Raw genomic sequence first — 281005 nt, 5'->3', positions numbered from 1 at the left:
TGAACTGATGGCTGCAAAGGAGGGTGGAATAGAGAACAAGATCCCCATGTCACCCAGCACCTACCCCCTCTGCACACCCTGCTGCCCCAGGCAGGGTTATTGGGCAGCATCCACAAGTTTCTTTGGCTGAATGAAATGGAAAATGGAGAAACCCTGCAGTGAGTGTGAACCCACCCGAGGAACCAGGAATTGGTCCGTTCCCACACTGGTGGTGCTTTTGGAGAAGTGATGCTACTGCTCCACCATGTCACACACACACAGCTATGCTCTGCAGGGGATGCAAGAGAGACCATCTCCAATACCTGGAAGCCCAAATCCCCAGGGGAACCCTCATGGGACCAATCCCCAAGGACGGAGCAGGTACATGGAGCCGCACACCACGACTCACCACCATGCGAGGCTGAGCAGCTCAACCATGCATGAACTAAACCATCCCACAACATCCACCCTGCACCCAGCAGCAGCCTTCCCGAGCATGGGCAGAAGCACCCTCCTGCCTGCAGCTCTAATTCACCTCCATTCTAATTCACCACATCTCTCCAGAATCAACATGGACCTTCCTGCTCTGTCCGGCCTCCTCCTCCCCAAAGCACTGTTGGTTTGGCAGGGCTTTGGCGAGTGAGGAGCTCAGACACAGGAGATGCAGCAGCAGAAGTAGCTCCTGCCATCCAAGCACATCCCTGCGAGCCACAGCCAAGGGAAAAGCAGGAAACAGAGAAAGCAACTCATAAAGATGAGTCGGGGCCATCTCCTGAGAGGCTGGAGCTGCTCCAGCTATGGAAGAGTCGGTGCAGGAGCACTGCCTTCACTTTCACAGTGATAATCCCTCTGGGTGACTGAAAAATGAAACCCAAATGCCCTCTAACGGCCTCGCACAAGCACGTGGAGGGAATGTTTGTCCCCCTGGCAGGGCAAGAAGGACAACTGGAAAGGACCCACGGTTTAGGTGATGTGTCCAGGTGAGATACGGACAGTTCATACGTGTGGAACTGAAAATAAAGATGTGCTCATCCAGATGTGGAGCTTGTTTGGGGCTTTCCATGGGGGTGAGACCAGCTCCAGTGAGCCCTCAGGAGCACCACTGCTCATGGCCAGCTCAGCTGCTGCAGGACAGGTCTGAGACAGGATGGGGCACAGCTCGGAGGCACCTCAATTCAGGCTGCTTAAAATAAGAAAACACACACAAAAAAATGTGAATCAAAACACTGAAAACATTATTGTAGGCTATTATAACTTGGAGTAAATTCTGCCCCTTTGCTTTTACCCAGCTCTACCAACAGGACCAACCCATAGCACATCGGTGCTGGGATGCACAGGAGAGCATGGCATGGTGCTGGTTGCATTACACACAGACCAGGCCATGCGTCTTCTCAGCCTCCCTAAACCCAAAGCCCAAATTCCCTATGACTCATCCCTCCTCCCACCAGCCCCACACCTCCTGCACTCACCTTGGACCAGGATTTCCCTGGGATCATGCCGCCACCATCACCATCCCAACCCAAGCCAACACCATCCCAGGGCAGGTTTGGGGGTGCAGGGGCAAAAGGCTGAATGGCAGTGGGAGCTCCCCTCTTCTGCCAGGGGAAAGCTTCCCCATAAGCAGCAGGAAAGGCATCAAGGCCAAGGCAGCCACTCTCGTGCTCCCCCAGCCCCTGCAAGTGCTGAAAATGAAATGAAAGTCAAGGATGCTTTTCAGTCACCTCTTGGGAATGGGGTGGGGGAAGAAAAAATACCCCACTGCTCATGCAGTAAAACACACGAGCTTGCTTACAAAGAGAATTATTTACTGTGATATCTGGTGCTCTGCCCGAACACAGATGATTAACTCAGTTTAATACAGGAGATATGTATTTGGCAGGCAACAAATCACAGGATGAAAGTGGCCTGGTCTGCAGCTTCTGTTAACTTCTCACCTCTGCAATGGCTGTGCCAAAAGAGCAGTGACACAGGGGGCAGGTAGACTTTAACACCACAGTGTTCCTGGGCTGACACGAATAAGATGCATTCTGTGCACTGAAGAACATGGGTTTAAGCCAGCTCCTGTTTAAACATGGGACAGGCTGCTGGCAGGGAATGCTGCCAGGGCTCACACCCCCTCCCAAACCCTGCCCAGCCACCTCTGGGTGATGGTAAAAACCAAAAGGTTGTTTTTGAAGCAGCAACCTGTAATTCTCATCTCAAACTGAAATGACTCAACACACCTCTGCTATAATTTCCTTTTTTCTTTTATCCAAAACGTCATTTCTCCCTGATTCACTAAGCAGAAAACATCTAAATAATGAATTAATGAATCCAAATAAATCAGAGTTCTTTTTTTCCCTAAGAATGCAGGAAAATCAGCTCTTGCAATTTGATTGCCAGTCTCACAATATTTGCTGTTCTCTCTAAAGCTCTGCTACCCTGGAAACATGTAGTTATTGCAGCCTCTGACGCAGCGGAACCTGGGCTTTGCCTGCTCTTGTGGGGCAGCAGATAAATACTCTGCCATCCCCAGGTGATCATGGTCACCTTAAAGAGAAAAAAAAACCCAAACCAGAAGAGAACTCACCCGTGTCCTCGAGGCAAGCTGCCAAATCTGCACACACAAACAGCATGTAATTTGACAACCATATTCCTGAACCACCAGTGAGCAACACATCACAGCTCATTTCAGTGCAAGAAGGCACAGCAGCTGAAGGAGAAACTGTGCAGTGCTGCATGAGTAAACAATGGGCATCAGTATGGGTTTTTCCAAGCCATTCTCCTGACTGATGATTTTTAAATGCCTGGAGTTGGCTGAGAAGGGCTGGATGAGCCCCTGGATAAAGCTAAACATTTGCAGATACCTCCCTGAGCACAGTGCAGTGCTCACAAAAAAAAAGGTAGATTAAGGCCCTTTGTTCTGCTGTTGGTGAAGAGTCGTGAATTGGTTGCCTATTGCTCAGGTTACCTGCAGGAGCCATCCCAGCCCTGTGCTCTCTTTCACACTGCAGCATGCAAGGAGCTGGCACCCGAGAGGAGCATCCTGATACAGATAAGGGTGATAGCACCTCTACTGTGAGTGAAATCATGGGGCAAGCAAACAGCTTAAACGCATAAGGCAGGCAGGAGAGGGGAACCATGCTGTTGCATGCGTGCCTCCAACAGCTCCAGCGAGAAACTGACATGTGGAGAAAGGGCTTTACAACCATCAGCCAATAAAGGCTGTAAAGCAGGTATGTTTAATCAGCGCTGGGCAGCACTGGGGTATCCCACCAAGGTAGTGCGTGCCATAGCCTCCCATCCTCCAAACGTATATAGCATTGTGGTTACATATTCATGAGATCACCTATACATATTAATGACCGGTCCCCACTTCGTATGATAATTAACGTTTCCATAAACTCCTCCCACTGTGCTTGCGCAGTGCTTTTTGGTGGTGGTCGTAGAGGGTCGTCGGGATGAAGGCCAAGGGCTCCTCTTTGTCACCGCAAGTAACCTTCTGGCCTCAGGCAGGCTCAGCTGCTCTTGGATGGTGCCCAGACCACAAAGCTGGTTTCCAGCTGTTCTCTTGCTCTGCTCTGCTCAGTCTCCCCTCGGATTGGCTGATCTTATCTCAAGAGTTACAGATGTACCTAACTCTTCATGAGCATTAGGTCCCGTGCTTTGTTAACCCTTAGGTTGCACTAACAATGCGATTAAGGTATATTATCGCTAATTACATTAACTATGCAAACTAATCGCCCAACCAGCAACAAGGTTTAAATCTTGAGATTCCCCTATCTCAAAATGAGGGGTGGCTCATGGGGTGCAGGCTTCCAGCCCTGGTCTGGCGGAATGGGGGGTGGGTTCTGCTCACGCTGAGCGGGACAGATCAGAAGCAGGCTGAAAGCTCTGCTGCCCGCAGCACACAGCTCCCACCCGCTGCGAGGCAAAGCCGCTCTGCCCCTTCCCTGCTCCCTTCCTCCCGCTGCCTCCGGGCGCTGCAGCCCGAGCAGCCGCAGCCCTGCGGTCCCTGGCTCTCAACACCTCCCGTGGAGCTGCGGCCGGGGCCGAGGGCGCTGCAGGAGCTCTGGGCTGGGGCGGCTCTCACCACATCGGCCCCGTGCGCCACGGAGCGGGGCCGGAAGGAGCGGGGCAGCCCCAGCCCGCACCCGGGCACGCCGGGGCCGCTCCGCTCAGGGCGACGGGCTCCGCTTGGCCCCGGCACCTCGACCCGGCAGCGGCCACCCCGCCGCAGCGCCCGACGGCCATGGAGGCTCCCCCCCGGTGGCCCGGCAATGGCACCCTGTGCTCCGTGGACACCGGCTTCGCCCAGCGCTTCCTGCCCACCGCCTACCTGGTGGTGATTGCCCTGGGGCTGGTGGGGAACGGGCTGGGGCTGGGGCACCTCTGCACCAGGGCCCGGCGCGGCGCCCGACAGCCCCTCGACTTGTTGGTTGGCAACCTGGGCTTGGCTGACCTGCTGTACGTGAGCACGCTGCCCTTCCTCGTCAGCTACTACCTGCGGGGCAGAGTGTGGCTCTTTGGGCAGGGCTGGTGCCGGATCACCCGCAGCCTTTTCCACCTCAACCTCTACGCCAGCATCGGCTTCCTCACCTGCATCAGCATCCACCGCTACCTGGGCATCGTGCATCCGCTGAAGGCGCGGGGCTGGTGCTATGGGACAACCCTTTCAGCGTGGCTCAGCGCGATGGTCTGGGTGTGGGTCATCGCACAGGTAGCTCCAGATTTTGCCTTCAGCAAGATGGATGACACGGGGACACGGTGCCACGACACAACGGAACACGAGCACCTGGGTGTTTATTTGCCGTACACCGTGACCATCACCGTGACTGGGTTCGTCATGCCGTTCCTTATCATCATCGGATGCTACTGCCACGTGGTGGTGGTGCTCTGCAGGAATGACACTGTGGACCTCAGCCTCAGGAGAAGAAGCATCAGTCTGGCGATTCTTGTGATGATCCTCTTCTCCATCTGCTTCCTCCCCTACCACATCTTCAGAAACCTCAACTTGTTGTCTCGAGGCTGGCAGCTGCAAGGGTCCTGCACACAGGCTGTAAAGAATATCTACCTTTCTTACCAGGTGACACGGGGCCTGGCCAGCTTCAACAGTGCCCTCAACCCCCTGCTCTACGTGATGACCAGTGAAGCCTGCATGTCACGTATGAGGACCCTCTGCCAAACAAGGAAAACCTCTAGCCAGGAAGATGAGAAGAATATGAGCATCATTCTTTGTAAGGAGGAGGCTGCTGCTGAGCTCTGAGGTACCCAACACCCCTTCCATAGGATGCACCACTTCTGTTTGCACTTGGGCCCTTCTTGGGAGTCACCTCCTCACCCTGATCCCTGCTTTGCAGAGAGTTGGTAACTGTGTGTGACTCCAGTTTCACACAAGGGGTAGACAGGGATGCTGGCATCAGAGAGGAAACTGAGGCCAGGTTTTAGAGCAAAGCTACTCAACCCAACCATTTAGCCTAACAGTGTGCTCAGAGATGGCAAGAAATGAATATTGTGTTTGCTCCAGACTTGAAACATTTCTCAGCGCAGCCTCTAATGCAGTGGTCCGAGCTGGTCAACATCTCCCTGGTTGTGCAGCCACCCGCTGAGCTCTCAGTGAGTGAGATGGGGGTGAATGTGCCTTGTCCCCAAACTGCATCCCCTTTCCCCACTGGACATGGGTTTGAGACAGGATTCCCTCCTTCACCTAAGGAGAAGGCACCAGTAATTAATAACCTGGGTTGGACAACAGCCGAGAGATGATGGGGGGGGGGGGGGGGGGAATATGCTTTGGAGGTGGAAATAGTCATTACAATATCAAGTTTTAAATAGATGACTAAGCTCTGCCAGTTTCTGAGTTAGCTGTTCCTGGGTGACTGAGCTGCTTCTGTATCTGTGTGATCCTCTACTGCCCACCTCCTTTGCAGGAGAAAAAAAAAAGAGCTTTAGCATTACTCACTCTCTTTTGGAAGAGCACCCAGCAGACAACAGCAAATTGGCATTTTGAAGCTTCTGGAGGCTGTTGGTTGGGTTGGGGTTTATTTTTTGCAAGGCAAATGACTGCAGTAGCCTGAACCGCTGCTTTCAATGGGCAAAATCCCAGGAGAGTTTGGAATCTTCAGGCGGGTGCTTGCATCTGACTCCTGCATCCAGCCTTGCAACGGGGTTAGACATGTCTGTTAAAAGTTAGACATGCAAAGGAAAGAGAAGCAACACAGGTTTGAAGACTTGTGAAGGGAGGATTCAATGGTGAGAGCAATCCATCTATTGCCATGGGATCTCTGCTTCAGGAGGAGCCGAGGCTGCTGAGCAGCAGTTTAATTTTTGCTGTTGATGTTGATGAACACCTTGGATGCTTTGGTCCTTGTGAAGGGAGCAGTGCAATTTGCAGCAGCAGACCTTGCAGCTTGGCTGAAGGAAGTAGATTGAGAGTCTAAATCATCCTCTTCTGGGAAAGGGCCAACCCACAGACACTGTGCTCTTTGAACCCAAACCCGATATTTATCACAGTCAGCTGCTCTTCGCACGCACCCACCCTCGCTGCTGCACAGAGGGAGCCGCAGCTCACTTTCAGATGCAGTTAATATGTCTAAAGTGCAAATAAACACCTAAAGCTTCCGGTCGTGAGTTGTCTGCCTTCTTGCAAAGCTTTACAGGAGCACAGAGAGCAGCCAGCCCACTGCTGGGAGCAGGCAGGGTTCCCAGGGCTCTGCAGATGGGGAGCAATGCTGGGCCAGGCGTGCATGCAGGTAGGTCCTCAGAGTCTGCTCAGGGTCACTGCAAAACCTGGAAAATTTCAGCTCCCATCTCCTCCAGAGGGAACCCAAGGACAAAGCTGCAATTCCCAAATGAGATGTTGTTCTGTCTCTGCAGTAGGGAAGATCTCTGGGACATGAGGTTCAGATCTGCTCCTTGCACACACTCTGCGGATCTGGGCTTCTCCAGAGCTCTGAGCTCTTTTCTTCCTTTCCTGAAGAAATACCCATGTCTCTGAAAGCTGTCCAGCTTTTCCACCTTCACACATGGAGCCCATCCAAGATGGGACAGTTCCCCACGGAGCTGGCTTCGGCTCCCCACATCCCATAGGAGCTGCAGCACCCTGTCACTGCACCCAACCTTGTGCATGATTGATTGAAGTAAAGCATCACTGCACCCCAGGGAGGAAGCACCATGTAGGAAGCACCAGCAGACTTTTGCTCTCACCCCTGCATTGCTGTGCCCAACAGTGTCTTCTCCACTGCCCCCTCCTGTCACTGTTAATGATGATTTAAAGATCCGTATCCTTAAGAAGCATCTCTGAGCCTCAGAGACAGTTGTAGTCATAAATCTGCTCTGTTTTCTGTGTCCTGCATCTGTCAAATCAGCAAAAGCCATTAAGGAGCTGCACGTTCTGCTGATGCCCCTGAGATATTTGAGGGGTTTTGTATATCTTGCTTTGCAGCCCCCTCGATTCTCAAACAGTGCTGTTTCTCCCCATGAACTGAAGGGCTGAGCTCTTTCCCTTTATTATCTGTATGTGTAATTAAGGGCCAATCGCTGGCACATGAGCCTGCATGGCCAGCTGTGCAGCAGGTGATGGAGCAGCAAAGCAGCCCTCCTTCCTCCAGCCCTTGTGACAAAGGAGGCTCCTTCCCTTGCAAAGAGCAACCACTGCTCTCTGCGGACACTGCAGGTGCATGGTCAGCACCGGGGACCTGCCCCAAACATGTGGGCACCTCAAAACCTCCCTGGTGCTCTATATCCCCTGGCACCAGAGGGGAGGGATTGTCCCTGGAGCAACCAGCACGGGCAGCTCTTGCTCTGTGCCAGTCAGAACTTGGGCATCGGGAGGAGAGGACATAACACATGTTTGGGAGGGGTAAGGGGACAAGGAAGGTGCGGAGATGCCATATTCCCCTTCTCCCAGCAGCTCTGCCAGCCGTTGGCAGGGCCATGCACACACACGTGCTGCTGGCAGGAGGGGGTCAGCATCCGGCGCTGCTGTGCCACGGTTGCATCCTGATGCAGGCATTATCCTTGGTTCCTGGGTGGCACAAGCACAGGGAGAAGACCTGAGTGGGCAGCAGCAGCACCTGGGTCAACACTCGCTCACAGGTGACTTTGAACGAGGCCCTTTCCCGTTTGCTGCAGAGACCTTCCAGCGCTGTCACATTCCTTTACATGAGCTGCACATCCTCATGGGGTGAAATGGTTCTGCAGGAAGAAATAAAGGGGGTTTATCTCTTTCAAGCTCCTGGCTTATGATGAGCTGAGTGTTCTGCTTTCCCTCCCTTGTCTCTCTGTTCCTGGACCTGAAGATGCCTAAAATCAAGTGAAAGGAATCCCACCTGTACCATCATCTGCTTTTCCCATAGCCTCTCTGGCACAGAGAAGCAAAGCAATGATCTTATCTGCAAAATCAGCCTGAAAGCAGATTTTTAACTCCTCTACCCAGATTGGACCCAACCAGCAAACCAAACATGATGGGAATTCTGCTGAAATTAATGGGGTTGGGATCAGGCCTGGAAATTTGGCAGCGTTTTTTGCTTCATTAAATCAACCCCTTTTGGTTACGGATTTGTTGCACAGTCAAGATTTGTTATGTTAAAGAGAACTTCAGAGCTGACAGCCCAGGGAAGCCATTCAGGCAGAATTAACAGGCACATGTACAGATGCAGATGTACAAGCACTTTCCTTCTCTAAACCTGTTTTTCTTGGCATGCAAAATGCTTTACAAGAGGAATGTATTGCTATCCACAGCATCTAAATGTGATTGATTCTTTATTTCATTTTGCACACATTTCTAAAAGGAGACTAAACACGTCGTGTTTCCAGGGTCTCTGTTTCCAGAGGCACCCAGCGAAGCGAGGGACCGAAATGCTCCTGTGTGCAAGTGGTGGGGAGCAGGAGTGAGCAGTGAGTGCCGCAGGAAGCATAGGGATGCCATGAGTTCAGCTGCTGGCTGCAGAGGTACGAGTGGAGTGAGAGGACTTGCCTCCGCAGTGAATGCAGAGTGTGACACATGGCCTCTGGCTGAAATCTGGCTCTGGGTGAGCTGCCCACCTCACTTCAGGTGGGGTGGGGTGGCCAGTAAAGCCCTGTTTGCTAAACAAGCCTGGGTGTGCTGAAAACATGGGCTTCTGCATTTGTGTCAGAGATTTCCATGGAAAATGGGACAGAGGTGGTGCACAGGGACCCCACTGTGCGAGCAGGGCATCTCCATAGCGTGAGAGCCCACAGGCCCAGCAGAGGCATGAAGACCACGTGTGAACCCTGAGGAGAAGCAGCCTGAGCAGAGGCTCCTGCAGGTCCCAGCTCCGTGTTGCACCAGGCAGCAGGACTTTGTGGTGCATCTTTTACAATGTGGTGGGAGGCTGCAGTGAGCACACACAAAGGGATGAGTCACTCGGGTCGCTAATGAGAGGTCACAACATCCTCAGATTCAGTGAGAGCCATGTATTTCTTCCGCAAAACAATTTCATTGCTAAAGTACCTTTGGCTAGAGGGACAGCAGACCTGACACGTTATCTTATTGACCGAGGATATCGATCAGACTGGGGCAGGAATCGTAGATGCAATTACTCCAGGTGACCTGGGAAACACTGGTAAATACACTTGGGACTGTGTGAAGTTGGTAAAGGTTTTAATCAAAGAGAAAAATCCGAGTCTTTGTCTATGCTATGCAGTGTGTTTTGGCATCTGGGAGCCCAACAGCTTGTGAAGAAGAGCAGATCACATAAATAGAATAACATTTAGCGTGACTGTGTGAGGCCATCAGTCTAATATTACTCCTGCAGTGCATGCAGTTATAAATAGGTGATGCTGTGTAGCGTGGGACCCGGGGAGGGCAAGAGCTGAGGAATGCACTTGCAGCCCGGTGGCAGTGGCACTGCGCAGCTTGCAGCCGAAACACACATTTGTATGTGTGCTACAGAGCGACTGCGGCTGCACCCTGCAGACAGGGCTGTCCTGAGGGCCTGCTGAGCCCGGGCTTCACGGAGAGGTGCCACTTTTCAGACCATCCCTCTAAATATCCCCCATCAGCAAAGCCCTCCGTGCCCCTTGCTCATTGCTCAAAGGCAGGGGTCAGCAGGGCAGCAAGAAACCCCCAGGAGATGCTCTGTGCACCTTGACCCGCGCTGCCTTCTTAGCACTGGGGAGGAGAGTCCAGTTTGAATTTCACCCAACACCTCTCTCTGCCCCAAGCAGGAGATGCTCAGGTCAGATCTGGCTCCCTGAAGAGCCCTTCGTGCCAGGGCACAGCCCAGCCAGCGTGAAATTCTTCTGCTTGTTTGGGTTCATGGGCAAGAAGTTTACCCTAAGGAGGATCAGAAAGCTCCCAGGCTTCTCAGTGGCAGCACAGCTCCTCCTTGGGGAGGCTGCTTCCATGCAGAGGATATCCAAGGACAGGAGACAGATTAACTCCATCCTGGCTGCCTTTGCTCTGATGTAGAGGTGCTGCTCAGCAGAGATGGGGAGAACTGCAACCCACAGCTCCCAGTCAGCTCTTACCATCCCAGACCAGCCTGCAGCACCTCCATGCTCTGGTCCAGGCTTTTGAGGGTGAGAAGGTCCCGTGGCAATGGGAAACTGCTGGCATGAAGGAGAGCTCAGGGGTAGGTTTGGTGGTGGTGATTATGCAGAGAGCCAAACACTCTCACGGAATGAAGCTTTATGTGGTTGTGGAGGCCTCCTCCATACTCCTGCATAAAGGGGACCACTCACATGCATTTCCCAAGCCAGAAACCCAAAACAGCCTGAGTCTGTCACCTGGCCCTGTGTGGACATGCCCTGGGGGGATACCCAAATGAGCATCATCTTGTGCCACTGCTCAGTGTGGGGAGTGAAGGTGATAAGATTTGCAAGATAAAGAGTTTGGGAATGAGCTCTGAGGCCTTGGTGGTGGGCCTGAAACAGAATGGTTTACTGGCCTTTCACTTCTGCACTAAGTTTCATTGTCTTTTCAATTATTCTGATATCAGATGGTTTATTCCACTTAGGTACAAATTCCCTTCTTGTATTTGAAGTAGCATTAGAATTCTGATTAGCAGCTGCATTATTATTCTGTCTCGAGTTGTCCTGCTCTGCTGGCTGAGGCTGGACCACCAATTCCCCTTAATGAGGCATGAGTGTCCATTAAAGGCCAATGATCAGGCCATTGTGATGCAGAGATGACTGTAACATCTGCTCCACTATCAACAATTCCCTGCAAAGCAACGTTTGTCTCCCGTGATTTTAAAGTACAGGACAACTGGGGTCTGTCCAAAGTTAATTGTTGAGTCCAATAAATTTCAGGTATCCCTGTAGAGTTAAAACATTCTGAGCCCTGCACAGTGCGGACAGCATCTGGTAACTGGGGTGAAAAGCATATTAATTGTGTGATTCGGCTTCCTGCTGGTGTAGTACATGGTGGCAATGGAGTCCACGCCATTAGTTTAATTTCTCCTTCAAAGTCAGCATCTATGACCCCTTATCGCTGTAGAGGATCGTCCAATTAACAATGCTGCCTTTCCACGCCCCAGTGGGCCGTACGTGCCTGTTGGAATAAACACAACTGATGTGTCTTGAGTTATTGTCTCTCCCGAGGTGGCCAGCTCCACTCCAGCACCACTGCTTGTGCTGGCATGCAAACTGCGGCAGCTCCCCGAGGGGCCCCTGGGAGGGGTGATTTGTTGGACGTTTCCCGATACAGTTAAAGGCTGGCCGTCCCGGTCACGTTTCGCCCGGCAATGACTTACATAATGATGCCCTTTACGACAGCATGAGCGAATTCCAGGTGCTCCCCTTTTATTATTTGCTTTCGTTTTTGGACAGTCTTTTTTCCAATGGCTGTACTGACCGCACGAAAAGCACTGCTGTGACTTAGCCGACACCGCCGTGAATGCTTCCACAACCAGAGACAGGTCGTGTTGTCTAGACCCGACATTCATACAGGCAGTTAACATATCATCTATGCTGGGATCTCGTAATGGCCGCAATACTTTCTGACCGCCAGGGGTAGCGTTCTCAATAGCAAGTTGTTTGAAAATACATCCACGTGGTTTCTCATTATCGATCTGTTTCTCCAGAGCCTCATCAAGTGGGTCTAAAATCCTCATAAACGGCTCATTTGCCTCTTGTTTGATTCGGACAAAGGCTGTCTCTGTTTACCAGCATCAGGGGCAGTCTTCAAAGCTCACAGTGCCAGTTGTTTAACTTGCCGCAAGCCCGCCTGACAAATCCCAGCTTGTGCAGCATTGGTGCCAAAATCAGCTTGACCCAGTAATACATCGGCAGTAACCGCTTGCAGTGGTTCATGCACCCTCTATGCTTTCAGCAGCCTGGGTGCCTGCGAGCTGCCTCATTTTTGATTCCCACATAGTGTATTGCATGTCCGTCATCAAATGAAATGTTTTGAAATCATTTGGGATAAATACATGAGTACCACAGACAGACTGTATCAAATGAATTGTATATGGGGCCCTGAGTCCATGGTCCATCACTGCTTGCCTGATATCTTTGATAAGAGCATATGAGAGACCTTCCCACTGTGGGTCCTGATCCGGTGCATACACCACTGGGAAAGCACTCAATACATCTGCATCCCCCGCTCATCTCGCTTCTCCCTTTCCAGCTGCCCATTTGTCATGAGGATCTGGGGAATATAAATCAGGCTCCTTTTCCTGCTCCATAGGCCCCAGGTCAAAAGGACCATCCAGGCCAGCATCGGAACTATCAGGCGGCAGAGCCACAGGACCAACGACAGCTGACTGATTTTGTGATGCCAGCAGTGAGGGCAGTGGTAAGGGAGCCGAAGGTGCCGCTTCTGCCTCCTGTGCTTATGAGCCGGCAGGAAGTTTCAGAGTTTCAGAAATAACTCGCCATGGGCTCAGTAAATTGGCGTCAACTTCATCATTGTTTGTAGCACAGTCCCTCAAATCAACGCCAAATCTCCGGGGTATGAATATTAGATGGATTCACTTTTGATGCCCAGAGAAGGATGTGCTTCAGCTCTTCCTTGTCAGCTTTATTCCCATACTGCTTAAGAATCATAGCAAAACCTTCTAGAGCGTTTCCCTGCTCCTTTGTTAAAGCAGACCCCATCACTCTCAGCCGCTTCCCCCCCCCAAGGGAGGCAATCCGCTCTGTTTGAATTCGCTTCCTTTCAGCGTACACCTTGGCTTACGTTCATCAAGAAGTTCGGCTGAGCCACGCCACCGGCTCGACAGGTCATCGCTTTTCATGCCCCATGTGGTGGGCCCCATTTGTGGCTTTCATGACACGGACTCGAGTTGATGGAGAGACTCAAATCCTCGTTTATTACCACCAAGCCCTTTCTATCCCCTTGTTTGCACTTTCCCAACCTGCACATCCATACGACGTTCAATCTCATTGGCCCCTGTAACACTCTCCAGGTAAATAGTCCCATCACAATGCTGCTGGCCTCCGAGGACACAACTCCATCCTGGCCCATCCTCCCAAGGCTTGCTTGTTTACCTTCTCTGTCCTTCAGTGTTCCAACTCATCGCCCCAGGGCTTGTCAAGGCCTCAGAGCTCACTCCCAAACTCTTTTTCCTGCAGACCTTATCACCTTCACTCCCCACAGCTCAGCACCTCGGCTCCCACCCCAAAGACACTCAGGCAAGGAGACCTCAGCCTTAGGTAAATATTCCAGAACCTAGAGGAGCCTCCGGTCCATTTTCCCATTTAGCTCAGGTGCTTCGCCTGCTGCCAGAGCAGCCCCGTGTTAATTCGATTCCCTGTACCCGATTCATGGCGGATCTGGCATCCTGATGCCCAGAACAGCTGTGATTCCTGTGCTGCCATTTGCTCTGCCCCAGGGACACCGCACAGCCCCTGAGCGTGGCTGGAAAGAAAGGGCCAGGACTGGAATAAAGGACAGCAGCCGGTGCCAGGAACATCTTTGTATTTGCAGTTCAGAGAGGATGCGTCTCATCTCCCCAGTTAATCCTTCCAGAGAAAAGCCTGGAGGGAAGCAGCTGGAAAGTCTCTGCATATAAGACTTAGTAAAATCTGCCAGTTCGAGGTGGAGGAAGGAATACATCCCCAGCACTGCGCTTTCCCTGCAAGAGAAAACAAGTGTTTTCATTTTGCTCTATTCATTGCCCACCCAGAACCTGCTGTGCTCTCAGGCATGATGTGGTTGGGAGCATTTACACAGGGCAATCCACAGCTCCATCAGCTGGGAAATCGCTCATGGCCCCAAAGCCAGAACCACTTCTGGCCAGTGGGATCTGGCGGCCGGGAGCAGCCTGTGGAGCATCAGTAGCAGGGAAAGAAAAATGTGTCTTGGTGGAATCAAACACCGCACTGAAATAAGCTGGTGCCTGGCTGGGAAGCTCAGTCAACAGCTCAGCACCGGTTCCCTGGGCTTCAGAGGCAGAACAGGAAAGGACGTCTTGAGTTTTACCAATAAATGCACTTTTCCCCAGATGAAAGTGCTGGGGCCAGTTTGTTTCCTACCGGGTTATTTTTAGCATTGAAATGGGCCATTTGCTGTAAACTGCCTGGGAAGCAGCAGAGCCCTGGGGTGCAGACAGCACTGCCGCAGCTCCCGCACCACCCGCTCACCGCCCTGGCTGCTGCACAGCCAGGTCTCACCCGGTGGGATGGGAGCCACCCCTGCTCCCGCAGCACATCCAACAGGCAGCAGCTCCCTCCTGCCCCGGGCAGCCTGTGGTGCCCTGCAGCGGGACCCACTGCCCGATGGGAAGGAGGGTGCCACGGGGACCCGATCATGCAGGCAGACCCTTTGGTTCTGAAGCCACCTGCAGGGTTCCTGGCAGGGGCCATGCTGCTCACCGGGTGCCACATGGGATATGATGTCTCACACAGCATGACGGAGCCCGTCACCCACCCAGGGTGTCCCACAGGAGCCCTACAGGGGTTCAGGACCTTTCCTGTCCCTGCAGGGCAGTGCTGCCTTGATGGACAGGGGTGAAGATGTCACTGGGGCACCCTCCAAAAGAGCCTCACATATTTGTGATTCATTCCCAGAGCCTTTGTCCCCCCACCCCTGACCTTCCTGGCAACCCCGCGGGCTCTGATGCAGGAAAGTCATTTATAGCATCATGACGGTGCTGCGGTGGGAGCCGGATCAGGTCCTGCTCTGTGCTTGGCCAAGGGTTTGGTGTGGGCATGTGGCCATGGGAGTCTGCATTCACGGCCGAGGCAGCTCATCTCCAGATTAACCTTATCAGGAAGTGAGATCCTTCTCCAGACACATTCCCAAAGCCTCCTTTGCCACTGGGGTCCAGGGACTCCTTGCAGGGACCAGCACCAGCAGCAGCACCACAGAGCCTCCCGACCCCAAGCCCCAATCCAAACAGGCTGCCAGCTCTGCTTTAACAGTTTCTCAGTGAATATTTCCACGGATTATTAAGCAGGGGCACTATTATTTTATATTATTATTTTATGAGTAAAGCCAGGATGCTCAAACCAAGGAGATGAACCAGATAAAGCAGCCGAGATCAAGATCTTGCTAAAGTAGAGCAGCACCTTTCCCGTTTGGTTGCGGTCCAGGCACTTTATGGCAGGTACTTTGTGCCTGGCTGATGTTCAACTGACAACTTTCCAAGCATATAAAAAACTTATTAGGCTGAAAATAGAGTTTGTGACTATAAACTGTCAAGAGCACTGTCAGCATTTCCAGCCCAGGTCTGCTTCGTGTACAGCCGCTGTCAGAGCAGGCTGCTTGGGGAAAGCTGGGAGGGGGGGAAGGATGGGGCTGTGCAGCCCCTTGCAAGGACCCACTTGGGGTAGGAAGGGTAATTAGGGAAGGATCACTAATGGGCTATGGGGTATCAGGAGGTATGGCCAAGGTTTAGCTTGGTTGGCACTAGGTAAGGTGGTTGAAGTCAGTCATACGTGGAGCTGTGTCCACCTGCCCTGGGGTTTGAAACCTGCAGGCCACAACCATGGTGACCAGGTGGAGACAATCTGCATTTGCAACCAGTTTATATCCAATGCTTCATTCATTCCTTTGCTAAGCTTCCAGATTACAACACAGAGCAAAGCACCTGCAGCCATCTGAGCAATAGAGAGGCAGGGATGGAGGAGCAGGGAGATCCCAGAGCCAAGAGAAAGCCTTGAGGTTCCTGAGCCTCCAGTAATGCCGAGCATGCCTGCAGGACAAGGACAAGTTAGCTCTGGCTAGCAGGAGGGTGTTTTACAGAAAGGTTTATGGAGTGATGGGGCAGAAGCAAATACTATGTTCAGGTCAGGGACCCTGTCCATAGAAGAGCACATCGCTGTGGCCCCTTACATGGAAAGGAGGGATTGTTCTGAGCAGTGCTGAGAGTCCTGCTCTCCTCTGGGTGGCTGCAGCTGGTTGTTATTCATATCTCAGTATCTAAACCTCTCCAGAAATTAACTAATCCATTGCTTTAAAAATATCCTGTGGAATCGCGAGGCTGTTATCTCAGTATTAAATGGCATTAAAGCCAGAATAGCTGATGCTTTTACTAAGGCAAAAGAAAACATCTATTTGGCCTTTAAAAATAACCAAAAGAAGGCGAGCAGCCGGTACTGCACATCCCACCAATGTCATCCCCTTTGCTGTGGGACCAGGAGCTGTCTGTGCAGACACAGACACTGGTGGGATGCTCCCACCTCTCCCCACATACACTGGGCTGTGGGACTGACTCAGACCCACGCTGCAGGTCCCCATTTAGCATCTTTCACTCCAGCCTCCTGAGCAGCTTTGCTTATTTCAAGCCATTAAAACTAGAAAAGCTTTTCAATAAATTCCCAGCCAGCCTGGAATTAGTGGATGTGGGGCAATTAGACACGTTCATTAGGCACTGGTTTAAACACAGATGAGGTCTGACTTTGTTTACCAGCCTCTGAAGGAAGCAGCTTCTCAAAGTTCACCTCCAAAGGACTGAACAAACAAGGTACATTTGTTCCCAGTCACAAGCACCTTACAACAGAAACACATCACTTCGGCTTGTGTTTTATTTTCAGAGCCTATGCTTTCTCTCTGCCTCCCCATGCAATAAAAATGAGACATTTAATCTCATAATGCAATTTCTCACTGGAAATCAATGATAAAGTACATTATCTTCCCTGGCCTGATCCTGCGGCTCCAGCCTGACCTTTCTCAAGCACAGTGAAGTTGGGGGGGAAGACAAAGGTTGAGCTGAGGGACCTTAACTGTGGGAAAGCATGAAACCTCCCTGTGCCTCAGGAAGGCCTGTCCCACACAACAGGACAGAGTCTGGTCGCGTTCATGCCCCAGTGCTTGCTGCAAGCAGGAAAACCACTGTAAGATCTCCTTCCTCTGTAATGGAACCAGCAGGAGCTCAATCAGCAGCACTGTGTCCGCTCTTCAAGGTGGGATGTCATTGCTGAAAACACTACCAGCAGCAGGTGAAGCACATCTCCCCTAGCAGGCAGCCCCACATTGCTGTGGGTCCGGAGGTTTGACAGCATCCCTGTTAGCAGGGCTGCGAACGACACCACAGAGAACACGAACCAGACACATTCCTTCAGCACAGGCTTTGTTGAGTGATTTAGGAGGCTGGAAGCGCTACGATGTTGAACAGCAAAGCACCGACAGCTTGTGCTGCTGGTGATGGATGCTGGAGCCTGCGCTTTTAATTCGTCAACAACTTTCACTAATGGTGCTGGCACAGAGGCTCGGCAAGGAGGTGGGAAGTGGCAAGTGTTCAGGGTGACAAAAGGTTCACAATTACAGTGGGACGTGCTGGCCATGGAAATGCTGAGGGTAGGGCTGGAAGGGGCTCCAGGAGAGCATCAGCTGTGCCCAGAGCGCTATCACAGACGTGCAGACATCTGCTTATCTTATTGTTAACCTCCTCCAGTGATGGGGCTGCCACAATCTCCCCAAGCAATCTGTTCTGGTGTTTGACTGTCTTCATGGTTAAAAAGTTTTTGTTCCATCCAATTCAATCCTCTGCTGCAATTAAAGCCTTAAACATCCTGTCCTCTCCAGAGAGAGGCGGGATGGATGAAGAGGGATGTAAGCCTGCTCGTTGATTTGTTTTCCTGGTTTAGTTTATTCCCAGTCAAAAGAAAGAGCTTATTTCTTGACGGAGATGCTATCTCCTGCAACATACAGCTCGATGAAGTGTCTATTTTTGAAAGCGAAACATAAGAGTTACATAAAAGCTCAGGAGACCAGGAATGAGAAGCAGGGGCTGCATGCTATGGGCTCTGCTTCCTACCCCTGCTGATTTCCCCACACCCCAGAGCTGTCCATGGGGCAATAGTGCAGGGAGGCTCCACTTACTGCCCTCGCCCAAGCGTGGGCTGGTGGGACCCATGTCCCTGCATCCCTGCATAGAATTACAGAATGGAAGAGACCTTAAAGCTTATCCAGCTCCAACCCCTGCCACGGGCAGGGACACCTTCCACTAGAGCAGCTTGCTCCAAGCCCCTGTGTGCAACCTGGCCTTGAACACTGCCAGGGATGGGGCAGCCACAGCTTCTCTGGGCACCCTGTGCCAGCGCCTCAGCACCCTCACAGGGAAGAACTGCCTGATTTCTAACCTGAATCTCCCCTGTTTAAGTTTTAACCCATTACCCCTTGTCCTGCTGTTATAGTCCCTAGGGACTACATGCATCGTATGGACATGCCAAAGAACTCAGCAGGAACACCAGACCTGGTCACACTGTTCTGTCCTGCTCTCCTAAAACAGCACCAGGCCAGAAATCCTATCTGGTGATGGCTGGCAAGAGCAGAGATACCGCTGGTAGCACAGACTGCAAAGTTCCACTGCCCTGGGTGTGAAGTGGGGACAGGGCCAGCTCAGGCTGCCCTGCAGCCAATAATCAGTTTTTTCTGCCTAAAAATTAGCTGCATCTTACTGGTCTGGTGTAATTAGGCTGGGGAGTAAGGGCAGGAGGTCCTGCAGGACATCCCTGCTTGCAGGCATGGGGGCAATCCCAGCAGATGGTGTTGGAGCATCCACTTCATGAGCATAGTGTGCAGTGGCTGCAGTTGTGTATTTCCCTGTTTGTAAGTGCTCTTCCAAACATTCTAACACAGTTTCAGTGACCATTAACAGACTCCGTCACTTACAGATGTTAGCAAGAATTCCAAAGGCTGTGTTGGAGCAAAGGTAGGTTTATTTTCCAGGTTTGGGGATAGCAAAGTTACCTGTCTGTTTAATGATGCTTTGTATTTCCATTCTCCTGAAACGTTACCGTGTGGGGTTTAGAAGCTGAACTATCAAAGAATAAACCTGGTTCCTACCAGCCTGTACTCCGATGTTTGCAGGTGGGGACAGCAGTGGGATAAGGCTGCCCCAGCGGGGGACACGGCCCGTTACCGGGGTCCAGGGCCGGCTCGGGGTCTGGGACGGGGCGGTCCCGGTGCCGGTCCCCATCGCGGTGCCGTCGGGCGCTGCGCGGCCCCGATGAGGGCGGTCCCGGTGCCGGTCCCGCTGCCGGTGCGGGCGGTCCCGGTGCCGGTGCGCGGGGTCTGGGGGGCGGCGCGCAGGCGGGGCGCGGCGGGGGCCATGCGGAGCCCGGGCTGAGGCGCCGCGGCCGCCCCTCGCCATGAAGCGGCAGAACCTGCGCACGGCCGCGCTCATCCTCTGCATCTTCTCCTACCTGCTGGTGGGCGCCGCCGTCTTCGATGCGCTGGAGTCGGAAGCGGAGAGCGGCCGCAAGCGGCTGCTGGAGCAGAAGCGCGGGGAGCTGCGGAGGAAGTACCGCTTCTCCGCCGATGACTACCGGGAGCTGGAGCGGCTGGTGCTGCAGGCCGAGCCGCACCGCGCCGGGCGGCAGTGGAAGTTCGCCGGCTCCTTCTACTTCGCCATCACGGTCATCACCACCATAGGTGAGCGCTGGCACCCGGCTTGTGTCCTGCACCCCTGCACACCGCTGTCCCGGCACCCCATCGTCCCCACATCCCACACCCCCTCATCCCAGCTATCCCGGCACCCCAGCATTCCCACATCCCCACGCCCACATATCTGCCTGTCCCGCCACCTTTCCATCCCCACTTCCCTACACCCCATCATCCCCACATCCCAGCACCCCCCTATTCTAGCATCTCTCCATCACGCTATGCTGGTACCCCATCACCTACACATCCCTGCACTCCTCTATCCTCCTGTCCCGGCACCTCTTCATCCCCACATCCCAGCACCCCCATTTCCTGCTATCCCAGCACCCAATCATCTCCACATCCCCCTATACCAGCACCTCTCCATCCCTCCACCCCTGCCCCTCCACAGCCTCCCACACCTCCACGGTCTCTGGGGTGTTGCCTGCCCAGGAGAAGCTGGTCTCACCCTTGCAGGGCTGGGACATCTCTGGGGGACCCCCCACGCCCAGTGTTGGGAGAGGTAATCCACGGGTAGGCTGGAGGCCACCCGGTCCTAGGGGACACCGGGGGGTGCTGCTATGGCTGGGGCCACACAACGGGACATGCACGATGTCCCAGGGAGGCAGCAGCACATGGAGCTCCTGCAGCAACTTCATGGCAGGCAGCTGAAGAAGCTGGCAGGGGGGCAGAGGTGGGAGTCGGGCAGTTGTAGCCAGCAAGCCAGGCTGAAGAGCTGGCCGAGAACTCTTGGCTTCTTTGCCAGCTCGAAACTCTTGGTGTTTGGCTGTGTGAGACCCGGTTCAGGTTGCCAGGACAGCCACCAGACACCGAGTGTGCTCTGCCTGCGCGGGAGCCTGCACGGAGATCCGTGTCAGCTTGGAGGGGAGCAATGAATCTTACGACCCCCCCCCGCAGAGCCCAGTGCCTTGGTTTGCAAGAGAATTAAACTACATTGAATAAAGCTGCCTCAGTTCTGGCTGAGGTGACCACATGGGAGTTGAGCATAGCTTAATTAATCCACCTTCATTAACCCACACACCCCAAGCAGCCCGTGGATGCAGAGTCATGGGATCTTGTGCTTGTGTCAGCGCTCATGCTGGGATTTCAGTGAGCAGATGTGCTTTGGAGGCAGGACCCTGAGGCCAGACCCTGCCCTTCCACCTCCTCTCTGTAGGACGGGGCTCAGGATGGGTAACATGTCTGGTAGCTGAAAGTACCATCCCTCAGGACAAGGGCTGATGGGATCAACTGCACTGTGTCACCAGGGGACAAGAGGTGCCAAGGGGCAGGTGACCTGCAGGCCCTGCCCTGGGGGGTTCTATGTGCCCCCCAGGATGTGCTCCGGGGCTTGTGCAGCAGCCATGCACTTGGCCAGCAAACAGCGATGAGCTCAGGACATGGTTGGAGTCAGGCCCCAGGTCCTGGGGTGGGATGAATGGCTCCATCGAACATCTCCATCACCGTGGGACAGGTTATAGCTCCATTTACGTTGTTTCTCTGTTGACTGTGACAAACAATTGCTGCGCTTATCACACACCCCATGTGGTAAATCATCCCAAGTGCCATATTTCTAAAACACTGGCAGGGCAGATCTCTGTGTTGGGCTGTGCTCCAAAGCTCAGGTTTAATGTTAATGTCGCTCTGTTTACTCTTTCTAATTCTCTTTGTCATTTCCAAAGCATCAGTCAAATGCTCTTTCAGCAGTCTCTCAGGGTACCACAATTGTTTCTACACTCCCTGCTCCTCTGGATCATTATATTTACCTCCTCATTGCTGCCCCTGTATTATCTTGTAGCCTAGGACCTGATAATTACACTAAGTTATTAAGCCTGGATCTGAGTGGGTTTTTTCTTGCTGCTGCAGTCTCATGTCTGCTCTGTATTCTGTGAAATGTGGCATGCAGGCATTAAGTTTATCAGTTTTGATTGCATGGGTTTATGAACAGAGCAACCAGAAACTAGTCCCTTCCTGCCAGCTTGTAGTTTGGAGCACTGCATGGTTGAGGGTAACACTGTCCTCAGCCTCCCAGCCCCATCCCAGGTGTTTCCTGGAGCAGGGGCCTGGGACAACATGGTTTTATCATCCTCTGGTCTTCCCATCACTGCTAGCATCTTCCCTAAGAGTCCTGGGAGCAGAGCAGAGATGAAGCCAAGTCACAGCTTTGAGCAAGGCTGAGAAATGAGGATGGTACCCCCCCCCCCCCCGTTCTTCTCACAAAAATCACATGAATACCTATGAATACCTACCGAAAAAGTGAAAATAGAAATGGGTGTTTGCAAAAGGCCACGCAGCAGCACGGGAAGGAGCCGGCACCGTTCTGCAGGCGCCTTCAGAAAGGAAGTTTCCAGCCCTGGTAGTTTCTCACAGAAACCCAAAAGAGAGGCTTGGATGCCTTTGGATGCCTCCCTACGCTGCGTGACTCCCTTGCACTGAGTTCGTTACTCATCCGCGGAGGTCAGAGGCCAGCGATTCCTGCACAGCTTCTTTAATTAAGTGAGGTGGTGCAGAATCACTGAGTCCGGAAGCTTGCGGTGGATGCCTCATTACGACTCCCAGGATAATTGTGTGTGTCCTTGAGTCACAGCTCGGAAACTTGGAGCAAGGTGGGGAAATTAAATCTCAGAAGGTGTTCAAGGACAACCTTGTCCTCCTCGAGCTCCTCGTCCCCGGGACAAGGGCTGACAGGGCTGTGGTAACACAAATACTTCCCTGCATCTAAAACAGCCACAGCCCTTGCTTTTAGGCAGTGCTTTAGGTCTGAATCTTAATGGCACTGGAGTAAATCCCAAGTTGCTCTGCAGAAGTCCTCCTAGACTTAGCTGCTCTTGTGGGGATGGAGTCCATAGCACAGGAGCCCTATAGCTCCTATACCTTCTCTCTTTGGAGGCAAAATAAGGTTCTCTACAAGATGCTGTAATGTGCCATCATCCCAAAGGCTGTGGCATCCCATGGCCCTGTTAGCATTGCCTGCAGATCTGTTACTGGTTCATTTTCCATTTCCCCCATTATGCTGCTTCTCCTCTTAGTCCCAGGGCAGCCACACTGGAAACCCCAGTGAGGGCTTGATGCCTGCCTCTCCTGTTTCCTCCGCAGGCTATGGGCACGCTGCCCCGGGCACGGACGCTGGCAAAGTGTTCTGCATGTTCTATGCCATCCTGGGCATCCCCCTGACACTGGTCATGTTCCAGAGCCTGGGAGAGCGCATGAACACCGTTGTGCGGCTGCTGCTCAAGAAGATCAAGAAGTGTCTGGGCATGAGGACAACCAATGTCTCCATGGAGAACATGGTCCTCGTCGGCTTTCTGTCCTGCATGGGCACCCTGTGCATCGGCGCAGCAGCCTTCTCTTATTTCGAGGGCTGGACTTTCTTTCATGCCTATTACTACTGCTTCATAACCTTGACCACTATTGGCTTTGGAGACTTTGTGGCTCTGCAGAAGAACGAGGCTTTGCAAAAGAAGCCCCCCTACGTGGCTTTCAGCTTCATGTACATCCTGGTGGGCCTGACCGTCATCGGCGCCTTCCTCAACCTGGTGGTGCTGCGGTTCCTGACGATGAACTCTGAGGACGAGCGGCGCGATGCCGAGGAGCGAGCATCGCTGAGGAGAGCCCGGAACAACATCCACCTCAAGCCCAAAGAGGAGAGCCGCAGCAGCAACGCCATATTTCTGCCCGTGGAGGACAGGACGAGCCAGATGAACCTCATCCCGCTGATCCAGGAGGATGCGGAGAGGCAGCGGTGCCAATTGGCCAACTCGGCGGCCGCGGTCCCCTCCTTCTGCACGTGCCTGTGCTACAGACCTCAGCTGTGTGGCAGCCCGGCACCCTCGCACCCCGAGACGCTGAGCTGCCACACCAACCCCGTGTATTACAACTCCATCTCCTACAAGATCGACGAGGTGTCCCTGAGCACGCGGGGGCAGACCGGCTCCTCCCCAGGGAGCACTTTGTCATCCAACAGCCCTCACTGCCGGCAGCACCCCCGGCTGCGGAGGAAATCCATCTAGGAGCGTGTGCCGAGCCGCACTCAGTGCTCGAGTCTTATTAGGATGATAAATTAAGAACAGAGATGTCAGGTTCTTCTTACTGCGCTCATTTCTTCTGTTCCTTTCCCCTTTCAGCTGGCAGCCAGCCCCACGCAGGGTCCAGCAGGAGCTTTTAAACCCTGTTAAGAAATAATCATTCCTTTTTTGCAGGCACTGAATGGCATTGTTTGTCTTTGCTTTTTCCTCCAAAGCAGGTTCAAGCATTTGGGTCTAAGAGCCCCCCCCCCATTGTGAGGTCCAGCAGGCTGTAGGTTTGCTTTCAGACTTCCCTGCTCCCCAAACCAAGGTCTTGCTGCTCTCCCACCCTGCCTAACCTTGGCTGTGGCTGCTGCCAGCACTTGCCTCTTGCTGCACGGGCTGGATTGCACTTGATGGGAGTGTATCAAAAGCCAAGCCTGTGTTAGTGAGCCCTGCAGCACTGGTGATCTTTAAGCCATCCTCTGACACCAGGAGCAGGTAAGTAGGTGCCATGCAGCGGGTTTGCAGGGAGAGGCAGGCAGGGAGCAGGATGCAGCCCTGCTGCTCAGCACATGGGGACAGCTTCATGGCATCTCCCACAACCAACCCTCCAGTCTAAGCTCAGGCTTGTGCCTGGCTAAGCGCTGCTGGAAGCTGGAGCTCCATCCACTCACCCACATAGCCACCAGCTCACCTTGCCTCGCTACAGGGAGGTCCTGCAGGCCGAGCTGGCTGGTGGGATGCCATGTCCCAGTCATGGGGAAGCTGAACTACAGCCCAGCCACAGTCCTCCTCTGGGATGAGCCCAGACTGTGCAAAGGGCACAGCCCCAGGGATAGCCTCCCTGAACCAGAGCCACGTGCAACGGTTCTGCTTCTGATGGGGTCATTAGCTAAGATCACCCTTTCCTCCACCTCCTTTCCTCCAGCTGCCAGCCCAATGAGCACACTGCTTCTCACCTCCTCCAGTCCCCATGAGCCCATGGGTTTGTGCTCACTGCTCTGGGGTTGTCAGAGTTGGGGGAATCCCATCCTGGTGTGTGTCCATCCCCAGGCAAGATGTGGTACCTGCACAGCCCCACCTGGGAGCTTGTTTCCAGCTGGTACCCCCAATGTGGCCTATGTCCATCCCGGCTTGTATGCAAGGAGCAGCAGAGGTAGGAGCCTCATTTCACTTTTCTTTCCCCAAAAAGGCACATTTTCACTCTTAGTTCTATTTCAAATACCCTCTGAGGAGGTTTTCCCAGAGGAAAATCCCATTTTCCTGGTAGGGAAGGCATACAAAGTGCCAGTGTTGGGAAGGCCTCAGGGCAGGCTTTGCTCTCTCCTTTTGTTCTGGGCAGTTTAATAAAAGGTGAATCCAGGTGGTGGTGGTTGGTTATTTGTCACAAGGGGAAGCAGAGGGATGTGCCTGAGCCCCAAACCCCAGCCCTGCCTGGCTGCAGGGGTCCACCAGGGCTGGCTCCCCTGCCACAAGGGATGTAGGCAGTGTCTATATCCAGGGATGTTATCCCTGTGGATGTTTGCTGCGATGTCTGTGCATTAGGTGGAGGTGGAGTGGTTGTCCTGGAGCTGGGAAGCAGCTGGCTCTCACCCATCATGGGATGGTGTCTGCCCCCTGAACAGGGATGCTCTGGGCTTCTCCACCCACCCTGACCAGTGACCACGTTTCCAACCTTTCCTGGTCCTTGAGCTTCCCTGGAGGCAGCTGTGGGCTTTGATATCACCCCAAATCTGTGCAGGCTTGTGATGACTGGGAATAGCTTGTTCCAGTCTCTCAAGTGGCAGGATTTGGGCTTTGAGATGGGTGATGCCCTGGCTGCAGTCTTCCCCCCCAACGGTGCTCAGCACCTGCATTGCTTTGCACCATCCAGTGGCCCCAAAGCTGGACCAGCTAAGCCTTGGTTTAAATAGAAAGGAAGAGAATGGGGGGAGAAAACAAGCTGTGAGCAGATAAAACAGGCTTAAAAATGGGGCCTCCATTGGCTTCTCAGCTCCTCAGTGGTGAAATTCCATGCTGATCCCTTTTGTTGCTGTATCCCATGACCTGCCATCCTCACCAAGGCTTGGGGTGGGATGCTGTGGTGCTCTTGCCATCAGAGCTGTGCAGTGGATGGAGATCTCCAAATGTTGAACGTGAGATACGTTCCAAGGGACATTCACACCGTGGAGCTCATCTCGGGTGGAGGGCAGAGCTGGTAATGAGCTGATGGTGCAGGAAGCAGGGAACCCGTGTGGGTTTATTGTGCTGAGCAGCCTGAGCTGTTGCTTAGTGACTGCCTGAGCCCCATCCTGCTTTTGGAAGCTGGTGATGGTGTGAGGGTGGGAGATGTTCATCATCCCTGGGTACCACACTGGGCTTATGCTGGCTCCCAAGGGAATGCTGCCTCCCCCAGACACCCACAGCAAGAGGCACATCAGAGCCCCCACATGCTCCCCACCCAAGAGCTTGCAGCCAGAGGCAATCCAGGACCAACAGCACCTCTGGGTGTCCTTCCCCAAGGGTCCCCAGGCTTTCCCTGCACCCACACTGACCAAGGGTATTCCCAACAGGCTGGGCCAGTGACAGTGTTTTCACCTCCAGGGTTTCAAAATCAACCTTGATTCAGTGTTGACCATGAAGGGTCTTGGGAAGACAACAGGAGGAGCAGAAGGCTCCTGCTAGGGGTAGTGAGGAGAGTACAAGCTGGGAGGAAGCTTAGCTCCATGCCTGGAGATGCTCACAGCCAAATTACATCTGGAAATGGCCCAGGGAAATGCAGGCTTGAAGTTGGGGTTGATTCAGAGAGGGCCCTTCCATGGAGGGCACTTGGAAGGAGCCAGGACAGCGCTGGGACACGCCAGGCTGAGCTGCTCTCATTCCCTACAGGCACACGGAGAAGGGATGGACCAGCTGAACTCTTAGGTTGAAGATAACGGTTGGGGGCAACAGAGAAAAACACAAAACCCCTCCAACACACTGTAGGAAAAGAAAGGTTTTATTATCACCATTATCAACGTTTTCATTAGCTTAACACTGAATTGTAAATCACTCAATCATTACATAGTGTCTGAATAAAACCTACAGACAGGAAAAAAGTCTATCAGAATCCTCTCCTGACTACAGATGAGCGCCAGCGTCCCACCGGCACTGCCGGGACCGTGTCCCACCTTCCACCCAAGGCAGCCCATGCACCTCGCAAGCCACGGTGGCAGGAAAGCTGCCCGGCCCCATTGCCTGTGTTCCCTCTGGCCCCCACGGAGATTACATCTCACCAGATGATGTTAAAAACCTCCAAAAGGTTTTGGAGAGGGTTACAGAGGCCAAAAAAGAGCAGATCAGCTGCCCCCACTCCTATGGAAAGGCAAGAGGAGCAGCGGCAGCCCTGCAGTGCCCCTGCCAAGCTATGAGGGTTTTGTGGAGCAGTCAATGAAGTAAAAAGGTTTAACCCCACGAAAACATCTTTCCCCCCAAGGCCAGGCCCTTGGGCAGCAGGGGGACAAGGCAGAGAGCTGGGGAGGTGACAGTGGGGATGTGCTGGGGTGGTGGCTCCATGTCCAAGCAGAGGCCAGCTCTGCAGCACCACCCAGGCATTGTGTGATGGATGCTTCATTGCAGAGATGCAGCAGCAGCCTCAGACCCCTCGGGTTGGAATAAGGCCTCGTACTGAGTGGGAAAGGGAGAACCCATGTAGGGAGAAGCAAAGGAGGAAAGCAAAGGGAACCTGGAGGAAAGCTTGCTGGGAGCTCCCATTCTCCCTGGCCAGTGCAGAGGCAGCTCCATCCCCATCCCTGCCTTCTGGTGTGGGCTGCAGAAGACCCCCAGCTCCTCCCAAGGAGGGGAAGGAAGGCTCCCCCATGGTTTGAATTGAGAACTGCCACAAAATGTGGGCAGGACACTGGCACCCCGGGAGGATGTCAGGCCATGGCAGTGCTGCAGGAGGGGGGCCTGGGGAGGCACTGCAGCCCCAGCATGGTGAGGCTGGGGGAATGGGCCCTGGATTCACTCTCCAAACCCTCACTCTTCCTCACTCCAAACAAAGCCAAAACCAGCTCCAGGTTGAAGAGATGGAATCACCAGAGCAGACACCAGTGAGCAGCACTGGGTAAGGAACGACAGCCCCAAAGAAAAAAGCTGCTGCAGGATTTAAAGTTCCAGCCTGGTGTTCAGTGGGATCTGGATCCCCAGCAGGCAGCTATCCAGATCTGTGGCACCAAGACAGCTACAAAACCTAGCTCCTGGAAAGCTTGTGGGCATGGCTTTGGCAAAAGATGTGCCTCCATTCTTCCCTTGGGCTGCTTCTGCTCCATCACAGCCCAGTGAGCAGAGCTGGATGTGGCCTTGCTGCAAGCCAGAGCCCATCCTCCCTATGCACAGGGGGCTCAAGCTCACACAAGGTGCCCAATGTGCAGTATAAAGGCAAAGGCTGTCTACTGACCCGGCAGAGGGGTTTAACAATACAGCTTTGGCTGCCCTTTTAGCCATTGGAGAGTCACCAAGAGAAAATCACTAGGTTGCAGCCTCTGTTTGCTGGTGCTCTGTAAAGGGCTGGTGTTGGCTCCTTCTCAGTTTCAGCTGCTAAAGAGCAAAGAATCAAATACTACAAGAAACTCTCCCCAGTTCTTCTCCTCCACGAGGATGAGAGCAGCTCCCCCAGGGAAGGGCGGGCAGAAGGGTGTCTACACTATGAGGAGAGGTTGAGGGTCCTCAGGAATGAGTCTGATGCTGCTGTGATGGGTGAGAGGTTGGGGCTGGACACTGAGCAGAGAGGAGGAGTCTGGCAGTGTGGGTTTAAGCCTCTTTAGCCATGTTTTGAGAATACCTGATCACCTGCAAACCCCCTGGGGAACTGCCCATTCACAGAGGCACGCTGGAAAGCCAGGCAAGACCATTGGATACACGGAGGGCTCTGGGGTTTTACCAGTGTCCCCAGACTTGGCTGCTGGGTCCTGCATAGGCAAAGGGGTCAGACAGAGAAATGAGATACTGACTGCACAACCTGACAGCCCCTTCTGAGGGGTTTCACCTCCCTAAGGCTCAAATTTGATAGCTGCAGTGTCATTTTAGATGCTCGCCCCAGGTCTCAATATGCCCTGGACTTCTCTGCTGACAGTGCTTTGCATTTACACATCTCTTACTTCTCAAAGCATTTCACAAATTGCTTTGTGAATTATTTCACTATTCATAGTGGCTCCCAGCATCACTGGGCCAGTGACCTGCTGCCTGCATGGTCCACCTTGAGAACAACACAGAACAAAATGGAGCTGTTGGAGCAAGTCCAGAGGAGGCCACGAGGATGATCAGGGGGCTGGAGCACCTCCCATATGAGGACAGGCTGAGAGAGCTGGGGCTGCTCAGCCTGGAGAAGAGAAGCTGTGAGGAGATCTCATAGCAGCCTTCCAGTATCTGAAGGGGCCTACAAACAATGCCAGAGAGGGACTCTTCATCAGGGACTGTAGTGACAGGACAAGGGGTGATGGCTTAAAACTGAACAAGGGAAGTTCAAGTTAGATTTAAGGAAGAAGTTCTTTACTGTGAGGGTGGTGAGGCGCTGGCACAGACTGCCCAAAGAAGTGGTAAATGCTCCATCCCTGGCAGAGTTCAAGGCCAGGCTGGACAGAATCTTGTGCAACACGGTCTAGTGTAAGATGTCCCTGCCCATGGCAGGGGGTTGGAACTGGATGATCTTAAGGTCCTTTCCAACCCAAACCATTCCATAACATTAAGACTTTTCCTACAGAAAATGCTGCGAGAAATCCACAGGCAATGAATTGGGATGCTGCTCTGAAGCTGGTTTATTTTCTGCACCACATCAACGACAGAGCTGACTTAAAATCCAATATCCTGATCCTGCCACTTTGGAAAAATCTTTAGATGAGCCCAGCATTAGCTGACTCCTGAAGAATGGCAGAGACCAGCCTCTTCCTGTTCTACATGCTGGGCCCCATGATGCTCTGCGAAGGTGCGATCCCTCTGCCTTGGGTGGAATTTCCTAACAAAATGGTCAAATACCACCTATGAAATGGACAACATAACCCACAAAGCCTTTAAAGAAGAGCAGCTCAATCTGCTGCTTTGAGAAAAAACCCTCCCTTTAGCTTACCCCTGGTACCTCGAGGAAAATAGGCAGCTGTCAGGCAGAACTCATGTGGCCCCAGAGGCTTTTTTGCTTTATCAGGGCTACAGTGGCAGTGGGAACCATTCTCATTTTGTTACAAATACTAGATAGCCTAAGAAAAACAGGGAGATCAAAACAGTCATGAAGTTTATATTGAAACTATATCTTAGCTCTGTAGTATGGAGTCACCTACAGCTGTTTCATTCTTCACCTAAGAGAGATTTCATGTCGATGGGCACATATACTCACAGAGAAGTCTATAGGATGAATATACCTCACAAGGCATCAGCCCAGTCTTTGTTGGTTTGTTTGTTTTTTTTTTTTACAATCAAAGTTAATATGGATCTTTTTCAAAAGTGATGTCACTGAGATTGAAGACAATTATAAACTGTATCAACAATATGTACTACAGCCTGCAAGTCACAATCTGTGCACACCAAATGGAATATATTATTGCTTGTTAGCCTATTAGACTTTCTTTATAAAAAGATTTTTATACAGAGTACAGGATTATGACAAAACTAGCTAAGTAGTTCTCATCTTGAAAATACAACACCGATTCTTTCAACAAAGGCTTGAATAGTAGCTGAGAGTTAATGAACAATAACAAATCTTTACTAATAATTCTATGGCCAGTTTGAACAGAATTTCCTATAGGACTCTTTTCTGGTGTTTATTTACATATGCCTCTTTTCTTGTGGAAAAAAGTTGATAAAATAGAACAAGGAACATAGAAGTCAAAAGAATGAGTAAACATCATACCCAGAACATTAAACAGTTTTGAAAACACTAAATTATCTGTTAAAAAACATACATCATTTTGTCTTTAAAGAAAAATATTTTCCCTGTTTTAAATCAGCATGTAATAAACTAACTTAAAATGAGTCTCATAAAAAAGTTGTCTTGCTGTCTAAACATTACTAAACATGCTTAGGTTGAGATTCTGTTAACTGCCTCAACATCTTAAAAACAGCTCCTTTACAGGAACTTGTGATATTCATACTCCAGAAGACCTGCAAATTTAGAACAGTACATTGATAAAGGATCTGGTAGCTAGAAACAATAAATAGATATTTTCATTCAAAGCAAATAATTCTGCAATGTCCTTTGGAACAATCCATGGCCAAGAAGTGGGGATGTACTTGGCTAAACAATAAAGTCACCTGGCCCTTACCCTGCCCATGGACACAAGCACCCATGGACAGTGCCAAAGGGATGCTCCAGCCTGCCCACGCAGCTTCGACTGTGGGATGAGGACCCACGGACTGACTCACAGAGTGAGGACCTTGTGTTGGCTCTGTGACATCCCAGCTGTGCTGGGGCAAAGGGAAAGCAACACCAGGAGACTGGGAAAGTATCCCAACTTTTTCCTGGACAATCCAGGTCTATATCCGCGGTCACAGCTGCGTTTTGCTCAGACCACAAAGAGAACAAAGCCACGTGCGAGGCTGCGCTCTCTGTGTGCAGGGGATTCCCGCTGCGGAGAGATCATTCTGCTCCCAGCACCAGCATTCCCTTGTTTTTCATGGTAATAGTAATGCAGGTAACATTTAGGAACCAGTTCTCCATTTTCTCTTTTGACAAGCAGTCCTCCCATTACTATTAGAACACAGTATTCCATGCACAAGGAACGGGGAATCAACCCTGAGCTGGGCAGGTGTTTATTATCTATCCCTCCTCAATCTCACCCCTCATCATCGCTCACAGAAGTACTACAATACCTCTTCTTCCTTTTTACAGTCTGTTTTTCTCTCTCCCCCTCCTTGACTATAACAGCTTCCCTCAGACACAGGAAAAAACTCTTTCAGGACTTGCAAAGGGGACCAAAACTCAGTTTTCAGCTGCTCATCATTCTAGCAAACTGCTACTTTTTACACAACCACACTGGCAATCCCGACTGTCATATCACATCACCTTACATAAACCGGCAAGTCAATTTTTTGGGGGAAAAAAAAGCTTAGGCTTTATAAAAAACAGCTATTCCAAGCCTAAGACTTGCCTTGGATGTGATACTGAGTGTCTTAAATTGATGGATAACTAGACTTTTGTTTTAACTGTAATACACCATGGTCAATGAAGGAATCATGCGTGTGAGTGAAGCAAGGATCTAGGCTGCAGGGTACCGTGCAACCCTCCTGGCCTCACTCTGTGCCCATGGGTGCTCTCAGAAGGGCTCCTGTAAGTCTGCTGCACGAAGGAAGATCAACTGCACTTGCCAGTTCATGTGACTGTGCTGTGTGTGGCAGCCAGGGGTTGCAACGTTCTCTTACTGGGGAGAAACAGGACTTGGAAGTGAGTAGAAACAAAAGCGAGAACCACTGGACTACAATCAACCATGTAAAAAATGCAGAAGAAAACAGGACGGAGCAGACTCTTAAAACTGCCTCCAAATATCAGAATCTGAAACGCTGACAAAAATAACACAAGTAGAACTGTAACTTGGTTTTGTTTTTTTCCTACCCTGACAGTGACATTTTAGCATGATTAAAACCATTCGGAAGATAGTCCTCAGTGTTAAGTAGTCCTATTGTAACTAAACTGATCATCACTGAGCTTGCAGAGCTTTTGGAGGGGTAGGATACAGAGACATGTCACATTTGCCAGGCATACAGCAATTGAGCTTTTCAACAGACAGTCATTAAACAAAGTTTTCTGGGGGAATGTTTTTGGCATATATAGTCTCCTACTCCATATTAAAGACTGCAAAAACGTTGCATTCATCTTACTGGACACAGGAAAACCATGATTAACTAGCTATTATTGGTAGATAATGTCCAAACTAAGTACCAATATAAAGGTTTCAGCATAACTTAAGACAAAAGCCCTGTTACTCAGCTGCCAGGTCTGGCATGTACCTGGAGCTCCCCAAAGTCCTTTTAAAGACATAGTTATTAAAAGATCCAGTGCTACAAACCACTAAATCTACCTAATCTATTCTAGTTCATACACATATTGTACAATATTGCCTAGTACTCACTACATACCAAGAGGAAAAGATGCTGACTTGAATTACAGTAAATGTGCTTTTTTCTCAAAAAGAAAACTAAAAGAGCCACAACATAGTTTGACCAGCATGCAACAAACTTTCTTCAGCTAATATATAGAAATTGTCTAATACGATTAGAAAAAATAATTAGTGAGAGGCCAGAGACATATTTGATCAAGGAAATAAGGAGATTTATCTGAAATGTTGAGGCTTTTACCACCGAAGACTAAAAAAACTATTCATTCTATGTCCCTCATTCTGCTTCCCTCTCCTTTATTTTATGTAGGTTTTTTTACAGAGGTTACTGTAAGGCCTATTATTTTTGCATCTATCCTATAATTTATCTCAAAATAATTTAAAATGCCATAGACAAGCTAGGACCAAAGCAACTGCTTTTACCATCCACTCAACACTCATGCTTTTATTCTAACGAAGCTGAGGTCCACATGCAGAAATAAATGTTCAGTGTGCCCCTGCAACAGGTCGAGAATCTGCTCCTCCCTAAACGTGACATGGGACCTTCACTTTTAAATCACAAAGTAACACATCTCCAAAAGCTGATTCTGAGACAGCAGTCCTCAAATCCTCATCAGGAACTAAGACAAAACCTAGCCAAAACAGGTCATTCAACAGAAAATCTCTGGAGATTCTCTGTGGTTTGTGGATAAGATGATTTTAATTGTCTGAAGGATCCAGCGTGCTTACTCCAGCACGTGATTGCTGACCACAGCTCAGCAGCTCAGAGAACGTGTGTTGCTGGCTTAACCTACATGACTTGTTTACAGCTAGTGTTGCACTTCAATGAAAAAAATATACATGCTGTGACCACTGCATCTTCAGATTCCTCACCTACCACCTCTCCATACTTTGGGGATTGCATCTCCTCTTGCAGAACACTTGACAATGCTTGCATACTACCAAGGCTGCCTAAAGCACCTCTCTCCTCAAGGAAGGTTATGTGCTCTCCAGCACCTTTTTGTCAGATGAGAAACTGAGGTTTCTTTCTTCTGCACCCATAGAAACCTCAAACTCCTCTCCCATGGCAAAATAAAACAGTCCTGTTTCAGGTCAGTCCACAGCACAACAGGAAGGGTAGCATCTCCAGCAGATATGTACCAGCACAAAGGAGATGGAAGAAAAGCAGGAGATAGAAGACACTGTGACTGAAGGATGCACAGCAACAAGTAAGGGAGTCAGTAAATTGCAGAACATTGTATCTGACAACACAAAACATATCTCAAGCTGCAAGTCTGATGTTCAGCTCCCACTTCTGGGGGCTTTTTTTCTGAGCAAAATTGCAGTTAATTAGCCTGCTCAACTCAAACTCTGTTCAGACTGTCTGGTCTAAGTAGGCGCTACTTATTCTCCCACCAAGTATGCTTCATCAGCAGTGTTAGACAAGTAATGCAGTAAAGACACTTGCTGGTAATTTGGCACAGTTTGGAAACACAGCAATGACAGTGTTACAGTTAACATGACTCAGTGATAGGGAACTGATTCTAAAGAAAGAGTTGCAGGTTTCTTTCTTTTCTTCCTTTCAAGAAGAAAGACCTTATAAAAACCCTAATGCTTCCTCTTAAACTTTCTGCTCCTGCTCTTTCAGGTCAGATACTGGCCTCTGAATCTTTCAGGTACCTTCTCATGAAAGAATCTGTATTAGAAATTTCTAAGATGCACAGTTAAGAAAAATCCCTTACTCCCCCAGATTCTTCCAAATGCTGCAACTTTCCAGGGTTAATACTGATCTGAAACAAGGGTCCAAGAATGACAGCGAGAGAAGTGAAACAAGAGGTGTATGTCTAATTTGACAACTAGGACTCATGCCCCACGGCACCTCCTCCTCGGATGGAGAGGGCACAGCGCCCTCCCCCTTGTCTTCTGTCTAAGGTCACTGGTTTATCCTCCTCTTCCAGCTCCACAAGAACTGATTGAACATGCATTGCGCTTGAGGTCAGAGTTCCAGCAAACAAAACCTTGACAGCATGTTTAAAAAACAAAAGCAGTTCCCCCTTCCTTACTCACTAAGACCTGTCACAGCAGGGTCCCACTGTGCTCTCCAGGGAAAGCTGTGAGGACTGACGCAGGAGCGGGCCTGTAGTGGGATCTACCATCGAGGAGGTTGGGAAAAGCTTGTACCAGCCAATTGCTAAAGTTGACAAATCCAGTTCTTCCAGGAGGACCCTGGCGACTCCCATGAAGTGCTTGCGCTCCATCCTTCCATAGTTTCCCCAGACTATCACCTTAGGAACAAAAGGAGGGAACACAGTTAGTCCTCCAACTTGCACACTTGCTTGGGAAGCACAAGTCTGATCAATCCTTCCTTCTACTCACCCAGCCTCCCAGGGTTTTACTACAGTCTGAGAAGAGCAGAAAGGTTTAAGCTACCAACAGATGATGTGCAGCTCTGGCTGATGATCTTATCTTTTTAAGCATGGTTTTACAAACCCTAATGTTAGCAGACTTCTCCCCCCACTCCCAGGGAAAAGAGGTGACTGTGCTTGTGGATGAGACACTGTTCTGCTGTTTTACCTGCTGGACAGGGACAGCACATGCATGAAGTATCCCCAGAGCTGCATCTCCAACACTTGCAGGTAAAACCTGGCCCTGGCACAGTAACAGACCTTCGACACAACAAAAGGTGGCCCAGGGGAAAAGGGCAGGAAGAGCTCCTGATCTGGGAAAATTATACAACAAAAAAAGGTGGGCAATAGCTTGGGTCAAAAGCCAAGAGCTCGAGGAAAACAGCTCGTCTTAACTTCTGCACTCGGAGCTCGTGAAACAGGGCAGATGGAGACAGGTCCGCAACTCACCTGGAGAAAGAGCAGGAGCTGAGTGCTGGCAAGCGGGAGCGGTGATGCAAGGGGCACACATGGGGTGGCATGCAGGGGAGCAGAGCGCACTGCTGAGACAGGCTTGCACACACAGAGGAAGGTCTAATGAAAGAGCTGGCAGACCAGCAGGGAAAGCTGAATCACACTTACGACACGATGGAGACCAGCGAGTGGAACAACAGATGTAGTGAGGGTCATGGGCTTAGGCATGCTGGAGGCCTGCACGTGGCCAAGTGGCCCTATGTGGCTCAAGACAAAGGTGACGACTGACTCCAGAGTGAGTCCCTGTTCTGGAGAGGAGAGGATGAGTACGATGGGTTATGACAGTGACTAGTGATTTCTGGCTAATCCTGACAGCTTCTTTCCCCAGGCTCCAAATAACCACAAAATTACAGTTTTCTGTAAAATGAGGTAGGAGAGACAACCAATGTCAATTAAAAGATGAAAATTAACACTCTAGGGCAGTGCGAGATGGAGCAAGCCACTGCAGAAAGCTGGTTTGGTGGCACTGCCACTGGCAGAGAGCCAAGCTCCTCATTTTATTCTCTTGGAGTGTCTTTCCTGGCAATAAGGCAGTGGGTAAGGAAACCCATGCAAGGCAAGAGCAGACCAAGCTAGGTCCTACCTCATTCCAGCCAAAATGTGCAGAGGAAAATGCTTCTAACCACCAAAAATGAGGAAGAGTTCGCTAAGAGAAGGATCCAGCAAGGTAGCTGGCAATTCATATGCCAGCAAAGGTAAGCAACAGAAACTCATGGATTAATTACATCAGTATGAGCAGTGGATTTTAGCCAGGCTTTATTGGGTGGAAATGATTTAGGTACGAATTAACAACACAAATCACTCTTTGCTCTAGGTGCAGAACTGAAAATCTGAGTAGGAAGAGTATGTATGGTAGTAAACAAAAAGAAGTAGAAAAAAATAGGATATGTGATGGGGTGATGGACAAAGCAGAGTGCTCTAAATATGTATAAAAGACAACAGAAGACAACCTATACTGCAAGACTGTTTAGCACCTGTAGGTACTACCTAGCTCTTAACTGGGTGGGAAAAAAAGAATTAAGAAAATAAAAATCAATCTTTTCCTGGCAGGTTCTCATGTTAAGTGCCAGGGTGTCAAACAATGATCAGTTTGAACATGAAAAAAAGGTCTTCCTTTCCATTTGTTTTGTTCAGATTGAGTGCATTTGGTTCAGTGAAAACATTGGCTTTTTCTCATCTATATTAATTATCCAGACCCCTTGCCAGACTTAGTATCTTCCAAAAGAGGTGGAAGAGAAAGATGGGCAGACCTGAGACTTGCTCATCTTACCTGTAATACTTTGCCCTGGGGGCTCTCAGCAAACAGTAACACCTGATTGTACAAAGGATCTAATGATTTGCGAGCCACTTTTGTCTTCTTTTTCGCAATGCACACGCCATTCTCTAGCAGGTAAGCTTTGATGTAAGCAGCTGGAAAAAATAAAGATGGTCAAATATGGAAAATACCTTCATGCTCACTTTAGAAAAGACAGTGCCATGTCTCAGGTATTTCTAAAGACGGCATTTACAGCAGTGAAAAGATTTACTCAACTAGCCTTATTTTCGGTACTGCATACAGACTGCTTAGTCCTGCAGAAGCCAAGCAGAATTACACTTTTTCCTATTCACAGGCATTGCAGGAGGCTGGAGCTCAGCAAATCACTTGAGGAGGTCAAAGCATACTACCTGGCAGTGTTTTGGAGCCGGGTTTTGGTGTCAGTCCTCGAGCCTGAATGATATCCACTTCTAGCTGCCCGTTTCGCTCTTGCAAGCCAATTTCCACATCCCCTAAACCAAAATGTCAAAACAGACAGAAGACTTTCAAAACAATACATCTGTGTGTTATTAAAATGTTATAAAAACCAATTTTCATGTCATGCCTCCTATGAGCTGTAACAAACTGTAGGCCCTGAGTGCCTGATCTGCTCCTGCATTGCACTCAAGCAGCTCTACAGTGATTCAAGCCCACATTTTCAAAAGCAATCTCTACTGCCAGCCCTCTACATGGCTTTGGTGACTCAGTCTCACACTCCTCAGTGGCTGCTAGCCTCTCATCTCTCCCACAGGGAAGCACCTAGAACTGTAGGCTGCTTTGGTAAATGCAATTGTGGTGGACTGTAAGAAAATCTTTACAGGGCCTGGTAGGTCCTAGAGAGCAAAAAACCCCATGAAGATGCACAGGATGCACTTTTAGGATTGTAACTGGTTTTACCTAGTCTATGCCTTTCAGAGCTGATGGAAGAAAGCACAAAGCTGGTGCTCTCCTACTAACACTGCATTTGCAGCAATCAGCAAAACCTTCCAGCCAAGCTTATTTGATTTAACAGAGAAGCAGAGAGGGAGAGTGGCAGATCAGCAGATGCTGGACGTGTTATTACGTGGCTCGTAGGAGCAATCTGTTCAAGATTACATTAAAGCCACCTATATCTTTTTGTTCCTTACCCATTGAGGTGGTGGCCAAGGTCTGACGCCCAACAAACTGTGCAGGGCCCATGCTGCCCAGGAAGTCACTAAACTGCCCAGCAGATGCCAGATGGACGCCACTGAAATTCAAGCTGCAAAAGAAATCGATTTTGGCAAGGGGTTAATTTGCATTTTTAAGCAATCCAGTAACTAAAGAACCAGATTTAATGTATCTTTGAAATGAGTTGCATCTACAGAAGCCTTTCTCCCTTGCAAAATTCACTGATTTCCAGGCAGTTTAGCTTCATGGAATGCATTTAAAATCCCTTTCCTTGTACAAAAAAAAAGCCAACCCAGTAATGGTTGCAGTCACCAGCCAGTTAATACTTGTTTAACTATAACCGATTGTCTATAAGGAAAATCTCTCCCATGTCAGGCTCATATGAAGCATGTAACCTCTATTAGGTAGCACTATAATCCAAGCAGCTTCCTAGCGTAGCTTATTGGATCTCTTCTTGGCAGCTGTCCCTTCCTAGTCCTCATTTCTGGGGAGGAAATAATGCATCTAGAACAGTAGTTAGAAGTGAGACGAGGGGATGGTAGCATCCATATTTCTGAGACTCAATTCCCTATTTATTTAAAGAAACACAAAGAACAACGTGTCTTCTTGACCAGAGGACTCTATTTCCTGCTGCTCAACACCAGAAGCTTTATCACATCCCCTACATGGTTTTCATACCTGCTTCCATGACCGGGCCTGAAGCAATCATGATGAGGTGCAAGGCTAAAGGGACAACACCCTCAGACACCAGCAATGCCTCTGCTGCACTCACTGCAGCAAAGCAAAAGCTGCTGGGGAGACAGAGCCTCCAAATCTAGTCACCGGGCACTTGAGGCTGCTCTATGGCACAGGTACAGTTGCTGATCACTGCACTTGGACATGAGTGAAGCAACACAAAAGGGTCAAACCCTGTGCCACATTGACACAAGCCAAGATTTATCCATTGTGCCCTAATTTACGCAGCTGTTTCAGAGGTTGTGGGGAAACTTGCTGTGAATAGTAAGGAAGAGGCTTGAGGTCACCACTGGACACCTATATTTGTCCTGCAGGCATTTACAAAACCACAACAGTGCTCCTGAAACATACGTCCAGACCTTTGTGCTAGGGTATCCATGCTACTACATTGGTGTTCACTCTGTCCGTGGGAAGCTGCACACTAAAGTCAAACACAATTACAAACCTCCTGCACTTCTCCAAATGTCCTTGGAGGGAGACAATTACTCACTTAATCATACACCTCCCTGCTCCCCCAAACCCGTTTCTTAGAAAGGATGGTATGAGAGGTTTAATACAAGTGAAGCCAGAGGAACCCTGCCTGTGGGGTGGGCTCTTACGCAGCCTGAGTCAGTCATAACATTTCGTTGATCCCCCCCCCCGGCCTGAGCCAATTACATTTAAAGACATTAAAAAAAAGACATACTTTTAAAGCCTATTCAGCCTGAAAAGTGTTAATTTCAGGCCGGGATTTCAGCTTTCATTAGTTATTTGCAAACCTGGTCTCAGCCCCATGGCAATATTTATTCAGAGGAGGAATTAGGAAGCCAGCACACACCACAGCACCTATGGGACTGAAGAGGACACATGTCCTAGTGACAGGTTCAGCTTGCTGTGACAGGGGCACTGAATAAAAAGGCCCGAGTTTTCCATGGAGCACTGCACCTCCCCTGTGTGCTGACCTGGTGCCTTGAGAAACCTGGTTATTGCTGCTACACAGAGAGCTGCTGAGCCATCAGCACGGAAAAACCTGCCCTTGAGCTCTTTATAAATGTCACCTTTGTGATAAAGGGAGGAGGGTGTCTTGCCATCCTGGCAGCCAGGCTCTGCACTGGGTGGATTTTTCCCAGTTTAGTGTTTTTTCACCCTGCATCCAGTGTTTGCACAAACACTCCAGGTGATATTCTGAGATACAACAAAAACAATGGGATTTGTAATTGGCATTAATTATGCAAAAGGCTTAAGATTGTTCTCAGTTTTCCATGCCACCAACTCCTCAGAGGCACAAGGCACATCCCCAGTGCCACTGTCCATCCTGGGGGCAGAGAGAGTGTAGGGCCATGCTCTGCTCCCTGCCCCTGTCAGCCCAATGGATACCCTTGCCAGGGAGCAGCGTCCTGAGCACAGGACCAGGACAGAGATGCTGGATTTGTAGTCAGGCTCCCAAGGACAGACTGTGCACACAGAGAGACATCCCCAGGGCTCATAAATCTGCAGGGACAGGGACATGTGATGGGGAAAGCAGGGAAGGGGAGCCCAGAGCCAGACGGCCTTTATCAGGCTCATGATTTGCCCATACAAGGAAGGAAGAAGTGCGTCCCGGTGCACACAAGGACCAGCAAGATTCCTTGAGCCTGCTGGCTCAGGCGCATTGAGCTGCCCAAAGAGAGTCAAAAAAGGATGAAAACTGGTGCTTAGAGAACCCAAAATAATTCAAGAAAAAGGAGACCTGACAGAAAGACAGAAGCTTCAGCAGGAGATGAATGGACCATCAGCCAGAAGGTAAATGTTCTCCTTATTCTCCTCAACTCATGGAAGATAAATGGGCTGAGCTCAGGTCTCGCTCCTACCCTGGGGAGCATGTGACCTGAAGGAGCACGTAAATAACAGGCTGGTAAGATAACTCACAACTGTTCAGGGAATGTTCACTGCTGTGCTCAAAACAGATGCTTCGCCTCATTAACAAGATGCTCAGGACCAGGACAATGAAGGGGGGGCCCAGGACTGAGAGACGATGAGTGCTGTGGGAGCCCACAGCACAGACCCAGGTCTCAGAGCAATCCCCCTCCAGGGTGAAGTCCACCCATGTTACTGCAGTGGGACACAAAGCTGTGAGAAAATCACCCACAGAAACTCCATATGCTGTAGGACAGAAAAGAGACACCCTCCCGGCCCCTGAATACTCACAATAATTAATGAAACCTGTGACAGGAACCCATTTCCCAAACCTGCTGGGGAGAGAATCTTGTCAAGGCTGATGCCAACTATTTGTCTGCGTTTGATAGGTGCATGGAGAGAAACCACCCAGCTTCCACACACCAGCTCACCCCCGCTTTGGGAACACCACTAGCAAAGGCTTTGCAACAGCTGGGACAGCTCAGGAGAAAATTGGCTGCTAATGGAGCAGCCCATGGTGCAGCCTACATGAATGATACCGAGCAGAACAAAATAGCACGAGAGCATGAAAAACAGCATTTGAAAAGCACAAGAATAAGAGCTGTTGGGCCAAAGGTAAACCAACAGCAACTGGAGGTGTTAACAGCAAAGCAAATGCTGCTGTTATCTTCACACAAGTTTCAGAAGTCAGAGAGCTTGGGATGACCTTGAAATGATGAATGCTCCTCAGTGCAAACTGCAGTGAGAGGGCAGGACACTAATGCAAGGGCACCAGGCTGTGCCATGAGCATGGACCAAGGACAGCAGTTGAGCTGCTGCTGCTACTGCTGGCTTGTAGCACGGAGGCTGATCTCCAGAGGAATGGCAAAATCCCACTTAGAAACAAAGGCCGAGGTCAGGACTCCAGCAGTTTTGGTAGCAGCCTCAGTTAACAGGTTTACTGGTACTATATGAGACTTAGGTTAGACAGTTAGTGTTCCCTATTGTTGTTATATTTGACTGGAAAGGGAATTAATTCTTCAACAGGTTATGCCATTAGTTGTTGGGACTGGCTGCAACCTTGCTGACCTTTTGCAGTACTGCTTTATTAGACATTAAAAGCAGCAGCTCTAAATCAGGCTCCTTGGCTTTGACCAATTCCTGGACATATACTTGGGTATTGCCAATAACCCTGAAATGGAAACAATTTCTGTCTGGAAAAATCATAAGCTACCTCCAAGAAAGCCATTGCTTCTCCCTTGAGAGGAGAGGGGAGGGGAAAATAAAACTGCAGAAATTTAGCATGAATGTAAATTAAAACCAGCAGGCACCATTTAGCTGCATCAACTAAATTTAGGATGCTCATATCCAGCTCAGCAAGCTCTGTCTGTCAAGTGCTCAGTGAGAAGCCAGGATGCTGAGGTGAGGGGGCTGCTTTGGGTGCGATTATGAGATTGGTGGGATAGACCTTCCCATTCACTCACTTGCTTCTCTTGCAGCTGAAGCAGGCAGGAAGAGAACTCCAGGGACCACTGTGTATTCTTTTCAGCTCTTTAAGCACAGCCCTGGTGCTCCCTCCACTGCCACCCTGCTGCATGCTCAGCACTTTTCCTGCCTGACCTCTGAAGAAACTGAGCTGCTTCTCACCTGCTTCCAGCTATCCTGCTGAACCACCACATGCTGGATGTGCTGGCAGGGAGATGTGCTCCCAAAGGGATCTGCTGCAGGTGACAGAGGTGGCTCTGCTATGGGTGACAGCCAGCAGACAGGTTTCACATGCAGTGGAAAGCCCTTCTCCTCCCATCACCAAACATGCCTCTCCCTTAAGGGCAGAAATCACTACAACCTGGTTACCACCAATATGAGATGTCTTTTGTTTTACTGCAATCTAAAAAGCAGTGCTAAAAATAGCTGGAGGAATAAAGAGGGAGCATTTTGCAGCTGACTTGCAAATAGCAACTGTCATAACCAGCAGTGCTCTGGGGACCGGGGCTGCAGCAGGACCATCTCGTCCTGACAAACAGCCACACACAGAGAAGATTAAGAAGTGACACTTGTCAGCCTTTTGTCTAAAGGGCACAAATCCTGCACTGAGTGAGAGCAGTGCAGCCTTCTGAATAGGAAAGAGAAATTAATAATCTCTTGCTTGGCCTTCTGCTTTCACTAATCATGATTCACAGGCTCTGCTTTGCCACAGCAAAATGAGAACAATTTTAATGAAGTTAAAGATTACAGGTTTTGCTGTGAAAGTATCTGCAAGTCAAATATTAGTCTGTTATTGACCTGAAAGCACAAGGAGGTCGCTGATGCCTCCAGGGTGTCAAGGACAAATGAAGGACATTTTGCTGGAGGACCTGCAAACCACAGCCCTAGGCTATGCAAAAGGAGGCAGAGCAGGGACAGCAGCGGGACAACACTCTGGATATGACTGATCCAGGGGTCTCCGAGACCTCACCAGTGTGGTGCAGCATCAGCAGAAATCCACAGGAACATCGATTTTGTCTGCACAGGTACCAGCTCCACTCCAAGGCCTCAAACCCCATTCGGCACACGTGGTTAAAGCTGTCATTTCTAAGCTCAAGCTGTCCCCGCCGCAGCAGCACAGACACCTCCAGGGCATGCCGAAGCATTGCCGGCTGGACACAGCTCCTGCTGCAGTCGTGTGGACACCCGCGAGAGGGAGACAAGGTCCTGCAGACATCGGCCGGAGGCTGAGCCCAGCCCCGGGCCCTGCAGGCGATGCCCGGGAGCAATCCCGATGCAGAGCGTGTTCCCCATCACCATTCCCGGCTTTACGGAAAAGGTGGCTGCATAAACAACCTATTTCTTTTTGGCACGTTTATATGCAGAATAAAATCTGTGTTCAATGTCAGGAACTGTGCGCTCAAACTGGGGCTGAGATTGCCTAGATGTTCTTGTTTTAAACACAACATTCATAATCCTGATTACTTAGGAAATCAGTGCAGCAGTCTCTGAAGACTGCTCCTGCTTTGCACGCTGTAGGTCAGGGCAGATGAAATCTGTCCTCTGTAGTGTAATTTAAGAGTGGCTTAAAGGCTCTTTGCCAGCTGATTGCTTCTCTGCTCTTTCCAGGTAGCAGCGTTTTCTGATGTACCCGCTGCAAAGATCTGTGCCCTCCCTCTTCACATAAAAAGAAGCATCATGCAGTTGCTTCCTTCACAGCACGACTGCTGCTGCTCTTCATAGATATTCAGATGGAGAACTAGCTTTTCAAAGTTTGCCTGTAAACTGATGAGGGTTTGAATGCCTAAATGGACAATGCTGGTTTCAATACAAAATGGTATAAAGAACAGTCAGAGCTCCTATGCTGATCCCTCTCAACCGCATACGTGGCTCTGCTTACCCACCATTCACTGCACATTAGCATGCAGAGCATGTAACAGCACAGACACATTTAGGGAAAATGTATCATTAATTTCTTTTCCTGTCCATGCAGAGTTTGTCTGACCTCTTTTCTAAATCTATTTTTACATTGCTTCTGGGATCTGTATGTCAAGTATATACCATTATGCTGCTGCAAGTGTTGGCTTGTCAAAACCTTGCAAAACTCACAGGAAATACGGGAAGGCAACATCTCCAGTCACCCAGTCCACACCCTGGTCCCAAGGCCAGAGCAGCCTTATTTACATCATTTATGACAGCTGCTTGTCTAACCTGTTCTTATAATCCCTCCCTGGAGAATTTATTCCTCTGCTTTGCTTTACTCTTTCCTTCTAAATCTTATAGTCCCTCCACTTTGCACATCAGTCCTCAACACCACTTGTGAGTTATCAGTTTGAAGCACAGAGCAGCCTATTTCCTTTCTTTTGCCCTTGATACAGTGATTTTTACTTCTATCTTACAAGACTTCGGGACTGGTCTTGACTGTACCAACTTGTAACAGCCATACAATGGCTGCTAGGTCTGTGCAGAAAAAACGTAGAGTGAGGTATTAATCTGCTCCATTCACAGGCTGGGTTTAACACCTTTCTGTTGAGGAGCTCAGTCAAGAGAAGGGTTATTATGAGAAGCCTTTGTGTCCTCCCCCTTGGACCAAACCGGCATCACTGCCTCTACTACACTTGCACATCCTGACCTCTGCAGAGCAGCAGTGCTCTGCTGCAGTGCGTTCAGCCAGGTGGGATAGCGGTGAAGACAGACAGCTTCAACACAGCCACCCCCTGGCACCCCCAGAGAACAGCTATTTTCAGAAGGTAACATTTTGCCTTGTGCTTTTCATGGATTTATTCACACTATCCACACAGCCGCCCATTCACCATCAATTCAAAGGTCCTTAGAGGTATTCCACTGTGTCTAGTATATACATGGGATGTGTCTGAGCCCAGGGATCAGAAATTATTGTTCTGTTGTCATAAATATTTCCTAAAAGACTTCTTTTCTTTTATCTTAGGGCAAAATGTTGCAATTAATAAGCAAGTTGCCTAAACACAGCCATGCAACTGAACCTCATTGACTTGCACAGTTCAACTAATAAATTTGCTATATACCTACATCTAATGCATAGCTAAGATCTCCAGCTCTGTCTTTAAAAGCCAGGGGCAGCAACACAAACTTCCTTCATCCAGAAGAAAAGGGGAGGGAGAAAAATCTCCTCTGAGACTGATAACGTATTTGACAGTTTTTTTATCTGAGGATAAAAACCCCCATCAGAACTCCAATTTCAGGGAGCAGTAATGTACTGTGTAACAATCACACTCATCCATATTGCATGTTAAGGTCTTTTAAATTGCATCTTACAGGCAGAAACCAAGTAGATATCTATTAGCTAAGGAGGAAGGCAGAACTGGTTAATTTAACGTCAACTGCTCCTATCTAAAATATTTATGGTGCACATGAGGTATGATTAATGCAGTACGCATCTACCTGCACTGTCAGGCACACACAGCCCCTCACCCTGTCAAAGATGATGTGAATGCTGCAAGAGCCTTCGCTTTGGCTGGAAAGGTTTTCTATGAACATCTATCCCTGCAGGACCCAAACTCAGCCTATCCCCCTCCCCCTGCCCAATAGGCAATACCTCACCTCTGCTGCTCAGCCAGCTGCTTCTCTCCTGACCACTCCGCTTTCCATAACATTTTTAGCACTGTGATGTGCTGTCTTATGTGCTGTAACACACTGTACTCCACTCCAGTATCCCATTCCGTCTGCTGTATGAATTCTGCCACCTAAACAGTGCTATAAAAACTAACGCAGTCAATTATGTACAAAGACCTCCCCCACTCCCTTCCCCACCTTATCAGGCTGGCTCCATATTTAGCAATCACTACTCATCTCAGACATACTGAATAAAAAATAGCTACCTGCCTTCAGGGAGCTATTCTGCCTCTTCCCAAGAGGCTGCTGAAGGTGGGATTCACTCTATTTACTGCTGTAACTACAGCTCCCAAGGTTGCATCCTTTCTGAGCGGTGCTGGTCAAGCTTAAGAGCACAGAGGATGTGCTGTTGCTGAACAGGTTGACTAATTTCTTGGTGTATTACAGAAGCAATCCCCATGTCCTTTCCAGCTTCCATCACAAAAGGCTCCTTATAGCCTGAACTGTATTAACAACACATTTCATTACATTTTTTAAAAGGACTATGATTCTAAAAGGAGAGCCCTAAAGACAATTTGCTATAAAAGAGTCTAGAAGTCCTTTGGCTTTGGATACCAAAAAAGAGATGTTCAGTGAGTAGCCACAACACAGATCTCTTGAATGGTGTGTTTAAGAATCAGTTCTTTTGGTAATTCTCCATTGTTGATGGATAATTTTTGGTGAAGGAAAGTGAATTTTCACATGGCCACAAGCCAAACCAATATTTTCTCCAGCATTCTTTTAGTTATTGCTCCATAGTGAAGAAGAGAAAGGCTGGGAGAACTACCTGCCCAAGTCCCAGCACTGGTTCACATCAGCCCTGTGTGCGTACATGGGAGAACTGGTACATGCTGTAGCTTGCAGGAACAGCACGAGGCAGAACAAAGCCAAGAGGTGCGAGGTGCTCGTGACAGCAGTACACATGCCACGCTGAGTTCTGCTCCTGCCCTCCTCACAGCAGTGGGTTCAGGCGGATCCTGCCTTCACAATGGGAGAAATGATATGGCTAACAAGAAGATGCTTCCTGGTGGACAGGCACAGACTCAGATAATATAAGAACAATCCTTTAAGTCTGCTAGTCATCACCTGCTGTGCTCTTCTAAGGTAAAAATCACCTTAGCTCTCCATAACTTAATTATCTCTTCAGTAGCCAGGGAGAACAAAGAAACCGACGAGTACCACTTACTAAGGCCTATGGCAGCTAGCAGTCTTTTGTTCCAAGTCCATTTTTGTCTTCTGCTCCATTTTCACCAAGAAAAGAGGTTGGCAAGAGTAAGTTATACACAAATCCAGAATCTATTGCTCTCTGAATGCGCTACAGCCTCATGCAGCTGTAGCAAAACCCAGCCAAAACAAGACACAGGTCGTGCAATAGCCAGGATGGAGCTGGAGATCTCTGCTGAATCTCAGGGGTTTGTTGGCAAGTTATGCCTATATTCAGAATTTTATCCTTGCAGTATTCTTGGTGTCCTGAGACTGGCAGGCACTTGGGTAATGTCCTCCCATGCAGATTTTTTTAGTACATACATTGAAGAAAACCCTCACTGCTGTAGATATTTGTAACCGGTGCTAAGATTGGTCTGGATATATTATGAATGGAAACATCCATGCATGTGAAACAACCAACCTATCAGCAGCAGACTTGTCCTCCAACAACAGGGGGAGAATAAGCTTAGAGAGCGTCTCACTTCCATAGCCTATCTGAAGGCAGGCTGTAGCCATAAAGATCCCCCAAAACAAGGAAACAAAGATAATGGTACTGCTCAAGATCTATGGAGATCAAAAAGAGCAAGACCCCCAGGCGAGTGACACCTAGAAGCGTGAATGACTGGGAACAGTTGTGTTTAGCATAAATACAGCCTCTCCCTTCTATAAATTCTCACATTGAGTTTTATTGTATTCATTCTGGGAGATGCATCTTTTAGACCAGCTAATCTTCAGGGCACTTCATCTTCAGGTGAAAACCTAAAGGCTGCATTTTGTTGAAGGAGGGCCTAGCATATCTGAGGAGAAGTATATCTCTACATAATAAGCTTCCCCATAAAAAGAAGAAAAAACAACTGCAGTTCATGCACTCTGGTGGTATTCTCATGAAAAGCAGCATTCCTCAAAATCACATACTACAAAACATTCTCTGAGTGCGGTACTTTGCACCGGCACAGAGCAGCTGTAGCAACAAACATGAAAGCATCACTTTTTAAAAGCATGTTTGTATTACTGAGAGCAGGTACTCAGGCATTAAAGTTTCACCAAATCTTTGATCATGTCAGTGTGCCACCTTTGGAAGTTGTCCTTTTAGTCCTTAAATTGAAAAGGATTATGAAAACATACGGATGTGGAGACGTTGAGAAACAAGTCCTCTTGGAAGATGAGGTTTTGAATCCATTTTCTTCCCTGTGTGAGTACACTGAAGAGATGCACGGGCAGGAAGAACTAGGGCTTTTGTCTTGCTGAAAACTGGGTTTCTGACAGTCACTGGTGAAAACTGTCTCTGACCTAAGGGGTATCTGCAGCAGTCAGAAACCCAGCATTACAAAGAAAATAAACTTGCCACAGCTAACACAGTCATATGAATCTTCGTTTTGCTCCCTGGGAACAGCACTACAATAAATGAGAGAGGTCAAGAGGAATGTGATTTAGAAGAATACATTTCTATCCTCTATCCCTCAAAGCTATTCCCCAAACAATTCCTTTCTTTGATGCAGGAAAAGAAAGCAAAGAAACTCTCCTCCCACCACGTTTCAAGAGAAAAGAGCCTTCCCAGCTCTTTGTACTCTCGGCCCTCTTTGCTTATCACTTATGGCTCAAGACAGACAACTGCGATTCCCATTGGTTTTCCAGAAGAGATCAATTCTCCTACCCAGGAATAAAGTGTCCAGGAACCACTTAATCACACTTTTCAGAGAAGTAAGATCAGAAACCATCCCATCCCTGGCAGAGGGGCTGGCAAAGATGTTCCGGCAGCGTTCGAGGTTGGAATACCAAATGTTAGACTTGTTCTAATACAGACATTTGGATTGCAAGACAGGATTTTCCTTTCTTCATTGAGCTGATAGCTACACGCCGCCTGCCTTCAGGGTAAAACAACAACTTGTATTTTGTTGGCAGAAATACTCTCTTTCTAGGAAAGCCCAATGAAAGCAGCCAGTGTATGCAATGATAAGACAATGATAGACCTTTCAGAGAATTATATCCCTTCCCATGATGGTAAGCTATGTAAACTCAAAAAGGAAGGAATTCTACCGTGCATGAAAGCAGATTCTTGCCCTGTATTGCCAAGGGACTGAACTTAATCGCTAATCCTCTCCATCTCGTAGCGGATGCAGAACTCCAAGCCACAGGACTGTGCTGGTGTAGCAGGAATATTTCCCTGGAGACAGCAGCTCACGGAAAAGATAAGGTACATCACAGCTTTGGAGTGACAAGACTGCTATCACAGCCTGTGCCTCATTACTATTTCCAACCTTCAGCACAGATCTATGATGCCTTTTCAGGATTAGCCTACTTCCAAAGCTAAAGAAAGTCTCTCTTAATTTACAGCCTGTTACTTATTTAACACCAGAATCACATTAATTGAGAGCATCTTTGAACTATCTCAGCATTTTAGCAGTACAGTGTACTTGGAATATCACAAAAGACTAGAGAGAGTGTACAGAACAATGCCAAGTGTGGTGTTTGGCTTAAACAGAGCACATTTTAAGTACAAACATTCTGGCCTATACCTAGAAGCACGGAATCTGGTAGGATATATTACCTCCTTTCTTAAATACTTGAAGGGGTTTTGCCTCCAAAGAGTCCCATGAATGGTCATCTTAATAAAATTATTATAATCTCCAGAAATGGTTGCAAGTAATGGACATATAAAAACCAGAACTGGTGACAAGTCAGACCCCAAGATTCTGGCCTAAGGATCCCCTTCTTTGCATAAAACCTCAATGCAACAAAATGAGTTAGAACTTTTCACAGGATCAAAAGCCTTTTCCAAACACATTATTTTACGACACTGAGATGAAACAAAAGGTTTATTACCAAAAGTATACATAGGCTTATATATATATATATATATTTTGATATCAAAATGGTAATTTTGCTACTTGCATCCTTCTCATCACCTTGGCACTCGTTCCCCCCCAGACCAAAAGGCTATGTTGATACAGGTGAGATGGACAACTATTGTGCAATATTAAAAACTACTGGCTTATAATTTATTACCAGTAATGAGTCTCAGCTATTCATCCTGAGTTATTCTTCTAAAGGCAAAGCAGTTAAAAGTAATGGGTATCTCCTTCAGCTCAGAATAATGAGGACACTAAAAAAAAGTATATAAACAGCTAAAGCATATGCCAGCTATGCAGGCAGAAAGACCTGCTCTAATTGAATGGGCAGTACACCTGCAGCATAGGCAAGTCAGAAAACCACATCATCTATCATGCTGGAGGAAAATTAATAGGTATAAGAGGCACAGTGCATCCCACAAGTGATTACTCAGCTCCCTTTCCATGACTTACTTTCCCTCCGATCCATAGCTGTTCATGCTGTCCTCAATGGACTCATGGCTGGCTTGACGGACGGTCCGGCTCGGCATTTCAACAGCCAGCCCAGTTTCTGTGCTCCTCTGGATGGCTCCTTTGAGTCTTCGACCATCCCCATCTAGGAACAAAAGGGGAGAAAAGGCAGTTAGCTATTGCTCCCAGAGCCTTTTGCAGTGGCAAACAGATACTCAAAACATACACACTACTCTACCTACTCAAACCATTTGTACCAATGAATTATGCACGGAGTGCTGGTGCATGAAGGCAGAAAGGCTGTATGTGGAGCTACCCAGCCTGGGAACAGCAGTAACCATGGGCATAGCCAAGGCATGCAGCCTGACCATACCTCAAAACGTTTCCTAAATCCCATGTTGCTGCTTAGACTGTGCAGAGCAGCAAAGAGCCACAAGTCCTCATGAGCATCAAGAGAGCAGAGGAAAGAAAAAGGCGAGGCAGCACCAGAGGCGGTGGGAAGGCAGAACCCCTCCAAGATGGGCTATAGGGGAATGGTTGAGTATTGTCAAAATGTTCCACGACGGCACCTGGAAAGGCACCAGCAGTGGAAGACCCTGGAGAGGACTATTCCCCTCTGCTTGCCCTCAGCCACAGTGCAAAGGGAATTCAGGAGGTTCTGGTTCCTCCTGGGTGCAGTCTTCAGAGGCTCAGCCCTCTGAAATTAACAGCTGCTATTTTCATCCTCCACCTCAAGCAGTCTGTTTCTTAGAACAAACCATGTTATGTAATGAATATGTAATGAATACCATTACTATTAATTGCTTTAGCTGGTGTTCGGAAGCTCCAGATTCCATCCCACATACAGCATTCATCCTGAAACACATCTGCTACAAGCTTTCTGAACAAAGCAGAATTATCTACATCCTTTAAAGATGTCTCCCCATTAACTTGGATTCAGGCAACCAAACTTCAGACCCATAGTGCTCTCAGAAACCACCAGCTTTTTGACTACCACCCCTGAGAAGAAATGACCCAGCTGCAGAGTCTAGAGAACTTGGGATCCCCAAATGTTAAAGAAACTATTCTTTCCCATCTGCTTTGGAAGTATGAGGATATCTGTAAGAGCTTGTCTAATCCACACAGTATGTTCTTATTTGTGTAGCAAGCTGCTTGACTTAAAATACTTTTCTTTAGATGTTCGACCATCCCCATCTAGGAACAAAAGGGGAGAAAAGGCAGCCAACTATTGCTCCCAGAGCATTTCACTTTAGATCTTGATGTGAACAAGTAAGATATCAAATGTTTTCTATTCTATTTCTCAAATTATACCTACTCTGAAATGCAAGACAAAAATTCTGTTATAAATACAGCTATAAAGTCCCTTTTCCTTTGGTATTATGAGGTTTCCAACTGGGTGAAAGTGTTGGCTCCAGGGCTCTGTACCAGCTGCTGTCCCCACATATGGTGCAGCATGTGTACGCACGTCCCCATGGGCTGAAAGGATAGAATACGCATGTTCTGGGTTAACATTAACTACAGTTTGTATTGTTTGTGTGCCTAGAGCAATGTATGAAGCACACTGTACAAATCAGGAAGTCACACAAACATAAAACATATTTTTAATGTGCTTCCAAAATCCAAACCTTCAGGCAAGAGTAACAATACAGGCATCAACAAAAGCAAAGCTCGTGAAATGGCCCCAATCACTGCAGAACAGTTGCCTTTGGTGCACCATCTACATGCCTCGTTGCTGTATGGGGTTTCCCTTCCAGGAGCATCCCACAGACTTGTGAGAAGCTTTTATGGTCCATTTAATCTGCCTCACATTTGGCTCCACAAACAATACTTTAGTCATCTACATCCATCAATGTCCATCCCTCCTTCAAGCCTGCACTCTTAGAACGCTCATCCTTCTGCACCTTTTAGGTTAGTCCTTAAAAGAGCCTTGGTATGCAAACAAGAGTCAAAGCAGCACATGACATAAATGTAGGAAACAAAAATGCCCAGTTGCCCAACGATGCAATATCTGTTTAGAAAAATCTCTTATTTCCCCAATCTAATAAGACATTCATACTTAGAAGACTCTCTATCCACATCTGGCAACAAATGAGAGTATTGGGGCAGAGCAAGGCTTAAGAGCAACCCAAGGTACTTGATGACTTCTATTGGCCATCTCCTGAGACAAAGGTAAGGACATAAAGCAGAAGGCCCCAAAGACAAGGAAAGGCAGCACCACAGACAAGGGGCAGCACCAGAGTCCTGCATTGGAGATGATTCAGCTGGCACAGGGCAAGATCAGCTGTAATATCCCATGAACAGCCTTGCACTGCTGGCTTTCTATGAGTGGGTGCTTTTCTAGTATTTCTCATTGCTTTTACAGCTATGACATGGATATTCTCATTAAAAAGCAATGGAGAAACTCTGAAAAAGATGACGACAGGAAAGATGACAGGAATCCTTTGTTCCTCCCTCGCCTTCCAGACAGAGATGCACAGCAATTCTTGCATCTCGGAAACCATCTCCCATTATTCTGGAGAAAGGTTTCGCCAGCCTTTTTCCCCTCCAGTCTCTTTTTGCCATAAGTTTCCCCTGAATAGGAGGGAAGTAGCATGTTTTGCCAAAAAGACAAGCTCCCAAACCACTGCGGCCAGAGTGGAGACTAAAAGAGGGTAAGAGATCAGCACAAGCACCACTGACACCATTAGAAATGTGACACAGGTTCTTAAACTATTCATATAACCCCTTTGGTTAAATTTTACCTGTAATGAGCATGTAATAAAAACACAGTGTTTTAACCCCTTCAGTGGGAAGGATAGATCAGTAGCAGTACCCCTGGAAAGGATCATCACACAAAGGAACTAAACGTGGACAAAGCTGCACTGCTCATCTGCAGAGTGAAAACACTTCACAGTCGCCCACTAGCAACCTTTTCTGGTCAGTGTTGAGCATGGCATAGGGGTTGTGCCTTCTCCCTTACCTGAAATATTGTGCTTCAACACCTTTGCATATGAAGAAGGTAAATGATATGCACCTATGTGGGTGTTGTGGTAAAAACATTTGTCTTAATTCTAGCAGTATCTGGAATAAGTAAGAGTTGATCGACATTTTCTGCATGCCTCCAGATTTATTCCCTGCACCTTTTCCAATTAAGCAGTAAATGGCAAAGGTTAAGCAGCGGGTCAGGCCTGCAGTGCAGCATGCAGCTGAAGAGCAGGTTCTGCTTCAGGATGACATTGGGAAGACGACATTTTTTGCTCAAATATTCAGGATGAAGATACACATCACCTCAAAGATGCCAAGAACCAGAAGGAACCAGCAGACACTTTGCCAAGTTCTCTGCTGACAGGCGCTTAGATTTTGCTCTGTTCAGCCAAACAATTTACACTTGGCCTAAGAATATCTTCTAAAAGCCATCTACTGTGGATTTGAAGATACCAAGAGATGAAGTATCTGCCATTTGCCCATGCCCTTTATTTTACTACCTGACATTTAGAGATGTGACTTAACTTTGCCTGGTTTCAGCTTTCACCCATCAGGTTTTTAATGCCCTTCTCTACTGCAAGGACTATTTTGTGTTCTCGCTATAAAAAGTCTGCTGCAGTGTAGAATCAAGTCACCTCTCAATCTTTTCTGACAAGTTAAAGAGACTGAGCTCTTTATGGTCCTCATGCTCTGGCATTTTTTAATCCTGCCCTTGAATCTTTCTAATGACCTTCCCAGGTTTTAAATGCCCTTTTGAGAATGCACATGGGAGAACTGGAGACTCCGTTTTAGTGCAAAAACACATGCAGAGGTAAAAATCAGCTTGTACTCTCATCTTCACAGCTTCTGGTTGCATCTCCCAAGACTACAGTAAGCTCTTAGCGCAGCACTGCACCCCACCTGGTCGCTGTGCAGTCCCTATCTGTCCTGCTGCTACAACCTTGTAGAAGTTTATATTGAGAAATATGCAAGAAAACACATTATATTTGGAGAGAGAGAAAAAAGTCCCAACAGTTCTATGCAACTTTTGCACCCTCAATACTATTTACTGCTTTTCTAATGTGCCTATCACCTGTGAATTTAGTGAGGCTTAAACTCATACTTGTTCCAAATCAAATGAAAATGCTGAATAGCATTAGGCCTTCAAAAGATCCTCCTCCCTTTGAGGCTTTTCCTTACCAATGGCTCTATGAAACGTGAAGCAAGTTTTTAATCTATTTGTCACTATCATATTTTTTAGGGTCATGTTGTTCTAGGACAAAACCCTGACAATACTTACTACATTTACCCAGATACCTGCTTCTACTAAAACTCAATGAAAAAAAAAAGTCTGACAAGACCCATTTTCCTTAAATCCTTCCTGACTAATATTAATTATATCTAATTATTTTGTTCGCTATTAATTGGACCTCATTATGTTTCCCCTAATTCTGTCTGAGACCAACTGACAAAAAGTTCCCTCCAGACAGCCCAGTAATTGGCAAATAGGAATAAGGTGACTGTGTGAGTGCCCTGCAGAACAGGGCATCCTTTGGAGAGTTCCACTCCTTAAATACGTTTTCAGCTGCCAAGGCAGCTCTTCTCAAGGATGATGTCACTCCTGTGGCAGAACTGACTACCACCAAGAACTGTATTTGCCTTAATCTCAGGGGTATGAAGTAAATAAGAATGGCTGCATCCCCTTCTCTGCCCCAAGGAAAGAGTCACCATTTCTCACATCCTATTCTGTTGTCAGTCTAACACACAACTCTTCAAAGCCCTTTCAGCTGCTGACAGGTTTTTCTGTGCTCAGAGGCCATCAAGTCTTGAAAAATCCACGCGAGTTCTGCACTAGCTCATCACAAGGTCGCCATTATGTTATTATTACTCTTATACAGAATTACTCTGAGATAGATGCTTATTGAGTTGACATTTCTAAGGGACAGTGTGCATCTTTCACTGTTGTCCTTACACTACCTCCTCTCTTCTCACTTCCTTTTCCCCCATCAAGGTATTTGGTACTTTCCTTCTCTGTTCTTTTTTGTTCTCAATTTTCTCCCCATGTTTGCTCAGTTTCCTGGATACTACCAAGACAAAAAGAAATCAGCATGATGCATATGCTAGGGACCCTCCCATACTTTAATTGATATTGATTTAACCCTGAGATTAGGAATTGACTGAATTTCAACTCAATCAGCTTTGCTCTTAAATTAACCAACTGCTTCCAAACATAGAATATGGTACCCAAAGCACATGGCCACACAGCACTGATGCAGGCTACCCCATACACACGAAGGGGTTAGCAAAGCAGCCTGGTTAGCTTATTTCCTTCCTAAACTTTATGTTGGGGTGCAAAGGGAATATCAGTTGGATGCTTACTTTCATTTGTTCCTGTTGCAAAGATCTAGAAAAGGGAACATTTTGAGTTTTCCAGAAAAGACCAGTCCAAGCTTGAGCAAAGAGGCTGCATATCTATTGTTTTTCTTCCCCAAACCAAGCAGTGCGCATCGACTTGCATCCATACATGCTGCAGGGTATCGACCTGGGCAGGCTCTGCTCTTCGGCTTCGCACCTGGGGTCCTCAGCAAGTGAGTTATCGGCTTTGCTCCAAAATGAGGTAGAAACCAGCACTTAGGAAGCACAGAAAATTGACAATACCAGAAAGGAAACAGAGAGAAGCCCATGTGGCATTGTCAATGTACCCTTCAGAGCAAGTTGTAGCTCATATAGAGATGAGAGGGATGAATACCGGCAATCCTGAGTGCATCTGCATACAGCATCCAGGGGTACCAGGGGTATCTGTTTGAGCAGGACAGGACCTGCCTGGCTGCAAAAGAGATATACCCTGAGCTATGCAGTGATTTACACTGGATCTGCCTGCTCTATCCTTCCCTCAAACATGGACTCAACCAGCCCTTTCATTTTCCACAGCCACTAACTTCACTCTTCAGATCAAAACCAGAGATGACTCTTCCTTTCTTCTCCATGAAGATCTGCCCCAGAGAAAAGATGATGCATGTCAGTTTGGGGCTGAAAATGAAAAAGGGAAAACACCAAACCCACACATATTATCATTCCTAATTGTACATATTATCACCTGTTGAGATTCAGAAGGTGGCCCCAAGTCCAACTGCTGGTCTTTGGCACATCTGTGGTCAAAAAGCAGCAGTGGGAGCCTCAGCTCAGCACCCTGTGAGACTGCTGAAGTGCTGATTATTTTAGCTACTACTTAAATACTCTGAGCAAAGAGCCAGCACATTAACTTCTCCGCTTCAAACTCTGCCACTGCATTGTTGTTCCTAATGGGTTTTAAAATAGAAGATTTATTTCTGTTTAGTCAGATGCTGAATCCCTACAGACGTGTGCTAAGATGCATGTGCCATGAATCAATTCCAAGATGAATAAAAGAATTCTATTGTTCAGCTCCAAAAAGGGGGAAAAGTCTTCCCGCAGCCTTGCATGAACATCCAACACCTGCAGCAGCCTGGCACATGCTGAGCAGAGCGGCTGTTGGGGTGGGCACCACAACCCTTTTACATCAGTATCTCTGTTCAGAACAAGCCATGCTGCTCTCCTGAGAGGATGCTACTGCTGAGGAAAAAAAGCCCATATAAATACTGGATTGTCACTTCAGAATGCAGTTTAACGAGATGAACTCAATCTCCTCATGCCCAGCAAGCTCTGACATCCTGCCAAGTATTCCCTACATCGACATCCTAATGGAGTGTGAATTATGAGCACCTAAAGAGAGGCAGTTTGTACTGTGTGCTCCAGAACATGCCAGGCTATCATCACAGCCTGAATAATACACCAGAAATGACAGAAAATGGCTGGGGATAAGCAGGGGCACTAATCAGGCTGTTTGCTTCGTTCCCCTTGTCCTACTTTCAGACACTAATAAAATTACACCCTTTCTTTCCATATTAAGCAGAAAGTCTTCCATGGGATGGAAGAAGAAAATATTTCAATGTGTTAATTCTTATGTGTACGGACTAAGTACACCCAAAGGGTTGGGAAAGATCAGTCAACTCTTCTTGGGAGAGCCAGAAAATAGTAAAATTAGCAACTATTTGTATTGTTGTGAGAGCTACAGAGACCCATTGATTGCAGAGCGGGGCCACGACACGCTACCTGTGCGGGCAGCCAAGGAGATGTCAGTGAAACACCTCTAAACTCCTGCTACAGTCACCAACACATCCCACTGCTCTGGGCCACTATGGTGTTTTAGCACTAAAATGCTTTCTCTCATTCTGATGTTCAACCCTGTCCTTCCTCATTCACACCAAAAGGCAGGGGTTGCACCCATGCCCAGATGTATGACCATCAAACCAACTCCCCCCTGAACCCATCATTTTCTCTTCTTCCTCCCCACCATTAAAAGAGGACCAAAAATCATCCCCAAGGTTATTTTTACTAAACAGGCACCTGGCAGCAGTCTCAGAGGCTGCCTCCCTTCTTTACCGAGTTCAAGATGCACAGCAGAAAACTTCCTCTGGCCTGCAGAAGGGCAGCTCATGATACGTCTGTGCCTGGCACAGGAGCTCTGTGAGCCTCCATGAAGCAACAGCCCTATTTCAAGCCTAACTGCAGCTTAATTTAGGCACTACAAAGCTAACCTTCTTCCTCTTCCTTCCTTATAAATGCCAAAACCAGAATACAGATCTGACACTCCCCTGCAAAGCCTGTCCTTCCCTCCCACCACCCCAAGGAGACAACCCTCTATTTCTCTCCCACCCCATCAGTGTGGGCAGGGGAAGCACCAAACCCCACACTTTAGTTTTTAGGCTTGCCTGTAGTTCCTACACCACACAACCCAGCCCAGATCCCAAACTCCTCAACTCCTTTAAAGCAGTAAGTGTTTTCTCCTCCAGGCTCGTCTGAAACCCAGCTATGTTTGTATTTAAGTAGGTCTCCACCCCCAGTAAGATGTTACCACTTCTTGTAGGTTGGGTGGAATGCTGGTAAAGCACTGATTTTGCTTCCTATCTTCATGAGCTCCATCTTCATATTTTAAACTCAGAAAGTGTGAAATATTATTCTGTGCCATTTGAGGTTAAATAGTTCCCGTGAGACTATTTTTAATTTTGACCTTTTGGATAATTTATCTGTATTAAAAACCAGCCAAAATTTTCATTTTTAAATGTCTAAAGCAAAGGTTCTGCACCTAAAATGTAGCCAGGAAAATTACGTTGAGATTTGTTCCTTCACAGACACAAGAGAGAAAGTGAGCAAACCAAATGGTAAACATACATATTCCACTGACAGTGATTTTTTAAACAGATTTTTTGACTACCATAAAAAATTGTTTAGCTTTCACCCATAAAAAAAGTTACAGTGCCATAAAACTAATAAAAATATCTGTTTCTTTCAGAGCATTTCATGGGAACTTCTTAGCAGCTAGATCCAACTCTTCAGAATTCTTTCCATGTCTCTGTTTTGTTTGCAGCAGCAGGATCCAAATAGCTTCATCTGATGGCTGCTTCTGCATTTTTCTTTTATATAAGAAAATGGAACATGCTGCCCTCTTCTCTTCCCCAATCTGCCATGCTTTGCAGGAGAGCCTCATTAAATGAAATGTCCATATGCATACAGAAAGTCACTGCTGCACTGTTCCTCCAGCAGCCTGGCAATGAAATCCCAGCACAGAGCCCCTCTGCAGGCCCAGGTCCCCAGGGATGGGCAGGCATGGGACTGCTGATGCTGCACCTTTGTCCCAGGAGCTGTGCATGTCTGGGACAGGCACATCAAAGACCTTTCTCCATCCTCTCATTCTTTTATGCTGAGGCAAGGAGTGAAGGCTTAAAAACCCCATAGAATCACAGCATCAAAGAACGGTTTGCGTTGGAAAGGACCTTAAGATCATCTAGTTCCAGCCCCTCTGCCACAGGTAGGGATGCCTCACACTAGACCATGTTGGGCCCGAGCCCTGTCCAACCTGGCCTTGAACACTGCCAGGGATAGAGCATTCACCACTTCTTTGGGCAACCTCTTTTGATGCCTCATCACCCTCACAGTAAAGAACATCTTCCTCATATCCATATACATACGCACACATATTCCAATTGCACAATAAGAAGGAGACCCAGCCTTCCCGCTTACTGGACTTTGTGGTTTAAACCCCACTAGGAGTTTGACTCCCCCTCCGACATTTGCTCCCCCAGGAGACCCTGGGAGTCTTATATCTGAGTATATGCCAAGGAAAGGAAGGTCTAGCTTATGGGCTCAGCAAACGGATAATTTGGCACAGCCACAGGCAATTGATATCAATAAATAACAGGTTTTAAGCTACTATTGTAATATTTATTCCTAAAAAGCTGGGAGAAATGTCAGACCTAGTACCAATGAGCAGCAGTGTTTTAATTGTTCTTAGTTCAAAACTCTCAAAGCTATGATGATCTGGGCATCAGGAAAACATGAAAAGCCAAAAGTTGGGTGGCTGGTTTGGCTGCCAAGGCCATCCCAGGGCTTTCTTCTTGCTCTTCCACAAAAGGAGGACCAGAGGAGGAGCCAACTTGTGTTCTAGTGGCTAGAAATCCTCCAGCTGACCAACCTAGAGTTATTAAGGCCAGGTGAGGATCTCTACTTAATTAAAAGTGCGTTGAACCAGAGCACTTTGTCCTAATTCTGTCGTCCATCTCACACTGTTAATAACTCTGAGGATGCTGCTTAAGTCCAGGATCTGAAATATAAATGAGTTTGAGCTGCAGAACACCTCTCAGTTTAGAAGATTACAAAAATGAGGTGACTTCCCAAAAATAAAGCAGCCAGAAAGCGTCATTGTAAAAAAGGCTGGCATGAGATGAAAGAGCTGCCCTGCCTACGCTTCACTAAGCCAGAAAGCTTTGCCAGAGGCTGTGCTGCCCTTTCTGAGCCCACTGACCCTGCCTGGCCCAGCGTCCTACTCTTCACCCAGTAGCTCTTGGGAAGAGAGCAGTGGACAAAATCACTTTAGCAGCCTGCTGGCAAGCTGTGTTTTCCCACTGCAGAAAAGAACTCGGGTCCTGAGCCTCCAGAAGCCATGAAAACTTGTCAGAGGAGTGACATTCCTTTCCATCAAGGGGATTTACACCACTTGGCTCCAGTGCTTTGCTTTCACTCAGAATGTCTGTTTTAAGCTGAGATTATACAGCAGACCTTTTCTTCTGGGGCACTAGTCTGGGTCTTTCTACTCAGAGCCATCTTTTAACAGCATTTGTAGGGTCCCCTCACCTTTCACTTCTCTACCAAGTTTGATTGAAACTCTGAAGTATGTGCTATGACATTCCCACCATAGGAATGATGGAGAGAGGAGTACCGACAGGTTTCTGGCTTAAGTTCTGAACAACAATTGCCTCCCTCATATTCACAGCTAAGGCAGGTAAAGTTTAGTTTTTGTACAGACAAAATTCAGGGGGTAAGAAGTGACAAGGCCAGATTTATTAACAAGATTTTTCTCCTTTTCTTCTGTTCCAGTGACGCTCTTTTAGGAGCGAGTGACTCTGCCAAGACCACGTGTGTGTGAGCACAAAGAGTGAGCAGCAGTCTTGGCACAGCGAGTGAGTCATGGAACCTTTTGTTCATTTGTTATAAACACCATTAAAAACACAGCCACATTTCTGTAACAGGCATAAAGCCCAAAGAACCCTGGAGTCATTCATAAACTAGAATCATGGTGCAGAATCACACTTAGAATAGTGTTTGATTTGTGTTTAGCTTGGGTTGTAATTACTTCATCATATTTTCCTTAAGGAAATGAATGATTGAATTCACAAGGAGCTGACTTTAATTATACACACTGCTTAATAACTTGCGTCCATTTGGAAGCAATTATTTGATCCACTGTGGAAGCAGAGAGGGGGAGAGGATGGTCTGGTTTCCAGAGAAGTCAAACAATTTCAGGCATTCAGCTTCTAATTCCAGGCAATTTCACCAGATGATATCTGTGTCAGGCTTCACCAAAGGTACTTTCATGTAAAGCTGTAGCAAATGCTAAAGGAAGCAAGCAAGGCAGTACATTTTCCCCCTTTAGTTCTATCCATTTGGCTCATGCAGATTCATCCTTTGACAGGTCCATGGCTGTGCAGTTGCTGCATCCCACCACAGGTACACTAAACAGAACAACTTCCTTCCCTAACCTAGTACAAAGGATCATCTTAATACAGCCCAAGTGCCTGGTTCTGCTTGGGTGCTGTGAAAAGAGAGCACCCTGTCTGTCAGTAACAATGCAGAGATGCTGCAGGCATCTCTGGACAGATGCTAGAGAGTGGTCAGGCTTTGGTGCCCAAAAACAGGACAGGACTGACCTTATCATGTAAAGAGATTCATAGTGACTAAGAAACCAAAGTGGTCAAAACTCTGGGTTTCATCTTATAGCAGACAGTCCTGCCAATCACACATCATAAATATCTTCAACTGGTGACAACCAGAACTGTTAGGACATGGAAAACACCATCCAATACCAAAAACAGAGACACTGAGATTTAAGTAGCAGCCTCCTAAGGACCTAAGGAAAAAAAAAAAACACAAGCAAATTTTCACAGCCCAACCCTAGAGCTGCATGCAGACTCTCATCTGAGTGATAAACTCTCCCACAGACAAACATGGCAGACACATAACTGCCTCCTACATCTGTTTTCTGCATGCACAAAAGCAGCACTCAGCTATAAAAACACCTCAAATTATGTGAAGTCCATTCAGGAAATTCAGTTCACCATTTGTCTAAGGAGAATATTGAGCTTCCAATAGAGGAAAAAAAAAGCCTTTTGGCCAGAGCTGCAAAATAGACATAATTGTCTTCACCTCCATTGAAAGATACTGGAGAACATGGGAAACTAACCAAAATATCATGCCTGTCTGAAGATTACTGAGGATTAGAGGAAAAAGCCATCAATGCAGCAGATTAATACACTTTAGGAACAGTACAAGGATCTACTTTGCTCAATTACCAACCATTAGATGCAGAAAGAATCAGTCTTTTGTCACGAACAGACCCAATGTGGTGTTCAATATTGTATTGAATGGAGTTTGTATTAATCACTTACAGTGTAAAACAGCCGTGGACCAGCACGGCCTCGGGAGAAGCGGACGGCTGTTTGGTGCAAGCTACCCCATAGCAAGTACATTGCAGCAAGTTCACCAAAATCCCATCATTTCTGCCAAGTATTTCTAAATACATTTTGTAGAAGGAGCAAGGATGAACAAAAAGCATCAGAGCACCTTGCTGATTTCTCTCTCTCCACTGTGAGAGCAGAAAAGTGAACAGACGAAGAAGAATAAAAGTGAAGTACAGCCTTGTGATACAGCCAGCACCAGACAATGCCAGTTGAGGAAGATCAAACATGCACCACAGAGCAGTATGTATCTTTATTTAGGAGAGAAAAAAATAGTTTTAACATAAGTAACAAAAAAAGAAATGTTTGACGGGAACCTCTTTTATAGGATGACAGACCAATAGTAATGAAGCAAGGTCAGGAGAGGACACTGTGCATTAACCTTGCTACGAAGAACCTGCGTCTGCATAACTTGCTTCCTTCTCGCACCTGCAGTTAACTTCTACATTGCTGATCTCATACTCAGAGACTGGGCTGACACAAGGAGGCCCTGGGATTTGTCAGGGTGGTGCTGGCAGGGTCAGAGAAGGACAATCCCATTCCACCACAGCCTGCACACCACAGGCTCCATTTCACCCTGCTCTGTGAATGCCCAGTGTGCGTGCAGCCGCCCACCCCATGTTACCAGTACAAGAATGGAGCTGTGCCATTGGACTCCAGCCTTCAGATTTACTTCAAAATAGAGACAAACATAAGGAGGCAGGACACACAATTCTGGAGGTGAACTTCAGAGAGAGACCCTCGGCCCTGACACATTCACAGTCCTGATAATGAGTCCAAATTTCATAGCAAGCTCGGGAGGGAAACAGCAAAGTCCTTTCCTCCTCGTCCTCCTCCTCCTTCCTGTGGAGCCAGGAGTTCAAGGCTCCGTTACCTTGGCAACAAGAGAGCATCACAACAGCCTCCTCTCTAGCAAATGGCATAGGAAAATGTGTCATTTTTTTTTTTCTCTCCAGTGTCTTTTATCACTAGGGAATAAGCCTGAACTCAGAACTCACCACTCAGCAAAGACAGAAATAGATATCCACTATTGCTACTTACATTTAAGTATCTTTGGTGCCTTTAAGCTTGTCCAGAGATAAGGAACGAGTAAGGGATTTCAATTTATTAAGTTACACAAAAGGAAAAATCCACCTTTGCTGAAGTTCACCTTTAAAGACAAATTACAGAACTTGAGGAGTTTGGTGAAAAAAACGCAGCTCATAAATTTAAGATCCGTATTTTAGATTCTGTTAATATTCACTTTTGAAAGCATTAGAAATGAAGATTACAAATTTAATAATGTAACACATGGGAGGAATTATCCTCCTCCCCATATAAAAAGGCAATTTGCTCTTGCCTATAAATTAACTTTCTATTACTGCCATTAAGCCAGCATAGTGTGCTAAAATGAGTCTCCCGCACCACAGCTCTGTGGTGACCCACAGCCAAGAATTCATTACGCCAACAACTAAGAAGGCTTTCTAATGATGTAAGAGGGGCAGCAGACACTGGTCCTTGCCAATGAGTGGGTATCTCCTCGCTGCAGGACTCTGTGGTGCTGCTGGACATTAACAAGGTTCAAAAAGCAACTGAACAAAATTAACGAGTAAAAGAAGTCAGGAGCAGAAGAAGCCCCTGGGACAGTGGAGGCTGATGTCCAGCATTCATCTCCCTCACAGGTTTCCTCCATCATGTTGGACTCTCTTGCCATCTCCCTGACTTTCTTCAGGCACCTTTGAAGACACAAAGCCCTCTTACTCCTTTTGTTTTACCACAGCAGAGAAGTGAGATCATAATCTTCAAACTGCAGTAGTTTCCTACTTCCTTCCTAAACTGCTTCCAAGTTTCCCTCCTCCAAAGCTTGTGCAATAGGTTTACTGGATGTCCTACCTGGTCTCCCTATGTGTCCAGGCCACCAGGGCAGACCCTGCCCCTCCATACAGCATCTGTTGCTCCTCTCTCCCTCACCATGCTCATGTGTAATTCCACACATGCCTGGACCACCACTGATGATGCTGCAATGCTCATGAGAACCTGCCTATAGCTGTATCAGCATTAAAACCTGTACTCTGTGGTCTCCTTGAATGGGCAACTACATAGAAACAACTCCACTGAAAGAACATTAAAACTGAACTGTCAGGTGTTTACTGACCCATGTCCCAAAGCTCTTCCTCTGCCTCTAAGTTACTGATGGGTTATGACACATTTCAGTAATAGAAACCTCTTCACCACTTCTCAGCCCCTGGCACCACTCCTCCCTTTCATCAGTAACACACCTCTACAGCTACACATTAATTCTGCCATTTGCCTTTCTTTTTTTACCTGCTTCACAATTTATGTAGCAAGCAACAAGAAGACTTGCACATATCTTAGTTACATCTAGTAGAAATCTGAACAACAAGCACTAGGAGAGCGAGCATACAGTATCTGCTGATGTTTCTTGCCCTTTCTTTGCTTATGAATTGTCCTGAGTTTTAAAAGTAGCTGGTACTTGTTCAGGATTACCAAAAGTTAACATTGGTCAGTGCAGCCAGAAGGTGCTCTGTTCCTGAGCAAGCAGGTTGGCAGGCCAGGCCAGCACAGGACCTTCAAGCACTAACGGGTGGCTCTGACCCATGACAGGTCAGTTCTTAGGTTGCTGGATGACTCAAGCAAGTGCAGTCATCGGTGTTTGCTTCAAAGCTGCCCATTTACCTAGATATTCATTTGAAGAAGTTTAACGGTTGGAAATGAACATGAAAGGATAACCAAAGTGAATCCATTTGCGAGTCTGACACTTGCACAGAAAGCACTTTGCAGTCTCTACTCAAGGCTTTAGTCTCCCACCTGAAGCAGTTTCTAGGTCATGACGTGCAGATGTTTGGAGGTCTGTCCTTTGTCCTTGGCCTCATTTGGTGAAAGATGTTTCACTTCTGCTCCTAGTGAACTTTTCAATCTGAGAAACCTTAAGGCCACACCTGATTCTGAAGTCACTACTAAATTTTAGTCCTCTGGATCCATGAATGATTTGTACATTCTTCCAATGTCCTATAAACCATATACCTGGCTTGTCTTTAGAAACATGCATGACTTGGGCTTCCTGAATGTTACACAATATTTGTCTTGTTCATGTATTTTCTGCTACAGACAAGTGACTTTTACCCCTGTATTTTACTGTTGTGTAAAACAGCTTTCCCTTTCAATAGTTCCTCTCCTTTGCAGAGCTGGTTAATGAATTCAAAGTGTGACATTTTGTCTTCCACAGTGAGGTATAAGAGAAGCCGTAAACCATCACTGTGAGGTAAACCAGAAAACAGAGGCAGCAAGCTCTTCTCACCAGTCAGCCACAGTTCTCTCAACAGCATCCACTCTACCCTGCAAGGCTCAGCTTGTACCCAACTAAACAGCAAACTTTACAAAAAAAAAAAAAAAATCAAAAAGGTCAACTTCAGGAAGCATATACAAGCTTCTGTACATGATACAGTTTCACAAGCCCCCCAGAGAGATTCTTTCATGTGCCCAGAGAAGCTGTGGCTGCCCCATCCCTGGCAGTGCTCCAGGACAGGTTGGACACAGGGGCTTGGAGCAACCTGCTCTAGTGGAAGGTGTCCCTGTCCATGGCAGGGGGTTGGAGCTTTAAGGTCCCTTCCAACCCAAACCATTCTATGGGTTTTGATACTTGGTGTGCTATCCCTACCTGGCCACTTGGATGCTCTGGTTCCAGGATCCAGGTGGATTTCAAGCCTGGAAAGGCTGCACTGCACGAACTCCTCTGATGTCACCCACACAGGAGGCTACAGATTGGTACCAGGAACTGTCACCATTTTGTTTTGCTCTTTTAGCAAACAAACCCAACCTCTGAAACCCATGCAAGATGCAGAGATAAAAACCAGTCATGAATAAAGACCAAAGAAGTTTGAAGGGTTTGCTTTTACCAAGTAATCAATACCTTCTGGCAGTTTTCCTCCAGCTCAAATACCACCAGCAAGCACAGTAACCCCTGGCAGGTTTTGTACACTGCTCTACAAGCATCTCATTAAATATCACAATCGACTTCTAAAAAAAGAAAGCATGAACTGAAGTTGTTCTATGGCAAAAGAGAGACAGAGAATGAGTGCTGGGAAAGGATACTGATGGACAAAACAAGGTTAGAGTTTAGGAGGTCCAGTTCTCACACACTTTATCTGCTACTACACTGTCTCTCTGGGGCCAGCTGCTGGGAAATGGTGTATTGCTCACACAACATGTGCAATCTGTGCTTAGTGCAAGCCTTGGTTTCACTTTGCTCTGCTAAAGCATTAGGTGAGCAATCCAAGCCGACTTATTAATACATCAAATGACAATAAATCAGTTAGAGGGAGATGAATTACTGAACTCACAATAATTTAGTGCTCAGAGACTAAACTCTGTAAGCTGGGAACTACTGAACACAGAGCTTGATCTCCCTCAGAACAGTCTTATTGACATGCTGTAGAGTGCCAGTCCAGTGGAAAACTCAAAGAAGAGACACCATCCTTTATCTTCATTAAACATGGCAAGCAATGGCAACAATCTTCTCAATGAAGTAGCTCCCAACCCTCTGGGAAGCACACATACAACAAATCAAATGTTACAGAATAATTTCACTGGGGTCCATAGTGCAGTAGTAACAGCAAATGTTCTTCCTGGTAGCCAAAACTATGCACTGAGCTGCATTCAAAATTTCCCTACCCTACAGCTCTGCTTCAATGCTCCAAATGGAAAAATTATGTCAACCACAAATCTTTGGTCAAAGCATCTCAACATTAGGATGGCACTTAATTTCTATTGGCTTTTACTGGTTTGAGGCAAATCTTGAGCTACAAAACACATTAATGTACAACTCTGCTTCCTCTAAGACACGACAGAGTACATCTAAGAATGGATGGAGGTCTAGACTGAAAGCAAAGAATGGTAGGAACAATGCAAATACTGATCCTAAAACAGCAGACACAGATACTACAGGAAAGAGAAAACTTAGTTTGCTCAAAATCCTCAACAGTGTCTTTACTACATGAATGGAAAGTACCTCCTTGAAAATGAGAATTTAAGATGCAGTGCAAGAAACCAGAGGTGAAATCCAGCCCCATATCAGGCATTATATGAAAGGCACAATAAAGTTAGTATTAAGACAAAGAGTAACATCCAGCAACTCCATGTGACTGAGAGCAACTCTTATTTACTTCTCCATGCACCTTCTTCAGATTCTTTTTGCATACACAAACCAGTTCTGTAGCACTAAGAAAAACAGCTCCAGTATATTACAATGTCCTTTAATAACAAAAAGCCACCAATTGCCTGTGTGACTCAACAGTTTTGACACTCCCACCTGTACTGAGGTTCAGAAGAGGAATAAACTCGCAGCATTTCACTGGGGTACCTGATATTTTCACGCTGATTGCTAATATTAAAGACTGAAGATGAACCACAGGTTCACCTTCAACGTCACTCAGGATGCCCACCTTGACCTAAGCCAAGTCTAAGAAACAGGTCTAAGCCCAGAGTCAGCATATATGTTGATATAAACCCACCTCTAGAATCTTCTGAACAAACCATTTTCTATTACTTTGGGGCAGTCATTACAGAGTCACAATATTTTGTCAACCTTTTACTTGTACAGTCATTAATCATGCACCATTTAACCACTGGTTTGTCATTTAGTCTCCTAATCCTTTTCAAATCCTTCTGCTTATTTTCACATCTTTTTTCTATCCCATTCTATGTGTCTTGCTAATTACACTCCTTCACTGTCATACGCTGTTTCAACACAGACATGCTGAGCCAGAGGTGGTTTGATCACTTGCTGTTATATGCCCAATGAATCATTTGCTATTGTGACATTTAAGAGATAAACAGTGTTAGTGGAAGATGCTCAAATGCACTTCATTATCTGGACAGCTGCTGATAACGCGAGGGGAGGAAGGGTGAATGACCATTAGGTGGTGCACTTGAAAACAAGGTTTCTAACCTTGTAAACAAGAACAATGAGAAAGGATAATGCCTCGGATTTCCATCTTCTCAAAATAAGGAATTCTGCTCCCTTGCCAGACAGTATCATTTCCAAACGACTGTTATTTACAATTTTGCTGTATCCTGAGCCAACCAACCATTCCTGCCAGTCTCTGGAGACCTTCCGTCTCCAGAAGTGAGCCTATGAGGCCAGCAAAAGCGGACACATCCAAATGACAGGCACCAGAAACGGGTGACACATGAATGAAACAGCAGACATCACCTGAAAACTTAAGCACAACTGAATCACTCATGGCAAAAGTAACTGAAGAGGCACTGTGATGTACATAAGAGAAAGAAGGGAAAGAAGGAAACATTTCCTGTCAAAGCCAAAATGTTCAACTAAAACAAGTGAAGGACCAAGTACCTCCCAAAACAACCTTGGCACTATGCAAGAATTGGTTGGGCAGTTTCCACTTGCCAAAAACAATGCCGCGGACACAGCAATTCCCAAATACACTCAGGTCACGTAACCCCATTAGATCAACAGCTCCTAATTAATTTAGGGTATGGATCAGTCCTCAAACACCTTTTGCTATAAAAAAGACCTACTGAAAGTGATGAAGAGGAATCATTATGCCTAACACCCGCAACAGCTTGCTGTAAACACATTTGGCAGCACAGGGAGGTTCCTTTATGGCATAATCCATTTTTATATACACCTAATATTTTCAGGTTTTCAACTGATTGTCAGTGTGTTTGTAGAGGCTGTTAATGAACCTCATTGCTAAAAGCAGTTACAATTCCGTAGCTATTAATACACCGTGACATCAGTTATGTCAGCTTCCGAGTGAATCACAGTTGCAAACTTGTAGGTGTTCGATAGCTGGTTGTCATGTCGAAATAGAACATTGTTAAATATAATCCAAGTCTGTCCTAGTTTTGCAACTCTTTTCCCCTTTCTGCACTGCAGCCTTAGTGGACTGAACACCTGCAGGTCTGAAGAGATAAGCACAGGGCTATCAAGGGAAAAACAGATCAACTATTAGACCATTTAGATCAGCAAGATTTAAAGTATTCACTTTTGACTGCAATTTCCTCTCAAGTCTGATGCCTCTAAAAGCTTAATAGAGGAGGTCACTGAGTCTTTCACAATGTCTAAACCATGTAAGATGCACCCATATCAAGATGTTAAGCTTCCCTCCTCGTCCCGTCGTGCCGTTCCCCCCCCCATTGAAATAAAAGGCTGAGACTCTTTCCTGACATAGTAGTTTGGTATTAGAGGCAAAATACAGTTTCCAAACCATTTACTGAGTGTCAGACACCAAATGCTGCTTTAATCTGCTTTACTGACACTCGCAGAACACTTCTGTACTGGTCAAACCGTACATAAAAGCACATTCTTACCAAAACTGACAGAAGCTGGGAAATTATTAATGAACATTTTGATCAGTGAAACATTTTCAGGTCATCATGTTGTCACCACTTCAGATTCACCTCCCCCTCCAAACGCTTTCATGCACCCTGTACAGGTGATCTTTGGAAACCCAGTCTTAGGGCTTTAGGTAAAAGGTGTCTGAGGAAATAAACCAGTTTTTTGTATTTCAGGAAATTAAAAAAATTATGGTCTGAAATACGACTTCCTGATTTTCACAGGCAATGTGTCCTGCAAACTTGCTGTCTCTCTGCAGCAGATGGCTGCAGTGAACAGACTGTGAAAACAGAGTCAAATTCACCAACTAAAATGGACTGGGGCTAATTTGTCTGGTATTATTCCTAGAGCAGCAGTCAACTTTGCCTCAACCAACCAAGCAATATTTCATATTGCTCTCTAGTAGGTAAGCTAGGCAGCACTGAGACAGAAATAGAAAAATACTGAAATAGGGCCGACACGATGCCAGGTTTAGAGACACTTGGCTTGGGTTGGGTCTTGGGAAAAACTGAGTTTGGGCCATAGCAGCCACCTCCTGTCCAGGAGCTCTAAGAGTGTTTCTGCAGAGACAAGAGGAGACAGGTCACAGAACAGACCTATTCCTGTTACTAGGCAGAAGCTGGGAGTTCAGTAGAAACTGATGAAAAACAAGTTTATAGAAAGATAACTTGGGACTGTGGCATGACTCAAACGGGAGAGCTGAGAATTACTGTTGTGAAACAGTCCAGAAGTGGGTCCTGAGGAACAGATACAATTGTCAGTCAAGTTCTGCTCCTTCCCCTAGCCTCAACCTGCACTTTCTCAAGCCACACATTTATGTTTTCAGTCCCTTCAAGTGAAATACTTTAGACCAGACGTTAAAATCACAAGCCCTTTGTTTTATCATAAGTGATCCCCTTACACTGCAGCACTGTTGCGTGAGAAAGAGACTTGCTGTGCACCCACAGACTTAGACTGCACAACCAGAGCTTATGCATATTGGGGAGGCAAATCATTAAACGACTGTCTCCTTACTCATGCAATTTTCAGAACCTACACATGCACAATAACTAAACCAAGATCTCTCAACTGTTCTTACAAAGCACCAAGTGGAAAAGGTGGAAGGTCCTTGGGCTGCCATAGAGAAAACATCATTACCTTTATTATTGCTTGCCAAAGCTTCAGCTTGTCAATTAGATATTGAGAACAGCTTTCTCTATGACAAAGGAAAATATCCAATAAACATATGCTGCTGGCACAGTGAAAAAAAACACCATGATGCTAATTTTGGAATACATGACCTGTGGAAATACAGACAAACAGGAAGAAAAGGGAAGAAAAACATAAGGGGAATACTGAAAATCTTAGTGGGACATTGTTACTGCAGAGGTTGCTGCAGGAACTGAAATATTTATAGGCAGGCGAAAACTATTGATCGAGACATGATAAAATCAGGAGGCAGCCACAGAGATGAAACTCCACCCAAAGACCTCAGGCTGCTGTCCAAAACCAGTCCCATGGGCAGCAGTGCCTGGAGCAGCAGTCACCTCCTGCAAAGGAAGGGGAGGAGGGAGCAGAGAACTATCGGGCTGCAGACAGACATCAGCAATGAGCTTTCTCCAGGCTGAAAGGATCAGACCTGAAACAAGACTGGAGCATCCTCATGAACTGAGTGATCTCAAAGCACTCTGACAAAGACCTGTGTGATAGCAGCACACATGCCTCAATGCCAGATACAGAGCAGTTATTGCAGTGAGCTGTCTGATCACAGAGGGAAAGCTGCTGCTTAGTGCAGCAGAAAGCAAAACCAGGTGCTTTTAAGCTGAATTATGCGAGTTGCTATCTACAAGAAGAAATACTTGCCTTTTTTAACACACACACACACACACACACACACACACACACAAGCCCAGAGACAGCACCTCTTCCACCCTCAGCCCCGTATCTAAGAGCAGTCACTCAAGAAACCCATATGATCAGTACCACAGCATTCCTAAAGGCCCCAGATGGAGGAAGAAAGTACAACGTTGACAGCATGCAGTGACACCACTGTGCAAGAACGAGTGCCATGGGACGCTAACGTTACCATGGAAATGTCCTCATACCACGTAACATTTTGACACTGTCTGTTTTCCGAGAAGCAGCAATGATGTGGCAGCCTGCAAAGCCTGTTAGAGTTTCACCACGGTTATTACTGCAGCCAGAAGTCAATTCCAACTGCCTGGGTATTGGATCTTGACCAATCTGGCATCTCCTCTTTCTAAAGTGCACGAGGAAGCTTTTAACAGAAACAGTTCCATAAATCACCCGGGTTTAATGTGCACTGTCTGCCAGGCTGAGCATTGGCCCACATGCCTGCTTTCGGCACTGCTTGCCCTGCTTTCTAGACCAGCTTTTTCAGAGTTCCTCATCAACTTACTTGAATTGCAGAATCCAAGGGAGAGTCTTCTCCTCTGCTCAAGCTGCTTTGCATGACCAGAGCAGCAAAGTCTCAGCCCCACGCCTGCAGTGCTGTGGGGTGATTTTCTGAACAGCTGAAGTCAGGAATAACCCTAAATCCCATTCACTTTAAACAAATACTACAGAATCAAAGGACTGTCTGGGGTAGAAGGCACCTTAAGTCTCATCCAGTCCCAGTACCTGCCACGGGCAGGTACATCTTCCACTAGAGCAGCTTGCTCCAAGCCCCATCCAACCTGGCCTTGAACACTGCCATGGATGGGGCAGCCACAGCTTCTCTGGGCACCCTGTGCCAGCGCCTCAGCACCCTCACAGGGAAGAGCTTCTTCCTTAGATCTAATCTAAATTTACCCTTTTTCAGCTTAAAGCCATTCTCCCTTGTCCTACTAGATACCAAACCTCAGACATTTTTGAAAATGCTCAACTTCACTATTTAATATTTAAAACATGCACAGACTCTTGACAAAACTATGCTGCTCATTCCAGAAAGCTTGTTTTTATCTCAAGTATATCAGGTAATACTAGCTAACCCTTTCCTGAACAAAAATCCCAAATCTGGAGGGAATGCAACTGTGGACTACGTGAGTCACAAGAGCAGATACAGAGGAATCAACCAGAACAAAAATGTGCAGGTCTGTGCCAAATGAACCAAAATCACAATTGAAACATAACACTGGGTTGTGACAGCAATTCCTTCTGGTTTGGGGGGAACTGGGGCTGATTTATGCCACTGCCATCCAGAAATCAATCCACTACAACAGCTGGAAGTCTAATAGGCACTAGAAAGAGGAAAAGCTCTCGTTTATTCTCCTGACAATCTCATTAAAACCCAAATATGGATATATAAAGCAGCAGTCTTAAAATCTTTAAACAGATTTTCCTAACTTTTCACTAGTGCTGGGATGTCATGAACCAAGTACAAGAAGGAAAAAAGGTGAATAGTAAAAATAGAAGAAAAAGAAAACCACCCACCCAATCCTTCCAGGATGCTGCGAAGTGCTAAACTGCCCATGGAGTCAAGTGAGGGGCATGTTGGGTCCATGCACTGTCAGCGTATCCCTGCCAAGGTGGGTCATTCTGCAAATCCAACTCCACCAACAGCAGAGTTGTTTCAGATAAGAGGATGGTCAGCTCCAGGACACAAACGCACATCCCTTGTGGAGGGAGAACATAACCTCTTAAACCAGATCTGCCACCAGCGTGAAGTACCATTAACCACAATTACCTTTATTCTAGGTACTAACTGTGAATGATACCTCAACAGTCCCTTGAGCTGAGCACTGCAAAATGAAGCAATGTGAAGGTGCTTGAAAAAAAACAGGCCACTCCAGCTGCACTGAAAGCAAAGGTTTTTAAGGGTGCTGTACTTCACCCATGGATCCTCAGTTACAAAAGATCTCCAGCTGCCAAAATCACCCACAAAATGGTGCAGTATTCCTGGATCCTGGAAGACAAAGGACCTTATTACATTCACCCCATCTCCCAATCCCAGAAACATCCCAGCAGCATGGGTCTTGCTAAACAACAATACAGAATTCAGACTGATCTGACTGCCAAAGCAACACAAGGAAATTCAATAAAAGCGCATGTGGAGACCAGTGATGAGTGGTGTTCCTCAGGGATCAGTACTGGGACCAGTGCTGTTCAGTATCTTTGTTGGCAGCACGGACGGTGGGATTAAGCGCACCCTCAGCAAGTCTGCCAACATCAGCAAGCTGTGTGTTGGTGGACACTCTGGAGGGAGCTGTCAACCATGGACTTGATAACCAGAAGGACCTTGACAGGCTCGAGCGGCGGGCCTGGGTGATCTTCATGAAGATCCACAAGGCCAAGTACGAGGTCCTGCACCTGGGTGGGGGCAACCCCAAGCATAAATACAGGCTGAGCATAGACTGAGTTGAGAGCAGCCATGAGGAGAAGGACTTGGGTCTGTTGCTCGATGAGAAGCTCCCCATGACCTGGCCATGTGCACTTGCAGCCAACCGTGTCCTGGGCTGCATCAAAAGGAACGTGAGCAGCAGGTTGAGGGATAGGATTATCACCCTCTACTGCGCTCTCGGGAGACCTCTCCCTGCAGTCCTGCATCTGCCTCTGGGGCAACAGCACAAGAGGGACATGGAGCCATTGGAGCGAGTCCAGAGGAGGGCACAGAGATGCTGCAACGGCTGGAGCAGCTTTGCTCTGGAGCCAGACTGAGAGAGCTGGGCTGCTTCAGTCTGAAGAAGAAAAGGCTCCTTAAGGGGAGACCTTAGAGCAGCTCCCAGTGCCTAAAGGGGATACAAGAAAGCTGGAGAGGGGCTTTGCACAAGGGCCTGTAGGACAAGAGGGAATGGCTTTAACCTGCCAGAGGGGAGACTGAGATTAGATACGAGGGAGAAGTTATTCCCTGCAAGAGTGGTGAGGCCCTGGCACACGCTGCCCAGAGAAGCTGTGGCTGCCCCATCCCTAGAAGTGTTCAAGACAAAGGTAGATGGGGCTAAGTGCAACGACTGGAACTAGATGATCTTTATGGTGCCTTCCAACCCAAACCATTCTATGATTCCCTAAAATAGCAGTAACTTCATAATGCTGAAAAACATTAATGCACAAATTCCAGGAAGAGAATAAGTAGCCAGGCAGCAGTCCTGCAGGAAATGATCTGGATTATACCTGAATGCGAGTCAGGAGTGGGGACACTCTTGCAAAGCACTGTGTGTATTTATAGGAATATTACACACAAAGTGTGGGAGAGAAGTTGCTTCTCCCTGCTAGGAGCCAGACAGCAGCCACTTCTCCTCCTGCAAGATCCTGAGTGCAGCAACAAGGCCAATATGATACTTGAAAACTGACCTATAAAATTCAATCAGGCTTCTTTGGTCCAAAAAGCAAGAGGAGGAAGAGGGATGCCAAGCAGCAATGGTTGTGATTATGGTAATTTCCTGGTTTGGGATTATCAGCACAGGGAAGAACAGTTTGTGATGTGAGGAGCTTCTCAGAAGACAGCAGCAATCAATTGCTTCCCATGTGGCTGGGAGCATGACAACAGAAAGCAGCTTAAGTTCCATTGAGATTTAAGCTAAATTTTAGGTTAAAATGTCCTTCTCATTAGGAATAGGTTGTTATTTGGGAAGCAGCCACACGGCTCCTCAGGACCCCCTTCTGCCTCTACATTTGTAAGAATAACAACATACAAATATTAGCACAAGTTCCTCTTAATTATAAAACAGTTTTGAGAAGAATGTGACATTTACCTCTGTATACTCTGTACTCTGCAAATCAAGCACTCAGACGTTTAAACTGGCTCCTGCAAGGCTGTACGAGTTCTTTGTGTATTGGACAAAGGTGATATAACACTCTAATGGCACAAAGCTGAAACACTATCTGCCACAGTGATTTAACTGTGGCTGGATTTGGTTAAAAGATAGGGCTGCTGAGCTTTGCTGTATTCCCACATGAAGCTTGGCTGTACCAGGGCTTCCCAGTCTGTACATGTGTGCTGTTTGCAAAAGCAATGCCAAAAATATAAGTTAAATGCAGATCCCAAGGCAAGCACAGTTTGACAGCAAAAGCAGAGCGTGCCTAATTTGTGTATGTCATCAGCAAATGATTTAAGCAATGGCATCTACTGAGGCATCATTTGTGCTGCAGGATCCCTATCGTGACACATGTTCCCATTCAGCATGGCATGGTTTTCACACCCTTTCCCAAAAATAAAACCAAATCTCAAAGGAACATCATTTGGATAGACAAATATTCAAACTGCATTGAGCAGCTCTGTAGGACACCAGAAATCCTTATTCAAATATGCTAACGGTGCTGCACACCAGATGTCTGTGGGGAAGAGGAAAAGATGGGAGGGCTGAGAGGCCTGTGTGAGCCAGGTCCCACTGCCCCACTAAAGTGCATCAGCAACTTGCAGGCCCTTTCCTAACTTAAAATGTTCACATTTCTAATGTAACCAAAGGCACTCAAATATGCGCAGATAGTGCTTCAGAAAATAACTGCACAGATAAATTATTCCTCAAAACAACTACTCCAATCAAACTTAATTCTTTCCTACATAAAGCAGATACATACATTCTGTCAAACAGAAATGTTGGAAGCAAAGTAGTTACAGCATTTCACAACTTGCCCTGATGTAAGAATCTGACAGAGTAAAGATAATTTTTTTTTTTAGCCTGGAGAACAGAGTGCTTTTGAATTAATAAATGTTGCATTAGAATTAAATGCACATGAAATAGAAGCAGTAAAGGAAACAGCTTCTCCTAGACAGAAAGCTTTCCAGGGACAGACTCTTCTATTTGGAAGTCAATTGACAGCAAAATAAGAGAAAAGAGATATCCTTCCCCTGTGGCTGGCAGGGGTCACGTACAACCAGCCCTCTACAACCCCTGCACACACGGTTTGAATATAACATCTTCCTCCAAGCATCTGTAACGCACCTCAGGCCAGGCACAGCCACCTTCGAGGGAAGGAGACAGCACTGAGCTTTCCAGTATCTGCACGTGTGTGCTGCAATAAGCAGTGCTAAGGGGACAGTGAAGTGAAGCCCATGACCTCATCAATGTTCCCTCTCCCCTGTCAATCCACACCCAGATGACCACCAAGGAAATGCCTACAATGTTTGAGATTCCAGGATGAGCTGCTACCTCTCTTCTCCCACATCATCATTTAGAACAATTCCTAAATCTCATCCGGCACCAGTGCAAGGCACAGGTGGATGCTCCAGGTTGGAACGTGCTGGATGAGTCTGCCAGGGTGCCCCATGGGAGACAGGAGCAAGCAGCAGCTTGTGCCCTAGGACAACTGCCTGCCACGCTGTGCACTGACCACTACCACGTCACCCTCCCCTATGCTCTCCCATCTGTCTCACTGTACCCATCTGCTGGGTTGTGCCACAGACTGGAAGCTCTCTGGGACAGAGACTGACATTTTGCTTTGCATTTCACAGACACAGCATGATCTTGGCCAAGGACTACGGCTCTCACGTGCGGCCACAACACCAAGAGCAACACAAATGAGGATGAGGCTTCAAATCACTCATTCCTAGTGCTGACTCATTCACAGGGCTCCTGCTCTGCTCCAGTCTCACACAGCCACAGGAGAAGACAAAACCCATCCTCCGTAATTGCATCTACTAATCACATATGCAGGCAACAGATCCAAAAAGCAGAAAGCTGCCTTTGGTGCACAGGGGATGCAAGGAGCAGCACAGCTTGTTCAGCTCTCACCCAACTAGGTGTATCTGCTGAGTAAAAGTCAGTTGTTGCATTTATGGTCTGGATTAACTCATGAGCAGGTGTGAGATCACCAACCTCTGCAGGTATTATCTGTAGCATCTTCTTCTAGGGTGCTGATCCATTTCATACACTTCCCTCTGATGAGAGACTGATTTGACAGCAGCCCTTCTAAAACTGTTCTCATTTTTTATTTAATTTTAATCCATTTGTGAAAGAAGCATCTGCTCACCTAGAGCCAGAAGATGCCCAGCAGGGAGAGATGCATTGCCTGCAATCACTAGGATAACCTACAAAGATACACTGCTAACTGTGCAAGAAGAGGGAAAAGCCATGGCTTCTGCTGCCTCCTGCCCAGCCAAGAGAGCTGGTGAGGTATGCAGCAGGGATCAGGCCACAGAAAAACTCTCTACATACTTGTTTATCCCAAAACTGATTCAGATTTGTCCTGCAGCATTCCTGGGGTAACACCTTGCCAGATGAGCCTCAGAGTCTGTGTCTTTGCAGGGCTTCAGGGATGAGCTATCATTTAATTTGTAAAAGATTAATGAAAAGAAGCCAACAATCCAGATGTGCAAATACTTTCCCCTGTCCCCTGTATGTCTGCCATGTGAACATGGTTACCGACCTAACAAAAAACTAACAAAACTGGTTAGAGGCATACAAAACTTAAGGTAACTTTGGATGAAGCAAAACCAGACTAGACACCAAAGGACTTAACATGTTTCATACATATACATTAAAAAAATACACAAATTGACTAGTTAAAACACTTGAATCATGATTTTCTTTAAAATCATATGTACCCCAATCCAGTACAGCGCTGCAGCTGAAAAACATCGCTGGCAACATGAAACACACGCAGGGGCTCTCTCTATTTAACAACTTTGTGATGCTCTAATACTTAAAATTACAGAAAAGTTCAATGCTTACAATTATAGATAAATTCAATAGATAAAATCTAGACAAAAGAGTATTCTAAACTAAACAACATGTCCACAGCACATTCTTCCACCCCGATGTTATACATGGTTTTTTCAACCCATTAAATTAGTATTTCACAGAGCTTCTCTTCAAAGCAACTGCCTGTAGCACAGTGAATCTGCCAGTACTTTATAGTGTGTGAAAGTAGCAGCTTAGGCTGAATTTTATCTCAGACTCAACTCTCTTCTGAAGGAGCAGCTGACACGAGGAAGGCTTACCATCAGTATCTAGGAGACATTTTGACTTTGGAAACCATTTTCTCTCTGCCAGACACTTGGTTCCAGCTGGCTGAGACACAATTTGATTCAACTGTCTTGCAGCCAGGGCAGAGGTGAGCCAAGCTCACCAAGCCAAGGTCCCTGTGCTGGGGTCCTGACCCACAGAACTCATGCACGTACCTCACAGCTATTCTGTACCTTCTCCCGCTTCCTGATCAAAGTATCCCTGCTATCCCCACTTCCATGGGTATAAGATACCCGTAAGAAATATGTGTTTCCTCTTGTGCAGATGCTCAAGTTGTATTTGGACTGTATCTGCTTTTGCAACATGACCAATGGCTATAGTCTCCCAATCACCCAAACCTGTACCCCTGCCCGGGCATACCTCAGGTGCCTTCTGCCATTGCAATTGGGTGTCCTTCCTTAGAAAACCAGGGTGTAGGGTGAAACAGAAAGGAATTGGTGTCTTACTGCATCTCACCCACTTAAGCCAAAGTACAGCTGGAGCACACACCCAGGCCTGAGAAGTACCCCTGGATCCTGCAGCTTAGACACAGGAGCTTAAGGAAATCCCATCCTCTCAGCAATATTTCACATTTCCCTGCCTGTGTTTCTTTAGGTACAGTCTCTGTGCTCTGAAGTACACAGGGTCCTCATCTGGAAGTTCTGAGCTCTTCTGGCTTCCTGACTCCTAGCAGGTCCACCACCATTACACCTACTGTCCTTGTGACTAAAACCACCTTCCCTCTCCTGCCCAAAGCTTGCTGGGTTTTGCATGTGCAGCTCCAAGTCAGTTGCTGTTGCTCTCTACCAAAACCTCACTTTCTGTCCTGCTTTAGCCAGCTTTCCAAACCTCATGCTCTTCCCACTGAACAAGCTGGTTTTCCTCCATGACAGCAAACACATCCCCATTTAAACTTACGGATGCCTCTCATCCTGGAGTGGGCAGGTCTGCTCTATGGCTGCTGTCAGAGGTGGATTTGATACACCCCATTCCACAACCCCACAGCTGCAAACTGCACCCAGGACTCCAGCGTCACCTACAAGGCAGGTCCCCACAGCCATCACGGATCCTCAACACCCTATTATTAACCCATACAAATTTGCCACTTGGCAACTTGGTCCTTGGCAGTTTGGCCCTTTGCAGCATTGCCAGATGAATACCAGCGTACTGAACAGCTGATTCCAGCCAAGACTAAGTGTATGGCAGATCCTCATGACAGCTAAGATTTGTGTTCACACTGTTAGAAATGGGCACTGATTTAAGGCTCACATTTCTACATGCCCACAAAGAGTGCCTGATGGACTTTTACCTCTTTGCAGTCTACTACTCCATAACTGAAAAATTATCAGAGCTCAGGACAGATAATTTGCGTAAGTTAAACCAACAATTATGATGATGATGATAGCCACAGTTTAAAACTCCTTAACTTCACTGACATTACTGGGGACCTCAATGGAGCGAAGATAGTAGCACTCAGCCAGCAGGAAGGAGAGCAATATTACCACACAGAGATCAAAAGAGTTATTAACCCAGAGTCCTTACACTATTGACTGCAGACAGTAATTTCTGTTATTTTAAAGCCCCGCTGCACCTTACTGGTGAACAGAGCTCAGTGTTTGCTCAGAGTATCCTCTCTGTACACGCAGCAGAGGAATGAAAACGGTATTACAATGTAGGAGTCCACATCCACCTCTTTGGAGAGGCTTGCACGTGGCCTTATCTGCCATAGGACACACCTGAAACTCAATCAACCTCACACTCTGGAAGCATTCAGAAGCAACCCCATTTCTTGCTCCAGGTTCTATTGCTCTCCTGCCTACACTGGCTGCCTGCTCTGCACACCAAAATACAACCAGGATATCATCTGCATCCACTTCATTATCTAGAACTCAGCCCAGACACACTGGTGGGGCAGCAGGCAGAAGAGCTGTGGAAGATGAGAAGTCCTCTCACCTAATGTCCAGAAGGCAGACAGCAAAGAAGAACAAAAGGAACATGGCAGAAAAGGAAATATTCTATAAGTAAACGCATTTTTCTCAAAAGCAGAGCTATTTTCCAAGACCAAACATGGGAAATGTTGGAACCCAGACGTACCCTTACCATTGGCCAGATATGGCTAGCTGTTTCCACATCACCGTGGCTTTCAGCATAAGCACTCCTTCAAAATTCCTTTTATGCTCCTTTAATATGACCCTAACGTAGTAACTTAAATGTACACCTCAAGAATTTCTTCTGTTTGTAGATCTGAGCTCTCATTAGGCTCGTTTCCCTTTTCAGAGGAAAATGTCAAGTTTCTTTTAAGCTTGGCCATTTATCAACTACTCTCCTTTTCTGTAGGATGACTATCCTCTTAAAGATGTGGTTCTCAGCTTCAGACAAAATGGATGATGTGTCTGTTGGAAATAAGATTGTTTACTTTGTCAGTGCTCATGGGATCAATTTTTTTCTTTTTTCTTGCCATCTCCTATAGAGAACATCTTGCCAAGTGCAGTATTCATCTCCCTGAATGAGCTATCAAAATCTATTTTTTGACAGAAATCACACTGCAACCCAAACTGGTCAGAATCTCTCAATTTCAGGAGCATGCATGAGAATGAATAATACAAAATCTTGTCTGGCACAACTTCAGCATTTCTTCTACCATTTCTCTTTCATGGCATTTATTTTCTTGAGAAAATTATACGGTTGTAGTTTTAATGCACAAACATTCAAAGCAGCACACGTTCTTCCTTGCTGATTGCTCATACGTGTCTGAATACACACTCATAGGCACAGAATGCAGGAGCAGTGCTGCAATGTCCCCGCTGCACTGAACATTACCCCAAGCAGCTTTACTAACGAGACTAACTCAAGCAGGCAAAATCCATTAATAAGCTGCTGGAGAATGAGGTCTTAATTGTAGATTTATTTAATTCAGAAACAAGTACTCCTATTGTATGAAGAACAGCCTATTAACATTCATGCGTGAGCATTCAATAAGCATGAATAAATAGAAAAATGAATTTGCACTGTAAGGGCTGAAGCAGAAGCATTCACTTAAGCCATCATCCTGCTCAGAGCAAGAAGGGCCAGACACTGGGGAATGAAACGCTGTTGTGCAGGGTCCTCATACTCCAGCATGTCTCGCTATCAATCATTGCTGAAGCAACAGCGCCGAGACTTCCCAAAGCTCCCATTATTGTCTTATCACTCCCCAGCAATGGAACCAAAGATGAAGCAAATAAATCATCAGCAAAATTTCAAGAACAAGATTTAAATAAATACATCTGTTGGAGGAGACAATTTTCTGCTTGACACCCCTGCATGATGCTGATGACAATCCTAGGTTAATCACACAGATGATGAATTTATTCTTACGTCAATTCCTCTGGAAACAATAATGTTACAGGTGTAGCAATTAGCGGGCTGATTTGCCCATCTATCCCTCCTGGCATCTGCACATCTTGGGATGAGCCCCTTAGACAAAGAAGCATGCCGGCATTTTGAGGGATGCAACCATGACAGTCAGTGTTAAAATACGCCTTAGTTACCAACTTTCATTATATGCTGCTCAGAAGATTCGCTTACAGGTTCAGTCTCTGGTACTGTGTGTACTGTAAAAAACATCCCTCGTTTATAAGTGAGACAGAATGGACAGCGTTTCTCTGCCACTCTCCATCCACTCTCTCGGATGTCCTCCCTACTCTCACAGCTGCTGCACTGCCCTCCACTCCCAGCACCTTCTCCAGCACCAGTGCCCTTCCTTTCCTGTTCAACCCTCTTTCTTACCTACTTTTCCTCACCAATGTCCCTCTTTTTAAAGCTTAATCTCGTTTTATGACCACTGCCAACACTCTGAGACCAGAAATGTCTTTGTGAAGAGGGTAGAAATCGCTGCATCCATTCCGACAGGCTTCTGTACGTGTTTTGTGAGCTACTTCACCCTCATTTAAACAGAATCCCGTTTACAGCATGGCACATGGTGCCAACGACCCCTCAAAACAATTAGCTCACTGTGTATAAATCAGCACAGATTAGACACACTGTCCAGCAGAAGGGATGCCTTCCCCCAAGCATTGCCCTTCACCGCTCAACACAGCCTGGCACAAGAGGCAGACCAGGAGCGTAAGCCACTCAACTGCAAACGCCCCGGCTTCCCTATTGACGAGAAGAGGGAGTACATTTCATCATCATGAATAAATTCCCCCTTCTCATCACCACAAGCTCACGCTTCCCATGGACTGGAAAGCTGGTACCCTTCGGCAGGGTCAGGGCAGTACCGACACACGGCACAAACCCCCCCGCTCCTGCCCACCCCATGGCCGCACCGCTCCCACAGCGTCCGTGTGCTGGAGACCGGCCCCACCGGCACCCCTGTCCCACAGCTGCCATGGGCGCCCTCCCCGCCCCACACACCCCTCCCACCGCCACTCGCCCCCCAGCCCCACTCGCGAACAAGGCCCGCTTCAACCCCCGTACCCGCGTCCTCCTCGTCGAAGCTGTTCATGCAGGGGAAGTAGATGGCCAGGGCCTCGAAGGAGGCGGACAGGCTGAGGCGGCTCTGCGACCGCTCCATGAAGAGCCCGGGTCCGGGGGCGCCGCCGGGGGTCTCGCCGGCCGCCGGCGGCGGCTTGGCCAGCTTCGCCGCCCCATTCTTCACTCGGAGCACGGCCCGCGGCGTCTTGGCTGCGGCGGTGGCCGCGGTGAGGCGGCAGGGCGAGACGAGGCGAGGCGAGGCGAGAGCGCGGAGCGGCGCGGCGGGGAAAGGAGAGGAGCCACCTGCTGCCGCCCGGCGCTCTGGGCGCCGCCCCGCCCCGCCGCCCCGCCCCGCCCCGCGCCCGCCGGCGCCGCCGGCGCCGCCAATCACCGCCCGCAAGGGAGAGACGGGCAGGGGCTCCTCAGCCCCGCGGCCATCTTCCTCGAGGCTATTGGGGTCGGTCCGAGCTTCCCGCCGGGCTATACGGGCCCGGCGGTGCCTCACACAAACCCCCTTGGTCGTGTGTGCCCCCAGCAATACTCTTGAGACTTTTAGGAGGTTTCTCCCAAAAGAGGGGAGATAAACGATGCATTTCAGGAGCGCCCCAGCCCGCAGACAGCCGCCTGAGGGGCAGCTGCTCCACTGAGGTGGATGCAGGGTAAAGGGTTTTTAGGTGCCTGCAGGATGACACAGATGGAGGGAGCATAGAGTGGTTTGGGTCGGAAAGGACCTTAAAATAGTCCAGTCCCACAGGCAGGGACACCTTCCACTAGAGCAGCTTGCTCCAAGCCCGTGTCCAACCTGGCCTTGAACACTGCCAAGGATGGGCCAGCCACAGCTTCTCTGGGCACCCTGTGCCAGCACCTCAGCACCCTCACAGGGAGATCCTTCCCTCACCTCTGAAGGGGCGTTTCAGTCATCGCCCGTATCCAAAGGCCCTCTGTGTCCCCAGAAGAGGCTATGCCCACCCAGGCCACAATAGCATTTAATTCTGTGCATTGAACTTTTTCCCCTTCCCTCCATCCACATCCCAAGGGCTGTTGTCGTCACTGCCCACCAGCAGAGGAGTCTTCTTTCTCCAGGACCTCTCTTCAGGCACCAAAAAACCTGCCAAAACCGACCAACCCCTCAGAACACTACAGACCCTGGAAGCATACAGGATCCCAGGCAAAAGCACGTAAACCAAGTGGTCTTCTTCAGTGCTTGACAGGAAGGCTGCTGCCGGCTTGGCTGAGCATTTAAACCGGTTCTGCAGCACACCGTTAGGTAGGTGCTGGTGGGAAGTTGTTCTGTGAAGGAAGAGAGCAAATTTTAGATCCTTCCCAAAAGCCAGCTCCATGTATGTCTTCTCTGACAAGCCTTATGGAGAACTACTGGCTCAAAAGCACCAGCTGTCTGCAGGTGCTGAGTATAGACATCACAGTATCACCCGTTTCCACTTTGGGAAAGGAAACCAGCATATCCTCGTTTATTCAGTGCAACAAATCCTGGGATGGGATCAGACAGAACATGTTTTCTGACAGCAACCTGATCTCCCCAGCATGCCTACTGTCCTCTCAGAGCACAAAGGAACATGTTTGTCATGCACTTGGTCTGTCGACCCATCACGATTCCCAAATGCCATCCCATTGAACGCATGAAGTGACAGGTCTGTTCGTGCTATTCCAAGAATGCAGATTAGAGCCCAACATCTCTCTAAGGAGAATTATGGCTAAAACTACTGTACACCGAGTGCTGTAGTGCAACAGCCTGAAGTGAAAAAGTGTTTTCCTCCTGCAGCAGTGGAGCCCAGCTGGAGACACCTGGGAGATGACTGGACTGGGCATCCCAGAGTCAGTCAATCCCAGCACTCGGCTCATCCCCACTAGAGGCCTAATAGAGCTCGAGACCTCATACTTACAAATACTGCTTTTGGGTTTATTTCACAGCAAGCAGCATAAGAATTAGAGCCCATAAGATTATCTGTACTCATCTCTCAAACACTTAATGAAACAATCCAGTAAGAGTTTTCTGTCTACTGAAAACCCTACCAGAGCTGTAGTGTGTTTGTGACTGCCAGTGTGAGGAAGCAGTGAGAGCAGGGCTGCTCTCACAGAAGGGGAGCCAGGAGCAGCCCTACAGCACAGAACATGACCAGGGTGGTGGTGGCAACAGGTCCTGTCAACACACCACCTCCAAGGTCAACCAGGAAAAGCCCAATGCCAGTTCAGGAACAGGGCTGAGACAGGCTCACTTACAACATGACCCAGGCAAGAACTCAAGGTCCCTGGGGTTGGAGGTTAAATAGAGCTCCTGGCAGAGGGAGTGAATGTGAGTCCCACATGAGGCTTGTCAGGGCAATTAAAGCTGATTAGTGTACTCCCAGCCTTGACATCTAGAGTCTTCATTATTGGTGATGCATCCAGAGGTCATTTGAATATCAGATGCCAGGCTGAGCTTGCAAGGCTTCCTAATAGAAAATATATTTTTTAATTCAAAAACTAATCAAAATTTGCTCTGAAGTTAGTGAGTTACATGAATTCCTCATCAGAGCCAGACTGGGGAGGCAGTAAAGCAGAAGGAACAGAATGAAATTACGACAGACAATGATGGCTCCAGGTCTGAGTTTTGAAAGGCAGGGATATCAGTGAGGAATGTATTACCATATGTTTAAAAAGAGATTTCAATAGCACCAATCAGAGCATTAGCAGCAACAGGGACAAATCCAAGTGCACTAAAGCTGTTAAGACAGCTCCTGTCTAGCAGTCCTGGCAGCACATTTGATCCAAGGAGCAAGAGGCATCTGTGAATCAAAATCTGCTTCCAGGTTCCTAGGCAGAGGAGGTACCTAGAAGTGCTGAGAGCTGCTTTCCATTCATTTAAAGCATGCAAGGAAAAATTTAAATAGGGGATAGAAATTTAATCTCAATTTTATGCTGTGGTCATCTAAACATAGAATCAGAGACATCTCTTGTTTCACTACATCTTGAAAGCATAGTGATGGCAGAGGTACCAGTGCCTAATGGACAACACAGGCCTGTGGTTTGGATATCTGATCTCTACCCTATCTTTTCTGTACTTCACTTTCTTCGCTAGTGCGCTGGGACCCTTCTGCTCTGAGCGCTTCGAGATCTGCCTATGAGGTGCTGAGGGGGACCATCACCATGACCCACTGTGCACCTTTATCTGCCAGCTTCCTCTCCCTCTGCAGGCACACCTTCTCAGCACCACTTGGCCACATCTTCTCAATCCTCCTGTTGTGCATTTTTAACCAGGCTGTCTCACACCTCCCTCTTTACCATACCTGTGGGACTGCCCATGCTTAGGTCCTTTCCTGCACCTTTCTGTTTCAGGGGGCCTTGGGCTGAGTGCTCTCAGCCTCATCCCTTAGCTTTGGTGTCATCTGCCTCTCATTTGCCTGCTACATTTTGCTCCTTGGGACAGGGACCTGCCTAACTCGTGTACTGCAGGGCTCTTTGACTACTGGTTGGGCCAAAACATCCTAAACCAAAACCGTCTGCCTTGAAGTGAGACAAAATGCATTGACAGCTGGAAATCAGATGGACAGTTAAAGGCGTAATGCCCTCCAGATGCCTGGAGGAAACAATTTGTTTTGGCTGCCTCTTTAAGGGAAATAAGGATTTGCAGTGAAGCTGGAAACTGTTAGTCCACAAGCGTTCCTCTTCACTGATCATCATGGATAGAAAGATCCTTGGGAGAGACCTAGAGAAGTGAGGATAAACAAGGCGGAAGATTCCTGTGATGTTGTAAATAAGCTGAGAGTGCAACTGAGAACAAATAAACTCAAAGATTTACTGCCTCCAGAATAGCATGTTTGTGGCTGCTCTAGTGGAAGTGGTTAATTGATTGTTTCCCCAGTGAAGCAGGCTCTGACTGATTGAACCATGGAAAGCTCTGATAGATTTTTCCTGCTGGCTCTTTCTCTTCCCGCTAGTCATGTAGCTTATAGTTTTGCCTTCAGTCTTAGGTGCCTGGGTCAGCCTAGGAAGTTAGGTTTTATAGAGTGGAGTGAGAGGATATACTGCCCTCTCCCTCTTGTACTCCCCTACAGTTCTGTGTGTGCCTGTTTGGAAATAAACCCAAACTCCCTGGTTTGTGTGTGTTGCTCTCTCAGTCCCGCCTGCCCACTGCTTGCTCAAAAAAAGAGTCCATGTGCTAGGAGCAAAAATGCAGCAGAGAAACAAACTCTGCTAGTGAAAACACATCTCATGCATAAATCTACTCAGAGTAAATACAGCATCCCTAAGGGTAAGGAGAGTTGAGCTCCTCCCGTCTCACACCACCTCTCCTTTCCCAGGGCAAAGCTGATGCCAGAGCCAGGCAGTTCATAGCTGGTAGTACATGATGTTCTCCACCTTAAATGCAAACCTCATCATCCCTGCTCTCCAGGGCTGTAATTGATTCCCTTACCTAACTCAAGTTCTTCTTGGTCTTTCTGGGCAGACTGGAGGGCAGGAGGTGAGATGTGCTGACCATGGATACAGATAACCACTGAATAAACACCACAGAATGGCCTGGCACTGCCACCTCCAGTCTTGCAGCATTGCAGCAATGTAAGATGATCCTGAGAGATAATGACCCAATGTGCCCAACTACACCGAGTACCAGTTTCACTGGGATTCGTTGTATAACTTGTATAACAATATGTATTTTAATTTATTATTTCTTGTTATTTATGTTGAGGGAATATTGCAAACTGATGCTAAACACAGAGTGAAAGCCTCTCTCTTCCCTAAGTGCTCACTAAGTAGTCAAGACAAAGAGCAGAAAGCAATTTAATTCTTCTCATACAAGTTCAGGCTACAAAGCATGGGAGTTTTGCTTGGCTTGCCCAAGACCACATAAGGAAAGTCTTTGTTGGAGCTAAGAATTGAATGCAGATTTCCTGCCTTAATCTCAAGACTACTGTCTGGTTTTCACTAATGCAAGCAATGTTCTAACCTTAGCAAAATTGCATTGTAAGCCAGACAGGCTTTTATAGCATCCTTTGCTGGCTGGGATCCAGGCAAGCCAGGAGTGCTCTGGTTTGTTCATAGCCCAACCACATACATGTCCTGCTGCAGCATAGCAAGTGCTGTCCTAAAGAGCCAGACCACTACGCTGTGCACATGGTGGCATTCAAAATACATTGCACTTATTTAAACCTAAATCCCATCTAGAAGCAGATTTGTGTTCAGTCTTGCAGTTCTTCCACTCTTTTTCTCCTAATATCCTGTTGACTTAAAGTCACATCTCTCTTGCTATCAAAACCAAGCCCACAAAGGTGCTAAACCACTAGTGAGACAGAGCCAAGAGGATGAGTAATGTGATGCCGTCATTGTTAGGTCCCTTGCTAGCCTTGCTTCTCACATTTGTCTAGCCTGCCTTTTCCCAAGGGTTAAGAAAACTTGAGGCTACGCAGTACATGCTGTACGCTGTTTTTATTGCTGGTACCTACTAAATCTGGACAGGTTCAGCCCATCCAGTGGCTTCCAACCCCTGGGAGCAGGAGTGTGGGAATGGGTTGGGCACTGCCATGAGGTATAACTCAGCAGACTATCCTCTTCTTCACTGTGCCTTCCCAAATGTTGGGGCTTTGTGTTGCTTGGTGGGTTTTTTTCCAGTTCAGTCAGACAAGATGGTAAATGGATGTTAAATCAGGCTGATTCTTTTCCAGTGACTAAAACGTGGACCCAGACTGATGAAGTGCAGGGTAGTGGTAATTTGCAGACACATGTCCCAGTATTCAGCTACAAGCAAGAAAGAAGAGGAGACACCTGCATGTAGAAAATGCTGTTAAGAGCAGGTTCTTGCTTATCCACTTCCCTGATTTATCATAAACACATCACCTCCCTAGGGGCCGTGATATTCTCCAGACTTTGAAATGTTAGACACACTGAGGAAGAGTTTGAAACAGCTGGGAAAAAGAGGATAGAAGAGCAACAGCAAGAAAAGCCAAAACTGCTGAACTTTGGAAGGCACAAGAGAAGGAAAGGACTGGAGACTTCAACCAGTCCAAAGAAGTTTTGCAGCCACAGGGAAGTTCAAGACAGCCAGAGAAGTGGACTTAGGGCAGGAACAAAAGTGAGACACTAAGGAGGAGCTCATCTAGCTCCTCTATAAAGCTTAATGAGAGAAAAGCCCACCTGGAAACTCAATCAATAAGCATCTGGATATTAAAGCAGCAGGTTGATTGGCCACAAGTGGTACAGTGCTGCAGCTCAGGTGGTTGTCTGTCCTGCCTGGGTGTGAAAACAAAGAGGCTGCTTTTGAAAACCTGGACCACAGTGTCTTCATTCTACACAGCATTCTGTGGAGTGGAGATTTTGTGGAAAATATCCTGAAGGTTTGAGTGAAAAGCGTTAGCAGATTGTGGCAGAATGAAAGCATGGAATTGTGCAGACAACCCACTTCCTTCAGTCCTTTCATTCATACCCACTTATGGTGTTGGCATTGTCACAAGTGGAGGCGATGCTGGGAATGACAGGTAGAATTTAGTGCATTTGAATTTAATCAGCAATTATTGTAAAACACAATAATGCTTCAACTAGTGAGTAATTTAACTCCAATTCCAAAAATATAGACGCATCCACTCTAGCTGTAAATTTCCAGCCTCTCCTCCAAGCAAACTAGCATATAGAAATGTATGAATGATAACCAAGCAAAGTAATGATGGCTGGAGAATTAAGATGTCTTAGAACTATCCAGCCAAATTACATAGCAATAGTATGGCACCTGTCCCAAGCCATACTTAGAAAGATTCAGGCTTACTTCTCTCATTGACATTAAAGGGACTATGTGTCCACCTGATTCCCCCTGCATACACACAGTGTGTGTGAAATGAGAGTAAATGTTTAAATACTGTTGTAACGTTAACATTCAGTGCCAGGACTGGCATGTTCTGCTTACCTGTGCGACTAGATCGTTTCCTGGAAGGAATACAGAAAATAGACATCTCATCTTTCTGATACTAACTTCTGAGTTTAAAAATACGAATCTAGCTTTTTAAGTAAGGATGTGTTTGTGAGCTGCCTCAACGTGCTGTAGTTCAGCGGCCCTCAGTGCAGAACACCTCCAGCCATCCCTGGGAAGCATCCCATAGCAGGGATCACCCCATGCCCTGGGCATCCCCAATGCCCCAGGCCAGCTTTGTGGGGCTTCAGTAGCTCAGCTCCTTATCAGGAGGTCAAGAAACCCAGAAAATCATAGAATCCCAGACTGGTTTGGGTTGAAGGGACCTTAAAGCTCATCCAGTTCCAACCCCTGCCACAGGTATGGACACCTTCCACTAGAGAAGGTTGCTCCAAGCCCCTGTGTCCAACCTGGCCTTGAACACTGCCAGGGATGGGGCAGCCACAGCTTCTCTGGGCACCCTGTGCCAGCATCTCACCAGCCTCATAGTAAAGAATTTCTTCCTAATACCTAATCTCAATCTTCTCTCTGTCAGGTTAAAGCCATTCCCCCTTGTCCTGTCCCTACAGGCCCTTGTCCAAAGCTCCTCTCCAGCTTTCTCCTAGCCCCTTTAGGCACTGGGAGCTGCTCTAAGGTTTCCCAGAGCCTTGTCTTCTCCAGGCAGAACAAGGGCATGTAAAATCTGTGCTGCAGCAACTAGCGTGCTGCTGGTGCTGGAGCTAACTGTGAGCTGATTTCGTTCAGGTTTTGCTGCAGTCTGTGGCATAAACCCTCCCTTAGAGCAGATATTCTCAGCACCTCAGTGAATGGTAATTTAATTTAGATTTAAAGTTAGGATTTAGGTCTTTTAGTTGCCAGAATAAATACTCATGTAGATGAAATGTTCCTCACGGTAGCTTGCCTCATCTCGACATTTCTGCTCCCTCCACAGGAGTAGCACATTGGGATCATCCATGCTGCTGAAGTCCGTGGTTTTGGGACTGCCGTCCCCTTTGCACACATGCTCTCAGCCTGGGAGGCAACAGGTTTGTGAAATATCTTTTTTAAATGAGTCTGCTGAGTCTGTAATAAGAACAGGACAGAAATAATCCTGTGCACAGCTTCCTGCAGATGGGCTTTAGTACTTGTAAAAGTTGTAACAAATGGATTTGCTCTGGGCTTGGATAGACATTGACAGATTTGTAGACTGAGATGCAACATAGTGGCTGCAGCAAAATTGCTTCTTGGAGGGAGAAGTCACTGCAAGCACTTGAGGATACTCCAGATGTGTTGCCATCTTGGACCTGTGCTGAGGCTGGTCTCAGCCAAAAGAGCTTTTGCGTCCTATAGTGTGGGGCAAGACCCTGGGAACCAGTGGAGAAAGGGGAAAACGTTTTTTTTTTCATCTCAAAAGCCAGCAACAGTTTGGTAAAACACATTTGTATTTTTACAGTTCTGTCCCAAAGGCTGCGTTTACCCTTTTCCTTGTTTTTTTTTGCTCTGCCTTTTCTCTCCGTCTTTCCTCCAGGCTGCAATAACCACGTTCCAAAATGAGAGGAAGATTCACTTGCCTGCAGTTACCAGGGGGGCTAAATTTGTTATACATTATGCACATTTTTCACGATGCAGCATTTTTTGCTGAACTTGAGAGGAATAATGTTACATAAGGAGCCCCAACAGATTGTTTATAGAAGACTATACAAGACAAATAATTTGAAGCTGTGACTCAAACTGTGTAACTACAAACTGAAGGCAAGACCAGTTATGATCAACCAAGTGATAGCGCAAGTTTTACCATAATACCCTAAAACACTGCATCAACTTGAAAATAAACAGACATCTCAATAACCTGCTGTGTTCTTCACAGCAAGCTCACATTTAGCTTTCCAACTCTCGTCTGTCTGCTGACGTAACCTATCTTAAAGCCAAAAATAATGCTCATTACCTTTCAAAATGCCTTTATCTATATATGCCATCAACGGACTGCCCTTTCAAGTGTTGTAACTCCTCTCTTAATTCTATAAATATAGAAAACTCTAGGAGGAAATGTAAGGGATTTTGTACTGGGAAGAATATATATCTTCTGAAACTTTAAATTAAAGGAGAACATGATAAAATTCACTACATGCATATCTTGGAAATATATTTTTACATGGATTGCTTTAGTAGTCTCAGAGCCATTATATTTCTTATCATCTGTCTATAAAGATAGATTGGCTCTGGTACTACCAGTAAAAACACAGATAATGTTTTCATGTTTTTACAGACACTATATTTAACACTAAATGCCTGGATATATCACTGCATTTCTTATCTCACCAGTCTTATTTTTATTCCCCTCTTCACATTTAATTTCAGCATTTTTTTTACATTTGCAAACTCATCAAATCCTTCATCTTTGTCAGTCTTTTTGAGGGCATCGTTGTCAACATTCCCAATGCAATTCAGGCTGGATTCCACACTTTTTGCCACAGAGAACTATTCAGATTGCTTCCAATCTTCAAAATTTAGTCCCACTCATTCAAATACCCAGTGAAAGTGCTGTAAAAACAGTTTATCATATTTTTTCTTGCTGCCAAAAAGACTCACTCACTTTCAAGTTCAACTACTAAAGTGTTTGTTATTATTGCCTGAAAACGTGCCCTTTTTGTACTTCAGTTTTTACCGTTAAAGGCTTGGTGTTCCCTGTTTCACAAAGGTTCAGTGTTCAGTTTCCTTGACTCAGTAGAAAACAACCCATCTTCAGTTGGCTTTTGACAAAATGGAGTTGCAGCAGTGATTCAGGACTGCTGAAAAACTGCTTTAATAAAACAGGACACTTGTCATATGAAAAAAAATACGGTTTGAATGCGTCTTAGAGGTCAATAAATCTGTTGCTGGCTGGCTCTAGAGATAACTACCTTGTCTTACAAGGTCCAGGACTTGCTTGTAGTTTATTTCAATAAAATTGTGAAGGATGTAGAAATATGGGAAGGAGGTGTTCACCACTGACTATGCACCAGCACATGTTGTACCAGCTTTTCTCTGGATCCCTTTGGGGGGGGGGGGGGGGTTGCAGATAATCCCCATCCTGGAGGCTGAGGTTTAGGGTTTTTTTAGTTTTGTAAACACCATGTTTGCTTTTCTCCCTCCTGCCTGTCTAAAATTGATGTCAATAAAGGAGGCAGGAATTTTATTTCTCCAGAAGTGCCTGCCCAAGGTCCTAGTAGACTCCTCAGCATCAGTACTGTGGGGATCCAGTGGCTCCAGTCCATTTTCAGTTTTTTCTTGTTTTTGCTCTTCAGGACAAAATATACTCAATGCTGGAGCCCCGGATGGACACTGGAGGAGATGCTGCCCCTTGACACACTTCCCTCAGTTCCTAGCTTATTGTTCTGCAGGCATCAGCCCAGCTTCCCTGTGCCAGGAGCTCTACTCCCTATCAAGGCCAAGAGTTACAGTGGCCATACACATCCAAGTATTTGAAGGAAATGTGAAATACTGAGATATGAATAGATTAGATGTCTGGGCAGCTGAAGGCCTGGCTTAAGCTCAGAGCCCTGAATTCCCTGAAAATTCTCCTATAATGAACTTTGCCACAGAAACCAGTGCACCCAGGTTTGGGGTGTGAAGTGTGAAGTGTGAGGTGTACCCCAGCCCCATGGGGTTTGCTCCCACTGCCTGGCTGTTGGGGGAGCTGCAGGATGCTCAGTTGCAGCACTCAGCTCTGTGGTCCCCACCTTGCTGGGATGGGGCCTTGGCACGGGCAGTGCAGGAGCAGTCCTGTCCCAGGTACATGCTGTGGGTGTTACATGTACTGATGGAAGAGCCCGCCTGGTTCTTCCTCACACAGGAGACAGAGGCAGGGAACACCTCTTAAGACATCTGCTCTCATCATACCACGAGTCCCCTTTGTCCCTCTTCAGTGCACAACTTTATTGTGGGGGGTTAGTCCTTGAGGAGAGGAAGAGCATCTCCTTATGGATAGCAGGGTTTCTCTGGTACTGGTTGGTTTTCCCAGCTTTTAGCTAGACCTGCACCACCTCCCTACTCTTCTGTGGCCCCCCAGGCATGCACAGGGAGCCAGAGGCAAGCAGTGCTGTATCAGCACTGTACTGGGTGGGATGCCTGGCATGGCACTGTCCCTCCTTAGCTGCCCATCAGAGAAAAATACGGAAACTGCATCTGTCTCCTAAAGACTTTGATATTTAGTTTTCTTTCCACTTGATTTAGCTATTTTCTGAAACAATCTCAGCAGTGAAAAGCCTTTTCAGAGTAAAACAGGAGGTTTTCTTTCTCCTGAAAACGCTGAAACAAGATGTTTTGATGCTGCCAGATCTTTTTGTTTGTTTGTTTCATTTCAAAACAACATTCCAGTGAAATGCAGTCAATTTTGTGAAGTCCTTTGATGGGCTTGTGTATGATGGCTTAAATATTTTCCTGGCTACCTCCACTTAGGAGAAGTGGGAAGGAAGGCAGACCAGATGTCACACAGTGCATTGCAAAACTGGCACTAATCTCACAAACAGCCTGAGGAAGTGAGGGAACATGGTGTGGGTGCATGTGGGGCTCGGGAAAGGACATGCTAAAGGAAGAGGGAGTCATGGAAACCTGTCTGATGGTGGGTCCATGGAACCACTGGTGGCCTGGTTCTGATACCAGCCTCTGTTGCTGACTTTCCAAGTGACCTCAAGCAAAGTGACGTGTAAGAAGGAAATAATAGAGTGCCCCCTCAGATCACTGCATCTGCTGAGAATTTAGGCTTTTTAGGGTTGTGATACCCTTTTGCATTGTCATTTTGACCAGCAGCTTGAACAATACAGCCCTCGTCTAGGTTTTGGGCTCTTTGCTTTGTGCAAAGCAAGCAAGAGGATTAATTGCCTGGACCTGTGAGTTTTTGTTAAGACAGGCTGTGGCAGAAGTATTTAAATGCATCCTGCAGACACAAAAAGAAATCCAGGCTTTGCAAAGTCAAAGAGAAGCAGTTTTGCCCTCCTGGGAACTACAAAATAGGTTGGGATGCCAAAAATAACCTGCTACTAGTTATAGATGCTCCAGCTCTTTTACCGAGACATGAAAACCTGAGCTCAGTTTAATACAAGACACTTCTTTAGTGTCACTGTGACCTTCTGCAGATTTCCCACCCCAGCTCTAACTAAATTACAGCTGAATCCATTCTGTCACTTCATTGCTTTATTCTGGCTCTTGCGCTGAGCTGGGCTCATGAATCTCAGTGAGATTCAACAGCTCCGTTTCATTTACATGAAAACCTGGTTCCCAAGTGGCTGGTCCATGTTGTCAGGGAAGAGAGTGGAATTTGGGTTCCTATTCTCAGAAACACCCAGATGAAATGGGAGCCTCTCAGTGGTGGTTTTGGGACTGTGGTTGCTGCTTCTATTGGTTTAGAGGTTAAACCAGCTGGCTTAGGAGGTTTACCACTTTCACACTTGCATCGACAGAGCAGCAACCAACACCAAATTTCAGAGGGAAAGTATTTGGCCCTTTTAAGAGAGTTACAACCCAAGGATTTTCCTGAGGGAGATTGTCTAAACCACAAATCAAGCTGGTGAATTCCTCCTCTAGAGACCACTGGACACAAGGAAAACAGAGGAGATCATCTGAATAGGGCCATAGAAGAGGGGGATGAGCACACACTAACTTTCCTGGAGATCATCTGAATAGGGCCATAGAAGAGAGGGATGAGCACACACAGACCTTCCTGTTCAAGCACAGAGAGCAGCCTCATGTGCACTCCATGGAAGTGGAGGAAATTAGAGGCAGAAGGTGATAGCAGGGAGGGGTTGAGATGTGGAGGTTGGTCCTTCTCCTCACCACCTTTCTTATTACAGCTATTATATATTTCTTATGCTCTTTTCTAGTCTCAGGAGAGCCAGACCCTGCTCTGTGTTTTGGAGAAGCCATGAGCTGGACAGGGACAGGATTTCAACTGGGGACAGGTGTCTTGGAGGAAAGATCAACAGTCAGATATTAAGGGCTGGGATGCTCATGCCTCCTGCTCCCTCTGGCCTTTCTGCTGCAGTGCCTGAGCAGAGGTGTGAAGAAGGGCAGCCAAGGGGGTCACTGGAACAAAGAGAGATAAACAAAGGATAATCTTTCAGGCAATAATTCATCATTTAAAGCCAAAGCAGAGAAACAATTTCCCAGCTAGCACAGCATTAAACAGATGGACTAAACCACTTTGGCAGCAAGCAGGTGTATTGGGTCTCAGAAAACCCATCCAGCCACAGCCACAAGGCAGTTGTCCCACTACTCAGGTGTTTCCAAGCCTGGATGACTAAATCCCTCACTGTAGCCATTGCTTTTATTGATTTATTTATTTGCAGGAAGGGCCAGTGATGTCTCTGGAGGATGCCTGCAGTGGTACAGCCCATGCCTGAGGAACAGATGCTCTTCTGACAAATCATTTCCATTTGCAAGACTTCACATCAAGAGAGCAAACATGATCCATTTGCGTTGCCCTCACCCCAGCCTCCTCCTCTATCCTCAGTTCTGCCCTGGCCTTACCACTGACAGAGGTATGATATTGTTTCAGTGTCAAAGCATGAAATAACAGGTTTAGTCTCCTGCTGATTTGCCTGGTTTGCTTCTGGCAGAGCCCTTAGTTCATCCAGGTCATGTCAGAGGTGGCACAGAAGCCAGCAAGAAAAGGGGGAAGTCCCAGGAGGAGGTTGGTTAATGCTGGATTCTGGCACTTAACACATTCATGAATTTTCTGAAGGCAGAGAAGGGGCTGTGGCTCCATTACTGGGGTAGAGCAACTCCGTAGCCATGTGGCATGAATGCTTCTTTCCTTTCCTCCTCCATCACCCAGGAGTGACCCAGGCAGAGGGCAGGTCAGTGCTGGGGCAGCCACTCATCTGCTCTGAAACCTGGCGAGGAGGAGGAGGAGAAGAGCTCGGAGCTACCCAGAGGCGGCTGATGCTGCTGTTGCTGTTGGCAAGCTGTCACTCTGACACCTCGCTGCTCAGAGCTCTGACGTCAGATGCCTCTGACAAACTTTGCTGTCAGTCAAAAGCCTTTTCACAAACAGAGGCAGTGACAGTTTGCAATGCAAACACCAGTCCTCGCCCGGCTTCTTTCTCTTCTTTGCTGTTTTTAAGCACACAGATTTAAATTTTAAATCTCTGGTCCATTAACGGCCTCCTGAGCAAATGAACCTTCCCATGGTCTCTAGTGTTGTGTCCTCTCCTCTGCCTGGCTCCTGCCTATTGCCAGAGCCCTCAAGCTAGCCCTGGCCCTAGGGAGCCTCCCTGCAGCAAACCAAGAGCCCAAAGCCTTGGCTCCACCAAAACCACATCCCTCAGGAGCCAGGAGTATGGGAAATGGTGATCAGAACAAACGCCTCATCTCCTGGGGCTGACCATGCTTAGCAGGTGGCTGAGATCCTGCAAAGGCTCAGTCATTCCACCTTCCCCTCCCATTCATTTTTTCTTTTTCTCCCTTTCCTCCTTGCTGGAGGAAGCAATGCTGGCCCTTCTTTGGAGATCCTTGATCCTGTGCTCTGAGGCTCTGGGGAAAGGCAGAGATGATGCAGTGAGGCAGCGCAGATGGGCGAGGCAGCCAGGCTGGTTCCCTTTTCTCCTCCATCCTGAGTTGTATTGGATCCCAGGAAGTGTAATATTTGCTTGAATATGTCAGTAAATCCTCCCTGCACTACAGGAGGTCACCTTCCCTAATCTACGATGTCCAATTGCATAACTGAGATACTGAACAAATAGCTTAAATTTAATCTTTGTTTGCTTCCATCTCAAGCATGGCAAATCAATTCCTGGGCAAGCAGAGCTTCAGTGCAGGGCTGGGAACACACACCGGTCATGTCAACCTCCAAAAGAGCAGAAAATATAAGATAAATAAACTCAGTGAGGTTTTACTGCCTGTTAAAGCACCTCTCCTTGTCAAACATCACGTCAGACCTGGGATTTCAGTGCCTGCAGCAGCAGATTTGCAAGGCAAGGTCTGGGGCCAAGGCAGGAGACGTTACTCTGGATGTCAGATGGGTGTCAGTGTCATGTGGCACCAGCTCTCTGAAACTCTCCCACTCCATCCACTGCCAGCAGGAGTGTGGCTCCCCCAGTAGACTAAAGACAGCAGGGAAAGGGACAAGACACAAGGGCAGCAGGACTGCAGCAGGGTTTGGAAGGTGTCCTGATGGCAGTGCAAGTGATGGGAAGCAGAAAGTGATTCGATCCTCTTGTTTCCCTCCCTGCTCATTTTTCTTTGGTTCATTAATGACCTTTCATACAACAGCAGGGATATTAATAGGATGCTTCAGTTCCAAATGTCCCCATCTCCCCTCCCTGCTCTGCCTCTCTCACCACTTTCTGGCACTCTGACTTCTTTCACATTAATTAAAACAAATAACAAGCTTATACATCTCATCAGGGGAATTAACCTGAACACACCAGCCATCTATTGCCCCAGTCACTGCAGATGGAGCAGAGTAAAAACAGCTCTTTTCTCCCTGTCATAGTTTCTCCCTTTTCCTGTTAGAATAGGGGTGTGTTTTAAATATCCATCCCCAGCCATTTCCACGGTGGGTAGGAAATGCTGTACTTCCAAGGAGTCCTGCCTGCTCTGCTTCCCTGTCCTGAGCTGCTCTGGCTGGTGTCAAGCACATGTCATGAGCTGTCACTCTCCTCTGCATGGCGCGGATGTCCCAGGCCCTTTGAAGCCTAGTTCACTCTGCCCCACTCCCTTCAGTGCAGCTCAAGGCTGCATCTACCCCAACTCTGCAGCAGGATCTCATTTACTGCCTCTTGTATCCATTGCCCAGGGCGCGGGAGGGATAAATAGTACCCGGCATGCTGCAGTTTGCAGATTGCCCTTTAAATGCAGACTTCTGCAAAGACCCTCTGCATCTGGGGCTGCAGTTCAGCCCTTTGGAAGGCAAACACAGTGCAAGTCTTATTGCTGCTTCTGGCTTATTTCAGAGACCAAAAGTTAGGAGTAAATTTATGTTGCCTGATCCCTTAGTAAAGTCTTAGTGTGGGCACCCATCAGACAGTGGGGGCAGGGCCAGGTTGGAGTTATCTGAGGGCTCAGACCACTTTCAGAGATGGAAAATAATTCTGCAAATGCATCCCAAGCAGCTGGGGTTTGCCTGGGAAGGTGTGTGGCAGCAAAGTACCTCCATGGCTCCAAAACTGGCGCTGCCAGGAGGCAACAAGAGCAGCAGCATGGGTTTCTGAGGGAAAAACAGCAGAAATTGGATGAGGAGGAGCACAAACTCCTCTCTCTGGAGCTGCAAGGAAGCCCTAAATCTGCCCCTGGAGGCAGCCAGAGAGCAGGAGACTGCTCCCCACCCCGCAGAGCATCTTCTGCTCAGGAATTGAAAGTGGCAGCCTCAAATCTCCTAATTTACCCTGAGTTTTTCTCTTTAATAGTATTCATAGTAGGAGCCATCTGGACCAGGTACTTTATTAGCTTAGAATAATTCAGCTGCTTGGTTAATCTCATCCCATTTCATAGGGTTTGCTCCAGTTTCCTCCCGGTGCAGCCCGGGACAGGGCAGTGCTGCTGCCCTCACTCTCCTGACTGACATCTGTCCATCAGCCCTGACTCTAGTGGGTCCCTAGAGTCCCTCATAAAGCCTCCCTAACCCCTGGCAGAGGCAGAGCTTGGCAGTCCCCAGTGGCCCAGCCATCCAGTGCCACGTTCCACAGCAGGGGCCTTCCCCACCCTCCTGGGAGCCCAGCAAGCGAGGCTGCTCCTTGGTCACGGCTGCTGCTTGCTGTCGCAAACATTGGCCTTATTACAAAGCCATAATTGAGCCCTTATCAGCCTAAATGATTAAATTTCCCTCTATTGAGAGAAACCAATTTGCCAGCAAGTTTCCTTCTGCTCTGCCTGTAGCAATAAGTGGTCTGCAGCTGGTGCCAGTCTTTCTGAGCATGCATGGAGGGGATGTCTGTAATGGACATCATGTTCCTGTCCACTCCTCTCTTTTCCCCCTTCCCTCTGCTCTGCCGGAGAAATAGCAGGAACCACGTGAATGAGATCATCTGCTCCAAAATTACTCACACTGAATTAATCACCCAGAATGGCAGCAACCGCAGTGGGAGTGAGCCAGGGTCACTGGGGAAGGTGCTGGTGCCTTGGGGATGGGAAGCAGCCCTGTGCAGGGACAGTGTTTCCTGGGCAAAGGTGCTGGAGGCAGAGGCCCTTGCTATTCCCTGTCTGCTGCTGACCCAGGGCTTGTGCAAGGCACGTAGCAGGACTTGTGTGCAAAGCCCAGAGGGCACAGTACTGTGCACAGCTCTTTTATCCCCCCAGGAGGACATGGGGAGCAGGGGGTGTCAGCAAGGTGTGTGATGTGGTCCAGTCCTGCATCCCTGCAGAGGCTGTATTGTAGTGCCAGGGAAATAGCACCTGAGGACATGGGAGAGAGCACCAAGTCTCCGTCCTGATGGCCCCGGCGTGGCAATTCCCCAAGAGTGTGCCACCTCCCAGCGCTCTGCACAACAGGGACTAAGTTATAGAAGACTGATAGAAAACCATGGCTGCCAGGAAACATCAAATTCCTTCCCTCTGTCACCATAAATCAGAAGTGTTTGTAATGATGAGAGAATCAGCCTTCTCTCTAATAAGAAGCCAGCCTTGAGCTAGGTGAATATTTATCTCTTGTTGCCTTCCTGCTGCCCGGAGCAGTGGGCAGGGAGGATGGTACTGGACCTAGAAGGATGCTGCACCCGAGCATGGCTGGCCCAGGAGTAGCAGCCAGCTTTTGTGAAGCTGTGTGACAGGAAGGGGATTTGGCCTGGGTCAGCCTGTAGTGGCAGGTGACCACAGCCATGGTGACAAGGAGAGCATTTTCATGGCAGTAGATTACCACTCTGCTCCTTGAATGTTTAATACATCCCGGTGCCCGTGATGCTCTCAACGGGTGCAGCACCAGGTACCCACACCAGCGTGCTGCTCCAGCTTTCCCTTGTCCTCTCCCTGTGGAAAATGCAAAGGGGAGAATGTCTTTGGGACATGTCACAAGCTGGTATTGCCCAGACTGACCCAATCTGGGAAACAGTGTGAGTCTTAGCAGGAATAAAGCAATTGCACTGGGATGGAAAGGGCAAAGCAGCAAACGGAGCCAAGGAGAGTGACCCAATGTAGAGCAGCTGGTGAGCCAGCAGCACAAGTGAGAAGTGACAGGGAACAGACCATTTATCCTGCTGCTGTGTCAGCTGTGACAGTTCCCCAGTGGGGTCTCTGCAGCCTGCATGGAAGCTGTGCCCACAGAGACATGTCATGGCTCGGCAGAGGGACACAGCCTCCTGCTGCCACACCAAGCACCAGACGCCACCAGAGCTCTGGAGCAGCTTTGATCCTCAGTGAGCAACTGATGAAGCAGGGAGCCTGAACAGCAGCAAATGCATTTCTTCACAGCTGAGGCTGAAGTGATCCTGGTGCCATGGATCTGACCCACAAACATCTCAGTGTGTACTTAGTATTTTACTCCCTGTCCCAGACTGCTCCTTCCTGCACCCAGCTCCTGGCCTCTGTGGTTCATTTAATCACTTGTGATTATATCCTTGTTCATCTGGCAAAGACCTGCACTCCTGCCAGATAAAATGATGGTCAATGCTCAGGTCTGGCAACAGGAGTGAGTTATTTCCCACAGAGGATCTCAAAGCATTTTGCATTTGTCACCTCACTTGCAGAGGTGAAGGGACGTCAACAGGTTTGTTAAACATTATCTAGCAAGATGAGCACTCGTGCCCAAGTGACTGGCACTAAGGATGAGCTGCAGGGAGCTGCGACATGGGGACACAGGGGCCAGCACTGCCTGCATCAAGCCACAGACACTCAGTTTTACTTCCCCACGTATTTTTGCAGGCAGTGTTGTTCTAATAACATGACAATATCCGTCACACAGCAGGAGAGGGATGCTGCACTGTTGCTGGGGCAGCCACCTCCATTCAGCTCCAAGCTTGGCTCCCAGTCCCAGAGTCAGTTATGGAATCAGCTGCATAAAGCCACCTAAATCTGAGACATCAAGAGGGAAAAGCATTTGTCCAAGCTCCTGCTCACTTCCCTATGGCAATGATGCTAACTCTAAATCAGATGTTTGCCTTGCACACCTATGGCCTTGCACACCAAGACATGCTGTTGGTGTGTTTGGATTAATTTATCAGATGGAAGATACTCACCTGCGGACCCAGCCCCAGGCGTGAGCCCCTGGCAGCCCCCAGTCCCTGCTCCCCACCTCCCCTGGCTGCTGCAAAACCACTGCATGTATCTAGCCGGGGCTGTGGAGCCCAGCAAAGCCCATTAACACCCACCCAGCATCTCACAGGAGGAGCTGGGCTTCAGTCCCTTGAGCTCTAACGTGACACGGAGGTTGTGTCCCTGTAGTGTGTTAATACTGAGATCAGTTCAAAATAGGGATGCTCAGACACGCGCTTCCCAGTGTGAGTGCAGGCAGGAAGGGAGGGCTGTGTGTACGTGCTCAGGGCTTCTTTGGGGTTTTAGGAATGCCAGGGAAATTAAGTGGTTTTTGCCTCCTTTTGGTGCTTTCTGGAAGATCACATGCAGTAATGAAATGCTGGTGTGTGAACTCTAAGCAGTCAGGAGCCTAGATAATGTCCAAATGCACTTTGTGTTTTGCCTGCTTCAAAGAATCCAAACTATTTTTTGGATTTATGCCCGTCATAAACCCAAGCTCCTGTCCCACAACAGATATAATAAGGTATGGCTGAAAACATAAAGATTTAATAAAAACTTGGCAGCAATTTGGCTGTTAATCCCAAACACAATCTCTCCCCTCAAATAACTGCAGTCCCTGCAAGATTAAATTCTTCCTACGTATTGTTTGTAAGTCTGATACCTTCTATCAAGCTCAGCTGGGTTTTAAGTTCTTAAATCATGGCTCTGTAATTGCACATCTTATTCAGTCTGTGATGCAAAGAGCTCCCAGGGAAGCTTCTATAAAGACTACTTCATATTTGACAGTAGTGTGACACTTGCATGTATTCTGGAGGCTACACAGGGTGGGGAATGCAAGGGGCCAATGCCTTCTAAAAGCAAGGGGAGGCTGAGGCTCATGTGGTCTTTTACCACTGAGCAGCAGGTCCCAGAAAAATCAGGACATCTGCAAACTGTTCTTGAACTGGCTGCTTCCTAAGTGATGGGGAATCTGTTCCTCAGGCAGAAAGGGCTTGGGTAAAGGTGGCAATAGTCATCCCCCCTTGTCCTGGCCCTCATTTTCTTCCAGTAATTAGCAAAATCCCAATTCACAGTGGATAACTGAATAGATGTTTTAAGTGTGGGCTATGAGGGGAAACAGGCAGTGATGAAGAGGTCTGAAACTCAGGAGACCTGGTACAGCACCAGACTCTTCCAGATGACCTCGGGCAAGTCCTTTGATCCTTATATCCCCCTGGAAATACCAACAAGGAGCCTTCCCTCTCCCCTTCTCTCGTCAGCTTGGACTGCAGCCCTGCAGGGTAATGCAGGGCTGAGCTCCTGGCTGGCAGGACAATGGTCCACATCCACCTGGAGCTGTGGTGTGAAGGGGACAGGGCTTGGGGGGGTGTATTCTCACACTCTTGTTTTTAACAGCCTTCCTCAGGCCAGGAATGTGCAGTGCTCCCTTCTCAGTGTTTGGATTACCTTGTGCAGTGAGGGCAACTGGCAGGAGAGGCCAGCTGCAGTCAGGGGTCAGCCTCCCTCATCTCCTGCTACTTTATCCCAGTCCTCCCACTCCCAGGGTCTCAAACAGGAGCCTTTTTCTTCCTCTGAGGAATGTTTCAGGATCTAGAAGCACATTGCTGAGGCTACAGGCAGAGGCACAGGGAGGGGAGATTACTGGAGGAGAAGACTTATGCATGAAGGTCAATCCTGATTCCCTGTTTGGAGCAGGAGGTCTTGTCCACATCAGCAAGAAGGCCCCTGTGATGTGGGTTCTTCTCAAAGCAGCTGCTGGGGAACAGTGGAAAACACAGCTTCAGCACAGTGAAAATGTCCCTCAGCTTTACCGCACTTTGCCTGGGCAAAAGCAGGATCCCGCAGAGGAACAGTCACTGTGAAGGACCCACTATGTTGGTTTTGTCTATGCAAAGCCCTCCAAAACCCCTGTTTTCCTGGAGTTTGATGAAGAAACGCCCTGCAAACTGCGCTGCTGCAATAGGCAGGTCCTTTCTGCATCTTGCTCACTCAGCAAAACGTCACAGCCTGGTTATATTTAAGTTTTCAGCCTGAATTTCACTGTAACCTCCCATGCGATCTGCCTGGGCAGTGCCATAATTAATAGTGCCCTTGCTCAGAGTACAAGTGGAACATGTGATGGCTCAGCTAGCTATAAATCACGACAGAGTTTCCATCTGGTCCAGCATCTATTTATACCTCACCAGCCCCAATTAACTTTGAAACTTGGGACTTGTGGTTAAGGAGAAAAATTGTTCTTGAAAAGTGTGATGGGAAATGCAGTGATATGGATGGAAGGAGGAGATGGTGGCAGCTGCTCATTTCTCCGCAATGGGAACTGTATAGCCCAGTGCTCCAGAGGACACCAAAACATAGCTCCAGAGACTTGAGATGGCTTTGAATCAATTCAACACCAGCTGTAAAATCCCGTGGGAGACAGAGAAGTTCAGGGTTCATAAGTCCTGGATCCTAACACACATTCCCTAAAGCCAGCCAGTTGCCCACCTGCCCTGGGCACTGCCAGCCATGGCTCTGGTCCCATGTCTCAGCCAAAGCCAGCAGCTCCACGAGGTCAAAAGAATTGTAAATAGGTCTGGCAGCACCAAGCAGAATGAGCTCTTTGGAAAACCATCTATGGGTGGTGGGACCAGGGTGAAGGTCTCCTCCATGAAGAGGCCTGGTCTGCAAGGCTGCTCTCAGTAGAGATTTGGGGCACTGAAGCCTGGCATGAGCCAGCCGAAGGAACACAGCAAAGTCCTGAGAAGATGGCACATCGTAATCCTGTGTTCATCCAGACTCCTTCAATACAGGCACAAAACTGAGCCAGGATGGTTTGGCCCAATTCGAGAAAGCTCCTCAGCAGAGACTCCAGTACTGCCTCCCTTAGAAAGCATGAAGGTTTTCATCCTGGTTTAGAGACCTGCAGGGCCACTTTCCTGATGCACACATGAGCACTGTTAAAGAGCACAGCTTTACCTGCAGCTAGACAGCTCTGAAGTACCTGGAGAAGTCTGAATTCAGCAGGTTTCATCCAGCTCTGAGGCAGGTCACAGATGTAAGGCTAAAACCACTTTGGGTCTGTCTCTGCAAGCACAGCTCCTGCCACTGTTTTCCCAATGCTCCTCCTGTGACAGCAGGTTCTTGTCACCAGCTGAAGGCTACAGCTCCCTACTCTGCCCTCGAAGTATATTGTGGTGCATTGATGCAATCCAGCTACATCTTCCTTACCAGGTTCTGGGGCTGGTTTGTGTGCCTTTCCAGCAGTGTTCAGGTGTGGCTGCAAAAACTTACCTCAGGACCAGAATGGGTATAGAATGACGCAGTGCAGAGGCCAGCAGAGCTCCTGTGGACTCCAGTGTGAGAGGCTATGGTTGGGTCATACTTGTGAGGGATGGTACAAGGAGTACCTGGGCCATAGCATCCCTGCACAGATCCCAGCTCCACAGGGCAGTGGAGTGGCTGGGGAAGACAGGATATGGAAGGCATTCCGGGGACCACATCTCTCTCTCCATCCATGCTGGATCAAAACCTTAGTGAGGGGCACAGTGCAGTGATGTTGTGCTATTGCTTTCCTAAAAAGAGTCAAATTCTGCATCTGGTCCTTTGGTACCAACCTCCTCCATGCTTCTCCCTCCTTTCTTCCCTCCCACTTTTCAGCTCTTTTGCTCTTGCAGTAGTGTTACTCCTGGAGCTGTGGCTGGCTCCCAGCTCAGGTAATTGAACGCTGTCCTCTAGTATTTGAACAGGATATTTGTTCCCCTTGATTTCCTGTCCTACATGCCTGTGCAGTGCTACAGGCAGCCTGCCACCCTGCGTGAGTGTATTTCCCTGGCAAAGGCAGTCATCCCAGTGTGTCCTGCTCCAGCACTAAGTGGGCATTTTGTATACATGGGATTATGGAGCTGCCTTCCTCAGGGAGCACAATGGGCTGTAGGACTGGACAAAGTGCCCTGTGCCAGTGTGGGGCTGCAGTGCTACCTCCATCCCCAGCAGGACGCCACTGAGCCTGGATTATTAGCTGAGAAAGCTCCCATGTCCCTGTTTAAAAGTCTGTGGCTCACACCATGTCATCTCTTCTTTCCTTTCTGTTTACAGGATCAATCTCCAGCACTTACAGCACATACCTGGTAGGAAAGTAAGAGAAACGGAGTTAAGATATCTGCCCTGCTTTAAAACTCCCCAGAAGATCATGAACAGAGCAGCCATCAAGCCCTTTGCCTGCAGTCCAGGAACTCTGTCACCACTGAGTGAGAGCTGAGGATCTTTCACTTGCCTCTGGGCTTGTTTCCACCATGCTCCTGGGCGCGGGTGGATCACCATGCTGCAGCTTGCTCTACGGCAATAAGAACAAGCTCTAGAGATGAAGAAGTCCTACTTTCTAGCAAATCAGCTCTATTCTTGTGCTTTATTGGACTCCCTGGAAAGGAACCTTGCAGAAAATTGGCAGCAGTTTGCTTTTTGCCTCCAAGTTTCTAGAGCGGAGCTGTCTCATTAGCTGAAGGCTCACAGCACTGCAGGGAGAAAGATGTAGTTCTTAGAGAAAAGTGGAGCATGGTCCTGTTTCCTGAGCGTGGAGGAGAAACGCCCTGGGTGGTGGAACTCAATGCTATGCTGCAAGAAGCCACCTTTGCCTGTGCTACCTGATTGTCAAGCTCCCTCTGCACTCTGGCAGGAAGGCCAGACTGGACTTGACACAGGAATCATTTTGGAGCTTGATGCCTTCTGCTTTGTGGTGTGCACACAAAGCAATGCAATGTTATCAGCCTCATGCAGCTGCATGTGAGTCGCAGTTTAGAGGGTCAGGCAGAGGGCAATGCTACACTTACAGCTCCTTCTGCCCTGCTCCTGCTGGCTGCAGCACGGCTCTGGGCTTTGCTGAAGTTGGCACCATGCTGCTGGGCTGCAGCTGATTAGTGTGAAACACTAGAGAGGAAGAACTGAATTATAAAGCCACGTTTTCCTCCCTGTAAGTATTCCAGAAGATTGGCATCCATCCTTTGCAAAGTCTCTGGATTTTAGCTGGGTGGTAGAGAGATGCCAAGCAGCCTGGGAATCAAGCAAGCTGCCTGGTGCAGGTTTGCTCCATGTGCAATAGTGATAACCCAGAGCAGCCTCTTTCTGCCACTGGTCTCAGCTTCCCAAGTGATGGGAACACTCCAAGAGGATGATTAGGCTGGGCCTGCTATTTTCTCACTCAGTTCCCATGAGGCTTCCTCATCCTGGTGCTTGCAGACTGCTGGCTCACAGCTTCCTTGTGCTTGGGACAGCTTGGAGATACTATTATTGCAAGGGCTGAGCCCTGGGGCAGGCAGAGCAGATGGCTGTCTCCAACAGCAAGAAAACTGGGAGAGGAAAGGGAGAGGGTGGGGGAGAGTAAAATCTGTGACACCCTTAGTGCTCATCAGTAATTGTTTCTTCTTAAAACAGCAAATTCCTCTAGCTCCAGGGGAGTTGTTCTGGGCAGTAAAGAAGGCAATAGAACATATGTGTGAGACTGGCCCTGTAGAAAACAAAACACTAATTCCAAGTTTTCTTGTGCACCCGTGGGAGGGACCAGTGTTGTGACTGGAAGGCAGACTCAGACCTGTGGCATCTCGTGCAGCAGCCAAGGGTGTCTGGGCTGCAGAAGATGAGCAAGGCCCGCAGAGGAGTCAGCAGTTTGATGGACCCCTTGCTGGCAGTGAGAAAGCCACAGAAGATGGAACCGTTTTGCCCCAGGGAGATGGTGGTGTGTGAGTGCTGGGTGCTGGGTGCTCAGCAGCCCTTGGCTTTGACTGTGGGAGCCACTCGTGGCCCAGTGCTCGCAGGATGCTGTGCAGCTCACCTGCCACATCTCCCAGAGCACGCTCGCTCCCCCTGCGTGGGGTTAGATTCATTACCGGCCTCCTTCTCATCGAGCTAATTTGCAGCCTTGCTTTGCAGAGCAGCTCTGCGTTCAGGCTGCGCTTGGGGACGGCTGGCGGCAGATGGTGGCGAGGCAGTGCCACGTCACCAGCTCGCTGAGACATTTGGCCAGGCTTCCTGACAGCCGCGTCCCACCACGCAGGAGCTCAGCTTTCTGGCAAAGCCAGCTCTCCCCTTCCGAGCACTCTGCTCCCCGTCACCACACAGAGCCAGCATCAAACACTTTATCTCTGCTTCCTTGCAGGCGAGAGGCTCGTTGGTCGATGGGGTTTCTGCCCAGGACCAGAGGAGCCTGCCACCACGCAACCAAACAGAGAGCGATAGGTCCCTACCAGTCTGGGGGACTGCTGCATCACTGTGTGTTCCCTCTGGTGAGGAGTATCTTATTTCCATGTTTTGGGGTAAAACCCAGAGCAAGCAGGCCATAACTGATGGTAGATATGACAGCTAATGATGGTTATGGGAATGGTAGTCATTAAATTAAGATTTCATGAGACCCCACACTGTTATAAATGTTGCTGAGCTCATTTCCCTCACTGGGCCGTGATTTATCTCACAGGCTTGATGAAATGACTAAGCTAAAAATGTTGCTGAGTTGTAAGTAAAGTAGAAGGAATAGAAGGACATGATGGATTTTTCTACCAAGGCAAGAGCATTAATAGATGTTTTTTTCCTGACATTCTCATTAGTCCTTTCTCATTCATCCTCAGGACCTGCTGAGCACAAATGACACCACCCAATCTGCACCAGAATGGACAGCAGATGCCCCCATACAACCTTCCTGCCTCTAAACTCCCTTTAGAGACCCATTTCTATCTCACTCTGTTTAGTAGCTGATGTATTCAAGGGGAAGGAAATGAGATCAAAGTACTTCAAGAACCTTGTATTCTCACATCCAACCTTGTCTCCTGACATTTTTAATGTCTTCCAGCAGGAATGGTTTGGAGGAGGCAAGTAGCAGTACCAGTTTGCAGGACATGATCCTTTCTCCCTCTCCATCCGTCAGTGCAGTGGGTTACATACACAAATGGTGTCCTGGATTAATGTGCCTTCCTTTCTGTCTGTGAGTAGGTTGCAGACTCTTCTACTTCCTTCAAATCTAATCAAGAATATGTTGTTTTTTTTACCTTGAGTCCTTACTCGAGGAATGGATGCCAAAAAATTAGCTCTGTTGCTTAGTTGTGACTGATCATGAATGACATTAAAGTGCTTCTGTTCCCTTATTGGACATGCTGGCTGGTTCCTGGTACGTGTTACTGAATTACTGCTCTGACAGAGAATAGCAACTGAACAGCAAGCGAGCCTGGAAGATCCAGGGAAGAGGCAGATTTGGGTACGTCACAGGACCACAGATCTCCTGGTTTTTGGAACACAAAACTCCCTTAATAAAGTGTGGCAAAGAAATGATGAATAGAAACCAGCAGAAGATGGCTCTCAAAGCTGGGGGAGTCTGAGCTGCAAAGGGATAACAAACATCTTTGTAATAATAATCTATTTTTAGCCTTTTAATTTTTTAATCTTTTTTATTTTTTAATCTTTTTAATCTTTTAAATAACCTATTATAGGTGTAGGAGTGCACTTAGACTAGGGAGGGGAGCAGGGGGTTCTTGAGGCTTTTCTCTGAGCCTCCCAAAATCCCAACCATGTGTTAGGGGTACATCCAGAGCAGTCCCTGGGTCCAGCAGACCCCAGAAAGGAAGGACCTGCTGTGCCCACTCAGTACTGACTCACGCTGCGTGTCCAGCAAAGCTGTTTTGCTTGGGTTGTACCAGATGTATCACGCAAGAGTACAGCCCATGTGCATGAAAAAAACAGAGAAAAGAAATTATGGGAGCCCTAACACAATAGTCAAACAGCATAGCAGAAGGCTTCATATAAGCCAAGATATTGTTGATCATCATAAAAGTTGTTCAGAGAAGAGCTAGCCAAGAATGGGAGATGCGAGGAGGTTAAACGTGGGCTGCGGGAGGCCCTGTGAGTATCAGAATGCTAGAAAGGTGTTTGTTTCTAAAACACTTCCTGGTGGAAGGATCACAAACTGCACTTGAGCCATTTCCTGTTTCTTTCCTCTTAGTGAGCTAGTCACATCCTTCTCCTGGCTTGCATGCAGAATCGCAAAACCCTGCTGAATATTATGGCAAAGCAATCAAATGAAGGGAGAAACACTGTGTGTGTATGGGAACTTGCATCACTGCAGCTTGCTAAGCAACGCCACTACACCACAAATGAGGCACAGGAAAAGAAAAGCAATGTGACATTGCACCTTTCTGTGCCACACCACCACACAGATCACATGACTACACCAGCTTGACAAGCGCAGAAATACTTGTCTTTATTCTGCTTTTCCATATTGTTATTCTGAGGAGCTTATTAATACTGAAATGTTGGCTTACCCATCTCACTTTGCTTTCCTGTTGGGGTAGCAGTGTTCCCGAATAAAGCAAGAGCAACTTTGGGATGCAGAAGTTCTTCAGATCCATCTGTCCAGATTCCTTATTTCCTTGCACCATCACAGCTACAAGGCCTAGAGAAGCTCCTCTCTGTTTTCCAGCCAGACCAGTTAGTTTGATAACAGATACTCTGTCTCTTGCACCACCGGTGCTCTGCCTTTCCTCTGTCTGCAGCTGGTGGGTTGCAGGTTTGAGTGCAGCTCTGGGACATCTAGTGGCTGGTAGCACTCGTAGTTCCAAGGCTCATGCAGATTTGCAAAGCTTCCTACAAGAAATCTGGCAGAGAACGGATTTGAAACAGTAAGACACACTCTGTCTCAGCTCCCAGGACCACAACTGCAGATGACTTCATTCTCTGATACATTTATGTTTGCAAAATATTTAGGTATGAATTTATGATGCATTTGTTGTCCCTTTGCAGCTCAGAATCCCCCAGCTTGGGGAGCCATCTTCTGCTGGTTTCAGTTCATCATTTCTTTACCACACTTTATTAAGGGGTTTTTGTGTTCCAAAGCAGCTGGCATTAACATGGATAATTAGATGATGTTTTGGCAATCTGAGGGTAAATGCATTAACACGTTCCGATGTCCTGGCCTTTGGCTGAACTCTGGATATTTGATAAATGAATCAGGCCTGAAATAAAGATGTTTTGCAGAAGCAGCCAGATCTTTAATATGAATAGGGAAGTATCAGTTGGGATTTTCAAGAAAGCCTCAGGCTGTTATGGACCCCAATCCTTATTCCTGTAGGATTCACCTTAGACAAGAACCTGAAGGAGTCAAAAAAGCAACACGCCTGGTATATTCTGAATGTGGATAGTCTCAGATGACCTGTAGCATCCTGGCCAGAGAGCTGGTGACAATTAGTGACTTCCTGGGAATTTGAGCAAAAATCCAGCTGTATCTTCTCTTCAGCCTTCAATTCAGCCTGTGCCTTCTCATCCCGATGACACCTATTAACCGTGGGCAGAGGGAAGAGTATATCTCAGGTGAAGGGAATGCCAGGCTGCCAGGAGAAGTGCTAAAAGGTGGGTGTCAGAGATAGCTGATCTGGGGAGCTTTGCCTGGAGTCAAAGGGCAGTTTAAATCGTTTCTTAAAAAGCACAAGTGAATCTGCAAAAAGCCGGCTTGCACAGAGGACAAACCTCAGGCCATCATGAAGAAACTTCTTGGGCACAGTGTTCTTCACTTGTGCCTGGGATAAAAACATGGTCTGTGCCTGGAAATCATAGCCTGGTTTCCAAGTCCTAGTCACTAAATAAGCATCAAAGCTAAAGTGAATCTTGCTTTTGGATTCTCTTTTTGTTTTGCCAGATCAGACTCCCCTTACAGTTCGGCAGGGAGATGGCATTTTGTTTTGTAAATACCCACAGACAGAACTTGAGATTTTCCTGAGGGGCTTTACAGCTTTGTGGAAAAGTAGATCATATCTAGTAACAGATTGAATTTGGTTACTGAGATTTCAGGAAGATCAGTGTGATGAAATGTCCTTAGTTTGCCCTTGGGAGAAATGGTACTTTCATTGTAACAAAACAGCTCTTTCATATGGAAATAGCAGGTGGCAGGAGTAAAAACAGACTTTCATTTTCAGGAAACAGACGGAAGGATTCCAAGAAAAGTGGAATAGCAGGGCTAGGTTGGAATTGTTCACAGCTTTATTCTGCAAAAATATTCCACTTTTGCCATGATAGAAGTGAGAGCAGGTGTCACCCCATACCCCCTGTGTGCATGAGTTCAATCAGGTAATCTGGTTGACTCAGTATACAAGAGCCTGCTGTAAAGACCTGCATTGAAATGTAAATCAAGAAGAAATCTAGTTCAGTTTGTGCCTATCCCAGAGCTGCACAAGGGGGAGAAAAAGCAATTAAGAGCACTAAATATACAAAACAATCCTTAGTGACAGTGTCAGGCTGACTTCCCAGCTCCCAGTGTGGTGATTTATTAATCCTTCCATCAAGCATGTGCCATCCTCTGAATTCTTTTCCAGCTCTGAATGCTGGTAAGCATTTCCTTGGAAGCTGTGGATTGTTAAACCGTTAATGGTTTAGTGGTAGGTGCTTATTAAGCAAAAGACACGTTGAGCCACAAACAGGACTAAGGAAGAGATATCCAGTGATATCTACAGTGATATCCAGTGATATCTACAGTGATATCCAGTAGATATCCAGAGATATCTACTTAAGAGTTCTCACCATGACTTCTTGGAGAAAAATAAGGGTTTTGAGAGTCGTTTGCATGTGGAGGCAGAGGAATGGTCATCTCTTCCACACTGATTTGTCATACACTGGAGCCATAAAGAAACTCTTCAGAGCTCTAGGCAGCTTGTACAGTTCTTTAAGCTTCAGAGTTTTAGGCTTTCAGATAGCTCCTATTTAAAAGGAACAAAGCAAACACCAAAAACCCAGGCTGGACTTTGAAGTATGGCCTGAAACTGATACATATTGCTGTGAGAGAAGCTGCCTTTCCCCAGAGACATTCAGAGAAAACATCATGCCAGGCTCCCCTATGCTTTATACCAAAGAAAGAGCTTCACCACTCTGGGTATTTCAGAGAGAGGTTTCTCCCACGTTTGCCATAATGGGCCTAGACTTGTCTGAGTTGATCTCACCAAACCCCAAAGGGATCCATCCTCCTGCCTAATGGAGGTTTCTCCTTTGGCTGCATCTCCCCACAAAGAAGCCCAACTGACCTGCCACTGCTGAGGAGTGAAACATTATCCAAACATTACCAGACCTAACTCAGATTAGAACATGAAGGTATATTTCTTCTGTAGCTAGTCTTTTAGCAGAAATCATCCTTAAAGGCACCTAGAAGATAGCTGGTAGTGAGAAAGCTGGAGCTCTGTGAGCCCCAGGCAGCCAAGACTTGGAACTGACGCTGGCTTGGAAGAGCTTTGCAGCAGACTGGTATGAAATACCAAGAGAGAAAAAGAATGAGAAATCAGGAAATGGAACAGTATTGGTATTTCCTAAAGATCAGAGTTTCCTATAAAATGAACACTTGCCATGCAATTTCAAAATATCAAGAAGTTTGCCTTTCTTTCAGGCTTGTAAGAAACAGCTAATAAATAAAGATCAGAGTCTGAGAAGTTACCTTGTCAAACCTCTCTTAACATGCTGTTTGAAACTGGATTTCCTTAAGGTCTTTGAGTTGGCAGCTTTGAAGGGCTTGCTATGTGTTCCTTGGCTCGAATTTGTTTTAGGCATTACCTGGCATCAGATGCACAGAACAACTCCACAAGTCTGAATAGCTACAGAATTTACAGCAATATATTCTGTTCCATTTCTGCTTGGATTTTGTACTGCCACTGTTTATGAGCCAAACATAAATTACCTGAGTTTAATTCACGACCCAGAGTTCAGAGCATTTCACCAGAAATAGCATACTCTGTTTGTGACACTACTGCCAAAATTGCATTCCTGGAGCTGAATTCCTATCCCATCCAAGACATTCGCTCTACCCATATTTCCCATCATACTATTTTATACTATTTAGGTCATTTAGAATTTCATGCTCCCACACTTACTTCTTATATGCTTCTTTGGAATTTTGCTCTTAATTGTGTTCTCTAAAGTCACCTTCAGACCTTTAAATACCTTCAAATTAAAATAGCCATTTGACTTCAGTCCAAATTGCGTTTACTAGGAAAGCTGTACTAAACCACTTGCATTCCTTGGACAGAAGGAAGAACTGAAAGATGCCCAAACAAAGTCTTATTTAGTCTAGCATTTAACTGACCGGGCCCATGAGGAAAACCTGCTGCTCTTTGTTTTAAATGTTGCTTTAATTAGAGCTAATAATAATGCTAATATTAATTCTATCCTATGCAAGATGCTTAGCCCTGATCCCAGTTTGGTTGTAAATTTAATTCTAACTAATGCAATTCTAGTTTTAATTTCATTACAGCTGTCTGCCTCGTCACAAGCACATTATGTACAGAGAAAACACAGACATGAAATGTAGAAATTTTTCCCTTGGGGATTTTTTATTTCCTATTAAAGAAATATTCAAGAAACCATGAGCTGTTGTAAACCACTATGCTAATTCCATTTAGGATCCATCACTTAATGTGTTATCACAGAATCAAGGAATGGTTTGGACTGGAAGGGACCTTAAAGCTCACCCAGTTCCAACCCCTGCCACAGACAGGGACACCTTCCACTAGAGCAGGATGCTTCAAGCCCCTGTGTGCAACCTGGCCTTGAGCACTGCCAGGGATGGGGCAGCCACAGCTTCTCTGGGCACCCTGTGCCAGCGCCTCACCACCAATCTACCCTGTCAGGTTAAAGCCATTCCCCATTGTCCTGTCATTACATGCCCTTGTCAAAAGCCCCTCTCCAGCTTTCTTGTCAGCCTCTTTAGCTGCTTTAAGGTCTCCCTGGAGCCTTCTCCAGGCTGAACAACCCCAACTCTCTGTGATACTGTTATTTAGTGACCTGTGAGATCCAGCTCTACAAGAACTTTCATACATAGAGCAGAAGACAGAGAAAATGAGTAACAGAGGAGTCAAGAAATGAAATATACTTAATCAGTAATGATTACACTTTTTGAGTGTTTATCCTACATCATGAAAGTGTAACACCTTCCCTTTTCATTCAGAGGAAGACTGCTGGAAATCCAGGAAGACATCAGTTGCAGGGACAGCAATCACGCAGTGCCATCAACTGTTTGCTTCTGGTATGCACATCATCTGAGACCTACTGATTTCAACAGAAATGACCGAAAAAAATACCAGAATTGAGCAACTCATCAAGATTTTATTTCTGAAACAAATTTTATCCATTTAAATACAATATTTTGCTACAAATCTCATGATCACTTCTCTTGCACAAGAAGGCAGACACCTGAGGGCTGCTACCTTGCTGCTGAAATCAAGTAGTTTAAGCTGCTCAACCACTTGTGCCATCTGCTGGAAGCAACGTATTTTAGCTGCTTGCACAGGGAGGACAGAGCCAGCAGCCCTCTTTGCTTGCCACAGACCTTTGACAATGAGGTTGTTCCACTTCTTTTGACTATTTTCGATGCTAAGTATATTTAATGCTAGAGAAGCATTTCTGAAGATTGAAATTCTCTCTCTGGTGTGAAAACAGTTGCAAAAGACAGGAACAAACTGTCCCTGCATGCCTCACCTGCAGGCTAAGAGGCTTCTTTTAAAGGTGAAGTCTATTATATAGCCAGGGAAGAGCACAGTTCGCAAAGTTCTGGCAATGAACTGCTCCTTTAACAAGGGGTCTCCATCTCAGCCATGGGCCACTTCCTTTGTCAGAGCAGAATCCTGTGATTTCCCTCCTTGTGGTTTTACGCCTCAGGTGCCTGCAGCTCACCATGAGCACACCAGTAAGCTTGCTGCAAGCACAGCCACTCTGCCCTCCGTAGAGCAAGGACAGGGTTAAACACTGACTAGTACAAATACCATTTGTACTTCTTCAGCCTTCCTCACCTGAAATGTGCTTCTGGGAACACACAGAGCATGATTTCTACTGGAGAAACTGTGTTGGACTTGGCTTTATTCATGGATTGAGCCTGTTCCTGAGATAAAGGTTGTGCTTTCACCAGGTTTTGGATCTCCTGTATCAGATGCTTTGAGCTGCACTTCCTCCTCTGGAAGGTGACACTGTGAAAGATTTGCTGCTGTTGCAATGTGTTTCAGAGCTGAGTTTGGTGTCAGTTCCAGCCTTTACCTTTCTGTGCCTGGAGAAACTGCAGGTCCATTTCTTATCGCTTCCCCCAGACCTGACACACAGGGCTAGGAGGACCCCAGGGTAAGAAGAGCTCATGGAGGAAAGAACTGCTGAGTGGCAGCATGCTCTGCGAAAGCAGAGGATGGTATTTTCCCCTCTGTCACTACACAGTGCTGAATTGCTCTACCTGAATATTGAGATGGAGGATACACGGTCCAAAACTACCAGCTAAGAAGGATTGCAAGCATTTCAGAGGTGATGATTAGAATCTGATCTGGACAGATTGGAGGAGCAGTATGAAGGGAGCTGGGTGCACCTTGCTAGAAGCAAGAGGAGTGAGCTGTGACAGCACAGGCAGGGCAGGGACGAGCTGGAGTAGGCAGCAAAGTGGGAAGGTTGAGGGAGGTACAGCAGGTGACTGACCGAATGGGTGTTGACAGTACACTTATACAAACCACGTGTTGTACGCAGATATGAAAGGGGTGCTGAATGCGAGTAATTCTGCCACAAACCAGCACTTCCAATGCCTCAGCAAGAACAGTGGGAACGGCCCAGACAGAAACCAGGAAAATGAGGGCTATGGAGAAGAGACAAGAAAACAAGAGAGAGATGACAATAACTGATCTCCCTGAATCAGTGTCTGCAGCTTAAGATAACTCACAAGTGCCAAGTCATTTTCTTCCTGACTTTCCAAAGTGATTAACCTTTGAACCGAGACAAAGCAGGAAACGAATGAAATCCTTCCATCATCGAAAAGGAATCTGACAGCGACTCTGGTGGGACCATGATTGTATCTGAAAGTGTAAGAGAAAATTGGGCTCCAGGATACTGTAATTGAACAGAGCACCTCTCAGCCCCAATAATAACGCTTAGGCAAGTGGTGCTGCTGGAAACTTGAGACTTGGGAGCGGGGAAGGTTGTGCATTCAGTCCCTTCTTATCCAAAAGGATTACATGCATTATAAAATTGAACTCTTTTCCTTGGATTCCTTCTTGAAGACCAAACTAGACTTTTCCTCATCCCCCAAAAATGCTCTCTGTTGCCATTTCTCTGGTAAATTCTCTCTCATTTTATTACAGACGCATAAAACTTACCTAGCTGATAAGGATCTTGGTGTTTTTTTTTACAGTGAAATCATGCAATATGGATTGTGGGGAGGATACACTACTAGAAGTGCGTAAAGGTGACCTTGCAATTCAAAGTATTCATGAACTTGCATGACCACATGTCACGCATTGCCTGTGCTCTGCGGAGATGTCCCTTACTGCAGGGTTCAGCCAGAGAACAGTACTGAGAAATGGCAGTAACACCAAACCCTCTGCCTTCTTGTGGCTCGGGAAGCCGCTGCGCTTCCCAGCCGGGTCAGCTCTCCTTTGCCCTGGATTGAGCTGGCCTCGCCCAGGGGCGCACCAGGGATGGCCCCACGCGTGTGACTCGAGTTGGAGCAGCACAGAGCGCTCGCAGCCTGCAGGGCGCCGAGGCGTGACCGCACGAGCACGGCTCCACCCGGCAGCTCCGCGGCCTCCCCGCGCTGAGGAGCGGAGCCCGCCCCGCTGCCTGCCAGGGGCCTCTCCCCCGGTGGGCGACGGTGGGGCCGGGCCGGCGGCAGCCGAGGGGCCGCAGGGGGCCTGAGGCCCTCCTGTCGCTATGGCAACCGAGCACCGACTGGCGCCCGCCGCCCGCCGGGCCAATGGGGAGGCGGGAGGGGCGGCGGTGCCCCTGGCGGCGGAAGGGGCGTGGCGGCGGCGCCGGAAGCGGGCCCGCTCGCCGCAGGGTGTGTGTGCGTGCGCCGAGCGGCCGCCGCGCTCCAGTCGCCTCGCCCGCCGGGATCCAGGCCGCGGTGCCGCCGCCCCCCGCCAGGTGAGGGTCCCGGGTCCGCCGCTGCCTGGGCTCCATTCCCTTCGCCCTCCCCCGCCGCCGGGGTTGGGCCGCGCCGCTGCGGCTCCGCGGGAGCGTGCGGGGGAGGCCTCCGCGGCCTGCCCCCACCTCCGTCTCCCCGCAGGCCGGACCCGTTTTCTCCCCGCTGGCCGGCCCGGCCAGGGGCTCCCGAGGCCGCAGCGGGCCGCGGGGTCTGCCCCTGGCGCGCCGCGGGAGCGTCCCCCGTGAGGGGCGTGGGGGGGCGGTGGCGGGTCCTGCCTCCCCCTTCGAGTAACGGAGCGACCCTCCCTCGGCTGCCGCTGCGGGGCCCGGGCGGGCGGTGCCGCCTCCTCCTCCTCCTCCCCCCCCCCCCCTCCCCAGCTCCGGGCCCTGCCCCGCCCTGGGTGAGTCACTCGCTCCCCGAGGGCGAGGCCGGCCGCGCACACCTGTACCGAGCGCCCTGGGCAGTGCCGCTCATAGCCCTGCCCTTTCCGAAGTCTCCCGTTTGCACCGCCCCAAGCCCAGGAGAAGGGATTGGGGCAGCCTCGCGGGGTCCCCAGACCGGGAGCTCCGGCCCTGCCGGAATGCTGGGCTCGGGGAGGTGCCATTTCTGTGCCGGTTGCTGTGAGCCTGCTCACGTAAGACCCAAGGCGATCACGGAAATGGCCTGAACGCTTTAGAAGAAAAAGAAATGATTTTATTATTATTTTCGAATTTGGGTCGTTTGTGTCTATTTGCGAATAGAGGTGTGCTTAGGGAGGGTGCCAGAGGGAAAGCAGGTTGCTTCAAGCCAGTCCCAGCCTACAGAAGGGCTGGGCAGTAACTCGGAACTGCCAACTGTAGGTTTTATTTGAGGTATGTACAACCAGGTATTAATTGGGATGATCACGTATCAGTGGTGTGCATTCACTGTGTTAGCATACAGGAGCAAAAATGCATCTGATGCAGAGATCACAATATTGATTTGTTGCTTTCAGCCAAATTCGTTATTAATAGTTAAAATACCTTTTCTAGTGGTAGGAAAGCAAAAAGCACATCATGTAGCACTGGCAAAAGTGAATTCCTAGGTAAAAATAGCAGAGATTTTGAGAAGGTGTGGAAGGTTTTGTAAGTTCAGCTGCTGTGGGAGTAGTCGTCTTCACCCATTCACTGCTGTGGGACACCTCAGTCAGAGATTTCTAATATTTTGTGGAAAGAAAAGCCCTTGTTTTATAGTAATAATGAGATATCATCTGGTTTAGAAAAGAAAATAAGAATGCAGTGCCTTTTTCACTCGTCATATTAAAGGACTTCAGAAATATACTGTGTATAATTTGTTTATTAACTTGGTGCCAATAAAGTGATAGACTCGTTGCACAGATGGGCCTGGTGCAGTTTTCTCCACCTCATTATGTCAGTACCGCATGTTCTGATCTCTGCTATTTTGATGTTGTCTCTTTTTTTCCCTCTAAGCAAGGCCTTTGCCAGTCTGCAGCTTTTTGCACTGCATCTGAATAAACTCTGATGAGGAGGAGTTGAGTAAATAATGATTTGAATAATGAGGTAAAAAGCTAGTACTGTAATGCGTCTGGTATTCTGATACCTCTAGGATCAGATATAAGACCAGGCGTTATCATAGCATGTCTCTTCTATGGCCATGCTTCTTGCCCCACCCTGTAATAGAAATGTTCTCAGTTTAGTATTAACAAATGTGATTTACCGGTGATATGAACACATTAGTTTGGCATGAACTTTATGCCTGGGGGAAGATTTTTGAGGATAGCTCACTATTTCCACCTGGACTCTAGCCAAAACCAGTTCTGCTAGTTGGAACAAAAAGGTATTACCCTGTGAGTATGTTGTGCTTTGGAACCACGTGCTTGTCTCCACCTGCAGCTGTCTGATGTGAAGTGCCATGGGTATGAGGAGCCTGGTCCCTCATTTAAATGACATGAAGAAGAACAAGACACTGTGTTTAAGTTGTCTGTACAATATCCTACATGCTATTGGTACTTGTCATTGAAATTTCTTAATTGTCTGTGGAGCTTGGAAATGGTTGAAGGTCACTTTATTCAAAATTTAGATTGGCCTTTAGGAAGCAACAAGTAGCAATGGCAGGGGATGGCCAGAGCAGGTTTAGGCTTGGCTTTAGAGAGTGTTCATTTTATCTGAACATGTGCAGAAAGGTTTGAGCTGAAGGCCAGGGCAAACGGTTAATCAGGAGATGCAGAGGAGGCTGAAGTTATGTGCTGTACAAGGTCAGCAAGAATATCACAACTATGAAGTCATTTTCCTTTTTCCCTCATTATGAATGCGGTATATTTTACTGAACTTGTTGTTTAAGCTCTTGTCAGGAAGATTTTACTGTTCAGCTCTTACCAGGCACATTAATTTTATCAGTTATTTAGCAATAGGCTTTGAGGGAACTAAAATAGAAAAAACACAACTAATAAAATCAAATGCCTGATAGTGCAGTCAAGCAAGAGACGTTTCTTGCGCTCTATTTAAAGAGTTGATTCCTTTCCTATAAAGACTATCTCCTGGGAGTGACAGTCAGGTGACAGTGAATGCCATCAACATCATCCAGATCCTTGGGCCAGCGTGTGTGTACCTGAATGATGGAGAAGGATTTTCCATTTGGTTTAGAAATAGTAACTCCAGAGCTCTTCCTCTCTGTAATTCTAGAGCTTTAATTCAAAATACCACATACCTCATGTGAATGTTCAATTTCGGAGTGAATTGCCCATCCAGGAATCAAATAAGGTATGTTCGCGGACTATTGGAAGATTGAACGACAAACTCTGGACCAGTCTGCTGCTTTTCCTGTTATAATTTGAATGGACTTGCAGAGTTGGTGACTGAGAAGTGTGGTCACATCCTATCTCACCAAATGGGGTTTTACGTTCCTTTTGCAGTGTAATGTGCAGGTCTGTTAACCCACATCTCTACTTGACTCATTAGGGACCAACATGTCAAACCAGTAACCACTCTGCATTCTCACCAGTGTTTATTTACAGAGTGAAAGTGTTTGTCTGATAGATTCTCATGCTTGCTATAAAGAGAAAACCAGTACACAAAATCAATGACTTAATTATCAGAAGAAAAGGTCATCAGGCGCAGCAGACTTCAGGCCAATGTAGGCTTATTGGTGTTGTCTTGTCAGTTCAATATGTTACATAAGGCAGATTTTTTTTTCAGTCTCAGTTTTCACTTGATTTCTGCAGACTTTAAACACAGTTGCTTCTGGTCTGTTCTGGATTTGTCCTAAACAGCTCATAGAGATTGGAAACAATATGAAGCAGATGGGGTAACTGCTGAGTAGTAAGATGTACTTCTCGAGCTCCTGCAGTCTTCTGAAGAACAGTATCTGCATGTCTTACTCCTCAGCTGTTACTGATACATAAACCTCCAGTTCTATGTGTCCATCCACTCCTGAAGGATCCGTGTTCTGAATTCAGGTGCTGTTCCCAGGATGGTCACACCATCCCCTTCATACTGTGTCTTCCACTGCAAGTAACAAGGCAGTTACAAACGAATGTGTTTTACAGGTTCCTAATACAATTCAGCCTTTTGTCTACACAGGCATGAAGCTTTTCTGGGGGTGGGAAGTAAGCACTTGTAACGTTTAGTAACTGCATACATGCTCTTCAGCATTTGTAAGAGAGATTGAAAGAACTCTAGGCTGTATGGGAGGTAGAGGTAAAAAAAAGTAATAAATCACATTTTAAGTGTGGGATTTAGGATGATACAAATTTCTGGCAGCTGCTACTTTCAGCTGTGACTGCTGGTGATTGGTGCCCCTTATTGTAACTAGGGTCCAGCCACTTCCTTTTTGGAGGGCTACTCGCTCGTAGTTTGACAGATTCTTAAGACAGTGTCTTAAGAATTTGATATGTATTAATGCATCTAATATGAGAATCTTCTGCTTAGAATGGGCAACTTCCAGGACTCCTCCGTGGCTGAGATCTGCACGTCTGCTCCTTTTTCCATCTTCCCTCTTTTCCCCTTGCCAACATGGCATGGCTTCCTTAGTGCTAGAATAGATCATTCCTGTCGGCCTTCTGTTCATCACCTCTGTGTGTATTGCTCCTAGCTGCAGGTAACCTTTGTTAGATGGCTTCTGTTTGTGGCCTAGGAGTATTTTTAGCTCTGGGCTTTGCTTGTTTCAGACTGTGGCACACTGATCCATTGTTGGTGTGGCTTTCATCTCCTCTGTGGGAGGGACCAGTTATAACTGATAGTTGCTTCTTTGCCTTTTCAAACATCACTCCTTTCCTTATATCTTTTTTCCTTCTGGCAAACACTTCCCTCTTTTGGAGCTCAAGCCAGCATAGCTCTGCAAAGCTCTCTCCAAGCTTCTAACAAGGTAAGCAATGGAGAATCAAATTAGGATTTTAAGTGTTCCTTTATGCAGCACCCTGTGAACGAAATCATGGCAGGCTTATCGTCAGTTGCAGGTATTTTGGTGTGGACCATTATTTTCTTACTGCATGTAACTCCTGTTAAATCCATATTGTTGAATAATGTTTTGTGTTTCATAGCGAACTTCCTAGCAGTGCGGGTATTAACTAAACAGCTCAAGCCCCTGCATACTGAATTTTTATGTCCAAACGAAGCCAGTAAAGTTCTGAGGACCTCCATCTTCATTAATTGGCTTGAGTTACATCTAAGATGTGCGTAAATTAGATTACTGAAGAAAGTTGTTTGATGAGAAACAACATTCTAATGCTTTGTGCTGGTATTTTGCCTGTATAATTGATACGTTGAACTGGTTTCTGGATCTCTTTATCCACTAGGTCTTTATGCCCTTGAAGTTCCCTTTGTGATTTCATTCATGTGTCCTTATATGAACCCATTGACTGTCCTGAACTGACTTGCATCTAAAGATAAATATGTCAGTGAGCCTGATAAAACAAACTACACCATTTCTAAACTAAACTGTAATGTTTGTAAATGGAATTCTGCATGAATGACTTGTCTGGGAATCAGACCACTATTGGCAAAGTGCAGATCAAAGATAAAACTGACCTTTCAATGGCAAAATGTAAACTTTGTTGGAGTTGCTTGCCTCTGGACTTCCACAAGCAGGCTTTTCCTACATAATAATCACATTCCATAAGAAGAAGAGAAGATAAGACAGCCGCAATAGAAATGCTTCTAGAAGCTGTGCAGACTGTGAGGAAACTAGAACTGCTCTGAAATGGTTTTGTTTAAATGCCCTGTTATTTAAAGTTGGCCCTTGTAATGTAAAAAGCATTCTTCAGGTGTACTTTGTTCATGCTCAGATTTTAGTGAGAGGGTAAAGAAATGCCACTCACAAATTGCTGCCTGCATTAAGCGCATAGTCTCGGTTTAGTGCTGAGATAAGGGAATGTTTATGAGGTTCAGCAGACTCCACAGTGAAAAGTGGAGTGGTTCTCTCAATGGTAAATGGTCTGATGATATCCTGAGGCTTGTTATATGTTGGTACTATGAAATCCTTCGGAGCAGGGGAAAAGATGCACATCACAAGTTCCACTTACTCCTTCATCAGAGTAAGTGGATAGCTCTTTTGATAGCTCTGCAGAAAACAATGATAATACAACATGCCCCATGGTAAAAGCCTCTTGGGGAAGAAACAGCCAAATTAATCATGCCTTACAAGACCATGTCACACTGGTACCTACAGTCAGTCTGTCTTGTCAGGGGTTTTGATAGGAAGTCTGTGTGTCACCTTTAAGTAGGTGCCAGAACCCACTAGTTTAAAGGTAGTATTTGAAATTGAACTAAACTACAGCCCAGCTTTACTTAGGAGTCTAAAGAGGTCTCTTTCTAGGAGGCTGGTTTTAGTATTGCATATCGTTACTTGAGTGCCTTACGTGGATGGATGCATTAGGCCAGATCTGCAGAGGATCAGATGCAAGCAGGAGTGAGTGTGACTTGCAAACGTACAGCAGGTAGGACATTTGATTGCTGAGTTTACTTGAGCTTTCATGTACAATAACATTGACCTTTTATCTTTGGTGATTATTTTTGCTAAAGTGGAGTATCTCCATCTGAAGGGATTGAATATGCTCATCTCAGTGTAATTGTGTAGTGAGGACTCCAGCCTTGGCAGTAGGGTACTCTGAAACTGCTCATGCGCACGATGGGAATTTGGGGCTGCAGCTCATTGTCCTGGTTCAGGTTTTAGGATAGGGAGCTGGTTTCTTTGCATGATAGTGTGGTAGGTGATACTTGGATTAAAATACAAGCTGAGCAGCATGTGCGAGACATTCTCCATCAGGAACTTGTCAGACTGGGATCTGCAAAGGAGAGAGCCAGGAAGAAGGCTACAGCAATCACTTTCAGCCTGTTGGTTCATTATAATAGGGCTGCAGATTTTTGTCTAATGAAGGTAAGTCCATGAACAGCAATTGTAAACTTACTGTTCTTGTTTGCTTTTTATTGTTTCTTTAGAAGTTGTTTTTAGGCTGTTAGGTCTCAGCCTGAAAACTTCTTAGCTTGGACATTGATTGTCCTGGTTGGGATTTAGGGAGTAGGAGAGGAACATTGTTGCTCAGTACTGACAAGAATAACAGTTCTGGGTCTGTCCCAAAGTGAACCTACATGCCTGAGGAAACTACAGATGAATTTGGGGTGTCTGTGAGTTCATGAAGTATTGATGTCCACTTACTTTGATAAAGGAAAAGAAACTTGTTTAAATTCTGTGAACCTGGCCCTAGGTGGTTAAGGTTGGAAGCTTGATGGCTGAGTTAACCATATGTTAGCATCATCTTGCAGAAATAAGCAACACTGAGGCTGCCTCACTGACATGTTCTGTACTAACTTCATTTGTCATTGCTTAAGCTCTTCAGGGGCTGTGTAGTCACGTGATGCATTTTTCTTGGCTTCAGTTGCTAAACTGCCTTATCAGAAATGATAAACAAGTTGTTTCCATGTAAGCAATTAGCTTTGCAGTAGTAACCATCATGTGAGCCATGTCCTGTTTGCTTTTTGGGGAATGTCAGTGTTATTTAAAAGGTTTTGAAAACGTGAGGCTGCAGCCACCCTTGTCATGTAGAATAATCTATGGTATGTACGTTGATGCATGTATTAAAACCCAGTTTTCTGGCAGAACAATATGAATGAACTTTCCATAGTTGCCAACAGCTACAGCTTTCCTGGGTATGGTTTATTTTAAACACACAGAAACATCTCTTGTAGTGTGCAGGAATCTTCAGTGTGAGGAGGAGCTGTCCAGGGCTTCAGTGCTCCTGAGTTGCTGCTGCTGTATAATAGTGGAGGGAAAACCAACCAACCAAAAAATCAAACCACAGCTGTACCTGGTGGTTTCTGGGTTAGAACATGCAGTGTCTCCCAAGCTGAGTGTGGCCAGTATAGGAAAGGGGAGACATTTACATAAGGAACATATTAATGTGCTTAATGCCAATATGAATTTTGCTGCATTTTGAAGAATAATGCTCACCTATCTTCAGGATTGTGATTAGTCATTTACACACATAGAAATGACGCATATTTGGCAAAAGGTCAGGTAAATTCTTAAAAAGAAACCCTTTGTATTACTTTTCTAGAGTTGATAATTTCCCCCTTACTGGTGACTGTGAATTCTGCTTCACGCTTCAGCATGAACTTCCACAGTGCAGACAATCAAAGAGACTTTTTCTCTTATTTGTATTCCCCACTGATTACAGGAGAGCCATGGATAAAAGTGAGTTGGTACAGAAAGCCAAACTGGCTGAACAGGCTGAGCGTTATGATGACATGGCTGCTGCTATGAAGGCTGTCACTGAGCAAGGACATGAACTGTCCAATGAAGAAAGGAATCTACTCTCAGTTGCCTACAAGAACGTGGTTGGTGCCCGTCGTTCGTCCTGGCGTGTCATTTCCAGCATTGAACAGAAAACAGAGAGGAACGAGAAGAAACAGCAGATGGGAAGAGAATATCGTGAGAAAATTGAGGCTGAATTGCAGGATATCTGCAATGATGTTCTGGTAATAATCCAACAGCAAAAATAACAGTAGTTGGTACTGCAGCATTCTTCAGAGAGGCTTAAGGAATCTTGTGCTGTAGATACTGCAGCACCTTAGCAAGGGAATAATTTTGCATAGCCTCAAGCTTGAGTACAATTCTAGCTCCTAGGGCATCTAGTTTGTTTCCTAGGGAATTTGTTATAACAGAGCATTTGGATTTTTTCAATAGAAAAAAAGCAAGCAAGGCAGTGTTGAAGGCCCCTGGTTGCTGGCTAGGGATCACCATGAAAAGAAAATTTGAGATCTGGGGCACTGGCATGAGTCCTGCCTACCATTTAAATTCTTAAATGCTGACATTCTGAGGCGTGTTCAGTACTTTTTAGGTTGGAGAAGGTGTGTATTTCTTCCCCAAACTGGTTTTGCTGTTTTTTCCACTTAGACAAGAGGGATTCTTTTCACTGCTGTTCAGTTTGCTAAAGATCAGTCAGGAGCAGTTGTTGTCAGTACTGTCAGTTTTACATCTCTGGATGCGCATGTGCTGACCATCCACTGTCCAGCTTTTCAGCTGGAGTTGCAAGTAAATCATTTTTTTTTTGTGGGTAATTTCATTGCTCTGTATAGAATTCAGGTTTGTGGCAGCAAAAGTGACCTGACCCATGGTAATGTCAAGCTGCTGCTTTTCATTAGCTTGGTTGTAGACACAGGTTCGCCTCAGTATGCTTCAAGGAAGATCCTTGCACTCTTAAGCCGCAAGATTCTGCAGGAGCAAATTGTGGGTAGCCTCAATAGAGCGAGTTTTCTGCTTTCCAGGGATTAGGTTACCAGTAATTCTTCTTTTGTTCTGAGTTTAGACAACAGTAGGCAAAGCGATTAGCACGTGCGTATATGTCAGTCATTGTTATAACAGTTTGTGCTTACCATTGTAATGAAGGCTGTTTCAGACATTATTTTTATGACTGGGGAAAGAAAAAAAAAAATATGTTTCCTTTCTCAGGAACTCCTGGATAAGTACCTTATTGTCAATGCCACACAGCCAGAAAGCAAGGTCTTCTATTTGAAAATGAAAGGCGATTACTACAGATACCTCTCAGAAGTGGCATCTGGAGACAATAAGCAAAGTAAGTAGAGCTGAAATCTCTCATTCTGCTGGGGGCCGTGCAGAATAAAGTATAAAAAATACTTGTGTTCTTTTCCCCATAACATGAAGTATTTCTTTTTGCTGCTGCTCTCTAGTATTGAAGATGTGCAGTGCAACTCACTTTTAGAGAAAGACTTCATTGCAATTAACAGACATTCATCAAACCTGTCAAATTCTGTTTGCAGCCCATAACCTCAGTGACTGATTTTCAAGCATATTTGTCAGTGTAAAGTCCTGTTCCTGGAGAATGTGTTTTTTTTTTCTCATGGAAAACGCTTTCCTATCATATCTTATTTAAACTATGAATTTAGCTCTCAACTTCTCACTGCTTGCAAGCTTTATGAATGCAAATATGGGATACTGGGTTGCTGGGTCCAAAGCCAGTTCATCCTGAAGTGGTAAAGCAATACTGAACTGTGCCTGAATTCCTGGTGTCTCATTGTGGTCTGTCTTGCAAACTCAGTTTGAAATGCCCTTCTAGAACTTATTGTTACCTTTTAGCCAGGAAGGAACTGTTGTCTTTCCTCTGAAATGTGAAACTGAAATACAAAGTTCATAACCCAGGTGTTAAATATGTCCTTCAGTTTAAATAGGTAGTTTGTCCCTGTGTGATTTTGTCTGGATTTATTATTCAGAACTACTACTTCCTCAGCTAGGCTGAAAGCAAGTGTTTAATCAGAGTGTACTTTGACTTAGGTAGAGCCTTCTGTGCATTCAGATTGGTTGGAATTTATTTTGAATAAATTCTGTTTTAAGTCTCTATAAAAAACCTGAACTGTTTCTGCCTGAATAGTTCAGCCAGTGGTAGGCTTTTACATCTGAAAGCACTGAAAGAAGCATCTGTGCATATGAAATTGTATGAATTTTTGGTGGCACAGTAGTCTAGACCAAGCTCTAATACTTCCATCATGAAGTCCATGTTGTATTGTGCATTAATATGATTGTAATTACTTCTTGCAGCAACGGTAGCAAACTCACAGCAAGCTTACCAGGAGGCATTTGAAATTAGCAAGAAAGAGATGCAGCCAACACACCCCATTCGACTTGGTTTGGCTCTAAATTTCTCTGTCTTCTACTATGAGATCCTAAATTCTCCTGAAAAGGCCTGTAATCTGGCAAAGACGGTAAGCAGACTCCTCATATTACCTGTTTTTTTGAAGCCTAAGGAGATAATTACATGGTTACAGTAGCCCTTTTATAGGTTATTATGCTTTTTCATTACAAATTCCTTAAAAATGCTGGCATCTTTATTGTTATCCTAGTATGTTTTCAGGTAAGTTAGCTATACTAGCCAAGCTTCAAGTAAAGCTGGTTTGCTAGCACAATTGATCCAGTGAAAGGGAAGAGAAAAGCGCCTCTTAAGTCTGTAATTCTCTTAGAATGTGCTTGTGTCACATTTGAACACACTTGGATTCATTTAGCACTTCTAAAGTGAAACATTTAAATTTGAACGCTTAGCAGATACATGAAGAGTCATCTTTGTGACTACAGTTGTAGCCCTGAATGTCCTTGTATATCTGCATGCATGTGTGCCTCTCTCTCCAGAGACCAAAAAGACTGTGTGATGGGTTGTGCCAAATGAATAGCTAGTCATTCTTTTTCTTGCCCTTCTCCCTAAAATAGGATTAGAGCCTTCTAAATGGAGCTTTTTGCATCTGTGAAAATTGTCTGGTAGTAACCTTAATAATACACCATTAGGTGAATCTTTGTGTTCTTAAAATGCACTTGGATAATACCTTGTAACAAGGAGTGATGTTTTGCTGTGCAAAACGCTGCTGCTGTTCCTGCTTTTTTAGTGAATGTGCTTACACTGGGTTTGAAGCAGGAATGAAGAAATAGCACTTATTCATGGCTTTCGGCACTCAGGCTTGCAGCGTGGGCTTTCACATGTAGCAGATCAATGGGAGGAATGGCTTTATTAATCTCTAGGGGAACATACCTGATTTCCTATGCTGTTTTGGAGAGAAGTCCAAAACCTTCCACCCCACCATCAAAAAACCCTTGTCTTCCCTTTTCTTGCCTACTTACTCATGTACAATATATATCAACATAATGGTATCTTTGTCTTTTACTGCAAATTTACACCAGCAAGACCTTCATTTTTAATGAAAGTATTGCTTTGAAGTGTTGTTCTTAAAGCTGACTTCAAGCTGCACGAATCATTCTTCAGTGTGGCAGAGAGTGCACTTGCCTTTTCAGTACTTGATGTTGGCATGGTAGTGAAGTTGTTCTGGGCTTTAGGCTGGACCCTGAAGACTTCTGTTTTCCCACTGGTTGTCTAGTGATCCGGTGCTCACTTTGGTTTACGTTTCTTTTCTGTTGGTGGAAAAGAAATATACTGGGAGGTTTTGTCACAGAATTTGGGTAATTGAATAGGGATGTGGCAAATGTGTAAGCTGTGTGTAAGCAGAAGTAAATCCCAGAGCAGAGTGTGAAAGAGCTGTCTTGCATATTTGTAGGCGTTTGATGAAGCGATAGCAGAGCTGGACACGCTGAATGAAGAGTCTTACAAAGACAGCACGCTGATTATGCAGCTGCTTAGGGACAACCTCACTGTAAGTATCTTGGGGCAAACCATTCCACTGTGCACTGTTACTTAGGCTGCTGGACTTAAGTGTGACTTGACATCAGACAACTTATGTAGTTTTGTGCCATTGAAAGCCTTTTCTGAGACATTAACTGCACGTTAGCTTTTTGTAATCAGACCAGTTAACTTGCTTGTTTAAACCACAAATCACTCGATAACCACTGTAACAAACTCAGAATCTTCTTGGTAGCACAAAGTGGAGTTTGTCTGTTTACAATAGCCAGCTTTATGTTGAGCTTGCAAACTTCTGCTGCCTTTTTGTTTGTTATTCTCTATTCATTTTCCAGTTCATTATTCTGTAGCTTTAACTGTCATGTTCTGTATTGCTCTTATCTGAAAAAATTGCAGACTTGCTGCTCATTGTACTGTCTTCCCTTTCCTGACAGTTGTAATTAACTGCATGCTTTAAGTATGAACATATGTTTGTATTTTCTTACAGCTATGGACATCGGAAAACCAGGGAGATGAAGGGGATGCTGGGGAGGGAGAGAACTAATGGCTGTCACGCTTCACTATATGTTCAATGTCACCCTGTATCCTACACATATATCCCTTTGTGCGACAAGCAAAAAGAATAGTACATCGACTTTCACAACCTCAACGTAGCAAAAACTGTCTGTGGGGTAAAACCGGTTGGTTGGTGTTTTGTGTACTTCAAGCGGAGGTCGGTTATTACAATGGCATTCCGAACTTTCCTATTAGGAACATTTCCAGTTATGATTACCGTGTTTATATTTTTAACTGAACACTGTGATTATGGGTTTTGTGAATGCAATTGACCTTACAAAACTCCTATTGGTAGAAAAGTAGACATCAATTATGGAAACTCCGGCGAGCTTCAATTTGGCACCAAAATAGTCGAAGTACAATTCTGTTGTAAAGTTGTACAGAAAGTTATAGAGATTCTATTGTGACACTGGGGCATGGAAAGAAAACAATCCAGTATATGGCATTCCAGTTAGTGACACTGCTATGGGTTAGTTTAACAGGCACACTCTGTAGACATTTGTAACCAAGTCTGAGGCACCGCTTCCAGTCAAAAGCTCACTTTGTCCATCCTGTCTTTCTGGGGATGGGGTTTGTTTTGGGGAGGAGGGTAACGGGGGAGTTAGCAGCTTGATTTCCGAACTCTTTACACTGGCAGATAACTGGGATTTGACTTCTAAAAGTGCTTTCATGCTCATTCAACATGCATGACTCAGCCCCTTCCCACAGCAATAACATAACGTAATTACACCTTAGCCTTCAGTAGTGAGGATTCTTGGTTCACTACCATGGACTTGCAATAGGAGAAGATTCAATTTTTTGAATGGCCTTATTAGTTTGGATGATACCATGAAGTGATCTGCCACTTTTGCATTACTTTAATCTTAGGTGAATCAAAATCTCCATGGTATTCCCATTTTGAATTTATCCTGAGAACTTCTAAAGTAATCCACTGAGCCACCTTTTAGTTCCCTTTATAGCAGTTTTTCTCCCACTGGACTCTGTTCATCCTCAACCCTCTCACATGTTAAAACTCCATTAAAGCAGTTTTGGACTCCCACATATGCGTCATCCTTTCTTTGATTATGGGTGATGTCAGGATGGTGGGTGAGACCTGCTCAAGGACAGGTTTCTTTCTTGGATGTCTGAGAGCTGCCAGGGCTGTTGCAGTCTTCAGCTCTTGTCTGCTATTTTTTGGTAGTACCAGGATCTGGCTCAGACGTTCAGGATCTCCCATTTATCATACTGGAATGCAGACCTACACATTTGTGATGCTTGTAATATTTGAGCTCCACACCTCACCTAGTTATGTTTCAAACATGTCCCATTAAAGAAAACCTAATGAGAGTTGCGTGAATAATGCAGTGGAAAAGATACGGGATAGTCACCCATCAGTCTCGCGGTATCATCCCCCTCCCTTCACATTCCACTTAGGTATAGGCTCCATCTGTTTGTCTATCCATCCATCTGCTGAAGAGAATTTCATGCACTGATTTTAAAACTCCCCTCTACTAGCTGAACAAATTGTGCAGTTAATACTTGGCGCTTGATAAATGCAGTAGTGAATGTGGAACCGAGCCTGTCTGTATATCTGGTAGCTCTTTTCGCTTTGTTTTTACTGACCAGTATTCTGCCTAAAGTTTGCTTCTGTGACGGTTATATTGCCTAGCACACACGTGGTTGTGAGAATAGTATAGCAAAAAGAAATACCTGGTTATTGATGTACTAGATTTGTGTATGTCTTTTAAACAGTTCTAGTTTCACCTTACACAAAATAATCAGGAAAAGTGTAAAAGAGTTCAAAAGTGAATAATAAAAAATTTTATCAGTTGTTTGTGTCTCTTTTCTTTGCTCTACTGGGTCCAAAACCCCTGTGGTTGGAAAAGCACCATTTATATTAAATGCTCACTTCTTGGATTGTGCGAGTCGATTCGGGGTTTCCAAATGCTTCATTACTCAGTCCTTTGCAGAGAGACTTCCCCACACACAGTGTTAGGGCAGAATCTAACTGGCTGCTGACCGAGTACTGATCTGTCCTGTGCCATGGCTTTACACGGTCATCCCTCATTATATCTGAAATCATTGCTGCTTAGTCAGTTTCTTCATGCTTTACGGACTTACCTGCTCTTAAATCATTTCATAGTGTTCACTAACTCCCAGTCTGGCTTGTGCTGATGACACTGTCAGCTCTGAGAAGGAAAATCCCAGATCCTGCTAAGCTGCTCCTGTTTATGGGGCCTCCAGTTAACATCTCCCATCTTTATGTCTCTTTGTGGGGGAAATAGTCTGGGAGAGTGATCAGCAGCTGGGGACCTTTGCTGATCCTCAGCTCCATAAAGTTAAGGATCAAAAGGAAATGTTTGTATTTTGGAAGTTACTCTACCTTTTTTTGGGACAGGGCGCTCCAGCTCCGCTGGGAGCCCGGGTGTGCTCCGCATTTAACCGATGTCATGGGTGCTGCTGCGGCTTCTCATTCCTGGCACTGGTGCTCGCCTGACCTCTGGGTGCGGCAGCTCCCTGTGGGAAACCACCAGAAGGCTTTTCCGCAGGAAAAGCTGCTCCTGCTGGTGCTGCCACCGACCCTTCCCAGAGCGTGGAGTGGGGTGGAGCTCAGCGACCACACAGGGATGGGGTGTGTGTTAACACACGGTGTGTGCCGCCTGGAGCAGGCTGGTGTGTCTGCTGAGCACCATTCCAGATACAACGGGGGCAGGTGAAGTGCCTTTTTTCATGGTGTCCAGTGGCCCCCTTCAGCTGAAGTCAACACGAGGCAGTCCCCCTGCTGCAATCACTTCTTCCCTTCAATGTGCAGAAGTAGAGGGTGTGTGTTCGAGGAACAAGTCCAGCTGAAACATGGTGTGAGGGGCGCAGCACAGCCCTGCAAACACTGGGGGAGCTGCTGGTGACACTGCCCTGCCTGCCCTGGGCCTTGTCACATCAGCAAGCTCTTCAATGACAAACCATCACCTCCCCTACACGTGCAGCACAGCTGGGGTGTGATCTCGGTGGATGAAGGCGACCATGCAATACTCAATCATCCAGACACACGGTGACGGCAGAGGGTGGGTTACGGATCCTGTGGGCCCCCACTGGATGGCGAGGGATCTTCCTTAGAGTCATGGGATCACAGAATCGACCAGGTTGGGAAAGACCTTTAAGATCAGCAAGTCCAGCCATTGCCCCAGGGCTGCCAGGACTTTGGGAATGCATAAAGCGCAGTGATGACGGGTTAGTACCGAGCTGTTGGTATCTTCCCGGCTCCTGCGTGGATTTCTTAACTTGAGGCGATCACCTACCAGAGCCTGCAGGCGGTTTCCCCGGAGCGGGCGGGTTGGACACGGACACGCACCCGCTGTCAGCGTTCAGGGGCAAAACACGGCACCCGCACCCTCCCGCTTATCCCAAACGACCCGAGACGCGCGGGCGGCCCCGGCGGCCATCTGCAGACCGGGGACACGTCGCCGCTGGCTCCGCGGGGACACCGCTGCCAGAACCGAACCTGCCAGCGGGGCGCTGCCCGCGCAGCTCGGGGCGGGACGGGGCGGGACGGGGCGGGCCCGCACTCGGCACCGCCGCGGGAAGAGGCGGGCGGTGCGGGCAGGCGCAGCCGGAGCGGTGCTGAGCGGTGACCGGAGCTGAGCCCAGGCTGCCGGAGCGCTCGGCGTGAGTGCGGGGCTCCCGGCTCGGGCGGTGCCAGCCGGGGCTGGGTCTCCGGTGGAGCGCAGCGGGGCAGGGCAGGGCAGGGCAGGGCAGGGCAGGCTGCTCGCTGCTCGCTGCTCGCTCCTCGCTCCTCGCCCCGCTGCGGCTCTGCCCGCCGCTGCCTGTTTGTGCTCAGCCCTTTCGCTGCAGGGGCTCGGCGGCCGCGGGTCCCGCAGCGCTGCTGGGTGCGCCCCGCCCGGGCGGCTCTGCGTGCCCTCTCCTCTCCCTCTCCTCTCCCTCTCCTCTCCCTCTCCTCTCCCTCTCCTCTCCCTCTCCTCTCCCTCTCCTCTCCCTCTCCTCTCCCTCTCCTCTCCCTCTCCTCTCCCTCTCCTCTCCCTCTCCTCTCCCTCTCCTCTCCCTCTCCTCTCCCTCTCCTCTCCCTCTCCTCTCCCTCTCCTCTCCCTCTCCTCTCCCTCTCCTCTCCCTCTCCTCTCCCTCTCCTCTCCCTCTCCTTCACCTCTTTCCCTTTACTCTGAGCCCGGCTTTGCGGGCTCTGGGAGCCTGGGGGGTCCCATCGTGGCTGCCCGAGGGGCTGGCTCAGCTCGCGGAGCGGGTGCGCGGCTCTTGCTGTCCTGCCCGCGGCGGTCACTGGTTTGGACTGAGGAATTGTTTACTGCAGCTCTGTGCGGTGATTTGGGGCATCCGTAGGGTGCCTTAATTGGTGTCTTAGGCCTTTTGAGCTTGAAGGTAAGAGCCCCAAAAGTGCGCTTGAAGCTTTTAGGGCAGGAGCTGCATTTCTGTTCCCTAAGGCAGCACCCTAGGGGGCTCAAGCAGCGACTGTCATCTTCATGCACAAGCTTGTACCCAACTAAAACCAGCGAGAGACTGAGCATCGATTTTCCTGCGTTGGGAACCTCGTCATCAAGCTGAGGAATTGGGAAGGGCTGGTTAAAAAGGCGTGTTTGCCTTGCTGGAGGTGCTGGGAGCATTGGTGGCAGCAGGGTGGGCTGCTCCTGGGCAGCACTGTGCATCAGAGCAAACCGGTGCTTCCTCCCTCTCCTCCTCCTGAGGGAGGAGTTAACATGGAATTCTCTGGTGGAGAAGAGCTCGTTCCCTTCCGAGGAGTTAAACTCCATTTTATTTCTCTTGGGGTTTGAGTGGGGAAAGGAGCAAACGGGGGCTGTGGTGTGTGGTGTCCCTCCGACGCTGGTGTTGTGAGGGCTGTGATGTGCGCATCACCACGGCTCAGCTTTTGCACCAACAGTGAAGTGTCCCTTAAAAACTTGGGAACTGCAGCATCCTTGGGACATTCCTGGTCCTACTGATGGGAAGGGCATGGACTGCATTGCTGTGCATTGCCAGCCCTGGTGTGGGTCTGTGGTTGCCGCATGCAGTCTGCACCCTGCAGCCTTGGGTCTGTGTTCCTCCACAGCAGAGCTTTGTGGTTCACCATGAACGCCAGCGGCCCTGGCTACCCCTTAGCCTCTCTCTACGTGGGAGACCTGCACCCGGATGTAACCGAAGCCATGCTCTATGAGAAGTTCTCACCTGCTGGGCCCATCATGTCCATCCGAGTCTGCCGGGACGTCGCCACGCGCCGATCACTGGGCTATGCCTACATCAACTTCCAGCAGCCTGTGGATGGTACGAGCCCAATAACACAGTCACGATCCCAGTAACGCAGTCCCAAGGAGCTGCCCGGCAGCGGGGGTTTGGGGATGTGCAAGAGATGGCAGTGGGAAAGGGAGGAGCAGTTGTCTGAATGGTTGTGTCCATCAGCTGTTGGGGCTTGGACTGATGCATCTGCTGATGTTGAGTTTTGGTTGTAACTAATCCCAGTCTGCTCTCAGCTGGTGACCCATCCCACTCCCATCTCTTCTTAGGGACTGGGAGAGGATGCAGCAACCAGGCTTTGGGCTTGTGGGCTGAGGAAGGTGCCTTGCAAGAGCTACCTCCCTCCATGAGCTGGCTCATGCTGCAAAGCAAAGCTCTTCTTCTGGCAGGCATCACAGTGATACAGAACTGTAACCAAAAGGTGTTTCATGCTGGGGATGGGGAGGTGTTGGCTTAGTTGCCCTGGAGACCAAAATCTGTACTGAGAAAACGAGTTTGACATCTGCCAAGCTGGAGTGTGGATGCAGTGGGTGATCGCATGGGAATCGGACATGCTTTGGAGATTAAAATAACAGTTAAAAAGGAAGGAGTGATGTGGCTGGAGGGGAGGAGAACAGCCCCTGCCTGGCCCTGCTGCCCTGGGAGGCAGAGCCTGGCCCGTTCAGGTTAATGAGCCCTTGTCCAACAGCATCCCTGCTTCCTGTGCCCATCTCAGCTGCTGTGAGATGTGAAGGGGATCTGTCTCTATTGTCCTCTTCTCTCCCCTGTGTTTGCTTCTTTGCCAGCGGAGCGAGCCCTGGACACCATGAACTTCGAAGTGATCAAAGGCCGTCCCATCCGCATCATGTGGTCCCAGCGGGACCCCGGGCTCAGGAAGTCAGGGGTTGGAAACGTCTTCATCAAGAACCTGGATGACTCCATTGATAACAAAGCCCTGTACGACACGTTCTCTGCCTTCGGAAACATCCTGTCCTGCAAGGTACGCGCACCCACGGGCGCTGCAGGGACGGGCTTGCTGCAGAGCTGCCCCAGGTTCTCAGCAGGGTGCTCTAGCCAGCTAAAGTCACTTTCTTGTCTTGCTTCCCACAAAGCCTCCTCTAAATTCCCACCTGCTTTGGAGCCAAAAGGCGCTGCTGTGTTTCCTCTGGAAACAGGAGGTTTTCCTTCTGTCCCTTCTTCTTCCCAGTCCCCGCACAGATACATTCGTGTTCTATCTGAACTGAGTGCCTCGGTGGCGCTTGGGTCTTGGTGAGCCACAAGCTCCTGGGAATGGGATGTCGGGGAGGGCAAATGCCCCTGGGAGATGAGGGTGGGTTTTGCTGTGTCTTACTTGTGTGGCCATGGAGAAAACCAGTGTCTGCCTCTTGCCTCCACCTCGCTCGGTGTCTGTAGGTGGTTTGTGATGAAAATGGATCCCGTGGCTATGGCTTTGTTCACTTTGAGACTCACGAGGCAGCAACTCGGGCCATTGAGACCATGAATGGGATGTTGCTCAATGACCGGAAGGTGTAAGTGCCGGAGAGGAGAGCGTCCCCTCCGCTCTGCGCTCGGCTCTGCTCCTCCTTTGCCTTGGTGCATGCTCAGGATCTGCCACCTCCTGCTGCTCTCTGCTTTCCCGTCCTATCCCCACTGGGCGCAGCAGCTCCAGGGCAGTGAGTCACTTGTGGTCAGTGCCGGTGGAAGTGTGATAGTGGTTTGGAGCCATTCCTGCTGCTGGGGAAGGAGTCCAGCCCTGGGCTGTGTTTTATCGCTGAGCAGTGCAGAGCACCCACAAAGCAGGGCTGGTCCTCAATTGTTGTCTGTCAGCATCAGATAATCTGGGCAGGAAGAGGTTTTGTTGTTCATCAGCTCTCTGTTAATGTTGCATCATCTTATTCTCTATATCCCTGTCTTCGCAGAGACAAGCAGCTTCCCAAAGGGCTTGGGGATACTTTGGAGTAAGAGAGTTGGCACTTGGTGGCATCCTTTGTGGGAGTTTTGGAGTGACATCCCCAGCGTGGGGCTGTGCCCTGTGTTACTGCCCTCCCTGTTTCAGTAGCTCCAAGTGGGGTTTAGACAGGGAAGCACTGAAGTGGGATGTGCTGAAGTTGCTGGATGTACAACACATGGTGGGTTTAGGGGTGAGCAAAGCACGGCCTGAGGTGATGGGGTCTCTCTTGGCCTGTACCAAGACAGAAGTGCCTGCATCCCTCTTCCCTCCCCAGGGAACGGGGAGGGTTTCAGGCCCCTTTCCTTTCCTCCTGCAGGTTTGTTGGCAATTTCAAATCCCGCAAAGAGCGCGAGGCAGAGTTTGGGGCTAAAGCGACGGAGTTCACCAACGTCTACATCAAAAACTTTGGGGATGACATGGATGATGACAGGCTGCGGGAAATATTCTCCAAATTCGGTGAGCAGGGTTCTGGAAGAAAGCATCCTCACAGCGGATAAAGTGGAGCTGTGGCAATTGCAAAGAGAGTGGGGGAGAGGGCTTGAAATACCGAGCCCCTTCTCTCAGCATCTGACTTGCTTAAACACTGCCTCGCTGAAGGGCACAGTGGTTTAAATCATTGGGACATTACATGAGTTTTCCTGCTGTGATGGAGGAAAACTTGCATTGGGTTCTCTCCTGACAAAAAAATACAATTTTTTTTTCCTTTCTTGGGTAACAAAAGTGAGTTTTCTTGTTTATTAGGTTTTTAAATTGTCCTGAATCCACCGTGTCATCTGGCTATGGGAGCCCTGGGAATGAGAGATGCTGGGTCTGGATTTAAAGCCAAAAAGGGTTTTCAGTTTAGTCCATTACTGGAGCTTGCCTCTTGTGACAGCGCTTAGTGCTGTGCCAACCCATGGATCCTGCTGTCTCTCCTCCCACTTGGCTCCTCCGTGCTGCCATGACCGCACTGGCATCTCTTGGTGCTGCACCCCTTTGGTGGGCACCCTTCAGACGGGCGCTTTCCTTCCCTATTGCAGGAAAGACGCTAAGTGTCAAAGTCATGATGGACAGCACCGGCCGCTCAAAGGGCTTTGGATTTGTCAACTTCGAGAAGCATGAAGAAGCCCAGAAGGCAAGAGGCTCCTCACTGCCTGCCGTAGACCTGAGCTTGTTGCCTGCTGATGCCTCTCCGTAGGGAAAGGACCTTACTGGCTTCATGCTTGCCTGGGTGCTGCGCTGTCAGGGGTGGCTGGATGGGCAGGATGTGGTGGGGAGGAGCAGAGGGGAGGACGGCTCTGCTCCCGGTGGGGCTGGCCTGGGGCGGGGGTGAAGGGCAGAGCCGTGGCTGTTGGCCTCGCCCTGTGCTCAGAGCCCTTCCCCGCGCTGGCAGGCGGTGGCTGACATGAACGGGAAGGAGATCAACGGGCGCATGGTGTACGTGGGCCGAGCGCAGAAGCGGCTGGAGCGGCAGAGCGAGCTGAAGAGGAAATTCGAGCAGATCAAGCAGGAGCGAGTGAGCAGGTACCAGGTAAGGGGACAGCGGGATGCTCCGTCCTGCAGGGCTGCACCAGCAACAGGCGCTGGGCACCCAGAAGCACCCTGTGGGCACAGCACAGGGCTCTCCAGGGCAGACCAGCGTGCTGGGTCCTTTCTGCAGTTAAACCTCTGTGCAAGGGTCCAGTCACTGCCTTGTAATGTGCTGGGAAGTAGTATTGGGAAAGAGGAGAGAGATCTAAACCCAAGAGGATGTTGGTCAGTGAACAAATGGGGCTGCTCTTTTCCAGAAACTAAAATATTAGTCTGGAAACAAGGCAGCTTCCTGAGGTCCTGGAGCAGCTTCCTAGCCATGGTCTGGGTGCCTCTTCACTCGGGGTGTCTCACCTGTGAGTGGAGCACACATGTGGTTCTGACTCCTCTTGTTAGTGGGATGTCCCGTCCTCTGGCTGAGCTGCTGGTGAAACAAGCTTCCAGCTTGAAAAGCTGCCATAAACTTCACGAGCCTAAGGCGCTTTTTTGCCTGTTTGCAGGGGGTCAACCTGTATGTGAAGAACCTGGATGATGGGATAGATGACGAGAGGCTGAGGAAGGAATTCTCTCCATACGGCACCATCACCAGTGCCAAGGTGTGCGACTGGGGCTCATGGGGTGCTCTCAGCCCTTGGGAATGGATTGGGATTGTTACCCTGTTGAGTTGCAGATCCCTGCTGATGGCTTGTATCCCAAGCCAAGTGTGAAGCCCTGCCCCTTGTACCCCACGCTGTCCTGCGAGCTTGTTGATGCAGCGAATGTTCTGTAGCTTTGCCGAGTTTCCCTGGCCCTGGTGAGGTTCAGGGTGTGGGACCTTAAAGCCACATCATTCTGAATGCTGCACAGCTGCTCTGTGGTTTGGGACCGTGGGACACTGCTGCAAAAGGAAATGACCCACAAGCCACCTCTCTCTGAGGAGAGCAGGGTGACAGGCTGGGGTTTTGTCTACTGGAGAACCGTCAAAGTGGCAGTCTTGCCACCAAGACTGGTGTCAGCCTTCTCCTGAAGGCTGTGCCCATGGGTGCAGAGGGATGCTCTGGCTTTAAGGTCAGCTACCTGCAGCCTGCTGGCTGCCAGGACCAGTGTCCCACTGAACCCAAACCGTGCTGGCTCCTGCAGCATTAAGCACTGGAGCATTGCTGACCCATGGGTCCTGTGGGGCTGGGTCACAGACCCTCTGGAAGATCAGAAGCTGCAGGTCTCTGGCTGGCCCAGACTCTGCCTTCACTTCCCAAACCTGCTGCTTTTCCCAAGGAAATCTTCCCATTCCCCAGGGAATCCTCCCTGTGCAGCCCCAACCATCCCACCCTGCACTCGGGGGCTGCAATGGGGTGCCTGTACCTGGCAGGTCCCAAGTCCCCCCTCCCAGTGCGCTGTGCTTTGCGGGTGCTGCAGTGATGTGTGGACTTAGCTGTCTTGTTCTAATCTGATTTTAGGTGATGACAGAGGGTGGCCACAGCAAAGGGTTTGGCTTTGTATGTTTTTCCTCCCCAGAAGAGGCTACCAAGGCCGTGACAGAAATGAACGGGCGGATTGTCAGCACTAAGCCTCTCTACGTTGCACTCGCTCAAAGGAAAGAGGAGCGGAAAGCAATCCTCACCAACCAGTACATGCAGCGATTAGCCACCATGAGGGCCCTGCCTGGCCCTCTCTTGGGCTCTTTCCAGCCCCCCCCGGGGTACTTCTTACCCCCTATTCCTCCGGTGAGTACCTAATGCTGAATGGCAGCATCACACAGGGACCAGGATTTGCCCTAGTCTTGAGGAGGGAGGAGGCAGTTGGGCTGAGGAGCATCTCTCGGGTTGTGCAGACTGGCATATGGGATTGGTGGGACTGGTGGGATCAGCACCAGGGCTCCCCATAAGCAGCGGGGCTTGCCAAAATGCTGGTGGGATGCAGGTGCCCCAGGCAATGGACTGCAGGTTTAGCAGCTACTGACTGCACCTCAGAGGAGGGAACCAAGGAGGAGTTTGGTGGGAGGGTGTGAGCATGGAGAACAGGTCTGCTGGTGAAATGAGGGGAGGGAGAAGGGTTACAGAGGCACCAGAGCTTGTGAGGAGGGGATAAGTGGAGCTGCTGGAGGACACAAGGCAGCAGGGCTGGAGGTTGATCTTTCAAGTGCTCTGGCACGCTGCAGAGCCTGTGTTTGGCTTGCGGCCATGCGGCAGCGGCTGGAATGCTCTGGGTTAGACGTGGCTCAGCTCTGCTCCCAAGTCACCTTGGATAATGTGTTCTTTCCCAGCCACAACCCAGAGCTACCTTCTACAGCTCCAGCCCAGTTGTCCCAGTCCGTCCTGGCACTCGCTGGAGTGCGCAGCCCTCCCGGCCTCCCCGTGAGTCAGGCTCTTGGGATGGGCTGGCTTCAGTTGGGCACCGGGGGTCTCTAAATGCAGCACAAAGTGTTGCCTGGAGAAGTACACAAGGGTTTGGTGCAGGGGTCACGGTGATGGGCCCTGGGGGATAAGGCATTAGGTTGACCCCAGAGGTGAGGTGCTCCCGAGCTTCTCCCCCACTGCAGTCACACATCCGTCCATGCCTTATGCTGCCTTTGTTAATCACACTCCATCTCTACAGCAGCGTATCCTGCAGTTACTCCCATCCTGAGAGCTGCCGTGCAGCCCCGGCGCCTGCTGTCCAACATCAGCACCATGAGACAGGCATCCACCCAAGTGCCCCGTGTGCCCCCCCAGGCACAGAGAGTGGGTAAGGACCCAGCTCGGACATCACCCTTGGCAAAGGAGCTTGTTGCGAGCTTGGGTCTGCTCCCCAGCATGGACTGGTTTGTGGGAGTGCTCGTGGAGGAGCCTGGGTGGTGCCCGTGGATGTGGTGGGACTGGAGCAGTGCCTGTAGTAAATAAGTGTGTAACTCTGGAGGGAGGTTGTGGTCTTTCAGGTAGTGGGGTGGGTCTCTAATATGTAGGTTGGTGTTGTTGGCTGCTGCTCACTGAGTACGTTCAGTGAAGATGATGGTGATGCAGACACGGCACCCTGAGGTGGGTGCTCGGGCTGAGGTGGAGGTTGGGACCTCTTGGGCAGGAGCAGAGGTTCTCGCAGGCTGCTGCCAAGGCCAAGCCTCCAGTAGAACACATTCACCTTAGAGCTGTTTGGAGCTGTGGCCTGAGAACCAGGCCTTGCTGGTATGCCCAGTGCTTGGTTGTGCTGTCCTGGTGTCCCCTCCGCTGTGCCAGCATCACATGGCTGTGCTCCTGCAGGGCTGGGGATGTGACCCAGAGCACTCCTCACCCCCAGAGTGCTGCAACCCTGTGTCCGCCTTTGTGTGAGTGAGGAAGAGGAGGATGCTCGCCAGGGCTTGCAGTGTTAGCCCCTGCTGGGCTCCTCTGTGGACGGGCTTTGAGGGGAGGTTTGAGTAGTGCAGAGTGGAAGCTGCTCAGCTGGTGGGTGGGTGAAGGTCTGATGTCCCCCAGAACATAGAACTGCCTGGTGGGGCAGCATCCCCTGCAGCCCCAGCTTTGTGTGGTTTAGCCCAAGTCATCTCTGGCATTGGGGGTCTTCTTGATGAACTGAGTGGTGGGATCAGGACTGTCCTTGGCTTGTCCCCTCCCTTTGTCCTTGTCAAAGGACCTTGGGGTATTTCTGGAGCTTAGGCAATGAGGTGTGGGTGCCTTTGCCAGTTCTCTGCCCTCTGTGCAGTCAGACCAGCCTGGGCTGGGTGGCTGTGCCCTGCCTGTCCTGGAGAAGCTGCCTTTCATCTGGAGGCTGCTTTGAGCCCAGGAGGGTGTTTTTCAGGCCCTCTGCCTGAGCGCGCTGCCCTGGTGGCTTCAGCCTCCTTACTCATGTTCCTGTCCCATTGCAGCCAACATCGGGACACAGACGGTCAGCACTCGGGTGTCCTCGTCGCCCACCCTGCCGCGGAGCACCCCGCAGTACAAGTACTCCTCAGCCGTCAGGAACATCCAGCCCATGGGGCACATGTCGCCTGTGGTGGCCCCGCAGGTAACCACAACGTGCATCAGTCCTGGTCCTGCTCTGGGTTAAAGTGGCTGCAGACCCCAGGCAGCCCCATGGCCCTGTCTATGCCTATGGGAGGGATCCTTCCCAGGGAGCTGCTGGGGTAACTGGGGCTGTGGATCCAGTAGGCACACTGCTGTGATGCCTGGCTTCAGCTTGCCTGGAAGCTGGTGGTTGGATGCAAACAGGCAATGCCAGAGCCTGCATCAGCATCTCGGAAGGGTGAAATACCCTTCCTGCAAGCGAGGTAGCTCACGCATCCCTTCCAGCCTTTGATTGCTGCTCTTCTGTTTCTTCTCCAGGTGGGAGAACCTGCTGTGCATGTCCAGGGGCAGGAGCCCCTGACAGCATCCATGCTTGCAGCAGCCCCTCCTCAGGAGCAGAAGCAAATGATAGGTGGGTGTCACGGTTGCTGTGCTGGAGTAGGCTCAGCTGTGAGGCTGTGCGTGCGTGTGAGGCCATGTGGACTTGGATGCACCAGGGAAAGCGTAGCTGCTAGGAGAAGCTGTAGAACTGTGTGGGATTGGTCTGAGATGCTGCTTAAAGAAAAACACAAACTAGACATTAATGAATTCGGGCTCTGTTGAAGGGTGTGGAAGCAGCAAACTCGCTACTTGTCTGTATTAGCTGCCTGGCAGTCAGCGTCTGAAGCTCTGCAGGAGAAGCAGGGCTCTGTGCTGCCAGGGAGTTTGTGATTTGAACCCCGAGCCATCCTGCATCACTGCTGCAGGGGTTAGGGTCAGCTCTGCTATATGGTTTGTGGGCTTTGGGTGCTGTTTGGCATCCCAGCGGTGGAACAGACTGTGCCATGGTGTTGGAGGGGTCTCGCAGCTTGTGCTTGCCCTGCTCTGCCTGGGAAGAAACTGCTCCTGCAGAGGCAGGTCCCTTCACATGCACGCCGGTAGGCAGCATGGGCAGCATACACCATTCCATTGCCCTTCTCCTATGGCAGTGCCTGCTGCTGCCTGGCTTCATCCAGCTGCTTCCCTGCCTGCAAACACTGTTGCTGCGAGATGCTGAAGTTTGCTCGTGAGCAGTGATTTTTTTCCATCACCGTCCTTGTATCCCTTTTCAGTTAAAGGGACAGAAGTGGGAGGGCAGGAGGGCTTGCACTGGGTTTGGAAATGCCGGAGTTCTTGAACAGCACTGATGTCCTCCCTGCTGTTTGGAGCAGGTGAGCGCCTCTACCCTCTGATCCATGCCATGCATCCCACGCTAGCTGGCAAGATAACTGGGATGCTGCTGGAAATAGACAACTCTGAGCTGCTGCTGCTCCTGGAATCACCTGACTCCCTGCACTCCAAGGTAAGGAGGCATCAAACACATCACATCCCAAAGGGCTAACTCCCTGCTGCTGCAAGGGAAGGTGATCATGGCCCATAAGAAGAGTGGGAAGAGAAGTAGCTGCTGGTTTGGGGGGGTTAAGTGAAAAATGAGCAGGAAGGGCCCCGGGTTGATTGATTTGCACCCAGTGCCTGACCCCCTGCCCCGCTTCAGAAAGAGGAGAAGCTCAGAGCAGCTCCTTAAAAGCACAGGGAAGTGCTGGGAAGTGAGGGTGGGGGGAAAGCAGGGCAGGTGCTCCCTTGAAGGAGATGGGGATGTGATCTTTCCCGAGAATAGAACCCAGACAAGCGCTGCCTGCCTGCAGCATCTTCAGCTTCCTCCTTAATCCTGGTGAATATTTTGCTTTGGTTTCCATCAAAACAGTTGCAATGAATTGACTGCATCTCCACTTTGCTCCGGGGAGGCAGGGCTCACTTTCATCCTTTCATTGAGGATTTTTAAAGGAGCCTGGGTTCCTTCAGTTTTGCCTATGGAGAAGTCCGATTTCTCTCTGGCCAAGTTCTGACTCCTATAGAAAAGGTGAGGTGCCCCAGCATTTCCCTAGGGAAGACACAGAAGAGGTCTTCAGGCTGATCAGTCTCCCGCAGAAGTAGCGGGCTTGGAATTTATCATCATTATTGAAGTCCTTTATGTGCCAGATCAGGACCTGGAATTTCCTGGGGACCGCGCTCCTACACTGGAGCAACTCAACTCCCTCCCCTCTTGTGCTCTGTTGTAAGATTGAGGAGGCGGTCGCTGTTCTCCAGGCACACCAGGCCACAGAGACCTCGCACAAGGGCAGCGCTGGGTTGTTCCTGCAGTAACCCAGGTAGGTGCAGGACCTGCCGCTGGTGTCAGCGGGTGGTGGCGTGCTCAGGGGCTCCGGTTTCTGCCTCTGGAACTGGGCATTGGGTTCCTTGTCCAGGAACCAAACCAGGGTAAGGCTTGAGGAGCATCCTGAGTATCTTTGTAATATCCCGTTTCTTCAGTTGCAGCCTTCATTTTCCAGACTTAATCATACTGCAGAGACATGGTTCTGTGGGGGTTTTTTCTATATTGATGAGAGCAATGTCTGTGCAACCAGGAAGGAAGATCGGAAAAGACCTGTCTGTAGCTCTAGTGGGGACCAGCACAATCTTTCCTGGGACTTCCCAGTGTTTTGTTTTTTGTAGACCCTTATCAGTCGATACCCTACAACATATTAGTGTGGACCTCATCAGGAGAGCTGCCCCTGCTGTTGAGGCTGGGACAGACACATCAACAAGCAATTCAGACTCATGCACTCCTTTGAATAGAATATTTCTTGCCTTGTGGTCGCAAGGAAGCCCTGTGTTAACCCACGTGCAGCTGAATTTCATCTTGTCTGAGTGAAAACTTCCTAGCAGTTGAAAATTGCATGTGTGGGTTCTTTTGTTTCTTGTAGTCTTCAAGAGAGCCCTGAGAACGTTGCCTTTGAAGAACAGCAGCAGCAACCCCACCGTGCCTTTGGAATCGTGCCTGTACAGCGACTCTGGCTTATCTTCAGTGCCCCATCCTATTTCCTGTGTGTATTGTAAACCTTGCCAATTGCTTCCTCCTGTACCTATAAAGAAATTACCCCTGTTAATTCTCTTGTTTCCCCTGAAAGCACATAGCAAACTGTAGTGTGGAACCCAGCCTGGTTCAGTTGCCCAGGAAATGACAAGTGATGGTGAATCATCATTTTAGTGAACTTATTGGGTTCCGTAGTTTTATTTGTTCTTGTAGCTGGCACTAATAAAGAATTGATGCTTTCACCCCTCAACAAATGGGTTAGTTTCCTTTGCAGAAAGCCAGTAAATACTTTCCTCTGTTTCATGCAGGTGGAGGGATGGACTGGAGTCAGGCTGCTGTCATTAGTGTTTGAAGCTTGTGATGCTGGTGGAGCAGCAGTCCTGAGAGCTGGTGGGAGGGGACATATAGGATTAAGTGAATGAATGTCCAACCACCAGGGTCTCCTTGTCCTTCCTGACTCCAGGAGGATGGCTTTAAGCAAATTTCATACAACCTTCATGGGTTTTATCCTTTGTAGATAGCTGGTTTTAACTTCCTTTTGAAAGGCATCATCTTCCTGTGGTTTTCCTTTTGTAATGGACCCTGTATGCCTGCAGGAGTGCTGGCACCAAGTATGTTCTGCTGTTCACCCTACCATGTGTGTGTCTGGTACATGGGACCCAGCTTCTGAGGTACTGTGGAGTAGCTGTAAATCAAAAGCTGCTTCTCCTCTGTGTGTTCCTGACCAGTGGTTTCAAGGAGTTACTGATGGGACTGAAAACCTTCAAACCTGCATCATCCCATTGGGATGCTCCCTGCTTGCAGCTGGGATCCATTATTACTGTGTTCTGCTCCCTGGGCCTCTCCCAGAGCATGTTGCTGTCAGCATCCTGGCCTTTATGTTCTGCTCCTCCTATTTAAGAAAGGAATTTCAGTCCCTAGATGCTTCATGGTGCTTGAGACTGGCGATGCATTGTCCTTATTTGACTGCTTCCTTGAGCTGACAGGAGCACACCTCCGTCAGCACCACCCACCTTGTGTGCTGGTGTTGCTGTCTCAATCTTCCTTCTGTGCTGTATCATACTGTCAGCTCAACCCGCTGCTGAGTCATCCCTCCTACCCCTTGTTTTCCTTCCAGTGTTTTAATAGAGTTGCTTACACACTTCTTCCTGCACAGCGTCTGCTCGGCTGGGGCTCTGCCCTGCAGCTTTTCATCATTCCTTTTTCTTGCCTTTATTTTGTCAGTTCTTCTGACCTCCATATTTATTTTCCACATAGTGGACACCTCACCCTTAACTGCATTATTTAGGTATCTCCTTCTCAGTGAGATGCTTATAAAGGACTTGAATCCACTTGCTGTACAAGACCTTCATTGGTTATTTGTCCCAGAGCGTAACTGTCTGGAAGCTTTCATGCTTTATCCCTAAAGGAAAACTAAATATTTTCATGAGTGTAATGCACATGAGGAGCTGGAGGGGAACTGTAGGGGTGCATCCTGCTGTTGACTGGCTTGTCTGCCAGTGTAATAGGGAAGTTCAGGTGTACTGAATGACGGCCTGGCTGGAGAAGACTGCAGTGAATCTAAAGGGAATGCAGAGAATGGGACCAAGGAACACAGGGACATCAGAATAGCTTAAGAAAGGATGTGAACAAGGACCAGGGGCTTTAAAAGGCTTATCAGAAAAGGTGCAGCTGTAGCTTGGGTCCCCATGTGTACTGGAGAACTGGTTTGCAGAGTAGCTTCCTACCTGAACTCCTCAGGGAAGCCTGAGGCTTTAGAGAGCTGAGGCAGGAGCAGCGATGCAAATGTGAATCTGGAGATCTGGGGACAACAGTCTGGAACAGCTGCTGTGGCTTTTGCAAGGGGTGGATGAAGGCTTGCCTCTGTGACAAACACTGGCTGCCCATGTAGACAGTGCTACCGCTGTGTGCCTGAGAAGTGTCTTGCACGGACAGCAGCACTGTTGCTAGAACAGAAAGGGAGATAGCAGCAGAAGTGACCCTGAACTTTGAGCAAAACAAGACTCATTGCTTCATGTTTGTCTACCTGCGGGCATGTGGGGGGAAAGTCTTAGAGATAAGGTACAAAAAAGCAGTGCTGCTGCTGAGAAGGGAAGAGGTGAATGCTGCTGCTTAGAGGTGTTGTCACAAATGGCTAAACAGTGCAGGTATCTGCCACTCCAGATAACCGCAGGGCTGTTAAAAGGACAGCTGTTCACTAAGTGAAGCCAATCTTCCTGCTGTATTCTGTGACCTTCCTCTGCTTATCTGTGTACCTCTGTCCTGTGCTTCCCCACCCTGAAATCTATCTATCAATCACACTTACTTGCTTTGAGCTCAGCAAGCACTGGTTGCATGGGAGCTGGTGTGATCTGTGCCCCTCAGTGAGTTGTTTTAAGCCCTGGCCATTCCAGCTGATGGAGTACAGCCCTGGGACCTACAAAAAGCTACTTAACATCAGGCTAAGGTAAGAAGTTTTTGTCTTTACTGGCATTAGAGGGATTGCCTGCTTCCTAAATTTACTTCAGTGGGGTACCTGCCTGAAACATTGGCTCCTGGGAGAAGCAAGGTGGGAAACAAAGGTATTTGCAACCCTGACTTAAGAGCTAGCTTCTGGGTCCCAGTCTGTACTGTAAGTTTGCTCAGCTCTAGTGTTGTCCAGCATCTCGACTTAGTATTTAAAGTACTCTATCCATGCACAGTGTGCAAAGCTGAGCAATTGTTAGAATCCTTCATGGACTGTCACTGACACAGCCAAGGCACTATACAGCAGTGACTGAAGCCCTCTGACAAAAGTGGGGGGGACAGTATGAAGTGGTTAAAATATTCCAGTTCCCCTATACCATCAGTCACATAACAAACACAGCTCTAAAGTGAAAATAAACATGGCTTTAATGCGAAACAGTTTTAATGGTTTACAGGATAGCTCCAAGTATCTCTTCACCTACCATTTCAAGTCAGTGCCATCAATACCAGATAAGCAGAAGAGCACAAAAAGTATAAACATGCATCAAAGTAGTAAGCCAGGCCTCACTGGGATGTTACTGCATATCCCCCTCCCTGTAACACCATGTAGCAACTGCTCCAAAAGGCACAGAGGAGCTAGAGTGGTTTAAAAAAACCAACCCAAAACACAGGAAACCAACCCAAAATAACAATTGTAAAATTGCCAAGCACCCATAATCTTAAAGAAGTAGTGCACAGTGTAACAAGGCAGGCTTCACTTGCTGCTATCTCCTTAAATGTGCAGATTAATTAAAAGAAAGTTGCTACTGTAAACACTGCCCAGCCACACTAAGCAGAAGAAACTCAGCTGAGGGCCAGCAGGCATCAACTGGGAGAGAGAACAAGCTCAGCCCTATGCAAGTAACTGTGCCTGTTATAAGAATGGTGCGTGGTGCTAGGGCGACTGCAGCAACCTCATTTAAGTAGCAGCAGCACAAATGCAGCAGAACTGTCACCTGAATAAGGACAAATAAAATCTCTGCAGCTCTTCAGAAAGAGAACAGCCACGTCACATGCATCTTAGCTAACATGGAAAAGAGTCCCTGAGGCTGATGGTTACAGGGAAGTTAACCTATATGCCTCTGAGGGAGGGGCATTAAAACTGAATGATCTTAGAACCAGATAATAAAGAGTTTGATACAGATTGTGTGTCTTAACATTCATTGTGCTGGCACAGAACTTGTTACATCTCAGCAGCAGTGGATGATGGATTTCAGTACTGATCCTGATTAAGACTGGTCCCTGTAACAACACCAGAAGGGAAAAAGCTTTCTTCTGTGGTGGAAAACAAAGCTTTCCTCGTTGCTTGGTTACTCTAGGCTCTGTTCAGTTCCTGCAGTAATCTCAGTGCAGCTGTGTTCTTTGGTTCAGTTTTCAACAGGCTCTTGATATCTGCAATACTTGATTTGTAATCCTAGAAGGAGAATATTTTTGAAGTGTTAATGTATTAAAAATTCAGTCCAAGGAATTACTACCCAGCAACAGAGGCAAACGTAACACAACTAAGCCTGTGACTCCCTCTCTGTAATTGCTTAAGCACTGGCATCGGTGTAGCTGTTCTAAAACATGTTCAAACTAGGGCCGAGAAGACAATTTTGTCACTCAAGTGGATTCCAAGTCCAACATGAATACAATATGTCATCCAGTACTGCCTACAGAAACTCTCAGCAGACACGAAGAGATAAAACTCTACACATGTAGCTGCTTTCAGCATCTCCAGAAGCAGGACCTGACACTGAGAAACTCACGAGAGACAAATAGCAAATAGTGATGTGAAAGAAAATCCCCCCTCAGCCAGTACAGGTCCTAGCTATCTGACAGCAGATAGTGTCTAGCACAGAAACAAGTTCTAAAGGGCATCTCTGGTTCTGATCATGCATGAACAGCCTAGAAGTGTTCAAAACCTCCTGACTTACCTTCAGTTCTTTCAGTGCCTGAGCACGCCTGTAGAGCGCCTTAACATTTTTAGGATCTAATCTCAAAGCTTCTGTGCAGTCCTCTACTGCCTCCTTGTATTGCTTCAGAGTTAGGTAACAGAGTGCTCTGCAATACAGATACCTAGTTAGAGACCTCTGGCTAAAAGCAGCATCTGCTGCTGCAACACATGTAGCAGATCTCAGCACAAAGCTGGACTCCAAAACCGTTATGTCATCTTACTCCTTGAGCTCAAGTTTCAGTTAAAAGCAGGAAAAAAGAAAAAGGAGTTTTTCAGTCTGGAAAATAAAGAGGATTTTCAGAGCAACCCGCTCTAAACCTAAGAACCTGTATTTCAATATGCAGGTTCCTGTCTACATTAGCCAGATGTGCTCTGCTTGCAGCAATTGCCTTAAAAGTACTTTATAGCAGTCTGCAATTTGTGGCTCATGGGGCATCAGACACTACTCAAAATACCGCAGTCCTGGCAGACAAGCATTAAAGGGGGAAATCCCTGAGCACCTCCAAGGGCTTTTGTAGTACCTGATCACAGAACATTATAGAAACTACAGGGAAGACTGCACTTGGGGTGAACATGTGTGGTACTTTTGTTTTATTCATTTGTTTGGGAGTAAACATTAGCCAGCTCTGTCACAAGTACCATGATGACTTCTATAAGGGCCAGGAGCAGTGAGCTCTGGGGCAATGAGCGGGGTAGTACCTGTTGGTGTAAGTTGCACATTCCTGGTTGAGCTTCAGACTCTCACTGTACTTCTCAACTGCTTTCTTATGGTTTCCTTTCTTTACAAGTTCATTTCCTTCTTCCTTCAGAGTGCGAGCTCTCTCCAAGTTAGCAGCAGCCTTGTCTGGAAACAGCATGAAAGAATACAGAATGCTATAAAATAGGCAAGAGCAGCACAGCCTCCCAGAAAGCAAATATCCCCATACCAGAGGTGAGACACAGAAACATCATAGAATTCAGAATCAACAGAAAAGGCTGTGGCAGAACCAGGCCCAGATTTCTCCAGGCCTCAGCCCCAGCTGCAGGCACACCAAGCCGGTGTGGCAGCACTCTTGCTCATCACCCTCCTGAGCCGCAGGGCTCTCTGCCCTGCCCAAGGGCTCACTCTCACCTGGTTCTCTTTGCGGTGCAGTTGCAGGAGGAGTGTTTGCCCCAGGGGCTCCAGCAGAAGGAGCGCTCCACCTCGTCTGGGCAGAAATGGGGACTGTGGGGATTGGTGGGAGCTTCTGGCGCCAGTTCACACCATCCTTCTCCAGGAGGGCTTTAGTCATCCTGCAAGAGAGAGCTGGCAGTCACCCGTCTGCTGGCAGGGTAGGTCATGCATAGCCAGTCCCTTTTTAACCTGGCTCATGTATCAAGAACAGCATCTCTCCAGTAATCCCTTTACATGTGCATCTAAACTAAATTCCTTCTACAGCCAGGACAGTAACGAAAGGACCTTTGTATCATCAGGGCTAAAAATATCATAGGGCAAGACTGTTAGAGCTCAGGCAAGAGAGAGACGTGTGTGTCACTCCTCAGTCTGGCAAGCGATGAAGTAAAGCAGACAGGTCCAGGCAGAGAAAAGGATAACAACAGCCTGTAACCCCCGTCAGCACAGGGAGGCTTAAAGGACAGGGTGCTGGAACATGCAGATGATTATTTCCTTTAAACCAGGCACTGAGCAAAGCAGAAACAACGCCATGGAATTAATTCCCCCCCCTCCACCAAAATCTTGTAAGGAGCTAAGGGCACTAGCAGACAAATGGAGCATGGCCAGGTCCTGCATGAAGCATCAGAGGCCTCTGTTGCTTCATCCGTGTGCTTGGGACCCACCTTGCTCCTGACGCAGTGGCAGAAGCAACGCATGGCTCACCGCGCTGCCGCGCTCCCAAGCCTTTGGGTGCTGCCTGCAGAGAGCGTTACCTGTTGACACCATCGTGTGCCGCCTGGACGGAGCAGTCCACCTGCAGCACCGTCTTGTAGTCCACGTAGGCCTGCGGGTACCTCTCCAGAGCCTCGTACGCCGCTGCCCGCCTGAGGAGGGGCTTGATCCCGAAGGGAACCAGGTCGAGAGCGCTGCGGCACAGAGGAGAGAGCGGCCGGGACGGCGTCAGCCCGGGCGGTGCGGGAGCCCCGGCACGATGCGCCAGGCCAGGCCGGCGCTGCTCCGGGCCGGTCGCCCTCCCCGCCGTGCCTCCCGCCCTTTCCACCGGTGGGGAAGCAAGGGAACGAGCCCCAGCCCCGGCCCCGCCGCGGGCCCCACCGGCGCTCACCTATTGCAGTCGGCAACGCAGAGACTGCAGGCGCCGTCCTTAAGGCGGCAGGCGGCGCGGTTGGCGAGCAGCACGCTCCGCTCCTCGGCGGCGGCCTCCCCTGCGCCGGGGCACAAGCGAGAGAGGTGTTGAGCCGAGGTCCGCCCGCTGCGCGCCCCCCGCCCGGCCCGGGTTGGGTTGTGCCGTACCTGCGGCCTCCAGCAGCTCCAGCGCACGGGTGTAGAGCTCTGCGGCAGGCCCGTACTGCCCGCGGCGGAACTCCTCATTGCCGGCCCGGCGCAGGTCGCTGGGCGATGCCGCCATCGCGCTGCTGCCCGCGCCGGGCCGGGAACGCCCCTCTCTGCCCGGGCGGGCCGGGCGCTCCCCGCTGGCTTCCGGCGGCGGGCGGAAGCGGCGGTGCCATGGAGGGGTGAGGGCGTGACCGGCCGGAGGAGCGACCGCCGCCCGCAGCGCCATGGAGGCGGTGCAGCTGCGGAACCCGCGCCGGTGAGCGGCGGGGTTATCCCTGCGGGGAGCGGGGGTGCCGCGCTGCGGTCGGTCCCGGACCTGAGGGGTGTTGGTGCGGGGCCTCACGCCAGCGGGAGCGGGGCGGCCGCGCTGGGCTCCTGCCACACCGGCCCCGAGCTGCAGGGAGGCGGCCGGGGCTGTCGGCTTAGGTCGCTTCGCACCGGGGCAGCGCCGGTAGGTCCGTGCTGGGACAGCGCTGGGCTCAGGTGGTGGAAAAATGGCTTCAAGTGAGGTAGCGGAGAGGACGCTGCGTCCGGCGGCTGCGGAAGCTCCCACCGGTTAACGTGGTTGTACCGAGGGCGCGCTGGTGTAGCGGCTGAGCCCGCGGTTGCTTACTTTTCCAGCTCTTTGGGTGAGCTTAGCGCGGGTTTGTCACCGTCCCGAGCCCAGTCACTCCAGCAAGGAGCGGACGCGGTTCTCTGAGGGGTTTCGGGGCGATCTCTGTATGAAGCCGTGAGCCCCGTATCTCGGGAGGCCAGGCGGCAGCGGAGCAGGGCTGCAGGGGGTTCATCTGGAGTCAGCGGCAGTGTGAATGAGCGTCCGTCTGTCAGAATGCTATCGGTGGCTTGCAGCTGGGTCCCGGGGAGCGCTTTGGGCAGCGAACAAAGGAAGCTGCTGGCTCCCGCCTGCAGTGAGAGTCTTCTTTTGTTAAACAAACCAGCAGCGTGTCTCCTATTAAAGAATAATCTGGTTTTGTTCTCTAATTGCTTAGGCCGGTGTTTGACTGGAAGGTGATTCAGAATAGCTCTGGATAACGGCTTAGGCGAGACGGGGGTTGTGTTGCTGTTCTATCCGTGTTGTATAAACACCCCGTGGAGAGGCAGAGGTGGCTTTGACAGCAGCGAGCGCGCAGGACGACCTGGGCAGTGCAGAGTCCATGTGCTCCTGCACTGCAGCAGAAGTGAGGCAGTTTGATGCAAGCAGAAGTTGTCCGGTTGTTGTGTTTGGTTTGTGAAAAGCCTTTTCTTGTTTGTTTTGACCGGATGTGGACCCCATCTTAATGGCACTCAAAACGATTTGCCCCTTGCATCACTGCTTTTTGGGCTCCTTGGAAGTGGTGGCTTGTGTGGTCACTGATGCGTGCAGGTTTTTTCCCTTTCCTCCTCTTCCCTGCCCTTTCTCCTTCCACGTTCTCACGAGGACAAGTAACATTCTGTTGGTTAATGCTTATCTTTGCAGGGAAGCTAGTGACTGCTTCAGTATTTCACCACTTCCTGAGTCTACTTCTTTATGTTTCCTTTGCTTCAGGAAGCCATTGTATATACTCCATGCGTGAGCTGCACCTCCTGTATGGCTTTTGTACGTAAACATAATAGCCGGGGGTCAGTGATTAGGTTCTCATTCTGTTTAAGAAACTGGGGAGAAAATATATTTAGTATGAAAATTCGCATGTCCTGTGGTGGAGTCATGATCTTTAAAGCAGTGAGAGCTTTCAGTAGTTATTTGCAGTTGCAGGCAACCACGCATGTTTCATTTTAAGTGCTGCTCGCTGTGAGACCAGTAAGTTCTGAAAACTCTGAGAATAATGAGTTTCTGTGTTTCATAAACTTGTAAAAGCTGGTTTGGGGCATTTGGAGGGGTTTTTTTGGGTGGTTTTTGTGTTGTTTTAGTTTTGTTGTTGTTGTTTCAGACTTTAGTTGTGTGAAAACCAAAGAACACTCATTTGTGGGCTCTTGCTCGACAGTAAAATACTTTGTTTTCAGCTCTTTTTTTTTTTCTATGTAGTTCTTAACTGTTTCAGGAGGTTTTTTGATGAACAGCTGTTGGTGTGGTAGGGGTAGACTGAAACAAATGTGGTCAGTTCTTGTTGCTTTGTGGATGGAATCTCTCTGAAAGTTGTACTGGAGACCAGTGCGGCTGAGTGAAGGATCACATAGCATCCCTTCCCTAGGAAGTATTTCAGCTGACTCTTGTTATTAATGCATTTAAGAGGGATGGACCAAGCAGCATAAAGATCCTGAAAGATCAGTTTCCTTTTATTTTTTTTTCCTGTTAGAACTTTCCTAGTATATGTCCAGGCTCACAAATTTAAGATCTGAACTTCTGGTATTAAAAATGTACAGGTGAGATGAGTATTGCATCCTTCCTTCTAACAAATGTATCTCAAACATACTCCAAATGCATTAGGGAAGATGATGTTGCCTTTTGCATGGCCCTTACTACATATCCTTCTGTTCAAGACTTTAAACTTTAGCAGGTGTGTCCAATAGCTGCAAGACTGCAGTGCTGTGCTGGGATTTGACCACCAGCATATAGATCCTGAGGGGTGTTTCCACCAAGAAGGACTGTTATTTGTGTGCCAGATCGAATCCTGTTCTCTGCAATTCCCAGTCCTCTTTTGCTATTTGATGCTAATAACATTCACTCTCCTGGTTGGGTGAAATAAACTTAACTTCATAATCAATTTACTTCTTGCTAAGCCTTGCATATGTTTAAATGGTGCTGTTTATTCTTCTGTTTCAACAAAGCCCAAACTGCTGTACAGTTAAATATAATCATTTCTTTATTCTTTCATATGCAGGCAGCTGAAGAAGTTGGATGAAGATAGTTTAACCAAACAACCTGAAGAAGTATTTGACGTGTTAGAGAAGCTTGGAGAAGGGTACGTGTTCTATTCCATGTGCCCAGTGTATGTTTCTCTAAGAACAGATTAGTGTAATGGGTATGTGTTCAGTGGTCTCTGATTTTTCATTTTTGTCATGATGCTGTTACTGCAAAGGTATGGACTAACATAGCAACAGTGCTTGGTTAGTAACAAAATAAAGAATTTGTTTCCCAAAAGTACGATATCTTAATCCAAACAGTAGCTTACAGCTCAGCAGCAGGGAGTTAAAACACTGTTGAAAGATGCTAATTTGGAGCTGATAGGGCTCTGTGGGAGCTCAAGAGGTTTTGTAGTTCATCCCTGGTACCTCCTGTGGAAGCTGCACAAAGTGGAAATTAACTTCTGTTGCTTGGTAAGGTAGAGCAGCGTGGGAGCACTCAGTGAGTGACATGTTTGCTGCCTTAAGCAGTTCATTTGAACAAAACCCGAGTTGTAAATCTGCCTGGATGTTGGAAGAAGCTGGAAATAAGACAGATAATATCTGACAAGAGCAAGCAAACCTCTGTGACCACAGCTGTAGTTGTTACTGATGCTCAGCTGGTACTGTATGCTGGGAAAAGAGAGAATCTGATTGGTTGGATTTGTGTAGATTTCCAAATTTTCCAGAGCTACAGGCAATGTGGTGGTGGTTGGCTCTTTTCTGACCATCTCAGTGTGCTGCGACTTACTTGTATTAGGTTTAGAAGCTAGTGGACTGATTATTTACATTAAAAACTCAAAATACTCTCAGCAGAAGGCCAGTTAATTTTTCACCTGGTGGCTGCACTTTCAAAAAGCATTTGCATTTTTAAAATGTTAATGTATTCAGTGTTTGTTTAATATTTTGTTTCATAGTTCCTATGGCAGCGTGTTCAAAGCTATTCATAAAGAAACGGGTCAAATTGTTGCAATTAAGCAAGTTCCTGTGGAATCTGACCTGCAAGAGATCATAAAGGAAATATCCATAATGCAGCAATGTGACAGGTAAATGTGTACTGCAAACCCCATTATCGTATGCAAAGAAAATGGCATTTAATCAAATAAAAGCCATGATGTTGCCTTAAATGTTTTTTAAAAGGCTGGACTTGTACGATCAAGTTACCTCGTATCAGCTGAGTCATGTTAACTGACCATTTGGGTAGTGTTAATCCCAGCACAGGTAAGACAACAAAAATGTAGCTTGCACTAAAAGAGCATTAAGCTGAGTTGAATAACCTTGCACTTGCTGCCAGCAGAGAGCTGAGCATGTGAGCGGTTACTGCAGTTCTGCCCATGTGCTATCACTTGTTGAGCATTGGTAACTTGATGGTGTGCTAGAGCAGCAGTTTCCATGTCCAGGGGGGTAATGACTTCTAAAAATGCTTCGGTGTGGACACAGAAAACTGTTAGAAGAGGTTTTTTTGTTGGCTTGTTTAAGGGGCACGTGGACGAGAGCCACTAACGCATGACTGCTCTTGCATGTGCGTAATCAATGTGCTGTCGCCTGCTTGGGTGGCAGAAGTGTCCTTCATGGCCTTTTTTTGCCTGTGGAAGTTCTAGCACAGTACAAGCTGTCTGCTGATGTGAGCATCCCCAGAATAACTTGTTGGTAGCTCTCTGGGCTGATGGTTGGCTCTTTGGGTTGTCTTTGCATGCTTCTTATGGCAAAAGATTTTGTAACAACTTAATGAAGAGCTCAGGGGTGTGGAAGACCTCCTCTCAAAGTGTGTCTAAGGCTTAGTTTAAATACACTATTTTCTTCTGGTATTGTGAATCTGGCTTTAAGAAACATTGCCTTTGGACATCAGGCATGGCAAGCCATTTAAAATAAGTTGCATTAGCACTATGGAACTGTGAGGCCAGTCACTCACTCTTACTGTGCTTCGCTCTCACTGTCTTTAAATGAAGGTGACTGGTGGCAGACAAAAAATGTAACTTGAAAACAATTTGTTTGTGAAAAATCTTACTGTGTAACGTGGAAATCATTACTAGGAGTCTCTTTCGTAAAAGAAATTAAATATTAACATTGCAAGGCCTGAGATGAGACCTTACAGTTAAGAAGAGCAGAGGGGGCAAGTCACTGGATCGTCGATTAAGTAGGAACATTGTGCACTGTGACGTGACTTGCCACTTCCACGGTTTTTCCTTAGAAAAAAATCAGCAGATTGTAGATTAAGTGCACTTTTGTTTCCTAGTTCTGTTCCCATAAATTCAGGAGTAGCCTTTCTGTTAGTGGTCTGCAGAGGACAGATAGTTATTCTGACCAACGTACTTTACTAGGATTTTGGTTTTTAGGCAGCCAGAGGTCTGACTGTGAGAGGCAGTCCTAGGTTGCACTGGATTCCTAAAATACATCCTGGACTCACTTGTGAAAACAAGTAGGTGCATGTGGTAGTGGGGAAACATTCATATTAATTAACATGATAACTATTTTCCAGTGAACTTTGGACCTTATTTAATGTTTCAACTTGGTTGCAAATGCTCTGCAGCAGCTTTACTGGGGACTGCTGTGGTCTGTTTCTCATTCCCTTGTCCTGCCTTCTTGCTTGCCACAGCACTGACCTTGCTGTAATCCAATTCAGGGAGCTAAACCAGATTGAAGCTAATCACTTCTTATTTCTACGGGATTTATTTTCAGATGGTTTAGCTCCCTGAACTGCCTTACTGGCGGGTCGGATGAGCACCACTCTGGGGAAGAAGCTTGGCAGGGCTGCAGCAACCCTGTGCAAGTTCAGACTGGTTTGGAATACTTTTAATCAGGGTTTCAGCGGCACTTCAGCTCTGAATTTCTAAAGCATACTTAGGGACTCTGCAGTGTATTGTGCTTATTCAGTTATGCTGGTGACTGATGTCTGATGCTTTGTTTTCTTCTTCTTTTTTCACATTTCGTAGTCCTCATGTGGTGAAATATTATGGCAGCTATTTTAAGAACACGGACCTGTGGATAGTCATGGAATACTGCGGCGCTGGATCTGTGTCTGATATTATTCGATTACGAAACAAAACCGTATGTCCTTTCTTCTTTGAATATGTAAATGGGAAATAGGGGTGTCCAGCAGCTCAGGGGAGCTGAGTAGTCTGGACATAATTCTCATGTTGTTCAGTGCCTGACACAACCATTGACCAGAACTTGAGATGCACGTCCTTTGTTCCTCTGAAAGTAAGGGAGTTGATGACATTGATAGAGTTTTGCTTATCTGGGTAATGTAATCAGTGGAGCAGATTTTGGTTTGTTGGCTTTCCTGAAAACCCAAACCAATTCCAAAGTAGAATTTGTAGTCTGTTTGACTTGACTTTGCTTTATTTTGGCTACTGCAGGATAAGAATTATTAGTTGAGAAAGGGTTACGGTATGTGAAGTGGTACATGTGTGTGCTGACTGGCATCTAGTTCTACGTAATGCTGTAACTCGCTGACTAATTTCCCCATTAGTACAGCAACCTTTAGTGAAGGCAATTAAATGGCAATTAGTGAATCTCAGGAAGCATAGACTGAAACACAATAATGCTACATCTCAGCAGCTGATGGCTTGGCAGTAACTTTTATTTTCTTTAGCTCACAGAGGAGGAAATTGCTACAATAGTGCAATCAACACTGAAAGGACTAGAGTACCTGCATTTTATGAGGAAAATACACAGGGACATCAAAGCTGGAAATATATTGCTAAATACAGAGGGACATGCTAAACTTGCAGATTTTGGCGTGGCAGGACAACTTACAGTAAGTAAAACCAAGATGCATGTGTACACTTCAGCTTATCTTTTTAACCTGCATGTGAGTGTGATGAGCTTGTGGAGACTTTGAGGAGTTGTTCTGAACTGGGTTTTAGCACTTTACATTGACATAATAAGATGCTAAACCAGCAACAGATTAGAGCAGAGCTTCCTCTGTGGAAACCTTTATACCCAAGTAATGGCTTGAGGTAGCATTTGCTGATTTCTGCAGGATATCTGTAACTTCTGTAAGCATATTTCAATTCCTCTTTGCAGCTGTCTGTATCCCAGCCTTGCTGAGCCTAATAGTGTGCATGTGAGTGGAAGATAATTAGGGTGATAATTCATTAATGAACATTTTTGACTAATACAGTTCCCTTTGCCTGGATCTTGATCCTTCTCTTCTCCTCAGGACACCATGGCAAAGCGGAACACAGTTATAGGCACCCCATTTTGGATGGCTCCAGAAGTGATTCAAGAAATAGGGTATAATTGTGTTGCAGACATCTGGTCTCTGGGAATCACTGCAATAGAAATGGCTGAAGGCAAGCCACCATATGCAGATATTCATCCTATGAGGGTAAGGACTGTGACCTTTTAAAAGGTATGGAAAGGACATCTTGCTGTTGTAGCTGGCTGAATAACATCTTGGTGTGCCACCTGCTTTGAATTTGTTTTCTGACAGTTCTTTGCACTGTTGATTAAATGAAAAGCAGGTCTTTGAGAAAGAGAATCTACATGGGAAAGAAAATCACAATCCTCTTCCATTAAGACATAGCTGAAGCTCCCTGTGTTAAGTGTGAAGAAATACATTTTCAGCTGTATTATCCAAAGTGATTTTTTTCTTTTAATGCAAATACAAATTTTTTAAGACAAAAAAAGCAGATTTGCATCACCTGGGGCACAAAATGGCTCAGACAGAAGTGTAAGCACCTAGTGAGAAAAGTCTGATTTCTTGTTACTTGATCCCTCTGAGCAAATTTATGTATAATATTGGCACAAACTCTTCAGAAGCAGCAAACTCGAAATGTCTGTTGTTCTTTAGTACCTATGTCTGTTTGTGTGTGTTCATGTTGTATTGTTGGAAAGCATTAAACTTTGTTTGCAAATCTGGACTGTTCTTCTGGTTTTAGGCAATTTTCATGATTCCCACCAATCCACCTCCAACATTCCGGAAACCAGAGCTCTGGTCAGACAATTTTACAGACTTTGTAAAGCAGTGTCTTGTCAAGAGCCCAGAGCAGCGTGCCACTGCAACCCAGCTTCTGCAGGTGTGCCTTTTCTTACCAGTACATAAGCTCTAGAGAAGGCTTTCTAGAGCAGGCAGTGCCCCGTGGCTGTTGAGATCTTGGTTTCATTTCTTGCTACTCTTGCTCACTACAGACTTTACTTTTTAATATGTCATTTTGAAAATCTTACACTCAACTTCAAATTTTCAGTTCTTTTCTAAGGCCCAGTCTGACTTCAACTTCCCATCTGTGTCTTCTCTGGGTTGGGTTTTTGTTTGTTTGGCTTTGGAGGGGTTGTTGCTGTTGTTTAGTTTTGGTGTTTTTTTACTTTAAAGTTTTCACCAGCACAGCCAAGAAACTGCCTCTTAAAAAAGGGGATGCTAAATGAAAGTGATTGCTCTGAATGGTCTCAATGGTGATGATCTGTGTAATGGTTCTTGACATCTAAGCTGCTCAGGAAAGTAAGTGGAGTTGTGGAAGGGAGTGAGCCAAAGGTCTCACAGCAGTAGTAGTGCCTTTGGGGCATGGTCTTGTTTGGAGGTCTCCCTCCTCTGCCAAACAGAAGTATTGGATTTTTATTTTAGTAATGTATTAAACCTTAACTTTGATTGGAAGTAGACTATAGTAACCATGTTTTATAGTTAGATCTTGGCTTGGGTGCAGTGCTTATTTGTTTTCAAAATCTTTTTCAGCATCCTTTTGTTAAAAGTGCCAAGGGAGTGTCAATTCTGCGAGACTTAATAAATGAAGCAATGGATATCAAGCTGAAACGTCAAGAGGCACAACAGCGTGAACTGGATCAAGATGATGAAGAAAATTCAGTGAGTATTTAACAGCAACTGTGTACAAAGTCCAAACTCTTGCTCCTTTCATAAGGCTTAGCTGCTTTGGTTTTTGTTTTGGCAATATTTTATCCACTTGCTCTCGAATTTTATGCAGTTACTGAGGTTTATACTTAACCCAATGCTTGGTCCCTTCTCAATCTTTATACAGTGGGATAGCAAGCATGCATGGCTTGCTGTTTAGCTTATAGTGTAGCTCCAGACCTGTGATTGAATAGGTCTGCAAAGGAGTGTATGCAGAAGACTTGATGTATTTTCCCAATTGGATTATATTATTTATTCAGTAATGAGAATTGTTCATTGTAGATTTAGGTCTTAGACTGCTCTCCTGGTATAAAGTAATAATATCACCTGTGATGCACTATGATATAAGTATGTTGTGTTGTTTTACTATTGTTGTGCTTTAGAACCTCCCTTATAGAAACTTTCTACTACACAAGAGCAACCGACAGAAACCTGAGGTGAGGGCATGACAAGTGTCCAGGGGATTGCTGTGAATTTAAATTTGAGCTCCTTGTTTCAGTGGTTACAGCATGTAAATATGGCAAGCATGTTGAAAGCTGTTTTTTGAGCCTCTGCCTGCTTCAACCTGAATAAATGAAATGTGCTACAAAAGGCATTATATGCCAGACCTTTTCAGAGGTTAGACTTGAACAGCATGGCCCACAGTCTGGATGGTGAAGACATTGTTCATCTAGTTTTCCAGTTTAGGACTGCCTATTTATTCAGTGTGGAAGTAACTTTACTGGTCATGTTGCCATGATGTTGGCTCTAAGAGTATTGTCCCTAGTCTGTATTTCTTCATTTCTGACTGGTCTGGAGTCACATTGCTGAGAGATGATGTCTTTGTAGTGGAGTTGGTCTCTGTCAGTGTGTGTGTTCTCTTGAAGCTTCTCTACTCCTTGTCGGCTAGCAGAAAAGTGTTCCTAAGCACTTCCCAAGTGCTATGAAAACTCCTGCTTTAGTCCTTTGTTAAATGATGTGTAGCTAGCAAATCTGTTACTTCCTCTCACCCACTCATCTCCACATAAAATTACTTTTCCTCCATTAGCATTTCATGTAGTTTTCTCCTCCTTTTGCTATTGGTTTTGAGGCTGGGAAGTAAATGATGTAGACACCTTTGACAGAACAGATAAAATGCATGGAACACCAGAACATGGAGGGGTGTACTTCCTTTCAGTGACATTACAGCTTGATGTGCAAGACCTGTGTTTTTCCTCTAACGCTAATACAGATCAGTAAGGCCATGGTCACACATAAAGAACTGTGAACTTTATCCTCACAACCGAAGTTGAGTATCTCATCTAAGGTGAGATGCCTAGAAACCCTGCTGTAAACCTGGGAAATGACTTTCATTCTTTAAGTTGAATAGCTGAGCCACGTTTCCAAGAAACTAAATAGGTTGTGGAAATTTTGACCTTATTTGTGAAATCCTGGTCACAATCTAAACTTAGTGAAGCACACACCACCTAATGAAACTACCACCTCTGGCTGACTTCCTGGGCCGGGAAGTTGTCCGACCAGAATTTGTTTCCGGAGCTTGTGTTTTCCACAGAGTCAGTCTCTTGAGCCTTGACCGCTATAACTCAAACTTGTATAGCATTAGCACCTGTTAGCAAGTGAAAAGATAAGAAATAGTTTTCATGCAAAAAAATCACTCACTTTAATAATTTCTTTCATTCCTTTTAAAATAATTTCAAATTCAGTTCATTTTTATTCAGTGCTTCTGAAGTTGATAGCAGGTAAAATTACCTGAATGTTAAAGACAGGCTCCTAATAATTTTTCATCAGTGTGCCACGTGCACTCTAGGCTTAGACCTATTGCTAATAACTAGTGACTCCTCAGTGAACTGTACCACTTGAGACAGGGGTTTTAGATCAACTGTTAAAACTGGTAACATGACTAGGAACACTAATGACTGAAGGAGTGTAGTAATCTACTCTTGCAGAGGGTCACCAGGTCAGAAATGAGATACAACTTGTATTGAGAAACTTCTGATCATTTATCTGTTCTCTTACTTACTACACTGGCAGAAAAGCACAGAGACTTTTCATTACCTGTTTGGAGATGACAGGGAGAGAATTTAAGTGCATAAAACAAAATGTTGCTTCTGTGTGTATTTGTAAATATCTCTGGATTAGTAAGACTTGTCTGTATTTAAGGACACGTTCTTCATGGGCCTTCACCATCACCAGTAAAAATGTATTTGACATCCTTGTACAGGAAGAAGATGAAACTGATTCAGGTACCATGGTGAGGGCAAGTGGAGATGAAACTGGTACCATAAGAGCTGTCAACACCATGACTGATGGAGCCAACACAATGATAGAACATGATGGCACCTTGGAATCCCAGCTGGGCACAATGGTCATAAACACTGAAGAGGAAGAAGAGGAGGGCACCATGAAAAGTAAGAAAACATCTTTAGCTTCTAGAATATTACTTAAGACGTAATGCAGGCTATGATGTGTATTTCCAACCTGCTTTGATTTTTTTTGTGGTTGCTTTTAGTTGTAGGGAGCTAGAACTCTTAGGTGAATGCTGTCTGGCAGTGAAGAAGAGACCCTTTCTAGGTCCAAGTTTCAAGCCATTCTTTTTAGTCTTGCACTTGGTGTAGCTGATGAGTTGTGCACAATGTCCACCACTTTCTGTGGTGATCAAAACCCATCTGATTCTTGCTAATGTGGGGGGTTTTGTTGGTTCTTTGTCATTTTCACAGAACGTAGAGGAGTGAGACTAGCATAGGGTTAATAGAATAAATTCTGTTGCTTTAGCAGGTGATCTGGCATCTGAAAATGGTAAGTATGTGTCAGAATTGATGCCTCAAATTAAGGGCTATGTTTATAAAGTGACAGATATCTCCCAGGTTTCAAGCACAGCAAGGCATGCAGTGGGAGGAGACAGCATGTCTCTAGACTGGTGCGTTTCTTTAGCGTTACCTTAATCACTGAGGACAACTGAATAAACTCTGTGTTGCTGTTTTGAGGCATTCAAGTTGAAATCTGTTCTACCCTAAAATAGAAAAACTTAAAAAAACTGCAAGCCTTGTCACAGGATGGACAGGTTTTTAAATGATGTAGCTCATGGATATTTGCTCAGGGACTGAGGAAAGTGCTGAGTGGAGGCTCAGCAGTGGTTAAATACGACTATCATGGGCAAGGCTTGTTCTCTTGCACTCCTTCCAAAGACTTCCTTGGCTGTCTGCTTTTGACCCTTCAGCTATTGTGAGAGAGGAGAAAAATTTTCAACATGAGTTTTCTTAGGAATTTCTCTGTTCAAAGCTTTTTCTGTGTGGGGTCCTTCTGGAGCTTGTGGAAAGATGCTGGTTTTGAGGGTGAAATTTCATCAGAATCTGTTTAAAGTTTTCAAACTTTGACAACCACTGATTGAGCACATGAAAAGCCAGATGTGTCAGCCCATGTAGCAGGTTGTGGCAGCAAAGACAATGGAGTAATGCTGTTGGGCTTTGTGGAACAAGGTAGCTTTGGCAAGGAGACAAAGGGATGCTTAGAGTAGCTAAAATGTCACTTGAAGAATGGGACGTTAACAGCCTTAAACCTAGAGCAATTGCAGTTTCTTTACAAATAGACAACACTGTTAGTTTCTCATTGCCAGTGTGTATTGTTCCATTTGGTGATTCATGATAACAGGGGTTTTACTATTTGTGGTGCTCCTGCCTCGGCTGCTAAAGGTGTGTAAGTGCCTCTTCAGTTGATCTTCCTGTATTTTAAGATTGCAGCGCTTGTAACTCAAAAGCATCTAATGCTGGCTACAAACTAGTGTGCAGAGATTTAGAATCATAGAATAGTTAGGGTTGGAAAAGACCTTAAGATCATCTAGTTCCAACCCCATGCCATGGGCAGGGACACCTCACGCTAAACCCTGCCACTCAAGGCTCTGTCCAACCTGGCCTTGAACACCACCAGGGATGGAGCATTCACAGCGTCCCTGGGCAACCCATTCCAGTGCCTCCTCACCACTCTTACAGTAAAGAACTTCTTCCTTAGATCCAATCTAAACTTCCCCTGTTTAAGTTTTAACCTGTTACCCCTTGTCCTATCACTACAGTCTCTCCCCAGCACCCTTATAAGCCCCCTTTAGATACTGGAAGGCTGCTCTGAGGTCTCCACGCAGCCTTCTCTTCTCCAGGCTGAACAACCCCAACTTTCTCAGCCTGTCTTCATACAGGAGGTGCTCCAGTCCCCTGATCATCCTCGTGGCCCTCCTCTGGACTTGTTCCAACAGTTCCATGTCCTTTTTCTGTTGAGGACACCAGAACTGCACACAATACTCCAAGTGAGGTCTCATCTTTGAAGAGATGCCTTTGATAATATCTTTTGCAAGGGCATAGTCTCATTTTGAGTAGAATCAGTTATGAGAGTATAGCAGTGTCTTCAATATAGTGTAGTATCTAACCTCAAGAGGGAGCTCCGGAACTAGCTCTACATCTCTGTGACTTGAAAGTCGAGTTATTACTTTAAAGCTTCCTTAGACTTCAGACTCTAAAGCACTCTGTTCTTCAACTGCTGCTGCATCATGGTATTCAAAGCTGAGTATGCAGCAGAAGTGCCTGAGCAGCTCTGCCTGCTGAAGGAAGTGTTCTGAGAACCTAGGTGCAGGTGATGGTTGACACTGTACCACATTTGTGTCGATGGGTGTCACGCAGTGATATCCAGTGAAATCCAGCTGTGCTCAGCACACTCGGGCTGTGCTGTGTTTTCATAGCTGGTACCTGCATTCCAAGAAATGTGATGTTAATGAGTATTACTGTACCAGACTAAAACTTCATTTTTAACACCTTATTTTCTTCCTTTGCCAGTCCTGTAATTCTGGAATACAGGCTGCTGCACAGAGCTGTTCTGTGTGTATTTCTCAGCCGCACTGCAAGGCAATGTCTTTGAGCAGCTTGCCCTTCATGTGAATTGCCTGTAGCTCCATTTTTCAGCTTGCCATTTCGATATTCGTGTTCTCATAACAGTCTGTTAAATTGATTTAATGGTGAAGCTCATCAGCCTGCTGCAGAATTCTCTGGAGCAAGTTCTTTTTGTAATCTTAAATATAAATGTAATAATGCTGTTTGAGGTTGAAGAAGTTTCATTGATTTGTATTTTTAAAGACATCTCTATTTCATTTGGCAGCTTGTGTTATGACTCACAATAAAATCTGTTTTAGGTCAATAAAAATGTTCTGATTTTTCTTGTATCGCATTAGGAGAAGAATTTAGCTTCCTTACATGTCTTGGGTTTTTTAACTGCAGGCTTCTGAGATCGTTCTCTAGCGCTTCTTCCTACTTCCAAAATACAAATCTCTGTCTTCACCAGTTTTTGGCTCGGTTTCATTTATTCTTAATGTAAAAAGTGTTTATAGGATACTGAAATACAATGCTTTTGATAGGATTGTCTTAGAAATGTTCAGCAAATAGCTTTCAATAGCCTTGAAAGTGATTCTTTTCATAAATCAATTAATGACTTTTCAGGCTCAGAGGAAAAGCATTTGTAAATCCCAGTATATTACATTGCAGGGGAAGTTTAGTTTTGTGGTCAATTGAGCTGTAATTCTGTTTGCTTAAATTCTTTCATTTGCGTGGCTTTTTTCTGAGCACTCAATATAAATACTCTGTCAGCATTAAAAATGTCACTGTGACATTCTGTTATGCGTTTTGAAAGCACTCAAGTGATTGCCTGAAACCGCAGATACTAAATTGTGCTGTGATGCATTTTACTTATAAATCGATTGCTAACAGATTACTTCTGGATTGCAGTTAAACTATTCCAAGGAGACTTTGGAAGTAGCTGAAGAGCTGTAGATGAACAATGATTTGTAATAAGACATTTCCATTGTGGTTGAAAGCTGGACTAACTTTTGAACTGTTAATATGTCTGAAAAAATCTTTTCCCCATTTTTCTATGAGCGAATACAAAGTGCTAGTAAACAGTGCAGCATTTTTTACTCTTTTTGCTTTTTCTACTTTATTTGCTATAGGTCTTTAGATAGTGGAAACTTGGCATGAGTTTTTCTCTTCAATTTAGAGAGTGGAACATAATTTTATAATATAGCAGATAAACATATTGCCTTCCTTGGACACTGCAATACAATCAGATCCAAGTGAAATAGGATCTAGTTTGTCTACTACTATAATCTGTCCTCTTTTCTACTTTAAAGGGCCTCTTGCTTGTTTAAGCACCAAATAAAATGACCCTGGAGAACACAGAACTGCCAGCAGTGGTGTGCATTGGGCTGTCTGGTTTTGAGATTGAAATGAATGAGGGATCTGGAGATGGTGGAAGAATTGTGGGTGTGGGGCTTTATTAATGCAGCACGTATTCAGTAGTGTCTGCTGCAGAGGTAGACCAGAAGCTCTAATAACGCTGTTGCCTCTGTCTTGGTAATGTAATGTGCAGGTAAAAATTCTTCATAGTTTGTGAATGTTTAAAATAAAGAATTCTAGGCTTTGTTCTCATAATACAGTTCTGGGTGGTTTGGGTTTTGTTATGCTTTGAGCATGCTGACACTGCTAAGTATGGTTGTGTCCTTTCAAAAAGATATTTCCCCTTCTGGGGGGAGATTGGATTTCATTAGTAAATTAAATGAGCTAAGATGCAAACTTCACAATTTCCCATTAGAAAAATGACTTGAAGTAAAGCTTGTTAGTCTTGGTGGCTTTATGAGACATCCAGTAGGCGATGCTTAAACCTGAACCTGAGAACTGTTACTGCCAAGACTTAGGGAGCTTTTTTCCCCTCAGTAATTAACCTGTGACTTTTCTAGTAAAGCAATGACTATAAAAGCTGTAACATGAACAGCAAGCGGAATATGGAAGCTTTATGTGATTGTGTTAATATTTTAATTGAATGAAGTATTACTGGTATGTAGCTGAGGTAGCTGTCGGTGGTGTAATACCAGTATTTGTCAAAAAAAGTGCAGATTCATGTTACCCAAATACCTGATGCAGGTACTGTAGAGAATAGCTCTGCATCTTGTCAGGATTTACATCACTTGGGTATCAAAAGATGTTGGCTGTGTTTTACCTCTGGTTTCCTCCATAGACTATAGCTCTTTGTAACAGCTTCACTACTTAGAGTTATTAATGTCCACTGGTACAGTTCTGTGTTTTAAGTAAATTGGACCATTTAGGCATCATTGGGCCATTGAACACTCTTAGCATTATGTGTTTAAATAACACACTGTTTATAGAAACTCCTACACTGATTAAATTCTTCTTGACTGTAATAAGCATTGTACTGCTACTCTCAAGGTGTGGGGAATACAAATCTTCACAGTTAAGTCTTCCAGCTGTGCTGCTTTCTGAGTTCTATCTTAATAGTGTCCTTGCTGGCAAACTTGACATACACAGGGGCTAGCACAGGTTAAGGATATCAAGTTGCGTGGACTGCAGGCTGTGGTTCTGAGCATTAGGAGGAGTTGTATATGCTGTCACTTTGTTGTGGGGTTTGTTTTTCCTGTTTGAATAGAGATAGGAGCTCAGTGCAGGGTGTTAGCGATTGAAATAGGGGTTCTGTGCAGACTGAAGCATGAAGTGATAGCCGGGAGCTGAGTTGGATGCTTGTCCACCTTTGGTTGTCCTGAATATTTGACAAAATGTTAACACTAAGACAGAGTTAATCATCTGTTAATATTTTTGCTGAGACATTGAAATTGAAGAGGTGTGTGTGTTTAACACAGCTATTTTTGCTGTTCGTAACACGTTAAATACTCCTGCATTTGTGCTGAGGGCGATAGAAAGTAGAGGAGTTATTTCTTTTGTTCTCTGAGAAGCAGCATTGTCTTGAAGATGGGAAATATTACTAACAGAGTCCTGAATAATGTATAGGGGCAGTATGCTTCAGGAGACTCAACCAAGAGACAGAGTAAATCACTTAGTAGGTATAGCCATGACCCATAGCCATGCATATATTTGCACGTACAGGCAAACTGTAACCTACCTGTCTCTTCTAAGAATAAGCTTGCTTTCTACTGGATCAAAATAAATCCTGGAGAAAGCTTTCGTCCTGAGCAGGAATGAGAAAACCACAATATAAATGCCTCAACTGCGGAAGTTTAAAACCAAATTAATTTTTACCAGCAAACTTTTCAAGCTTTGGGAAAAAGATGTTCCATGCCATGTTTTTTTCTGTTCTCTCTAGAGAATCAAATGAGTTTCTAGGTTATGAATAGAAAGGGTGTTAGCAAATACTTACTTGGTTATATGCCCTTTGGGGAGCCTGAGCTGTTACCCATAGGGTGCTGGACCTGATGACTGCATACCTGTCATGAGGTTGTTTTGCTGTTAAGATTCATTAGAACATGAGCCAGATGATGCAGGGTATGAAACGTTTGCTTCTTTCTTGATGCACCTTCACATCTCGCTGTCTATGACACGTTCTGTGGTTGCTGGACTAAATTAACAGTTCAAGCTAATGAGGTGAAAGACATAAGGTGTCCACTGATAATTTGTGAATGCAGGTTTCTTCCTCCATTAGAAATACATAACTGCTTTCTTTGCTGAGTTTTTATGTAAAAGGATTCAAAAGGACGTAACCTGGTCTTTAGCAGCTCTCATTACTGTGAGGATTTCCTCCTCTTTCAGAATGAATCCTGTTATATGCACTACAGCATTGAATGAGTGTTGGTCCTCTTCTCCTTAGATGATTTTTATAGAATCATAGAATCATTTCATGTTTTATATTCATTAAAAGAGAATAGTTCGGATACCAAGCATTGATTTTTATGGTAATTTAGGAGCTCTTTCCTGATAGCAACACCTGTCAGGTATATTCTGGTTTGATTTAGTTTGAGATAGGCCATAATTATGGGAAGACTTGTCCCCATAACACTTCCTATCTATTGAAGCTTATGTGGTTTGCTTTTCATATGAGGAAATCTCAGCTTGTATCGCCAGTGGGTGAATTCATTAATGATGGAGCACTTTTTGCTCTGGTTGAATAAATTGGCATCTCTCTGCTCCACTGCATAGAATCACTGGGTCCTGATCATACAAATTACACTGTTCAGCTCCTAAAGATAATCTGTGATCTCTTAAGAAACAGCCTGAGGCAAGTAAAATTGCAGTTCCATTTAAAATTTAATATTAATGAAGCATTGCTTGCACGTAATTATCAGGCAGTGTTTTGTGCATCCTAAATACAGGTGCATTTTCGGTCTTAAATTCAATCTAAAGCAGACAGCAGCTCACTGAGACTGCTGGGGACTGAGCCTGTGAGGAGTCAGTGAAAGATCTATGCTTATTTAGACCTCTAAAATGAAAGATGACATTGGATATGAGAACTCCTTAAAATAAAAGTACTAAAAAAGGGCAAGGAGAGAAGGTGAACACTGTAGAGGATGATGGTTTGAATGCCAAGAAGCTGAGGCTTGCTCAAAAGCAAGTGCGTATACACTGGCTACCCATAAACTGCAGCCTGGAAATGCGAGGGTTTATGACTCCAGAGGAACAGCAAGCCTGTCTACAGCAAGGACAAGGCACCAACTGTTTTACAATAGACCTTGATCCCTCTGTGAGAGGGACTGTATAGTCTTGTATATGGTAGCAGAAGGCTGTGCTGCTTGTCCCAGCGGCTCCTTTCTGGCATTACAGCTGAATAAAGGCAGGTAATAGCTCTGCTTCTTCAAAGTTAACATGAGTGCTCTTCACTGCATGTCTGCAGAGCTCTTTTGAGCTCCTGCCTGCAGGGGTGCAACTTCTGAGCTTTGTGCAGGGCATTTGTGATACTTTCCTAGCACAAGTCAACTTAAACCTGTGTTGCTCCTGACACCTCATTGTCATAAACCCAAGTATTATCCATTGCTGAGGCCAGTTGTCCTTCTAAAGGTTGAAGCCTTCTGAAATCTTGACAAATACATGCTCCCAGTATCAGGTTTTAGTTTGATGTTGCTAATGTAGTTATTGATCGCTTCATTGTTGATTTACATTACCATCTTTGTAGATGAATTTGTAGCATGTTCTCATGATAGTTCCCATCCATAACTTCAGCTTTAATTTTGTGAAGGGAGGAAATCTCTCACCATGGTTTCCAGGATAGGTATCATAAGTATTAACTGTCTAAACTGACTTGAGTAGAGAGCACACAAAAAAGTGTTCCTGAAGTTATCTTACTTTCTCTCATGACAAGTATTGCAGCTCTAGAATATTCACCCTATGGAGATAACGGCAATCTCTTTCAAGAGGAAGAATAATAAGTCAAGGATTCTTCTGCTGTCAAGTTTGAGTAGAGAATAATAATTCTAGAGAAAAGCAGAAATTCTGGTTTCATTACCCAGCAAGCTTGACAGAAGGACTTTGTAAATCCCACTTTCCTTTTGAAGGCATCCTTTGAAGCTCAAGAGCTTCTGAAAACTGTCGATTGTGAGAGCTAATTTGACAAAATCAACAAAATGAGTGCTTTGATTTCTGGGATTAGATGTTACTGAATGATCTGGTTTCATGAATGCTCTTTACTGCTGGGAGAAAAGAAAAAAGTAAATCTCCTGTTGGTTTAATTGACTGTGTTGTTCCTTCTCTGTCATTCTACTTTCTCTGCAGCATTGTATGGAAATACAAATGGCCTGAAGGCTCTCCACACCCTCTTTGTCATCTTTTGCTTGATGTAAGGCAGTATGTTGCAGTCAGCCACTACCCCTGACCTCTTCCATTCCTTCCAGTATTGAGGCTGGTGATGTTTTTGGGAAGGGAGCACATTGCTGTTTAAGTTTTTCTTTAAAACTTGCCCTTGCTGTAACCTGGCAGAGGAGAGGCTCTAGTGTGCTGAGGCCACTGGCTGCTGCTGATGTTGCCTTGCTGGTTTCTTGCAGTGCCCTGTATCTGTCAGTTGTCTTTTGTCTCATCTGGGCTGTTTGTGCTTTGGGTAAGGTCTGTCCCATCTTTCATGGTACCTCATGCAGTTAGACTTTGCTTTCCACTGCTGAAAGGGTACACTTAAATCAGTGGTGAGCTTAGCATGGTGCTCCCTTAAAAGTCAAAATCTAAGGGGATATTTGTTCGCAATTTACAGCATTCTCTACCTTTGGACCAACCAATTTCAACTCTTCTTCTGTTCTCACACATAATACTGGTGTTCTTAGACTTTTCTAAACATGACTTTCTACCAGGCAGCACTTGTGAGCTTTCCATGGAGGGCTCCTGCCAGCGTCTGTGGCTCCCTACAGCCAGCCCAAACCTGCAATTCTGCAGTCAGCTGGACCGGCTCCAGCAGAGCTGTGGTGTTCCATTTGTGTAATTAATACAGCTCCTAAACGATGACTACATATCTAAATGGTAGACCGTTAATGGCTCCAGGGACTTCTCGTGGCTCATCCTTATAAGCAACTCTTTAAGTTCCAAAATAAATGCATGATGAAGCCTTTCTTGTGACTGGAGGGTGACCTTCTCATAAAAGGCTCTTCTCTGCCACAGCTGTGATCTCACTTTCTGTCAAACCTTCATATTTTAGTCTAACCCTATAAAACCAGGAAGTTAAATGCTTTTTGGCACAGACACGTTTAGTTCTCTGTCATCTTTCAGCAGTATCTGCTTCTGCAAATAGCAGTGATCGATTTTTGTCTTTGGCTGCCTGTTATCCAGATCTTCAAGATATAGCAGTGTGATTCTTGTGTTGAATTAATAGCAGATCATCTTTGGAAAGATGACACTGATGTTAAGCACCAACATTAATGAAAAGAAATCAAGTCGTGCTGAGCTGATAATTGATTTGCTATAATGTCTTTCTGTCTCCAGAAGTGTTTCTGTTGGTCTTGCTGCATATGCACCTCTACTGAGTTCATAGCAGCAGCTACAGCTTTGGGCATCTTAAATCTGTATTCTGGCTGTTTATAATTTTATCTCTTCCCCCCCCCCCCCCCTTTTTTTGTCAGTTGGCAATCTCTATTTTAATCAGCTCAAACAAAAATGGTTGAGGATGCAGTGTCACACATTGATGTGTATAAATGTACTAAGATTAGTGACTAAATGTACTGAAATTGGTGACTAAAGGTTTCAAGTGCCTGAAGGAAGTGCAGAGTTAAAGGTGTCTGACAGGGGGTTTGAGGGATGTTAATGACAGCTTGGCAGGGACCTCTGAAGGGCATCAGTCTGCTTCCCTGTGCCGTGGCTGGGACCAAGTGCAGTGGTTGCTCACAGCCTTGCGTAGTCATTTCATCCTTGCTGTGTTGCACAACTATTCCTGTTGTGAAAATTTTCTTCAGCTGAGTTGCCCTTGCTACTGTTCAGATCCTTCCTCTCATCCTTTGCTGGGTGAGAGTAGGGCTCTGGTGGCCTGTTGGGATGGGAGAACGCAGTGGAGCCTCTCCTGCCCTTCATATGCTGAACAAACCCCCTTCCCTTCCACCCTCTCACTATGGCAGAGACCCCTTTGGTGTCATGACAGCCTTTTGCTGCAGTCTCCCACCAGCTTTTTGGTCACTGGTAGGGGTGAAAATCCAGTTGTACTCTTCAGGGTTATGAACTCGCCACCACTGCTTCATGTGCTTCCTTCATCTGTTTCATTTCTGCATGAAAACAGACATTTCATTAAATAAAGCTTGGGTTTGGCTATGCCTTTCAATAATTCAAGTTGCCAGGGGAGAGGAACCTCAATCCATCTCACTGTTAGCAGTTTGATGCCAGTGCCAGCACGAGCTGCTCAGAACATGGAAAGGGATTGCAGGTCAGCTGAAGAGCAGCACAGAGGAATTCCAGCCACTCCAGCAGCAAGTCAGCTTCATGCAGGATCCAACTTAAAGACCTATATGCAAATGCATATTGCGTGGGGAATAAACTACTGGAGTTTGAGATCCTTAGGGCAGCATGGAGGGTGCGCAGTAACCCTGGACTTCAGGGGAACAGACTTTGGCCTCTTCAGGAATGTACTTGGTAGAGTACCTTGGAACAAAGCCCTGGAGGGAAGAGGTGCCCATGAAAGCTGGTTAATATTCAAGGATTACCTCCTCCAAGCTGAGGAGTGGTGAATTCCTACAGAGAGGAAGTCAGGCAAAAATACCTGCATGAATAAGGGGCTCCAGGACAAACTCAAGCGCAAAAAGGAAGCCTGCAGAGGGTGGAAGCAAGAACAGGTAGCCTGGGAGGAATACAACCCAAACCATTCCATGATTCTAGGATAATTCCATGATGCTACAATAGGTTGTTGTTCAGTTGGTGTAACCAGTTGTTTACAAATCCTGCAGTTGCTAACACACAAGATGGGGGAAATGAGCATGGTTGTTTCAGTGACACTGAATTAAGCTCTGGCTTGAGCAAACAGTCTTTAAGAAAAAGAACTGGAGCAAAACGCTTGCTTTCAGAGTCTCCTTGCTGCAAACCTTTGTTTTCAAAACATAGAGTACAAATGATAGAGATTTTCTCTCTTTTTTCCTAGGAAGCCTCAGTTACTGAGACCTAGGCTGGCTGTGTATAGGTTAGCATCGGTAGTTATGAATTCCTCTATTGCTACAAAACTTGTTGGTGTTAAACATTGCTATGATTGGCCATAGCCACTCGCCTCCTGCTTCCAGCAGGCTGGACAGCAGCAGAATCCAAGGGGTGCATTTACTTTGCTCTAAATAAATGTTTTATCACTTAGCAGTAATTGGATTGCTATTGTGTTTCAGTAATTGTTCCCAACAGCAAATCTGTTCTCTATTTCGTAGACGTGTTCCCTGAGTGACCTTCACGCAGCTTGTTTTGAAGGTGTCTGTCGTGATCTAATTCTGGATGATGAGGGGTTGGGTTTTGTTTTTTAAAAGAAAGGGAGCTGCTGTCAGGGGTAGAATAATTTGTCTTTGCTCCAGTTGTTATGGTGCGGAAGTGTAAGCACTTCAGTTCATGCTTGAGCTTTTAGCTGACCCTGGAGAGGCAGCACGATGCAGTGCTGTTTCAAAATGCATCATGACATTTCGTGCTGTGTAGAACCACGCTTCTCTCAGTATCACAACCCAAATGCCCTGCCAAGGTTTCTTATACTTCATGGAAATTTGTTCTTTAATGTGTCTATAGACAAATAACCTCCTAAAGTATCTCATAGCTGACCAAGGAATTCATACACTTGTCTGAGGATCAGTCAGAGTCTGTCAGGGAAGCTCTGGATCACTCAATGGCAATTTTATGTGCAAGAGTAATACTCAGTGATTAAATTTTAATGGATTTTCAGAGCAGCTAATATTTTTTCAAGAGGAAAGCAGTGCTGAATGTCCTTAGCGAGCAGTCTTGTGATAGCTTGCCTTCTCTACAAACTCTTGCAGGAGAGCCTGCATTATGCAGACTCCACAAGCCCATCAAAGGACAGCTCCATCCCCTGTGTGCTTATCTGAAGCTCTAAACTTTTGGTTGATTGCCTGCCTGATAGACTGTATTTATTTCAAATGTGTGGCATTCACAGTGAACTGATTTCCACAGTCAACAATTAGGCTGTTCTGATGCCATTTTCTGTTAACTCTAGTCCTGCTCCTGCTTTCTGAAAATGATGGTTTCTGTATTGCCTAGGACATCCATTTCAAGTACGAGTAACCTCCTTCAGTATCTAGAGAAGCGTGTTTTCTCAGAACAACAACATTTTACTAGGTACTGTCACAGTGCTTACTTCCATTATGGTCACAGGTTTTGTGAAGCATTTTATCATAACGAGCAGCACAGTAGCATTAAGCTGTGAGTAGATTTTAGCTGCATTTGCAGCTGTCGTGGTGTTGTGGTGCAGCCTGTTAAAGCATGTTTGCTGTGCAAGGTTGCCTCTTCATTTAGATTGAGACTCTTTACAAGATACAAGCTGCACTCAAACACACAAGCCAGGCCAGGTTTAAGTGTGAGTAGTCTGGGCAACATCTGATGAACCAGTTGTACTACTAAAGAAATCACATTTGGAGATCACAGAGAGGTTTGGGTTGGAAGGGACCTTAACCTCATCCAGCTCCAGCCCCTGCCATGGGCAGGGACACCTTCCTCTAGAGCAGGTTGCTCCAAGCCCCATCTGATCTGGCCTTGAACACTGCCAGGGATGGGGCAGCCACAGCTTCTCTGGGCACCCTGTGCCAGCACCTCAGCACCCTCATAGGGAAGAATGTTTTCCAAATATCTAATCTCAATCTCCCCTCTGGCAGGTTAAAGCCATTCCCCCTCATTCTGTCCCTATAGGCCCTTGTCAAAAGTCCCTCTCCAGATTTCTTGTTGGCCCTTTTAGGCACTGGAAGCTGCTCTCCAAAGTTATTTTGACTTCTTTGTCTCTCTTTGTACCATTACCCATTTCTTATTATCGCAAGTTTCTTAAATGCAGTCTGGAATTGAGTGGTTAATTTATATATCTGGCTTATTGGAGTAATCCTCTAAGAAAGCGTGTTCAGAGTACTGACTGACTGCTTATAAAAAGAGAACAAGAAGCTTTGCAAACTAATTAAGCCTTTCTACCCAGAAATGCAGACTACTTCTACCCAAGGGGAGTTATGTGGTATTTGTATGGTTGACATGCTTTTGAAAGCCTTGCTTGTGTACTGTTCTATTCATAAACATAAAGATGAGTTTCTGCTTGTAAAATAACGCTTCGTTAGTTTTGGATCTTTGTATATTTTGCGGTGTATGCAACCTGGCTGGGATGAAAAAACCCAGCCTCTCTAGTTGGTAGCACTTTAGTATTCAGTGCATGAAGCTTGTTCACGTGGTAGCATGATTTGATGGATGGATTGTAGAGGCCAAGGCCTCCAGCATTGTAATCACTTGTGTGGTGGGCTTTAAGCTTCCTTTTTCCAGTTTTCTTAGTACACAGCCAGTTTTATGATTGAAAAAATAGTACTTTAGCCAGTACTTTATCAGAACTACGTGATTTAGTGTGTGCTAAAAAAAATAAAATCCCTTTTGGATATGAAATATAACTGAAAATATATTTTTCAAAACACTTGTTTGGTTTTATTTTTACTATTTCTAGGGAGAGATGAAACGATGCAGCCAGCCAGACCCTCATTCCTGGAATATTTTGAGCAGAAGGAGAAGGAGAATCAAATCAATAGCTTTGGGAAGAATGTGTCTGGCCAGACAAAGAATTCATCTGATTGGAAAGTACCACAGGATGGAGACTACGAATTTGTAAGTCTATACTTTGAAATTCAATCAGTGTGACAATCTTTAAGAGTTTTAGTCAGAGCTGCTATAAGATTATTTCTTGTTTTGACAGACTAATGGAAACTTGAGGAGATTCTAATTGCTAATGCTTTTAGATGTGGCATTTTGAAACACTCGTTTTCTTTAGGTATTTCTTGTTAATAGGAACCAGTCATTATCTGTATACTTGCCTTGTTTAAAAGCAAACAAAGGAACAAAAATGAGGGTACAAGCCATCTTCCTTTACTTCCCAGTTATGCATTTAAAACAAAAAAAATACAGAATTCCAGATGGCAGTTGGAAAATGCAAATCCAGAATGTGTAGTGTTTGACAAAGAACAGTGTTAGAACCATTGAATTTCCATGTTTTTCTCCAGCTTTGGCACTGGGCTTTGTTATGTTATATAAACATCAAACTTGTCTTCATTCTTGCAGATCTTCTGTTTCAGTCTTTCTAACTAAGATTCATGTGGTCAGAATTTTCAGGAACTTTTCAGAAGTCCAGAGAAAGATTTACTCTTCATAAATTTGATATCGTTCTTTTTTGTGAGGATGGAAAATTTCTGCTTGGGGTTCAGAATGTCAGAAGATTCATGCTGTCCTGAACGATGCTCCCTCCGCTGTATTTTCTTTCAATAACACTTCACTGCAAGCACTTTGTGTGTTGTGCACCTTTACGATGTCTGTTGGTGTTGCCCGTGATTCAGATTGTCACGCTGCATTCAGTAGCTGGAGAGGTTCACTCCACCTTTACAAAGCAGTGTGGAAAGCAAAATCCCGCTGCTAGTCACGACTCCAGGAGATGCTTTATTTTGAGGCTGGGATAAGAGCTGGAGCCTTTCATTCTCGTTGTGCAGGTTGTATAGACTACTGCTGTTATGTACGTTTTGTTGTCTGTGCTGCTGCCTCTCAAATTTTCTTATTTAATGACTGAAAAGGACAGGTGGCTGAAGGACCTGCTGCATTCTCTCTCCTGTAGCCTGTTGTGGTTTAACCCCAGCCAGCAACTAAACACCATGCAGCCGCTCACTCACTCCTTCCTCCCTGTCCCATGTGGAATGGGGAGGAGAATTAGAAGAAGGTAAAACCCCAGTGTTGAGATAAGAACAGTTTAATAATGGAAATGAAGTAAAATAATAATAGAAATAATAATAAGAATCATAGGAAAAGGAGAGAAGGAGGAATAGAATTCAGGAAACACAAGTGATGTACAGCACAGTTGTTGACTATCTGATGACCGATGTCCCTGAGAAGTGATCAGTGGCTCCTGGAAACATCCTCCCAGTTTCTATGCTAACCATGACATGCTTGGTATGGAATATCCCTTTGACTAGCTCGGGTCAGCTGTCCTGGCTGTGTTCCCTCTCAGCTTCTTGTGCCCCTCCTCACTGGCAGAGCATGAGAAACTGGAAAGTCCTTGATTTAGAGTAAGTGCTACTTAGCAACAATTAAAACATTGTGTTACCAACACTATTCTGACACTAATCCAAAACACAGCACTGCATCAGCTACTAGGAAGAAAATTAACTCTGTCCCAGCTGAAACCACGACATAGCCCTTCGCTCCATGTATCTTTAGCCTGAAGGCTTAAAGTCTCTGCAGAAACATGTTTTGCATACATAACCTGCAAGCTGCCTGTGTATCACAGGGTCTGGGCCAAACATGATTCCAGTCAAATCAGATACTTCATTTATCTCATTCACCTTACATGCTGTAACTTCATTTAATGATAAACAATTATCTTTCCAATGTGTGGTGTTTCCCAGGAAACCTCCTGGGTTTGGACTATCTTAGAAGTCCTTTGTAGTCTGCGGAAGATGGCCCAAGGGAAAATTTGCTGTAATTATTTCACTTTCTAATTTGGTTGATAACAAGTTTACCAATTACCCTTATTTCCACTGAGTACGTTGTGTTCCACCCTCCATACCATGAGCTGTAGGTTCAGGCTGCACCCAGAGAGCAGCATAAGCAGTGGGGATGAAACAGGAAAGGTCGGTGCCATTCTAGCAAATGGGACTTAGACGTATTTTTAGAACGTGTGAAGCAACTGTTTAACGTGCACGTGGCCTTGTTTTCTGATTTCCATTAGTACTGAAGTATTGCCCTGTGCATGGATTACCAGTGCTCTGGAAGCAATAAGAGCAAGCAGTAAAAGCTAGCAGTAACTCAGGCTTTGGGTCACCTTCGTTTAGTAATCTGTAGAAATTTCACTTCCCAGCTGTATTTATTCCTCCAGTTCAACTGTGTATGAATATCCCAGCCTGTCTTGCATGCAAATTTAGTAACAGAGCTACTTTCTTTTCTGTAGGACAAGAAAAATGTATGAAAGCAACCTTTATAAATACACGTGGGTATTTGTTTAGCTGTTATCTGAGGGTTCGCAGTAACTTCACGTTGTGTATTCAGAATTAAAACTGGGTATTTTTCCCCTTTGGCTAAAAATGTATCAATTTGATGGCTAGTTCTGGGTAAAAGTAATGTTTTTTAATGCTGTATTAATTGAAAGCCTCAATGAAATGAGCATTGTGGAATGAGAAAAAAAAAACATTCATTAGGTGCATCAAGTCCATCTGTCCTAGATACGACTGCAGCTATAACTTACTTCTGCATTGTCAGAGTGGGCAGGTTTGAGCAGACTTGGTAGAATCTGCAGGATTCCAAGTGGAGATGAGAACAGTGAGATGCTGGGTGAATACAAGTTCCTCCTGGGCCATAAGAAATGATTGAAATATTATTGCTTTGTTCTACTGCAGACTAGATAAATATGCCTTCTGTATTCTGTATTCTCTTCTGTATTCCACTCCCTCCAATATGACTCGCGCCTGGAGTCTCCTGTCTTCCGAAAAAAAAGGGCAATACTAAATTACCAAAGATTTTTGATCTCTTCCCCTGTGGGAAAACCATTTGACCTTTTCTTAACTGTTTCTCTGAAGCAGGCAAATAAGACACTCTTTATATCACAGTGGCAATGTCATGTTAGATGGGGGTTAGACTGAGTCAGCCCCATCCACTGCAGAGCTGAAAACCCCAGAGATCCTGTTCTGAAAGGTAATGAACTCCGATACTCCAGACATGGTGCTCTGGCTGTCCTGATTGTGGTCAGAGGTGGCATAAACCCAGTGTATTTCCAGCAGTGTATTTCCAGCCTTGGATTTCTGAGGTAGAAATTGTTACTGACTGATTAGTCAATGCCTGATGGTGTTAATGTTCATCCCTACTCATGTATAAACAGGGATCTCTAAAGATTTAAGCCCTGCTTGATTACAAAAAATGTTTTCAGGAACATTATGATTTATTGAATATGGGGGAAAAAAATACTAATTATTGTCAAAAATTCTTGCATTTAGGAAGAGTATAACAAACTCTAATATGAAAATGCCGCAGGGGTAGACTGTTAATGGGCAGGCTGCAGTGTATGTGTAATTCCTAATTGCCATAATCAGATCTCAGGATTTTTGGAGCTGAATTTCATTTTGCCAGTGAGCGTTAGTCACATACTGCTGCGCAGACTTAAATTAATAATGCCAGAAGATTTGTTTAGACAATGTCCTGCATTTTTTCACTTTAATCTTTCAGTAGTACTGTAATATACAGCAAAATTAATTGTGCAGCATATCCTGCCCTTAGACACAACAAACCCTTTGCTTATTCCTATTTTAAAAGCCTTTTAAATGCTTTGAGTGGGTTCTAATATCACTTGTGGCTAAAGCAGGATCACTTCTTTTCTTCTGGCTGTGCTTGAAAGGCCTTCAGTTCTTGCCAAACCTGTTGTAGCACGTTTCTGTGGATCATCCAGAATGCTGGGTATTATATCACTAATCATTTCATTGAAAGTCTATTTTGTTAGCAAATTAGCAGGTTCCAGCCATTCATGGCTTATGGTAGCTATGACAATACTGAAACCTTTTTGGTGTTATTTCATGCATGTGGTATTGCCTGTGGCAAAAATAGCGGCAGTAGACCCCTGTCAAGCTTGAATTTTGCTATCATGATGCAGCTGCTGGGTTTTTAATACCTGTAGTGTTGAGCTTAGGTTTTGCTGTAACTCTAATTCATAATTTCTCATGTATCAGTGAATCCATGCAAATTAACTATCCTAGGGGCTTGTTTTGGATGTGGAGTCAAATAGGACCTAACTTGTAACAGACACTAGAACAAGAGTACTGCAGGACATCAAGTCTTTCTGCAGGCTTTACACAAGGAGTTGAAGCTGTTTGCTCCAAGGCTTTTTTGATTGCAGTACCTGTGTATGTGCCAACCCTTCCTGGCCCGTGCAGCACAGCCTATCAAGAGCTTAATTGGTACAGACACTTCTGCATTGTCTTCAGCTGCTCTTGCTATCTGTACTTCACTGGAAGACCACCAGGTGACAGCTGAGCTTTTGAAGGGAGGAATTGCCACTCACCTGCAGGACCTCACTGGAGAGCTGCAATCATCAGCAGTCATTTTCTGCACTGGCAATCTCCATCCTCCTGCTGCAACTCTGGGGAGGAGCCTGACATTCAGAAACAAGGTTCATGTCTCTTTCCTAAGAAGTACCCTGGTTCCTTTGGAAAGACCTTGATTTGCTTGCATCTGCTAAGTCTTGGTAAATGAGACCTTTCCTTTTTCCTACAGTTATCAACAGCCGGTAGTTTGGTTCTTTCCTTCTCCCTCCTTGGCTCAGCGAAGAGGATGTGCCTTCACAGGTTGAAGCAGAACTTTGGAGCAGTACTTTTTTCCTTACAACATACATTCTTGAGAGTCTCAAGGTTTGCAGAAGGGAGTAGACAGGGCAAATTCCTCAGCTTTCTATGGAAGGACTGTGGGAGATGGTGGTTGTCATGGCCTTTGTTCACAGTTCAGTGTGCTGCAAGGGAACCTGTTCCAGCTCTTGTGTTTCCATGCTCCAAGCGCTATTCTCTGCCCTAGCTCATCTTTTTAGCTCCCTTTGAGAAGTGTCTCGTTGGCTGCTGATGGGAATTTCTTTGGACAGGAAAGATTGGTGTGATTTCCCCCAGTTCCAAAACAGACTTTAACACTTTTCAGTGCACAGTGTCATCTGTTTCTCTACTGCTGAGGAGGAGCATCCTGCAGGCAGTAGAACTGTTGCCTCTCAGATTTTTACAGAGCAAAAGAAGGAAGATGAGCAGGAGGTGTTAATTGTCTCTAATTGGGGGGAAGAATGAAGGTGCTGATCTGCTGCCACTTTCGCCAGGGCTGCACAGTTAGAGCCCTCTTGTACAAGCAACAGTTTTTGTCTCCACCTCACCATCTGCCAGAGATGGGCAGAGGAAGGACTTTGCTGAGTTCCAGGAGCAGGAGGGAGGGCTGGGTTTGATCCCACAGCTACAGATCTCTTTCCAATAACCAGTTTTCTAGCCTCTTGCTTCCAAAGTGTGTGGGCCCCAGCTTGCTGACCTCCCTGCGGATTGTACTCCTTAAAATTGACTGGGTTTGAAATGAGGCATTTTTGTTTCCAAAGTGTCTGTAGACTGCTTATTGTGGTCTTTGGGTTTGTTTAGGAGCTCTTGCTCCAGACAGAGTTCTTCTTTACACAGAGCCCTGCCAGGGGCTCCTTGGAACAGCATACTGTAGGAATTGGATGGTTCACCAGCCAGGGGGACAGGGGAGCAATAGAAGCATATTTCACAATTGCAGTTAGTTCAAATAAGAGACAAAAGCAATAGTCTGACAAACTGTTGAAGCAAAGCATCTAGAAAACACGTAAATTTTAATAAAGTTCAGCTTCCTGAAGTATATTCACATCTTTTAGAGTTACTGAATTGTACGTACTGCAAGAGCTGATACTGCAACTGCAGCCTCTTTTAAGTAACTTTGAATAGCTCTACGTCCATTTATACTTACCTGATAGGAAAACATGATCTTTTTGTAGGCAGAGCTTTTAACAGCTACTGCTTTTTTACAAGTATAATGGAAATGAAAGCAAGCTTTCCTCTAACCTGAGCGGAGGTATAGTTCTTTGAAGTAGTAAAGGGAAATAGAAGTTTCTGTTTACTGACTCAGTGTTTGTTATCCTGCTCTCATCTGGGATATACTGGGTTTTATTAACATTACATCTATGCTTTTACTTAGTAGTTTGAAATATTACATTGGAAACAAAGATTTTAAAATAGGTAAATAAATAAAAACACTTCTGGTATCATTACCATCCTCCAGAGAAGGAAAGTGTGTTAGCCTAATGGTGTCTTTGGAACGTTTGGTTGAGCAAATGGCTGCTGGTTTGTAGTGAAATCCTGAATGTGAATCCTTCTTCTTAAACACACTGGGTATTGGTGTGATAGCAAGAGACTGAAGTTCTTACTGAGGAGATTATAGAAAGCTTAATTCTTTCAAAGCAAGTCAAATCGCATTAGGATCTTACTGTATTTGTGAGTCTGGTGGCAGACACCAGCCTGACAGTGCCTGTAGATCAGTCTGCTTCTGCAGATCAGGTGTGGTCCAGGCAGAAGGATGCCAGCCCCAACAGATCCCTGCAGGCTGGAGTCCTAGCCAGCACAGCGCAGGGACTCAATGCAGTGATTGATGCTCCATACGCTGCTCAGCCCTGCCATGAGTCTGCAGAAGCTCTGGCTGGTATCACGGTTCACAGTGTTAAGTTTCTTCCATCACACTGCTGCTTCCCCTACACCACTATAGAACAACTACAGTTCAACACAGGTGTCACAGCGTATTTCTTCTCTCAGCTCAAGACTGTGATGAAGAATGGCTGTGTACTGGAACTATCCGTTTCCTTCACTGGAAATGATTTATGGGGATGAACTGTTAGAGGGCAGGTGATTTATTGCTAATCAATAACAGTAAACACATTCTGCTTTACAATGACCAGGGTGTCTAATTTATTGTATTCTGTCTGTGAAGGTGTTGTTTGTCTTGTGAACAGCTTATTGTCTCCAGTACCTGCAACATTCAATGTCTTCTCTGAACATTCATTTGGATAGCATTTATTAGCAATCTAATACTGATGCTTTATAGCTTTACTAGCTTTTGTCCTTGTAAAAGTCCAATCGATTAGAAACTTGGGAATATTTTCTGTATAGTTGCAGTCTTTGGAAATGATGGCAGGATAAATAATTGTCTCTCATTCTGCTGGAACTGGTCTTTGGGTCTTTTTTAGCAGTAGGAGGAAGGCATGCTGAGGATACATGGATAAGGCAGATGCTAGAAGAAAAGTACTTGCATTACATGAGTAAGCTGCTGTTGTGTGACTTTTTATAGTTCATCATTTTATAGTGTTTCCCGATTCTACTGTGATCCTCAGAGTTTTATCTTCTTTTTACTTCTTTTAAGCAGCTTGGTAAAGGTGTCAGATGCAGGCCTCTGCACTAAGCTCTCTGGTCCTCCTTTCTCCCATCCAAATTACACAAGTGAATAATCTGAGCTGGTTACTTAAGACTCCAGAAAGTCTCTCTGCGTGAACAGGAGCAAAAAAAAACTTTATTAGAATGTGCACATTTGCCAGTCATTTAAATGGGATTATTTGAAGATCAAATATTCTTGAGACTTCTGTTGAATTTATGAAACTGGGAATACGTTCTTTATTTTCTAAGAGAGCAATTTGCTCTGACCCGTGTGTGATGAAAGAAGAATGATTGTTCCAAAACTTCATTTCAATGTGCATAGTTTCGCATAGAAGGAAAAAAAAAAAGCTTGGTGAAAGTAGAGCTTTTTTAAATAACATTTTTTATGAGACCAAGCCAAACACTTTGAGTGAATCTTCAGGGATTTCTCTGGCCAAAAGTTTCTTCCCTTCATCTGTCATGAGCTCTCCTTTTTCCCAGCAGTGGATGGACTAAAAATTGCTTGTCAGGCACCGATTTCTTCCAGTAGTTTTACTTTGATCATAAAGAGGGCTTATTTGCCAGGGCATTCATCAGTTTGAGAGATAAAGCCAGATCTCGGGTGGCTGATAGATGGCCCTGTCTGGATCCTATGCAACTAGGGCAGATTCTTAGTTGGGAAGCAAGTAAATGTGAGGAGATACTCCTTTGTGCTGCGCTGAATCTAGAATAAAGCTTGCTTTCAATGGGAGAGCATTAAGGCCATGGAGGGGGGGGGGGGGATGTCAAAACCACATTTGAATAAAAAGACTGTTTTTTTCTGACAACAGAAGGCAGTCCAGAATAGAGCCTTTTCAAACCTGAAACCGTACCCCCATGGTATCTCCTGCTAATTGAGGGAGATCTTGAAGTACTGTGTAGTACCTAGGCGTAATTTCCACTGTGAAGTATGATTTATAAAGAGAGACAGGTTTTGTGATGTTTTATACATTGGTTTTAAATGTCACCTGCCTTGATTCATAACATTCATGTCCCTTAAATGGATTTCCTATTTTTTTTCCTTCCACCATCTGCCAAGAATTTTTAAAGCCCTGCTAATTGTTTGTGTTTCTTCTAAGCATTACCCTTTCAGCATATTTAGTATGTTCTTCCCAGCAAATACTTTTAATTTGTGACATCTTTATGAAAGAAAATGGTTCCTTTTGTCACTTTGTAATCAAACATACAGTCATTTTAAAAACAAGCCCAGGAACAGCTTGCTTATCTCGCTTATTGTTTGTTAAGTGGCCTTGAATCTTTTGTAACATTTGCATGATGAAGACACTCTGAACCTTACTGCAAACCTCATCAAATTCATAGCTGCTTCAAACCACTGATGTGATTTGCAGCAAGCTCCATGTATGTAGGTTTTACAAATGTTTCTAAATTCCCTTTACAACAACAATAAACCCCCCCTTGAAGATACCACATTTGGTTTTTAAAATCGTTAGTAATAGTTGAAATTCAAAACGGGAGTTCAGTGGCTTCACTCTTATATCTGCTGTGGAAAAGAATAGATTTCTGCTCTCTTCGGTTTAGTAACAGGGTCATTGCTCACCACCTGCTTTCACTTTGGCACATACTGACATTGATTGCAAAGCACTTACTGCCACAACCTGCTGTCAGATTTTCGTTTTTTGCTATATTTTTGTATATAGCAGGCCTTCTGTGACATGAGGCTTTTAAAGGAAACTTTCAGTGAGTGGGAAGTAAAATTGAGTTGCTTTTGTGTTGAATTGCTTAGATCATAACCCTTAATGGAGATTGAAATAATGTAATCTGGAATCAGCTTCATAATGAGAGTGCTCGGACTTGTAAATTCCACATCCCGGACTATCTTTGAGGTCCCTTTCCTACTGTTGCATTTAATCGGCTGAGACATTGACTGAAAGTTTTGTGGATGAACTAACTAACAGAACTTCACCCAGGGTCTTTGATCGTGGGATTTGTTCCACCACCACTGTATGTTTAAGGTCAGGCTGCAACGTGCGTTTCTGCTTTGGAAGGAAGGGAAGAGGAATTAATAATTGAAGGTGATACATTGGAAAAATCTCCGAGCGTACTGAATTCTTTAGAAACCCTGTTTGAGCCTTGTTATGCCTTGAGATCTGTTTTCAAGGCTGGGTGTGTTCTTGGCACAATGTCTTCCTTAAAGAAAGAACACTGCTGCTGAGATAAGATCTGTTTGAAATGCTTCTAAAATCTTCCTGCAACTCATCTGTCAGCGCAAATGTTTGTAAAGGGTAATGTAGCTTAAAATGACAGTCTCCTCCAGGTTTTTCTCATCTGTAGCAAAAAGTGCTGCTTTTGGGGACCCTTTGCATCAGGAGCCTGATGGGGCTGCTCTGGATGGCCTCTTGGAGTCTTTAGACCATAAGGGGAAAGCCTGGGGATAAAGCCTCCATGAAGCCTCTGTGAATACTGTCCAATGGGCAGGGTCTCATCTGGACAAGTGCTTGAAATAAGGTACTGTGGAGGAGCAAAGTTCTACTTTTTCAGTAGAGAAAGTAGTGTTTTATTCAGGATAAGTGATCCTGAATAAATGAATTTGTTAATACTTGTGTAAAGCCCTTAGGAGCAAGGGAGAGAGGAAGACGGGGTATACCGGATTGGAAGGAAGCTCCATTACAGACCCATGTACCCCTCCTAGCAGAACTCGGTTAAACCTCTCAGACTTATAGAGGATTTTATTTGATTTAAAGGAATCAGCATTTTCTGACAGATTGCTTTTCTTAAAGATTAAAACCCCACACTGGTCAGCTGTGTACTTTACAGTTGAATGGTGCAGCTGCCAGATCTTCAAAGCCCAATGCCATGATTTATTTTAGCGTGTCCAGAGGTATTTTGGTACTCTTACTTAAGAAAATTAAAAGCGTAATCACTTAAATGAGGGCAAAAAACCTTTGCTGTGTTTTTCCTTAATCGAATCTCTGGCAAGCAAGTGTTTTTTATAAGCAAGTGATGTTCCTTTTTTGCTCTTTTTTACTTTTCTTGTCCAGACAGGCTGACCTTTTAGTTTGGTTTCTAATTCAGTTGCTGAAAAAAGCCCCAGTGAGATAAGTTGTCGTTGTGGTTCCAGGATTAGTCAGCCAGTTTCTAAATCCCCAAAGGATTTTTAAGATTTGGGCTCCCTGAAGTTCAGTGCTGCAGAATAAAACTGACACAACTTGTCATTTCCTTTGTTTAGATTAAGTGTGTACAGTACTTGGGATGATTCTGTGAGTGAATAATGTTATTCATACTCATAATTGATACTAAGGCTAAAAAAGGAAATCTAGTCTTGGAGCTTGGAAGATTAAAATGCATTGCTCTTTCAATTACTGCATTTTTTAAATGACCACTTACATCAATGAGTAGAGCTTCGGATGGGTTTTATTCCTTAATATAACTTCTTACAATGCTGTGAGTAATAACAGTATGCTGAGAGTAATAACAGAGGTGATATGGTTGTGCTGGCCATAACACCAAAACTTTCTTGAGCCTTACAGTAAGGATTACTAAAGTGCAATTCTTGGCTTAGAGCAGCTCAGGGATGCCAGTGTTATTGGTGGAAGCTGTGGTCTTCCTGCAGTTGTGCAGCCTCTTCTGCTCTGTGGGTAACCGCTCTGCATAATCACTGCATAGTTATGTCTGGGTAGCCAGAGTAGCCAGGCAGATCGGGATGTTTGCTATAATCCTCTGAAACTGGTTCCAGTATTGGGGAATTTTCTGGTATCTTGCCAGCAGCAAAGCTTTCCCCTTGACCTGCTGTCAAGAAATGGGGGGAAACCTCCAGACTGTGGGGAGGGTGAGAAAGCAAAGTGACACCACCTCTTAGCTGGTGAAGGAGCAGTTGTGTGTGTCTTCCATAGTGGTCATAGGAATTAGCTACTGAAAGTACACTTGAGTTCTTGCTGAATGAGCAGGGTCAAACATGATGGGTGCAAACATAGCCTGAAACAAGAGATAGTTGAGTAATAAAACTATGGCTGATCTGGCTAAAGAGCAGTGACCTCAACAGCCACTGGTGAGTGAGGTTCCATCAGTGGTACCGGTGCTGTGAGCAGCAGTGTCCCAAATGCAGGGGCAGCTTCCCATGCAACCCCATCAGGCTGTGCCTATGTGGCAGCTTGAGAGAAGCCTTCCCAAGCTAGCAAGATGCTAAGCTGAAAAGAGGGGTCCTGGCAGTAGATCTTCCTGCAGAGGCAGGACAGAGGGAAGTTTCCAGTACACATGATCTCCATGGTGTGTCTGGCATGAAAGAAAATGGCACACATTGCTTTCCAGTAATTCTGCAGGAATAGTACAGATACAGTGGTCTGGTATCATACAGCTTTATTTTAATCAAATAAGCAGAGCTACGTAGAAAATATCTAGGATCTTTGCTAGTCTTGTGGCAGTAAGCCATAAACCTCTGCATTTCTGAAAGTAAGGCAAAGCTAACCCAAAAACATCATCTGAGAAGGCCTGGGTCTCCTCTGCTATAACTCTCTATTAAGATATTTATTTCCAATTCAGCTAGAGATCAAACACTGAATGTGTGTTAGTGTCCATCTGTCCTCCACAAAAAGTGATGTGCTTGTAGTCCTTTATGTATTTCAGCTGCTTGACTTGCACTGACTTAAGAGTCAGCTCTAGAGCATGTGATGATCTAGTTGAAAGTTGAGTGTTCTTTCTTTGTGGGAAGTCGCCTGCTGTCAAGATGAGGTGGCCTGAAACAACTGTCTCCAGATGTACACTGAGCACAGCCCCTGTTGGCTTTCTCTGGGAAGTTCTAGCCACATTGCTGTTTTGACTTGGGCTGGGTGCTGCAGCCCGTGGTGTGTTTTGCTAGCACATTTCCTAAATAATTAAGATGCATTAAAAGCAGAAGCTTGTGCTGCCGAGACTTATTTTTCAAGTCCTTTGAAAGATTAATATCTGTATATTTAATCTTGCATGAAATCCCATGGTGAGCGCATTTCATCCACTGCTTTCATAACAGTGAGGAACTTCAGACATGCTGAAATGCTAGAAGGAGAATTAGAGTTTGTGTCGGCACTGGGGTTCGTTCTGGTTTACTGTAGCCCCTCTGTAGCGTGGCTGCATAACAGATTGGTAGAGTTGTAGGGACCTGACAGTCATGATGAAAAAGTGGGTGGTAAGTGCCTCTGCCTTCTTAGATTCTGGCGTCCCTTGCATTTCACATCTTACAGTGAATAAATAGTTAATGCCTGCTCATGCATTACATCAAGGCCTCCTTATGCTAGAAACATTGAAGAGAAAAGGCACTTAATTTTTAGATCAGTGATTGAAAGTCTGCCAAATGGTATTGAGCCAGCATTTCAGGAAAAAATAGAATCCCAGAATCATAAAATGGCTTGGGTTGGAAAGCATCTTAAGGTTATCCAGTTCCAGCCCTTCTGCTGTGGGCAGGCACGCCTCACCCTAGACCATGTTGCCCAAGGTTCTGTCCAACATGGCCTTGAACACTGCCAGGTATGGGGCATTTACCACTTCTTTGGGCAACCTGTTCCAGGGCCTCACCACCCTCACAGTAAAGAACTTCTTCCTTTTGTATCTAACCTGAACTTCCCCTGTTTTAAGTTTGAACCTGTCACCTCTTGTCCTATCGCTACAGTTCCTGATAAAGAGTCCCTTCTCCATCATCCTTGTAGGCCTCCTTCAGATACTGGAAGGCTGCTAATGCTAAGGAAATGCCAAGAAAATGCTAAATGCTAAGGAAAAAAATGGCTTGCTATTGCAACATCAATTTATATCGGCATTTTCAAGACCTAAAGTCTGGTGCACTACTTAGCATGAGAAATCACCCTCTACATTTAATTTTGGCCAGAGAAATTGAATGCTTTTTTTGCTGGTTTAAAAAAAGTGCATAGTACTATTCAGTAATCTGTTCCCTCAGAGTATATTTGATAGGAGCATTTAATTGTTACTGTGTTTAACCAGTCTTTCAAGTTACAGAAGGCTAATTCCAGAATAATCTCAGTTCTTACACTTGTCAGAGCTCGCATTCATGAATCCCTGAGATTTGACACCTCTCCTTAGCTTATGGTCTTCTATGGCACCCATGCACTCCCGCATGCTGCAGGCTGAATTATGCTCCGAGGTGGTTGCTACAAATAGTTGCAGCAAGTGGCATCCAATGGGTGACTGCCTCCCAAAAATAAAACTCTGCTTCAGGAGGTGATAGAAGAAAAGTTCAGAAGTTGAGGTGGAAGCGCATCAAGCTGATCTGCAGGATCGTGGCGAGGAACTGCAAGTATGCCCTTGTTTTTATTGGAAGGGAAACATCTTGATAGCATTGCTGATAGCCAAGGTCAAGTGAAGTGAGAGTTTAATCAATCTCTTCTGTCAAGAGCCTTGCATCCCAAAGGACGTCCGAACACTTAATAGACTACTTGTAGGAATTCTGCTGTGCTTATCTCTGGTACGTAGCCACTTCTGGTGTTAAACGTGATCAGTTGCCTTCTGTGAGTGGCTCAGATGTGTTTCCATACAGTCGTAGTCCCAGTTTGGTTGGTTCGATTTGGTTTTGTTTTTCCAAAGTTGCTTCTTGCTACTTTTCATTATCTCTAGCAGCAAATTCCTATTTGGCATTTAATGTTTAGCATAGCTTAGGAAATTTGGTTTGGATAAAAACCGTTCTCAAGTCATGTTTAGATTTTGCTTGTCTAAATACACACAACTAGATGAAAAGTTGTGCTCCTTACTAATATGACTCAAGATGCCTTCAGTTTCTTTGGGGGGCTTTGATCACTGGGCATGCAGTCAAGAACTGACAGATTGCAGCATAAAACTAGGCAGAAAAGGAAGATAAAACAACAAAAGCTATGCTAAATAGACAATGAATTTGTTTTGTCTTTAGTTCCCATCTAACTCATGTCTTTTCTACTAAAAATTTATTTCCCAGTGTAGCGTGGGAAGCTGCAATTTTATTACTTCTGTATTTTAGTCTTCAAACTCCCACTGCCCCTTATGAAGTGATAATTGTTGAAGCCAGTTTTTCCAAAGGCTATTTAAAACCTGAAAGTTTGACATCAAGTTATGTTAAGCAGTAAGTGCCACCTGGAATATTTGAGTGAAAGGCAGACAGACTGCTGCAGCTGGGTGTTCCCCTTCTAAAAAGCCACAGGCTACTGGTGGTAAAGGTGGGAGGATATTCAGAGAACACTCTGTGTGAGTATGTGGAAGACAAGTGTTTGAACTCAGATATTGTGGTAAAGGGGTATGACTGGAGGGCTGAGGAAGGAGAGAACAACTTCCTAATTTTATTTGCAGGATCTGCAGTACATCAAGACTTGAAAATCTCCTCCTCCTGCAAAACTGTTCAAATCCTTCCACTGTGAGGAAAATAACCTCATCTCACCCATGTCATATATATTCCAGTTTTGTTCCAGAAGCCAGGATCCATCTGCACATTTGAAAGATGACTGTAGAGCAACTGCTTCCCCTCGCTGGAAACAGGGTTTGCGTTTGCCACAAGCTTCAGGACTTCAAGATAGTATTTAAAATCAAAGCCCAGATAGCATGAAACATTGCAAAGGTGCAAAGAAAAAAGGCTTTGTGCTAAATCTAGGGATCAGATTCAGTGTCAGCAAGTAAGAGGAAAGTTGCAGGAGGAACATGTTTTTTGCTTGCCCCAAGATAATATTTTTGATTCCTGTGCAGCTGGTAAGTTAGTGCTCTGCCGAAAGTCTTTGTTGGGCGAGAAATGTGTGAAAGCTGCTGGGAAACAGCTCCATTTCTATTTGATGCTCATAATTCATGCAGCAAGAGGATTTTGCTGGCAGTGTTTTTTGGTAGAGAAGCAAATAAGAATGATAGCTGAAGTGACTTGGGGATTACTCGGCATTGTATTAATGCCAGTAGTTCAGATTGGTCTGGGGCAGTGGTGACCTTGTACTGCTGAAGGGCCATTGAGGGACTGGAGGAGTATGGTAGGTTCCAAACTGGTCAATCTATAGACCCTGTCGTAGGAAAACCAGGCATGGGTGCTCTTCAGTGTATGGGCTATGGGTACAAGAGAACTAAAATCATTTGCATTAGCCTCTAATTCAGAAATTTTTCACTTATTTTTGATTTGCTTTTCCTGGGGACAGGGAAGGGCTGAGCTCATTCTTTAGGCTTTGTGTTTTGCAGTAGATCTTGTGTGAAACATAAATCTGGCATGGTCTGTTTAATAATACTGTGGCAGGTTTTTAGACTGCCTCTTGCTCAGAACAGACATGCATAGGTATCAATTTCAGACCATGGTGCCCTTGAGTATCGAACCTGTGGCTCTCTCTAACATGTCTGCAGAGAGCCTTTATTTATTCTCCTTTTGCTGCTTCGATTTTTGCATTCAGTAGAATATCGTGTTGCAGTGACATTTTACCTGACTATAACAAATGCTTTCTCCCTATTTTTAAAACACTGATTTGAAACGATGGGAACTCAGAAGTTGCTGAGGTGAACGTTCAGTGGAGTCGTTATCTGCAAGTCTGAAATGCTGGCAAAGGGATGTCATGAATAGCTTGCTGCTCCTTTAGGAGGAAATTGTAGATCAAAGGATCTGTTCCTGATTTGCCCACCATTACTGCATATGCATAGAAAGGCTGTAGGTTATGTCTTTCTGATAGACGTAATTATATACGTCCATCTGAATGACATAGTAAAAATCATCAGCATATTAAGACATGATGTTGCTGTTAGTGGTGTTTGCAGCCTGACGAACAGCGAACAGCTCGTGGCGGTAAGGTTTTCAGGTGAACGCTGCACCTCAGGTGTTTGTCTTCAGTTGGGCATTTTTACTGAGTTAGGATTGTTCTCAAAACCTTGAGAAAAAATACACTCTTCATGAAATGGTTAAAAACCAGCTTTCTGCACGTACGACATTGCTTGAACAGTTTCGCATCTCTGCCTCCTCTCCCTGTCAATAACGTGTTTGATCAACCTTAGAACAAGTGTTTGATATCAGTCTTTACATTTGAAATGAGATTCCTTCCTTTAAAAGTTTGTCCTAGCTATTTGATCACTGTGGATGAAAACAGATAGCTTTTACAAAGACATTTAGACTTCTTACACAGAACTGTTGAGGAGAAGTGAGCAGAGGAATAGGACTGAGCCTGTGGTTAAAACCAGCTCTAATTGCAGCTGTTCAGCACTGAGACTTTACCCTAAATAACTGTCTGTCAGGAGGTGCTCTGTCCTTGTCCTTCTTATTTTGCTTCTGGCATTTCTCTAAGAGAATAATGTCAGTATCCCAGGAGTCTGCCACTGCAGAGACAGATATGCTGGAGTTTAAAAACTTCATTTCTGGGAGTGAGTCTGTCTGTGGCATGGGTTTACAGTGAAGTGTCATGCAGTGAAGTGAAGCAAAGGCCATCAGGTATAAGCAGTTCTCTTTTTTTTTGTGCCTTTAAAGATGCATGTGCAGGTGGAAGGACAAACTGAGCACCAGCCCATCTGGGTCCCAGGGCTCATGTTGTTTGCACAGTGAGAGCAGAGGGCTGAGCATCCTCTGCAGCTGCGTGGGCTCTGGCTCTCATTAGTCATTGGACGCTTGTCAGTCTCTCATCAGCTCATCTCTGGTGAACAGTCACATTCTAGACCTTTACTAGTGTTGCCCTTTGGCTTTTCTTCCTCTCTCAGGGGTAGCATGGCGTTCCCGGCCACACTGACATTATTCCCGATGAAAACTCTGTAATTAATTCATCCTCATAAGCACACAGCATTGCACGATGTTTTTCTGTGCTCTTAGATTTTTCATTGCATCGACTCTCCTCACTTCCTTCTCCCATTATCCCCGTTCTGTTTAACCTGTCATCAGTCTCCTTAAGCAGCTGTAAGGAGTACATCGTCTCCTTAAGATGCAGTACTTTGTTCTGCATCACCCACTGTGCAGGTAACCCACAGCTCGATGTGTTCATATTGATATATATCTGTAGGCTTTTGCCCACTCCAGACTTAGCTGTACTCTAAGCATCTTCCATACTGTTTGCCATCTGTCCTGACAAACATAGTCCCAGGAGTTGTCAAAACCATTGCATCCCTTGGCAGGTAGTTGCTTACAGTTAGCAGAAAGACTTTGTGTGTCATTATTGATGAAGGATGCCCTGGGATGCTAAATCATGTTCCAGTACATTAATAGGGAAAGACCATCACTGCAAATCTGCTCTGCCCTCTGGTCTGCCAACTCTGGCAATTTTTTTCTGCCTGTAGGCAGCACCCAGCACTTTAGGAGGGTGTTGGAGAAGGTTCAAAGGGCATCCATGGAAGGTTACAGCCCTAGGAGAATTTCTGACATCTCGTAGTTGGTTTAAGCCATGAGCAAGGTCTATTAGATCTATTCCCAAACTCAGTAGTCTAGCACTGGGTACTGTGGAAGACATGGCAGCCATTTTTTTCCACTATAGCTGCTTAGTGTATGTGTTCAGTACTTGAATTAATGTTTTCTATTCTGCATTTTTATTTGACTGTTCAATTCCTTGGACTGTGAGGAAGGGAAATGTTGAATAATTACCTGCTCCATAATAAATTAGTGTGAAAAGGCAACTGGTGCCATGCATCAACTTAAACTGCTGTCTAGTAAAGTTGCATTAATGTGTTTAAATAATGTATAGCTTTGTGGAGGAAGTGCTTTGTCTTTCTAATGAACAGTTGCCTGATTGGAGAGACCCAAAGACTGTGTACCCTTGCAGGAAAGGTTTTGCTCTGTGTGTGCCTGGATTATTAATGTGGATTTGTGATCCTGTAACTGCAACCAGGAAATACCTCATTTAGCAGAATATGCTGAAAAATTTCAAATGACCTTGTGAGATATCTGCTAGCAGATGACTTTGTGGTTTGGGGACTGGGATCTCTTCCAGTAAAAGGAATAAGGATCAGGATTTCCATATTTTAGTGTTTCTATACATTGTAAGGACTGATGTAAACTGCCATTAAATAGCCAGTAATTCAGTTATTGCCTTAGAACAGGCATCAAGCATTTTGTTGTGTTTTTTGATTCAGAAATAGCTTGAAGAATAACTGCAGTAGCTGACTAATTTAAGAGCTAAACCAGGACAGCAGCATCGCTTGCATTTAGCTGAAGTAAAGATAAGTCACTCAATTACATCATTTGTTGAAAGTCTAAAAATTGACACTTCTTTGTTCCCCAAAAGCCCTCCTGTGTTTCTGGGAATCACGTGGCCTTGGATGGGAACAGGACTGCTGCCTGGGTGAACATCTGAAGCGCTTCCAGTGTCTGTACTTCTTAGCATTATCCTAAGATCTTGTGTGTTCCACAGGTTATACTGTTATGTAAAGGGTGTAGCTGTGGAGATCCTAGACTGGCCCAGGTCATGCTTGGCATCTCTAATCTCAGAATAAAACTTCCTGTGCCAGTTCTCACCAAACTGGCACACACAAGAGAGCCAATTAAACAAAGGGCAGGCAGATAGGGAATTCAGTGAAGGGAAGCTTGTCTGCACGAGCCTGACATCTCCACGTGTACCATGAAATACAAATTGTACTTGCATACTGTATCAGTATGAGGCTGACCCAAACTGACCTGTTCTGTGTGTTCTGGGGTTCCTCACCATGGTTGAGGTTCAGACAGATTGTGCATAAATGCAACTTAAGTGAATGATTTTTTTAATTCCTGTTCACCTACAAGAAAGCTAGAGAGAGACTTTTGACAAGGGCAGGTAGTGACAGGACAAGGGGAAATGGCTTTAAACTGACAGAGAGGAGATTTAGATTAGACATCAGAAGAAGTTTTTCTCCATGAGGGTGCTGAGGTGCTGGCACAGGGTGCCCAGAGAAGCTGTGGCTGCCCCATCCCTGGCAGTGTTCAAGGCCAGGTTGAACACAGGGGCTTGGAGCAACCTGCTCCAGTGGAAGGTGTCCCTGCCTGTGGCAGGCGGTTGGAACTGGATGATCGTAAGATCTCTTCCAACCCAAACCATTCTGTGATTCTATGATTCTGTATCCTTTTGTCACTTGCCAGAAGGAAGTTTAGTAGAAAGGGGAGGGGGAGAGAACTTTGCTTCTGTTCCACCTCAAGGAGCATTTCTGTTGTAAGCCTGCAAAATGAAGTGTTAGAAAAGCAACTAATGTGGGACACATTTCCCTGGGTTTGTACACTCTCACTGTCACTAAACAGAGCATGTAATGTGCCTGTAAAATGAGCAAGGGCAGCCCAGAATCCTGAGGCTCATGCCAGTCTCATTGAGGGCAGCAGTCTGGAGCAGAACTGTTCCCCCTTCTTCTACTGGAAGATGTGTTGTGACCATCAGCTGGGCAGCAGAATCTCCATAGATGTGTGGACGGTGGCTGCAGTGATGCTGATGTCTGTTCTTCTTTTGTCTCCCTGCTAGCTGAAGACTTGGAGTGTTGATGAACTTCAGAGGAGGCTCTCAGCCCTGGACCCCATGATGGAGCAGGAGATTGAAGAGATTCGCCAGAAGTACCAGTCGAAGCGGCAGCCGATCCTTGACGCCATTGAAGCCAAGAAGCGGCGGCAGCAGAACTTCTGAGCCACCAGTAGAATATTCCTCCATCCTCAAACAATCAGCCTCTTGCTTTTATGACTACTAAACAGATTGATTTCTATTGAAATACGCTAGCAAAAAATAGAGGGCAATACTTCTGCTCATTTATTTTTCCATAGCACCTTTTGTGAACTCAGGAATGCCATTAAGTGGAAAATCCTGATGGTATGTTTTAATGTTAGACATATATTTAAAACATTATTCCGAAGGAGTTTTGTTACTGTTTTTAGGGGGGGTTGTTTTTAAATGGGAGGAACAGGTAGAAATAGGCTAATGGAAGTTGGCTCGCTCTCTTTTCAGCTGAACTTTCAGTAGTCCATTCTGGTTTTAAGTTAATATGGATTGTGGTATTTAACGGCTGCATCTTTTGTGGGGGTTTTGTTTGGTTGTTTTTCTTTGTGAATGCACAGACTCAATTTCAAGCTCTTAGCTGTAACTTTCTACTGTTAAGGTACTGATGAGTTTTAGGTCACCGGAGAGAGCGGGTGAGAACACGTTCAAACTGTTCCAGCCTTTTGAAAGAAACTGAAATCTCATTTTAAAAGCCTGTAATAAGCCCCATGCCTTACACTGTGTGCTTTAAGCAAGTGTGGTTTCTTCAAGACCTCAGTTTTGTCCTCTTTTTGTGTACATTATGAATTGATACGAGTAGATAAAGCATGTTGTGCCTCCATCAGAAATTGCATTCTGCAATTTAAAATCCACACCGACTTAAAACCAAAAGCCAGTTGGTGATCTCATTCCCCCTCATCTGTCTGCTTGGAAATGTCCTTCAGGGAGACCCTGCTGACGGTGGAGTGTTGGGAAAAGGAAGCAGTATTGGAATGGGTGGAAGTTGTGTGAACCTCTCTCAGGAATTAGGTACTTCTGCTGTGTCTGAGAGGACTTAAAAATCTCCACAGTTTGTGAAACGTTTTGTAGGCTTCATTTTGGATTTACATCTTTAGGTGCTGGAATAAAAACTTAATTTCACAATCCTTCACATTTCTGCAGGGTTTAGCACATCAGAAAAGTTGAACTGGAAGTGAAGACTTTGTTGAATTAACAAAGATGTGCATTTATGGTGGTGGAGAGAAGGCGGAGTTGATCTGGATGAGAAGACAATTACTGATGCCCTACTGGGAGAGATTGTATCTCTTATCTTCCAGTTCCTCTGGACGATCTTGTGTTCTTTCTTCAAATTTCCCTGATGTTCCTGCCTGGTATAGCTCAATCAGTGAACATGCCCCAGCGTGTACAATCGCTGTGAGGGTGGTGCAATTAACTCACACCAGAAGAGTGGAGAGTGAAATGGAAGAAGCAAAGAACATCGTCGCAGGGCAGAGACCAAGTGGTGCCTCTGCCCCGTGGGCTGTAACACAGAGGTGTGTAGGTTTAGCTGTATTTAGCCTATGATGAAATATTTGGACAGAGCAAGTATTTCTACTGATTTATTTTTATTTTCACTCTGATGGAACAGTTTCCGTGTCACTCTTCTGCAGTAGGCCTTGATACATTACCTAGATACTTAAACTAAATAGCAGTGTCTCCTGAATCAAGTGCTGCTAGAGAGGTGAAGTGTTCATTTCATGCCTCCATAGGCTCTTTGTGCCCCTTGGGGCAGACTCTTGGCTACTGTTAACAGGTATTCTCCATTGCTGTGAAAGGAACCAAGCCATTTTTACCCCCTCTGCGGATCTGGTTGCATCCGTTTGTCTCAGTTGATCCACAGTGTGAACAGAGCTGTTCTGGAGACCAGCAAACCAGTTGTCCCTAAGGGCAAGGGGAGGCAGTAAGCAGTGTAGCTAGGGTGCTGAAGGAAGAGTCCATCCTGGGATAACCAGTGAGCTGACAGCCTCAAGTGTTGGGCAAGTTTTGAGTTGGCGAAGCCAGGTAATTAGAACTTCATTGTTGTTCACAGACTAAAATCCCTTAGTCTGGGCCTTCCAGTGAGGTCTGGTGAAGTGCTGTTGTGAACATCAGGGCTCACACAGTGCTCGTCTGGAACCTGTGCAGTACGTTTTGCCCTGGGCATGTGTTCATTATGAGTGTCCTTTGCATCAAAGAAAATCCTGCATCTGAGGAGGGATTTCCCTGACCAAGTGTTGGATCTTGCATTAGTCACTTGGATGGATCTGGCCCAACCTGTGGATATGTGACATGGTAAATGGTGCACTGCCTGCATGTGGATCAAGCAGATTCTACTTGGAGTAGTTTTACCTCTGCACTGTGTAGGTAACCTTCTAGTGATCGGAGGGCATTAGAAAACCCCAGTTTTAGGTGAAACACCACAGGGTGGTGTTTATTTACAGAATATGCAAGCTGAGACTGCTGTAACTGAATGTAAGCACTCTGGAAATACTCTGCTTTGCTGATGTGATTGTCTTAAAGTACAGCAAACGAACCAAAATAAGTAAAACTGGTCCAATGGCTTAACTGTCTTTGAACCTTTCTTAAATGCTTGCAGTGGCTGAGACTTGATGGTGTTTCTTGCGCTTGGAGCTCTAATGAAGAGGAATTATTTTCTCCATTGATTTTTCAATCTGTTAGAGAGAATAATTCCCTTTTTGGTCCCTTTGTAGAGTGGCTGGGAGCATAAATACCTGCTCACTTCTCAGAGCCCTCTAGGCTAAGACCAAGGCTTGTTCCATCAGGGAAAGCTGTTCCGACAAGGTTCTTGAGCAGAAAGCCTGCTGAATTGTGAAGCTCCGTTCATGTGCTCCTTGGGCCCATCTGCATTGCTGAAAGTGTTCTGGACAAACCATTGTCTTTGCTTCTAAAACCCAGAGATACTGATGATGTCAGTCATGTGAGACTTAAAAATGTGAAGTTTGTAGCTTTAACTTTTTTTGTAACAAAGAAATTAGCAACACTGGCATAAAGTGCTGACTTGAAATGCTATTTTGTAAGATCTGGCTGTTTGTATATAATAGTGTTGGGTCATTAGTTTGTATATGTATGAAACAGTAACTTTTATTGCATTCCTCTGAGTTTGATACAGGAGATTTTGTTTGATCTTTCTCACATACCTTGCCTTATTTGTTCTAAGGTGCAAATAAACACTCTTTACCTGAAAACATCAGTGTGGTGACTCATATTTATGCATTAAACCACTCTGGTGTATTATTGCTTATGAGGACAAGTTTTAACATGGCATGCCTCTGGTCAGCCTGTGGTATACAAAGTTCTGTAGGAGCACACAATTAGTAAACCTGTCAGATACACGTTTTTATACAGGCAGCTCTTTGGCCTTAGAACGTTGCTGATTCTGCACCTCAAGAGGAATCCCAGACTGGTTTGTGTTGGAAGGGACCTTAAAGCTCATTAAGCTCCAACCCCTGCCATGGGCAGGGACACCTTCCACTAGAGCAGCTTGCTCCAAGCCCCTGTGTCCAACCTGGCCTTGAACACTGCCAGGGATGGGGCAGCCACAGCTTCTCTGGGCACCCTGTGCCAGTGCCTCAGCACCCTCACAGGGAAGAGCTTCTGCCTAAGAGCTCATCTCAGTCTCCCCTCTGGCAGGTTAAAGCCATTCCCCTTGTCCTGTCCCTACAGACCCTTGTCCCAAGCCCCCCTCCAGGTTTCCTGCAGCCCCTTTAGGCACTGGAGCTGCTCTGAGGTCTTCCCTGGGCCTTCTCCAGGCTGCCCCAGCCCAGCTCTCTCAGCTTGGCTGAGAGAGCCCTGAGCTGCTCCAGCCCCCCAGTGTGAGAGCTTTGCTCCAGTTCAGGGGCAGGCTCGTGTGCTGCCGGCTCCATGGCACTTCACCAGGACACATTGTGGACAGTTTCCCTGCAGCCAGAAGCATTCTCAGCCCTTCCTGGAGCTGCAGACGCAGGAGGTTCGTTTGCCCCAGAGAGTGCCCAGCAGACAGGCACGATGAGCTCTGCCGTGGCTGTGTGCTGTCTCTGCTCTGTCACTTCACACTGCAGCAACCTCGCCGCGCCTGCAGTCGGGTTTGGGACTGGGTACGTGTGAGTTTATCAGCCTCCCTTCGCACCAGGTGAGGCTGGAGGCTCACACTCCGTACCCTCGCTGACTGGCTGCGCTTTCAGCTTTCTAGCTCAGACAAAGATGAAGCTGACAGTGAGTGGGAGCTGCCTTCCATGGAGAACTGCTGGGTTCTACGTGGTTTCCCTGAGCCGTTACTAAATCTGTCCTGGAGGGATGACTAACCGAAGCCGAGATCCAGAATTCATTCAGGAGTCAGCCTTGGTTTAGCAATCCCGGAAGAAACAAAATAGATGTGAGCTTTTAAATGTTAGAGGAAGGAGCGTGGCAACCAAAGGGAGGGAGACTGCGGGCACCTCTAGTAACCGGGAAAGCCTGCAGAGGTTGCATTTCTCAGCAGCACCACAGGCTGCTGTGGAGCCCCAGCACGAAGGAAGGGCTGCCCTGCCAGCACTGCAGCCATACCAGGGGAGTGTTGCCCTGCACTCCCTTCATGCTGGAGTAGGGCACCTTCTTGCACAAGTGTTAGTCCCATACAAGTAACAAACCCAACACTGACAGGCAGCCATGAGCTGAGGCTGATGTTTAGCCAGTTTTTTCATCCCCGGGGTGGGGGGAAGTCAACTTTCCACGGAGCCTGTAGCACCAGCAGTTTTTCTCCTCCTCACATAATAATCATCAGTACTAAGGTCCGGGTATTGCTGTGCCAGTGTCCTTTATGCCCGGCTACTCTTTCCTACACCCTCCTTTTGTCCCATTTCCTCTTGTCCACAGGCCAAAAGAGTCTGAGCACGTGCTTTAGAGAAATGCTTTGAGTGCTGGCTGACAGCCCTGACCTGAGAGCGGGCAACTTTTCATTGCATTTATCACCTTGGCAAAGCTCTGAAGAATCAAACCAGGGAATACCCATGGGCTCTTTCCACACTGGAAGTGATTTAATTGCCTTTTAAATTTAAGAGACAATACAGGAATTACAAGTAGTGCTCATTCAATGCGGACCTGCTCAAGCACTGACTTTTGACCCCCTGAACTCTGCTGAGATCAAGATCCTGTGGGCAGGGGACATCCCAGAAACGCTGCCATTGAGGAGTCTTCCCTCCCTACGGAACCATCCCTTTAAAATCTCCCAGTTTTCCCATACCCAGCTGAGCGCACAGCCTGTGCTCAGGGTCGTCACAGATTGGGAAGCTGGCAAGGGAAAAGAAGTTTTAAACCAAAGTAATGATGTTTACTTTGTCTCTTTGTGCAGAGGTGTCTAATTCTCCACTGCACAAAAGAGCTTAATAAGGTCACTCCTCATTGACCATTCCCAGGAGGCAAAATTCCCTCTTTCATCAATCGCTTTGTGATTGTGGGGAGCAGCTTCTGTAGAAATAACCTGATGAAAGCGGGTAATTGATTTACCCACTGTGCCAAGTGAAAACGCAGCCACTCTCGGGAAAACTGATTAGGAATTAGCAAAAGAACATGAATTTCCTACTTGCCTTAGAAATAGCAAGTCAGACCAGTCCTGGCAAGCCATCGCTGCGCAGAAGTGCCTTCCTAACGCGAACGTGGGCTGTGATCACCCACTCCTCTGCTGCTGGGCACCTTCCTGCACCCAGTTCTTCCCTGCTCTGCAGAGCTCGAGCTCTGCTAGATCTGCCTGCAGAGCAGTGGGAGGATTTTCCTGGTGCAGTTACTCAGAGCCATTCAAATCCTGATGTCTTCACCGAGAGCAGGAGCCTAAAAAAAGAAAACATCTTCCATGGCTTTCCCAAACCCGAGCTTGGAGCTCTCACACAGCAGTCCCTTCCAAGGGCAGCCCGGGGGCTCGTGGGATGTCCTTCAATGCCTTGCTTTGAACCCCCACGTTAGGGAAGCTTTTGCCTTGGAAAGATTAGCAGCAGGTGGGGCTTTGGGGTTTTTTTAATGGAAAAACCCTCAAAAGGAATAAAGATTAAACTCTGTTTTCAGCCTTCCCCTCCTATCACATCTAGCAGAGGAATGTGCTTGGCACAGGAAGAGCAGCAGTTAAGTCTTCCCCTGCCCAGCCACCCCCCTGCTGACACACAGCCCAGAAACACCCTCCCATTTCAGAGCATCGGAGAGGCTGCATCAGGAGCCAGTTCAACTTTCTCTGCTGCCTTCAGGATGAAGGAGGATAAAGCCAAAGGGGCACAAACTACACCCCCTGAAACAGTGGAGAACCAGCTCCCAGAGAGCAGCCACCCCCTTGCAGACGCTGCACATGCCGGTGGGATATCTGCTCTCTGCAGAGAGCTGGTGCTGGGCTTGCTCATCCTATGAGAGATGCTCAGCCTCTGCTCCAAAGGCTTAAAACCCCCTGCAGGTGCCAAGGCCTTTCTTCCTTAGGCAGCCTGGTGCTGTGCAGTGCTCTCCTTAGGGCTCTTCTAAACCTTCCAAGGGGCTAAGGAACTTCTCAGAGCTACAAGCAGTGGTGGCCAGAAGCAGCCTGTGGTGATGTAGCTTTATCAGTGAGAGCCCTCACCTGCTGGTGACCGCAGTCCCTGTCGTGGGCAGTTTGCTGGCTGGACACTGGAAGCTGAGCTGAGCTTTGTCTTTGCAGCTGAGAGCCATTGGGAACACGCATACATCCTCCAGCCTCCTGCTGACAAAGGGGTGCCTGAACCGGTGTTTAACCAAGTTAAGCAAAGGACTCTTGCTGCTTGAGCTGTAAGCTGTATTTCCTTTGGAAACGGAGCCTTTTCTCCTTTTAGCCCCAGACATAACCCACGAGCCTGGGCATAAAATGAGTTTCTTTGTACAAGAGTGGCTATTAGGGGGAATAGCAACTGCTGCTCCTCGGCTCCCAGCACTGGTTTAGTTCTCACTGGCAGCTCAGCTCTCATGCCCCTGGGTGCTGCTGATCACAGTGTGTGTGCTTCTGCAGATTCTTGCTCTTCCTGGAGCCTGCTGCCTCCAACCAATTCCCTCGCATTCCTGGGATGTCCCATTCACTGGACCTCCAAGGAGAGGGGTTATCCAGAATTCTCCATCAGGGACGGCTCCAGTGGTCCAGGCACAAAGACTATCACCCACCACTGGGACAGGGATGAGGCAGGGGCTGTATGAGTGGGAGCTCTCCCGTGCACCAAGAGGGTGCTGGAGATGGCTCACAGGGATGGATTATCCCATCTGTTTCCCAGGGCTGCTTGCACCAACCATGAGCCCAGCCCCACACCACCACGAAACAAAACCAGCGTGCAAAGTGGGTCACTTAGGTCTTTAATAAAATATACAGTATGCATCCCATGCATAGATAGAAAATTAATTTACATGCTCTTTATTATTTGCATAATGCTTTTTAATTAATACATGTAATTCAGTCTTCACATTTTAATACAGTTTGCTACTGGAATACTTACGGAGAGAAGGGGAAACTCCTTCCTTTATTCAAGTAACAGTGCAGTGGGAGCTGGTTGGAGCAGACGATGCTGCTCACCAGTCCCAGCTTGCAGTAAGAACGAGCGCAGAGCGGACCACAGACTGTCACTACTGGAAGACTTATGATGCCAGGAGGGTGAGCACCCCCCGTCCCACACCACTGCTCCTTGGGGACCCCTCCCCGCATCCCACTGGGGTTCATGCTGGCACTGGTTTGTCTTTTCTTCCCTGTGATGAGCAGATGGCTACAGGCAGAGCCAGCACCGCAACTGTGGCTGTGCCGAAAGCCAGCCAGAACAACCCATGGCAAACACCAGGATCCAGGAGCCTGGGGCCACCCTGCAGCCATCCACCTATTTTGGGGCTGATGGAGTGACTGCAGGGAGCACATTTCTCCTGCTCAAGACTGGCACTGCAATACAGGGTGTACTCCTCTGTGCACAAAGGAGCCACGAGTTTCCAAACAGAGAATGGGAGGTGAAGGGAAAACTCCATAGGGAATTAATGCTGTGCTGGGAGCAGCCCCCAGTGTGCTCAGACAGGCTGGGGATCCAGGCAGGAAGGGGGCCTGGTGCTCTGGGTGGATCTCCCTGCCGGCTGTGAGGTGCCCAGAGGCTGCAGTGAGGAGGAGCAGAGCAAGGTCCCCTCTGCCCTGGCCTCTTGCAGACATTGGGGTGCTCCCTCCCTGCAGAGGAAAGGCGAGAGCATCAGCACCAGGGAGAGGTGATACCTGGAACAGTGTGACCCCCTGCTTAGGCACTCCTGCCCCTGCCTGGCCCCAAGGCAGGGAGGGACGAGGCAGCAGAATGAAGCCAGGCTGGAGGTTGTGGCGAGGGGGACCAGGGCATGTGCTGAACCCGGCTGGCTTTGGTCACCTCGTCCACCCCATCACGAGCTGCTGCAGACCCTGGGCTCCCTGGCAGCTCTTCCTGCAGTGGAAATCACCAGCATATGGCAATGGCACAGACAGCATCCCCCCGTCTGCTCCCTGACAGCCCTTTGCAGGGACTTTGCCTCCTCCCTGCCCCAGGAGCTGGGTGCCAGCAGCCACACAGAGCAGCCCTGTGGCTTGGGAGCCCCATGGAGCGAAGAGCTGAGGGGTCTGAGCCCTCCTGGAGGTAGCCCCTTGATTCCCACGGCTTCACCTCCTCTGCCTTGGAGGGCACTGTCCCTTTTGTCTGTCATCCCTGGCTGTGTCCCCCCTTCCTGGACAGTGCTCCTGGTGCAGCCTCAGCCTCACATCCCTGCGGGTCCCAGCGGTGGCAGCTCAGGAGACCGGTTAAACTCCAACTGCAGTGGAAGGAAGGTGAGGTCCAGTCAATCCCACTGCAGGGGCTGGGGACAGTGGGGCTAACCCTGAGCTGGGCACCACCTCTCCTCCTGCACAGATTCATTTCCAGCCCTTTTCCCCATGGTTGCTGGGACAGCTGAGCTTTTCAAGGCTGCTTCCAGCTGGGGTAGGACTGGGGCTGAGCTGATGCCAAACTTGTACAGGACCTGGAAGGGCAGCCAGCCTGGGAGGGGGCTGCCTCAGTCTCAAGCTCCTAAACCTCACCCTGGGAAACACAAAACCTCAGGGCAGAGGAAGATTCCCCCTTCACACAGCCAGGGCAGAGCCTGATCAGGGTCATTTCCATTTCTTTATTTCTCACTCCCTTTCTGGCAGGGGTCTGTCCAGTGCCACAGCCTCTGTCTGCAGCCATCGCTGGGTGAAGGCTGAGACACATCCAGGAGGACCCAGCCACTGCATCCCCGGGGCTGGAAGCAGATGGGCATCTCCTTCAAGCCCTCCTTGGTCCTCTGCAGGGCAGGGGCGATGCCAGGCGCCACGTTCTGGTGCAGCAGCTGTGTCATGCTCACCGTGAGCAAGCAGGTCCCCGGTGCGGCAGTGCGGTGGGGTCAGGGTGTGTGGTGGGAGCCAGGGGTCAGACCGCGGCGGTCGGGGCTGCCTCTGCCCACGGAGCTCTCACTCAGAGCCTCCGAGTCTCGGTCGTGGCTGGAAATGCTTTCGGCATCCTCGGGGTCCTTCTTCCCGCTGTTCCTCACGGCCGCCTCCAGCGCCTTCTGCTTGCGGTAGAAGTGGGAAAACTTGTTGAAGATGATGGTGATGGGCAGCGCCACGACCAGGATACCCCCAAGGATGCAGCCTGAGGCGGCCAGCTTGCCTGCCACGGTGACGGGCACCACATCGCCATAGCCCACGGTGGTCATGCTGACCGTGCCCCACCACCAGCACGCTGGGATGGTGTCGAAGCCCACATCTTCCTCCTTCTCAGCGGTATAGGCCACACCAGAGAAGACAGAGACCCCCACGGCCAGGTAGAGCAGCAGGATGCCCACCTCCCGGTAGCTGTGCTGGAAGGCAAAGTAGATCAGTGGTCAGTGATGGTCGGGGGGGCACCACCCCTGTACCAGCCAGGACACTGGGATGCTGCAGTGCAAATATAGCCCTGCACATCCCCAGTGCCCCTGTCCACCTCTGCCATGGGATAACCCCTGGGGCTGGGCTAAGAGGGGTCGGGAGACTTGTGGGTGACCCATGTGAGTGGGGCATTGGGAAATCATCCCTGGCACCCACAGCCACCCTTCTGCCCTCCACAGCAGCGCTGGGAGGGAAAGGCAGCCTTGTGCTTCCCAGCCAGGGCTCCCAGGCAGAGGCTACTGCCCTGTCCCAGCGCTGGCTCCAGCCTGATCTCTGCTAACAATGTTTGAACACATCATCTTGTTATCTTGGTGGGTCCCCAGAAACTACCTCATGGACAGCCTCTAGGTGAAGCCAGGCCAGGCCAACCACACACCAGTGCCAAAGCCACCGTCAGCCTCACAGCAGGGCTGGTCCACTCACTTATCGATGGTCACAAGCACATTTCCTGAACGTTTCTGCCCGACAACCTGCCAGCTTCATTTTCATCTTCTGGGGAAAGGAAAGCAGAGCTCTGACAGGGTTTATTTTCTCCCAGTCTCCTAAGAGGCAGGGAATGCTTTATCAGAGACCACACGATGACTAAACGAAACAACATTTGAGCAAAGCAAACAGCAGAAGACGTGGGAAAAGAGCTTCCACGGTCAAGACGAGGCATAAAAGAGGTGGATTCTCAGTAGGGAGCAGGAAGACTTCACTTTGACTGCTGGCAAAAGATGCTCAGCTATTGCCAGCTGTACCGAGGGGAAATAATCTCCTCCTCCACCATCGCCTGTGGCTGCAGATGCACTATAGCAGCTCCAAGGGAGCTCCTCGTGAAGGACAAACAGCTCAGAGCCACCAAGCTTGTATCACTTGGCCATGAAAGCCTTGCTCCTGGCTGGAGCTTAACACACGTCTGTACATCCCAGCTGGGGAGCAGCAGAGACAAATAACCTGGTGCATTTTTAAAGGATATCAGTTATGGCCCTGGGATGTGCTGGAGGGTGAAGGGGAAGTCAGGCACCCCAGTAGATCCTACTGCTTTAATTTACAAGCATAGGGGTGGCTCCAGGAATCCCCCAGCTGATCCTCAGGCACCTATTTGCAGCCAATTATCCTGGAAATGTGTGATTTGCCCATTGACCCAGGGGAAGGCAGCTGGGCCTCGGGTGGGAACGCACTTTTAGCCGTGGTTTGGGTGGGATGCCTTGGGAGATGCCATACTGGGCAATAAAAGGCTGCAGCAAAACAGCACCCTGGCAGCAGTCTCTTTGGGTTCCTGACTCAGTGTGAGGTTTGCTTGCCCTGGGACAGTCGGGGGCTGTGCGTGGGCTCCTTCCTCTGCTGAATGAACTTCTTTTCTCCAGTACAGCAGAAGACAAATGAGATGGAAGAGCACAGTCTGAGCCTGGCTGGAGACACCAGTGTGGGGACCAAGCCCAGAGATGGCCCATGGTAGCGACAGCAGGATGGTGCATCTGCCATCTGGGGACGTGCAGCTTTGCATCTTCCAATCTATTTGTGTGTTCAGGCCCCTGAGGGGACAGAGAACAACTCCTGTAGATCCCTGCAGATGCCTAAATTACTCAGGGCCTCACACCTATTGACTGCCAGTGGGAGATGGGCACCAAGCCCACACTGGGGAAGCTGCAATAATGGTAATGGATGTCGTGTATGGCAGGAGGGAAGAGGAGGGGGAAGCCTCTTCTCCAATTAAATAGACCCTGGATCAGGCCCCAGGCAATCTGAAGACCGTTCAGGGTTTACGATGCACAAATGGCAGAAATCCCTCTGCTAGCACTTTCGTGGTAGGGGAACAATTACTCAGCTTGCTAGAGCCATCGCTCCCACTTCCTGGCTGTTAACAGCCTTTACTCCTCTGCTGCTGCTTTACGCTCTGGCAAGAGGAAGTAAATTATGATTAACAAGATGTTGTAATTTATGTGCCCACTAAATCACAACGCCAAGCTGCTGCATCAGATTTGTGTCTTCACTCATCCCCGCTTACAGCCGGCTCCGGAGTCCCCAGGAAGCGGCACTTTGGAGCACGTCATTCGGTGAATCAGCGGCTCGGCAGAGGTCGGAGCCGGGATGCTGCTGGCTCCCTGGATCTCGTCTGCTGCTTAATATCATGCAGATGAGCCCATCAGTCCCTGCTCTGCTGCAATGTGCTGTTCACGCATAAGTGGAGCTCAGAAAGGGTTCAGGGAGCCCTTCCCGAGTGTACAATTTGGTTTGAATTTTGCAAGCAGCATTACCCGGGTCTGTCGCTGATTGCTCTTTCAAGGTGAGGTGAGTGTTCAGAAGCGTGATGCAGGTAGGACTTCAGGCATCCTCATTTTGAACAATGCTCCCTGGATGCTGTTTTCAGCAGGCTTTGAGGATGCCAGGAATTTTTTCCCTCTGCTTATTCTGATGCCCTGTGAGCTTTGCAAGGTTTGGGCTGGGCTGGTCCTGCTTTACAGCAGAAGTTGGCAGAACAACTTTCCTGCTTGCTGCCCATCCCTAGCCACACTCCAGGATTGCTTTTCTCCATGGCTTACACATGGGGAATGGGTTCAACCCTGGCAGACAAGTCCTGCCCATACCACAACATCCTGTGCTGGTGCTGGTGCTGCAGCAGCAAGAAATAGGGTGTCCCCCTTCATCCCTGCCCTTCAGAAGCAGCAACACCCAGAGCTGCCAGGCATTAAGTGGGAGGAGAGGGTGCCTGCCACCCCAAGACACCCCCCAGAGCTGGCAGCTTATTGGGAATGAATCTGTTCACATCCCCAGGCCATACCAGAAGTCTCCTCCTTGCCCAGAGACTAAAGGATTAAAAAGGAGACAAAAAGACAGTTTACCTTCAAGGTGGCTCCCAGTGACCTCAGGCCGGTGGAATGCCGAGCCAGCTTCAGCACCCGGAATATCCTCATGAGCCGAAAGACCTGCACAACCTTGCCCAGGTTGCCCAGCTCCGAGTCACTGCCCACGGTCAAGTCCACCAAGAGGGTGAAGTAGAAGGGCAACACCGAGACAATGTCAATCAGGTTCAGCGGGTGCTTGAAGAACTTCCTGGGGCTGGGGGAGAGCAGGAGGCGGGAAGACACTTCGAAGGTGAACCAGGAGATGCAGAAATACTCCAGCTTGTGCAGGATGGGTTCATCGAGCACATTGCCGCTCTCATCCACCTCCTGGTACTCGGGCATGCTGTGGATGCACATGGTGGCGATGGAAACCAGCACCACGCTGATGGACACGAAGCTGAAGAGTTTGCTGGGGATGGAGTAGCCGGGGTTCTCCATGGTGAGCCAGAGGCGTTTGCGCACGTTGCCGCAGCGCAGCGTGCTGTAGCGCAGCAGGTCGTGGTTGATGTCGGAGATCTCATCGGGGGACGTGTCCACGCTGCTGACCTCGCTCTCCTCGTCCCAGTTGTGGTGCCGGCTCTCCAGCTTGCGCTCATGGTAGCGGTAGCTGCAGCAGGAGTCCAGGAAGAACTCGTTGATGCCCCAGTACTCGATCTCCTGGCAGAAGGAGAAGACGCACAGCTCCTCCATGACGTGCAGCTTCCCCGTCTGGTAGAAGTGGAGCACGTAGAGGAAGAAGCCAGGGTTTCGATCAAAGTAGAACTCCCTGGCGCTCACGTCGTAGTCATCGCAGAGCTGCAGGATGGACTCCTCCGAGTCGCAGGAGAGCAGCCGGCCCAGGCGGGTGTTGGGGAACTTGGAGAGGGCGCTGGAGCTGAGCCGCCTTCTCAGGCCCCCCACGTTGATGTTGATAACGTCCTCCTCAAAACTGGGACCCCAGTAAGTTAAGGTCTTGTTGACCATGATCAGCAGAGCGGGAGCCGGTTCCACCTGCGGGTGAGACACAGCGGGGCTGGAGGGGACGCAGGGCTCCCCACGAACCTGGTACTACAGGGTGGAGGGCAGAAGTACCCTGGGGAGTGAGGAGGGGTGTTTGAATGTTGAAAGGTGAGGACAAGGGAGAGGGGAGAGATGAGAAACAGTTTTGGGCAGTTGATCTTTGATGTGTATGGAAGGCAAAAGGAAAAAAAGCCAATGATTTTTCCAAGCGAAACCTTTCCTTAATTTTTACCTCTTAAAGTTTCTCCCTTCACAGATTGCTAATGGAAAGCAGCTTCCTGCACCCCCAGCACCTCATCGTGGGGCTTTCCTTGTTCAAACAGGTAATTAGTCACTGAAGAGAGGATTTATCCCCCAGAGAGCCTCCCCCATGGAAAAATACCATCATCATCAAATCCCGACCGCAGTGATTCTGTCAAAGAGCTTTGTACCCCGACTCCTACATTGCTAATTAGACCTGGTCAAAAAATTCTTAGGTGGTGCAATCTTCCCAGCAGCAAAGGCAGTTTTGCTAAAATCAAAGTGTTTTCACAGAAGGTGTCACTTTTAGAGGGATTTTCAGTGAAAGAAGTGTCAAAACAATTCATCTGCCTGCTTTGTTTCCTCTTGCGTGCTCTGTCATGTAAAATATTAAGATTGTTTTAATAATGTTAAAACATAACAAAAACACGGTTCAGAATCATTGATGACTGAATTAAAAAATGGGTATATTGGTAGGGAAATAAACACCCAAGTTTTGCTTTCTGTTGTGTTTCAGGATTTTCAAAGTTTCAGGGGGCCAGGCTTTTCCCTGCAGCAGAAATTCCCTTTTTTAATGAGAAGCAGCTGAAGCATCTAACAAAGAGAAGCATTCCCACACCTTCATATGCATTTACACCTCTCAACCAGAAGCTTAGAATAAAAAGGCAAATAAAAAGGTTTGCACCCATTTGAAATCAGACTTCTCCACCTACCTTATTTGTCAAAATGCCTGGGGAAACACAGAGCAGCCCCGTACCCACACGGTCCCTCTGCTCCTGGCACCAGCGTTCTGGGTGTCCTCTGGAAGGACGCTGCATTGGCTCTCTTGGTTGAGGGATTACAGTTTTTACCCACACATCGATTAATTGGGAAGAACCCCCCTATCAGCATGACTTGCTCCTGAGCTCTGCCCTTCAGGGTCACTGCTGGTACCAACACGACTTTTGTAGTCAATGATGTTTTATGCTGCAGCAGTCACTGAGGTATTTGTGACCTCCAGACTGGCCTGTCTCCTGTCTCAAAAGCTTCCCTCCCTGGTTTTAATCAACCAGCATCTTAGGAAAATCCCTCACCTTCTCTGTCTTGTGTCACCCACTGAAGTCTTCAAACTTTTAGGTGCTGCAGGGATGGAGGCAGCAGGAGCCAAAGGAAGGGCTGCATCAGTCCTTATGGTGATGCTGAGGTGCCACCAGAACCTACATGGGACAGGCTGCTCGGACAGCAGACACCAGGGTTGAACGCCACGTAAGTGATATGAAGTGGGTCCCCCTCACCCCGGTTCCCCTGCAGACCCCATTGCACCCCAGCCTGGCATTGCTCACTAGACATCTCACATCATTTGGGGGCAGGAAAAGGGCTCTGCGTGTTTTCCAGTGTCTGAGAGACACAGCATAAAAGGTTGTCAGACTGGGAGGGACCTGGGGTACCCTTCCACATCTAAATCTGGGGGTCAGAGCAGAGCTGGAGAGGGGCAGGTAACGGAGTAATGGTTAGATATAAACCCGAGAGGAACATTTTTAAGCTGAGCAGGGCTGTGGGTGCAGCAAATGCCAGATCTGTGTGAAATAGCCTGGCAAAGGCATTTGCTAACTCCGCTGCATCTCTCAGCCAGGGCTCCTTAAAGATACAGGCTTTGCACCACAAAGCCAGCACTTCCCACTACACCATGGCTGAAGGAGGCAACTGGGTTGTGGTAAGCCTCAGAGCTTAATGGAGTCATTGTGTTGCCTTTCAAAGGAGAGGGGAAAAAAGAGAAGGATCAACTTTTTTTAATGGTTAAGACAAAAGCAAGGGAGAAAAAGGGGTGTAAACACTCCTTTTCAGGGACAAATTGGAATTTCTGTGACATAAGCTTTTCCAGGGAAGACATCACACAGCCCATCTGTGGGGTGGGGATGACTAATCCAGAATCCAGGTTCCTTCCAGAAGGATGCTCATGCATTCAGGCTACAAACACACACACAGGGGCTGTGCGGGTGGGTCTGTGGGATCCTGCTCATCCCACACCCATCCTCAGCCGCTCTTGCACCCTCCCTGTGGAGCAGCCGCTCTGGGAAACCAGGCCAAATGTCACTGTAATCAAAGGCAAGGTGGTCTTGGGGCTGGGCTGAGGCATGGAAGAGCCCAAGTGGCTACCAGGGGCTGCGCTGGGATGTCAGGACAAACCCAAAAGGATGCAGAACCATCCACAGCGCATGGCTGTGCTGTGGCACGGTGGCTCCGGATGGGATGTGCCAAACCCCAAGAGCCGGGAGGGAGATGCCTCACAGCTCAAAAGAAAACCAGCAGGTGTCAGGCCTCTGTGAGCCTTTGTACCCAGGGAAATCCCTCCATCCCCCTCTGCATCCCACGCAGGAAGCAGCACGAGAAGGGTCACGAACTGAAATGCTCCTTTCTGATGTTCGCTTCTGAATAGAGCAAATTTCTGCCCACATACAGCTTTCAAGTAGGAATCTAAAGCAGCAATTAATAGTTTTATAACTCTTTTGTCTACTTGTTTCATGACCAGCTACTCAACTTCAGAACAATACCGGAGTTTGAACTAAGACCTGGCATCATCTCCGCTGTGGATCATCACAGCATGCACCCACCTTGCATTTGCAGCAGTATCTGCTGGGAAACAGAAGCTTACTTTGGAAAGGCTGGGTGGTTGTTTTACTTTAAAGCGCAATGGACAGAGAATACAAATGTGTCTGTCTGCGGTGATGGGAATTGGGAAAATTTCCCTTCAGTCAACCCCAAATTTCCATGAATGATTGGAAAAGAGAACAGAAGAGACCCAGTCTCTTTCTGGTCAATTTTGAAATACATTGTAAGCTATTTTAAAGAGACAACCATCAGAGTTACACAAGCCCAGTGTGAGCTGGGTGTTGGGTGTTCACATGGATCTGTATCTCCTGGAGGAAGAAATCTCTGATGTATGCATTTATGACAGTGAAAATATAACAGATCAAGCATTTCTGTAAGAAATGCAAGAAGAGTTTCCCTTGACAACATAAATTTTCTTAAAGGCTTTCAAGTGGAAGTTAGGAGTATTTATTCTAACTGGCAGAGGGGAACCAAGGCAGCGGGAAGGAAGATGCTAATAGACATTCAAGTGAGGATGCAGCAAGTGCAGGGAGTATTGCACACTGGGCCTTTTCCAACCAGGTACAATGGATTTAGATTAACGGTCCAAATCAGAAACCCTGTACTTACAGCTCAGCAAGGCTTCCCAGACTTGTGGTTTGTCTCAAGGGAGCCATTAGAAATGCCTAGAGGAGGAGGAAACCCTTATCCTTTGTCTGTAGTCCCATCCTAAATGCTCTGTCACCCCGGTGACACCTGCATGTCCTGGGTGTGCAGGTGTTGTGGCTGCAAACCACTGCAGAAGTCCTGCATGGGATGCCCATGGGGATGGGATAGGTTTGGGGATCCCTTCCTGGGTACCTGATGGAGGGAGTGGGCTGGCTGACCTCCCAGCTCCTGCAGGATGGTATCCCTAGCAGCTATGTGATGGGTCAGGTCTGGAGAGACGCCTGCTTTCTGCTTATCCAGAAATGGCCCTGCAGAGCCCCGTCTCCATCACTGAGCAGCCCTGTACCATCAGCCTGAAGATACTCAGGACCAAGCCCTTGTTTTGGAGGTGAGCAGCTCTCCAAGCGGGCAGGAAGGAGCATGGAACGGGAATTCCCATTGCTGGCTGCTCCCTGAAACAGAGCATAAGCTGCTGCTGTACACTGAGAAGCTAACACTGAGGGCTCTACACTGAGGGCTGGGGATGCAGCTGGCAGAGAGACTCCCTACTCGTTTCAGGGTGCAAGAGGGAGTCATTACCAACAGCTCGGTTTTCTCCTGCAAGCAGGCAGCCCAGGACCTGCTGCGGATAATGCCTTGTCCTGAGCCAGCCTCTGCTTCCAGGTCTCTCTTAGCGGGTGCACAGCTCCCCGGGGGGACACCCGCACCTAGCCCCGTTCCTCGGAGAGGACGAGGGGTGGCCCCTGTGATGAGGAGGCTTCAGGGAGAAGGACTCTCTTACCCCCGCCTGCAGAGGAGTGTACCTGCACAGAGGAGTATCCCTATGCCCCGCGTCCCAGCAGCATCCCGGCATGTGGGTGCAGCACGGCGGCTCTCTGCTCATTCCGGGATACCGGTGCCTCGCTTCCCCGCTCATCCCGGTGTGTCGCTTCCCCCATCCCTGCTCTCTCTGGCATGCCGCTGATTTCTTTGCCCTCTCACCCCGGGATGCCGGTGCACCGGGTGCCTGCCGAGCCCCAGGGTGCTGATCCCTGCAGTGCCCGGGGATGCTGGTACCCCGCGTTAGCGGGATGCCGGTGCCTCGCTCCGCGCTGGTCCCTGGGTTGCGGATCTCACGGTCCCTGCCGCGCCCCGGGAAGCCGATATCCGAGTCCCCGCGATGCCGGTGGCTGCAGCACCCCGGGATGCCGGTTCCCCAGTCCCCCCCTCCCTGGTGCCTGTGCCCGGGTCCCCGCGGTACCGGAGCCCGGCCCCGCGCCGCCGCTCACCTGCCTCGGCGCCGCTCCCGCCGCAGCGTGCGCGCCCGGCGCGGAGCCGAGGAGCCCTGCGGGGCCGGCGGCGGCGGTTGAAGCTCCGCGGGGCAGAAGGGGGGGTCCCCGTGCTCCCGCCCGCCCCGCCGCCCCTCCCGGGGGTGCCACCCTCCGGCCCGCCCGCCCGGAGCCGCGGGGAGGGGAAGCCGGTCCCATTCCCGGTCCCTCGGCAGCAAGGTGGGGCCGGAGCAGCGCGGTTCCCCCGGGGTAGCCCCCGAGCTCTGTGCAGGGATGCCCCGAGGGGAACCCGGGGCCCGGAGTGGGTACAGCCGCCACGATCGATGGCCTTACCTGGTGGAAGTGCCCTCCGCAGCCCGTGGGACGGCGGATGGGAGCCGCAGCGGGCTACAGGACTCACCAGCACCTTGCAAAGCTGCTCAAGGGGCAAGTGGGGACCCGGGGGGCTGAGCAGTATGATGGGCAGCGAGCAGAACCCGACCTGGCTGTCAGGCTGAGCAGGGCCCCAGTAGTGGTGACACCTCGCACGTGGACAATGCACCTCTGCCCTTGCAGTCACCCTCCATGCAATCCAGCTCCATCTTTCTCCTTGGGATTGGGGGTACGTAGGGCACCGGGGGCAGCCACCCGGGGAAGAGCCCCCCTGGCTTGTTGAGCTCGCCGTTGGCTCTTGAAAGGCTCGTCAGGAGGTGGGTGAAGGCAGCAAGTCCTGGGCATGGCACACGCTGGGTTTCAGGTCACAGAGCTGCTGTCACCACCTGGAGCCATCCCCACACAGCCTGGCGACCGGTGCAAGCACACCAGCTCCCCCAGAAGTCAGCTGCGGGAGCAGGACGTGGAAGAGAGGATATGAGACCTTCCCGAGGTGATGGCTGGGGCTGCATGTCCTCACAGCGATGGCTCATGGCAACCGTGTCAGGCAGACAGCTCACGCGGAGTGAGACTTCACGCCACTCTCCTCATTGGATCCATCGGCTTGCTAATTCCAGCCCGAGGGGCTGGATGGAGCCTGTGGGCTCTCACCCTTCTCCAGGCTTGCCCGAGGCCGGCTGGGAGCTCTTTTTAGTGGCCAGCATCTTTCCCCTGCCCGCACACCCGCCTCCTTCTGCCGCGTGTGCTGCCAGCCCCGTCCCTGTGCCAGGCAGCTCTCTCCGCTGCGGGGCCATCAGCGTGTTTCCATGTGTGTGATGTGTCAGACTGTGTGTGCCGTGTGCTTGTTTACATGGGAAGGAGGTAGCGGAGGGAGGGGGAAGGGATGACTTTGAGGGAGGCCTCAGAAAAGAAAGAAAAAAAAAACCAAACTGAGGAGGAAAAATAAAACAACCCTGGGGGAAATTCCTCTGTTCTGTGATATGAAGCAAAAAGCGTTTATTTTTATGGCAATTAGGGATGGCTGAGCATCCCTGGAAGCTGCAAGATAAACATGCCCGCCTTTGTCTGCTCGGGGCACTTGCCAGCCCAGCTCTCAGTGGGTGCTGAGGCCCAGGAGGGTGCAGCCCATGGGGAGGGAGGAGGACTGGCTCCCACATGGGGTTTTCTCTGCCTGTCACTGACATAAGGGGATCAGGGTGAATTTCCTTTTCCTTTCTAAAAACATTTCTCATCCATCCACTTTTTAGAGAAGGAGCAGTGCCTCGCACTGCAAGGGCCCCCACTCTGTCCAACACTTTGTCTCTGCACCAGAACCTCCTTTCTGCTCAGCCACAGGGCAGACCTGAGCCCTGTCCCCCCAAAACCAGCTCTCCCAGCACTGGGAGGTTTGCCGAGTGTCCCCTAGGCTGTGAGAAGGCACTGAAGCGTGAGCGGGAAGCGAGGCAGGACTCTGCCTGTAATGCCCCCAGGATGGAGGGGTCACCCCAGGAGGGGAGACACCTCTATGGCCCCTTCTGAAGCTCAAAGCCTTGGCTGCAGGAGAGCTAAATTCACCTTCCAGGCTACTGAGGCCCTGCATAGGCTTGTGCTGGCATCGCAGCATCCTTCAGGGGGGGGCTTGACTGCAGCATCAGTGGCACCTGAGGTGAATTTCCCCTTTGCTGCTCAAACTCAGAAGCGGAAGGCCTGACTCTTCCATCAGCCAACCAGAGCTTGGTGGCCTGACACTGGCGAACTGTGGCAGGAAGAGGAGACTCCCATTTTAAGGCTCCTTCCCAGCAAACTGAGGTGCAAGGGCCCTTACACAGCGGGGTTTGCAGCTGTGCTGGCAGGGTGCAGCTCCTCACGGCACGGGCCAGCCCTGTGCCTCCACCACCACTCCTCAACCAACTGGCAGTGATGTGAAGACAGGAACAGACAGAAAATCAGGTCAACTGGAAGCACTTTGCCATCTCTTCCTTTCATGTCTGCCCCCATCTTCCTCTCCTGGGGAAGGCAGGTCTCCTGCCGCCGAAGCCTGGGGGGGATTTTGTCCATGACCGTACAGCAACAACCCATGGATGGGAGGAGAAACCTCTCACCATGGTCTCTTCTGCAGTCTGGAAGCAAATTGCAGAGGCAGGGTGAGTCTGAAGCCAGCAGCCATTTCAGTGCTGCAGTGAGTCATCCCAAAAGGCGCTCAGCTTGTGGCAGCTCCCTTCCTTTCTTCTTTCTGCCTTATTTTATTTAATAGGTGATGTAGCAATAAATTAAATAAATAGGGGAATGTACGTACAAATATAGCATGTCTGCAAGTTCCTTTAATTGAAAGAAAAATCTTCAAGCACTTTTCAGCCCCTTGGACATCCATTGTGAAAGGCCAGAGCTGCTGGGTATGTGCCACATAGGAGATGGGATGGAGAGAGATGAGTGCTGGCACACCTGCGAGTGCAGGGGGATCTGTGGAGCCGGATACTGATAGGGGCTGTTTAATGCCAGGGACATGGACACAAAGCATTTCACAAATAGTCCTTTCCAGAGAGAAAGAGCTAAATTAGGGCAGATGCAAAAGCCTGCTCTTGAGATTCGCACTGGCAAAGACTTAATACATGGGTTTTCCTTAATACTTTATTTTTCCCTGGTGGTTTCTGTGCTCGCTGATGTGTTTGTGCCCCCCAGGCCGCCCATGAGCTCTGGGAGGCGCTTGCTCTGGCTGGATGGGTTTGGGCTTCTCCTTCCCATGCTGTCAGCTGTCCCCATGCAGCCTTGCCTCTCCCCAGAGCCAGCCAGCAGGATGATGAGGAGGGAAAGCTGAGCCATGGTGGCAGCATCCTCTGAGCAGGAGGAGGGGAGTAAGGACCATCAGCTCTGAGGGTGCCATTCCTACAATCACCATCTTCCTCCCCATCTTCATCCTCCATCTTCTTCCCCATCTTCATCCTCCCACACTCCATCATCCCATGGGGCAGATTGCTGATGCTGCAGCTCCATGAGCACCAAGGCCTGCTCCTTGGCCTGAAGTGTCCTGCCCATGCAGAGGTGGTGTCTGCAGGAGGAAGAGGCAGAGGAGAACGAAGGAAGCCAGCAAGCCCCTGAGCATCCTTCAGAGCCTGAAGACCCTCTGACATCAGGGCCCCTCTCACTGCCTCCAGCAGTGCTCTAGCCTCCTGTAGGGGCCCAAAATACAGCACCCTTACAGCAATGGGTGAGCTTCTTCCCCTCACGTGAGTGTAATTCTGTCTATACTCACACTCCTGCCAGCACAGATGAAGCTGGAGGCAGAGCTGCAACAGGAGCCTGGTGCTCTCCAAGAACCTAAAGCCACTGGGGCACTTTTACTTGCAAAACAACAATAGTGACAATTCATCAGCAATTTATAGGTTTGGCTTGACATTTCTAGCTGCGTCACCACAGCTGTGCAGGGACTGAAGGGACCCAAACCCAGGGGACACTCTTTGTCCCCAGCTGTGGTGGAGAGGCAGAGCCCCAGGGCAGGTTTGCTGCTCTCACCAATGCCATCCCCTCATCTGTGCTTGCTATGGGATGGAAGTATCTGCAGGATCCACTGTCTCAGGGAAACAGCATCTTTATCCTGACCCTACTACTGCATGGCCCAAGGAAGGCTGCGGAGCTGTGGCAGGTAGCAGGGGTGTCTGATGGCTCCTTGGCCTCTTGTTAGATACTCCTCCACTGCTGCACAGAGAATCCCTGCTGTCTTCATGTCAGAGCACAGATTTGGGAATGCCAGCTATAGATTTTTCCCTGCCGTACAGCTGGCCTGGCATCTTGTCACTGTAGCTTTGAGGGTTTTTAACCAGGATTATTTGAGCAAGCAGCAGAGGAGCAGCCAGGGATGCAGAAAGAGACCTAAGGATGAGAGCTCACTGGCTGGTTGGGAGAGACATGGGCCCTCATTCCTACAACATACACATGGGATCCCAATCTTCATCACTTCCTTCCACCAACATTGCCATGTTGAGGGCACACATCACTCTCCCATTGATTTACAGAGTTCAGGGCTTGCGTTTTTAGGTAGATTTGGGTATCCAGACAGGACATATCTACCTTCTTTCCAAAGTCTTGGAGCAGTGGAAGAAGCGTTTGTGTCCCAAGGAAATGCCCACTGGTGGCCAGCCTGTGCTGGAGTGCAGTGTGACACCCAGGCAGACACCCCGTTTTCCTGCAGCGTGGAAGCCTCCTGGTGATAATTTAGACCAACATTCTATTTTGAGTGGCCATAGCGCACGGAGCCAGGGATTCAGTACGTGAGACCCAAGAGCTGGCCCAGCCCCGTGCTGGAGAGGAGGATTAATATGAAAAGCAGTCGTGCATCTCTGACGGTGCTCGGAGCAGCAGCAGGCTGCCCTGGGCTCATTAATGTGATGGAGTCACAGGAGCTCCTGAAGCAGAAAGGTATTTGGGCAATGGCCCACTGCGTGCTTTTGGTCTCTGCTCGGTCAGGCTCCAGTCGTGTTGGGACCCGGGTGTTTCTCTGATTAGTACCGTAGCCCTAATTTGTGCCTTGAAGGTCCAAACCTCTCCTTTTGCCTGCCTGTGCAAGAACACGACAGGGCGGTCTGTGATGCTGTGCTGCTTTTGCCCATCTCCCCCTGATTAATGTGAAACCCAGCTCCATGAATCATTCATGAAGCTTTATTTAGTATAATGATTTCTGACATCCAGTGCCTGGGAATAGCATTTTGGGACAGACCGCTTGCGACTGGCGAATGAGCTGACGTTTATCCCATCTGAACTGGGAACATACAGAAGGGGAGGGAGAGGGGCGAAGCAGCCGTGCCTCCTTCCGAGGGAATCACAGGTTGCTCTCTAATTAGCCAAACGTGTAAAAGCTAAATATTGACATAGCTTTGCACTTCCCTGTGTCTTGCAATCACATTGCATGTTATTAACCTACATAGTTGTTGGGGAAAGGAGCATCTGTGTGCGCCTTGGCACAGGCAGGGCTGAAGAGACAGGAATTTCCCTGTGTGATGCTAACGAGGAGCCCATGTGGGGCCCAAAGGAGCTGGGAAATGACTTCCCCTCCTCAGCTGGAGCTGGGGAGTGGCTTGAGCTCATCTGGGCTGCCCTATAAGATGAATAGCCCACCCTCTTCTTCCACAACACCTTGCTATGGGGAGGCAGTGGTTTCAGTGGGGAGGGTCTCTGCAGGTAAGTGGCCCCATTGGAAGGGGATGTGTGGGTACCCTGATGGCTGTGCTGGTGGATTTGGGGGTGATGGTGAGTTTTATGACCCTGACCTTGCCCAGAGCATGTGTGTGGGCCATGAGTTGGGAACTGTGTGTTAGTTTGGTGTGTGAGCAGGGACTATTGCAAGGCAGGTGCTTAGAGAAGATGCTTTGGTTGCTTCTGGTTCTTTCCTCGCTGTAAGCTGCTTTGTGTGAGTCTTCAAGTGCTTCGTCAGCCTTTGCTAGAGCTGTTCTTTGCTTAACATCCCAGCTGCTTGTCTGAATGAAGGCATCAGCCTGAAGAGAGGCTGCGGGTCTGGCCCTGGAGCTGAGAGCTGGGACTGCAAAGAAGGCATGGGAGAGGAGCTTGGCAGCCCTGCCTGTGCTGCTGCCCAGCCTCCTGCTGAGCTCTCACATATGCCTTCATACAGAGTGCCTTAGTGCAGAGGGGAGATACTTCTGTCTGCTCTCTTTCTGCATGGGGACAAGAGACTGCTGCCATGCAGGCATGTCCCTCAGCTCCAGGGTGCTGCCGGGCCTCATTTTAATGCCTTCCTTTCCTTTTGGGTCCCTGGCTCAGGAAACTCCTGCCAGTATCGAACAGGCTTCCTGGGTGCGCAGGCTTGTGTGGCTGCAGCGGAGAGCAGCCTGGTGAGGATCCCTGCTGGGATGAATAGGGATGGAGCCAAGCAGTTCGGCACAGCTCTGCTGGCTCTTGGCTGTCATGGGGCACGCAGAGCTGCTTCTGCATCAGATCGACGGGCTTCATCACAAGCAGCTTGTGAGGCTTGGCAGCACTTCAGGCAGGAGAGACATTGCAGTGGGCTGCTCTGGCATCCTCGCACCATGGCACCATCCCCTGCCAGACCCTGCTGCTCTGGGGGCTCCCCACCAGGCAGAGGCCTGCTGCAGTGCAGAGGGCTGATGTGCTTGAGCCAGGCAGAGCAGACTGATTCCATCCTGGCTGTCTCAAAGCTTCCCAGGTGCAAATGCAGCCTCCTTCCACCATGCAATCCAAGGCTGAAGCTCTGCCCTCCCAGCACTGTGGGTCTAGTGCCGTGTGTTCCCCTCACTGTGTTTGGGGAAGGCACCTAAAAGGGTTATTGGTGCAACCTGGCCAGGCAAACTAAGGCATGTTTAGGGCAAAGTTCCTGAGCACAAAAAGGGCATCCCTGTGTCTTCAGAAAGAAATAGCTGGAGGGCATCAGCTGGTGTGAGGCAGCTCTGGCTCTGACCACCCCTCCCTGCTGCTGGAGAGGGACTTGGTCCAGGCAAGGAGCTGAGTTTTCTATAAATCGCCCCGCAGAAGGAGGCACAGAGTGAATTTACACATCTGTTGACCTTCAGCAGTGCGAGGACTGCTTGTATGTATTTCTTCTATGGTGGGGACCGGCATGGTATTGGCTCCTTTACCCACTGGAAATCCTGCTGCTGCTCTGCAGAGGCCATGAGGGCTGCATGTAGCACCTGAGTATGGGCAGAGCTGCTGCCGAGTGAATCTGCTCCTCCTGGGGTATTTTCTCCTCTGGATTTTGATGTGATTGATGCATCCTGCTGGGAGCTCCCCAGTGCGGCTCTGGTGGTGAGCTGGGTGTTGCTGGAAGTGCTGTGCACACAGGTAGGGGTCTGTGCCTGGGGGGAGGATTTCTTGATGCAGGTGGATGTTCACAGTTGGTTCATTGCCTCGGGGTTTCTAACGCCGCTTTCTGTTTGGGAGCGCTGCAGGACTGAAGCAGACCAGATGTCCCCATAGCATCCTCTAGCCCCAAAGCCATCTCCTGCCAGCCTGGGCCAGCAGCTGGGTTGACGGCAGTGACATGGGCAAAGCTGGCTCTGTCAGAGGGCAGGAAGAGGGACTTTTCCAGGCCATCACATAGAGATGTGGAGACACCAGGCAGCAGGTTTTGGGAGGATGAACCCCTCCTGTGTTGCTGCCTTGCTCTTGTCTCAGTGGAGGAGCTGCTCCACCATCCAGCTGTGTGTGACCATAAGCACTAACCAGCTGTGAGATACCCCATGCCTGCAGCTCTGTGCTTAATCAAACCAATTAGCAATTTAATCTTGTTAACAAACCAAGATAATTGCAGCATTATCAAATTAGGCAGCTGTATGGAAATGCCTGCTTAATAGCTGATAATAGCTGATCCTGATGGAGGAGGGAGGGTTGTGGTCTGTGACTAATGACTGGCAGGAGGTGTAATGAGGCTTCTCTGGGCTGCCTGGGTAGGGGATGGTTTGGGGAGTGCTGGGGATCTGCCCCATCACCCCATGGCTTGTGTGGCCACAGGGCTTCCTGCTCGCTGGGGTGGGTTGGTGTAAGGGTGCTGGAGTTTCCCCCTGGTAGGACACAGCACTGGTCAAAAGCAAGGTCTGATTTTACATGGAATGTGGCTGTTGAGCTCCAGCCCTTGTCCTACTGGATCACCTGGTGTTTTCAGCCTCTCCTGGCACACAGTTATGCCTTCCCTCCGTTGGCTGCTAAGCAGAGAAGTGGCCTTTCACCATAAGAGGACTTCCTCCTTCTCGGTCACTGAATAATTTGAGTCTTTGCCTCCCTCTAGTTCTTCCATGGTGATCCCCATGGAAGGACTTGCTCCATCAGATGCTCTTCCCAGCCTTGGCCAGGAAGCATCCAGTCTCTGCTTTGGGCCATATGAGATGTTGATCCCACAGCCAGAGGCTTTATCCTGCTGTATTTGTGGGTGGTTTTATTATCTGGCCAGTTTGTGCTGCTCTCCAGAAGCCTTGCTCATGCCTAGCAGTGGGGCTCATTAGCTCAGCCCTTGCAGGAGCAAATGGGAGCTGGGCAGCTTATGAGGTCTGCTTAGGACTTGAAGGTGATGGAAGCAAAACGCCTCCTCCCTGCTACCACCCAAATGCTCCTTTCCCCCTGTTGCCCAGGATTTGCTCATCTTCCTCTCTGTTCTCTCTAGTCTATGCAGACAAACCAGGCTCCTCTCTCAGTCTGGGCTGGGGCTGCTTGCTCAGAATATGATGGTGGGATGTGTGAGCTATGGGGCTGGGGAGGGGCTGTTTGGGCATCGGCACAGGCTGGGGGATGCTCTGCCCCTGCAGCACATGTGGCAATGCCTGGCTCTGCTCTTGCACTGGGCAGGTCCCTCGGGCTGCACACACTCTCTCCTGCTGATGTTTCCTGGCATTTCCTGCTCTTTCTGGCCCCAGCGCTCAGCTGTACAAGAGCCCCTTTAGAGCTGTGGGTTTGTGCCCTGCCTGGAGGCTTTCACAGGCAATTTTCAGCTGAGTTTTTCACCACCAGCTCAGGTTCAGTGAGGGGCTCAGCACCAGCTGGGGTTTGGGTCTATGTAACCCCCCTCCTCTGCCCTCCAGATGTGCCCCAAGTGCTTGCAGGGATCTGCCTCCTGCATCCCCCCCAGCCAGGCAATCAGCCCTGTGGGGAGTGGTTGGGGGGGATGGACATGCTGCTCTCCAGAGCACCCCCACCCTGCCAGGAGCATCCTCTAAAGTGTCCCATCGTATTTTGCACCAGCCCCTTCCCATTGCTCTTTCCTCCTGGGATCTGTATGCCTCTGGATGGATTTCTCGCCCCTCCCCACACTCTAGGTGTGCAGCTGATCTGTTTTCATCCTCTTCCCTAGGCGGAAATTCCAGGGTGAAAGCAGCAGTGGGAGAATGGGCCCAGAGAGAGGCAGGAGGAGGTGGGGAAGGGAATCACCCATCACAAGCATCCCTTGGACAAGCTCTTTTATTTGTTCAAGCAGCAGTGGGGAAGTGGTAGCACTGCAGCACTGTCAGCGGTGATCCTGGAGCCGAGGTGGTCTCTGAGCATGGCTGGTGGCTGTTCCCATCCTTCCATTAGCCAGCACTGGGCAGGACAAGCCTTAGCAGAGGTATGTGCAGCTAGCTGGTGCCAGATGTGGCTCGGGCACGCTGAGAAGGCGCCTTGGCCTGTCCTGGGAGCAGGAGCTTACACTGGGGAAAGGGAAAGGAAAGAACAAGCTGGGTCTGGTGCTCAGAGTAACCCCAGCCCAAGAGTGTGGCCATCAATCACCCCACCACTGACAGTGGAGGGCTCTGGCAGCCGGACACTGCTCCATGCCCAGAGCCACCATTGCTGTATCCCCGCTCTGCTCCCTGGGGAGATGGGTGCAGGAGGGGTAGCTCCTGAGGCCCTACCGGAGATCAAAGGGGGGTAGGATGGGCGCGAGAGGCATCTCCTGCCACAGAAGGATGGGCAGCACTTCTTGTACCGCGGGCACTGCCGGTTGGTGAGGCACTTGTTGGGTGGGTTTTGCATCATGCAGCGGTAGCGGACGGGAGGGCAGGACCAGGCGCTGCCTGCAAGAGGAGAGAGGTGTTGGCCATGGGCTGCCTCAGAAAGATGCCCCCATCTCCTCTCCCATCCCACAGGATCCCTGCTAACACAGCTCCCTCCCTACTCCTGTGCATCTCCTCTCTGTGCCTTATCCGGGGCATCTCCTACCTGCTGGCAGCTCCGTCCAGAGGATGAGCATCCCTACCAGGAGAAGAGCAGCCACCGACTTCATGCTGCTGTGTCCTTGAGAGGTGTAAGTGTGGAGAGATGGGGGACATGGGCATTTAAAGCCTTGGGGAGGATGGGGGCAGGGAATGGGGCTGGGCATGTGCTGATGTTTGTACCTTTTTCCTCTGCTGTTGCATGGCGTTTTCCGGACATCTTTTGCACAAGATACACTTGGGGTTGTCCAGTTGCTCAAAAAGCAGTTATTCCATTGCACAACTGTGCCCTGCAGCTACACCTGGGGCTGAGGGACAAGCCAAGGAGCGATTGTCCAGGGCTTTGCCTCTCAAGCAGGCTGGAGGCAGTGGGGCTGCTTTCTCCTGGGCAGGAATGCTTCTCCAGGAGAAACCGTTGTGACCATATTGCGTTCCAACCCGGAGGTCCTTTATATGCGTTTCTCTCTGTACCTTGCTTCCATGTGGACCTGTAAACCAGACCTTACGGCATGATCCAGATCAGCATGGGGCTGGCTGTGCCTTCCCAGGGATGATCCTTTGAGGTTTTTATGGAGGAAACCTGCCCCAAACACTCCTGGTTCCTGCCCTAATGGTGGTGAGAGTTATTGTGGGGAAAGCAGCTTTGGCTTAGCCAGGAGTGAGTTCTTCTCAAGCTCTGTGGGGGTTACCTGAACCTCATACCCTTCCCTGGGAGGCTGCTGCCATGTAGGAAGCAGGTTAGTGCTGAAAGGAAGTGGTTGGCCTCACCAGGGTGGGATAATTTGCTCCATACAGCCCTGTCATCAGCCAAAAATCCCTGTGCGGCACAAGGACAGCAGAACTGAGCCCAGCTTTAGCTGGCTGTAGAGATTAGGGGCTATAGTCCTTGCTCAGATGGCAAAGACCCCACCAGCGTTCAGGCCTCCATCTGTTCCTCCCTCCCAAGGAGATTGGACCTCCCCTCCAGGCAAAGCTGTTTTCTTTAGGTGCTCTTGGGCAATGGGAAATTACTCCATTTCCCACCAATGGCCCCCATTGCCTTGTGTAATACCAAGTTCCTGGAACCTTTACTTGGGATTTCTGAGGCTAGCAGGAACGGAAAAGGCACAGGGAACGTCCTGGGAGGGAAAGGCACCTGCAGCCAAATCCCCCCACCCCCCCACCAGTGCTTCTGCAAAGGGCAGGCTGGGGTAGCCCCTGATTTTGCAACCAAGCAGGGCAAGGAGCAGGGAAAGCCTCTGCTCCGTGCAGCCCCTGAGCCGTTGCCCTGGAGCCCTGCTCTGCATCCAGGGCATTGTGAGCCTTAATTTACTGGATCTCCGTTAATTATTGTCCGTTTTCCCTAATGACCTTGTGGCTGTATTTAGCTCTTTGTGAAGGCATTTAATAAATAACTGGGAGGATATTTAGCCAACCCAAATAGAGTTTGAGCTGAGCACCAACCATTTAGCATTTTTAATGAGAAATATAAGCATTGGATGATTTCTAAGTGATTCTCTGGCATGCAGCTGGTTGCTGGGATCTGGCTGAAGGACTTTTGATAGTGCTTTATCCATAGGAAGTTCATAGTGTGGAAAGGCAGAACCATGCTTCTATTGCAAACTCCCACAGAATAAGCCAGACTGTGGCATTTCTGTGCACTGGACCACCTGCAGTCCATGTGTTATACTCTGCCACATGTGCAGAACTCATTGTTCCAGCGTCCTCCAGAGCTGTCCCCATCCCACCCTGCTCATCTCCTCCATGGAATGCACTTCCAGAGCCTTCTCCTGAGGCAGCAAGGCCTGAGCTGTGCAGGGCCAGGGGTGCTGCTGGCTGAAGCTCCCAGCCAGGCCAGGGTTCTTCAGTCCCCGTTTCCATGGGATGGTACGGAGGGACCAGCAGTCACCCAGCTCAGGGCTTGGCCATACCAAGCCCCAGCCCTAGCAGGGTGCACAAAGCACATGAGGGATAGCTTGTTCCCTCTAAAGCAGCCCTTGTCCTTCCAGGTGGTGGAATGTGTTCAGCCCGAGATCCATCTGTCTCTCCATCCATCCATTCATCCCCAGCTCATGGCTGAGGATGCTCCGCTTGTCCCCAAGCCACGTCCACCACCTCAGGGTGCTCGGGAGAAGGGGGTGCCCCCAGCTCAGTGGACCCTCATTAACGCTGGTGTTTGGTGCCATCTAGTGAAAAGCCATTAATGAGGCTCTGCTCCCAAATGCGATCCCACAGATCCCACCTCAGTGGATGCCTGGCTTCTGCTGCTCCTTCTCCCCTCTCGCTTTTCCCGTCCAAGCTGCCAGCCGTCATCCAGCCTCTCCATCTCGCTGCCAGCCGAGCACCACTTGGTCTACAACTTCCCCTAGTATTTGCCAAAATCACACTGGGCCAGCTGAGACTTACTCATGCCCTTAGGGAGTGCCATTATCTGCTTTAATCAAGCCTGTTATTAAGCCCCAAATTCAGCTAATTGCTTCCTTTCCCCTGCAGTTACTGTATGTTTTAGGGAGCTGCATACACCAGGGAAGTCCCACATTTGGGACTGCAGATTTGGGATCCCTGCAGATTGGTCCCTGCACTCTGTAGCAATAGGATATGGCTCGGATGTGGCTTGTGCTTGTGACCATCAGCACTTTCCCACCCCCCACCCTCCCCCCCCGTCTTGTCTGCTGGGTTGCAGGGTGAGAGGGATGGGGGCTTATGGGGTGCATGAGAGGATGTGGGGTTGATGGGTATTATATGGGCTGACAGGAGCGCTATGGGGTTGTTAATCATCACTGCTTCATTTGGCAGCCCAGTAAACAGATATAATAAGGCTACAAATGCCCCAGTCCATTCCAGGTAGGACAAGAGCCCTCCTCGCAAGCCATCAAATCCCATGCTGACCTGGGGAAACCACTGCTTTCAATTGCATGTGGGAAAAAGCTACTCTTCACCTCACAGAACAAGTGCCTGAGCTCTTCCCAGCTCCCTTCCCCAGAGCAGTCCCACCAAGCTCCACAGCCCAACCCAGGCCCTGCCTTCATCTTCCTGCTCCTCAGCTCCAAATCCCAGTCTCAAGCAAACAGAAGGTAACCATGCACCAGCTCCTCGAAGCCCGAGGCCAAGGCTCTGTCCTCTGCATCGTTTCTGCTGATGCCTCTGTGGCCCTGCAGCCCAGCCAAAAGGAGAGGAACAGGTCATACAAATCTTGAGGGTGTTTATTGTCAGGATAGAAATTTCTTTATATAAAAGAAGTGTTTAGGAATTTCTTTATATAAGTGTTTAAAATCAGCACTACCCCACTCTCAGTATGAAATCTATATACACACACATGGATAGTTATGGAAAGAATTCTTACCATTTTGCTATGTGACTAAAAAAACCAAACAAGATGACGACCAATTCCCAAACAATTCTGCCAAAAGAGGGCCAAGGGGATCTGCTCGATTCCTGCCATCTGCTTCCCCATGGGTGCACAGCCGGGTGCCATGTGGGAGCTGGCTGGTCTGCATCCATCCCTGTGCACTGCCTGCAGCTATCCTGGCCCCAACACTTGGCGGCTCCCAGGGTACCATCACTGGAGGGGTTTTCTCTTGCAAAGCTGGGTGCTGGGGACTGTGCAGGGGCTGATTCACTCCCCTCGCTCTGGGAAAAGGCCGGGTATCAACGCAGAATCATAGAATCAGCTGGGTTGGTCCCCAGCACTGCCAAGGCCACCACTAACCCATGGCACTGAGGGCCTCATCTACACGGTGTGTGAGCACTTGCAGGGACGGTGACTCCAGCCCTGCCCTGGGCAGCCTGTTCCAATGCCTGAGCACCCTCCCAGTGAAGAAATAGTTCCTAATATCCAATCTAAACCCTCTTCCAAAGCCCAGCCTGGCCACGCAATCACCCCACCTCATCCCAGAGCTACCAGCTCAGAGGACTGAGGCACTGACTCTGGCTGAACCCCTTAGCTTCACTGCAGGGGCTCTTGCTCAAGTTCTTTTTTTGGTTTGGGTTTTTTTCTTTTAGGATTTTGGGGATTTTAAATACTCTCCACACACCCCCGGGGGTTTTGTGATACAAGAACAAACACTGATGCTTTACAATAACCTAGCAATAACAATGCCATGTAGCTACTGTTCATCCCCGTGCCCCGTACGAGCGCTGCAGCCCTCTGTAAGGATCACTTCTTCTTGGCAATCTGCTTTTCCAAGTCTTCAAGTCTGGCTGTCATCTGAGCAAGTGAATGTGCTAAGGAAACAGTGTGAGCCAGACAGCCCCCTTGAGGGACCCTAAGATTTTCCCTGTTCCCATTTACCCATCCCTCCCCACGTGCAGTCTGTCCCTGGGCTGCCCTGCATCCCGGCAAGCCCAGGCATCACCCCAAAGGATATTTTTCTCAGTCAGGCTCTGCAGGATGGCCACGGTGTTCGTCTGGAACTGCACCAGCGCTTCGCACTCACAGGGGCTGCGGATCTCGGTCTCCCCTTTGCCTTCCTCTGTGACCACGGGGGTTTGGGTGCAGTCAGAGCCGCGGCCTCGTGGTGCCCAGCTCTCCCCTGCTCCCGCACAGCTCCAGTCCCTTGTTCCTACAGCCACTCCCTAGGGCAGGACCTCAGCCTTGGGGCTCCTCTCCCCCATTTCCCCCTTTTCCCAGCCTCACTCCTTTTTGCCAGACTGCATCCCTGCCAGCAGGAAGCTCACTGCCAGGCATCACCGCAAGTGCCAGGAGCAGCGTGGGGTACACAACGCAGGGTGACAGACACAGAAAGCACCCCACTGGCTCTGTGGGGAGAGGAGGGCTCCCCCGACTTGGAGCTGTGCCCCCCAGGGCACCCACCTGGGCAGATGTTCAGCTTGAAGTTCTCCACGAGGTGGGTCATGGTGGTGAAGTCTGCTGAGTAGGAGAAGTGCTGTTCCACGGGCTCGGAGGCGATTGCTCTCAGCTCCTCTTCCACAGCCTTACCAACACCCACAGCAAACATAACAATCCCTGCAGGGCAAGGACGGATCCTGAGCACTGCGCTGGCCACCCCACATCCAGCAGCCCAAAGGCAGCAAAGCCAAGGATGCAGGGTTTACACTGGGCTTCTCAAATACACATCACGAATTTAGGCAGGAAACCACTGCGGTGCAGGTTGTCGCATGAAGGATGCTGATCAGAGCAGCCTGAACCATGGCAGAGGCACTTCTGCTCCTGCAGACCCGGCTGATGTAGCACCCCAAGGCTGGATGCTGCAGCCTCCCCCAGAGCCTGACTCCCCGAGGAACCATCCTGCAGTGCTCAAAGCACTGCGGTTTGGGGTTCTCCAGCACCTCGTACCTGACTCCTTTGCTCTCCTGGCCCATTCAGAGATGTCATCCTGGGAGCGCCCATCTGTGAAGACGAGCCCGATTCTGGGGATGTTGTGGGAGAGAGGCCTGGCACCTTCCAGCTCGGAGAAGCTGTGCTCCACCATGTGCTTGAGGGCAAGGCCCGTCATGGTGCCCTTCTCCATGTACTCCACCTCCATCACCGCCTTCTTGATCTCGTCCGCGCTGTGGTACTTGTTGAGGGGGAACTCGGTGCGGACGCGGCTGGAGTACTGCACCAGCCCCACGCGCGTGCCGTGCGGGGACACCTCCAGCAGGTCCACGATGCGGTTCACAAACTGCTTCACCAGCTCAAAGTTCTGGGGCCGGACACTCTTGGAACCATCAATCACCATCACCAGGTCGACGTGTCCAGACCCACACTCTGGGGGCACAGGGGTAAGGTGAGAAGGGACAAGCCCGGCCATGGGCACCAGCAGAGTGAAGGTGCCCAGAGCTAGGACTGGGCTTCAGGACCCTGTGTGGACCCCCTGGAACTGCAGCCCACATGAGGCTGGGAATCAGGGCAAAGCATACCCAGGGGTCTCAGCCCCAAAACCTCCACTGCCACCCCAGCATCCCCTAAAAGTCTTTCCTCGGTCTCCCTTTTCCTCAAAGCTCCTGTTGTATCTTCTGGGCCCTGTCTCTGAGGACACAAGCCCATATCCATCCCTGCAGCAGGCAGGGCGCTCCCCAAGCCCAGCCAGCTCTCCATCCTTTTCCAACCCAGCTCAAACTCCCACTTAGATCCCCAGCTCAGTTTCAGGTAAGCCCTCTCCAGGAGCACAGAGCCCAGATGAGGAGGATGCCAGGAGCCTCATCCCAGTACTTACTGCTGCACGCCTTGCCATCGGCCTGGAGCTGCTGGCCCTCGGGGCACACGCAGCGGTAGGAGCCCTCTGTGCTCACACACTTGAACTCGCAGCCATGATCCACCCCATTGCAGAGGTCAGTGGCTGAAAGACAAGCCAAGGGCACAGGGTTATCCCCATTCAGGTCCAGGAACAGCCCTTTCCCTGGGGACTGGGCAGGACATAAGGGTATCTGCCATACAGTGCAGGCTGTGCCGTACCTCTGCAGGACCTGCTGTCGGGCTGCAGCGTGAACCCGCTGCGGCAGCGGCAGTAGTGCCCGTTGGGGATGCTCACACACTCGTGCTGGCAGCTGTGGTTTCCGAAGCTGCAGTAATCGATCACTGGTGGGAGAAGGAGAGGGGTGGGCAGAAAGGGAAAGACAAGAGAAGGAGAGGAAGAGCGAGAAGCAAATGAAGAAGGGACAGGAAGGGGGGGGGGGGGTGGTGCACGTACTGGTGCAGCTCTTCTTGTTCTGGTGGAGGTAGTAACCCGCACGGCAGTGGCACGTGTACGACCCACGAACGCTGACGCACTGGTGTTGACAGCCGTGTCTCCCGTCTGCACACGCATCAATGACTGCAGGGAGCAGGACACCGTCACCCTCCTGCCCCAGCCTCCCTGGGGCAGCTAAGCAGGGCCTGCTTCAGGGCTTCACAGCAGCTCCCAGCACCATGAGACAAGAAGGAAAAGTCCCAGGGTGATGACCAGACCCGCTAATACAGCTTTGCCTTCACCATACAGGGCTAAACCACTGTGCACTTTGGTGGCTGGGATGTGCATCCTCCGGTAACCCTGCCCAGAGCCCCCTCAGGCTGTGCCCACATGAGCCCCAAGTGGCCACCCCAGAGAGGTGACCAGGATTTAGCAATACTGAGTGTCCGCGGTCATTACACACCCAGGAGGCAGAAGGCTCTGTGCACAGAGCACCCAGGCTGCTGCTGCCCTCCCTGGGTCTTGTGCTGCATTTCAGCTTCCCTCCATGAGGTCTGTAACTACAAGCCCCCTACGAGAGTTAGGACAAAAGAAGGGTTTTTACAGGAACAGGTCTTTCCGTCCACGTTGAGCCTGTAGCCTGGGTTGCATTCACAGTAGAAGGAGCCAGGGGTGCTGATGCAGCTGTGCTGGCAGCCGTGCTCCTGTCCCATGCACATGTCCACCCCTGCAAGACAGAACAGGCATCAGAGCAGCCAATGGGCTGATTAACGGGGACCCCAGCTCTGCCACGTGCCCTGTCCCTGCAGGCGAATCCACTGGGATGACCCACACAGCCCCAGTCCTCCCAGCCCCAGTGTTCACCCACTGAATTCCAGTGCACAGACACGGACACTGTGCGGGGCAGGTTTCAGAACCGCCTTGGCTTTTTGATCTACGTGAGTGCTAAATCAATGCTCAGTATTAACTGATACTGATGACAGCTTGAGCTGAGTAAGCAAAAGCTTGAGCTCAGCTGGAACATACCGAAGGAGCCAGGTCTGTGTGCCCATGCAGCCAGGAAGGCAGTATTTGGTGAGCCCTGGAGCCCCCGCTCCAGCACACGACTCACCACAGCACTAACGCAGCCCTGCACACACAGTGCTCCTTGCTAGAAAACACTGCCTGGAAAAGGCTGGCAGTTGTCTTCTGCCCTTCAACAGATGCTGAAGCACACGAGCAAGGTCTTGCTGGCTTGCTGCAGTGACAGGTCTCTGACCCCAGCACGGCAGGTCCCAGCCTGCAAGCTCCTGACCAGCACCAGCATGGCCATGGTGAGAATCAGCCTCCTGGTTTATTAAACACCAATGCGCATGCAGCAGACGCCGTGCATGTGTCTGTGTAGGAGGAGACCCTGTTAGAGCCACGTCAAAACGTACACAAGGCTCTGGGATGTGTCATCCATCCCCGCCATACCCAGGGAAACCAGCTCCACATTTCCTGCTCTTTAGTATTCCCATCACCATTCCCGTGATGTGCTGGCTTGGGGCAGAGCTACCACGCATGGGCGAAGAAAATCACTTGTAATGTTTTCAAAGCCTTCTTTATGTCACCCCAGGAAAGGTGAGCAAGAGGAAAGGCCACCTTGCTTTGGTATCCTTTGGGGTCCTGGCACCACGCTTCCCTGTCCATACTGCTCCCAGCAAGGGCAGCCACCCCAAACACCGCTCTGAAGGTCACCTTTTAGCCCAGGTGAGGAGCAGGCACCAGCACCATCCTTGCCCACCCCTGCAGCCACGGCTCTCACCCACCGCAGAGCTTGTCCTGGAACTGCTTCCCAAACTGCTGGATGAGCTCGAAGGACTCCACCAGGAAGACGTGCTCCTCCAGCGGCGGCGAGGCCATGGCGCGCAGCGAGTTCATGTCTGCCCGCTGGATGCCCACGGCGTAGATCTCAATGCCAGCGTTCCGGGCCTGGGTGGCCACCTCGGTGACACGGTCCTGGGGCCGTCCATCCGTCACGATGATGGCGATGCGGGGGATCTTCTTGTGCAGAGGGCGCGCGCCCTCCTGCGTGGTGAAGGCCACGTTCATGGCGTACTGGATGGCCAGCCCCGTCATGGTGCCCTGGGCCAGCGGGACGATGCTGTTGATGGCCTTCTCCATGTCCGCCCGTGTGAAGAAGGTCTTGAGGGAGAAGATGTTCTGCACCTGGCTGGAGTACTGGATCACCCCCACCCGTGTGGCGTTGGGGCCCACGTCCAGGCTGCTGATGATGTCCATCATGAACCGCCGCATGGTCTCGAACTCGAAGGGGCGCACGCTGCGGGAGCTGTCGATCACAAACACGATGTCCAGAGGACCTGTCCTGCACTTCAGGGCTGGAAGGGGGAAAAGAGACAGTTCAGCCTCACAACTGCCTGTGCAGAGCAGGGCTGGCAGCAGAGACATCCCTGTGGGGTGGCTTGAGGGGTGCTCAGTGGAAGGTGGAAAGGGCACATCTGTGCAGCCCCTACTGCCAAATAACCTCGTGGACGGTGCTGGCAGAGCAGAAGCAGGGATGACAGGCAGGAAGATAGGCCCTGGCTGTAGGGAAATGGCAGCATCCCCTCCTCCCCAGTACCACCCCTTTAGCCAGACCCAGCTCCTGCTCCCTGCATTTCCACAGCCAGCAGCCCCAGAAGCTGCAGAAATACCACTTTGTCAGCATCTGCCCTGGCAAGGAATAAGCACAGGTTTAGGCAGCAGCATCTTCATCCCTGCAGCAAATCAGAGCATTAAACTGTAAACCAGACCAGTGCTTTGTGCTGTTCTCTGCAAGCTGCAGTCCCTGCCTCAGACCTCTGCACCGCATGGGCTCCTACTCGCTCAAGTGGCAAGCAGGAACACACTGCTTTGGGCAATTCCGTTCCTCCCCACAGCTCCAGCTGTCCCTGGCTTTTACCGCATTTTGCCAGTTTCTGCCTAAAACCAGGGCTTGCTTTGGTGATTTGTCTTTTATTTTTTAATGGCAGCAAATGAGACACCGAGAAGCACAGCTAAGGGCATGCACATGGCAGGGATCAAGCCAAAGAGCCTCTCTTGGACATACGGGTGCTACTTCCAGTGCAAACTTGGAGAGTATTTAGCAAGTGAAATGCCAATGAACATATTTTGCTTGGCTTGTCTGTACTTAAGCCTGGGAGAATTTGGCCCTAATGGTAAGCAAACACTTGAGTCCCCTTGGGATGCTGCCCAGACCCAGGCTGTCATCTCAACTGCTCCGAAGGTCTCCAAGACATACCTGCTCCTTTCTCCATTTGGTGCCTTCACTGTTTCTAAACTGGAATTGACTTGGAATGGACTGGAATTGACTGGGTCTGGTGTTGGGGCCAGGCTCAAGCTCCTTGCTCCCCTGGACACCGCTGGGGATTTCGGGTCCCACGCCTGGGCAGATCCTCCATCCTGCTGGGGATGCCTCCAAAGAAGAGGCATCGAGTCCCCCTCACCTCAAGCAGCAAGGGCTTCACTGCGCTTCTCTCTCCTCCAGGCACTCCCCACCAGCCAGGGCTCACCTGCAGGTTTTGGTCTGGCTTCCAGCATCGTCAGGAGGAGCAGGAGGAGCGGGATGATGGGCAGAAGCTTCATCATGGTTCTGTGCGACCTCACGCTGCAGGGACTCACTGCGGGGAGAAGGCAATGTGCAATGAGTGCTGAGGGTGGGCCAAGCCACAGGGTGACATTCACCTGCGGTGGGTGTCCCCAGGCAGTGCCAAAACCCCTCTGCAACAGCAGTTTTGACAGACCCATCCCCAGACGCCTCTGGACCCACGTGGGACTTTTCCCATTTAAGGACTGGCAGCCTCAGCACAGCTAAATTTGATTACAGCAGCGGCAGTCTGCCACAGGGTCTGATTTTCTGCTCTGGGTGGAGCTGGCCAAGCCTTATTTTCACTCTCAAACCAGGCGGATGGGATGTTCAGCCAAATACTTTTTCACTGGCGGAGCTGCTGCTCTCCGCAGCCAGCCGGAGAGTGGGAAAGCTGCACCCGGGGATGCAGAGCACCTCCTGAAGCTCCCTTTGCCCAGTAAGAGAAGCCCCCAGAGGAAACACCAGCACAGACAAAACCTCCTCAGCAGCGGCTCAGAGTCACTGGCAGGGATCATTTTTCCAAGCAGCTCCATAAATCTATTCTCTGCCTTCTTCCGAACTACCTCTGGAGAGCAGAAGCCTCTGCAGGGACAGGGTGCAACGGTGCCCATGCAGATGGGCTTTCACCCATTCCCCCCAACCAGGCAGGGTGCTGGGTGAAGCATTGCCACTCTCCTTCACATCACCTCAGGGGACCCCACCGCGGTCACCAATGTTTTTTGCAGCTCTCCGTATCCTGCTGGCTGTTCTGAGGGATGCTCTGCACCCCAACACTGTTTGAGGTGGGACAGTTGAAGGAAAAGATGTTTAAATCAGTTACCCAAACCCCAGTTTGTCACTTGTCTCCCTCCCTGCCCGCTTCTGTGGTGCCTTTCCCTGCCTTTGCCCAGCTCCTGCAGGGACACGGGTTTAGTTGGTTTATTTTCATCACTTTTATGCAGCCCTGGTTGGAAACCCAAAGAGCTAGGGGGTGAAAATGCCACAGGTACTGCAGCTTCCCCTGGGATACAGCAGCACCATGACTGGGCACAGGTACTAGAAGGGTGCTTTTAGAAAAGAAAAAGCACACGGAAATTCATTCTATCGGTGGTTATCAGCTGTGTTTACTTAGCCCCAGGAGGTCCCAGTTGTAATTCATCACCAGGGTTGCCATTTAATTGCTCACTGGTTACGTGCAGCCCTGAACCTCATGTATTTGATAGCAGGGACATGGATAATAGGTTTCACAGCTGCATCTTAAAATTGTCTCCAGACTCGGCGTTCACACCTGAAAAATGACACTGAGGAATAAGGACAGAAAAGGGCTACAGGAGGAAAGTGGGATCCAGAAGCCTCAAAGGGAGAGACTCAGCCTTTTCCCAGGGAGTGTGAGCACCCAGCTCGGGACGTGGTGGCTCCTGCAGGAGAGACCACTGGGATCACTCTGGTGGGATCACTCCAGTGGGATCCCTCCAGGTTCTGGAGATGAGGGGAGGCTGCAGCCCAACATACATTTTCTAGGAAGCCACGGGGCTTTGTGGGCAGGAGTGCCTGGGTGTCTGTGCACCCTCACAAGAGCACCATGTGCAAGCAGAGGAGCAAACAGCCCCTCCTATCCCAGCTTTGTTTCCCCATTTAGCAGATTCTTTTCCTAGCAATTTTGGGGGGACAGAAAGCAATCCCTAACCACTAAATATTCTGGGGAAAGTTATGCCACCTATAACACTTCTACAGCACTCTGCTCTCCAAGCCTCCCTGCAGTGGCAGGCTGGTATTGAGCCTGCATCACATAGCATCCAGATAGCTTCAAAGCCAGCCAGAGACAGGAATGAGGTTTTGGGCCAGAAACCAAGGAGAAAACCAGTTCAAGACTGATCTATTTTTAACAGCATCTCAGCTTTGGATGAAGTCTTGGCACTCCTCATGGCTGGAGGGGCTGATGCTGCCGGGACAGGGCAGGGCAGCTCAGCCATGCATTCAGCACCAGTCCTGGCAGCAGAGAGCCAGGCTGGAACAGCACCCTGGTCCCCAGTTGAATATAACGCCCAGCCCTGCCCCAGCAGCAAAGCGGATGGGGAAGCAAAAGCAATGGGACAGATGCCCCCAAGCATCTCTCCCACCATTCTGCACCAGACATTGTCCCTGCTACACACTGTCCTCACTCCCCCTGCACTTGCATCCCCATGGAGGGGCTCCCCCACCCCGAGGGCTCCCCCAGTTCCCCCCTGAACCTCCTGCTACCACGCAGGAGTGGGAGGGAGATGGGTGGGAAGTGACCGGCTGGCAGGCAGGTGCTGCAAGCAAGGCAAACACAGCACCGGCTGCAGCACCAGAGACCTTGAGATAACACTGAGCTATAAAGGAGAAAAGGTCCAGGCGGGGCGAGTGCTGCCCTAGCAGGGCTGGCTCAGCCGAACCCAAGCTGAGAGGGACACGTGGATCATCTCCTGACCTTTCTGAGCAACGCGAGGGGAAAACCAGCCATTGCTTGTCCCTGCTGAAGGAGATGCTCAGTTCGTGCTGCAGAGAGGGTGACTGAGGGAAGAGCCACACGAAGGGTCAGCAATGACGCCAGCCTGCTCTTGACTCTCCTCCTGATCTCGGATAAGGAGGACATGGAGACGAACCCCCAGATGCAAACAGGTAAGCCAGCAATGCCTTTCCCAGGGCACCTCCACCAGCAGTGCTGTCCCCAGGGTGCCTGCATCCCTCCCGGTTCCATCACTTGTCCGTCTGCTCTCCCTGCCAAGTGCTGAGTCTCAGGAAAAACAGCCGCTTCGGGTTTCAGCGTGGCCTCCTTGGCAGCTCCCTCCTGGCTACAGGTTAACAGAAACGCTCCCAATATTCCCCTTCTGGTTCATCCACACAGGTTGGATCAGGTGCATCCTCCCCTGGGCAAGCCCAAAGGACAGGGCATGGCAGGGAGCATCTCCCTACCCTCCTCACAGGGTTACAGGGGTGGGAGTTTTATAGACTGAATAGAGGGGATGAAGCAGATTGGGAAAGAAGGAGTGAAAGGCTCAGGAGGTGGCAGTGCATTCAGAGCCCAGGGAAAGCCCCAGCCATAGTGTCATTAGGAGTAAAGCAGGTTGTGGGCCACGGCTATGAGTCATGAGCCAAGTCTCAGGTACAAGATTTCATATATTTGGGCACATCAGCCTTTAGCTGTGACTTCTGTTTATGGCAAAACCCACACAACCCCAGCCACAGGTCCTGCCTGGGCTTGGCAGGCCTGTGGCACATTGTGGGAGCAGCAGCAGCAGCTCTGTCCTGGCTCCAGATCCTGTGAGAAGCAGGACAAGGGATCACCATGCATTGCAAGGAGTGGGGAACAGTCAGGAGCCTCTGACCAAGCACACTGTTACCCAACACGCCAAAGCCGGAGGGCTGTCCATGCAGCATGCCTGTGCATGGGAGGAGGCATGCACAGCGAGCCTGGGCATGCATGGCAGGGGTGCATGGCACTGATGCCACCTCTGCTACCAGCTAATAACACGTATTCCTGTGCTGGAAACCTTGGCTAATGGCAGAGCAGCCCTAGACGTGATGTTCCTGAGGCTCACCCACCTCACTTGTCTCTCCGCGTACCCTGTTTTGCTCTGCAGGGCTTTTCTATGTGCAGACCCAACCAGCCATTTTTGGCAGGGTATAATTCACTCGCGCATCAGTGTTAACTGATAAAAGTGCTCAAAAAAAGGCACAGATTGGCTCAGGAGCCTGGACACAGACTTCTTGTGTTTAGGACACCAGAGTCCTGCCAGGACAACAGCAGAAAGACTGCAAGAGCTGGCCTCAGGCTGGAGAATAGGGAGACGAATTTTAATGTCCTCAGCAGGACAAATCATGGTTCAAGTCCATGCCCAAGAGAGAGGCTGCCCCAAAAGTGCATGGAGAACCAAGGGAGGAAGACAGAAACATGTCTTGCCCCAGGCACAGGGGACAATGAAGCAACCTACTTGGAGAGATGCAAACAACTTACATCAACCTGGAGGCATCTCCTGATACTTGATTTTGCTGTGGAAACCCCTACGGGCTGCTGCCACATTGTCCATATATTTGCATGACCCTCAAGCTGTGTGAACAAATGAGGCCCACAACAGCCCCGGAGCTGGATCTACCCTCTCCTGGAGGGTTACCCAAAGGTTGGTTTCTTTCAGCACAATCCACAATCTCAAGGTGCTCCCTGCCTGCAGGTTTATGGCTCTCAGCAGTGCCTCTGCTGCTTATGAGATGGATTCAGTGCCATTTTACATGCAGCGTTGACCTTGCACTCCATCACAGCTCCACCATCCCAGTGCTCATCCTCCACAGCAGCTGGGTGACGAGCTGCAAATCCCATGAGAGCAATGACAGCAGTGCAGTTTTCAGAGCAAGGAAGAGGTAGGGAGCACAAGCACTCCAAAACCAGGGAAATGGCCTGAATTTCCAGCCCAAAAGGTTTTTCTCCCCCAGTTTAAGGACTGACGTGTCCTTGGTTCTCCCCAAACACACGTGTGGGAGAACAAGAGCAGACTCTTTCCAGGACATTGCAATACTCTCTGGTTACAACGCTACAGCAGCTTTGCTGGGCCAAGTGCCACCTGGAAGGACACGTTGTTTGAAAACCAAGGTTGTATTTCTCAAACAGCTCGTCGTGGCTCCAAACCCAACAGGAGGGAATCGGCAGGAGTGCTGTAACGGGAAAACCTTGCTGGATGCAGAAGGGACTACTCTTGCTCTCTCTTTGCCCCCCTCCAAAAGCCGATTCCCTGTTTTATGGGCCCCACTCCTGCACTCACTAGGATTAGCATGCTCACAGGGAGGGCAGGAGGAAGACGGGTTTCTTGTCCAGGTCTATTTGCAGGCTAAGTGACAGACATCTTTGTCTCACAGCTCATGGACCTAACATCATACAAGTTCTGAGTGGCTTACACTATGAGATGCCATCTGAAGTCCCCTTGGGAAAGAAATGCTGGGTGTGCCAATGGACAGAGCTCTAGGTATTGTTCACAACAGCACATGGGGTCCTTCTCTGCCATCAGTCTGTCTGTAAAAGACCTCTCAATGCTCTGCATGTCAGCTAGGAGGAAAGCCTCTTGCCCAGCCACCCTGTGCACTGAAACACACTGTACCTGGGCTGCTGTGGCCACAGCTGGCAAGAATAAATGCCACATTCATTTGCAAATTAAACATGGCCTTTTGAAGCACATGTATAGTCAGACAGTTCCCCTTGTTCAACTCATGTCAAGAGATGCCTTCTGTTTCAGAACTGCCAGTGGCATTTCCCTATTCCTCTCTGTCCTACTGCAAACCTTTGGCTGCACATGTCCTGAGCTGCATGACGTGGAAACCCACCCTGCTCCTAACTGGTATCTTAAGTAAAACTGGAGGGATATTGGACACTGAGATGTTGATGAAGAGTGGTCAGCAGGGGAAAGACCCACCTTTACTGACTCTCTTCAATAAGCAAATGTTTTTCCACAAACAGGCCCCTGGAGGACAGCTGAACAGGGCCAAGAGACTTCAAACTTTGGAGGGAATGAGGTCCGGGCCATCCAACAGCTGAGGCAGCATTCCATTGCCCAAGTTCTTGTTCTGGGAGGAAGGTGTTAGAGAGCTTTTTTTTCCCCCTAGAAATATGCATATTCAACCACAAAGGAAAGAGAAACAGCCCAGAGCAGCTCCCGGGCTGGTGCAGTTTGTCAGCAAAGCTGGTACCTCTAAGCAGTAAGATTGATACTTACCAGCAGGATGTCCATTTCCCAAATCCACTGGGACCACTATCCCCAGCTGACCTCCGGCAAGCTTACATGGCACAGACAACCACAGAACGCCTGCTATTTCAGCCTCACAACCATAGATTCATTGCCTGACCTCCTTCTCTAAATCTTTATATCGTATTTCTCTGGAGACGTGACTCAATGTGTTGGCATAAGAAAACACGCCAGGAGAATATTCTTGTGCCTCTCCCTTTTATCCTACCCATCCTGCTATGTGTTCAATTGAAATAGCAGAAAGTGAGAAGCATCTGGTGGCTGCAGAAAAGCACGCGGAGACTTTTCTGCCCTCCTCAAGACAGAAAAGCAAGCTGGTTGAATTCTTTGGCTAGGTACTTTTCACAGGAAGAACCATAGAAGCAGCATGGGAAACTGCTCCCACCTAACTTCACTGCTGCCACATCCCCCTGACAGCGGGACAGCCAGAGAACCGCTGTCACAGGGCTGGAACGCTGTCACCCCATAGGGGATGCATCACAGAACTTCCACCAGCATCGCAATGGGCTGCGGTCTCACTTCCACCCGTGCTGAAGAGCTGGTGCATCCGTGTGTCAGCCTGGCCTTGTCAGCATGCTCCAACACTGCATGGAACCCTCTTGCAAGACTTCCAAGGGGACTTAAAGCAGCATTTGTGGCCACGGCTGAGGACCTCTGCTGTTAACAGACATACTCCTACCGATTCCTGCTATAGACCATGGACTCCTACGGGTCCGCAGACTACAACTCAAAGGCTCCTGAACTTGTATGCTGGCAATCAACCAGTGAAGCAGCATGACACAGCCCAGACACAGGAAGGCTGAAGTCTGGAGAGGAACTGAGTTACTGACACCTCTCTGCAAGAGGCCACAGCTGATCCTAATAGATTTCCTTGATAGGCATCAGAGGGACCAGGTTAGCAATGGATTGTATGTGTGCAGCTAAGGGCTTGCAAGGTAAGAGATCAGATGTTTGCAGACAAAGATGCAGGCAAAGGCAGAAAGCTCCTAGGGAAGATGGATCCAGCCTCCAGTAATGAACACCAGGAAGGACAAGCTGCCTGAGAACCAGAAAAGCTTCCAGACACGGGATCAAGCACTGCAGCCTGGGGGCATCCCACATGGAAACACTGCCATAGCTGTGCATCAGCCTCTGGAGTCTCCTGAGCACATGCCAACACCCTCCACTGCTTTAACAGGGCTGGTTTCCAGAACAGGAAAGGGAACTAAAGGCTCCTAAGTGCTAACAAGGTTACTCAATATCTAAATGTAGATCTGTGCTGCATGTATCTGAGGGGTGAGCCCTGCTAGTCTGCAGGAGGTAACAGAAAGCATAAAGTCCAGGTCTCTGCACCAGGCTGCTCAATGGAGCCCTTATGGCAGCTGTGTGAGCCCCCTCCCAATGGAGCCCAAGTGATCAATTTGCTTCTGTTTGGGCCCAAAGTGGAGCAAACACGGTTACTGAGAGGTAATGACAAGTGGCAGGAGCCACTCCGGCTCCTGGCATGGCTGGAGGAGGCGCGTGGGACACCTGGCACAGGAGGGACTGACTGGTCTGGGGCAGTAGCTGGGTTTTATGAGTTTCTTTATAAGCACCACTCAATCTTTTGGGGGGTTTCTCCCCTGTGTTTTTCCTAGGTCCCGTTTCTTCACTCACAGCTTGTCTGCAATTCCCGTGTGCGTGTGGATACAAACACTACTTGTAACACTACTTATTTCCCCCTCCGCGTTTCAGCGCTATTCATGGAGCATTTGTAAATGGCATTTTATGAGCACGGCAGGCACAGGGCTCCACAGTGAACAAAGGGGCTCCTATTGGAAACTTTAAAGATGTTTAAACAAAGGCTTCTCTTGAAAACCTTTAACCCCTAATGCCAACCTCAAGGGAAATGCTATGTTATGAGCAACGGGAGCACAAACATCTTCTGTGACCGCAGAGAGCCTACAGCAAGCTGCCTTGTTGGCTATGTCTTCTGTTTACTACTGTGGCCAGCAAGGGTAGCTCCCCGGCTCAGCTTGTACCAATCAAGTAGGATTTCTTTAATTCTTCAAGAAATAATGAAATTACAACTTCCCCCCAAAAAATCAACAACAGCTTTTTTCCCAGTGGGATGCAGCAATTCCCTGCCTGCTTCAATGGAAAGTGCTGCTTTACTACAAACACCAAGAACTCTTGCACGCTTTCCAGATGGGAATCTGTATTTCAGATGAGGCCCAATTTATCCACATCCTGGTGGCAAATTTCAGGGCTGAGATCTGAGAGCAGATTTCCCCCCGCACACACTTTTTGCTGATATCAAATGCCGATCTAATGAATCCTTGCAGAGATCACAAGAATCTGCTTGTGAAAAGCAGTTTATACTTGTTACTGAGGACCTGCACGCTCACTGCCTGTGATTAATTGCTCCTGTGCTTGGAGCCGTTTACTATCAAATCTTTACTATCAAGAGATGCTACTGAGGGTCCCACAGGGACCTCATCATGTATCTGCTCAGCTCCACTTATCTCGGACGGCTGCGTGTGACCATAAATACGATGAGTGCAGAATAATCTGATTTTCCAAACAAGTTTTCCCATGTAATTGCTCGGAACAAAAGTGCCCAAAGCTAATTTTTCCCTGGGAGATGGTTGGAATTACAAGGCAAAGGTGGGTGATTGCTTGTGCAAACATATTTATGAGTATGCACAGCCCCAATTTTCCAGTCGTGCAGAAACAGCGCATAGCAAACCGAGGGCACTCTTTCAAGCTTATCTTCCTGCAGGATCTCATCTCCTATGGCTCAGTTCGCCTTGCCCAGGTGTACCAGACCTTATTATTCTCTGCTAAAAGAGATCCTCGGTTGTATAAGCAGGAACCTGCCCGCCAGATAGGCAAAAGGTGAGCAGAGCAGAGAGACAGCAGAGAAGAGTTTACATCCTCTGCACCGGCCCCCTGCTCAGAGCAGGACATGATCAGAGAGAGGTATGATCAGAGCCGGGTACCAGGATCTCCTGCTGCCCCCCGAGACGCTCATTTGGGGCTCAGTGGCACAGGGCCACACCGACAGGAGCTCGGGGTCTCCAGCCCCAGCTTTGGGGCAGAAACCTACGTCAAAGGCTCTGCTTCCCCAGTCCCACCTCAGCTTTGCTCGCTGCTCTTCACGCCCAGGACCACCAGCCCCGCTCCACGGACAAGTCCCCGCAGAGGGACCAACCCCCGCGGCGGTGCTCGGCGCTGCGCACCGGGACGGGGCCACCCTCACCCTCCTCTTCCCCTCTCCTTCCCTCCCCGCAGGGCCGGCGGCACCCGCGGAGCCCCTCACTCACCCGTGCCGGCCGCGGAGCCGCTCCCCGCCGCGCTGCTGGGTCAGGTACGGCGGGCGCGGTGCGGGGCGCGGAGCTGCGCGGTTCCGAGCGCGGCGGCAGCAGCGGTGGGAGGCGGCGGGGCCCCGAGCGGCATTTAACGGGGCGGGGGGAGCGGGGGGGGGGGGGGGAACGGCGGGGCGGGCCCCGGGGCTGCGTTGGGGGGGGGGGGGGGGGGTTGGTGTCTGTTCCGCCGCCTGCCCCGGCGGGGGGGGTCCCGCGGAGGAGCGGAGCTGCGCGCAGGTGGAAGCGGAGACCGGCGGAGCTGAGCACGGACGGGTTAATGCCAGCCCGTACGGCGGGAGCTTAGCGGCCAGCGAGAGCCCCGGCTACTGCCTGTGTCTTTTCCTCCTCCTCCTTCCTTTTTCTCTTTATATTTCCTTTTATTCTTTTTTTATTTTATTTTCTGTTTTCTTCCCCCTTAATGTTCTTTTTTTTGTTTCCTTTATTTTAATTTTTTCTTTGTTTTCTTTTTCTTTCCTTTATTTTCCTTCATTTTCCTTCGTTTTCCTTTATTTTTTCTTTATTCTCTTTATTCTTTTTTTCTTTTTTTTTCTTTCCTCTTCCCCTCCTGTGGGAATGCACCCAGGAGTCTCACAAACTTACCAGCTCCTGCAAAAACGAGAGTGCAAGCTTAATATCCATTTGACCTCCAATGTCCTGGGACTTTAGGAGCCTCTGCAGGTAGTGGCTGCAGTGTGGGGATGTGGGTTTTGAATCAGAGCTATAGAGCTTCGGGTTGAGATCCCAGCAAGCAGGTCAAGTGACGGGCTCTGTAGTGATGGAGACCAGCAGGAGAAGGAGAAACTTCTTAGACAGCCAGGAGTAGACCTTCCCAGCCCTGCACATCTTCTCAGCACTTAGATCAGTCTAGTGGTGGTAGGAACCACCTTTTAGTGCTTTACACGACTGAGTTTTCCCTACCTCTTTGCACTAACACCAATGGCTACATGAGGAAGAGAGAAAGAAGACTCCAGTATATTTGAACCCACATTATCAGCGTTTTCTAGCAGACAAGGCAATACTGTGCTATCCAAATTGGGTGTTTGGTGCTGGGACAGGAGCAGGGCAGTGGGAACACGCCCAGGATGACCACCCCAGCTGGCCCCCTCTCCCCTGCAGAGCTCAGCACCTCGGCGATTTTGTGCTTCCTGGTCTCAGCTGGTGTTTGCTGTTGGTGTGGTCGATAAATCCCCCAAGCCCAGAAAAGGCTGAATTTCACTTGTGTGTGCAGTGAGGGAAATACAGCATTTATAAATACCCGTGCATATACAAGGGCTTGTGGGTTGGGTTGGTCTGGATTAAAGGAGGTATTGAAAAATGAGGGAAGCCAGAAACTGCAGGCTTCTCATTTCTGTGATTTCTAATGGCTTTTCCTTTTGCATAAACATTGCATTGACTCCGTACCCAAGAGCACTGCAGGCATTTTCTCTCCTGCTCTGTACAAAATATAACCTAGACCTCTAAAATGGATATTTTTTATTAGGATGTTTGGTTTCCCCAAGCTGAGGAAAGAACAGTTGCCCTCTGTGGCAGCAGGCACCCAGCAAGCATCAGGCAGCCGTGTCCTGAGGGCAGCCAACAGCAGCTCCTGTGTGCGGGAAAAGCAGCAAATCAATCTCTGCACTTGAATTCAGTGTTTGCTGTGCCTGAGGACACTGTTACCATGAGTTAAAGTTCTTGTATAAGGAGCTGATGTGAAGACCTGGTTTCTAAACAATACCTGTCGGGGTTGTAGTTTGGTCTCCTGAGCTGGTACTTTCACTCCCAGGGGACTGAAACAAGCGGATGCCTTCATCTGCAGGCTGAGCTGGTGAACGTTTGTGAACTGGGGAGCAGCAGAGGGTGGTTTGCTTCTCCTGGTGCCCATGAAGTGTTTTTCTGCTCCCGTGGTGGCCCAAGGGTGCACACAGAGGGTGTTTTAGGACTTCCCGGCCTGGGGCTAGCAAAGACCCATGGGTGTCCTGGGGTCTTTCCCATCTGCAACACCGGGGCAGAGCTGCCCCAGAGATGCACCTCAAAAGCGCGCTCACGCCTTCTCCTGAGACACATCCTGACCTAAAGCAAGGGAGAAGTGGCGCTGAGTGATGCCAGGCTGAGCAGGGAGGGGGAAAGACTTAAAAACTCAGTGTAGGAGAAAGGTGGTGGCTCCCCCTTTGCTCCCCCCTGTTTCCACATAATGCCTAACTGTGTACGAGAGCAACCGAGTCCCAGCTGAGACCTTGGGCTCTGAAAAGGAGGCTTTTAGAATGAGCTCAAGGAGCCCAGCCCATGCAGTGCTGCTAACATGACACTGAACTAACACTGCACTACAATCAAAGCATTTTAATAATTTAATATAATAAATTATATTAAGGAAGGAGTGAATAATTCCCTGTAACCCTGAGGAGGCTGGAGGTGCCAGAAGGAGCCAAGTGGGTATATTGAGCTGCTTTAGCAATAGCCCTTTGACTCTCTGAAGGTAAATTTAAACCAGATGAAGGATGCTGGGTGGTCGCCTCTATGGGCAGAATGGCAAGTACTGTTCAGAAGTGCGTCACTGAAACAGTTTAGCCCCCAGATTTGGGAGGCAATGGCTGCGGAGAACAGACAAAGAAAAGAAAACCAAGTTCCTAGGTAGTCATTTCTCCAGCTAGGCACCCAGTCTGAAGAGCTATGATCTGTTTACCTGCCTTTGGCATGCACGTTCCCACTTTAAGCAGTAAATAGCATGTGGATAATTATTCCAGAAGGCTCTTTAATAAGCTCTGGGCAGAAACCCACGTGCCTCTGGTATTACGTGCGGATGCAGGGAGCAGCGATAGCTGCACAAGCCTGGCCCTGCCCCGAGCCGGTGCCGCGGGAGGCTCTGCGGAGCAGGCGTTGCTGCTGGCCATGCTGTCAGCACACGTCTTAATCCACAGGTTTTGGCAGTTTGCTCCTGAACACTCCCTGCCTCTGCGTGGCCTTGGTACCGGGCTGTTCCTTACTCTGCTGATGGGTTACTAGGAGCTCCCAGCAGCGCCGCAGGGATCGGAGCTTTCCAGGCAGACCCCAAGCCACACAGATGGGCAACGGTGGTGGACACTGACGGGGTGGGGCTCGTCCTCTCAACTGGGACGTGAGCAAGGGCCCAAAGTGCTGCTCCTCATTTTGCACTACGTAATGACGAGTCTCACCAGGAAACAATCCCCACACCCAGCCTGGTTCTCCACTGCTCTGCGCCCGTTGTCCCTGACAAACTGCGGGCAAAATGCGATTGAACACAGTCAGCGAGGTTTAGTACCCGTTTATCACTGTGCTGCACTGATGTAAAAGAATATCCAGTGTCTGGCCAACGGACAGCCTGTTCCTCGATTCACTTCCACGTTTATCCTGATCATAATCAGTAGTTACGTTAAAAAAAAAGTGAATACTTTTACAGAGAGACTCCCAAATGGTGCTTTTAGATGAAGGAGAAAGCAGCAAAGGCTGATCAAAGCTGAAATCACATCACTGCTTGGCAGCGATGAGTGAGACAGCTGCCGATTGCCATTATGGAAAAAGATCAAATAACTTTCTGATGGGATTCCTTGGCTGTGCAAAGATACAAACCCTTCAGTAAGCAGAAAAGGGGGAATGAAGCTTTTCAGCAAGACTGAGTAACCCACCCTGAATAGTGTTGGTAAAGTTCAGCTTCAGCATGCTGGAGCAGGAGTGTCCCAGCCCTGTGATGGAGGAGTGGAGGGAACAGATCCAGCCTCTGATAAGAGGTAGTGAAGGCAATCTGAAGGTCTATGTGGGATCTGTTAAGGGTGATCTGAGTGCTTATCTGGAAAAGTTGCTCCTTCTGCCTTGCCATGAGTGCCAACTGGGGTGAGCTGTGGCTGAGCCCAGAGCCATAGCACTGGGCTCCAAGAGGAGCTCGGTTGCAGCACATGCTCTGCAGTCAGGAACAGGCTTTCCATGGCCATAAAACATTCATTTCCCAGACACAGAGCAGCAGCTAATGCTGTGGGTGACACTGGCACCAGCTGTAAATCTGATTTTGGCAGAGCTCTATTGATTTATGCCTGCTGGTGATCCAGCTAACACGTCTGGGCTAAAGAATTGAGAACAAGGAGGGCAGGAAATTATATCACCCGTCTAATAACCGAACCCAGCAGTGATGGGAAAATCTGTGAGGTGCAAAGTGCCAGGTCCCAGGGGGACTACCCAGAGGAGATACTGGGTAAATATTTGCTTGTACGTGAGATGTGTTTGTCTCCCACATACAAACAGGAGAGCATCAGCTCCACCTGCAGTGTGGGAAAGCTGGAAGTGATGTGTGTTTAGCATGAATTGTAACATGGGTCCTAGGAGCTGCCCAGGGCACAGCCTTTATAAAATGCACGTGTTGCACTGGAAAGAACAGAATTGGCATATGAACTGTTCTCAAAGGCTTTTTGCAGTGACTGCTGCTGCTTCTCTCTCTGAGAGCTTGCTCTGGCCTCTGAGCCCAACAATGCCTCACCACCACCTTCCTTGGGGTGCCTGGCAGGACCAGATCTGTCTCTCTTCACATATCTGATTGTTTAAGCCCTCAATTGTTCTCCATTTCTAGTCCATTTAAGAGGAAGAGAGACTGGTTTCAATGGGGATGCTCCATTGCTTACATCTTGCAAGATTATCCCTGGGTTGGCCACGGCTGATGCCCCCCATCCTCACCGCTTCTTCTCTGAGCAATTCTCCAGTGCCGCCCACAGAGAAACACAGAGCTGTTGTCCTAACACCAGCAGGCACAGACACCCCTTTGCAGCAAGTCAAGGGAGCTCAGTGCATGAGAGACGTGAACTCAGGCTTAAGTCCAGACCTTTTCAAAACCAGCCACACTGGGTCCCCTTTCTTGAGTGTGCCCAGCTACCACATCCCAAACACTGGTAGATGTGCGAAGGAGGGGCTTGCAGCACTTCTTCCTTTGCTTCTGGTTTCCTGTTATCCAACCAAAGGTACTCAAGGGGTTGAGGGGCTCATGATCCCTCCCTTCTCATGCCCCAGGTCTTGCAGACATGTCCCCCGTGGCAGACCAGTGGGACCCATGGGCTTGGCCAACCTCACCTCTCTCTAGCCAGTTAACGCCCAACCTACTAAGTTAACAGAGTTAAATACCTGGTGCATGGGAACTCCTTCTAGTTAATAGAGCAGAAACAATCGGCAAAACCACCTACTTTGTCAGCCTTGGAGAAAAACACAGCTATTTTCACCCAACAGCCCTTGCTGAAGCCAACAAGCAGCTCCTCCTTGCGTGACAGCTCCCCAGCTGCGCTCACGGCTCAGCAGCATCATTGCCCAACTCACCCAAAAGCCACACAGCAACAAGCACATCAGGTGGAAAACCAAATTAATGATCAATTTGAGCACTGCCACCACTGTGAGGGACTGGAAGCCTTAGAAATGTGTGTTTCTGTGCTATTAACATAGCGTGTTGGATGAAAAACTGATGAAGTGTTATGGTTTAAGGACAAGCAGTTACTCAGTTATCCAAACTTGTTAGTTTTCAATGCCAGTCCTGGTCTTAGAGCAGCTGAGCTCCAGCGTTTTCCAATGAGAAAACTTTTCCACCTTCTGGCTGTACGCAGAGGGAGCTCCAAGCACAGGGCTGGTAGGGCAAGGCGAGGAGCTCTGTTCTGGTGTTACAGTGCTGGGGCACCCCTGTCTTGTAGATCCAACCCCTACCAAACCAATCTGCTTCAAGACGGCGTGCGGAGGTACCTGCAGCTGCCAGCGGACCAGACAGTGCTGATACTGCATGCCAAAGTGGCACAGAAGTCATACGGCAATGAGAAAAGGTGGGACATTATTCCAGCTTCTATAGCCACTTCCAAACCAGCTGCCTAAAGCTCGATGTCAACCTAGCTAGATTCCTCTGATCTAGGCAAATGATTTGACACGTCCCCTCCCCATCCGCTCACAACCTCTTTGCATTCAGAACCATTATTCAGTCTTACCGAATGACACAAGAAGGATTTTAATCCCCAGCTGCATTCATGCCAGTGAGACATTCCTTGCGGTGTGGTTCCTCCCATGAAGCACTGGAGATGAGAAATCTGAAGTAAAAGAAGGGAAGATGCCATTTGAGTCTTACCAAGAAAGAAATTACGAAGATGAAGGGGAGGGGAGGTTCATGTTTTAAGTGCTCTGGAAATCCAGAGGGCCACAGCAGGGGCTGGGGCGTTCCCATCAGTGCCCACGGCCTCCGAAAAGCTGCTATTTTTGTAAATCCTGCCCACGCTGCAAAAACACCTTGAGGTTCTGGCTTGAATCTCCCAAATCTCTGCTCCTGGGCAGTGACGTCACACTGTGGCACTGCAATATAATTAATTCTCCATTAATCCTTGGGATATAAATAAACCCCCGTTATTATTGAGCGTGAAGTAGTCCTGAGGCACCAAGCTCTACCTCTAAGGAATAACCCACCCAAGCCCCAGAAGACAGCTCTAGGCTGAGCTGGCTGTGCCCACAAAGTCTTCATCCCTTCCAGTGCCCTGATGATCCATAGGTAAATGTTTTAGTTCAGGACTGGGTCTTGCAGCTGGGAGGGAAGCCCCTGTGTTGCTTCTCCTCTGGGACAGCCGCTTTCTCCTGCTCCTGGAGAGCAAGGGATGAGCATGAAAATCAATGCCAGGTCTAGAGAAGGAGAGGAAACCAGCACAGAGCTGCCAGCATAAAGTTTAAAGGTGCTGGTGCTGTTTTCCTTCATGGTGGGAATCAGGGGCCCATGCTGTGGGTGACTTATTTAAATAAACCCGTACCCAGGACTTTAGGGCTCTGAAACATTCAGCCCCCTGCCCTGGTGTTTTCTGTGCTAGTGCTTTATCCAGGATCAATAGGGGATGAATCTGCACCATTCACACAAGTGTAAAGACAGTGGAAACCCAAATAAAACACAGGAAAATAGTTTCCAAAACACTAGCTATAGATTTATTTGCGTTGGGCTCTGAATCTAGCTGTGAATGCAAACTCTGTTCCCAACTGGCCAAAACTGCCGCCTGGCAGAGGCGGGGGGCCTGATCCCTCCTTGGCTCAGGGCATGGGGGGCCAGGATGCCCTCTCCTCCCCCCTGGGGGCTGTCCCATGGCCTGCAGCCAGTGCAGGGCAGAGGGGCTGAGATGACTGCTTCAGCAGAGCCTGGTTCTCCCCACCCAGCCGTTTGCTGTAGCATCACGTACCTCCCAGGGCACAGGCTTGTTCCTGATGCTGGCGTCAGCTCTCACAGCCATCCCACTGACCCCAAGGAGCTTTTCTGGGTAAGAAAATGCTCTCTTGTCTCCCTAGGTTTTTCTGCCCTCCACCTTGTGTTTACCTGAGCGGGCCAGGATGGAAGTTAAAACAGGAGCAGATGAAAGGTAAGTGCTGGGCAGCAGCCCTGGACCTCTCCTCCCGCAAGGCTGAGCCCTCTGTGGTCCAGACCCAGGAAAGATTGGACCCTGGACCTGGGCCACCCAGCACACCAGGAGGAACCAAGCCCATGCCTGTGCTGGTTCTGGAGAGTGCTTCTCCTGATCTCTTCCAGCCAGGGACCCGGGAGATGCAGGTTTTCGGGTGTGTGGGTACATGGGGCTGGACAGCATGGGCAGCAGCCTGATGGAGACACAGAAGCTCAGCTTTGAGGAGCAGCCGGATGCAAAGGTAAGACCCTCTGCTCCCTGGGGCTGTAGGGACACCACTCATGCAGGGGTTGGGCTGTCCCCAGCATCACCCCACACCCTGGGATGTCACATCGTCCTCTTCCTTGAGATGTCACAGTCCTTCCTTCCTAGACATCGCTCCCAGCTCCTGCTCTGCTACCCTGTTGCATGCAGCAACCCAAGCAGCCAGGCAGGCTCCCACACCTTCAAAGAGCCCTGTCTTTGAGCTCCATCTTGTCAGCTCAACAGCCCTGTGGCAGGCAAGCTACCAAAGGTTGCACAGCTCCCTCAGCACTGGGACTTTCTCCCAGTGAGCAGCACTGCTGCTTATCACAAAATGGAAACCCAGGGTTTCATTTGCAGATAAACAGCCAAAAATACCCTCCACTGACAGATCCCAAAGTTCAAGAGCTTCAGCAGAGCTCTGGCATCTTTTGATAGAGTAAAAAATAGAAGGAAAAGCATTATCTGGGGTCCCTGAAGAGCACGGGGTCTGAGTCGGGCCAGAAACCTTACAAAAAGAGCCTTTGTCTGCAGTGCTTGCATTGCTGCTAAAGCACAGTGTATCAGCCAGGACAGGGGGGGAAACCATAAACCCAGGGTTATTTCTCATGTTATGTGGGATAAATCACACGTGAACATTCATTTCCATGAGGAATTCTCTGCCCCCAGTGTAAATAAAGCCTCTGCCGATCTGCAGCTCTTCATTCCACCTGTAATAACATCTCCGGTCATTTCCCCCTTTAAATGAACCCAGGGCTCTTTGAAAGGGCACTATTATGCCCTTGTGGGGCAGTGAGGAGGGTGAGGAAGGCTGGTGGGGCTGGGCTGGAGCTGCCAGCAGCCCCTCTCTGCCCTTGGCAGGGATTTGGCTGTGCGAAGGCGCTTTACATCTCGGATGCGGACAAGCGCAAGCATTTCCGCCTGGTCCTGAAGCTCTTCTTCAGCAACGGGCAGGAGATTGGCACCTTCCACAGCAAACTGATCAAGGTCATCTCCAAGCCTTCACAGAAGAAGCAGTCACTGAAGAACACAGACCGTGCGTATGGGGATGGCTGTGCAGGGAGGAAGGTGTGAGCGCAGGGCGGGATGCTGTCCAAGCGCTCACAGCCTGGCTCTGGAGTGGTCCAGGTTGAATCCAAAGCCCATGGAAACCCCCCAAAGAGGCTGTATCTGGGTTATTGATGTATCTGGGTTATTGATGTCTCCTTTCCAAACACTTCACCCACCACCATGTGTAATGCACTGGTGCCAGCATGCTCCCCACACCTTTGAAAAGCCAGCAGGGCTGGCACTCGCATACAGAGAAGGGCAGCCAGGGAGGATGCTGGCTCCAGCCAGGCTGGGGGCACCAGTAACGCGGACTTGTCCTCCCCATAGCTGAAGCACAGACCTGGCAAGTACTAACCCAGCCTCCTCTCCCCGCAGTCTGCATCTCCCCAGGCTCCAAAGTCTCCCTCTTCAACCGCCTGCGCTCCCAGACAGTCAGCACCCGCTACCTCTCCGTTGAGGGGGGAGCCTTCATCGCCAGTGCCAGGCAATGGGCAGCCTTCACCCTCCACCTGGGTAAGGAGCCTCATGGGGCTGCTGACACCAGCAATGTTCAGGGCTGCCTCACTACCACCCTGGCTCTTCCATGCTGCAAACTCAATTCCTGGGAGCAAAAGGGGTGGGAATTAGCCTAGGGATGTGGGAACCTGGCTCAGGTCTCACCTCTGCCCAACGTTCCTGATGGGTCTCTGGAGCTGGTAGCTCTTTCCCACTGGCTTTGAGGGTAGGCATCATGCCCTGAGGGCACATGGGCTGTGACAGGGTCAGCATGAGCTGTGTTGGTCTGGGGGTTCATCAATCCCAGCAAGTAACTTGGCTGGGAGAGGCCAGAGCCCAGCAGCCTCCCTGCCTCCAGCGGTGTCCCTGTGAAGTACTGCATCCCAGTTGCACTCTTCTGTGCTGGGCTCCCAGAGAGCAGCAGCCTCTCCAAGCAGTGAGCACCTGCAGAGGGGAGAAAGCAGTAAGAAAGCACCAGCATAGCACACAGCAAGGCAGCCCAGGTTAACCTGCTCCCCTGTTCAGGGCAGTGACTGCCTCTCTCCTTCCCCGCAGCCAATGAGCACTGCACCCGGAGCGAGTTCCCCCTGCGGGAAGGGTACATCCGCTACGGCTCCGTGGTCCAGCTGGTCTGCACTGCCACTGGCATCACCCTGCCACCCCTGGTAAGCCTTCATCCCTGAGGGTGTCAGGCACAAGGGCCTGGCTGCTCTGAGCATCGGATACCATCCCAAAGATGCTGCTGCTGCTCCCCACAGATCATCCGGAAGGTGATGAAGCAGTATGCCATGCTGGATGTGGACGAGCCCATCTCCCAGCTCCACAAATGTGCCTTCCAGTTCCAGGGCAGCGACCGCATGTACCTGTGTCTCTCCACAGAGAAAGTGATCCAGTTCCAGGTATGGCAGCAGGAGGAGGGGATGAGGACCCCTGCAGTGTTCCCTGTCCTCTCTCCAAGCTGCTCTGTGTTGCTGCCGGCTGGGGAACATGTCACCAGGAGGGGTCTTCCCTTCCAAAGGGGGTTTGCATCCAAATTAAGGTCAGAATCGTTGCATAGCCATTTGCCTCTGGGTTGCCTGCTTCGGTGGGACATTGTCACCAAGGTCTTTGCAAAGGCATCATGATCCCCATTTCCTAGTGAGGGAAGCAGTTGCTTGCTGGAACTGAGACACCAGAGGCAGAACCCCAGCCCTGGTCCCCACTGCAGTGTGGTGCTGTGAACTCTCCACAGGCATCTCCCTGCCCAAAGGAAGCCAACCGGGAGCTGCTGAATGATGGCTCCTGCTGGACCATCATCGGCACCGAGACAGTAGAGTACACCTTCAGTGAGAGCCTGGCCTGCATCCGTGAGCCCGTCAGTCCTGTGCCGCTCATCACTGCCCTGCAGGTAGGTACAGCACCAGCCATGGGTCACCCCACCTCTCCATCACCTGCTTCCTGAGCCTTTGCAGTCGACGTCTCCCAGTTTTGGATGCTGTGGGAATGACCAGGTCTGGACTGCTGCAGTGGGGACATGATGTGCAGCAGGGACGGGATGTGCAGGCAGAGCATCCTGCAGGAGAAGCAGATTGGATCATTCCACCATGTAACACACTGCTGTGCACTCTGCCCGTCACAGCTCACGGGTGGTGGGGACGTGGCCATGCTGGAGGTGCAGGGGGAGTATTTCCACGCACACCTCAAGGTCTGGTTTGGAGATGTAGAAGCAGAGACGATGTACAGGTAACATGGCCGGGGAGCAGGGCAGGGAATGGCAGCCGGGTTTGGGCTGCGCTGGGCAGCTCTGGGAGGGACGTGGCTGCTGACCTTGGGGACAGGGGCACTTGCACTGCTTGTTCTGCGAGACCAAGCACAGGAATTGCAAGGAGAGGCAGGGATGAGTCTGGCTGGTGCCTGCTCTCTGCCCTGGCTGCAGTCAGGATAGTGATGGTGGGGATGACAGGGACCTCAGAGGGCTGCAAGTGACCAAGTGACCTTGGCAGAGCAGCACAAAACACTGGGGAGGAAAGGGGAAACTTGCTGGAGCTTCACAATGTGCTCAGGCTGGAGGAGACTTGTGGACACTCACTGCCAGCTGCTCCTGCGGGGGACTCTCCTTATTTAACACACATTTTCCTCTCTTGCACTGTCCCAGGAGCCCCAAGTCTCTCATGTGCGTTGTCCCTGATGTCTCTGCCTTCGGCAGTGACTGGAGGTGGCTGCGATACCCCATCACGGTCCCACTCCTGCTGATCAGGGACGATGGCCTCATCTACTCCAGCTCCTTCACCTTCACCTACACCCCAGAGCAGAGCTTCATCCCAGGGCAGCAGGTCCTCTCGGATGTCCCGCAGGACTCAGACAGATTACTTGACAGCATCCATCAGGAGTTCACTAGGACCAACTTCCACCTCTTCATGCAGAGCTAGCAAGCTGGGCAGGCAGAGGCTTGGCCTGGGAAGGGGAAGCAGCCTTGAGCCACGCTGGGGTTCTCCATCCAGGGCTCGGGGTGGCCCCACCAAGGGGTCCACCCCATGCATCAAACACCCACCATGTTCCTGTGACTTGTTGACTTTTTTCTTCTCCATGGCAGCATCTCTACCCTGCGGAGATCTCGCATGAGAGCATCAATAAATCAGGCTTGAAGGACTCTTTACAGATTCAATTGCCTCTTTACTAACCTTCATGATTTACCTCCTGTGCTGGCACAGAGCATCACAGCCCCCTTGATGTCCTCAGTCCATATATTCAAAGGCCAGGATGGAGAGGGATGCTGCATGAATGCGACCTTATGTCTTATTGACCTATACCAGGAATCGCTGCATTGCTTCTGTGCTTTTCAGTAATGGGGAGCTGATTTCCAGCAGCCAAACACCCAGCAACAGATGTTTTGGGTTTTTATTGGAGGCCCAAATGGGGTTATTTCAAAAGGAAAAGGGAAAAAAAAAAAGAGAGAGAGAAAAAGCCCTTCAGTGTGAAACCCAGCCCCTTCCTACTGCTGTGGCTCTGCTGAGCTCTGTTGTTTCACACACTTATTCACACAGAGAAACTGCAGTGCTGGCACCAGCAGGAAAGTGCTGATCTGAAGATGCCATAAAAAGAAGCCAGGTTTCTTGAAGCCAGACCTGAGCTTTACACAGAGCGGGTCTTAAAGTTTTATTTAGACTTTAGATCTCCGAGGCATCAAAAGACCCGTGGTGTACATGGAAACCTGCTGGTTTGGCAGCCTTGAGCTGCGTTTTGAAACAACCCGATTGACAGACCCACAGAGGTTTCTAACCCACACTGAACTCAGCAGCTGGGAGCAGGGGAAGCGCGCAGTGCCCCAGGACCCACACATGGGCATCCCTGGCTTATTGCCTGGCTCGCCTGCATGGTTTGGGTGCTGGAGCTGCCCAGACTGAGAGCCATGGCTCCAGAGGTTGAATTCAGGGCTGCAGGGGATCAATGGCCTCGCACCATCCAGCATGGAGATGCACAGGGGTGCCTAGTGTCTCCATCTGCAGCTCATGCATGGCCCTGGCTCCCATGGGTCTCCAGTGTCCTAACCCAGGGCTTCCCAGTGGGCAGCACCTCCCTAAACTCCACCAGGAGATGGGTTTCCTTCTTCTGCAAAACAGGAATCTCACAGAAGGTGAAAGGCTCTTGGCAGACACATCTGTGTGCATCTGGAGCTGCAGCTGCTGGAGGAGCGACTCAGGGGGAATATTACAGCTCATGGCAACAGCCAAAGGCTGGTGGAGGAAAGGGCTGGAGGACAGAGGAAGGGGAACAATGTGAAGGGTGTTCACAGGGGAGTGAGTGCCTCGAGCAGGAGGCAAGTCCCAGTGCACTCAGGTGGTGGTAGCAGTGGTATGAGGTCTCACTGCTCCTGTTCCTGTGTGGCAGCTGCTTGGGCCACCCCATCAGCCCATGTCTACCATCCCCTGCCCTCACCTCCCCAGCAAATCCACCCCAGCCATAATGTAACTGAGGGTGAGATGCAAGAAACCCTGCAGTTGACCTGAATCAATCCCTCATATTTCTCCCAAAAGCATTTTCTCCTCCATCTCCCTGGGGAAGAACTGGAGGGCTGTGAAAAGATGGGGCCAAATATTTCCTGCTTCTTTCTTCCTGCATTCCAAACAGGAGTGCCTGGAACCCACGGCCTCCTCGACCCTCTCCTTTTCCTTGGAAGCTGGAGCATAATTCACGTTTTATGAATGGAAAGCACCCCTGGCTATATTTAGCAGCAGCTTGGTCCCAAAGGGCAGGAGGAGCTCTGCTTGTTGACTTCAAGGGCTTGGAACAAGCCTGCCTTGTTATGTTTACGGCACAGCGCTTTGCTGGAGAGGCCAAGGAAGCACCGAGTGGCTCATTCTTGAAGCCTGATGGATTAAGCAAACAGCCACAGTAATTCAAGCCACATGGGGAAAAGAGAGGTGGTGGCGGGCGGGCTGGGAGGGCTCGGGAGGCTCCTGCCTTCCCCCGCCTGGCCACGGGCTGCGTTTAATCTGCTTTTCACTGCAGGACCTGCAAATGGAACCAAGGAGCTTTGCACCTCCTGGAGGAGGCACTGCCATGGGGAACACGTGCGGAGGGTCACAGCGGAGCTGTTTGTTTGCAGAATCCCTGATTAACACAAACGTCTCGGCCAGGCACCAGCCATCCAATTGTGCGCTCCTGCTCCGGGGTCGGCAGCGCCTGCCTGCAGCCGCCTGCAATAGCTCAGCACATGTCAGGGGTGCACGCTCGGGCCATGCTGCTGGCTCCAGTGAGCTGGGCTGTCCCACAGAGCCCATCTGGCAGCTCTGCTGTGCTCCTGAATTGTACGTGGAGCTTCCCCCACCCGCAGGGCAGCCAAAAACATGGGGATAAAATGAACACAGACACCCCCCCCCAAAAAAAAAACACCAACCTTCACTCCAAGAAGTAGGGATTTAGGAAAGGTATCAAGTGCTTTAGTGATGCCCAGGATAACTTAACGCTGTGTGGCATTGCATGAGCATCTGCAGGTGATGGCAAAGCTTGAAGGCAACGAAGATCCTCTGCTCCCGTCAGGCCAGGGGGCCCAGAGCTCCACCACTAGGAGCTATTTCAGCTCCCGAGGTGATCGTCCCTACAAAAACACAAAGAAGAAAATAGATCCTGGCTTTCCTTCCATAAAACAAAACCCCGGAGGAGCACGAGGACTGGTCCTGGGGTGCCTCCGTTTCTGCCTGGGCTGTGCAGCACCTCCCAGCCCTTTGGAAGAAGAGCTGCTGCCATCTAGTGAGCCCACCTCCAGCAGCCAGCCTGCTGAGCACCACCACACTCATCGCACTGCTTGCCCCGGAGCTGTGCTGGGTGCTGGGGATCATCGGGGCATCTCCGGCCATCCCCAGGGAACATCATCTGCCACGCGGAGGGTGGGCTGGTTTTTGGCTGGGGATGTAAGGATCGGGTCAGTGAGGCGTTTGCCTTGGCAAGGGCAGCCCAGGGCAGATCCCTGGCACCTCCCTGCATAGCATCCTCACCCCCTCCCCAACACAAGCATGGTCAGGCAGTGGCAGTGCTGCCAGATCCCTGCTATCCCCCAGGCAGAGCCTCCGGGTGGTCCCAACGGGCCCACAGCCCCCACTGCTTGCTATAAATGCCTGCCTCACCAGCCCTTGAGAACAGAGGATATGGGGATGCTGCTCTGCCCACCAGCAGAGGTGGGGCTTTAGCCCATTGCATACACACTCTGCACAGGGATGCTCAGCATGGTCTTCACCTGTGTCGTGGTTTAAACCCAGTCAGGTAACTCGTTCACTCACTTCCCCCCGTTCTTGCCCTCCCCCTACTCCCGGAGGGACGGAGAGGAGAATCAAACAGAATGCACCTCCCACGGGTTGAGATAAGAACAGTTTAGTAACTAAGGTATAACACAAATCACTGCTGCTACCACCAATGATAACAATGATAAAGGAAATAACAAGGGAAGAGAATACATCACCTCAGGACCAACCAACCGATAACTCGCCCCCCCAGCCCGACCAAGCACCGACCGATACCTCCTCCAGCCCTGCAGTCTCCCAGCCCTTCCGGCTAACTCCCAGTTACATCCTGGGCATGACGTGCTGTGGTATGGAATACTTCTTTGGTCAGTTTGGGTCAGGTGTCCTGTCTCTGCTTCCTCCTGGCTTCCCCTCCTCCCTGGCAGAGCATGAGGCTCACAAAGTCCTTGGCCAAACCAAAACATCATTGTTATCAGCTCTGTTCCCGAGCCGAAACACTGCACTGCACAGGCTACCAAGAAGGAGAAAAATGACTGTTACTGCTGAACCCAGGCCAACCTGCCAGACCCACATAGGGCTGATGTAAAGCCCCCAGCTCACTGCTTGTGAGGGGCTGCCCATCCCACCCTGCACCAAGGGGCTGCCTGTGTGAATGGGAGTGAAGGGAGCAGCCGACCCCCAAACCAGCACCCAGCATGGGAGCTCAGAGTCCCACATGCACCGGATGAGGCACCGCAGGGGCAGAAGAAAAGGCACTTTATGAAACCTGCTCCAGCACATGGTTAAATTAACAACAAGGGCAGGATCAGTGCTGAGAGCCAGGGCGAGGTTTGCTCTTTGCTTTCTGCCCTGGGGAGCACAACCAGGAGTATGGCTGCAGGAGAGGAGTCCCCCACCCTCTCTGTGACACCCCGCGTTTGTCCCCATGCCCCTGCCCAGTGCCACCAGCCCCACAGGGCTGCCTTTGTGGCTGTGCGTGGTCACTGATCCCTCGCACCCCGCCAAGAGCCGACACGTGTGTGTGTGCGCGCAGCCCCCCCGGGGCAGGTTTGAAGGGCTCTTTGTTCCCCCGTGTAATTATACCCAAGCGGGGGAATAGAAACGTGCTGAAAACCCCTCGCTGGACCTTTCTGACAGGGGCCGGGGCATCCGGCCACACAGTGGCCCCATTGTTCCCTCCCGCATGCCTGGAGCAGGCAGCCCACACCTCCTGCACACACACACACACATGCACACACACACCCCCTTCCCTGAAATAACCATCCCCTGGGTAAAAAACGTGTCTTTTCCTCTCCTAACATCAATACTGGGCAAAACACCCCAAGGCTCCCCCTGCCCAGGGCTGGCAAGGCGATGCTGCAGCAGTAAGGGCAGTGCCCCTGGGTGAGCCGATGCTGTTAAGCACTGGGAGCACCCCCAGCACCTCAGGGCCTCGCACCAGTTCAGCAGGGGACATCCACACTCGTGTCCTTCCCTGCCCATGTCAAACCCCACAGAGATGTGCGGTCATATCCCAAGTCCTTGCCCTGCCTTATGCAAAAATGGTCCTGCTCCATGGAGGCAGAGCAGCAACGGGCTTACAGCTGCAGCAAACTGGTTTCCAACAATGAACTGGTCGGTGGTGGTTGACCAGGACAGCAGCCCAGGATTGCCAGCCTGCCCCTCATGCTGGTCCCAGCAGATCACCTTCAGAGTTAGGCAGCCCCAAGCTCTGGTTCTGCTTTCAGACTGTGCTTCGTCCTGAAGCAAAGAGACATCCATGAAGTGGCCCTGGCCATCATCCTTCTGGTAGCACCAGGAAGGGCTCAGCAGAAAGGAATGGGGTTTTAGGGCACCTTTGCCAAGCATGGACTTGCAAAACAAACCTTCAAGGAGCACAACACTCACCTTAGCGGCCAGATCCTGCACAAGCATGGTCTGGGAGAAGGACCATGGCGGATGCTCAGTGCCCTGCACATTTGCCTTTCTTGGCCACATATGCCAGCACCTGGGATGAGAGGCCACCAGTCTGAGGTGAGCATCCCGTCCCTGCAGCTGAGTGGAGATGCACTCACAGGCCGGTCCCAGTCAGCTTCCCTCCCGTGGGAATCCTGCAGCAGGGAGGCTGAGCCAAGCCAGCATCCCTGCCCTGTAGATCCCCAGCAGCTGGGGCTCCACAGAGCCACCACCGCCCAAGGCTGGGAGCCAGGCTGGCTCCACCACACCCTCCGCGATGCTGGGCACAGCCCTCGCAGGTCCGGGCTTGCCCGTGGCTCTGGGGACAGGTAGCTGTGAATGCAGCAGCTCATGGCAGTTCACTGCCCCTGGGCTGGCACAAGCAGGGAGTCCCACGAGCACCCACTGCCCCTGCGGGAGAGCGGAAAGGGCCCATCCCCGTGGCACTGGGGCAGGATGGGGGTGCTGGTGAGCTGGGGGGCTCTCTGCAGCACAGGGCACAGCATGGTCTGATTCCCAGGCACAGAACAGAGTGGATTTGACTTTGAGGGGTGAGGCAGGTGCCAGCCCCCAGCTCCTGGAACACGTTGCCCACATAGGGAAAGCCAGTCCAGCACCTCCCCAGCCCTTGCTCAGCCTGAGCACCCCCACATGCTCACTCTGGGGGTCTTCTTTGCCCCAGACCCACGCCATGTCCAGCACTCGCCTCCTCCCCACAGCAAAGCCTTTTTCAATGTCTTTTATATGGAAATGGTTTCCCTGTGGGTCCCAAGTGCCTTTCAGAGCCCAGGACACCCCTTTATGGGCAGCTTTGCCCACGAGCTTTGGCTTCAATGGCTGTGACAGAGCCGATGCCTCTGCAATGCTTTCACTCCCCATAAGGAGTGCGGAGCTGGGCTGGGGAGCACTGTGGAAAGTGCTTGCTTCCACCTGAGGGCTCAGGAGCTGGTGGCACCTCCAAGTGTGAAGCTGTTCCAGTCCCTCCTCTCCAGTCCTGCCAAGAGCTCAGGGCCTTCCGCTGCACTGAGGGTCTTGTAATGAACTGGAAAAGAAAAAGGGTGGAGGGAAATAAGGGAGGAAAGAAAGAGAAACTAAACAGGAAACGGAAAACGAAAAAGGAAACGAGGAAAAAAAAAAGAAAACGGGGGGAAGGGGAGGGATGGGACGGAGGAAAGCGGAAAAAGAGGAGGGAAAAATCAAACGGGGGAAATAAAGGAGGGGGAAAAGGACGAAAAGCAAGCAGGAACCGCCCCGTAACGGGCAGGGTTCGCCGGGAGATGGCAGCAGACCCCCGGCGAACGGGAGCGAACGGCGCCTCCCAAGCGGAGCAATGCAGGTCCGCGGGGCTGCGGTTTTAAACCCAGAGCAGCGCTGGGAGGAAAACCAAGGTCCCTTATTCCCAAAGAGCAGGAGTTCACAGGGCTGCAGTGCTGATGGAGGGAATGGGGACCAACCCATCCCGGGAGCCACGGCTCCACGAGGACAGGCAGGCAGCCAAGGCTCCCGCTGCAGGGATCTGCAGAGTACCCGTCCACATTGCTTTGGAGACAAACAAGGCGCTTTTACGCCGAGGGCGGTTTTGGGAAGATCACGGGATTCCTGCAGCCCGGGAGAGAAAATAAAACATATTAAAAGGAAATAAAACACAAACACAGACCGTTGCAAGCAGCGCTTCCAGGAACTTGGCAGAGCCACACGAGATCACGAAGGCTGTGGGTGAACGTCACCGGTTTAGTGACAAACAGCAGCACCCACGGAGCAAAGGTCAGCCCCGGGACTTGCATCACCCAGTGCTAGCAGCAGATCCACAAGTGTTTGCTATTCCCTCCCCTCTGAGGGAGCCTGAGTGCGAGGCCCGATTTGTTTCCTCCATCCCCGCTAATCCCAACTGCCCAGAGTGGGAGTTCCCACCAGGGAGAAGGGAATTGGTTTTCTCGAGGACGATAATCCAGTTAAATACAGCACTTCTCAGGAGACTCGGTGCTTTTCCCAGCGAGCACAGCCCAGGAACTGCCACGTGCCCAGGGACTTGTGTCCTGTCCCTTGAGAGCACCAAGTTTCAGAGTAGAGGGCTTGGAGAAGCAGCTTCCTCCAAGAAAGATCTTGCTTAAGAGCTGCTTTAGTCCAAAATACCCTGAAGAAGGCACCTATGGACTTGTTCCCACAACAGCTGATTTCAGGGAAGCTGAAACAACTCCACTGGCCACTTGAAGGTCCACATGACTGAAAGAGGGTTGGCTTGAAACTTGGTGGACCACAAACCTGCACACATTGCTCTTGTATCTTTGAGGGTGCAGGCACATGCTGTCACTGGGGGACATGCACAAGCCTCTCCCTAGTCCCCCCTGTTTCTTCCCACTGCAAGAGGACAGATCTCTAAAGGTGCCGTGACAAAACTGATCCCCAAAGAGAGGGTGGGCTCACCTCTTTATGCCATGCTGCCTCTCCTCACCTGAAGGAGCTTCAGCAGCTCCAGAAGCCCGGTGACACTGGTCCTCCAGGAGTCACTTGGGGGTCAAACACTGAAGGCAGCTCATGAGCTACAGACAAAGCTTCTTTGAGCTTCAGGCCACCACCAAGCCACATCCTAGCCTCCTCCCTTTGGGAAACCAAGTTACACAAACACGAGCTCCCTGTTTTTCTCACTCCCAAAAAGCTATTTCTGATCAAAAATGGTCCAAAAAGCCAGGTTTAGAAAGTAACAGTTTATTTGAGAAAATAAAATCAGTAACAGTGGAAAAACCCCCAAGAGCAATTACACAAGAGAATCTAAACACCCCGAGAAGCAGATGCTGCTCCTGCCTTTCCGGTACCACTGTCCATTGGCAGTGAAGTCCTCCCTTCTCCTTCCCAGTCCACAGTGACCTCTGTGCAGTTTTTACAGCTTCCCAGCGCCTGCAGATTCCCTGAACACACTTGTACTGGGACCAAGTGAGCCAGTCAAGCCTTGGGAAAAGTCCTTTCACACGGTGTCTCAATACAGGGCTCCCCCTGCATTCCCACTTGGCCTGCCCAGCTCTGGGAAGCAGCTGCCACCAGCTGAAGCTGAACTTTTGTTCTATTGCCTCTGTGAATTTGGCCTAAAGCCGACAACAAACCCTCAGTGAGGAGGCTTCAGGAGTCGATGAAATTGCTGAACAGCCTTCCCAACCAATCTGGTTTTGTGCTGCCTAACGCTCAGTATGGGGGCCCACACTCTGGGCTTCACCTGAGCCACATCAGATTCAGAGAGCTGCAGGAGCAAACGACATGCACAAAGTTCTGTAACACCTTCTTGAAACAAAGGCATTGGACACACACATTACCCTTCACTTTAGGAGTGCTGGGGCAATCAGTCTAACTCTCAGTAGAGGTAGGAGCTATGTACATGATATATTAAGAGAGACCCACCATGGGAGGTTCAGAGCTAGCCCTCTATGAAAGCTCAATGCTCCCAACTGAGACAGACTCCCAGCTACAAAAGCCAGGCCCCTGCAAGAGGCAGGTACTTGGCACAGCACCACAGGGACTCTGCAGTGCAGCCAGCCCCCAGAACAAAGTTATTTCCACCATACTGTGAGCTTCCAAAGAGTAACCCCAGGTGGGGATCTCTGCTCCAAAGAGGACCAAACCTGGCACATCTCCAACCGCCTGCTTCCAGGCACAGTCCAGGGACACGCGACAGAGCCCCAGGGTTCCAGCTGCTCCCAGCTGCATCCCAAGCACCAGGCAAGACACTGGATAAACAGCAGCACAAACGAGACCAAGCCTCTTGCATACAGTAAGGCTGCTGAAGAACAAACTCCAGCCTTTTCACTCTTAACTGCATTATTCCTCAGTAAAATATATAATATATAGCTCTATAGGACCGATTATAATATATTACAGGCTAGAAATACTCTCTCATCTTTTCCCCTACTTCAATCATATTATGAATCCAATTTTGCATACAAATTAATCCTAGAAGTTATTGCTTTGCGTTTATAATTAAAATTCACAGAATAAAGCTTAAATAGTTTTCACAGAGACTCATTATATTAGTGTTTTACATAAAAAGGATAAAAGTTACCAACCAAGAGCAGCCATTTCAGAAACTATAAATAATTCTATTAAAAAAAAAATCAATTCCTAAAAAAGTTATGGGAAAGCCATAAATATCTTTACCCTCTACAGTAGCTGCTATAGAAATAGAAGAAACCTGTAACACACTGTAGCTAGCTCTGCTTCAGTTGAGAATATGAATCATATAAAACAACAACTCTAGAGAAATGCCCGGCCAAAGGAAACACAAAGGGAATGAAAAAATAAATCTGAGGAAATTAAAAAAGTAGATTTTTTTATTATTATTATTTCAAAACTATTTCTACAAACTTTATATAAAAATTAGGCTATTTTCTTTAAAATTTTATTAAAAAAAAAACAAAACAAAAAGAACACCTCCTACAAGCAATCCTTACCAAAAAAAAAAAAAAAAAGTAAGAGACTGAAGGCAAGGAAAGGGTGCCCCCATAGCCAAACAAAGCCGGCTGTCCTGATTTCATGGACTAATGACCCTTGCCTGGGGCTGACAGGAAGAGACAGAAGTCTCCTAGGGAAGACATTCCCATAGGCCCTTTATGGCATTCAGGGATTAAGCCCCTATGGGCCTTTTACTCCCCTGATAAGGCAACATTATCTGTAGTGTAAGAGATTCATAAATAGTTCTCCACAAACATGCTCCACATCACCAGCCTGCTGCAAGACTTCTATTAGCAAGGTTTATAAAAAGAGCCATCTTCTATAGAAGCAGCCAATCTGAGCTCAGCACATTGGGTGCAAACACATGGTGTTTGCTTCCATACAGTCTGCTTTGTGTTTATATACCCTCTATGAAACCAAGCAGAAAATTTGGCATCTTGATTCTCTTTACACTAGCTTTAGAAACAAGAAAAAAATACACTGAGGTTTATTTTTTTTCAGACTCTTTGTATTTCATTGGGCCCTTGGTAGCTGAGTGGGATGGGAAGGGTCACGTAGGAAGTTTGTTTTTTCTCAAAGTCACTTTGAAATTCAATCCAAAAAAGAGCATTTGTTCAGCCCATCTCATCTGAGGGCACAGTGTTTCCATACAGTCTGTTTGTCCCTTGATGGGCACAAGGTGCTGCTGAGCTTTAAGCATAGAACTCATTTGTTGGGGCTTTCTTGTAGATGGGTTTCTTCCCAAGGTCATAACTACCTTCATCCTTTTTCTTCATGCGATAGACTAAGATGAGGATCAGGAAGACAGCAAACAGGAGGCCCACTGCCCCTCCTGCAATGAGAGCTGGGGAGGAAAAGAGAGCATGGAATAAATCTTGGACAACTATAAACCATCAGCTACATCTCAAAGTCTGCTTCAAGAGAACCAGCCCCCAGAACTGCCTCCAGAGCCTGCATGTCCATGTGCCTGTCACCACATGTGCTGGCATTTTCTGCAACAGGACATGTTATTGGCAGAGGCCAGAAACTGCTTTCAATCTAACCACAGAATAATGTTCCACATTAACCAGTTTGTGTTGATGTTCCTGTTCAGTGCAAGAAAGAGGTTTTGACAAAAAGACATCTCCACGTGTGGAGGCAAAACAAAAACACCCACCACAACCCACAAACAGCCTCAACACCAGGAGAATGGTACAGCTCTGACTGAAATGCTTTATTAACTACCTGTGTGAGCACACTCTGGGGACTCTGCATTTCAATTTAACAGCACTACTACCACCACCTCCCTCCAAAAAATAACTCACACCCACCCCAACAACTAGGAACCACAAACCCTCAAAAAACCCAACAAGACCTTCTCTCTCCTCACACCAAGGGTGGCCACAAGAATTCAGTAAAGTTTATCCTTTGCTGTGGCACCTACTCATTGAACAAATCAGCTTTGTTAGGTGGCTTTGCAATCCACTCTTCCAGGCACTCCTGACTGGGAGGATGGCTGCAGATTGGCAAGATGTGCAAGGTTTGTACTCGGACCACCAGGCCAAGTGCTTGATGAAGTGTGCCTTCAGACAGATCTGTCCCCCATGCTGAGGGGAAGCCAGCCATTTGGTTTTGCTCTAGACAGAAATACTTAAGATTTTTAACAGCTGACTAGGCATTTAAATCCCTTAGAGAAGTTGTTTGGTTCCTGGCAATGATCAGAACAGGCAGGACTTGAGCCGAGGTTAGACAGAAAATGCCTGCATTTGATACAAAATGATGTAATTGATTTATGGCTAGATACACCTCCTGTTGGGATAGTACCTGGATGCAGAGCAGCTGCCACGTTCTTGTGTAGCACTGTTGGCTTAACAGTCACCTGGCAGCTCAAAACCAAGCTGTTTATCCCAGCAAGGCAAGCAATAGGCTTTTCTGTTCAAGGACTAGAACGCAGAAATGACCCTGCCACAGGCAGTCATGAAAGTAACACATTTTGCTCCCCTCACCAACAAGGAACTGCTCCCCAGGCAGCCATTATGATTTACAGTATTAATGATTTATCAGGGACAAGGTGGAATATTACCTGTAAGGACTTCTGTTCTTTCAAAGATGCTGCTGTTGGCTGTACTCGCTGCAGAGATCTTGTTGGGCAGGTTCTCTTCAACAGGTACAGCTTTGCCTGGAATGATTTCATTGTCCACCATTGTGTTTTTCCCCTTCCCTTCTATCTTCCCCTCAGTATCTCCAGGGATATAGTTGTCAGATATCTACAGAATATAGACAAACCACACCCATCAGTAAGCAGCACCCAGCCTGCCTGCAACTCAAAGCGGGAGGGTGTACAGGGAGAAGAAAGTTTGCTTAGTGCATTACGAGAACACTGTTCCTGCTCAAGCAGGTGGAGTCATCTTGATGCCATGTTCTGCAGGGGAAAGGGTATTCCACAAAAGCTTCATGGACAGACAAGGGTAGCTCCACATCGCTTAAAACGTGCAGAGGCAATACCTACCACAGGAGCGTCCATGGTGGTCAGATATATGGCATCTTCAGAGTCCAAGTAGTCTGCAAAGGGGAACAAAGGAAAAAGGAAGTGAAAAGGACATGAAATTTTCCTCTCATGACATTCCATTTCTCCAGAATTCAGACACTTCCTGCAAACCAGCAACTGCAGACAGAACTAGGACTGTAATTCCCTCTTATCTACTAGTACTTTTACCATTTAATTGCTTTGATTGCACAAGACCATGAGATGTAACCTTAAAACCAGGAGATGCAATCTTAAAACCAACACCTCTCTCATGGGAGGGGTCTTCAGCTGGACAGATCGGCCCCCCTGCAGATTACCAGGAGCTGCCCTGCTAAGCAACTCTGCTATAGCTTGCTAAGCTGCAGCTAATGGAGGACAATGCTCTCACCACCCACCCCTAAAGGAGTTTGCCAACCCTTGAGTTACCAGATCTGCCTGAACATGTCAGACACCGATTTCAGCACTTGTTCTTTCCTTTTAGAGAACAAATGTTCACATAAAGGGGACATGAAGCTATAGAAACTGGTTTGGGCAGGGAGCTTTGCATGTCACAGAGAGTTCACTTTAACAACAGTTAGTCCTTCACCTTGTTTGGCCTCAGCCAGGGTACTAACTTTCAGTCTTTTAGCACTGCATCAACAATAGATTTTTTAAGTTTCTCAGAAGTTCTTTGGAGTTTGACAGGAAAGAGATCCAGCTCATGAGCTGCCTTTTCACTTGCACCAAGACAAGCTTGGATGGACTCCATCTGCTCTCCCCAAGTGATTCAACATTATGGTACACCACTTTCACTGTTCTCATCTGTGAGTGACTACGATTCACAGGGTGTTCTCATCCCCACCTGACACTGCCCTTCCCTCTGGAGCTCTGGCTGTGCCTTTAGCACATCACTCATGGGCTGCTCCTGGAAGAAATTTCACAGCACCTGCTGAGGGAGGACCCATTCTCCTTCCCCACTTACCTCCAGACCCAGATGTCTCATCTATATCTAACTCATCAGAAGTTAAGTGAGGCCTGAATTCACCAATGTCTTCATCATCTGGCAAGTCTCCGGAGGCAGGATACTCAAGCCATCGGGCGTCTATGGTCTCTGTTTCTCTCACCTGTAAGTGAGGGCAGAGAAGTATTAACTACCAGACAACTCCTTAGAAGCATTTCACAAAAGGCCAGGAGTTCCAGAGCCTGTGCTAAGCACATCGCTTCCATCAGAAGAACTCTAAATGCTGAACCACCTCCCCACCAAAAGCATTATCTGCATCAGCCTGAAAAATAGCTGAATTCCCCTGGAATTTCTCAGAAGTGAGAGCCAGCAGGGGAGGGGAATTTCCTACAGGTTTAGAGGGCAAAAATAACACAGCAGGATCTTGGTCAGGAGTTCGTAGCAAAAGCATTTGGAAAAGGAATACCTTCAGCTTGCGGTAAGGGGGGGATTTGGAAGGACTTGCTATTCCCAGATAAAAAGCTTGGCACCTACAGGTCAGGTTTTTGTATAGGATTGAAGGCTCACACCAAGGCAGTTCCTTGCTCCTTGTGTTGAGAACAAACCTACTTTATCACCCAAGGGTTAAAAACTGGTCTTTCAGTTCAGCTGAACTGCAGTGCAATATAATGTGATGGTTCAAGAGCACTTGCTGTCAATAGGGACTTGCCTGAAGGAAGAGCTTCCTCTGCCTCACCTCTTAAAACACACGTAAACAAGCAAGTCTGTAAAATGAAGTCCATGATCCTATGGGCAGATGACTGCACGTTAGCAGGAGAGCCTCCCAGAGAATCAGCCATTTGGTCACAACAGCAATTTGCACACCAGAACTCATGTGCACTTGGAGCTTCAAGGAGCCACAAGCCCTCACCAAGCTTATGCTATTTCCCCAGCACTATTTCTCCTCACCCCACATCCCTGGGGCCAGCCCCAGTGAGGGTACCACAGGTATGAATGAGATCTCAGGTTGCTCAACACCAGCCCACAGATTCCAGTAGCTCCAGATGCTTCCACAGCCATGAAGTCATCCCCATGCTGGGGGACTTGACCCCTTCCCCTAGGGCAAAAAGCATAACTGGTGGGATGGGTCCCATAGCTATGGGCTAAACTGTCTGTGTTTTTCATGCTGCTCCCACAGAAAGATTGAGAAGTCCTTCAGAGGGATTGTCTTCCCAAGAGAGCATTGTTAAAGCATCCCTTTACTCCACACTCCTGCACATCCAATGGCTCTTCTTAATGAACAGGCTTATCATGAGCCTCACAGGGTGAAGATCAGAGACTCATGGGGACAGTTAGAGGTGGGTGGCACCAGCCAAGCCCCAGCAAAGCAGCAGTGGGCCCTGGAGTGGCTGGGATCTGCCTTCCTGCCCTCCTGGCCAGGGGTGGCCCACCCCACAGCCCAGCAGTGACACTGAGTGATGAATTACATCTGCTATTGATCTCCCAAGCAAAGGCCAACAATCAGGCACAAGCCATGTGTAGGCCTCCTCTGCCCACAGACCCAGCCCTGACCTCCTTGCCCAGCAGCTCACTGGTTTTGCCACAAAGAAGGCCTTGTGGTCAGGACAAGATGTTTCTCTTTTTGCATAAGGAGCAGTGGCTACTAGATGTGCTTCTCATCAGCTTATTGAGGCATCTTTGGTTTCCCCAGCAACTCTGCTGGAGGAGAACTGAATGAACAGCCTAGAGGCTCTCTCATCCCAGATCCCTGCCTGACACTGGGTGGTGGGAAGGGAGCTGGGGAAGGCCAGCTGGGAAGACATCCCCTCCCAGCCTGGAACCGGGCATTCCTAACATTATGGATCACTCACCCTAAGGCAAATTCATTTCAAGATACGTGAAACCCAGCCAAAACCAGACCTGCAATGAAAATTGCTGCCAGCATCCAGTAGCTATTCCCAGGATAGCTTCTGGCCATTCCATCAAAGGGCAGGAAGAGCCCAATTCCCTTTTAGGGTACCAGGGCTGGGGAGCACATTTGCTGCAAGACCTGAGCCTGGGCAGATCCATGTTGGGAAGAGCACCATGCTGAGCTGCACCCCTGTGCCAGCTCATGCTGTGCTTCATTATGAGTCACCAGCCAGTGCCCGAGCAAGGGCTGCTCAAGAAAAGCCAGGTCTAAGCCACGGTGTGGCTGGAGAGCTGCTGCCTTATCAGCTCAGGCCAGCCGTGAGCAGAGAGGTGGCAGCCAGCCATGGGGATTAGTGTATGCTGCAGAACACACCGGGTTTGGCTATCAGAAAACCCTATTAAAATAAGGGGAGACAGTGTTTACAAGCCAGAGGACATGACAAGGAAATGACTGACTCACAAGTGTAAATAAGATTATAAGGGAGCGTTCCCTGAGCTCACTCTTCATCATCCTCTTGTGCAAGGACAAGGAAGTTCCTGGAAGCCATAAGAGCTTCTCAAGCCATATGGGCAACTTTTCCTGTGGGCAGCAAGCCCCATTTTACAGATTAATCTGCCAGGGAAGTCAGAGGGCTGCTGGGCACCTCCAGGTTTCAGGACATGCTTTCCTAGGGAGAAGGCTCCCACTGGGAGCTGCGGCTTAGGGAGCCTGTGAAGAGTTAACAGTGGAGCACTGTGCTCACAGGGCAGGTCTGGGGCAGGCACATTCCTTGCATACACACCTGCAAGAGGGCACACAGGCACTTTCACAAGGGCTTCGGGCTTCCCAAGCCGCCACATGAAGTGCTCCCCAGAGTATGGCTTTAAAAGTGCAGCCCTGTCCAAGAGGATTCAGTCCTCCCTACAGCCCTGCTATGAGGTGAAGCAGCACCACCGAAGGTGCCCATGCTTCCTCCTGGCTGGCAGGCAGCAGCCAAGAGGAAAAAGCCCGAAGACTGCTGCAGGATGACAGTCAACCCTTGCCAAGTCATCTCTGGCCACACTCGGCTTAACACCTCTTGTAACTGCCAGCTGGAGAAGGGCACCGGCTGCTCTGAGTCTGCTTCCCATCTCCTGTCATCCCAGCGCTGGAGCTGGGCCAGGGACTTGCTGGGAGAGCCGGACTGGGCACTGCACGGCTCCACCTCACCCTGGCAGCAGAAGCTGAGCCCTATGATCAATATGCTCCCATCCAGGAGGGGTCTCTACAAAACCAACCTTCCCCTGCAGGAGTCTAGATCCAGGACTTTCCCCCCCTCATGTTAAGCAGCTTTATCCCCAGTAAGCACCAATGGGAGATTAACCAACATGCTGGTGAGCTTTTCCTGCCTGCCAGCGGCAAAATGAATCTGTTTATTCCCTGCCAGCCACCCAGCAGGTCAGGCACATGAACCATGAGCGCCATTCCTGGAAAAGCTGGACACAGAGATCCCATGTTTGAGCCCGGACAAGGCTGCACTGCTGGATGAGGCCATACACTGTTTGCTCAGCTCAGGCACAGGAACTGCACCCCTGGCACCCTGAGCCCTGCTGCGCTCCATCCATAGCCCACCCCATTTGGTGCTCCTGGGGTCTCTGCTTACAGCCCCAGCAACAGCCTCTTCTTAAAGCAAGCACAAGCTTTTATGGAGGCAGCAAAGCAAAGTTTCTGTTCAATGTGTGCATTTCCCCAGCTGCTGGCTAGTTCTGGGAAATGCCAAACCCAGGCAGTTCGCCTGCCCCAGCCCACACGTCCTCACCACAGCCTTTGCAAACCCATTCAAAACAACCCAAATGATGCTCTGGGGCAGAGACAAAGTCCTCCAGACAGGGAACTGGCTTTTACAGCTGGCCCTTGTCTCTGATAAAACACACCAGGGCTCATTAAGTTTCTGTGAAGGGTCACAGGCAGCACACTGCAAAGGGTGTCAGAGCCCACAGAGGCTCGGGCATCCAGAGCAAGGAGATCTTTATTAAGTTTATAACTTCAGTGTTATAAACTTCAGAGCCCCAGCACTTGCTCCTGCATCTGTCTCCCTCCCCAGCACTGTGTACACAAGTCCTGGAGTAAACAGGAGCAAGGTGAAAGTCAATCTTTCCTAGACAAAAGCACATGGAGCTGGGCCAGCCTGGGAGGTGGCACAAGAGGGGGCAGAGGCACAGATCTGTTAACTCGTTGTAGCCTGCAGGAACACGTAAATCCAGGCTGCTCCTGGGGCTTTTCTCAGGTGCTCTGTAGTAGGGAACAGTGGCACAGATCACCCCAGTGAGCAGCATTACACCAAATACCGCTCCCAGGCCTCTGCTCTCACAGACAGAGGTCACCTCGCACCACCACAATGCACATCTACAAATTAGACAAGAGAGGGCTCCTGTATGACAGGGGCAGCTGCCCACATGGCCCAGCCTGGTTATTAAGGGCTCATTCTCACAAAGCCACAACCCTGGCCCTCGTGCTGCCCGGCGTCACGAACCAAAGAGCACCGAATCCAGTGGGACCTTTTCAGTGCAAGGATGTGAAAACTGTGTAAACCACGACATCCAAGAGAGGGGATTTCCATATGGTTCACTTCCACCCAGCTCCTGCAGGAGCAGACAAACCAGGAAGCTAGGAGTGAGCTCAACCCCTTGAATCACTTCCCAAAAGCAAGGAAGCAGAATAGGAATACAGTGCTGGAAACAGGCCAGCACAGACCAGTGCTGACCTCCAAAGGAGGGAGGTGTGCAGCGAGGTAAAGGCAGACAGCTCTGACCCCTCCTACAATCCTAGAATAGTTACGGGTGGAAAGGACCTTAAGATCATCCAGTTCCAACCCCTCTGCCATGGGTAGGGACAACTCACACTAGACCATGTCACCCAAGGCTCTGTCCAGCCTGGCCTTGAACACCGCCAGGGATGGAGCATTTACCGCTTCTTTGAGCGCCCTGCACCAGCACCTCACCACCCTCACAGTAAAGAACTTCTTCCTTATATCTAACCTGAACTTTCTTGTTTAAGCTTGAAGCCATTGCCCCTTATCCTGTCACTAGAGTCCCTGATGAAGAGTCCCTCTCCAGCATCCTTGTAGGCCCCCTTCAGATCTTGGTAAGCATTAAATATTATTAGAAGTGACATGAGCTTCCAGCACAGGCAGCTCCTGCCAGCCTAGTAAGGGAAGGGTCTGTATTTTCACCCCAAAACACTCTTTATTCCCTTCCTCCATGCTCCAGTTCAGTATAGGGAAATAATAATAATAATAATAATACAATAATAATGCCAAAGATATTTTTGCCTTGAGAGCAAAGCAAATATCACTATTGCACTCTCGGTCGCACCTAAGTCCTTCAGCACAGCACCTGCAGTTAAAGAATAAATATATTAGTAATTCCCCTTGTGCCAACTCCTGGTGGCCATGCTCAGAGGGTCCCATTTTTCCTCTCATTCCTGGTCAGTCTGTCCCACATAACTTGCAGCACACGCAGCCCACACTGTGCCAAGGGACAGAAGTTAAACAGGTCCCATCCAGGCACATGTTTGTATTTAGTCGCATGACAGGCTCACCCTGAGGCTTCCAGACACGGTTAAATACTACTGTGCCTTTGCTCAGCACTTTTCAAGCAGTCCTAGAGCAGGACCACAGGCGCAGCAGCTTTGGACAAAGCCAGCCTTGCTCATCTCCTCTCCAACAGTCAAGTGCACTCCCATCACAGTGAGCCATGAAGGTAAATCCAAAACACCTCAGAGGACTAAGTGGGACATCGGGGACAGAAGTCCAGATCAGCTTAAAAGCAGCTCATGGCTGACAGGAAGGGATAGCACTGCATCACCAGTACCCCAAAACAGTTGCTGCATGCTATCTCTTTGTGCCTCTTACCAAAGAGAGGAAAAAATACATTTTTTAATTGTGTTCAGTAACACAGGCAAAGAACAGGGTCTTTCTTAACTAGAGAGAGCAATGTGCAGGCTGATGAACTGTTCAGCTGCTAAAAGCATCACTAGTTCAAACTGACTTCAGAGCAGCATCCCCAGTCCCTGTCCAACCAGGTATCCATCTCCCTGCAGCCACATCACCATCCTGTGTGCTCCCGCTCTGCAGCCCATGTGCGCAAGAACACGCACCCAGCACTGGCACAGCCTTAGCCTGGGTCATTCCCCCACTTGCCCTCACTGGCCGGGTGATTCCTTAAGCTGTGTGGCCACAAGCAGCTCTCCAGGCAGCAGTGCAGCCATAATCCCTGCAACAATCACACCGTAATCCCAGGCTCTGGAGAGGACCTGCTTTCCCAGTGCCTCCCCTGCAGCAGGGATGGATCACCCTGGGCTCTGCTTCTCAAAATAGGTTTCCCCCGCACTTACAAAGTCAAACCTCTGTTACCTTTTAACTCGCATTTTGCTTACACACAAACTGCTGTCTTCAGACCACACCATACATGCGTGTGCCTTTCAGACCATGCCATAGAAGCAAGCAGGAGGAGGCCACAGAGATTACAAAGGAACGAATTCTTGTTTAACTACTCTTGCCTGATTATCAGCCAAGAGCAAAGCCATAAAGATTGAGTTCTTTGCCAGACAGGCACATGCTGGGATCTGTTCACTGCAAAGGTGGCAAAATAGCTGCTCTAAACACTCAATACCCAGTGCCAGAGACCTACAGAGCCAGAGAAGGGGACCATGGCTTCTCCCCTCCAGCTAGAGGGGATAAAACTCAGCAGGCAGTTGCAGATGGCTGTTTGTCAATCACTTACCCTGAAGCAAATAAAGATAAGGCTCAAAGGGAAACTGCAGGAGAGGAAAGCAGGAGCTCTCATGTGACTCGGAAGAAAAATAACTGTGGCAGAGACATTTTGTGCCCTGAAATGTTCTCCTGGTCACAGGCAGTGACACACACCTACTTCATAAAGAGATTATGGGGTTTTATGGTATTTACAAGCCTAATCATAGGTATTTCATATACTTCACTGCCCAGGCTCAGTTCAGGAGCTGGAGGAATCTATTCAAGGTTAAAGAAGGAATTCAGTCTTTCCAGCTCACGACTCACTGAGTTGCCCTACTCTATACCAGGAAGCTCCACTGCATCCTCATCCATGGAAGGTAAAAAGGATACAAAGGCCCCAGCAAAGCAGCTTTTCCATAAAGGGTGCTTTCTCATGCTGATACCTCAGGCTTGGGGTATTTCATAAGATCATATTTCCCCCTCACGCTGGAGAGAGGCTTGCCCTTGCTGCCCTTTCCTAGAAAACAGCTATACCCCAATACTTCCCTGTGCACGTACCCAAGCAGAATTTCCACTTGGCAAGAAGCACGTGACATGCATTTTCAGGATCCTTATGCTCCCTCGTGCCAGTGTTAGCAAAATTCAGCCAGGCAGACACCCAACTTCAAAGGGTGCCTTTCCCAGCTGGCTCCCAATGCTGCTAATCTCAGCTTGTTTGTTCAGTCAAGATTCCCAAAGCTGCTCCATACAAATGCTTCCCCTCCCACAATCCATTTTAATCTAATCACAAATAGTAGCCCAAAGACTTAAGCTCAGCCCAGGTGGTTGAGCTCTGCCAGCAGTTACGCTGTTTAGTTTTGCTCTGTTGGCAAAGCTGCCAGCAGAAAGTTGTAGCAAAGGAAGTTATCAGCATGAAAGCACTTGAGACAGTGGAGCTGAACCACTCTGCTATCGGGCTATACCCGTGTGAGCATTTATTCAAACAAACATCTCAACAGCAGGGATTTTCCTAGTTAGCTGCAGCAGCAGAGCCTGGGTTCTCAGTGCATGGGTTGTGTTGTTTCGTTTTGAACAGAGACATTCTCAACTTGTGCAGAAATTGCCTTGGCTCTCACCCAGAAAGCAGCAGACACAGTTTGTGCTGTTGGGGATAATGCAGCTGTACTGTAGGAAACCTGTCAGTCCCCAGAGCATTTTCTTCTCTGGGATAGCTCTGGACTCCCAGCCAGGCTTCCTTCCCAATCCAAGCAGAGGGTGAGCAGCTGCCGGCAGTTTTCCAGCCCTCTGTGACCACATCTCTGCACCCACAGTGTCACAACCAGGAGCAGAGGGACCCAGCTATTGTTTTCGTCACTCCTTCCTTGGCTCTGCGAAGCCCGCGCTGGGCTGGCCTAGCAAGTTGTTTAGTAACCAACGCGCAGGACCAGCTCCTCATACTCAGCCTCAGGAAATTTGGAATTAGCGCCAAGAACAGCCCGCACATAAACAGTCTCCTGAAAGATCCTGGCTCCAGAGTCTGCTCCCACTGCACACCGTGGATTTGCAATAAATATTTATCTCACTGGGGAACAGTCTTCCAAGCAACAGCTCCTGACATCACTAAGACTTCACTTCCATTTGGGGCAGAGGAACAGTTTCTCTGCTTTTAAAGGGGGCCGCTAGCCCACAAAAGCAGCTTCTGCCACCCTCACAGCACCACACTGGCCAGGACCTGTCCCTCCACCTATGGGTCCCACTCCTCTCCAGGCCAGCACAGGGGCACCCCATCACACCACGTACCCTCCATCCAGCCATGTTCCCCCTTACCCACAGAGATGTATAACTACTGTGCCGTGCAGGCTGATCCCAGTGCAAGTCAATGGCACTTCCAGAGTCATTAATGCACGTTAACACTTCTTTTTATTGCTGTAGTTTGACTGTAACGGCAGCTGAAGGGCAGAAGGCAGAGTGAGCCTCACAGCAAGGTAAACGGGGCAAAGCCACATCACTTTGTATTCAAGTTTTAGAGCAGACAGCAGCACGGGTTTAGCTGAACTGCGGTGGAGAGACCTTTTCCCCTTCAGCAGCTAAGACAGAGCAACATCAGAAGAAAGAGATCTTTCCCATGGCAGACTCTGCTTTCCCTGACAGAAGACAATTTGTTTAGGCAAGAGGCAGCCTTGTTTTTGCTTGACGTGACACCAGCTGCTTGGATAACTGTGCTATGGGTCTCCAAGTCTCCTTCCTGCCCCAAGGAGTGTCTCTCTGAGATTTTAATTAACTGCTTTGATTTTCAAGTTATCCCAATAATTTGTCTAACAACAGCCCTTTGGCATTTTACAGGCACAGTCTCAGCCTCAAAGGATTTAAGGATAAAATTGTCAAGAGTGTGTATTTCCAGCACAAATAGGACTTTCACAAGCAGTGTATTTTTGAAGTCAGCCAGCCCTCAGAAACAGAGAGGGACACAGCTACATCTTGTGTGCTTTCCCCTCCTACGCTGACATTTTCTCTGGATTCAGGATTAAGTATATAACCCGCCCTTCTGAGACTTTCCCCTCCTTCAACTTGCTTTGAAGGCTTTCAGTCATTTCAGATAACACTGCTGCTTCCCTCTCTCCCCCGTGCAGCTCTCATTTTGAACTGCCTGAAAACACAGCAGCTACACAACTGCCAGAGCGAGCTGGTGACTGCTCAAGACATGGCCATTTTCCGATCTGCCTTTGCCAACACCGACTCAGCTACTGGCAGTAGTTATACGGCAGAGCCCGATGGCTTTTTTACCCACCATAAGCACAACCCCAGGCAGATTAGAAAGGCAGCAGTGAAGGCAGTGGGTGCCAAGGGAGCACAGTCTCTCTGCCATGAGAAAGGATCCACCTCTGTGCTGCAGCTCCGCGGAAGCCTGAGTCACTGCGTTCGGTAAGGGGCCAGGGCCGTTACTCAGAGGTGACAGCAGAGTCTCCAGAGCTGTGGGGCCAGGCAAGTGCCAGAAACCCTGACTCAGAGCATGACCACTGCGAGTCAAAGCCGAGGGCAATGCAGCAGAGCTGGGCAGAGGCGGCAGCGTTACTGGACAACCACACACTTAAAAACAAAGCAAAACACCAAACTAGAAGCCTGAGCCAATGTAGAGGCGCAGCAGTAACAACTCACTAATGTATGATCTTTTACAGCCCCTCCAAGCAGTAGCCTATTAAAAGTTAAAACTCTTCAACCACGCTGCCCTGTCTATTCAAGAGCCACCAAACCCGGTCTCATCACAAGAGTCTCATTCTAGTGCAGTCCATTTGAATCCTTAATCTAAAGCATTTGCATTCCACCGAGGCTCAAACAAACAGCCACACATGCTCTGCAACACCAGCCCTGAGGTCAGGCATGCGCGAGGTTTGGGTTTGTAGTGTTTCAACTGCATTAGCTGCTAGTTTAAGGGTGCAAAAGCAGCACAACCCTGCTGTTGTTACAGGGCATAAAGGAACAAGCTGTATGGAGAGGAGTGGGAGAATGCAGCTACAAGCATCCGAGAGCAGGCTAAAGAGGATAAATGTTAACTCAAGAGCAAGGAAGTGTTTTGAAGGATAGACACGCTGGCTTGCCTAGCCAAAGTGATAGCTGGGGGGTTCTGGAGGATCAGCTTGCCAGGATAACTCAATCGAGTAATCTTATGAGTCATTTATATTGCTGACCACAGAACCACAGTTATCACACTTGCCTTATTGCTAGTTATTATCACTGAATTGAAAAAAAGATAGTTTTAAAGACAACCCATCAATCCAGCCACTTGAATAACACCACAACACATAAAATGCAACAACTCGGTGCTAACTTGCAGGCAAGTGGATTCAAGCAGCCAGCACACTTTCAGCAGAGCATTTACCAGCATCAGGGGTCAGAGGAAAACTAAATGTAGCTGCAGGAGTTGTGCTGAAACCTGCATGCAGAGCAGCCAGGGTCCCTCCTCTCCATCACTCTGAAAGCCAAGGTAGCAGCCTGTGGTGAAGTGGGGCAGGATTTTATCGAGAAGGCAGTAAGTGATCACAGGAAAACCACAAGGTCACATTAAACTCCACTTCAGGCATTTGGGAGCAGCAAATGGCCTCTCCACCCCAAACGTTCAGACAGCTACAGGCAATAGTAAAGCCATTAACAGAGGCTTGGAGGGGAGAGAGGAGGGGAAGACGCACCGGAAAAAAAAACATTTTCACTGTTGTTGGACTGGATACAGGATTCTGCAGGACCACGAAGTGCCAAGGCCTTGGGAGTCAACAGCAGGAGGGGCAGGAAAAGGAGCAATCTCGTTGGCTAACAGCCTGAACTTCCTAGAGTGAATGAGCCTCTGCTATCCCGAGCCCGAAAAGTACCAGTGCAGCCCTGATGCGCTTCTTGCATAACCTGCTCGGAAAACTGAGCCACAAGAGAAATGCTCTCCAGCCTAGGAGCTGGCAGGCATTTTGGGATGAGGACTGGGCAGCAGCACAGCCTCCCTGCCTGTGCCCCAGGGGTGATGGGTCCCACCATGTGGGTGCCTCCATGGCTCACAGGAGTGAGACAAGACCATGTGCCCCTGAACTCCCACCACAAGAGCTGCGCACTTGTTCACTGCACCCCTGAACTTCCACCCCAGGTGGTGTACACTTCTTGTTGAGAGAGACTTTTTCTTTCTACACATTAAAGGCATTTCATCCAGCCAAACTGCTCTAGGTTGGGCTACCAGAAGTCATGGGTTCCTTCCCTTCATGACTAAGGGACATCACCTTAAGACACTGTAATTTTGCCACTCTGTGTTTTAAGGAGGCTGAGCAAAGCAAGGGCTTGCTCTAAATCTTCATCTGCCTTGTGAGTTTGCCAAGTTAGAAGGTAAAATAAAGTAAAACGTGCACAGAGCGATGTCTTGATTTGATTGGGAGGGACAGATGAGAAACTGGGCAAAGAGCAGAAAGAACAGGCCTCCGGGATCAATGGCAGCAGGACAAGCCAAACCGGTTTTAACATTAATAATGCTGCACTACTTTCCAAACACAGCTATCATCAACAAGACACCAGCTTTGCCAATCAGGCAGCCTCCAAGCATGATTGCTTTAAACCAGCAAACACAGCCCACAAACAATACTGAAGGCTCCCCCCATCCCTGAGCGATCTTCTGCCAGCAGCTCCTG

General features: G+C 48.5%; 13 protein-coding genes across 17 annotated transcripts in view; 7 read left to right on the top strand and 6 right to left on the bottom strand.

Moving 5' to 3' along the window:
- CCN5 (cellular communication network factor 5) overlaps positions 1-635 on the top strand; it is a 5139-nt gene extending 4504 nt beyond the window's left edge. The window contains exon 5 of the mRNA XM_061441484.1: positions 1-635. This exon is cut by the window's left edge and continues 144 nt beyond it. The gene's annotated coding sequence lies outside the window, so the exon portion shown is untranslated.
- A 3445-nt stretch (positions 636-4080) lies between these two features.
- Positions 4081-6581, top strand: LOC133262333 (P2Y purinoceptor 1-like). Its single transcript, XM_061441384.1, has one exon. The coding sequence runs from the start codon at positions 4211-4213 to the stop codon at positions 5222-5224; it is 1014 nt and encodes a 337-aa protein (XP_061297368.1). The 5' UTR covers positions 4081-4210; the 3' UTR covers positions 5225-6581.
- A 12791-nt stretch (positions 6582-19372) lies between these two features.
- KCNK15 (potassium two pore domain channel subfamily K member 15) lies at positions 19373-25102 on the top strand. Its single transcript, XM_061441638.1, has 2 exons — positions 19373-19744; positions 22829-25102. The coding sequence occupies exons 1-2, from the start codon at positions 19462-19464 to the stop codon at positions 23740-23742; spliced, it is 1197 nt and encodes a 398-aa protein (XP_061297622.1). The 5' UTR covers positions 19373-19461; the 3' UTR covers positions 23743-25102.
- Positions 25103-29495: 4393 nt separating this feature from the next.
- On the bottom strand, positions 29496-83366 carry RIMS4 (regulating synaptic membrane exocytosis 4). The gene is made up of 6 exons (XM_061442068.1): positions 83038-83366; positions 50330-50471; positions 38117-38229; positions 37361-37462; positions 36966-37105; positions 29496-35062 (listed from the first exon to the last, which is right to left on the bottom strand). Exons 1-6 carry the CDS (start codon positions 83132-83134, stop codon positions 34844-34846), a joined length of 813 nt encoding a protein of 270 aa, XP_061298052.1. The 5' UTR covers positions 83135-83366; the 3' UTR covers positions 29496-34843.
- A 34377-nt stretch (positions 83367-117743) lies between these two features.
- Positions 117744-131908, top strand: YWHAB (tyrosine 3-monooxygenase/tryptophan 5-monooxygenase activation protein beta). The gene is made up of 6 exons (XM_061441867.1): positions 117744-117937; positions 125587-125887; positions 126861-126984; positions 127965-128128; positions 129464-129559; positions 130031-131908. Exons 1-6 carry the CDS (start codon positions 117768-117770, stop codon positions 130085-130087), a joined length of 912 nt encoding a protein of 303 aa, XP_061297851.1. The 5' UTR covers positions 117744-117767; the 3' UTR covers positions 130088-131908.
- Positions 131909-133683: 1775 nt separating this feature from the next.
- On the top strand, positions 133684-145842 carry PABPC1L (poly(A) binding protein cytoplasmic 1 like). Of its 3 annotated transcripts, XM_061441657.1 has the most exons (16): positions 133684-133740; positions 135149-135360; positions 136116-136309; positions 136723-136838; positions 137577-137716; positions 138280-138374; positions 138633-138770; positions 139270-139365; positions 140206-140472; positions 141012-141102; positions 141344-141472; positions 142584-142723; positions 143041-143134; positions 143913-144043; positions 144802-144890; positions 145485-145842. In XM_061441657.1, exons 2-15 carry the CDS (start codon positions 135168-135170, stop codon positions 144883-144885), a joined length of 1908 nt encoding a protein of 635 aa, XP_061297641.1. In that variant the 5' UTR covers positions 133684-133740; positions 135149-135167; the 3' UTR covers positions 144886-144890; positions 145485-145842. The 3 variants fall into 3 exon arrangements, 2 of the variants coding, with proteins under 2 accessions (XP_061297641.1, XP_061297642.1); XM_061441658.1 differs by lacking the exon at positions 145485-145842 and having other exon boundaries at positions 144726-144863; XR_009741321.1 differs by lacking the exons at positions 141012-141102; positions 143041-143134; positions 143913-144043; positions 144802-144890; positions 145485-145842.
- Positions 145843-148442: 2600 nt separating this feature from the next.
- On the bottom strand, positions 148443-152725 carry TOMM34 (translocase of outer mitochondrial membrane 34). Its single transcript, XM_061441677.1, has 7 exons — positions 152458-152725; positions 152270-152369; positions 151920-152072; positions 151126-151286; positions 150714-150858; positions 149995-150121; positions 148443-149492 (listed from the first exon to the last, which is right to left on the bottom strand). Exons 1-7 carry the CDS (start codon positions 152723-152725, stop codon positions 149394-149396), a joined length of 1053 nt encoding a protein of 350 aa, XP_061297661.1. The 3' UTR covers positions 148443-149393.
- Positions 152625-198296, top strand: STK4 (serine/threonine kinase 4). The gene is made up of 11 exons (XM_061441674.1): positions 152625-152755; positions 155298-155378; positions 156216-156344; positions 158232-158346; positions 158894-159058; positions 159464-159631; positions 160185-160322; positions 160973-161101; positions 163347-163533; positions 177023-177180; positions 196832-198296. The coding sequence occupies exons 1-11, from the start codon at positions 152724-152726 to the stop codon at positions 196988-196990; spliced, it is 1461 nt and encodes a 486-aa protein (XP_061297658.1). The 5' UTR covers positions 152625-152723; the 3' UTR covers positions 196991-198296.
- Positions 198297-205518: 7222 nt separating this feature from the next.
- Positions 205519-216498, bottom strand: KCNS1 (potassium voltage-gated channel modifier subfamily S member 1). 2 transcript variants are annotated; one of them, XM_061441675.1, is made up of 3 exons: positions 215647-216498; positions 209567-210559; positions 205519-206674 (listed from the first exon to the last, which is right to left on the bottom strand). In XM_061441675.1, the coding sequence occupies exons 2-3, from the start codon at positions 210530-210532 to the stop codon at positions 206219-206221; spliced, it is 1422 nt and encodes a 473-aa protein (XP_061297659.1). In that variant the 5' UTR covers positions 210533-210559; positions 215647-216498; the 3' UTR covers positions 205519-206218. The 2 variants fall into 2 exon arrangements, with proteins under 2 accessions (XP_061297659.1, XP_061297660.1); XM_061441676.1 differs by lacking the exon at positions 215647-216498 and adding an exon at positions 215314-215431.
- An 8086-nt stretch (positions 216499-224584) lies between these two features.
- Positions 224585-225472, bottom strand: LOC133262330 (elafin-like). The gene is made up of 3 exons (XM_061441381.1): positions 225316-225472; positions 225009-225170; positions 224585-224804 (listed from the first exon to the last, which is right to left on the bottom strand). The coding sequence occupies exons 1-3, from the start codon at positions 225377-225379 to the stop codon at positions 224800-224802; spliced, it is 231 nt and encodes a 76-aa protein (XP_061297365.1). The 5' UTR covers positions 225380-225472; the 3' UTR covers positions 224585-224799.
- Positions 225473-228995: 3523 nt separating this feature from the next.
- Positions 228996-244621, bottom strand: MATN4 (matrilin 4). Of its 2 annotated transcripts, XM_061442112.1 has the most exons (11): positions 244525-244621; positions 235432-235526; positions 233689-234258; positions 232503-232625; positions 231920-232042; positions 231685-231807; positions 231446-231568; positions 230584-230997; positions 230101-230253; positions 229655-229759; positions 228996-229502 (listed from the first exon to the last, which is right to left on the bottom strand). In XM_061442112.1, the coding sequence occupies exons 2-11, from the start codon at positions 235505-235507 to the stop codon at positions 229444-229446; spliced, it is 1869 nt and encodes a 622-aa protein (XP_061298096.1). In that variant the 5' UTR covers positions 235508-235526; positions 244525-244621; the 3' UTR covers positions 228996-229443. The 2 variants fall into 2 exon arrangements, with proteins under 2 accessions (XP_061298096.1, XP_061298095.1); XM_061442111.1 differs by having other exon boundaries at positions 228996-229759.
- On the top strand, positions 237860-256365 carry RBPJL (recombination signal binding protein for immunoglobulin kappa J region like). Its single transcript, XM_061442114.1, has 12 exons — positions 237860-238130; positions 244493-244568; positions 250221-250346; positions 251833-251903; positions 252071-252186; positions 253050-253224; positions 253614-253751; positions 254289-254398; positions 254492-254632; positions 254965-255120; positions 255352-255455; positions 255868-256365. Exons 1-12 carry the CDS (start codon positions 238103-238105, stop codon positions 256139-256141), a joined length of 1515 nt encoding a protein of 504 aa, XP_061298098.1. The 5' UTR covers positions 237860-238102; the 3' UTR covers positions 256142-256365.
- Positions 256366-264075: 7710 nt separating this feature from the next.
- Positions 264076-281005, bottom strand: part of SDC4 (syndecan 4) — a 19392-nt gene continuing 2462 nt past the window's right edge. The window contains exons 2-5 of the mRNA XM_061441999.1: positions 269290-269431; positions 268311-268363; positions 267885-268068; positions 264076-266666 (exon numbers count right to left, since the gene is read on the bottom strand). Coding sequence (XP_061297983.1) covers positions 266515-266666; positions 267885-268068; positions 268311-268363; positions 269290-269431 — 531 coding nt within the window. The 3' untranslated portion in view covers positions 264076-266514. The remainder of the gene's footprint in view (positions 266667-267884; positions 268069-268310; positions 268364-269289; positions 269432-281005) is intronic.

The sequence above is a fragment of the Pezoporus flaviventris genome, unplaced genomic scaffold (genome assembly GCF_033815535.1).
Source record: "Pezoporus flaviventris isolate CSIRO_AGI_PZ_B2104156 unplaced genomic scaffold, CSIRO_AGI_Pfla_v1 ptg000213l, whole genome shotgun sequence".
Taxonomy (NCBI): Eukaryota; Metazoa; Chordata; class Aves; order Psittaciformes; family Psittacidae; genus Pezoporus; species Pezoporus flaviventris.
The sequence above is the reverse complement of the archived record's forward strand: the minus strand, read 5'-3'. Positions and strand labels throughout refer to the sequence as shown.

Bases quoted from the DNA above. Each gene is read 5' to 3' on its own strand.
- RBPJL (XM_061442114.1), top strand. From the start codon at position 238,103: ATGGAGACGAACCCCCAGATGCAAACAG. The intron at 254,633-254,964 runs GTATGGCAGCAG...AACTCTCCACAG, and splicing joins AGAAAGTGATCCAGTTCCAG to GCATCTCCCTGCCCAAAGGA. The intron at 255,121-255,351 runs GTAGGTACAGCA...TGCCCGTCACAG, and splicing joins CGCTCATCACTGCCCTGCAG to CTCACGGGTGGTGGGGACGT.
- KCNK15 (XM_061441638.1), top strand. From the start codon at position 19,462: ATGAAGCGGCAGAACCTGCGCACGGCCGCGCTCATCCTCTGCATCTTC. The intron at 19,745-22,828 runs GTGAGCGCTGGC...TTTCCTCCGCAG, and splicing joins CACGGTCATCACCACCATAG to GCTATGGGCACGCTGCCCCG.
- TOMM34 (XM_061441677.1), bottom strand. From the start codon at position 152,725: ATGGCGCTGCGGGCGGCGGTCGCTCCTCCGGCCGGTCACGCCCTCACC. The intron at 151,287-151,919 runs GTAACGCTCTCT...TCTCTCTTGCAG, and splicing joins GCACACGATGGTGTCAACAG to GATGACTAAAGCCCTCCTGG. The intron at 150,859-151,125 runs GTGAGAGTGAGC...TGCTGTTTCCAG, and splicing joins TGCACCGCAAAGAGAACCAG to ACAAGGCTGCTGCTAACTTG.
- MATN4 (XM_061442111.1), bottom strand. From the start codon at position 235,507: ATGATGAAGCTTCTGCCCATCATCCCGCTCCTCCTGCTCCTCCTGACG. The intron at 231,569-231,684 runs GTACGGCACAGC...CTTGTCTTTCAG, and splicing joins CGACAGCAGGTCCTGCAGAG to CCACTGACCTCTGCAATGGG. The intron at 229,760-230,100 runs GTGGGTGCCCTG...CCGTGGTCACAG, and splicing joins CAAGCTGAACATCTGCCCAG to AGGAAGGCAAAGGGGAGACC.
- LOC133262333 (XM_061441384.1), top strand. From the start codon at position 4,211: ATGGAGGCTCCCCCCCGGTGGCCCGGCAATGGCACCCTGTGCTCCGTG.
- YWHAB (XM_061441867.1), top strand. From the start codon at position 117,768: ATGGGGAGGCGGGAGGGGCGGCGGTGCCCCTGGCGGCGGAAGGGGCGT. The intron at 125,888-126,860 runs GTAATAATCCAA...TTCCTTTCTCAG, and splicing joins ATATCTGCAATGATGTTCTG to GAACTCCTGGATAAGTACCT. The intron at 129,560-130,030 runs GTAAGTATCTTG...ATTTTCTTACAG, and splicing joins TGCTTAGGGACAACCTCACT to CTATGGACATCGGAAAACCA.
- PABPC1L (XM_061441657.1), top strand. From the start codon at position 135,168: ATGAACGCCAGCGGCCCTGGCTACCCCTTAGCCTCTCTCTACGTGGGA. The intron at 141,103-141,343 runs GTGAGTCAGGCT...CCATCTCTACAG, and splicing joins GCAGCCCTCCCGGCCTCCCC to CAGCGTATCCTGCAGTTACT. The intron at 143,135-143,912 runs GTGGGTGTCACG...TGTTTGGAGCAG, and splicing joins GGAGCAGAAGCAAATGATAG to GTGAGCGCCTCTACCCTCTG.
- KCNS1 (XM_061441675.1), bottom strand. From the start codon at position 210,532: ATGGTCAACAAGACCTTAACTTACTGGGGTCCCAGTTTTGAGGAGGAC. The intron at 206,675-209,566 runs GTAAACTGTCTT...TTTGCCTTCCAG, and splicing joins CACTGGGAGCCACCTTGAAG to CACAGCTACCGGGAGGTGGG.
- RIMS4 (XM_061442068.1), bottom strand. From the start codon at position 83,134: ATGGAGCGGTCGCAGAGCCGCCTCAGCCTGTCCGCCTCCTTCGAGGCC. The intron at 38,230-50,329 runs GTAAGTCATGGA...TTTCTTTTGCAG, and splicing joins AGCTATGGATCGGAGGGAAA to CTTGAATTTCAGTGGCGTCC. The intron at 37,463-38,116 runs GTAAGGAACAAA...ATTTTGGTTTAG, and splicing joins CTTGGCCACCACCTCAATGG to GGGATGTGGAAATTGGCTTG.
- LOC133262330 (XM_061441381.1), bottom strand. From the start codon at position 225,379: ATGAAGTCGGTGGCTGCTCTTCTCCTGGTAGGGATGCTCATCCTCTGG. The intron at 225,171-225,315 runs GTAGGAGATGCC...CTCCTCTTGCAG, and splicing joins CTGGACGGAGCTGCCAGCAG to GCAGCGCCTGGTCCTGCCCT.
- STK4 (XM_061441674.1), top strand. From the start codon at position 152,724: ATGGAGGCGGTGCAGCTGCGGAACCCGCGCCG. The intron at 155,379-156,215 runs GTACGTGTTCTA...TTTGTTTCATAG, and splicing joins TTAGAGAAGCTTGGAGAAGG to TTCCTATGGCAGCGTGTTCA. The intron at 163,534-177,022 runs GTAAGAAAACAT...TACTATTTCTAG, and splicing joins AGAGGAGGGCACCATGAAAA to GGAGAGATGAAACGATGCAG.